The 267,877-nt window shown below is 40.1% G+C and overlaps 5 protein-coding genes across 12 annotated transcripts; 2 read left to right on the top strand and 3 right to left on the bottom strand.

Moving 5' to 3' along the window:
* Positions 1-7,526: 7,526 nt before the first annotated feature.
* QTRT2 (queuine tRNA-ribosyltransferase accessory subunit 2) lies at positions 7,527-37,911 on the bottom strand. The gene is made up of 9 exons (XM_007516314.3): positions 37,804-37,911; positions 29,062-29,282; positions 27,647-27,702; positions 26,361-26,437; positions 22,866-23,078; positions 17,515-17,714; positions 11,787-11,938; positions 8,568-8,682; positions 7,527-7,895 (listed from the first exon to the last, which is right to left on the bottom strand). Exons 2-9 carry the CDS (start codon positions 29,259-29,261, stop codon positions 7,664-7,666), a joined length of 1,245 nt encoding a protein of 414 aa, XP_007516376.1. The 5' UTR covers positions 29,262-29,282; positions 37,804-37,911; the 3' UTR covers positions 7,527-7,663.
* A 139-nt stretch (positions 37,912-38,050) lies between these two features.
* CCDC191 (coiled-coil domain containing 191) lies at positions 38,051-134,919 on the top strand. 4 transcript variants are annotated; one of them, XM_016185258.2, is made up of 17 exons: positions 38,052-38,293; positions 41,168-41,206; positions 50,456-50,597; positions 54,664-54,807; positions 58,806-58,984; positions 62,137-62,360; positions 67,139-67,292; positions 87,025-87,215; positions 100,209-100,458; positions 109,903-110,354; positions 111,084-111,196; positions 113,199-113,281; positions 114,183-114,284; positions 125,258-125,401; positions 130,445-130,597; positions 131,653-131,798; positions 133,691-134,919. In XM_016185258.2, the coding sequence occupies exons 1-17, from the start codon at positions 38,204-38,206 to the stop codon at positions 133,833-133,835; spliced, it is 2,751 nt and encodes a 916-aa protein (XP_016040744.1). In that variant the 5' UTR covers positions 38,052-38,203; the 3' UTR covers positions 133,836-134,919. The 4 variants fall into 4 exon arrangements, with proteins under 4 accessions (XP_060054317.1, XP_016040744.1, XP_060054319.1 ...); XM_060198336.1 differs by having other exon boundaries at positions 110,167-110,354; XM_060198337.1 differs by having other exon boundaries at positions 38,053-38,293; positions 110,170-110,354.
* A 4,648-nt stretch (positions 134,920-139,567) lies between these two features.
* On the bottom strand, positions 139,568-151,416 carry ZDHHC23 (zinc finger DHHC-type palmitoyltransferase 23). Of its 3 annotated transcripts, XM_007516317.3 has the most exons (6): positions 150,845-151,416; positions 150,614-150,746; positions 149,974-150,168; positions 146,249-146,956; positions 143,493-143,660; positions 139,568-140,944 (listed from the first exon to the last, which is right to left on the bottom strand). In XM_007516317.3, the coding sequence occupies exons 3-6, from the start codon at positions 150,132-150,134 to the stop codon at positions 140,677-140,679; spliced, it is 1,305 nt and encodes a 434-aa protein (XP_007516379.2). In that variant the 5' UTR covers positions 150,135-150,168; positions 150,614-150,746; positions 150,845-151,416; the 3' UTR covers positions 139,568-140,676. The 3 variants fall into 3 exon arrangements, with proteins under 3 accessions (XP_007516379.2, XP_016040739.2, XP_060054323.1); XM_016185253.2 differs by having other exon boundaries at positions 143,493-143,651; positions 149,974-150,746; XM_060198340.1 differs by having other exon boundaries at positions 149,974-150,746.
* Positions 151,417-154,007: 2,591 nt separating this feature from the next.
* Positions 154,008-206,937, bottom strand: GRAMD1C (GRAM domain containing 1C). 3 transcript variants are annotated; one of them, XM_007516319.3, is made up of 13 exons: positions 206,620-206,937; positions 203,771-203,889; positions 194,637-194,769; positions 189,088-189,250; positions 178,062-178,199; positions 172,620-172,738; positions 169,405-169,547; positions 166,175-166,278; positions 164,299-164,475; positions 161,488-161,545; positions 157,561-157,668; positions 156,830-156,935; positions 154,008-154,386 (listed from the first exon to the last, which is right to left on the bottom strand). In XM_007516319.3, the coding sequence occupies exons 2-13, from the start codon at positions 203,812-203,814 to the stop codon at positions 154,303-154,305; spliced, it is 1,377 nt and encodes a 458-aa protein (XP_007516381.2). In that variant the 5' UTR covers positions 203,815-203,889; positions 206,620-206,937; the 3' UTR covers positions 154,008-154,302. The 3 variants fall into 3 exon arrangements, with proteins under 3 accessions (XP_007516381.2, XP_060054322.1, XP_060054321.1); XM_060198339.1 differs by lacking the exon at positions 203,771-203,889; XM_060198338.1 differs by lacking the exon at positions 206,620-206,937 and having other exon boundaries at positions 203,771-203,895.
* LOC103107520 (COMM domain-containing protein 6-like) lies at positions 168,147-168,592 on the top strand. Its single transcript, XM_060197002.1, has one exon. It carries the CDS (start codon positions 168,212-168,214, stop codon positions 168,467-168,469), a length of 258 nt encoding a protein of 85 aa, XP_060052985.1. The 5' UTR covers positions 168,147-168,211; the 3' UTR covers positions 168,470-168,592.
* Positions 206,938-267,877: the final 60,940 nt, after the last annotated feature.

The following is a 267,877-nucleotide window of genomic DNA, read 5'->3' on the forward strand; positions in this document are numbered from 1 at the left end:
CATAAGAGCCTTGAAGATGCTTGCTTCCTCTGTTTGGCAACTGTTGGAAGATCCCTCACCCTCACCTTTTGGTTTCTCTCCCCTTGTTTTTGTCTCCTCCTTCTTGTCCCATATTGATAGCGACTACAGAGCAGTTGTTATGAAACTGTTATAAAACTTTTGAAGCAGAGAAGATTATGTGATTTGGGAGGGGAAAAGGACTAAATAAAAAGAAGTGATTCTAAGCCGTTAAGAAAGAGAAGACCATTAATAGCAACATCTTGATTTTGTTAAGAGGCAAGCTGAAGCCATCTGAAACTGGCTAGGTACAAGGTGATAATAAGAGGAAATGTGTTTCCCAGACAAAGAAGTAGACAGCAGGGGATGGCAGTTCAGGGAAAGAGGCAACCATTAGAGTGTACAGAGAGAATGTGCTAATCCCTCCAAATCATACTGGTGGAGGATGCAGGGGCTGTTTGAACTCCTTGGTAACTTCGGCCTGGGGTCTCAAAGTGGATTGTGAGGAATGAGAACAAAAGGGAAATTCACTCTGAGTTACTCTTATCAGAGAAGGGGAAATTGCTTTGAGGCCAGCACTAGAAGATAATAATGATAGAAAATGGGACCAAGTAAAAGAAAATAAAAGAAAAGAAGAAAAATGTGTCAGGTCACTAGAAGAATGCCTAGTACAAAGTGAGGTAAAACCACCACTGACAAAACATTCAGCACAGGTCCTACCGCAGTCTGCTGTGCAAGCCACTTCTAACCAGCACTCCACTGGCTAAAATCTAAAGATAATGTGGCCGCTACTTTAAGAATATTGGTTGACTGACAAATAGTAATTGAGCTCTCATTGTGTCAGTCAGAACTATGGCTCTTAATGCTAGAATGGGCAATAGGAGCCCTTAGATCCTTGCACTGGCTGGTTATGGGGGGTTAGAAAGGACAATTGGGGAGTACCAGGAAATCGCTGCTGACCCTAAAAGGGCACAGATCCAGCAGAAAATAAGATGCAGGGGAGCTGAAGTGACACTGGAAGAAATTCGCATTTGTTTATAAACTCCTAAGTCGAAAGGCACAAGTGACTGCTAGTCTTTCTTCTCTTGGTCTAGCAATTCTCATCCATCAAATAGGATGTTTAACAAGAAGATGCATGCCTTCCCTTAGGGCAGATTTATAGTGGTTCTGGGCTTTCTCTGGGGATCATGACATGGAGCTGGAGAAAGATGGGCATCTCTTCATGTAAGCATTTGTTGCAGCTATAGGTAGGAACTGCCAGCAAAAGGTGCTCTTTCTATATGTTTTGATCAAAAATTAACAAAATTAAAAATGTTCTCCGCACCTGGCAGATACGAATGTTTGCCTTGAAAACAGCATAGTAACCCCTGCTCTCTCCCTGCTATGTGTTCACTTGTCTATTTGGCTTCTGTAAACACTGCTTGCTTCCTCTCCGGAAGATTAAGAATGGAATGTTCTCCTTGAAACTTTAACCTCAAAAAGAAATTAGCAAGGACATGTTAATCACTAATTCATGTAGCCCCCCCCCCCCCACTCACTTTTCCCTTTGAAGGAGGACGAATTTCAAGCCTCAGTATCTCAGAGCTACGGGACCAAATTTGGTACACCCACCTGGGATCTCTCAGTTGAGATTTGTCTTTGTCTTTTGGTGTTGTCTCTGTGTAAGTCTGTGTACTGGCCTTATTTTCACTCTTTCAAATTTTAGAATAAATGCCTTATACTTCACTTATGAAAAAAAATTTTAAATGTTAAAGATAATGTGTCCCTCCAGATCCTAAGCCTAGTTGCAAACTAGGCATGCTTAGGATTTATTTGGATATATATATATATATATATATATATATATATATATATATATATATATATACCATTACTGAACTTTCACCATTCCAGGCTAACATTCCTAGATAGAAAGAGATAAGAGATGGAGGCAGAGGAAAGACACTACCACACTGAAGTTTCTGCAAATGCAGTGTCTGCATGTGGGTAGAGGGGGTTTGGCTTGAACCTGGGGTGCAAGCATGGCCAAAAAAAAAAAAGGTATACTGCCCAGGTGAGATATTTTACCAATTCTCAATCAGCAATCTATTAAGATTGTGGATTTTCACCTACAAATCCAACATTTTTGGCTTCTCTGACTTAGCGGCAGAGCCAAAAGTATTTCACCAATAGTAGCCACCCCCAGAGAGGTGGGTTGCAGTTGTTTCATTTAGATGGGGGATCTGCTCTCGTCTTTGAATTCTTCTCATTACCCTAGGGGGCCTCATAACATGCCATCCAAACTAGGGCCCCTTTGAGAATAAAACAACACCCGATTAGTAATTACTTCTGGATCAGGATCATGGTGGACATTGAGGATACAGGATCTTGTTCACTCATCTTGCTTACACTGGTCAAGCAACATTCTCCTTTGGTCTCTTACTATCTGGTAATAAAATCATGGTATCTCATGAGAAAGAGCAATGAAAAGATGTAAAATGAGCATGAGATAGGAAATTTGAAAGAAAAAAAGGAGGGGGGGTGTTAGTGAGCAACAACACAGGAAGGGGGTATTTAAATGAATGTCAATTACACCAAACCTTCAGGTAAAGACAGTCTTGCTGGTGGCTGGCTCAGTGTGCAAGTTTGACCTTCCTGGCTCCCTGCCCTACACAGCACTGTCAGATTTAATAAACTGTAATCCCGTAGCTATGAGCGAGTCTAATCAAACTGCAGAGAGCAGCCTGTTCTTAATCAGGAAGGCACAGGATAATCATTTAACTGTGGTTTCTCAGCGAGCTCCAAACTGCCTCTAAAAAAAAAAAAAAAAAAAACTGGATCGTTGCTTACACTTTCTAATCTTGACCTTTCGATGGTCTTTGTTTGAAATTTGCATTAAAATGCTTTAATTACACATATAAAAATAATTTATTTATTTAAAAATGTTTAAGAAGAATCTTTTCAGTGAATAATAAAATATCCCTCTGTAAGACATAAAGAAAAACTTCAGACTCCTATTAATTACATAAGAACTGATCAAGTACCTCAAATTCTCATACCATTCAGGGTGAAACTACGGACCCTGAACTGGAGACAGGAAGGGTTTGGAAACATGGAATGTTACACTGAGCGCCTCCTTGCAGGTACTACAATACTAGCTGTTCCTCACTGGGGGAGTGGAAGCCATGGCTGAGCTGTAGGAAATCTCCTAAAGCACTTTCACTAGGGTCAGGAAGTCCTTCTTTTTTTTTTTTTTTTTTTAATTTTTTATTTAAGAAAGGATTAATGAGCAAAAACATAAGGTAGGAGGGCTACAACTCCACACAATTCCCACCACCCAATCTTCATAACCCACCCCCTCCCATGATAGCTTTCCCATTCTCTAGCCCTCTGGGAGCATGGACCCAGGGTCGTTGAGGGTTGCAGAAGGTAGAAGGTCTGGCTTCTGTAATTGCTTCCCCGCTGAACATGGGCATCAGTCCATACTCCCAGTCTGCCTCTCTCTTTCCCTAGTAAGGTGTGTCTCTGGGGAAGTTGAGCTCCAGGACACATCGGTGGAGTCTTCAATCCAGGGAAGCCTGGCCAGCATCCTGGTGGCATCTGGAACCTGGTGATTGAAAAGAGAGTTAACATACGAAGCCAAACAATTTGTTGAGCAATCATGGATCCCAAGCTTGGAATAGTGGAGAGGAAGTGTTAGGGAGGTACTCACTGCAAACTCTAGTGTACTTCTGCTTTCAGGCATATATTTTGCAGTAGTTTATGGGTACGTGTGAACATAAGCTCTCTCTCACAGAAACTGGTGTATATCTAGGTTATGGGACTTTGTTAGAAAGTGAACTACCTGAGATGAAATTAGAGTGTACTATGAAAGGAAAGGTCTCACCCGAGTAATGAAGCTGAAGGGTTGTCATTCCACACGTGAAGTCTCTGGACACAGTCTGAGGTGAAGCATGTTGAGGTGGGAATCGTTGCATTGGTTAGGTTGTGATCGGCGGATGCAATATTATTTGGTTTGGATTGGGAGATGCATACGGGAAAGTGGGCCCTATCCAAGGGTTCCAGGACTGGGGGAAGTAGGGGCTCTATAGTGGAGATGTGAGGTTCCTGCTGTCTTAGGGTTCAAAAAGACAATCGATAGTTAATGTTATCATCACATTATTTGGTAATTGGGTTAACTCTGAAAAGTCCTTTTGTTATGGTTTGCTGTACAGTATCCAGTATCTTGTATATAGCTGTGCTATTGGATGCTTCTAATCTGCTTGGTCTAGGCTTTTGAGAGAGTCCGCATATCAAATACACAGCCTATATATTAAAAAGATTCAGTTTGTGTTTTGAGAAACTTTGAGACATACAATTGATTTTCCCCCTCTCATATTAATTAACTACTGATTTATATGTCTACATTTTGCTAGGAGTGTACATAAACACCATTCCCACCACCAAAGGACTGTGACCCATCCCTCCCGCCCACTCCCACCCCCCACTGGCCCAGGAAGCTGCATGTCTACCCCTCACCACTGGGTTTTTACTTTGGTGCCCTACTTACAATTTGATCCGGTCCTGCTTTTAGTTTCCCTTTCAGATCTTCTTAGTCAACTTCTGTTGATGAGTGGGATCATCCCATACTCATCTTTATCTTTCTGACTTAGTTCACTTAACATAATTCCATCTAGCTCTGTCCAAGATGGGTCAGAGAAGGTGGGTTCATTGTTCTTGATAGCTGCATAGTATTCCATTGTGTATATATACCACAGCTTTCTCAGCCACTCATCTGTTGTTGGGCACCTGGGTTGCTTCCAGGTTTTAGCTATAGTGAATTGTGCGGCTATGAACATAGGAGTACACACCTCTTTTTGGTTGGGTGTTATGGAGTCCTTGGGGTATAACCCCAGGAGAGGAATTACTGGATCATATGGAAGGTCCATGTCTAGCCTTCTGAGAGTTTTCCAGACTGCTCTCCACAGAGGCTGGACCAATTTACATTCCCACCAGCAATGTAAAAGGGTTCCTCTGTCCCCACAACCTCTCCAGCATTTGTTGCTGCTGTCCTTTTTGATGTATGCCATTCTTACAGGAGTGAGGTGGTATCTTAGTGTTGTCTTAATTTGCATTTCTCTGACAATCAGTGACCTAGAGCAGTTTTTCATATGTTTGTTAGCCTTTTGGATCTCCTCTGAGGTGAATGTTTTGTTCATATCCTCTGCCCATTTTTGGATGGGGTCATTTGCTTTTTTGGTGCTAAGTTTGCTGAGCTCTTTATATATTTTGGTGATTAGTTTCTTGTCTGATGTCTGGCATGTGAAGATCTTCTCCCATTCTGTGAGGGGTCTCTCTGTTTGTTTAATAGTTTCTTTGGATGTGAGGAAGTCCTTCTAATCAGTCATTGTTATATTAGCCTAGACAGCTCAGAAGTAAGTCACAAGAAGCTAACGCAATGCATTATTGTTGAGTTTCAATCAAATGGATTTACAGCTTAACCTGAAAAATCTGACTAGCCATAGGCCATTTAGGTAACTGTTCACCCTTCCAGAAATTCATGGCAGGTACTCAACCTCCTGAAATTCATTTCTTAACATAGGAATGATGGTTAATACCTCAAGTCATGCTCTAAAGGTCAAAGAAATATACAGTTATTAAAGAGCTTAACACAATACAGATGTTTCATAGGTTGTGGTTACTATTTGTACTAAACACTATGATGGCCTTAAAGTCTCTAGCTATATAATTTAAAGAGATAGATGCATCACTGAATAATATCTTCTTGGATTCTGCATTTAATGTGAGAGCTCTTAAAGCAATGACTGCAGGTGGAATGTAAGGGAAAAAATGTTCAAGACTTTTCATTCTATGAAATTATAATATTTTGTTTAATGTTAAGAGTCCCTACTACTGACAGGAGGCAAGACAGTCTATTAATTAAAAATGCTTATTGTCTGTATATTTTAATTGGTTTAGAGTAAAAAAAAAAAAATTTTTTTTTCCCCAGAATGTGCCAGTAAGAACCAGAAAAGTTAACAATATTGGGTAAAATTTCCAGTGTTTTGAAGATAAGTAAAAGACATCAATTTTATGTGGATTCTATAATATTTATTAATATTTCTCCAACAATAGATTTGATATTAAGTAGAAATGTAGACAAATAATAGTAAGATCCTTGAGAATAAAAACTTGTAAATGCTCCCTTGCCATTCATGGAGAGGGTATTATAGGAATGGTCGGTTTGCTTTGTTTTTACCAGAGCACTGTTCAGCTCTGACTTATGGTGGTATACGAGACTGAACCTGGAACTTTGGAGTCTCAGGCATTGATGACTTTTTGCATAGCCACTGTACAATATCCCTTGTGAGAATTTTTTGCTAAACTATTAATAAAACATACAAAGGTACACAGCATGTAAAAATACAGTAACCACATAATAATTTTTAAAAGTGTATAGTAATGCTCTTAAAAATGAGCAAAGAGTGAAATATAGCACAAGATTATAAAGCAAATATATTTTATACCCTTTAAACAAAAACAAAGGCAATGTTTTGGTTTTGTTCTAGTTCTCATTTACAAAAGCTGTATGAATATTTATCCCCACAGATAACTTGACAAATACAGAAAATCAAAGAGAAAATAAACACCATCTAACACACCATCAACAAAATGTCCTTCTTCAGTGAGAGCAGAAAAATGTATAAAACCAGAGATGATCCAGGATGATCTCCCTACCTTAGAATCTACTGATGCCTCCAACCACTTCAAAATTCATAGGCCAACAGTGATCAATAAATTTAAACAAGTAAGACTATAACTATTACCTAAAACGATTTGTTCCCCCCAAAGTTCACTTAGTATAATACACTATGCCTAATCTCATTTATTCAAGAAGAAGTAGGTGTGGAGAGAGTAAGTAACTTGCCCAGGAATAGCAACTGGGCAGAACTAGAACTCAGTTCTCTCAGTGCCATACCAGAACTCCGTTCCAAGTAAACACACAAGGTGACTAAGTCTCCCTAGCTGATGGAACTATAGTTACTATATGGTCAGACTATCAATGAGCCTGAAAGGCAGACCATAGTGAACAGTGCAACCAGATAAAGGCAGTAAGGCTGCTTTCTAGCAGGCAACTATGTTGGCTGCAAGGAGACAGGTCACACAAATCATGCAGCCAAATCAAAGAGTAAGACCTAGGCCAACAGTAGTACTACGTGAGCCCCATAACATAAAGATGCAAGTCTATTCATTCACAAGAGCCATTTCTAACTGACTGGGATATCACAAGTATTCAAAAGGCCCCTGAGAATATAAGGACTATAATAAAAAAAAATGTTGAATGAATCAGATTTCTTCAGGAGTCAACAGGCACGCATCCACAGAAGTTATGCTATTCATAGTCATCTTTCTAGATCCAAGTCAAGTCAGTGAACCCTCAGAACCATATTACCCCCATTTCAAAGTTATCCCTTTACATCTGAGACTTTCTTCTCCAACTAAACAAATCTGTTGGCTAAAAGATCTATTCAGATCATTTTGGTCTTGGAAAAAATTTCTTTAGCCTCATGTAGGCAGTTTAGTACAGACAAACTTTATTCTCACATAGTAAGCGATTAAAGCTGAAGTCATATTTTATTCTCTTCTTCACAATTTGCTACAGTGGTGCTGGCTCAACATGAAGAGTCAAAGTTGCATTTGTCAGGTCTCAAGATGCTTGCTTGCAGATGAGCTCTTTCAAGTCTTTCAATCTGTCACTTTTTAATGCTTCCCGGATGGAGTGGAAAAATCCAAAGTAGTGTTCAAAGTTGTGCGTCATAAGCAGGACCCCAGCCAGTAGCTCATTGGTCACCAGCAGATGGTGGATGTAGGCACGAGTGTGATTCTTACAGCAGTAACATGAACACCCTCTCACCAGCGGGGCAAAGTCTTCTTGGAATCTGAAAGGAAATCAGACATTCCTGTAAGTGAAAAGCATAAGAATCAACCCCCCCCCCCAACACACACACACACACACACACACACACACCTCAGTTCTTCTCAGTTCTTCCTTTCACAAGAAAAGTACATGTTGCTTTAGTGGTTATTACCACTTTGGATCAAACACAAATTGTGCAGAATGTTTTATTTGAGATTTATGACCTGTATATAGCCAAAATGGCTTAAACTTGCACTGCTTTGCTGTGTTTTATCTTAAAATCCTTATTTGCCCTGTCATTCTTTGAAGTAACTGGGAAGGGCAAAAAGACACTAAACAGTGGATCTGGTAAAATCTTTCTGCCAGTTTTTCTAAAACATTAATAATCTAGCATTAGTCTTCTTGGGTTTTTTTTTTTTTTTTTTAACATTTTATTTATTTATCAATGAGAATGCTAGGAGAAGAGAGAAAGAAAGAACCAGACATCACTCTGGTACATGTGCTGCTGGAGATTGAACTCAGGACCTCACTCTTGAGAGTCCAACATTTTATCCACTGTGATACCTCCCAGACCACTAGCATTAGTTTTATGACAAAGAAAGTACACAAATTTATTCTGTAAAGTTGTAGAAAAAAAAAACACACCTAAATTTACCAATCAGAAATTGAAATCTGAATTTAAAACATTTCTTACTTTTTTTCTCTCAGATTCATTTCAAATGGTGTTGTTTCTTGGCTGGAACATGCTTTAATTTTCGTTGTTTGCTCCAAGTATTTTATTTCTTCCTGTGTCCCATTTTGCTGTAATACTAAAAGATAAATCAACAAACAAACAAAAAAACCTTGAATGAAAACCAGCTCAAGAGTAGCTATTGGAAGATTTTGATTTTAGTTAGTATTCATGTCATTTTACCCTATAATTCCACTCTTGAAAATGTATCCTGAGGAAATAACACAAGAAATGAAAACCAGCAATATGTACCAAGATGTATACTAACTCATTATCTATAATCTGGGGGTTTAATAGTGCCTAAGCAAACTTTGTTTACACATATATGAGATTTAATTTTACTCTAAATTAATGAATGATTTAAAAAATTGCATGTGTAGCCTGAGAGGTAGCACAGCAAATAAGGTATTGAACTTTAGGGCATGAAGTTCTGAGTTTTATATCTAACATCAAATGTACCAGAGTCGTGCTCTGGTTTTTTTTTTTCTCTCTCTCTCTCACCCCTCCTTCTTTCTCTCTCATAAGAAGATAAATCTTAAATATATATATATATATATATATATATATATATATATATATATAAATATATATATATATATATATATATATATATTTATATATATATAAAGTTGTGTGTGAGAGAGAACAAGAACATGTATTGGAGTTAGGTCTCATCATAGTGTACATGTAGATTAAATGACATTATAACTGTCTATGCTCCAAACAGATTAAAGAAAATATGCAGGCCAGGGAAATAGCATAATGATTACACAGAAGACTTTCATGCCCACGGTTCTGATGTGCCAGGTTCAATCCCTAGCACAACTATAAGACAGAGCTGCACAGTGTTCTGCTTTAAAGAAAAAAAAAATTTTTTTTCTTATTAAAACTAGGAACTTATTGTCTTTGCTTAAAAAATATTTATTTATTTATTTATTTATTTATTTATTAACACACGGGAAAATTAAGAGCATCACTCAAACACATTCAGTACTAAAGATCATAGCTTGGACTTAATACATGCAAATGCAGTACTTTACCCACTGTGCTACCACCCAGTCTGTTGCTTATTTAATTTATATATTCCATATGGAAATTCTAGACTTCTAAGGAACCAGATTATTGAGAAGTAAGCAGGAACTTGTTATTCCCTTAAACTAACAGCTTTAAAAGAGAACATTCTGAGAGCTGCAAGAGAAACTGCAGTTACTACACACAATCAACACACTTTAACAGGGCCAAGCAGATAACAAGTATTTCTGCAACGGAGGAATAGCAATGTCATCGCTGGCCTATGAAGAATGGGCATATTTTTTCAGGAGGTAATGGTGAAGTCAAAAGAAAAAGAGAAGCAGCCTAAGAACTGAGCACAGAGCTGTTGGATAGCTTTATTGCCATGAATTTATATGCTGATGTGGGAAACCATAACAAACTCCTGACTTTCTAGGAAATCCTTGTCACTAAACCTGGAGAAAATGCTGTCCATATTAGGTAGCTTATTCCTTTGGAATGTTCATTTAGCATTGGAAAAGGACTTTAGCTTTTTATTTATTTATTTATTCCCTTTTGTTGCCCTTGTTGTTTTACTGTTGTAGTTATTATTGTTGTTGTCATTGTTGGATAGGACAGAGAGAAGTGGAGAGAGGAGGGGAAGATAGAGAGGGGAGAGAAAGACAGACACCTGCAGACCTGCTTCACTGCCCGTGAAGCGACACCTCTGCAGGTGGGGAGCCGGGGGCTAGAACCGGGATCCTTATGCCGGTCCTTGCGCTTTGTGCCACCTGCGCTTAACCCGCTGTGCTACCGCCTGACTCCCTGGAAAATGACTTTAACTTACTTTAATAAAGACAGAACACAAATATGATGAATAATGCTTTAATAAGTATATTTTTTAAATTTTGTTTGCTCCATAGGATTCATTATTAAATCCTTTTTAGAGTTTTGCATCCTCATGGTACTGAATGATTTAGGCAACTAAGTTATACAGTGTTTAAAGCATTCATATATATATATATATATATATATATATAAAATTCTGACCTGCCTATAGGACAGAAAAACTGACTTCCTATGTATAAAAATTTAATCGAGGTCCAGGAGGTATTGCAATGGATAAAGTATTGGGTTCTCAAACATGAGACCCTCAAGTTCAATCCCTGTGTGTCATATGTGCTACAATGATGCTCTGATTCTTTTTCCCTCTGTTCCTCTCTAGTTAATAAGTTAGAAAAATTTTTTAAAAAGTGAGAGAGAAAGGAATGAAGGGACCAATGTCCCTGATTTTACCTACAGAACCTGATTTCAGTTAATGGCTATAAAGCTTTATATACATGTAACATCTCCTGCATAAAACTTAATCATCTGTGAGAGTGTAAAGTGAATCTCTCAAGAAGTCATTAGTCCCTACTTACTTAGAGTATGTAGAGTGGCCAGCAGAGAAGAAGAGTTCAAAGGAAAGCAGGAAATGGGGACACGAAAGCACATCTCTTCAGGTCAGAGGACTGGAGTGCGCCACATTTTCCTGAAAACTGGGAGCTTCAAGAGACTGAGGAGCGGCTCGTCTGCCAATTTCTTTTCTATTACTTTTTAAATGTCAGAATTTGAAACTGATTTTCATGACTTCTAAACAACTAAACTATAAAAGAAAATGGCAATGCTTCAAAGCAATAAAAGAAGAAAACAGCTTTTACATTTCAGCATGTAAAAAAAAAAAAAAAGTCAAAAAAGCCAAAGTAATACTAGGATCAGAAGGGGTGGTACACCCTGTATTTTAATAGCATGAGGTTTGCAAAAAAAGCAGACAAGAACTCTTTTGTGAAAAAAATGAATTAACTTTTACCAAGCATTTGAAAGGTTTTTGTTTCTTAGATTTTCATCACTATTCATCTTGAAAGTTCTTTTTTCAAGTTGTTAACAGAAGAGGTTTTGTTTTGTTTTGTTTTGTTGGTTTGCTACTACAAAATTACTTCCTAGTATTGATGAGCTACACATACAGTATTAAGTACCTGCCTTTGACTGTCAACATACCAGGGCATAAAGATAAGGAACAAAGATGCAGTTTTTATAAAAGGCTAGCTTTATAATAAAATACACACATATTTCTGAGTTGCTACTCAGGCCAAAAATTAATAGGAAATAGACGAAACTTAAGGGCAACAAAAGGATTAACTTCAAAAGACCTACATCTCTCTTCAGGATTTGGCTGGTAATCAAAGCTGAAAGTCAGGGCACATCCCCGTTCTGTCACTTGATAAGGGAAAAAACTCTCAAATAAGTCTACTCCTCTTTCGATACACTGGAGCACTTCATCTGGACGACTAATACCACAGATGAGCCTGTGAAAATAACATTAAGAGCAGTAAATTACATGAGGACAGTACCCAAAAGAAAATGGTTAAGGCTTCCCAAAATACACTGAAAGTAGCAATGAAAACCACCAATGCAGTAGGCTGCAGATCACAAGATGTGGTGGGAAGAACACGAGATCTTTGGAGACAGAAACCTGGGCCTGAACCTTAGCTCTGATCTTTATTTACTCGCTGCGCTACTTTGGGAAGACATGTATCTTTTTATTCATTTCATTTTATTATTATTGACTTCAAAGAGACAGAAATGGAGCAGGAAAAAGAGGAAAAGAAACCACAGCAACAGAGTTTTCTTCAATACAATGGGCACCAGGCTTGAACCTGGGTGGCACACTTGACAAAGCAGTGCATTAGCCAAGTGTGCTGCTCTGCCAACCCTGGGGAGATTTCTTAACCTGAGTTTGGGTTTTCTCATTTTAAAAATATGAGTAAGGAAGAAATGGGGGGGGAACAGCATAATGGTTATGCAAAAAGACTTTCACACCCGAGGCTCCAAGGTCCTAGATTCAATTCCTAGCACTATCATAAGCCAGAGCTGAACCGTACCCTGGTGTTAAAAAAAAAAGAAAAAAAAGCAGGGCCGGGTGGTGGCACACCTGGTTGATCGCACATGTTACAGTGTGTGTTGTTAAAATTTCGGTGGCTCTTGCCGGCCAGGCTGGCTTCACAGCGGGTAACAGAGACGCGGAGACAACAGCTGGGCAGGGAAGCTGTATTTCTTTATTCAGGAACAACGATTCATAAACTAAGACAAACTAATCACCAAACAGAACTCTGCTGTCTCTTTGCGGCGGCACAAGCACTCCCTCTTACTCTGTAACTCAGGAACTCTCCAACTCTGGAACTCTGGAAGTCTCGTACTGGGGAACCCTCTGAAACTCTGGCACTCTTGAACTCAGGAACCCTCTCCCTTACTCTGGAACTCTCGTACTCGGGAACCCCCTCTCGGGGTTCCTTGGGGCGGGGCCAAGCAGGCCCGCGAAATTAATTGGACTGATCCAATTCTCTTGGCGGGGGGAGGGCTAGAACAAACCAATGTAAAGCATACGACAAGTGTGCAAGGACCCGGGTTCAAGCCCCCAGTTCCCACCTGCAGGAGGAAGGCTTCACAAGTGGTGAAGCAGGGCTGCAGGTGTCTCTCCATCTCTCTCCCTATCACTCCTTTCCCTCTCAATTTCTGGCTGTCTCTATCTAATAAAGGTAATAAAAATTTTTTTTTAAATATATAAAAAAGCATTGTCTCAAAGAATGCTATATGCTTTGTTCCTCTCTCAAATACTTCCCACATCTTGAATGTATCTCGGCTATTGTTTCTTATTAGTTCAAGAAAAACTTGGTACTTTTATCTGTTCACTGCTGGGAGAGGGGAGATGGAGAGTCAGAGTAAAAAGAAAGACACAGTACCACTCACAAAGCAGCCCCCCGCCCCCCCGCAGGTGGGGAAGAGGGGCTTGAACCCAGGTCCTTGGTCATTGTAACATATGCACTCAACCAGATACACTACTACCTGGCCCTGAAAGATATATTTTTAAAAAATTATATTCTCCATAGAAAAATACATCAAATTTTAATTCTAGTCATAGGATCTAAGAATCTAGTTGGCTTTATGTTTCTTCCTATTGCCCCCATGAATAAAAAGTCTGCACTGTAGAATGTAATGGTACTTCCAGAGCTAACGGGTAAAGCATTCTGAGAGTTTTAATACTATCACCCAGATTTTGTTACTAGACCAAGATGGGGAGATACATCAGGTCAGGGCTGGCTACTGGGTTTTTGTTTGTTTGTTTGTTTGTTTGTTTCTACCCACAGTCTCTTTTCTATGAGAAAATATGCATTCTTACCAGGTGAGCTATCTCTGCAACCTTCCTCCCCCCAGTTTCTTTTTCTGGACTGGAAGAAAGAAGTTTATAACTCTCTGATTTCTAACCTCCTCCCCCACCACTCCCAAGCACATGTAATATAAAATAACCAGAACCATTAAATATATGTCTATTTTTTTTAATTCAGCGTCCTTCAAGTAATGTCATGTTTTAGAACTCCTCTCCAACTGGCATTTTTACACACTTAGACAAAGAAAAACAATCCCAGCTTTCAAACCCAGTATCAGACATCTGCGATCACTTAATTCAAAGAAAATAACTAGATACATTAGTGCTGGGTTGTTATCTGCACAGAATGAAATAGGCATGAGAGAGGAAGTAAGAAACACAAGAGAATTAGAGTAAAATTGGGGGCCAAATGCTGGTGGGGGTAATGAAAATATCTTTTCCTAGCTGGTATTTACATAAGCATATACATGTGTTAAAATTTATTCAGCTGTATAAAAAATTCATATAATTTACTGTAAGCTATATCCAGGTTATGAAAAAAAGTGGTAACACTGTATATACCTTTTATTACCAAATAGCATTAATGGAGTATAAAATAGTACCACATAATCAAGCATCATAATCTATCAGTAGCAAAAACATAAACAATTATACCAAGTTATCTTTTTTAAGAAAAAAAAAGTGTTGCCAGTTCCCTCAGTTTCAAAATTATTTGCCTTAAATCTAAGAACTCCTTAAAATATATCAGCAGAAAACCACCTATCCAAAGAGATCTATGTATACCTATCTTCATAGTTTTTATTCCAAATTGGAAGCAACCTGAATGTCCAATAACAGATGAGGTATTATATACACAATGGAATACTACCCAGCTATAGGAAATGGTGAAATCTTCTTCTTTCCCATATCTTGGATGAAACTTAAAGGAATCATGTTAAATGAGAAACCAGAAAGAGGAGGATGCCTAGATGATCTCACTTAAAGGTGGTACTTAAGGAGCAAGGCAAAAAAAAAGGTAAAGATAGGCTGAAGCTTGGACTGGGTGGGGTGTATTGCAGCAAAGCAAAGAACTCTGGACTGGGGGTGAGAGGGGTGGAGATAGCGTATCAAGTATCCAGTACATGATGGTGAAGAGGGACTTGGTTTGGTGGTAGGAGTGGTGTACAAATATCTATCATAAGGGGGTTAAGAAATTGCTCAGTGTACTGCACCAAAGTAAAGGACTCTGGGACAAGAGTAGTGTTCAGGTCCTAGAACATGATGGCAGAGGAAGACCTAGGTGTGTGGGGGGGTTTAGACTGTTATGTGGAAAACAAAAATGTTACATATGTACCAACTACTTAAGCCATTAATCCCCCCCCCCCCCAGTAAAGAAAAGGAAATCTGTACCCATCTTCCACTAAGGCAATAAAATCATTTTTGAGTCCTCAAATTTTTTTTTACCCACCTATAAGCACCTGTCCTATAAGTCATTATTTTCCCAATAAAATGACTTGGGAGGTTGGGGGGACTATCAGAAGAGCTAGTCTTCATTCTGCTAGGCACCTTAAATCTATTCTTAAAGTTTTCCTTAACTAAGGTCATGTAATTATTTATTTTTTATCCTTTTTTTTTTTTTTTTTTTAACAGAGCACTGCTCAGCTCTGGTTTATGGTGGTGTGGGGGATTGAACCTGGGACTTTGGAGCCTCAGGCATGAGAATTTCTTTGCATAACAATTATGCTATCTATACCTACCCCCATGTGACTTTATATTTACCCCCATGTACAATATTATAAGAATAAAGAAAAAAAAAACAACTAACCAAGATAGGGAAAAAAAATTTTTTTTATTCACCTTTAAAAAAATAAAGAAAGAACAAGGTCTGTAACTGGCACGAGATTAAGGGGTAGTTTGGCTAAGGAAGTGGTTCTGTAGCAAAATGTTTACGTGTGGCATGTAAAGGCCGTCAGTTTAATCACCAGCACCACTTGTGAGTAACAAAGACAACTCCACAGATGGTAGCATGGTTGTTCTTTCTCCGTCTCATGAAAAGATAAAATAAAATTGGGCTTGGAGGTAGGTCTGCGGTATAGAACACGTGTGAGAACCTGGATTCAGTCTCTGGAATTATATTTAAAATAAATAATTTGCCCCAACTGCAGGAGGGAAGCTTCATGAGCAGTGAAGCAATGCTATAGGTTGTTTCTCCATCTCATTTCCTCTCTATCTCCTCCTCCCTTCTACATTTCTCTGTCTCTATCCAAAACAAATAAATCAATGATGATGATGATCAAGACTGATAGAGAAGATAGCATAATGGTTATGCAAGAATCTTGCATGCTCGAGGCATAAGAGTTCCTAGGTTGGTTCAATCCCTGGTACCACTGTAAGTCAGAGCTGAGCAGTGCCCTGGTAAAATAACAAAACAAGTACAGGGGCCAGGCAGTGGCATACCAAGCTAAGGACATATACCATTACCATGTGCAAGACCCCAGTCCCCATCTGCAGGGCGAAAACATGGCATGCAATGAAGCAGGTCTGCAGGTGTCTTTCTCTCTTCCTCTCTACCTCCCCCCGAGACCCCCTCCACCTCAGTTTCTCTTTGTCTCCATCAAATAAAAGAAATAAAAATAAGGGGCCAGGCAGTGGCACACCTGGTTAAGTGCACACATTACAGTGCGTAAAGACCCAGGTTCAAGCCCCCGGTCCCCACCTGCAGGGGGAAAGCTTCATGAAAGGTGAAGCAGGGCTGCAGGTGTCTATCTGTCTCTCTCCCTCTCTAACTCCCCTTCCCCTCTCAATTTCTCTCTGTGTCCAATAATGAAATAAAATTTAAAAAAAGAAATAAAAATAAAATAAAATAAAGAGAATAAGATTGAGGGAAAACAGTACAACAATTGCTCTCATTTATAATAAGAATCAAATAAACTATTTTACAAAGCAACTGTTCTCTGGTTGATATCCTAAAATGAAGTGAAGATCAAATTGGATAGAAACTTCCTGCAAAGTCTTTACATCAGCAGACTCAGTCTAGAAAAGAGACGATCAAAATATTAAAAGAGGGCCAGGGAAATAGCTCAACCTGTAAGAGCTATTTGTATATCTGAGGCCCCAGAGGTCACAGGATTAATCCACAGCACCACCTTATGTCAGAACTGAGCAGTGCTAGGACCTTTTCTCTCCTTCATAATAAATAAATCCTAAAAATAATTTAGTTAAAAGATCAAAAATCATTTTTATTTTATAGTACTTTTTGACATTTTATTTTATTTATTATTGGATAGATTCAGAAATTGAGAGGAGGAGAGAAAAACAGACACCTGCAACCCTGCTTCAGCACTCATGAAGTTTCCCCCCTGCAGGTGGGGAGCAAGGGCTTGAACCTGGGTCCTGGTGCACTGTAGTGTGTGCACTTAACCAAGTGCACTACCACCTGGCCCCCTATTTTTTATAGTATTTACTGGGTAGAGATAGAGAAAAATCTAGAAAGAAGGGGAATATAAAGGGAGAAGGAGGGAGAGAGACAATGCATCACTGATTTACTACTCAGGAAGCTTTCTCCCACAGGCAGGGACCAAGGAAGGGCCTGAACCTGGACTTTTGCAGACTGTAACAATGTGCTAAATCAGGGGTGCCACCTCCTCCCAACCCACTGCCCATGTGTAGACTGATTATTCTCAGCCCTCCTGCTCTGCAGCCCACAAGGCTTGGTCTATAAGGTAAGTGAAAACTAGCCTTGGTTTATCCTCCGGCAGCTCTGCAGTGACGGATGACAGCAAGTGCAGTCTGGTCTCCAGGGTTGCTGCATTTCCTTGAAAACCATCCAGAAGGAAGCCACCTACAGGTCGCTTGGCTGTCTCTCGTGCAGACCTTAGCCTCTCCTCTAGCATGTCTCCACCTTCGATCACTCCGATGATGGCACTTTTCTGAAGGATCTAGGATAAGAAGGGGCTAGATGTTTCTGACCACTCTCAGGAGCAGTTCTGTTTACATGAACAAGACACAGAAGCCCAATGGCAGAATAGATCTCAGGGTAACTGGGTAACATGTAGGGAGAATGCTCCCGCCTCTCAGAAACCTTTTAAAGCTCCAAAGAACGCAATATTAAAACTACTTAAGTAGGTAAGAAAAGACCGAGGAGGCACAGAGGCAATCAACATATGTAGCCACACTTTTAGCTTAAATTAAATCAAGCATGCACTGAGCCAGTACAGAAGAAAAGAGATGAAATGAAACAGCTTTAATTTGTTCAAGTGATTTTAGAACTGTTTTAGATGACTTCCAAGTCTCTCTGAACTGGCAGTAGGGATTTCAAAACTGTCTGGTTGGGACAGCTAACTAACCTATTGGGGGTGGGAGGAGAACTACTACTGATAATATCCTCACAATGAATTCTGGATGGTCTTAAAAATCTACCATAAAATATAATAAGCATATGAGTATTACAGAATGTCTATAGAGTGCTAGTATAAGGGAGGCCTTTCTAAGCAACACAAAGCTTACAGGAAAAAAACTGACATCTTTGAAAATACTATCAAAACTTCTTTAGTGAAATATACCATAAACGAAAGCAAAGAGGGATTTACTTTTTGGAGAAATACTTGCATGATTGAAAAGGCTCCAACAAATCCTCTAAGAAAATGACAACCCCAGGCAAATATGTAAACCTCAGGAATATAAACCTCAGAAAAATAAATGTAAATGCCTTATATATACTTATATATACACAAGACGCTAATAAAATCTTACCAGTAAGGAAATGCAAATTGAAAACAATTAGATACTATTTTTGCCCATCAAACAGACAAAACAGTTAAAAGGCAGATAACATAGTGGAGGTAGAAGTGTTAAGAGAAAAGGACACTTATATATGCTAATAATTTAAGAGAGTAAAAACTGTTTCATCCTTTTGTGAAAGCAAGTAGACAACACTTATCAAAATGTCAATGCTTTTAACTTCATATCTTAAAAACTCCCCTTTAAGACTTTCTTCTACAATATACTCATTTGTATGTATCAAGATATGCTTACCATTTTTTTTAATAATGAAAAAAGGAAAATTACCTAAGTACCCATCAATAGAGTAAAGGCTTAAATATATTACGACATGTTCTTAGTATGGCTTCTTATACAGACACTTAAAAAGAATGCAGTAAATACAGTACATATGCACAGACAAGGAAAGAGCTTCAAGATATTGTTAAATAAAAGCCACGCACATTTCTGAATATGTGATCATATTTATGTAATAAGCATGTATAGGTATGCATATATATATATATATATATATATATGTATGTATGTATCAAATATGCATATGTAATGATAAAAAGGTAAGACCTGCAAGGAAGCTATGCAGCAGTGGCTTTTGCAATAGGGGACCATGGGGAAGAAGTTTGGCAGGCTGTGAAGAAGGAATTTCATCTCGTATTTTAAGCAAGATAGACATGACTATTACTCCATAAAGAACACTTTGGATACTGTGCAGAAAAATGAATTATGGGTGGCTAATTGCCTGAGGAGAGAGTAAAATAGGTCTAGGAGGACTCTTGGCTCCTGTTTTGAAAGTTCAGGGGGTAGAAAAAGGAACAGAGACAGAAAACCCTAGAAAAAAACAGTAAGTGTTAAGCATAATAATTTTTTGCTTTGTCCACTATATTTAGTATGTCAGAGGACTATACAAATCCACTCACAAAATATATGGGCCTAAAGTTATTAATGATAAAAACTTAATTCCCCATGCTAGAACAATAGATGGTTGGTACAAATGCTGCTTCTGTGGCTGACATGGCTAGCAAAATACTCTCATCTGGTTGTACCAGAGCAGAACTACAAAACACTTTGGGGTAAACCCCATTTGTCATTCCAGATTTAAGGGGTATAGAGAAAAGAAAAGGCAGCAGAACCTTGGGGAACCTCAAAAGGTAAGGGCATTTAGGATAAGAGGATCCAGGCAATAAGAAGGGAAGGAACCACAGAAGTGGCACACAGACACACAAAGAAGACAGTTACATAATCTTTCATCTGAATGGCACAGACTTCTTTGGGAACCTCTTCCATGGATACAACAACAATCATATATTTTATTGTCAAAAAACAGAATTCATTTAAGAATGAAAGAGGGCACTATTAATAATCATATCAACATAAAAGCATAAGGGGCAGAGATGAAGGATTCCAGCACTTTAATCAAAAAAAGAAAAAATATTTGAAGTAGCAAAGCTGACTATAACACAAAAGAAAGATGTGAGGCTAATCTGGCCTTTCTAATAATCATGTTCTGTCACATTCCCTGTCCCCTTTCTACACATCCAAACATTACTTATCCTACAAGGGTAATTACTGGCTCAATATAATTACTAGTTGCAAGCAACACTAAAAATTCAGAGCCACAGCAATGTCCTCATTCTAAACTCCTAATGTCACTGAATGTACTATTCAGAATGACAATTATGTTTCATCTAATTATTTCATGCGTATTAACTTTATTGGCCAAATTATATTTTCAATGGTAAACTCAAAATAACAATGTTCCTCAAACTCACTGCACTTTTCCATAATGGGACCTAATCGTTGTTCACATTTACTCACATGAATGGTCTCAGATGCTAAGATTCCCCCTAGACCACTAACTTCTCTCCCCCTACCTCCCTTTCATTCTCCTTGTAAACACATCCTTTTCCTAATCATTAACACTGCTATCAGGATACCTTATTTACAATAACAGCTTCCCTCTAGCACTGTAGCTAGTTACTGTCAGCTAACCTTTACTAAAGGTGTACTATGTGTTAGGCATATAAGATATGAAAACGAAACACAGAAACTGGACAGAATATAGTGGTAGTCTAGTAAAGACAAACACGTAAAGAAATCATTACAGTAGCCAGGCAATGCACAAGGACCCAGGTTCAAGTCCCCAGTCCCCACCATCAGGGGGAAAGCTTCCTGAGCATTGAGAAAATGCTGCAGGTAGGTCTGTCTGTCTACCTACCTACGTATCTCCCACTTCCTTCTTGATTTCTCTACCTGATAAATAATAAATGAACAAAAATTTTTAAAGGTACAGTACAAAGTGACTAGGGCCATAGTATAGCTACAAACAGAAAAGGATGAACAGAACTTCCTAAAAAATTCAAGGGAGGGGCTGGGCAGTAGTGCACTGGGTTAAGCAAACATGGCGTGAAGGACCAAAGGGTCTGGGTTGGAGTCCTCGGCATCCCACCTACAGGGCGATCACTTCACAAGTAGTGAAGCAGGTCTGCTTCACTGAGAAGGAACAATACATGAACAAATAGTCCAAAAAGAAATCTGTGTACAGGCCCAACAGAATCAAGCAAGATAATACCTTGGATGACTGCAAGGAACTCAGAAGGGCCAGAGTGTCAACCACAGGAGAAAATAGGCAACACTGAGTTACTAGAATGGGCACACACCAGGTCACAGAAGGTCATTCATGTCACATAAAAGCTAAAGTAGAAAATCATTAAATTCTTTTAGAAACTGGGTAAAGAGCTCACTCTTGTTCTTTGCAAAGACATCTCAGCAGGGCTACATATGAACTGTCTTAAAATACAAATACAGACAAATAGAACAATTAAAAGGCAACTGTCTATACAAGACTAATGAGATTATTACTCCATAAGGGGCTGATAATAAAAGGTGAAGAGGAAGAGGCAAAGCCTAGATTTTAGGGATATGGAGTCAAAGAGGAATGAACAAATTGTATATTCAAAGGAGCCTTCAAAGGCTTAAGTTTCTAGAATGAAGAACTTGGTAGATGCCACAAACTGAGGGAGAGTGGGGGGGGGGGGAATAGACCTAAGAACATAGTGAGGAGGCTGGGTGGTGGTACACCCAGTAGAGAATACATATTACCAGGCACAAGAACTCAAGTTCAAACCAATGCTCCCCATCTGCAAGGAAGCTGCTTCACAAGTGGTAAGGCAGGTCTGAAGGTGTCTTTCTCTCTCTCCTTCTCTATCATTTCTATCTTCCCCTCCCCTCTCAATTCCTCTCTATTCTAGCCAACAAAATAGAATGGGAAAAAAAAATGGAAAAAAATGGCCACTGGGAGCAGTGGGTTCATAGTGTTGGCACTGAGCCCCACCAATAACCCTGTTGGCAATTTAAAAAATTAATAATTAATAAAAAAATAAATATACAGTGAGCTTGGTTACCTCTGATTCTTTTTTTTTAATACTTATTTATTTTCCCTTTTGTTGCCCTTGTTTTTTTATTGTTGTTATTGATGTCTTCATTGTGAAGACAGACAGAAATGGAGAGAGGAGGGGAAGACAGGATGGGAGAAAGATAGACATCTGTAGACCTGCCTCACCACCTGTGAAGCGACTCCCCTGTAGGTGGGGAGCCGGGGCTCGAACCAGGATCCTTACACAGTCCTTGCGCTTCATGCCATGTGCGCTTAACCAGCTGCACTACCACATGACTCCCCTGATTCCTTTTTTAAAAATATTTATTTATTTTCCCTTTTGTTGCCCTTGTTGTTTTTTATTGTTGTTATTAATGTTGTTGTTAATGATGTCGTCATTGTTGGATATGACAGAGAGAAATGGAGAAAGGAGGAGAAGACAGAGAGGGCAAGAGAAAGAGACACCTGGAGACCTGCTTCACCACCTGTGAAGCGACTCCCCTGCAGGTGGGAAGCCAGGGCTCGAACCGGTATCCTTACACCGGTTAAGTTATGCTACCACCTGACTCCCCATTACCTCTGATTCTAAGGTTATCTTCAGGGATAATCTAGTGATAAAGCCAAGTGAAAGCTCAGCTTATGTAATTTTAAAGTAAAGCAGACAAGTCTTGACTAAATATATAATTTTAGTTCTATTCAGCAACTAAGGGAAGCCAACCCAAGAAGAATGTATAGAATAGAATAAAAAGAAAGTCTAAGACAGAATCCCAGAAGCAATAATACTTGCAGTAATGAAGTGTTCAGAGTGGGGAGGATAGCAGGAGAGACTAAGAAGGGCGTACCAGGAAAGTAGGAGGGTAACAGAAAAAGCATTGTCAGGGACTGTAAGTTATGGAGATTTTCAAAGACACTAACGTTATGAATGCTGTAATCTTACCTGTGACTCTTCCTGCAGCTTCAGACAATTATCCAGGAATAGAAGTGATCGGTCAACAGATTTCCTGGCTCTCTTTGTGGACGTCGCTTCTGAACAAGATGCCTCTCCATCTGAAAGGCACTGGAACCAGTCTGGCTGAAGGGCCTGCTGGATTGCCATGAACTTGGAAGCAGTCATCTCCACTCGTCCTCCAACACCCCACACTGACACAGACTGTGGTGGAATTAATAAATAAGAAATCAGCAAGAGTAAATCACAAATTTTTAAAAATGATAAAGCAATGCTGGATTTATTTCTTTACAACTATAGAGATGTTGACAGCTCAACAGCTTAGACATAATTGGCAGAAAGAGGTTTCTTCTACTATACCCAATTTTTTTTCATAATATTTTATTTATTCTCCTGTTTTGTTGCCCTGTTGTTTCTATCATTGTTGTGGTTATTATTATTGTTATTGATGTTGTTGCCAGATGGGACAGAGAGAAATGGAGAGAGGAGGAGAAGACAAGAGGGGGAGAGAAAGACAGACACCTATAGACCTGCTTCACTGCTTGAGAAGCGACCCCCCTGCAGGTGGGGAGCCAGGGGCTCCAACCTGGATCCTTATGCCAGTTCTCGAGTTTCACACCACGTTCGTTTAACCCGTTTCACCACACCCCGACCCCCCATACCCAAATTTTTCTACAGACCACATAAATCAAAGAGATCTCTCAATGTTATAAGCCAACTTGTGATCTAACCTCCAAGAATTCTTTGTTAACTTTCCTAGCCTAGACTTCTATTCTTCTTACTCCCAACCTCAGTGTTCCTTAATATACCACAGACATATGGTCTGGAAACTGGTGTAGTGAATAAAGGTTTGGGTCCACCGACATGAAATCCTAAGTTTGATTCCCAGCACTGCATATTCTGGAGTGATGCTTGGACTCTCTCCACCTCTCTCATAAATAAATATTTTTTAAAACATACCACTGACTTGAATTCTTCTAACTTTGCTCACATTATTCTTTTTTAACTAAAAAGTCTTCCTCCTACTTCTGTGCCTGATAAAATACCCTGCATTTTTCAAGACACAGAATTTAAGTATCATCTACTCCAATGCATTCCCCCAAAACTTTGCTGGTCTTAGTCTGCTAAGCATTTATAGCAATTTTCCTTTGAGGTCCTAGGTTAAAGACCTAGCACCACTGAGGCTGGTTGGTGGTATACCTTGTTGAGCGCCCATGTTACAGTGCACAAGGACTCAGGTTCAAGTCCCCAGTCTCCACCTGCAGGAGGAAAGCTTCTCAAGTGGTGAAGCAATGCCTCAGGTGTCTCTCTGAACTTCTCTGTTCCAGTCTCTTGGAAACAGAGCTGGCAGTCAGCTGAGGTAAAGAACAAACAACTCATCACAGACCCCTGCAAGCGTCAACCCGGCTTTGACCTAGCACGTTATGATTGGGCCCTCCTCAATCGCTATCGAACAGGCCATGGCCGGTGCACCGCTATGTTCCATCGCTGGGGAGCCAGAGACGACCCGAACTGCCCCTGCGGCTCCAGACAGACTAGGACCCACATAGTCAACGACTGCCACCTCTCCAGATTCAAAGGAGGTCTCGAAACTTTACATCAGGCTCAACCTGATGCTGTTGACTGGCTACGGAAGAAGGGCAAACGCTAGCAGCAGCAGGTGTCTCTCTGTCTCTCTCCCTCTTTATTTCCGTCTGTCTCTATCCAATAAATAAATAATAAAAATAAATAAAAAGACCTAACACCACCAAAAGCCAGAGTTGAACTCTAGTTAGCAAGGCAGAAAGAGGGCTGAGAAGATAGCATAATCGTTATGCAAAAGACTTTCTAGCCTGGGGCTCCAAAGCCCCAGGTTCAATCAATACCATCATAGCCAGAGATGAGCAGTGCTGCTGCAGTTAAAAAAATAATAATAAAAGAAGTTGCTGTAGTGCACCAGGTTAAGCGCAGGTGGCGCCAAGTGCAAGGACCAGCGTAAGGATCCCAGTTCGAGCCCTGGCTCCCCACCTGCAGGGGAGTCGCTTCACAAGCGGTGAAGCAGGTCTGCAGGTGTCTTTCTCTCCCCTTCTCTGTCTTCCCCCTCCTCTTTCCATTTCTCTCTGTCCTAGCCAACAACAATGACAACAATCATAACTACAACAATAAAACAACAAGTGCAACAAAAGGGAATAAATAAATAAATATTTTTAAAAGACAGTAAAAAAACTTTAAGGAAAAAAATAATAATAAATTAAATTAAATAAAGGAAGAAAAGAAGGAAAACAAAAGAAGGAAAAAAGGGCGGATGGATAGCCTTTAATACATTATAGTACATTTGTCTGACTAGTTTCCCAATTCAATTTTGTGTCTGGAAAGCAGAGTCTAGAGCCTCCCACATTATTAAAGTTTAATAGATAAGAAAGTGGGCTGTACATCAGCTAGTTATTCTTCCTAGAGAACACTATGTATTTATATCTTATTTTAATCTATTTATTTTTAGATAGAGACAGTCAGAAATTGAGAGGGAAGGGGGAAGAAAAGAAAGAGAAGGAGAGAGGGAGAGAGAGAAAGGGAGCCCTGTAGCACTGCTTCACTACTTGTGAAGTTCCCCCCCCCAACCCCCTGCATAAGGGACTGGGGGCTTGGACCCAGGTCCTTGCATACAGTAATGTACACTCAACTGGGTACACCACCACCTGGCCCCCAAGAACACTACTTAAATGAGATCTCTTTCTCTTACAAGTGGAGTAGATAAGTGAGGTTAAAATATTTTCAAATCACCTGAATTCAAATCACAAAATTTAAAAAAAAAAGAAGTTTAAAACAAAGAATAATTTAAACTCATCATCTTAGGTAAGATTAAAAGAAGTTGCTGACATCAATAAAATGCGAGCTGTATTTGTGAAATAGCAGAATATATATTGCAGTTTTGCCAGGATGCTATCACCAGGGATAATGAAATGGGGCCCTATTTTTCCACTTCATTTAAAGGTGAAACTTGTAATAAAGCTCTTTGGAAACTGATATTCTCTAGAAATCTTTGGCTATTGATATAGCTCCCCCTCCTCAATTCTGTTCTCAAAAAGCAAGCAGTATTACACACTGTGGTTCTACTATATATAGTTATACATGTGATAACACTCAGCAGCTTTCCCTACTCTTCCTGGGGTTGTTAAAACTGCAAATAAAGCATGGCATCAAAAAGACTTGTTTTCTACCATCATAGCAATTTCTTTTTTGGGAGTATAATTGACCTTTCTTCACCCCAGAATTTTTTGTAGCAATGGAAAAAGCTGAGAATACATTTCTTACTTTAACCCCGCCTTCAGGCAACCCTAGTCTAACTTCTTTAAATCACCTGATCCAACTAAAATCATGAAAATAAAGGTGTAAAGGGGGTCAGGAATGTGCCAGAATCCTAGACAATGGATCCCAGCATCTGAGCAGCATTATAAGTTGACTTCGTAGGACAAAGCTGGATTTTTGGATGTACTTTTGAGAACATACTTTGTTCGTTACATAGCCAGCTGGGCAAGGTCTAACTGGATCATGCAGAGAGCAATACAACAGCGATTCTGGCATGCCTGTAGAAACAAAACAAAACAAAAAGAAGAAGAAGAAAGAAAAGAAAGAATGCTTGAAACCAATTACAAAATTAATTATACTAGGTTAGAGCTAGCAATTTAGCTCTGTGGTAAAGTACATGCACTGCATTTGATCCACAACACCATATAAATAAAACAAGCAAATTAAACATGATACTGTATTGTAACAGAGCACAGCTACATGATGTATACTACTGGATGAAACAACTTTAAACACAGTAGATTGCCCATTCCTGAACTCAGGAAGACAGGAGATCTGCCTGCCAATATGAATGAAAAGATTACTTTCAAATATACTGATGTTAAAAAAAAAAAAAAAAAAAGATTGAATGCAAAGGCTCATGTCTAATGTAGCGAACTGCCACAACAGCTGCTACTTCAAGCAACAAGGCCCTGATACAAAAGATGAAGAGGAGGGGGGAAGATTCTATAGATATTTGAGATTTTAGGTATTAGGGGCATGCAATCAAAGAGTGATAAACAAATTATCTATTAACATCTCATTTCTGGAGCAGAAGGTAATATTAACATATTAGACTATGGTCATATCTAAACTATTCATCCTCTGACTTGTTTTAGTCTCAAGCACAATGAAACTGCTTTGAATCTTAGATACATTCCCTGTAGCTTCTCACTTCTAGGTCTTTGCTCTGTGTTCAAAAGATCTGTCTACACCCGTCAACCACCACCACCTTGCCCCAGATATGTTGCGCTCACATCTTCTTGCTACAGAATGCTTCACATATACCCTGCAGCAGATTGTGTACTCTTGACTCTGGGCTCTCATGATACATGTGTACACCCCTCATCCTACAAATGAAGTCACTACATTCTATCAGAATTACCTGTTTATCTTTATCCCAACTAAATCTGAGTTTCATAAGAGCTGCAATCGTTTCCTATTACTCTTTTAATTCAACTCTTCAGTTGAAAACAAAAAAGTTTATTAATTAACAAATAAATGTATGAACAAAAAGAGCAAAGAGTCATGCAACACCTTCGAAACCCCAAATTGCAGACCTAATGGGGGTTGAATGGAAATGTGGAAAACTGAGAAATGTTACAAATGTTACACATGTACAAACTATTGTATTTTACTGTTGACCATAAACCATTAATCCCTTAACAAAACAAAAAAATTTTTTTAACCCTCCAAATTACATGGCACATGCAAATTTTATTTTTTACCTATAAACTTTCCAACTCCTTCTTTATATTCTGCTAAGACTTCATGATATTCTGCCCTGCAAGTAAAACAAAATATACATAGTAGATGAATCATTCCACCAAAACTCTATATATCAATGAAGTCGTCTTCTCTTTACTCAGATCAGCTACATGACAGCAAATGTAGTCTGCAACAACAAAGTACACTATTATTCAAAAGCCCCAAGTCACTAGGCTGGGTTCATTAGCCCAAGGGAAGTTCCTCAATTTGTAAGTGACTCCATGTGAAGAGAAACTGGCAAAGAAAGACTGTTTCAATATATGTAGATGTCCCTTCTTCTCCTTCTCCTTCTCCTTCTCCTTCTTCTTTTTCCTCCTCCTCCCCCTCCTCCTCCCCCTCTCCTTTTTCTTCTCCCTTCTATCCCCTCTTTCTTTTCTGATAGTCTCATACATAGAGAAGGAGAAAGGGAAGAGAAAGGGATATAAAGATACCTGCAGCACTACTATGCCACAGGTGAGGCTTCCTCTCCACCCCGAAGGTGGGAACAGGGACTTGAACCCAGGTCTTATGCACGGAAATAAGAACACTCTACCAGATGTGCCTCGCCTGCCCTCCCCCCTCCCATCATTTTAAAACCAATCATTAATGTTACTTCATCATACAGAAGATGATTCAATTAAGAGTAAAGTCAGTACGTACATTACACAAAATAATCCATCAGTTCTGTTTCCACTAAGTAGTAGTGGGGGAGGGGGGTAGGAGGTGGCACACCACCCACATTATCATGCACAAAGACCCAGAATTGGGGGCCCACTCTCCACCTGAAGGGGAAAAGCTCTGCCAGGTCTGCAAGTCTCTTTCTCCCTCTCAAGTCCTCTCTATCCTTAAGCCAGTCCTTGCGCTTAACCCTCTGCACAACCGTCCAACCAAGTCCTCTCTATCCTATCAAATAAAAGAGAAGAAAAAAAGAAGAGAGAGAGAGAGAAAAAATGCCCATCAGGAGCAGTGGATCTATAGTGAGGCATCAAGCTCCAGTGATAATCCTTGTGGCGATAAAAATAAATAAATGCAAGTAAAAATAAAAAGTAGTACTGGCAACGTGGAAACTTTGAGGCTGGTGCTTAGAGAGTCCCTAGAGTTCAACTTTACCTCACATTGTCACCCCCAGGAGCAGTGGCAATGGCTGTAGCATGGCACCATCATTTTGAAAGAAACAAATGAAGTAGCTCTAACATGTTGATCTGATCTGTGAATTTCAGATCAGGACTAAATGATAAAATATGTTACCTATCTTTTCTGATTACATTCTAAAAATCTACAAATTTTGTATACAGAGCAAAAAAAAAAAAAAGAGTTTTCCATTTTACTGTACTTTACTAAGGTAACTAGACAGCTGTCAGAGCAGGTAACCAAATGATTTGGGTCTAATACTTACAGTGACGACAGAGTAAGCTGAGCCATGGCAGGAACCCTATGGATATTTTGAAGTGTCTGATGGGTCAGGTGTGGGGCAGAGCCAGTCTTGGTATACAGAAGACAACCTGGAATGTCCATGGTGTGCTCCCCCGTCTTGCCTAGGTTTTGTATTTTTCCTAGGCGACAGCCATTAACTACCTTGGTAAGATTTAGCTTCATCCTGGGAGAGTTCTCTTAGTCCTGATAAGAAAAAGAGGATTAAATTTAGAAGGAGTTCTATGACATATAATGAGTAAGCGTTTGAGGTAAAGCAAACTTCAAGACCAAAAGAAAGGATGAAAGAGAATGGTAGCATGTCTAGTCAAACTACTTCCAGTTTGACTTTAGATATCAGGAATAGGGAATGGGGAAAGACAGTAATAGTGGTCGGGGAGGTGGCGCAGTAGATAAAGCAATGAATTCTCAACCATGAGGTCCTGAGTTCAATTCCTGGCAGCACATGTACCAGAATGATGCCTGGTTCCTTTTTCTCTCCTCCTATCTTTTTCATGAATAAATAAGTAAATTCCTAAAAAAAAAAAAAAGAGGAAAAGCCAGAAAGAACAAGCTACTTTTCCCCCAAATACCAAAGCAATATGATAAAATCAACTACATTTAAATTTAGTCATGACATGGAAGGGCAGAAGCAAAGATTAATAAAGAAAAAAAAAATGCCATTAAGTCAAGACTCAGTTTCAGTCTTAAAAAGACATACAGGGTGGAGAGCCAGATGGTAGCGCAGTGAGTTAAGCACACACTGCACAAAGTGCAGGGACCTGTGTAATGATGCCCGTTCCAACCCCTGGCTCCCCACCTGCAGGAGGGTCACTTCACAAGCGGCGAAGCAGGTTTGCAGGTGTCTCTTTTTCTCCCCCTATCTTTCCCTTCTCTCTCAATTTCTCTCTGTCCTATCCAAAAAATAGCCACAGGAACAATGGATTCAAAGTGCCAACACCAAGCCCTAGCAATAACCCTGGAGGCAAAAAAAAAGCACACAGAGAAAGGTGACACTGCTTTGGCTACAGGTTATAGACTTGATCCCTCTTTCCTTCCATCCTTCTTTCCTTCCTTCCTTCCTTCCTTCCTCTAATTTGAGTAAATACTAAGCAACATAGCAAATTTTTCTTGATATGGTAAGATTCCAAACAGAATTCTGGTATTCATTAAAATAGAGAAGGCTATATATACATATATAAATATATATGTATAACTGATTATACATATAATAGATATAATGATAGAATTGTTTTCTAGTTTGTTCTTATATAATGCAAAAATGGTAGAATTAAATGTTAATAGTGGGCCTGGGTGGTGTTGTAAATTATCATACACCAGGACCAGGGATTAAGTCCCCAGCCCTGACATGCAAGGGGGACATTTCACCAGTGGAATAGTGTGATGTCTCTCTTCCTCTTTCCCTACCTTCCCCCTTCCTCATCCCCAACCCCGCCTAACTATCTCCCTCTCTCCAATAAATCTATTTAAACAAAATTTTAAGATACAGGCAGAGAGAGAGAGAAAGAGAAACTACAGCACCTAAGGTTCCTTCAATTCACTGAGGGCCAGGTTTGAACTTGGATTGTTCACATGGCAAGACAGCATACTATCCACGTGAGCTATTTCACTTGCCCCTAAAATAAAATTTTAAAAAAGTATGTTGTTGTTAAATTTTTCGGAGGCTCTTGCCGGCCAGGTTAGCTTCACGGGCGGGTAACAGAGACGACCAGACACACGGCTGGGCAGGGAAGCTGTATTTCTTTATTCAGGAACAACGATTCATAAACTAAGACAAACTAATCACCAAACAGAACTCTGCTGTCTCTTTGCAGCGGTGCAAGCACTCTCTCTTCCTCTGTAACTCAGGAACCCTCTCCAACTCTCGAACTCTGGCGGGTTTCCTAGGGGCGGGGCCAAGCGGGCCCACGAAATTAACAGGACTGATCTAATTCTCTTGGCGGGGGAGAACTAGAACCCAATGTAAAGAATACAACAGTATGTAATATAAAACTTAGTGACCAGATACAGTGAATAAAATTGCAAAATATAACTGTGGGAGTCAGCGAGCAAGCTCATGTGGGAGTTGTGAGCCATGTGAGCAGCCTAGGTCTGAGACCCTATGTATACCACATGGAGTCCTGGAGTGGGGAAGGCCCTGGTGCTGTGGGATCTCTCTACCTCTCTTTTCTTTGCTTTGCTTTTTTTTTTTTTTCTTTTTTGTCTCCAGAGTTATCGCTGGGGCTGGGTGCCTGCACTATGAATCCACTGCTTCTGGTGGCCATTTTTCACTTTTATTAGATAGGACAGAGAGAAACTGAGATGGGAGGGGGAGATAGAGGGAAAGAGACTGAGAGATACCTGCGGACCTGCTTCACCATTTGCGAAGCAACCCCCTGAAGGTGGGGAGTCAGCAGCTCGAACTGGGATCTTTGCAGGGATCCTTGAACTTCATACCATGTGCACTAAACCTGGTGCGCCACCGGTGGCCCAATCACCCCCCTTTTCTACCTGAAAAATTCATCCCAGAATGGCAAAGCCCCAATACTAACCAAAAAAATTATGACATTAAGCAGCATTTAAAAAATATTCCAGTGTCTATCTACAGAAAAATCTGTACCTTCTTGAATTCTTATCAGTTGAATCTGACCCCATTTTATTAGCAGACACGTTATTACAATCATCTGAGAAGCTCCAATTTTAGATTTTTGTCCTCATAACCGTTATACTATATAGCACACTCAACAAAGCTCAGTTTTAAGATTCTACCCCAAAAAGTATCCTTCCTCATTAGTTAAAATGGACTAAAGAATGAAAATATTAACGTTGTGATAAGTCATACAATCTTACACTAAAACAGTAGGTGCATACAATTCTTTAGAACTTTAGAAATAATAATCTTCTTTATGGCTCCACACTGTATCTTAAAGAGTTATTTCATGAACAAGAAAGAAGCTACGGCACCACTCCAGCATATGCTGTGTCAGGGATAGAACTCAAGGCCTCGAGAATCAGGCGCACGTGGCGCGAAGCACAGGGACCGGCGTAAGGATCCCAGTTAGAGCCCCCAGCTCCCCACCTGCAGGGGAGTCGCTTCACAGGCGGTGAAGCAGCTCTGCAGATGTCTATCTTTCTCTCCCCTTTTCTGTCTTCCCCATCTCTCTCCATTTCTCTCTGTCCTATCCAACGACAGCAACAAGAATAACAACAATAATAGTAACAACCACACAATGATAAAACAACAAGGACAACAGAAGGGGGAAAAATGGTCTCCAGAAGCAGTGGATTCGTGGTGCAGGCACTGAGCCCCGGCAATAACCCTGGAGGCAAAAAAAAAAAGAACTCAAGGCCTCATACCTGCAAGCCCTGCCTTCTAATCACTGAGACACCTCCCTAGCTCAAGATTTCATGCTAAACGTGAATTATAAAAAAGTTCTAAGTGCTGAAAGCAGAAGTACACTAGAGTTTGCAGTGAGTACCTCCCTAACACTTCCTCTCCACTATTCCAAGCTTTGGATCCATGACTGCTCAACAATTTGTTTGGCTTCGTATGTTAACTCTCTTTTCAATCACCAGGTTCCAGATGCCACCAGGATGCTGGCCAGGCTTCCCTGGATTGAAGACCCCACCAATGTGTCCTGGAGCTCTGCTTCCCCAGAGACACACCTTACTAGGGAAAGAGAGAGGCAGACTGGGAGTATGGACCGACCAATCAACGTCCATGTTCAGCGGGGAAGCAATTACAGAAGCCAGACCTTCCACCTTCTACAACCCTCAAGGACCCTGGGTCCATGCTCCCAGAGGGATAGAGAATGGGAAAGCTATCAGGGGAGGGGGTGGGTTATGGATTTGGGTGGTGGGAATTGTGTGGAGTTGTACCCCTCTACCTTATGGTTTTGTTCATTAATCCTTTCTTAAATAAAAAATAAAAAGTTCTAAGTGAGGAAAGACAGGAAAATTTTCTGACTTCATCGCAAAGACCTACAGCAAGGACACCGCTAAAGGGAAAAAACGTTATGCTTTATCAAACAAGAAGATATAAGCTGTCTTCTTAAAAACACATTGCACATTAAAACTGTTAAAAGAAAAGAAAACGCTTGGTATAGAGAACTCTTTCGTGGCTAAGGCTCTGAGGTCTCAAATTCAATCACCAGCACCACGATAAGCTAAAACTGAACAGTGCTTTGGTCTCAGTATCTTTATTTCTTTCCTCCACCCCCACCCCGCCGCTTCTCTCTGTATCTCTATGACTAAAAATAAAATATATTAAAAGAGGGGGCACCAAGTGTACATGGTGTGAAGCGCAAGGATCCCGGTTGGAGCCTCGGCTCCTCACCCACAGGGTGGTGGCTTCACAGGCGGTGAAGCAGGCCTGCAGGTGTCTTTCTCTCCCCCTCTCTGCTCTCTCGATTTGTCTCTGTTCTATCCAACAACAATAACAGAAAAAATGGTCGCCAGGAGCAGGCACTGAGCGAGCCCGAGTGATAACTCTGGAGGCAAAAAAAAAAAATATATATATATATATATATATATAGCTTTAGGGTTTGGACTGTTGCACACAAATGTGAAAGGCCCTGGTTCAAGCCCCCAATCCCTACTTGCAGAAGGAAGCTCCACAAGTGGTGTAGCAGGGCTGCAGGTGTCTCTCTCTTTCTCTCCCTCTCTTGTCTCCTTCCTTCTGTCTCTATCCAGTAAATAAATAAAATGTCTTTAAAAAGATAAGCATTTGTAAAAAAAAAAAAAAAAGTATATATTTATAATTATAGGCTAGTAAGAAAGCACTATAGAAAGTGTAATAATAATCAGTTGATATAATCACAATGCTTATTGATTTGTCAGATAATACACATATACTGACTTCAAGTGATTAAAAAATATCTTTGAAGCTAACAGAACTCTAAAGTCATTTTTAGCAAAATCAAAGAGTGTATTTTGCAATCTAAGTAAGTTCTGGAAATTGAAGCAGGAAGCAGAAGGAGGAACAAAAATGAAAAAAAATCCACTATAAAGTTAATGAGGCAACACCTGTTACTCTGAGCACCGAAAACAACCAAATATGGAGCACTAAACTTCTGAAACATAAATAAGAATTAATGAAAATTTAATCAATTAGATCTATTAAATATTGCAATGACTTGAATACTTTCTACTCTCACACATAAATGACGGTGGAAGAAGCTGCATTGATCTTTTGTTTGTTTGTTTTTTCCTCCTCCAGGGTTATTGCTGGGCTCGGTGCCTGCACCATGAATCCACCGCTCCTGGAGGCCATTTTTTTCCCCCTTTTGTTGCCCTTGTTGTAGCTTCATTGTGGTTATTATTATTGCCCTTGTTGACACAATTCGTTGTTGGATAGGACAGAGAGAAATGGAGAGAGGAGGGGAAGACAGAGAAGGGGAGAGAAAGATAAACACCTGCAGACCTGCTTCACCGCCTGTGAAGCGACTCCCCTGCAGGTGGGGAGCCGGGGGCTCGAACCGGGATCCTTACGACGGTCCCTGCGCCTTGCGCCACATGCGCTTAACCCCCTGCGCCACCGCCCGACCCCCTGCATTGATCTTCAGTTATTTTCAAAAAGGATATTAGACAAGAGTTTGTTGTCTCTTCCCCTTACTCCAGAAATTCTTTCCTCTGGGTTTTGTGAGCTTTCTACAAAGTTTAGGGGCCACGTGATGCTACAGTACACGTTACCAAGCATGATGATCCCCCTCAACAAGGGGACAAAATTTTTGCAAGTGGTCAAGCAGTGCTGCAAGTGTTTCTTCTGTCTCTGCCTCATCTCTCACCTTCTACAAAAAAAAAAAAGTATAGGTACTAAGTCCCAGTAATAATAACTTTGGTGGCAAAAAATAAAGTTTAAATGTATGTAGAAGTCATATTTGGGGGGGGGGGCTAAAGAGATAGCATAACATTTATGCAAAAAAAAAAAAAAAAAAAAAAAAACTTCCATACCTGAGACTCTACAGTTCCCAGCACTGCCATAATAAGGCTTGCACAGTGCTCTGGTCTTTCTCTGTGTCTTTCATTCTGTATCTCTCTCATTAAAATGAATAACATATTTTAAAGTTGTATTATTATTTATTTTTTATTTAAGAAAGGAGATATTAACAAAACTGTAGGATAGGAGGAGTACAACTCCACACAATTCCCACCACCCGATCTCCATATCCCATCCCCTCCCCTGATAGCTTTCCCATTCTCTATCCCTCTGGGAGCATGGACCCAGGGTCATTGTGGGTTGCAGAAGGTGGAAGGTCTGGCTTCTGTAATTGCTTCTGGACATGGGCGTTGACTGGTGGATCCATACTCCCAGTCCGCCTCTCTCTTTCCCTAGTAGGGTGGGTCTCTGGGGAAGCAGGCTCCAGGACACATTGGTGGGGTCGTTATTTTTTCTTATTGAGAAAATGTTGCTTTGTGGACTGCTGTAGACACACGTCTTTAATTATAAAGATCTTGGGGGGGGGGGGAGCTGGTAGTGGCACTTCTGATAAAGTATTCATGTTACCATGAGCAAGGACATCAGTTCCAACCCCTAGGCCCTACCTGCAGGGGGGTGGGGTGGGTGGAGGGAGAGAGCTTCATAAGTGGTGAATCTGGGATACAGATATCTTTCTCTGTTTCCTCCATTTCAATTTCTCTCTGCCTCTATCCAAAATAAATAAATAAATAAAACAAAATATTTTGTTGGCTTTATTTAATGATTTATGAACTGAACAACAGCCAATATAGCAGGTAGAGAACTCCCTATAGCTTTTGAAAAGCTATTTTGAAAATTAAATTCATATAAAAGCAAAGACTTCATAGGGTGGGGCTGAGCAGTGGCATAATTATGATAAAGTGTACACATTACAGTGCCCAAGGACCTGAGGTCAAGCCCTCAGCCCCCTGTAAGGTGTAAGTTTCATGAGTGGTGAAGCAGTGCTGCAGGTCTCTCTTCCTTTCCTTCCCCCTTCCTGTTCAATTTTTTCTGTCTCTATCATAGGAAGAAAAAAGAAATTCATAGGGCAAAACTAGTTATATTTGAAAAATAAAGTTTGGCATTCCATCATTTTTGCTATTTTCTATGCTCATTAAACTATGCTTTCATTTTTCCACTGTACTATTAGGTGACACATATGACCAACAAGCAATGCTTAAAGGAACATGAGATAATTTGCTTTACTTGCTGAGTTAATTCTAAATAAAGACAGCAAACCACAAAAACTTTAGTAAACCAGTCTAACGTTTTATGATTGTCATTAGATTTTATAAGTGCTAAAAATATCCTATATGTCTCTACCACTACACAAAAAACTCCAACACACAAAGATTCCTCATTACCATACATCATATTCCTTATACCTTTTCTCTCTTCTTCCTAACCTAAAGAAACCTTTTCCAGCGGCAAGTGGTGGTGCATTCGGATGAGCATAGGTTACACTGTGCAAGGATTCAAGCCCCTGTTCCTACCTACAGGGGGAAAGCTTCACAAGGCGTCTCTCTCTCTCTCTCTCTCTGCCTCCAGGGTTATTGCTGGAGCTGAGTGTCTACACTAAGAATCCACTGCTCCTGGTGGCCATTTTTTTTCCATTTTTGTTGTTGTTATTATTATTATTGCTGTTGTTGGATAGGACAGAAAAAAGTCGAAAGAGGAGGGGAAGATAGACAGGAGAGATAGACACCTGCAGACCTTGTGTCACCACTCCTGGAGCAACCCCCCTGTGGTGGGAGGGGGGGGCTTGAACCCAAATCTTTACACTGGTCTTTGAGTTTCACACCACTTGAATTTAACCTGGTGCGCTATCACCCAGCCCCCTTCTCTTCCTATCTCTCCCTTCCTCTCAGTTTCTGGCTGTCTATCATAATTATCTATTACATATTTACCTATTTCTTAATATTATTTATTTATTATTATTTATCTATTATGTATTTATTTATTATCATAATTATCTATCTGATAATCTCTAAAGTTATATTTTTCTTCCTTAACTCATGATTTGTCCTAAGTCCCTAGTAGCTCTAAAGGACATCTATTCTTAGATACAGAGTTGGATTCTCCCGTAATATACATAAAAGTTTAATTCCCAGATAGATCTTCTAACAACCAAATTCAAAATCTTAAGGTTAGTATGCTGAACCCTCTAGGGGTCTGATACTCTGTATTCATATTCTGCTGTGTGAAGCTCTTTGGAAAGCAAATATTTCAGAAAAAAAAAACTATTATAAGAAACTGTGATTCTCTATATTGTAAGGAAGAACATAGATACTAAGAAATTTAAGGAAATACACTTCAACTGGAATCAACATTAAAAAAAAAAAAAAGTGAACGTCTGTATCCCAGAATGTACTACCCTCGGGAAGACCTAGGTTCAGTCAATTAGAACAGGTTTACCTTTGGTGCGTGAGCTACCTGGGTTGGGGCGGGGGTGGGGGGGGTGGAAACACTGGTCTCATGAAGGGCTTAATTTAAGGATTAGAGGCTGTCCCAACCCTGCCTATTATTCTGGGCAGTCCAGTAAAAACTTCCGGCTAAGGACCTGACCCTTAGGCACAGGTCAGTCGAAGAGGGCTCTTATTCTCTCAGAAATGCGGGGGAGCTCACAAAATTTGAGAGAATCTTGAGACTACAGAAGACAAGATCCACCAGGAAAAGGGTGAGATGGACAAGGTAACTGCAACACAATAAAGTGGCTGAAAGCAACAATTCCCCTTACCCCATCAAGGTCACACAGATAAAGGGGGCACTTACCTGAAAACCTGCCAACTTTTTTGGCCCTGAGACCCTTCAAACTCCTAGTTATCTGCTACCACGTGTCCTGTTCGCAGAATCCTAGGACCCTAGAATCGCCGCCTCCGATGCAGAGCCAATCAAGGGGCACTGCGTCATCACCAAGCGCCAGCGAAAGGATAATGTAATTGCAAAGCCAGCTGGGTTTCCTGCAAAGCTGACAGCTCTCTGCGGTTGCCAGGGGTAACAGAACTAATACGGGTCGCTTGCGCAAAGTTTCCTGGGAGTGGTGGTTTGATGGTGCCCCACACCTGCCTTCCTTGCGAGTGCACGAACTACAACTCCCAGGAATCCCCGGAATTAGACTCTGCAAAGGAGCGGGGTTTTAGCTTTGTCTAAAGTCCTGGCCAGAACCTGGAAAATGTTGGTGGCCCCCCAGGAAAGATCCTGTCCTCGGAAGAAGACTGGGCTGAATCGCTGGAAACAGTTGACAAGGAAACTAAATGCCGAGGTGATAGATCCCATTCGGGATCTCTGGGTATTGGGAGTCAACCCTGAGGCCAGCCGCGGTCCCGCCTGCCCTTCGTCCCTCTTCCCTTAGGGAAGTCCTTACCTAGACTGCTGTCTTGAATGCCCTGGAGTCAGCATTGCCCAAAGTGAAAGGGGCCTAGAAACTTTAGATCTGGGTACCTTATAGCTTTGCTGAGCAGCCTCTTGGAAAAACGTTTTTTCCGTGTAATATTTTCCTTGTAATGGCCTGGCAGTGACCATTCCAGTGATTGAGAATTCGCACATTCATTCCATCTTCCACTCTCTCCATCCACATTTTTGGGGAACTTTTCTCACATTTCTTTCTGTCTTTGACTATTTTAATGTTTTGCTAGCTATGAAGAATTAATTGATATTATTTGCAGAGAAAAGATCTTCACGTTAAATCTTTTGCCTCCTACACCTTTACAGAGGGATACAAGTAAATACTGAATATATATGGACTGATTATTTGAACATTTCTAAATACAATCGATATTCAAAAAATTAGACCTCCCTCATATTTTCTATCTCCTTTGATGCGTACAGTAACAACCAAAGATTTGGAAATCTGATAACCCAGTTTAGTCTTGGAACTTGTCAGTGGCCTATGCAAAGTCACACACACACACACACACACACACTATGTGAGCACTATAGAAGCTACCGTTTTTAACAATCACAAAAATAAATGTTTAAAATGTAAATGAGCCTCTTGGAAAGTGGTGCAGTGGATACAGTGTTGGGTTCTCAAATATGAGGTGTCCTGAGTTTGATTTCCAGTATCACAAGTGCCAGAGTGGGGCATATTCTAGTTCTCTCTCTCCCTACCTCTTTCATTAATAAATAGCTTAATGTAACTGTGAGTACCAAGAGGGAGCCAATTCTCAGGTTCCAATGCCAAAGCAATTTCACAAGCTGTTACCACCCTTAAGCTACACTTTAAAAAAAAAAAAATCCTATTAACATGTGATCTTTGTGGGAGTCCTAGGTAATTGCACTTTCAGTTTATTCTGAATATACTAGCAATATAATGCACTGAACATATTCTACTTGGCGAGCATCTTAGCCTCCACTTGCTAAAGGTGCAGACTGGAGCATTATGTATTTAGAAGTGGGGTCTGCTCCTATTTTGTAGTTCACCAGCTGGATCCAAAATAGGTTTTATCAAAGGTAAAAATTTGGAAAAATATCTTAAGATTCCAGATGGAAGGAATTCTGCTGGTGGTGCTCATTCTAACTGCCAAAAGGATAAAAAGAGCTCCTTAAAGTTCAGTGTGTTTTTATTTATTTAGTTAGTTAGTTTCCCTTTTATTGCCCTTGTTCTTTTATTGTTGTAGTTATTATTGTTATTGATGGCGTCATTATTAGATAGGACAGAGAGAAATGGAGAGAGGAGGGGAAGACAATGAGGGGGAGAGAAAGATAGACACCTGCAGACCTGCTTCACCGCCTGTGAAGCAACGCCCCTGCCCCTGCAGGTGGGGAGCCGGGGGCTCCAACTGGGATCCTTATGCCGGTCCTTGTGCTTTGCGTGACCACCTGTGCTTAACCCGCTGTGTTACAGCCTGACTCCCAGTTCAGTTGAGTTTTAATGGGATCAACTTTTTTTTTTTTGCCTCCAGGGTCATGGTGCCTGTTCGTGGAGGCCATTTTCTCCATTTTGTTTATCGTTGTTGTGGTTATTATTGCTGTCATTGTTGTTGGATAGGACAAAGAGAAATCGAGAGAGGAGGGGAAAACAGAAGGGAGAGAGAAAGACACCTGCAGACCTGCTTCACCACTTGTGAAGAGATGCCCCTGCAGGTGGGGAACTGGGGGCTCGAACTTGAATCTTTACACGGGTCCTTGCACTTTGCACCATGTGCGCTTAACCCGCTGTGCTACCGCCGCCGCCCCCCCCATCAACTCTTCATTGCCATGACAAAACCATTCAGCAGCACAACTGCATTCATTTTAAAGGAACTTTGAAGTAAGTGTTATGTAAGTGAAAGAGAGTACTGTCCCTTTCACTCATTTAGTATGCTAGTTTATATATTGCTTCTGTTTGTTAAATCACTACAAATGCGAATTCTGAATACTGTCTGATTTCAGATTAATAGTTCTGATTACTGTCTGATTAATAGTTAACTGATCTAGATAGAAGTTGATGGGATCATTACCTCATTTCACTTTGTAAAAGAGTAGATTATTTATAGTCATTCTAAGTCCTAGGTCTTATTGGACCAAACCATATTTCTGTTGTAAGTAAAACAGGAAAACTTCTTACTACAGAATCCTCTGGAAGAGAGGGGCCTGAAGAAAGATACACACCTTCTCCTAGCATATTTGCTTCCATGATACTGGCATAATCTGCCTAAGCAGTATTGGTTTGGTTTTTCATAAGATACATTATGTCTAACATTTCTTTTATCAGCTAGGGAGCTAAAAACAAACAGTGGCCCAACACCCTGACCCTTATCACAGGATGGTTAAATCAGAATTTCAAGTGGCTTTAGGCAAGAGATAAGACAGTCATCAAATATCCCAGAGAAAACTTCATACTCCTTCCTACTATGATTATGTGTCCTTTTATTGCTAAGCTGTGCAAGGAAATGTGGAAAGAATAAAGGACACTATCCCCTCTGGTTTAGTCAAAAAGATACATTAAAATAGCAAAGTGAGGGCTGGGGAGATAGCATAGTAGTTATGAAAAAAGACTTTCATGCCTGAGGCACCAAAGGTCCCACGTTCAGTCCTCACCGCCACCATAAATGGGAGCTGAGCAGTGCTCTGGTATTAATTAATTAACATAATGGCAAAATGATAGATAGTGCTTGTATTAATCTTGTATTAATATTCTGTGTGTCACCTACAGCCTGCTTTTGACCCTAATAGTGTGGAACACTGGATGAAGGTAAGGCTATTTCACAGCTAAGATAGAGAATTAAGTTAAATAGAAGAAGAATATGAATGTGTCCCCATTGTGCATATATTTGCTACTTTTATTTCCATATGACTATGTAGATTGCCTTAGTTTTATACTCTAGTGTGTTGGTTTTTTTTTTTTTCATTATTTTGTTGCTTCCCATGAAAGTATGAATGACAGGAAAACATGCCCTTCATGCAAATCACATGAAGAGAAATAAAGGAGCAGGAGAGGCCAAGCCTTAGGAAAGGAATTTTGTGGGCTTCCTCAGATACTGAAAAGACTATACTGTAGTTATACTAACCAACTGGGCAATATAGTAAGTGAAAAGTGTACATGTTGGGGCTGAGGAAATAGTTCCAGTGGCTATGCAGCAAACTTATGCCTGAAGTTCCAGTGTCCCAGCTTCAGTCTCTGGTACCACCATAAACCAGAGCTCAGCAGTGATGTGCTGAAAGAAGTTAGATTCTAACACAGCAGGGAAAGTAGCTCAGCTGGTAGAATAAGGATCTTCATGCCTGAGGCTCCTGTCTCAATCCCCAGTGCTGCATGTACCTCTGTTATGTTCTGGCTTCTTCTCTCTTTCATGTGAAATAAATATAGATAGATATACTGATATAGACTTGCCTGGAAGGCGGTGCAGTGTTTGAAGTGGCAGGTTCTCATGCAGAAGGTCCTGAGTTCAATTCCCAGCATCACATATGCGAGAGGGATACTCTGGTTCTTTCTCCTCTTCAGATAGACAGACAGACAGACAAAGATATAAATATAACAGAATAAATAAATCTTTTAAGAAATAAAAGGTCACTTAATGTAAGGGTTAATAAAGGATATGCTGGGAGTGTCGGGCAATAGCGCAGCGAGTTAAGCGCACATGCACAAAGCGCAAGGACCTGCATAAGGATCCCACTTTGAGCCCCTGGCTCCCTACCTGCGGGGGGCGGGGGGCGAGGGGCGGGGGGTTGGGAGTGGGGGTGAGGGGGGGGAAGATCGCTTCACAAACGATGAAACAGGTCTGCAGGTGTCTTTCTCTCGCCCTCTCTTCCTCCCCTCCTCTATTTCTCTGTCCTATCCAACAGCAACAACATCAATAGCAACAATAACAACAACAACAACAACGGCAACAAAATGGGGGAAAATAGCCTCCAGGAGCAGTGGATTCCTAGTGCAGGCACTGAGCCCCAGCAATAACCCTGGAGGCAAAAAATAAATAAAAATAAACAAATAATAAAAAATAAATAAGTAAAAAAGAATATGCTGGAGCATTCAATGAAGGAGAAGGGATAGAGCAGATAACCTCTAAGACCATTTCCTGGTCTGAAATGTTTATTTTGAGTCTGAGAAGCATTTACATTGAAAGTACCATTAAACTACTTTAGGTGTATGCCACTGAGTGTCAATTTGGCAACATGCCAAAGTCAATTTATCTATGCAGTGAATGTTCCAAAATTATAATGTTTTCCTGGGAAAGCAGCTTCCTGCCTGCTAACATTTTAAAAAGCTATTTCTCATCAAAATTCACAGATTTTATGAACACCAAACCAGGTAGAGCCCAGGCCAATTGTGTTAAGTGTTAACCACTTACTCAGGCAGTGCCAGTATTTACAAAGTATTTACCTATTAAGTACTAAACCAGTATGTTGGGTACTGGAGATAGTACTGGTGCATGGGTTAGGTATAGTCCCTGCTCAGAGTGTATAGTCTAGTAGGGGACAAGCAACTAACTTAAAGGTTGTTAGAGAAGATCTGGAGTCATTCCCTGCTGCATAACTCAGCTTGCAGAGGTCCTGACTGGGCAATGTATCTAGCTAGTAGTGCAAAACAAATCAAGTGGAATTGTTTCCCCAAGTCTTATGATTCTTGTTTAGATAAAGTAAATAAAATAAAATAAACCTCTTAAACTTAAGAGAATAGGCATACTTAAATGGGCTGGGATGCCACTACTCATCTGGTAGGAGAGGGACATTACCATATATCAGGACCCTGGTTCAAGTCCCCAGCCACCACAGGGAAGCACCTGCAGAGGGAAGTTTTGTAAGTGCTGGAATCATAGCTGTGTTGTCTGTCCTTCTCTTTCTGTCTCTTACTCTCTGTTTCACTCTGTTTATCATCCTCTGTCTAATGGTAAGAAAATAATGACTTTAGGGAGTTGCAGAGTTGCACAGCACCAAGCCCTAGTAATAAACCTGGCGGGGAAAAAATAATAATGCAATGGTGTTTATAAACTTTTGTGAAGAGCTAAAATAAACCTATGTATACATTTGATGAAGGTACTACTTCATCAAAAGTACTAGTATTAATGTGTTTGAAGATGGGTCCTATTTACCAAATTTCAATGTTGCTTTTAAAATATTTCTTTGTTGTTGGTGGTTAATGTTTTGTACATAAAGTGGGAAGGGTGAGTGGGACATAGAAGAAATGAAAATGCAAATTATGGTGGTCACATGGCATCAGAGTGAACCTTAACTGTTCACAATCATGCCACATTGAATACTTTGGAGAAATAGAGAGTAGGAAAGTTTGATCTTGTGATATGTCACTGTGCTTCCTCAGGGTCACTTGTCTTGCTTTCCGGTCAACCTTAGAGTGTAAATTTGCACTGTCCCCCTGTGCTTTCCTTTTCTTAAACTGAAGGCAGAATGCCCTCACACCTCACACCAGAAGTTTCAGCCTCCCAGAACACTGGCTGCCCAAATCTTGGATTTAAAAGTACAGTGCCCTTCCTGATTTGGCCACCATCCCTACTGGATAGTTGTAAACTAATATCAGGAATTGGATCACTAAAGTGTTTTGCTTATTAGAAGATAAAATGCACAGTCCTCATCACAGACTACCAGGCCTGTGATCTGAAAGTCTTCACTCAAAGTTTTATGACACCAATCACATTCTATGAAAATGAGTTCAGATGCACAGTTTTATACAGGAAACAATGTACTCTATAGGCTTTAGAACTATTTTAGTATGCATACATTTTATTCATTTTAAGTGGATTATAATAAAATAAGTCAGTGATTAAAATAGCTATCAAGAGCAAGTTAAGACCCATGTGTTGTCAATTTTTAAATATCTCACAAAGGAAAAAAGAAAACTAAAGGATATGCCCTAAAATTAAGTATCTTTGTAATTCTTCTAGCGTTTACCCTTCTTCCGTAACCAGTCAACAGCGTCAGGTTGAGCCTGATGTAAAGTTTCGAGACCTCCTTTGAATCTGGAGAGGTGGCAGTCGTTGACTGTGTGGGTCATAGTCTGTCCGGAGCCGCAGGGGCAATTCGGGTCGTCTCTGGCTCCCCAGCGATGGAACATAGTGGCGCACCGGCCATGGCCTGTTCGATAGCGATTGAGGAGAGCCCAATCATAACGTGCTAGGTCAAAGCCGGGTTGATGCTTGCAGGGGTCTGTGATGAGGTGTTTGTTCTTTACCTCAGCTGACTGCCAACTCTGTTTCCAAGAGTCTGGAACAGAGAAAGTTCAGTGTAGGCGTAGGGGACCAGATTGGATGACGAGACATCAAGCGTTGGACAGGGTGGGCGAAGATATCTGCGTATATTGGCAGGTCCAGTCGAGCGTAATCGCCAATTGACCAATAAGAACGCGTTTGGCAAAGGACAGTCCCTCAACATTAAGTTGGAGGACTCGAAGAGCAGGACCAACAGCTTGAAAGCTGTCAGGAGCTGCTTGTTGCTGGCTTTGAAAGTGACTGGGATCCATGTGGATTCAGTCGGCTAGGAAGGATCATCAGTTTCCCCAATGAATGGGTACTCACGGGATGCACCACGGGAAGGTCAATCCAATGCATCCCAGTAATCTTTGTAATTATTATTATTATCATTATTATTGGGAAAGGTCATCTCTGGAGTTTTACTGCTCTAGTCTGACTTTCTCAGATAGAGAGAGTGAAGCAGAGAGAGAAATGTCAGGGCAGGGAGGCTGGGCAGTGGTGCACCCAGTTGAGCACACTTCACAGTGTGCAACGATCCAAGTTCAAGCTCCCAGTCCCCACTTGCAAAGGGGAAACATTGCAAGTAATGAAGCAGTGCTGCAGGTGTCTCTATCTCTCTCCCTCATTACCTTCCCCCACCCCTCTTGATTTGTGTCTATCCAATAAATAGATATAAATAAATAAAATATCCTTAAAAAGAGAAAGATCACAACAGTGAAACTTTTTTCCATGTGGTAGAGACCATGCTCAAAGCTGGTTTGTGCACATGGCAAATTTAAAAGGTCTTTTTAAATGTGCCTTTGGGATAGTGGAAAAACTTCCTGAAAATATTAATCTGCTCTCAATAATTACAAATTTAGCTGTGGGAGAGGCCAATAGAACCTGTTCCTCAATGTCAGCATTATCCTCCATGAAATGTGGACTGTCGTGTTTAAAGTTTGCTAAGTATATACTATCAGGAGGAAGGGAAACAAATGGGAAACAAACAGTGTTGGACAGATGGAACTCCTCAGACACCAGCTCCAGTTTGTGGAACTTCATTACAAATAAAGTGACTGCTTATTGAGCTGGCAGGTGGCTCACAGCTCAGGGGGGACTGAGAGTTGGGTAGGGAACACAGATGCTTCTAAGATATGTTGCACCAAAATTCAAATTTTCCTCGAATCAGCTTGAAATTTGGTGTGCTCAAAGTTGGAATGAGTTTTGAGCCTGTGTCCCCTTTGATCCTGTTTCTTGTTAGGAACCTGCACTGGTACAATTTGGTTTAAAAGAGTAAAGCCATCAACATAATCCCTGCAAGAAAACCGGCTGAGGGGGCTTGTGGAGGAGCCTCGCTCAGCCCTTGAGCTAACATGGTTGAAGCATCAACTGTTTATGTTTGTGCAGAAGCAGGGAGAGTGATAACATCTGGTCTTCACAACTACCTGGGGCCTGGTTCAACCTGGCTTAAACCCCAAGCATTCTGCTCCTAGCAGCCTTTCTCTCTTCACAGAAAAGCTGGTTTTAATGGGAAGACTCCCTAAGAATGGAGTAGTCACAGGACCTCTCCACCTGTAGTGATAAACTACAGGGGTTTCCTTGTGCTGAGTTCCCTGGGACAGAGGTAAAAGTGACCCACAAGCAATCTGTCCATTGTATCTTTTCCTTTTGTCTTGGTGGTATTTGAGCAGCTGTGCACACATTTCATTTTTTTAAAATACTTGTTTGATTTGGGGCAGGGGTAGAGAGCATAATGGTTATGCAAAGAGGCCTTCATGCCTGAGGCTCAGTATCCAGTATCCCATACCACCATAAACCAGAACTGAATAGTGCTTTTGTAAAAATAGTAATAATAATAAATAATAAAAATACATAAAATAACTAGTTAATTAATTTTAAAATATTTGGTTTGGGGGGGGAGGCAGGTGGTGGTATACCTGGGAGAATGCACACATTTCAGTGTGCAAGGACTCAGATTCAAGCCCCGATCCCCATCTGCAGGAGGGAAGATTCATAAGCAGTGGAGCAGTGTTACAGGTGTCTCTGTCCCTCACTTCTTCTTCTTTTTCTAATTTTATCCTTAATCTCCCTTTTTGCTATGCAGGAAAGTGAAAAAACATTAAGGAAGAACAAAAGGAAATTGAACTACTGTTTTAGTTATTTTTTAAATTTTATTTTACTTTACTTCAGATAGAGACAGAAATTGAGAGAGAAGGGTGGGGGGTAGATAGCATAATAGTTATGCAAAGAGACTGTCATGCCTGAGGCTCCAATGTTCCAGGTTCAATCCCCTACACCACCATAAATCAGAGCTGAGCAGTGCTCTGGTGAAAAAGTGTTGTGTGCTTTACATTGGGTAGTTCTCCCCCGCCAAGAGAATTGGATCAGTCCAGTTAGTTTCGCGGGCCCGCTTGGCCCCATCCCAAGGAACCCCGCCAGAGTTCGAGAGTTCGGGAGTGAGAGGGTTCCTGAGTTGCGGAGTTGGAGAGAGTGCTTGCACCGCCGCAAAGAGACAGCAGAGTTCTGTTTGGTGATTAGTTTGTCTTAGTTTATGAATCGTTGTTCCTGAATAAAGAAATACAGCTTCCCTGCCCAGCCGTTGTCTCCGCGTCTCTGTTACCCGCCCGTGAAGCTAGCCCGGCCAGCTGGAGCCTCCGAATTTTAACAACAAAAAAGAAAAAGAAAAAGAAATTGAGAAAGAAGGGGGAGAAAGGGAGAGAGAAACCTACAGCACTGCCTCACCCCTTATGAAGCTTCCTCCCTGCAGGTGGGAACCGGAGGCTTGAACCTAGGTCCTTGTACACTGCAGTGTGAGTGCTTCACCAGGTTTGCCACCACCTGGCACCATGAACTACTGTTTATATTATAATACTGTGAGCAAGGAAAATGGCAAAGTTGTTAGTCTTTTGTTTCATCTGAGAATTTAGTCATGCACTATGGGTACCAGAACTTCAACCTTTAATTTTTAATCTGAGTGAGGTAAGAAGCTACTAAAGGGGATGAATGAAGTTATTGATGCTATTTTCAGTAAGTTTCTTAGGCTGCATGAAGAGAAGCTATTATAGAAAAACTGGGGGATGGGGGGGAGTCTGGCGGTAGCGCAGTAGGTTAAGCGCACATGGCGCGAAGTGCAAAGACCAGTCTAACGATTCCAGTTTGAGCCCCTGGCTCCCCACCTGCGGTCACTTCTCCAGTGGTGAAGAAGGTGTGCAGGTGTCTATCTTTCTCTTCCCCTCTCTGTCTTCCCCTCCTCTCTCCATTTCTCTGTCATATCCAATAACAACAATAATAATAACCACAGCAACAATAAAACAACCAAAAGGGGGAAAATAGTCTCCAGGAGCAGGGGATTCGTGGTGCAGTCACCAAACCCCAATAATAACCCTGGAGGCAACAACAACAACAAAAAACTCTGTCAGGGGGCCTCAAGTGGCTTACCTGGTAGAGTACACATGATACCACACACAGGAGCTGGGTTCAAGCCCTGGGCCATTACAAGAGAGCACCTGTGGGGACTAGAAGGTGGAGAAGCTTCACAAATGGTGGAGCAGTGCTGTGGTGTTTCTTCCCCACCCCACCACTTCTCTCTCTCTCTCTCCCACACACACACACACACACACCACTATCTAGAGGAAAGAAAGGGAGACTTACTTTTATAATCCGTGGAGTTTGTACAGGTACTGACAACCTTTAGCAATAACCCTGGTGGCAAGAAGGAAGGGAGGGAGGCCTCTCAGAAAATTGTGCTTTGACACATGATGAGAAGGGTGGCAAGAAGGGGTCAGATTCCAGATACATTTTGAATACAAAGTCAACAGATTTCCTAACACTGTATGTGGAGTTAGGGAAAGAGAGAATGACAGATATATATATATATATATATATATATATATATATATATATAGAGAGAGAGAGAGAGAGAGAGAGAGAAAGGAAGAAGATATTTAAGACTCCAAGGATTTTGTCCTATTGGACTGAAAGAATGGAATGATTATTACCTTAAGACTAGAAACAGAGGTGTAGAAGAAATGTTATTTTTTGCTTTGTGGAGAAAACACAAAATGCCAAAAACTCTTTGCCCACCTCTGCCAGTCCCTCCTCCAGTACTATGAAATGGGCATATTTTTATTGTCCGCATCATTGCCTTATATATGATTGGAGGTTCCATTCAGGGAGTGTAACTTGAAGTGTAGTTACTATGCCTCTGGTTTCTGTTAATCTACCAGTACTGTTGGTATGGAAACTAGTAAAAAAAAAAAAAAAAAAAAAAAAGAAATTTTTTTTATTTAAAGTAATGTTTCCAGATAATACTATAAACAAAAACTAAACTTTAAATAACCACTTAAAAAAAGATTTTCTTTTTAGAAATTAGAAAGTTAGAGCTGTGGTGTACCCGGTTGAGCTTGCACATTACCATGCACAAGGACCTACCTGGGTTTGAGATCCTACTTTCCGCCTGCAGAGGGAATCTACCCAAGAGGTGAAGGAAGCAGTGTTGCAGGTGTCTCCCTGTCTTTCTCCCTCTTTATTTCCCCTCCCCTCTCAATATCTCTCTGTCCTATCAAATAAAAAAGAAAAAGAAAAAAAATGGACACCAGGAACAGTGGATTCATAGTGCCAGCACAAAGCTCCACACACTGACAATTAAAAAAATAAATAAAATAAAAGATTGACTTTTTGGCATGAAAGGTAGAAAGAGAATCAGAGCATCGCTATGGCATATGCAGTACCAGGGCTCAAACACGTGACAGTTAAGCACAGGAGTCTGCTGCTCTTCCCACTATTCCACTTTGCCAGCCACAGCTTATTCAAGTATAAAGGTTCTGAAACCCTGTTAAAAATTTGGTAAAATACAAGCTTGGGGAGACAGCACAATGGTTATGTAAAAGACTTTCATGCCTGAGGCTCCAAAGTCTGGGTTCAGGGGAGTCGGTGGTAATTTAGTGGGTTAAGTGCACGTGGTGCAAAGCGCAAGGACCGGTGTAAGGATCCCGGTTGGAGCACCCAGCTCCCCACCTGCAGGGAAGTTGCTTCACAAGCAGTGAAGCAGATCTACAGGTGTCTATCTTTCTCTCCCCCTCTCTGTCTTCCCCTCCTCTCTCCATTTCTCTCTGTCCTATCCAACAACGAAGACAGAAAACAATAAGAACTACAATGAAACAGGGCAACAAAAAGGGAAAAATAAAAAAATAAAATTAATTTAAAAAAAAAGTCTGGGTTCAATCCCTCACACCACCATAAACCAGAGCTGAGCTCTGCTCTGGTAGCTCTCTGTATATCTTTCTCTGTCATTAAAAATAAAATAATTCAAATAATTTTTTTTTTCCTCCAGGGTTATTGCTGGGGTCGGTGCCTGCACCATGAACCACTGCTCCATTTTTCCCCCTTTTGTTGCCCTTGTTGTTGTAGCCTCCTTGTGGTTATTATTATTGCCATTGTTGATGTTGTTCGTTGTTGGATAGGACAGAGAGAAATGGAGAGAGGAGGGGAAGACAGGGGGAAAGAAAGGCAGACACCTGCAGACCTGCTTCTGCGCCCGTAAAGCGACTCCCCTGCAGGTGGGGAGCTGGGGGCTTGAACCGGGATCCTTAGCTGGTCCCTGCGCCTTGCGCCACATGCGCTTAACCCACTGCGCCACCGCCCGAACCCTTATTCAAATAATTTCATGTTGTATATGAAAGAAAAAATTATTTGATATAGATGCTTAACTTTTAATAAACCCTTTGAAAATGAAAAATAGAAAATTAGATTCTTGAATAAGAGATAAGTTATCTTACCTTGAATAAAGTTGTCATCCAATTTTTTCCGTTATATTAAAGAGAGTGGAGAAAGCCTCAGAATTTGCACTTTCAAAGACATTTCCTGCTGGAAATTCAGATTTCTCCAGAAGACCATGGGAGAAAGCTATAGATCTGGAAGCATTTGAACAAATAGAAGATCATGATGAGATCTATGCAGAAGGTGAGAGAAAACATTTCTTTTGACTTCAATGTTAACAATTCTTCAGAGTACAACTGTTGTAACATAACCTATAATGCTTTTCAAACTATAATAGAAAAAAATTTTTTTCTCTTGTTCTTCATCTTTGTTTCTTCCTCCTGCTGTGAAAGAATCTGACATGATAGGTGCTTGGTTAATTTACTTGGTTAATTTAATGTAGTTCACTCTAAGATTAGAAATAAGGTCATATTTAAGGCCCATTTTGTCTTTTGAAATAATACCACGCCAGAGGCAGTGTGATCTAAACAGTTGATGGATGGGATAAAGGGACTAGACCTAGAGCACAAGGGCAACATGTTAATTTGACCTGGTGACATACTGATAATTCAAGCACTAGCTTATAAGTGACCTTTGTTCCTTAGAAATACAGACTGAAACTGATTGCAGCTGTATTTACTTATTTGGAATTCAGTGTCTTAGTTACTGATCTCTCAAGAAACCCCATCATTTAGGAATGAAGAGATCTATAGGAACTAGCAAAGAAGGTGAGAAAGATTCTGGGGTAGGAGAAAAGTCAGAGTGCCTTGTCCTGGAAACCAGTTTCTTTCTTTCTTTTTTGCCTCCAGGGTTATTGCTGGGACTCTGTGCCTGCACTGCTCCTGGAGGCTTTTTTTCCCCCTCATTTGTTGCCCTTGTTGTTTATCGTTGTTGTTGTTGTTGTTATTATTGCTGTCATTGTTGTTGGATAGGACAGAGAAGTCGAGAGAGGAGAGGAGGACAGAGGGGAGGAGAAAGACACATACCTGCAGACCTGCTTCACCACTTTTAATGTTCGAGGGCTCCAACTGGGATCCTTATGCGGGTCCTTGCGGTTCATGCCATGTGCGCTTAATCTGCTGCACTACCGCCCGGCCTCAGAAACCAGTTTCTGTTGGAATTATTTAAATCTCCAGTTACTCAGTTTATTTTGCCATTCATTCAAAACACTCATGCATGATCATTATACTGTATGTGGTATGTCTTTTTCAGGTACTGGAGGAACAACAGAGGCAAAGCTCTCTTTTCCTTTTTTTCTTTTTCTCTAACCTGTGAGTTAACTCCCATCCCTCCCCCTTCCTGCCTTGCAAACCCCAGACTTCACGTAGCCCACTTCCCCCACCCATGATATGGCCCTGCTCAGCCCCCTGGTGGGCACAAGTGGGAGCACGGGTTGGGTCATCTCTTACCTGCAAAATTTTAAAACTTTGGTGGTTGGGGCACCCAGTTGAGCGCACACATTAACTATGTGCGAGGACATGTGTTTGAGCTCCACTCCCCACCTGCAGGGGGTGGGGGGAATGCTTCACAAAGTGTGAAGCAGGTCTGCAAGTGTCTTTCTCTTTCTCTATCTTCATCTCCCATTGTCAATTTCTGTCATATATATATATATATATATATATATATATATATATATTATATAATCCATTTATTAGTGAGAAAGATAGGAGGAGGAAGAAAGAAGGAAAGAAAGAAAGGAAGGAAGAAAGAAAGGGAGAAAGAAAGAAAGAAAGAAAGAAAACCCGACATCGCTCTGGTACATGTGCTGCTGGAGACTGAAATAAGGACCTCATAATTGAGAGGCCAATGCTTTATCCACTACACCACCTCCCAGACCACTGCGACTCTCAATTTTTATCTTGCCTATCAACAATTTTTAATATTTATTTATTATTAGATAGAGACAGAGAAATTGAAAGGGATGGGGAAGATAGAATGGGAAAGAGACAGACACCTGCAGCCCTGCTTCACCACTCATGAAGCTTTCCCCCTGCAGGTGGGGACCAGGGTCTTGAATATGGATCCTTGTGCACTGTAATGTGAGTGCTTTACCAGGTGTACCACCACCTGGTCCTCAAATAAAATTTTTTTAAAGGAAAAATGGGGGAGTCGTTCGGTAGCTCAGCGGGTTAAGCGCACATGGCGCGAAGCACAAGGACCGGCCCTAAGGATCCTGGTTGGCTCCCCAACCGCCAGGGAGTCGCTTCACAAGCGGTGAAGCAGGTCTGCAGGTGTCTATTTTTCTCTCCCCTTCTTTGTCTTCCCCTCCTCTTTTTCTCTCTATCCTATCCAACAATGACGACATCAATAGCAACACAATAATAACTACAACAAGGGCAACATAAATGGAAAGAAAAAAAAAGGCCTTCAGGAGCAGTGGATTTGTAATGCAGGCAGCAATAACCTGGAGGGGGGCGGGGAGGAAAAATGGCCACTCAGCAGTGGATTTGTAGTGCAGACACTGAACCCAGTGATAAACCTGGTGGCAATTAAAAATGAAAGAGAAAGAAAGAAAGGAAGGAAGGTTCAGGTGGTGGCCCACCTGGTTGAGTGTACATATTACAGTGCACAAGGACCCAGGTTCGAGTCCCCCAGTCCCCACCTGTAGGGGGAAAGCTTTGCGAGTGGTGAAGCAGGGCTGCAGGTGCCTGTCTCTCTCTGTATCTCCCCTCCTCCTCTCAACTTCTGGCTGTCTCTATCCAATAAATAAAGATAATTTTTTAAAAAATTTAAAAAATAAAAGTTATTAAAGAAAGAAGGAAGGAAGGGGAGGGAGGAGAAGATAAAAGGTGATGGAGGAAGGAAGGAATGGCAGGAAAGAGAAAGAAAGAAAAAAAAAGGAGGGGGATAGTTGGTGGAAGCTTAGCATCTTATGTTATAGCAATATGCTGTGAGTGTAGAAGGGGCTAGCATATTATAATCAGCCACATACCATGGAGGAAACATCTAAGGCTGTTTAAATGCTAAGCATGCCAGTGAGTAAGTAGTAGTTATTGAAATCTCCTGTGTTTTCACAGGGACCGACACCCAATGTCAGTTTTGCTGACATCAGTGAAGAAAAGAGTCCCAGTGGGCCAGGGAAATAGCTCAGCCTATTAGAGCACCAAGTTATATGCCTGAGATCCCAGAGATCCTAGGTTCAGTCTCTAGTACCATTTATGTCAGAGCTGAACAGTGCTCCAGTCGCCCTCTTCTCTCTCCCTTTCATAGTAAATTTAAAAAGAGAAAAAAAGAAAAGACCCACAGCATGCTTTCATCTGTGAGAGACTGTTAATGGAAGAAAAGAAGTACTCACTGCCAATGCCAGGGCAATTGACCACTGGAAGAGCATTGTGTTGACAATCTTGAGGCCCCTGGATTAGTCCTGTCCTTTATTTTCCTCTCTGCTTGCCTGTGATCCAACCCTGGGGCCTTGCCTGCCAACCCAAGAAAGGAGTATTTTTTGACCACCCAGCTTAAAACCATTAAAAGTCATCTTCTGGGGGTCGGGCAGCAGTGCAGCGGGTTAAGTGCACGTAGCAAGAATCGCAAGGACGGGAGTATGGATCCCAGTTCGAGCCCCCCACTCTCCACTTGCAGGGGAGTTGCTTCTCAGGCAGTGAAGCAGGTCTGCAGGTGTCTATCTTTCTCCCTCCCTCTGTCTTCCCCATCTCTCTCCATTTCTCTCAACAACGATGACATCAATAACAACAATAATAGTAACTACAAAACAATAAAACAACAAGGACAACAAAAGGGGGAAAAAGAAAATTAAAAAAAAAGTCATCTTCCATTTCTTGTACACCATTTCTGTTTTCTCTGACTTATCCATTTATCATCTCTTTTCCATAATTAAAGCATAAGCTATATGATGATAGGATGTATTTTCCCAGATTTACTCACTGTTAAATTTCCAACATCCAGAATAGTATTTGGCATGAGAGATGCCCAGCTAATATTTATTGAATGAGTGAAAACAGTCAAGTGATAGATTTTTTTTAAGCTAATATGCATTGAATGAATGAAACCAGTGAGAAAGAAAGTCTAAAGTATTTTAAAAGCGGGCTAGGTGGTGGCACACCTGGTTGAGCACACATTACAGTGCACAAGGACCCAGGTTCAAGTCCCTGGTCCCCACCTACAGGGAGGAAGCTTTGCAAGTGGTGAAGCAATGTTTCTGTCTCTCTCTCTATCTCCCCCTTTTCTCTCAATTTATGTCTGTCTCTATCAAGTAAATAAATAAAATTTTAAAATAAAATATTTTCAGAAGGTAAGTTTGTTTTATTGCCAGCTCAAGAACTGGTCAACGACTGGTTAAACACCAAACTTAAACAAGAACTAGCAAGTGATGGAGAAGGCGATACTGAAGACACCGTGTCAAGTTTCCCTCCTGTGCCAGAAGTCAATGATCATCTGAAATACAACAAATTTGATGGTAAAATCTTTTTAAAAAATATTTATTTATTCCCTTTTGTTGCCCTTGTTTTTTTATTGTTGTAGTTAGTTATTACTGTTGTGGTCATTGTTGGATAGGACAGAGAGAAATGGAGAGAGGAGGGGAAGACACAGAGGGGGAGAGAAAGACAGACACCTGCAGACCTGCTTTACTGCTTGTGAAGTGACTCCCCTCCAGGTGGGGAGCAGGGGGCTCGAACCAGGATCCTTACACTTGTCCTTGTGCTTTGCGCCATGTCTGCTTCACCCTCTACGCTACCGTCGGACTCCCTTGATGGTAAAATCTTATCCGACTGTTCTAAATCTTATTATCAAATAGAGATTTTTTAATTGTCTTTATTTATTTATTGGATAGAGACAGAAATCAAGAGGTAAGGATGATAAAGAAAGACACCTGCAAAACTGCTTCACCACTTGCAAAGCTTTCCATCTACAGATGGGGACTGAGGGCTTGAACCAGGGTCCTTGAGCATTGTAACATACCAGGTGCACCACCACCTGGCCCCGCCAATGAACGTTTTAAGGAATCTATTGTTTGAATTAACACATTATTTAACTTTTCTGCATTTTGTTAAGCTTTGTGATTGTCATTAATTTTTGTTGATGCAGTTTATTTATGCTATATCCTCTTACATCATTTTTTCTATTAAAATAATCTGTTTCTCAACCATCTACAATGTGGCAGACACCATGTCAGATTTGTCTACACTGCCCTATTTAATTTTTAACAGAATTGTATGTTGTTTTATTAATTCATTTGAACATGAGTAAAATGCAGCTTAGAGAATGTAAATATTTTTTCAAGTCAGAAGAGTGAATAGTCAAAATTCATCTGACACCAGCCATAAGAAGAGTTCATGAATTTTCCCATTTATTATGCCATCATAAAATTTGAGAGGATGTATGTTTCTCAGTTGTACTGAGAAAAATCCTAGCCAACATGTTAATAAGTACAAGATAACTTGTTTTAGTGTGAAAAATGTCTCTACCAGCACCTCCTTACTGAACCCATTTTTTTCATTTGTGCTGAAGCTCAGCATCTTTCTTACTTCAATAAAGTACTATTTTGTTTGCATTAATATTCTTAAGTATTTTTTAAATTGCTTTTCTTTTGTCTATCTTGAGACTTTAAAAACTGAGGGGGTAAGTTCTATAAAGTAGTGTTCTTTCTAGGACAAAGTGCTAAGGATAGACAATCTCTTGTTCTTTGGGGCCTGGTCCTGGTACATAATGAAATTGTACGTATATGTCATATGTCATAAAGCATTAACCCTCTCAGTAAAAAAAAAAAAAAAAGGAAAAACACTCTTAATAAAAAATAATAATATTCTGTTTTTTGTGATACTTACAGAGAGTGAAAAAGCAATTAGTGCTATTTTCAGAGTGCCTCTTCTCAAGTATGTTGAATGACTACTTTGTGGAGGTTACATTTAAATACCTGTATTTGAATGTACTTATAAAATAGTTACATAATGTTTCATATATCTTTTCAAGAGGTTATAACTTGTATAAGGGCTAGCATCACACAAATTAAAATAGTTAACTTGTGAGGATTCTTCACATGTAGCCAAGGGCTCTGAGGTCCTTTTTCCCTTAGCTCTACAGAAAGGGTCTCGTGATGGAGGTGGCAGATCCTCATGTAAGATTTATGCACTCTTATAGGACCTACCCAGATGGAAATTAAAGCTACAAAGAATAGTTACCACACACACCTATTAAAATGGTTTACATGTAAAAGAATAAGCATACAAAGTATTGGTGAAGATGTGGAGGGCTAGAACAGTCTTATATTGCTGGTTGTAATGTGACATTGTTTAGCCACTTTGGAAAACAATTTGGCAGTTTCTTAAAAAAAAAAAAAAGTTAAAGATAGCCCAAATCTGGAAACGATTAAAATATCTATCCATCCATGGATGAAATGAGTAACACGTTATAGGAGTGCAAGGACCTCGGTAAGGATCCCAGTTAGAGCCCCTGGCTCCCCACCTGCAAGGGGGTTGCTTCACAAGTGGTGAAGCAGGTCTGCAGGTGTCTGTCTTTCTCTCCCCTTCTCTGTCTTCCCCTCCTCTCTAGATTTCTCTCTGTCCTATGCAATAACAACAGCAGCAATAACAACAATAAAGGCAACAAAATGGGGAAAATGGCCTCCAAGAGCAGTGGATTTGTAGTGCAGGAACCCGGTGATAACCCTGGAAGCAAATAACATACACACACACACACACACACACACACACACACACTATAGTATATCCATACAATAAAATATTGCTCAGCAATAAAAGCAGAAAACAACTGACTCAGAGAGATTACTCACTGGGTAGGAACAAGCTTTGTCGTTCTGGAGGCCTGGATGTGAGACTTGGTACTGTATCTTAGTACCAGTATAGCACAAGAGAAAGGTCCACTACTGTGGTTTATGGTTTCTCTCCTCTTTTAATGGAGGGGGAAAAAGGGGTTGGTTTTTTTTCTCAGCCTGAGAGTGATAAAATTATGCATGTACAAGGACCTGGCTTCATGCACATGTGAAAGAAAACTTTAAAAAAGCACATATTAGGGTGTGGGGTGGTAGCGCAGCTGGTTAAGTGCACAAGTGATGCAAAGCGCAAGGACTGGCATTAAGTATCCGGATTTGAGGCCCCTGGTTTGCCACCTGCAGGAGAGTCGCTTCACAAGCAGTGAAGCAGGTCTACAGGTGTCTATCTTTCTCTCCCCCTTTGTCTTCCCCTCCTCTCTCCATTTCTCTCTGTCCTATCCAACAACAACAACATCAATAACAACAACAATAAAACAAGGGCAACAAAATGGAGTAAATAAATAATATATATATTTTTAAAGTACATGTCAATCAGGACCAGCCAGTGGCGCACCTTGTTAAGTGCATGTGTTACCATACAAAAGGACCTAGGTTCAAGTCCCCAGTCCTTGCCTGCAGGGGGAAAGTTTCATGAGTGGTGAAACAGTGCTGCAAGTGTCTTTCTGTCTTTCTCTTTCTTTCTCTATCCCCTTTCCCTCTCAGTTTCTCTGTCTTATCAAATTAAATAAAAAGTTTTAAAAAATGTATTTTAAAAAGATGACAAAAACTACATGTCAATCTAATTTAATTGATAGAAACTTTTAGAGTATATAATCAACTCCATAGTGGCAGAAAGTCTATGGTTATCTTAGAACAAAGAACACAGGAAGGAGTGGGAGAGAGTACAAATCAGAATGAGAACCTCTTTGGGACTGACAAATGTGTCTTCACTGCAGTGATGTTTTGTCTGATATATGCATATGTCAAAACTTATAGTAGACTTTAATCTTGCATGGACAGGTGGTAATATACACAGTAGAGGGTATCTGCTACCATATGCAAGCACCCAGGTTCAAGTGCCCAGTCTCTACCTACAGAGGGGGAGCTTCACAAGTAGTGAAGCAGTGCTGTAGGTATCTCTTTCTCCCTCTCTCTCCTCCTCCCCTCTCAATTTCTCTCTGTCTCTATCAAAAAAAAATTGTAGTTCATTGGATGTCAGTTATACTTCAATAAAGCCATTTTCAATAAAGCAATGCAGGACTGGAGTGATAGCATAGCAGTTTATACATCAGACTTCCATGTCTGAGCCTCAGTGGTCCCAGGTTCAATCCCCAGCACTACCATAAGCCAGAGATAAGCAGTGTTTTGATCAATAATAATAATAATATAAAATTAGAATAAAGCAATGGGATACACAAGAATGATTAAAATGAAGTAATATTTTTTAGATTTGGTAATAAGGAGATCAAATGACTAGAGTGAAGATAGTTCTTCCTGAATGTAAGTTTTTTTCTCACAGGTATATGTAACTGCTAAGAGCATAGTCATCTAACTGGCATCAGGGAACATTCACAGTTTTGTGTATTTTATTGTACCACAGTTATTTATATCAATATGTAAATTTTATGAAATTTACATTTTTGTTATGTTTTTTCCCCTTCTTGTTGTTGATCTGTTTCCCTTAGATTTATGTGACTATTTGGAGGAAGAAGAGGAAAGTACCACTGTTCAAAAATTTATAGACCATCTGCTACACAAAGATGTGGTGGATTCTAGGATGCTGGAAGATCTTGGAGTGAAGAGAAACCAAGACAAGAAGCAGCAGAAGGATCCTCGTCTTACCATGGAGATGAGACATAAGCAGGTGGGAGGGAAAAACAAAATTAAAATGGATAACAGGAAGTAATCTTTGTGTAACACATTTAATAAGCTTAAATAAAGACTTAGGCTTTATTATGAAGAAGGGTGCCATCTGTAGTTTGGCTAGAAGAATAAAAATAAAATATAAGAACTTCAAAAGAAAAATAGTGTTAACCAACTGAGGATAGGAAAAATCTTTAAGGAAAACAAAAAAAAAGAATCATTGATTTTGACCAAAAGAATGGTAAGGTAAACTTTTTATTAGTTTGGATGTGGAAGTTCCTCTTATAAATATGTAGATTAGGTTTTGCGTGAATTTGTTTTTTGAGTTGTGACATCAATATATTAATATCATGAATATTCTGGTGACTGTTGTAATAATCCTTTTCTAGACAACTGAAAAATTTACTCATTTTGTGATTATAATTTGAAAGAGAGGACAGATCTGAATTAAATATAAGTCAGCTGTTTTGAATTAGAAAGGCATATGGGAACTTTCTTTTCTTCAAAGAGAATAATAGATTATAAGAAAAAAAAATAATTCTCAGCACTTTGTAGAGGTACTTCAGGAAATGAGAATGACCATATTTTGCTGCATGTCCAGAACTAACACTGAGAAGAGTTAGTGTCTATCCATATGCATGTTGTCTTTTTATAACACTGAATTTCTGATGACTTTAAATCATTAAGCTGTCCCTAGTTAACAATAGAAATTTCAGAGACTGGTAGAAATATGTTCTTGGTCTGCATTTATAACAAAAGAAAGAAGATTTAATAAGAAGTAGACATACTCAGGCAGGGTGATAGCTTGATAGTTGTGCAAAAGACTTTAATGCCTAAGGCTTCGAGGTTCCAGGTTCAATCCCCAGCACCAACACAAACCAGAACTAACCAATGTGTTGCTAAAAAAAAAGGGGGGGTGGCGGCAGGAATGGAGAGAAAGACTTTTAAAAGGAGAAAGAGAGAGAGAGAGAGAGAATCATTATTTGGAAGTCTTAGCTGGAGAGTTAAATGAAGTTAACTAAGTTAAATGAAGCAGGAGGAAAAGGATCACTAAGTTCATTGTTAGGCAAGTCTCTAAAGAATAGTTTTGAGGGGGCTGAGTGGTGGTGCACCGGGTTAAGCACACATAGTATGAAGCACAAGGACCGCATAAAGATCTGGGCTCGAGCCCCCTGCTCCCCACCTGCAGGGGGGGGTCGCTTCACAAGTGGTAAGGCAGGTCTGCAGGTGTCTATCTTTCTCTCTCCCTCTTTGTCTTCCCCTTCCCTCTCAACTTCTCTCTGTCAAAAATTAAAAAATGGCCATAGGAGCAGTGGATTCATAATGCCAGCACCGAGCCCCAAGAGGCAAAAAAAAAAAAAAAAAAAAAAGCTTTGACAAGATGATTTCACTATTAAGTATCTGAGAAAGTCATCTTTTAAAATTCTAAATATAATCCATAATCACAAATCTGTGTAAGTAATTATAGACATGAACAAAGGGTTGTGGTGTCCCTTTTCTTGAAAATGTATTTAGTTATATTAATGAGAAAGTCAGAGCACCACTCTGGTATGTGTGGTGCTGAGAATCAAACTTGGGATCTTATGTATACAAGTCTTGTGCTCTAGCACAGAACTTCTTTCCCTGCCATGTGGTGGTCCTTAAACAGTAATCACTATATTATCCTTTACAATATAGCCTCAAAAAATACTATTATTGGGTGGGGAAGATAGATAATGGTTATGTAAAAAGACTGTCATGCCCAACCTCACCAGTGTTTCCTGGAGCCTCACCTCTCCAGAGCCCCCTACTAAGGAAAGATAGAAACAGGCTGGAGGTATGGATCAACCTGCCAATACCCATGTCCAGAGGAAAAGCAAACAGAAGCCATAACTCCCACCTTTTGCACCCCAGAAAGAATGTAGGTCCACACTCCCAGCAGGGGAGAAATGATAGGGGGAAAGATGACCACACCAGGACCCGGGGGAAGAAGAGGAAAAAGGAAGGGACATTTAGATGTAGTAATAGGTGTTATGTGTGACTTGGAAAAGAGAAGATGGGGCCTTTTAAAAAACGGGCAAATATATACAAATATAGACAGATGGCTGTAGAAATTATAGTTAACTCATATCTGTGACCTTAGGAGAACTGCTGTAGCTTACAGTGGAGGGAATAGGGAGACAGAACTCTGGTGGTAGGAACATTGCGGAGTTGTACTCCTGTTATTTTGCATTTTTGTAAATCAATATTAAATCACTAATAAAAGCTTTTTTTTTAAAAAAAAAAAAAAAAAGGCTGTCATAGGGGGTTGGGCGGTAGCACAGCGGGTTAAGTGCATATGGCAAGAAGCACAAAGACCTGCCTAAGGATCCCGGTTCGAGCCCCCAGTTCTCCACTCGCAGAGGAGTCGCTTCACAAGTGGTAAAGCAGGTCTGCAGGTGTCTATCTTTCTCTCCCCTTCTCTGTCTTCCCCTCCTCTCTCCATTTCTCTCTGTCCTATCCAACAACGAATTGCGTCAACAAGGGCAATAATAATAACCACAACGAAGCTACAACAAGGGCAACAAAAGGGGGAAAAAAAAAATGGCCTCCAGGAGCGGTGGATTCATGGTGCAGGCACCGAGCCCAGCAATAACCCTGGAGGAGGAAAAAAAAAAAAAAATGAAAAAAAAAAAAAGGCTGTTATGCCTGAGGTTTCATAGTCCCAGGTTTAATACTCCTCACCACCACCATAAGCCAAAGATGAGCAGTGCTGTGTTAAAAAAAAAAAAAAAAAAAAACCTTCTATCTTAAATTTTAATCAGTAAATCAATTAGAAGTAAGTAGTACACATTTTGAAAAAAAATACATATGGGTAAGATACCATTACTGAATCAAAAAGACAAAAGGAAAGAAACAGTCCAACACTGACAATTAGCCCGTTAGTTTCTCAACTTTTCCTTGATGCAGGCCATTTCTATATTGCTTGAAAATCATTTTATCTGATTTCATCTAAAACTTTAAGTTGGTCCTTATCCAGTAAACAATGGATTCCTCTTACTCGATTAATAAACCGTGGAGTTCCTGCCTAGAATGTTTCTGGGTATATTCTGAACATCAAAATATGTTTTAAGTTTTTGTATATCTATTTTTACTTGAAAGGTTGCGTTTCACCCTTGTTGTATTCCCTAAAAGGTCAAAGAAAATCGTCTAAGACGTGAGAAAGAACTAGAGCGCCGGAGAATTGAAAAGACCCTGAAAAAATCGGCATTCTTAGAGGCTCAGTCTCTAGTGCAAGAAGAGAAGAAAAGGAAGGTTCTGGAGGCCAAGAAAGAGGAGGAGGAGATTCAAAGAGAGATGGTAAAGCTACGGAGGGAGATAATTGAGAGGAAACACACTGTGGAAGAAGCATGGAAAACGTAAGCCAGCCTTGGAAAGCTGAGTGAAGGCCTTTATTTATTTATTCCCTTTTTGTTGCCCTTGTTGTTTTATTGTAGTTATTATTGTTGTCGTTATTGATGTCGTTGTTGGATCGGACAGAGAGAAATGGAGAGTGGATGGGGAAGACAGAGAGAGGGAGAGAAAGATAGACACCTGCAGACCTGCTTCACTACCTGTGAAGCAACACCCCTGCAGGTAGGGAGCCAGGGGCTCGAACCCGGATCCTTATACGGGTCCTTGCGCCTTGCACCTTGCGCCACGTGCGCTTAACCCGCAGCGCTACCCCCCCCCACTCTTTTTTTTTTTAATGCACAAACTTTGCAATGGCAAAATACAAGAGAAGCCACCCACCATCTCACCATCCTGGTTGTTTTCTGTATTTTTCCGACCTGGGCTGGTTCACCCCTCCTTAGGCAATCTGGTGGCCCCTCACTGCCGGGATGCCAAACTTAGTGCCGACAACCGATTGGTATAGCGCACTACAGCCCAGAATTCCTGGGTTCAAGCAATCCTTCAGCTTCAGCCTCCCAAGTAGCTGGCACTACAGGCACGCGCCACCATGCCTGGCATGTTTTCTGTATTTTTGTTCATAGAGACAGAGAGAAATTGAGGGGGAGATAGGATGGAAAGGGAGAGAGAAAGAGCAGCACTGCTTCTCCACTTGTGACATCAGAGGAGACTGAAGGGACCGGGAGGTTGAGTGGAGGCCCTTGAACTTGGTTATGTGTGCAGTCTGCCGGGTGCACCACCTCCTGGCCTCTATAAATACAAATAATAAATTTTGCCATTTCTCTTAGTCTTGGTACCTTTATATACTTAACTGCAATCATAAGGTACATTTGATGTGTTATTCTATTTATTGTAATTAACACATTGCTTGGAGTCCTGACGTCTGTGAATGACTCCATTGAGTTCCTAGACCATAATTTATGTAATGCTCTCCCTTTGCCAGGTTGGTGAGCATTTCCTCTCTTTTAGACATCTCACTAAGATCATAGTGAAGTAAGCCTCTGTAAACATAGAGCTTTTCCAAGTTTTTGGTTGTTTGTTTGTTTTTTGTTCTAATTATATACTTAGAAGTATAATTATTGAGTTAGCTGGTATAGTCTTTTTATGACTTTTGAAACACTGCTGGGTTGTTTTCCAAATGAATCGTACTTATACCATAGCTGGCAGTAGGCTAGTTTACCACACTCTTCTCAACATTGGAGAGTGTCATTATTGCCAATACTTTTGCATGTGTTAACAGTTATCATATTGCTTACTTTACATTTCTTGGTTGCCTGAACTTCCTTGTGCCTCTTCGCTAATTGTGCTTGTCCTGTGCGAAATGCGATAGTGTATTTATTTCTTCTACAGAAGGTTACCCGCGCCTTCCTGAAACTGATAAAGGAAAAAGAATATCTGACATAAGAGGAGAGCCAAAATAGTTCTCATAGGTGAAATACTACTAGGAATCCTCGTGTAGAATATAAGTTTAATTAAAAAAGAAAAAACTAATGTATTATTCTGAAATCTAGTACTGATGAACTACAAAAGCCTTGGAGCAACGTAACTGAAGTGACTAGAAACTCACAGTGAGAGGCCAGAAAGACCCTCTGGTCTTTCAGATAATCCCTTCTCCCACCTCATCAGCCTACGCGGCTGCTGCCCCATGTTCTTGATTGCTCTTATTCTACCCAATTTAAAACAGCTCAGCAGTGGACAATGCGCTTCACTCTTTCAAGTGCCAGGCTCAGGCCTCCTCTAGATGCTGTTCCTTTCAGAAAGCAATCACCAGTGTTTTAGTGAGTTCTTGCTAAGGTCAACCTTGCTTTTCAGATTGCTTTCAAGCTCTGAAAAGTCTAGGCTGACCTGAAATAAATTGTGAAAACAAGTAGCATCTGATGGTAGCAAGATGCTCTGCTCACAGTGAACACTCAGCAAATGCTCACTAACGACTTGTTTCTTCTGAAAGTTAACATCTTGTCCATGGTTATAGTGAGACAGCTAACACGCTGTGTCTGGGTGGATGAGCTGATTTAAGCATTTCAGGAACTAATTTGGCAATAATCAATAAGAGCCACAAACATGGTGTTATTGCTGGGCATGGAAGTCCAGGTCTAGGAAAACTGACCCAAGAAAATGGTCAGAAATGCAGAGAAAGATTGGTGCATGAATATAATCAAGAGTACTTCTAATAACAGACAGTATTAAATGTTGGAGAAATTGATAAAAAGTAGTTGTATAGTGAAAGAACATTGACATGTTATCAGTGTTTCTTTCTGAGTGGAAACGTGGATGGTATTTATACTACTGCAGTTTTCCATGATGAATTTTCCATGATGCTACTTTCATAGCAGATACATCCTTTAAAAATCAGATCCAGGGGCCGGGTGGTGGCACACCTGGTTGAATGCACATGTTACAGTGTTAAGGACCAGAGTTCAAGCCTCCGGCCCTCACCTGCAGAGGGAAAGCTTCACAAGTGGTGAAGCAGGCCTGCAGGTGTCTCTCTGTCTCTCTTCTTATCTTCCCATTCCTCTCCATTTCTAGCTGTCTCTATCCAATAAAAATTAAGATAATAAGATAATAAGAAAATTAAACATCAGATCCATGGTACTAGAGCTGTAATTCCTTAAATCTCTACCCGTAAAATTATTAAATATAACATTGGAAACTATAGAAGTGACAAATTTGGAGTTAAATTAGTTTGTTGGCAGGTTTGTTTTTTTTAATGATTTAAATATCCTTAATCAGCATCATTATAATATCAAAGTATCCCCTGCAAAAGATTTGTTCACTACAAATAGAATAGTAACATATGCTGGAGATGCTACCTTAAGCAAATTATGGTACACATTACCAGTAATAAGAAATAGCATTATATGAGATATGAGAATTAATTAAGATATTATCTATGATGTTTTCTGTTATTACTCTCTCATTGAGTTTCCACAATTGTAAAGTGAATTCAGAAAGACTAGGTGACTTGCATGAGTTTTCATAGCTGGTTTATGGCCAAACCCCATGATTCCTGGTTTTATCTTTACTATTTCATTGATAGTATGAGAGAGAAGGGGAGAGAGAGAGATCCATGAGAGAGAGGGGGGTGAGAGAGAGAGATACATATAGACACATGAGGGAGAAAGTGAGTTATACATAGACACATACCTCTGTGATTTAATACACTCAAGTAATAAGGCAATTGTTATGAGCTTACTTAAATTCATGTGTAAGAGAGATAACCTAGATATGAAAGAATAAATTGGTGGATGAGGAAGAGGATGCGCAATATTGTGATTACTTGCCTGAAGACATTTTCCTTAGTCACTAAATTCTGGTGGTTTTTTTTTTTTTTTTTGCCTCTTTTCAGATCTTTTTAAAAGTTAATCTGAATTCCATTCTTTTTTTTTTTAGTTTTTTTTTATTTTTTTATTTAAGAAAGGATTAATTAACAAAATCATAGGGTAGGAGAGGTACAATTCCACACAATTCCCACCACCCAATCTCCATATCCCACCCCCTCCCCTGATAGCTTTCCCATTCTCTATCCCTCTGGGAGCATGGACCCAGGGTCATTGTGGGTTGCAGAAGGTAGAAGGTCTGGCTTCTGTAATTGCTTCCCCGCTGAACATGGGTGTTGATTGGTCGGTCCATACTCCCAGTCTGCCTCTCTCTTTCCCTAGTAGGGTGGGTCTCTGGGGGAGCTGAGCTCCAGGACACATTGGTGGGGTCTTCAGTCTAGGGAAGCCTGGCCGGCATCCTGATGACATCTGGAACCTGGTGACTGAAAAGAGAGTTAACATACGAAGCCAAACAAATTGTTGAGCAATCATGGACCCAAACCTTGGAATAGTGGAGAGGAAGTGTTAGGGGGGTACTCACTGCAAACTCTAGTGTACTTCTGCTTTCAGGTATATATTTTGCAGTAGTTTACGGATACATGTGAACATATGCTCTCTCTCACAGAAACTGGTGTATATCTAGGTTTTGGGACTTTTTTAGAAAGTGAACCACCTGAGATGGAATTAGAGTATACTATGAAAGGAAAGGTCTGACCCGAGTAATGAAGCTGAAGGGTTGTCATTCCACACGTGAAGTCTCTGGACATAGTCCGAAGTGAAGCATGTTGAGGTGGCGATCGTTGTTCCATTCTTTTCTTACCCAATGCTTCTTTCACTGTTTTCTCTCTAAAAAAGGATAGTAAGAATCTCATTTTTGTCTTACTTAAAGGCTCTTTTTGTCCCCACCATTCTGAAACTTAACTGAGATCAATATTTAAAAAAAAAAAAAAAAAGGAAGGCAGGCAGGCAGGCAGGCAAGTCTAGGGCTAGGAGAAGCATAATGTTTATGCAAAAGACTTTCACGTCTGTGGCAACAAAGGTCCCAAGTTTAACTGCCAAGCACCACCATAAGCCAAAGCTGAGCGATGCTCTGGTTAAAGAGAGAAAGACAACCTAGTAGTTGTTAATGCTAATTTTGATCAAAACATTATTCAACATTAAACTCAATAAAAACCTTGCTAAAATACTGATAGGACTTTATAATGTTTTAGAGTATATTATACTAGTATATTTCACTTAATCTGTATTTTCTAAAGGAATAGACTAAACCTCAAAAATAAAAAAAAAAAAATCACTCTTGAATGTAGTTGTAGAGCCAGATCTAAAAATCTGTGTCTTATGATGGAAAAGCTGATGTTCATTCCACTGTAGTAGTTTGTAATTCCTTGTCAAGTCTGTTGCTGATACGTGAATTTTTAAATTACTAATAGGGAGAAGAAAAGACTGGAGGAAAATTCCTCCCAACATCCAGAAAAAAGCATGTTTCAAAGTTCTCGTGTTCTGGGTGAAGAAAAGATAATGGCAAAAGAAAAAAAGAAAAAACTGAAAGCTTTATTAATCCAAACTTTCAAGGAAGATCACCAGGTAAGAATTGTGATGTCTACTTATCATTCATGGCATAAATGAAAGAATTTAATTGGAAATGAGACCTTAAGCCCCGTACAACTTCATCATAAATACCAAAGTTGCCCACACCATTCATTTTGTGCTACCCAGCTGACCTAATGCACTAGGCATTGCTCTAATTTCCCATTCAGAGTCTATTTTTATATAGTCCATGTGATCCTGGGAAATTGAAGTATAAATTTGGGAAATTATCCCAAATAACCCTTTTCAGAATAACATTTAAGAACTAGGTCAGATCTCTTACAGATGTTGAAAGCTTGACTTTTTTGTGTGTGTGTGATTAATAGTAGGTTCCAAGATTGTAAGATTACAGTATATAGTTCCACACCCACTGCCCAAAATTCTGTGTTCCCACCTTCCTACCTCCCAAAGATAACCACTCTAATTTTCACAAAATCCTAGATGTAGTTTTTTTGCTCTGTTTTGTCTGGTTTTTGTTGTTTGTTTTTTCCAAGTTCATGTGTTATCAGTTCTTTAGCTTCTACATGAATGAATCCATCCAGTAGTCTTTCATTTCTTTACTTATTTCACTAAGCATAATCACTTCTAATTTCATCCATTTTGTCCCAAAGGACACAACATCATCTTTCTTGATTGCAGAGTAGTATTCCATGAAGCATCTTCTTTAGCCAGTCAATAAACCATAACTTCTTTTGCCAGTCAATGACCACTGTTTGGCTCTTGTGAATAATGCAGCTGTAAACATAGAGGTACATAGGTGCCTTCAATTTAGTGTTTTCATGTCCTCTGAATAAATGCCTGTGAGTAATATTGCGGGATCATAAGGCTTGTTGATTTTTCTTTGTTTAAGGACTATTCATATAGTTTTTCAAAGGGACAGTTTGCTTTCCTCCAGCAGTGTAGCAGAGTTCCTTTTTCTCCACAACCTTGTCAACATCTGTTATTTTCTGTTTTGTTGATGTAGGCCATTTTTACCAGTAACTTGGAAATTAATAACAGAAATTTGTATGTATGTGATATGACTAACTAGGAAGATTTATAGTAGTCACAAAAATAATTTCAAAGGATAATTTTGGACTAGGTGACAGCTCATCAAGTCAGAGCACAGGTTTTATATGCCCAAGAGTCCAGATTCAGTTCATTCAGTTCAGTTTAGGCACCACCATAAATCAGAGCTTAGCAGTCCTTTGATCTCTGTCTTCCTCTATCTCTATCTAAAATTCAGCCAACCAACCAAGAAAGACACTTTTGATGCTGGTATTTTAAATTACTGGAGGTTGAGGGTTGGGTGGTGGCACACCTAGTTGAGCACACATGTTACAATGTGCAAGGATCAATGTTCGAGCCCCTAGTCTACACCTATAGGGGAAAAGCTTTTCAAGTGGTGAAGCTGGGCTGCAGATGTCTTTCTGTATCTCTCCCTCCTTTTTTTTTTTTTTTTTTTAACCACAGTGCTGCTCAATTTTGGCTTATAGTGGTGCAGGGGATTGAACTCTATCAACCCCTTCCCTGTTGATTTCTGGCTATCTCTATTCAATAAATAAATAAAGATATATTTTTTAAAGTTAGGATTAACATTTAGTGAAAGACTGGCAAAGACTCTTAGATGCTGAGTCCTTCATGAGACAGATGGAGTTGGCCTGTCTTCCTGCAATAACAATGCAAATTTCTAAAAGAAAATATAAAGGTATATGAATATTCATGGGACAATTCTGAGATGGTATAAAAGATCAATACTATGATATGATATGTTATCTTATCAATGAGAGATTAATAAAATATGTTCCCACTAAAAGTAACCTTTTATTTTAAAGATATAGATAAAAAAGTAGAGACAGAGAGCACAGCACCAAAGCTTCCTTCAGTGTGATGGGGGCCAGGTTTGAACCCAAGTTGCACACATAGCAAAGCAGCTTGCTGTCCAAGTGAGCCATTTCATCAGCTCTTAAAATTAACTCTTAAGTTTTTATTTTATTTTGTTTATTCATTTACTGAATAGAGACAAAGAGAAACTGAGATAGAAAGGAGAGACCTACAGAACTGTTTCACTGTTTGTGAAGCTCCCCCTCCCCACTAACACACACACACACACATACACGGAGACCATGGCCTTGAATCTGAGACCTTGCACATGATAACGTGTGTACTCAACTGAGTGCTCCACCACTTGGCCCCTAACTCTTAAATTTTATGGAAGTCTGAACTGGAGTCTGTTGCAGCAGATTCATGGACTCAGTAGGGAGACTAAAGGGGCTTTGGAGTCTAATGCCCTATGGTAAAAGAGGATGACAGTCTGGTGAGGGTAAGGTGTAGTGACACCTATTTGGGGGGAATGTGGAAATGTATCCTGGTGACAACAACAATCAACTGTCAAACAAATAAGCATTTCCTCAAAAAAAAATGGGACTGAAGTAGAAAAAAATCAAATTCACTATATAATTAGATACATTTATTTAATATAGAGGTGCTATATGTGAATTTTTTATTTTGTTAGTGATTTAATAATGATAAAAAAGATTGTGGTATAAGAGGGGTACAATTCCCACTACCAGAGTTCTATATCCCATCCCCTCCATGAAAGGTTCCCTATTCTCTATCCCTTTGGGAGTATGGACCAAAGGTCTGTATAGGACACGGAAGGTGGGAGGTCTGGCTTCTGTAATTGGTTCTCCACTGGACCTGGGTGTTAACAGTTCGATCCATACCCCCCAGCCTGTTTTGTCTTTCCCTAGTGGGGTTAGGCTCTGTGGAGGTGGGGTTCCAGGGCACAGGTGAGGCCGTCTGCCAAGAGAAGTCAGGTTGACATCATGGTAGCATCTGCAACTTAGTGACTGAAAAGCATTAAGATACAAAACAGAACAAATAGTTTAATAATCAGGAACCTAAAGGTAAGAATATAGCATATAAGATTTGGGGTCTTCATGTTGACAAGTGAGAATTCTTTTTTTTTTTAATTTATAAAAAGGGAACACTGACAAAACCATAAGATAAAAGGGGTACAACTCCACACAGTTCCCACCACCAGAACTCCGTATCCCATCCCCTCCCTTGATAGCTTTCCTGTTCTTTAACCCTCTGGGAGTATGAACCCAAGGTCATTGTGGGATGCAGAAGGCAGAAGGTCTGGCTTCTGTAATTGCTTCCCCGCTGAACATGGGCATTGACAGGTTGATCCATACTCCCAGCCTGCCTCTCTCTTTCCCTAGTGGGGTGGGGTTCTGGGGAATCAGAGCTCCAAGACACTTTGGTGGGGTTGTCTATCCAGGGAAGTCCGGTTAGCATCATGGTAGCATCTGGAAGCTGGTGGCTAAAAAGAGAGTTAACATATAAAGTCAAACAAGTTGTTGACTAATCATGAACCTAAAGGCTGGAGTAGTGCTGATGAAGAGTTGAGGGGAGGGGAGGTCTCCATTTTGTAGATAGCTAGTAAGCATATTTTAGTTATATTCCAAAGGGCCTGTGGCTATACTAGTACACACCACACACACCCCCGCCCCAGCAGGCGAGAATTCTACCACTGAACCACCAATACCCTGGGGGGTCTTCTTGTTGGAAGAAGCTAGTCTATTTTAGGTATATTCCAAGGGAGCTCATGACTATTTTTTGCCTGGGTGACAGTTAACATGCAGGTGGTCTAAAAGTGTTGTCTCAGAAGATGGTGTCAGAGTTGGGAATAGGACTAGAAAGCTGGATCAGGAGGGAGCTGGGTGGTAACACACCTGGTTGAGCGCACATGTTACAATGCACAAGGACCTTGGTTCGAACCCCTGACCCCTCGCTGCTGGGGGAAAGCTTCACAAGTGGTGAAGCAGTGCTTCAGGTCTCTATCTCTCTCCCTTTTCATAACACCCTTCTCTCTCAATTTCTGGCTGTCTCTACCCAATAAATAAATAAAAGTAATAATAATAATAATAATTTTAAAAGCCTACATGGCAAGACACAAAATTCTTAAAAAGGAAGAAAGAAAAGGGAGAAAGGAAGAAAGAAAGAAAGAAAGGAAGGAAGGAAGGAAGGAAGGAAGGAAGGAAGGAAGGAAGGAAAGAAGGAAGGTGGATCAGGGCAGATAATAGCTCCCAAAATATGGGAAAAGTATATAAATACCATTAATTGTAAACCCCATCGATCTGACCTAGGGCTCATGTCAATTGATATTTAGCACAGGACACTATGTTACCTCTGCATACCTGTTGGTCTAAGCTCACATTCTGTGGTCTTAGCTAGGAACATTTTAGGCTGCACTTATTTCAGGACTTCCAGCTGCAGAGTATGTTGACCCACCTTTTCTTTGGAGAGTGAGGCAGTTTCTACCATTGCTGTGCTACACTGAGGGCAAGGCCCTAAATAAGTGAATTTTAGACTACATACAGAGTTTCACAAAGTTACTTGTAAACCTAAAACAAATTACACAAGTTTAAAAGAGCCAGTACTTAAAAATGAGATATTTGATATAACTTATCTCCACTTGGCCATAGATTCTGCTTGATTTGATCCTATGCTTTGTTTTCAATCTTTAACTTTGAAATTGTTTTAGACATACAAAAAAAAGTTACCAAAACAGTGCCCAGATTTCCTAAATACCCTTCACCCAGTTTTCTCCAGTGTTAGCATCTTTTAAATATTTATTTAATTTATTTATTCCCTTTTGTTGCCCTTGTTGTTTTATTGTTGTAGTTATTATTGTTGTCATTGTTAGATAGGACAGAGAGAAATGGAGAGAGGAGGGGAAGACAGAGAGGAGGAGAGAAAGATAGACACCTGCAGACCTGCTTCACCACTTGTGAAGCGACTCCCCTGCAGGTGGGGAGCTGGGGTTCGAACTGGGATCCTTGTGCCAGTCCTTGTGCTTTGCGCCACCTTCGCTTAACCCGCTGCGCTACAGCCCGACTCCCCAGTGTTAGCATCTTACATATGCTTAATATTTTTATCAAAACTAGGACATTAGCATTGGTACAGTGCCATCAAATACCATCAAGCAAGTACACTACAGTCCTTAATCAAATGTCACCATGTTTTCCCTTATGTCCCTTTTTTGTTCCCATGATTTACTCCATAATTCCATTTGCATATGGTTATCCTGCCTCCTTTATCTCCCCCAGTTTGTGACAGTTCCTCACTCTTCCCTTGTCTTTTATGAGCTTGACATTTTTAAAGAGTACAAGTCAGGTATTTTGCAGACTGTCTTGCAATTTGGGTTTTCTGAGGTTGTGATGACGAATTTTTGGTAAGAAAATATATAACTTCTTAATGTATCACCTAAGGAGAAATTACTTAATACTATAAGCCTTATTACTGTTGATATTAACCGCAGTAATAGTTAATAATGTGTCTGTCGGGAGTCAGGCTGTAGCGCAGCAGGTTAAGCGCAGGTGGCGCAAAGCGCAAGGACTGGTAGAAGGATCCCGGTTGGAAACCCCGGCTCCCCACCTGCAGGGGAGTCGCTTCACAGGTGGTGAAGCAGGTCTGCAGGTGTCTATCTTTCTCTCCCCCTCTGTGTCTTCCCTTCCTCTCTCCCATTTCTCTCTGTCCTATCCAACAATGACGACATCAATAATAATTACAACAATAAAACAACAAGGAGAACAAAAGGGAATAAATAATTTTTTTAAATGTGTCTGTTCAGGCTGAGAGTATAGATCGACCTGTCAATGCCCATGTTCAGCGGGGAAGCAATTACTGAAGCCAGACCTTCCACCTTCTGCATCCCACAATGACCTTGGGTCCATATTCCCAGAGGGATAAAGAATAGGAAAGCTATCAGGGGAGGGGATGGGATACAGAGTTCTGGTGGTGAGAATTGTGTGAAGTTGTACCCCTCTTATCCTATGGTTTAGTCAATGTTTTCTTTTTATAAATAAAAAATTAAATAAAAAAGAAAAGTACACATTGATACATTTTATAGAAATAAAAACATCTGTTCTCAACACTGTTAAAAATTGTTACTAAATCAATTCATTAAAATGAAAATTGCAAAAAAAAAGTGTCTGTTTAGGATAATAATTAATTTAACAAGGCAGTGTTAACATAGCTCCTAGAATAAAGAAGTTTCTAAAAAAAAAAAGCAGCAGAAGAAGAATAGAGGGAGGAGAGAAGGAAAAGTAAAATGTATATGTCTGCTGGGTTCCCTCACTATAAAAGTACTATTTTACGAGAGTCGGGTGGTAGCAGGTTAAGCGCAGGTGGCACAAAGCACAAGGACTGGCGTAAGGATCCAGGTTCAAGCCCCTGGCTCCCCACCTGCAGGGGAGTCATTTCACAGGCGGTGAAGCAGGTCTGCAGGTGTCTTTCTCTCCCCCTCTCTGTCTTCCCCTCCTCTCTCCATTTCTCTCTGTCCTCTCCAACAACGACGACAGCAATAACAACAACAAAAATAACTACAATAATAAAAAACAACAAGGGCAACAAAAGGGAATAAATAAATGAATATTTTAAAAAATACTATTTTTCCCTTTATAACTCATAAAGTTCTTAGAGGAGCTATTGTGAAACTATCATATGTTTTGTTTATTCTTAAACTTCTACTCATTATAGCATCTGTTCTTTTATTAATGTATTTGTCTATTAATGATTTTCGTTTGCCTTCCTTTCTCAACTTTTCTCTTGATCATGTTATTAAGGAACTGTTGATTTGCAGGATTGTGGTTGTCACAGGGAAATTATTCCAAAATAAAAAAACCTCTCTATTTTCCCCATTTGTTTATATCAGTATGTGTTCATGGATATCTGTCTTATTCTATGGTTTCCAATTTAATAATATTGTTTATTATTTTGTTACTCAAAGTTTTCTGGCACTGATCATTAAAAAATCTTCCATTTGCCTCCTTTGCCCTTTCAAGATGTATATATCCTTGGAATACTTCCTTTCTTCCTGGAACCACAAGATATTTTAGGCTCATCTTACATGTTCCCAGCTCTGTCCTTGGCATCAACCACTTCCACATGGGATCTTGGTTCCTGTCATTTGAGAATAATATTTAGAAAGATTAGTACCAAGATTAAGGTACTAGGCTTAATCACCAGGATGGCATTTGTTCTGGGCTCCTCTTATCAGACACAGTTGAGAAATAAATGATTGTATATTGATGTACATATCATCTTTACTTCTGTATCTATGTGTATACATGTTAAAATCCATGAGTTCATTCAGATACCTGAAATCCCGGTGCAACAACATGGGGTCACAATATTCTTGCCCCTTCATTCTGTGTATCTTACTTCTGCATCTGCTTTCTGTATTTATATTAAAGTAACTCCGAGTTCATAATGATAACTTCAGCCCCAATCTAGCACCACAGGTTTCAATGTAGCCTATCCTCCTTATTTATAACTTCTTTGTCAGTGAGAGACCTAGAATAAAATATATTTACTTAATTAAGTCAAATACATCATAGAAGTAGTTTTGATATTGCTAATCCATACTGCCATGGGAATAATTTACTAACTAGAGTACAATATTTATACAGTTCACTTGCATGTTCAGCCTTATTCAAGCCAAAATACTATTATTTAGGTTAGGTCTGCCCTTCCCCTTCCCCTGAAATATGATTGTGTTTTCATTTGGATTTTTTTTTTTGGAATATTGTTAATGAGCCTGTAAGTTAGATTTCTCCAGTGCATATGGGTGTAACTGAGACCTAGGGAAAACTGGCTTACCAGACTTCTCAGGCTTTTACTGACTTGACTGGAGACAGGACAGTGTTCTGATAAAGTGACTGAAGTAACAGACCCTCTAGATCCATTATCTTGGTCTCAATCCACATTCCTAGTCTACTCTAAAGGAGCCTAAAGCTGGCCCTTGGGTAATAAATCTTGGATACTCAGCAACCTAAATATGACTGTAAGATTAAAGGGGGGAGGGAGGGGTAGAAAATGTCTGGCTGGCAAGTGGATAACAGGAAGCTCATGTCAGCACCCTCAAAATGGTTCACTGGCAGAAGCCCAAAAGCAAGCTTCACAGAGTTTTTGCAAGACTTTTCAAAATCTGTATCTAGGAGTCACTTTAGTTCAAGTTTCTTTAATTCCTATAATTCTTTGTGCTTTGCCTCTGGATTGATTTTTTTTTTTTTCCCTAGCTTCTTAGCTCTGTGCTTGGACCAAGATATTTGATAAGTGAGAGAGACAGTACAGACTCTCTTATAAGGCACAAATGCAGGTACAGTGCTGTTCATATACCTTTACCATACATTTCATTCTCTTGGTTTTACTAAAATTTTACTGAGAAATTTAGTGCTTCCAGTTTATCCTATTTTTCTCTTTGATCTTTCTGTGAAATCTCTTGGGGAGATTCCGCAATCCACATGTCATTGCTAATTAGCAGAAACAACAAGGGATTAGCTATGAAATTCGTATTGTATTTGGAAAATGGCCTTCTTCTCACTCTATTGTGAAATACACTATATGTTTCCTTAAAAAGAAAGCCTATGATCTTTCTTGCTTATGAAAGTTGAATAGGAGCAAAAGAGGCAGGCTGGGAGCATGGATCGATCCTAGCCGACTGAATCCACATGGATCCCAGTCACTTTCAAAGCCAGCAACAAGCAGCTCCTGACAGCTTTCAACCTGACGCTGTTGACTGGCTACGGAAGAAGGGCAAACGCTAGAAGAAGAAGAAGCGGGGAGGCAATTACAGAAGCCAGACCTTCCACCTTCTGCATCCCACAATGACCTTGGGTCCATATTCCCAGAGGGTTAAAGAATAGGAAAGCAGGAGTCAGGCAGTAGCGTAGCGGGTGAAGTGCAGGCGGTGCAAAGCTCAAGGGCGTAAGGATCCCGGTTGGAGTCCCCAGCTCCCCACCTATAGGGGAGTCACTTCACAAGCGGTGAAGCAGGTCTGCAGGTGTCTTATCTTTCTCTCCCCGTCTCTGTCTTCCCGTTCTCTCTCGATTTCTCTCTGTCCCATCCAACGATGACAACATCAATACCAACAACAATAATAAATACAACAATAAAACAACAAGGGTTAAAAAAAAGGCAAATAAATAAATAAACATTTAAAAAGAATAGGAAAGCTAGCAAGGTAGGGGATGGGATACGGAGTTCTGGTGGTAGGAATTGTGTGGAGTTGTACCCCTCTTATCCTATGGTTTTGTCAGTGTTGTTGTTGTTTTTTTTTTTTGGAGAGAGAGACCCCATCTCTCTCTTTTTTCTTTTCTTTATTTATTTATTCCCTTTTGTTGCCCTTGTTGTTTTATTGTTGTAGTTATTATTGTTGTTGTTGATGACGTTGTCATTGTTGAATAGGACAGAGAGAAATGGAGAGAGGAGGGGAGACAGAGAGGGGGAGAGAAAGACACCTGCTGACCTGCTTCACCGTTTGTGAAGCGACTCCCCTGCAGATGGGGAGCCAGGGGCTCCAGTTGGGATCCTTAAACCTGTCCTTGAGCTTCTCACCACGTGTGCTTAACCCACTGCGCTACCATCCGACTCCCCAGTTTCCTTTTTATAGATAAAATAAAAATAAAAAAAGAAGAATGAAAGTTGGGTAGACACCAGCCTAAAACTTAGTTTTATAGCTAGGATAGGGTAGAATTTTGATTTACTTATTTGGTTTAAATATTCTATTAAAAATAGATGAATAATTACAATAGATAAATAAAAAGATAAATAATGAGGATAAGAGGTAATTACTGATGTTATGCTTGTGATACATTCCAAATGGCCAATCCCAAACTAAGCTGAGAAAATGTGGAGCCATATAAAATAAGAATGGAATCTTTTTTTTCTCTCTCTTTGCCAACAAGATGATGAGAGCTGTAGTTAAATACCACATTTATATATTATGATTCCTCCCTAAAGATTTTGATTTTATTAAAACTGCCTACACACCACAGAAACAGGACTATTTCTGAGCTGAAACATAGCAACCGTCCTCTTGACATTGTTGTCTTATGTTTGTGGAAGGAAATGAGTGAAAAGTCTCTATGAAAATAAAACTGCATCCTATAATCTTATGATCTTGTAAACCACTATTAAATGACTGATACATTTTTATATTTATTTATTGCCCCTTTTGTTGCCCTTGTTGTTCTAGTTATTATTGTTGTTGTTGCTATTGATGCTGTTGTTGTTCGATAGGACAGAGAGAAATGGAGAGAGGAGGGGAAGACAGAAGGCGAGAGAAAGACAACTGCAGACCTGTTTCACCATCAGTGAAGCGACTCCCCTACAAGTGGGGAGCTGGCAGCTCGACTGGGATCCTTACCGCCAGTCCTTGCGCTTCGCGCCACGTGTGCTTAACCCACTGCGCTAACGCCAGACTCCCGACTAATACATTTTTTTAAAAAATTAAAAAGAAAACTGCAGAGAAATAAATATTGGTCATGCACATGAATACTGTGACCTATGTAACGCTTCCCTCTGAGGTACTGCCAAAGGAAGTATATGGCACATACTTGAGGAAGAGGGTTTAGAAGCGTTCTATTGCTTCAGACAGCCAACTCTCTTGAAAATGTACAAGTAAAAATTTAGCAGTTTTGTTAAGGGGGTTGTTTCCTTATTTAGTTTTTATATTCTTCCTTTAGAAATAACCTAGGATTTCCATTCTCATGAAAGGGAAAGTGAGCATCCATTTCCTGCTACATAGAACTGGTGTTTTGCATTCCAAAAGGTCAGGAAGAGTTTTTTCTGGTCCCAGAGGTCCCAGTTCATATATATATATATATATATATATGACTTGTTTGGTTTCTTTTTTCTTCTTCTTCTTCTTCTTTTTTTTTTTTTTTTTTGTCTTTTGAAAGTTTAAATTCTGCTTTAAAAAAATTAAGAGCTATCTCAGTGGGTAGAGCATGAGAGTTGGATGTGTGAGGCCTTGAGTTTGATCCTCAGCACCACAGGTGTTGAAGTTGTACTCTGATATGTGCCTCTAGCTCATACAATAAATCTTTTTTTAATATTAAAAATCTATAGCTTAAATGAAGCCCATTCTCTAAAACTAGGTGAAACTGAGTACCTTTTTTCTAAAGCCTAGTCATTTCAGATGTTTATCTCAAAGGATCTTAAGGACTGTATCGGTAATAAATGACTCCACATCATGTTTTACCACCAGATTACCCCAGAGGTGAATCAAATGTTTGTCTAATATACTCTGATCTAAGGGGTAGAGGTGTGTGTGTGTGTGTGTGTGTGTGTGTGTGTGTGTGTGTAGGGAGAGTAGATAGGGAGTTTAAATTATTAGTGGGGGGGTAGGGAGGAGGGAGAATGGAGAAGGAAGGAAGGGTGTGGGGAGAAGGTTATGGCCCAGGAGGAATGCAGTGGCTAGAGAACTGCATGAAGAACTGCGTTGGATTCCTGGCATCATATATGCCAATATGATGCTCTGATTCTTTTCCTCTCCTTTTCTTTTCCTCTCTTCCTCTCTTGCAAGCATTCCCATGTGTTAGCCAGGGGCTTGAACCTGGCTCCTCACTCACAGTAATGTGTACATTCTACCAGTTGAGCCATCTCCCAGTCCTCAATTAAAAAAATAATAATTATTTTAAGATTTTCATTTATTTGTCAGTGAGAGAGAAAGAGAGGGAGAAAGTGCTAGAGCATCAGCACATGTAAAGCCACACAGTGAACTCCAGACCTCATGCTTGTGAATCTAACATTTTATCCACTGTACCATCTCCCAGGATGTGATCAGCAAGAAGTTTAATTTTTTATTTTTGATTAATATTGGGTTACAGTATTTTAACATTACAGTATGCAGTTCCATACCATACCCACCACCAAAGTTCTGTGCCCCACCCTCCTATCTCCCAAAGATGAGCACCATAGTTCTCACAAGTCTTATAAACAATTTGTTTGCATTTGTGTATGTATGTGTGTGTGTGTTTGCAAGTTCATATGTATCACTACTCTAGATTCCACATGAGTGAAACCATCCAATAGTTGTCTTTCATCTTTTATTTCCAATTAGCAAAAGTTTTATATTTGTTGAATCTAAGTAAAGGTTCTTTTTTTCTCTTTTATTTTTGGGTGTGCTTGTTAAGTTGTCATAATACAGTTTTTTGTTTGGCTTTTGTTTTGTTTTTTTACTTAAAAAGGGGGGGAGGTGGATCAGGTGGTAGTGCAGTGTCAGGAAATTGTGAGGATGTAGTTGAGCTTTGCAGGGCTTGACTTGAAGGGACATCCATCCTGTCAGCCTCTCTCTCTCTCTGCTGAGAGGTTGAGCGAGGAGGGACATGACTCCCTAAGATTTGCCTCGTCTTATCAGACTCCCTGCCTCACAAAGCACCCTGCATTCCTGATACTATGGCCTGCTCCCTTATTATCTACATAATCATTGTTTTGCCTGAAAGATCCTACCCATTCCATCCCTTTGATCTATCTTCTTTCTACCCTCAAGACCCTCCCTGCCTGCAGGATATTATTAACCCTACCAGTTAAAACCCTCACAACAGTTGCTAAGGATGTTCCTACCTTTCCTATCCCTTTTGCCTTTCTCTGCCTCTTTCCAAACCATGTCAAGCCATTTCCGTTTCCAACTTGCCACTTCCGGGTCTGACCTTTAAAAGCCTGGGCTCTCTGATCAATAAAGAATTGAATTGCCTCAGCCACGAGTTCTGTTCATGAGTCATCTCCATCTTGTCACTGAGTGAGTAGCAGCCCAGGCTGGCTCCAGTCAAGTTCTCTCCAACCCAGAGAGTACATGCCCAGGAAGAGGCACCCCCACGCTAGCCCAGCAGCACAGCAGGTTAAGTACACATGGCACCAAGCATAAGGACTGGCGTAAGGATCTCAGTTTGAGCCCCTGGTTCCCCACCTGAAGGGGAGTAGCTTCACAGGTGGTGAAGCAGGTCTGCAGGTATCTATCTTTCTCTCCCCCTCTTTGTCTTCCCCTACTCTCTCCATTTCTATCTGTCCTATCCAACAACAACGATAACAATAATTGTGACAATAACATCAATAACAACAGTAATAACTACAACAATAATAAAACAAGGGCAACAAAAGGAAAAAAAATTTTTTTAAAGGAGAAAAAAGTAAGTGCAGAAGATGAACATCACATCTTCCAGAATATAACAAAAGTAGTGTTTTGCCTATAGACAGCAATGACCTTTTGGAGAGCAGTGATTGTAAAAGTTTATGCCTCTGGGTTTTTCCATGGAACCCAACAGCAAATCCAGAACTTAGCAATGTTTTGGAAATGAAATGTATTCTTTTTCTAATCTAGCTACAGGAATATGTATGCTTGGAGGTAGGAACCACAGTGATTTTTTTTTCTCTTTCCTATGGGCAAAATTGTGCAATTTGGAATAGACTGGGTCTTGGGTTATCTTTTCAATGCTGCTTCTTCCCTGGGGCATTCATTTTGCTATGATTATGGTCCTCCTCTCCCCACCTCCCTCCCCCCCAGGCATTTAAGAGATCTTTGGGGTCACCTAACTGTAATGGTCCCCAAAAGGAAACAGAGTTTGGGGAATTGCTTGCTTGTGTAACAATAGAATCTGCCTCCTTTTGGCCCTGGTACACTGAAGTCAGTTGAGGCCCTGGGTAGAACAAAGCTTCATTCCTAACATTTGAGTCTTGGCCAACTTTCCCTGACTACTAGTTGTACCACAGTTAGTTCCATTCGGCAAAAACAAATTGTGAACTTGTTGACATTTTTGTCCTCTTTACAATTCATTGTTTATTTTTCCATGACTGAGAATTTTGATGCAATTATCACTGAGCTTTCTGACAAAAGGGAAATAGCTGAGAAATTTTGATGAGTTACCCACTTCATTAATCAGAACAAGCATCGCTAGAGACAGGGTTAGAATTACAATGAAGATTAGATAGCAAATTGCTGTTCCACCTAACGTCAATCATTCCCAGTGACAGCAGTATGATTACACTTCAGGGAAGAGCTTTTCTTGCCAACAAAATGAGGGCAACTCCAGTGCAGGTAATAAATTTAGCTGGGTGAGCTGTCATTTCTTTTCTAGAGTGGAATCCTTAATGACCAAACGAAGGGATGAGAAAGAAAGTATTTCATTTAAAAAACTTTCTAAGTTTTACATTGTAGTACTTTATTATTTTTAACTGATTTTTACTCAGAAAATGCTGTATTGGAAGACTATTTTCTCAGTGACACAAATTTTTATCTCCCCCAAATATGTGTTAGGACAGCCCACACACCACCAAAGTGCCCTTACCCTCCAGTGCAAAGCATAAGACCCCTACCTCCCAGCCATCTCTACCCACTTAGTGACCTCAGATATGCAGGCATAGGCTAAGGGCTTATATACTTTTCATCCTATCTGTAGTATTGTATTTAAGAAAATGTTTATTCTTAAAATTATTAGTGCCCCCCCCACACACGCACATACACGTGTACAAGCACTCAAAATAAGTTGTGTGATTCTGTCGCTTAGCTACTGTTAATTTCTGGGTAGTGAAACTGTGTTAGAGACCTTTAAAAATTCACCATTTTGCTGTCAAAATCTAAACATAAACATGTTTAAGAAAATAGAAGGGCTAGAAATATAGCTCACTAGGTAAGGTGTGTGGCTTGCCATGCATATGGCTAAGTTCTGGCCCAGGCATATATGGGAGGTGCTGTGCTGTCTGTCTGTCTGTCACTATCCCCCACCCCCTACCCAACCCCTCTGTTTCTGTCTTTCTTTCTGAATGACTGGAGCAGTGAAGTTGTGTATGCAAGAGGCCCTAGCTATACAAAAAAAAAAAAAAGGCATAAAGAAAAAATTAACTGTAACATCAAAGTTTCCTTTTTTTTTTTTTTCCATTTTACTAAGGGCTTAATGGTTTATAATACAGTTGTTGACACCTGGGTACAATTTTTCTTTTTGTGATTGTAAGTCAAAATTTCCTGCTTTATATTCAAATTTGTTCCAGAGTTAGCAAGATAGCACCTGCTTTGTTATGATCTCAACCCAAAATCAAACCTGCCCCCACTGGAGAGATTGGATACTATGGTATTCCTCTCTACGGCTGTTTCTTTGTCTCTTTCTATGTGACGAGTATTGGCCAGAGGCAGTGAAGCCTCAGTAACAACAACCAAAGCATACACCTTAGTCTCAGCAGTGCTTTTCCACTGTAGCATACACACACACCATGTCTGAAGAAGGTGAAATCTTTGCCCTTCCTTTTTAGGTGAGACGTTTTGTCTAGTAGAATTTTTCAATTTTAACCTTTTGTATACTGCTCTCTACTTTATGAAATTCTTAGTTATGAATTCCTCTCAATTTAAAGTTGCAGTTAGTAAGGTAAATTATAATATCTACAATCTTTTTTTCATGGTGGGCTACAATTTATTAAAATAGTACATGAGTTCAATCCCTAACACTACCTTAAGTCAGAGCTGAGCAGTGCTCTGGTAGCTCTCTTTGTGTATCTTTGTCATTAAAAATAAGGCGGTAGTGCAGCGGATTAAGCGCAGGTGGCTCAAAATGCAAGGATCCAGCGACCTGCGTTAAGAATCCCGTCCCCACCTGCAGGTGTTCGCTTCACAGGCAGTGAAGCAGGTCTGCAGGTGTCTTTCTCTCCCCCTCTCTGTCTTCTCTTCCTCTCTCTATTTCTTTCTGTCCTATCCAACAACGACGACAACAATAATAACTATAACAAAAAAAGGGGGAACAGAAGAGAATAAATATTTTTTAATTAATTGTCTTTTAAAAATAGGACATGTAATGTGCTTTGAACTTTACATAAAATAGATATAAAGATTCAATAAGGGTATTATTAATATTGTTACTTGTCAAGGTGGATTATGTTTGTACTATTTCATCATTAGAAATATTCTAGGAGTTAACATTAGAAGCAGCTGTAGATAGAACAATTCATCAAGTCATTCAAGAGGAATCTCATAAATGAATTTGTGACATTAGACATGTGCTATTTTGAGGATGACACACAGGTCAACATCCTTTTCCATGCTGTATTTTGTTCTGTAGGTAAACAAATAATAATGAAAAAGCGTATTCTTTTATCCTGGCAGCTGCTTGTCTTTTCCATGTTACAACTAAACCTATATTCACCAAGTTTATCTTCTACTTATCTTTCCCTTCCTTCTCCTTTCCCCCTTTATCCCATCTTTCTGTGATATCTAAAGTGAAGGTTTATAAAATGTGTTCTGGTCTGATGAGATGACATAATGGTTATGCAAAAAATTTTCATACCTGAGCCTCTGAGCTCCCAAGTTCAGTCCACAGCACCATTATAAGCTGGAGTTAAATTGTACTCTGAGAGGAGAGGGGGCGGGGGGTAGAGAAAGAGAAATCTGTGCTCATTAGATATAGTGGAGCAAAGGGTCCAGTAGCGCACAGGGTTAAGAGCACATGGTGTGAAGCGCAAGGACCCGCAAGAGACGAAAGCATCCGGGTTCTGCAGGGGGTCTCTTCGCAAGCAGGTCAGCAGGTGTGTTTGTCTTTCTCTCCCTCCTCTCTATCTTCTCCTCTCTTAATTTCTCTCTGTCCTATCCAATAATAACAATGAGGAAAAGATGGTCGCCGGGAGCATTCAACTTGTAGTGTGGGCACCAAGCACCAGCGATAACCCTGGAGGCAAAAAAAAAAAAAAGTAGATATAGTGGAGCAGGCAATAATAATAATATGAGTGTTTTAACCAAAACAGAGCTTGTTCTGGGAAGACAGTGAAAGGGTAGTTAGACTTGGGGAGAGCATTTGGCAATAGCAGGGCTTCCTGAGAGAGGTGACTCTGGAAACAGGGCAGAGAAAGTAATCTGAGCACAAAATAGGAAAATATCAAACAGTATGGTTGGTGTCAGTCCAAAGTGGAAAGTAATTTGATGATGTAGTAGGCACATAAAATTGTGAAAATAAAAGGCATATAGGCAAGAGTTAGGATTCAGACTTTGTTGTTGTTATTTTCAGACAGAGAGGTAGAGAAAGGTTTCCTTCAATTCGGTGGGGAGCTTGCTCAAGTCGGGTCACACACTTGGCAGAGCAACACACTATCCAAGTGAACTATTTCTCCAGCCCACTCACCATATTGTGAATGGAAGTTGGCAGTAGTTTCTAAACTTTATGCGCCTTCTAATTTAGAGAAAATCAGTATCTTTGCCATGCCTCCTCACAATATTTTTTTCACCTTACTCTACGTATTTAAAAAGATTTTTATTCATGATTTAATACTGATTTTCAAAATTATAAGATAATAGGGATGTGATTCCACAGTTCCCACCACCAGATTCTGTGTCCCTGTCCCCCTCCAGTAGAAACTGTGATAGTTTCCACTTCACAGATATGGGTTAACTATATATCTACACCTATTACATATATTTTATTCACTTCTATGACCCTACCTCACTTCCTTTTTTTTTTTTTTTTACCAGAGCACTCCTCAACTCAGGTTTATGATGGTGGTGGTAGGAGGAATTATTAAACCTGAGACTTTGGAGCATCAGAGTTTCTTCGCATAACCATATGCTACCTCCCCACCACCACCCCTATCCTTCACTGTCTTTCTGAATCACACTTATGCCTATTACTACTTTTTTCCTTTTTCCTCTTCCCTCTTAGATAAGTGAAACAGTGCCTGACTTCCCATTGGTGTTTTTCAGATTCATTTCCCTTTCAGTGATGATATAAAAATAAAGATTCTGGGGGTCTGGTGGTAGCACAGCACAGCAGGTTAAGCGCACGTGGCACGAAGGCATATGGATGGATCCCAGTTGGAGCCCCCGGCTCCCCACCTGCAGGGGAGTCACTTCACAAGCGGTGAAGCAGGTCTGCAGGTATCTCTCTTTCTCTCCCGCCCTCTGTCTTCCCCTCCTCTCTCCATTTCTCTCTGTCCTACCCAACAACGACAACATCATCATCAACAACAGTAACTACAACAACAATAAAAACAAGGGCAACAAAAGGGAAAATAAATAATAATAATTAAAGAAACAAAGATTCTAAAATAAATAAATAAAATAAACAAAGATTCCTAGTGACAAACATTTCTGTCTTGTGGAATTGGGGTTCAAAGCCCTCTGATCATTTTACCCCTCTGGTATGGACCAAAATTTTTTTGGGAATGCAGAAGGTGGGAGTTCTGTCTTCTGTAATTTCTTCTCCACTGGACATGGTCATTAGCAAATCAATCCATACCGCCAGCTTGTTTCTGTCTTTTCCTAGTGGGGTAGGGCTCTGGGAAGGTGAGATTCTAGGACATGTTGTCAAGGTCATCTGCCTAGGGAAGTCTGTATGGAATCATAGTAGCATTTGTAACTCGGTGGCTGAAAAGTGGTAAGATATAAGCAAGACAAAATGTTTAATAAATAGGAACTGAAAAGGAGAACTAGAGCAGATAAGAATAGGGACCTTTGGGTGGAAAGAAGCTAGGATGTCTATGTTCCTAGAGGCCCATGACTTTAGTAATCTTTGCTTGAACTTAATAGCTAATATGGAGGTGAACTAGAAATATTGTCTGGGAAGATATATAATAGAAGATGGCAAGCATCCTGAGTATCTAGTCTCTCTAGGCTGGTTACCAAATCACTAACAGGGCCAAGATAGCCCAGCTAAAAGGATTATTTGTATCTATCCTGGCCCCTGGATCAGAGATGCCATTCCTAACCCCATAGGACTGCCTGTGTTTGTTTGTACAGGACATTAGTCCCATTGGTAACAGATACAAATTAAATGCTTGGTATTTTTAACTCTAGGACAGTCTGGGAGAAGAGATCCTTTTGTAAGCATGTCTTTGAACCGTCTCAAACAAACCTCTTTATTCAAGTCTTCAATATATATAGTTGGTTAGTTGAGCTCCCTGCAGGACTCACACTTTGCAAAATGACTGGTTGTTTAACTGATGAGACTAAGAGTAACATAACATGAGTAATTTTTATCACTATTAGCATAAGACAATTTTGCTGCTTTTGTTTTTTGTGTTTAAAGCAGAGTTATCTCTAGTGATCAATTCCTGTATGATTCTGACATTCCCAGTGGCTTTTTTTTCCCCGTTTCTCTAGATAAAAAGTAAGAGACAGAGAAATAGAGAGGGAGAGAAAGGAAAGACAACACTGCTCCACGCATGAAACTTCCCTCGTGCAGGACTCCCATGTGGTGACCTGGGGCTTGAGCCCAGGTGCTTGCACATAGAGACATGTCTACTCTACCAGGTGAGCCACCTGCTGGCTCCACAATTGTGTTTTAACTGTTCCTCCATCAAGTTCATAGATTTTTTAATTTGTTTATTTTGCCTCCAGAGTTATCACTGGGGCTTGTTGCCTGCACTGCGAATTCACGGCTCCTGTGGCCATTTTTTCAATATTTTTGGATAGGACAGAGAAATTGAGAGTGGAGGGGAAGATAGATAGGGAGAGAGACAGATAGCTGCAGACCTACTTCACCATTTGTGAAGCTTTCCCTCTGCAGGTGGGGAGCTGGGAGCTCAAACCAGGATCCTTACACAAGTCCTTACACTGTATACTATGTGCGTTTAACCCAGTGCACCACTGCCCAGCCCCCTAAAATTTTTTAATTATTATCTTTCTTGATTTATTGGATAGAGACAGAAATCGAGAGGAAACATGGAGATAGAGAGGGAGAGAAACAGAGAGACACCTGCGGTGTCTCACCACTCATGAAGCTTTTCCCTGCAGGTAGGCACTGAGGGCTCAAACCTGGGTGCTTGTGCATTGTACTATGTGCACTCAATCAAGTGCACCACCACCCAGTCCCCAAGTTCATAGATTTGTTAAGATAGTGTAAGGGGGCAATCTGAAGAGATGGCACTCAATATTATATATGAGAAAAACTAGCAGGAGTAGTGACTTTTTCCAATGTTTCCACTGCAGTGTCAAAAGCGTTATTTCTCTGCCTGGCACAAGCTGATTCTTGATGACAGGATTAAGCTGGGGAAAGCTGGGACCCTCTCTGACTGGAAGTTTCAACTTAAGGTCCTACGAGCCTGGAGAGATTATACAAGATCCCGGAAGCTGGAACGGGAGACTCAAGCCATGGAGCATGACCTTAGGGAAGAAAACAGGTACTATTAAGTATACTACAAAAAAAAAAATTCCCTTTGGTAGAAAATTAGACTTGCATCCTAAGATACCTGGTTTGATCCCCAGTGCTACATGTATCCAAGTGGTGCTCTCAGAGGCTTGCCTCTCTCTGACTGGTGTGAAAAACTCCCTCCCTCCCTCTTCTTCTTCTTCTAGCGTTTGCCCTTCTTCCGTAGCCAGTCAACAGCATCAGGTTGAGCCTGATGTAAAGTTTCGAGACCTCCTTTGAATCTGGGGAGGTGGCAGTCGTTGACTATGTGGGTCATAGTCTGTCTGTAGCCGCAGGGGCAGTTCGGGTCGTCTCTGGCTCCCCAGCGATGGAACATAGCAGCGATGGAACAGGCCATGGCCTGTTCGATAGCGATTGATGTGATAAATAAAATAAATCTTTAGAAAAGAAAGTCCTTCAATCTCAAATCCTTTTAGTATGTTTAACAGGGACATCTTTCCTCCTAAGGAATCCAGAAATAAACTCTAAAAATGGTTTCCACTGGAATCAGCTCATCCACTTATAAAATGTGGTAATCACTGTTTTCTATGTTATATTCTAAGCTAGAAAAATTACATAAATTTCTAAACAAAAAAATATTTGATTAAAATATACTAATGGGGCCTAGGGAGATAGCACAATGTTTATGCAAAAAGACTTTAATGCCCAAGTTTCCAGTATCCCAGGTTCAGTCCCTAGCACCACCACAAGACAGATCTGAGCAGTGCTCTGGTAAAAATAAATAAAATAAAATAAAATAAAATAAAAAACACAGACATACTCTCTCTCAAATGGGCATGCTTTCCTTTCTTCCCCCTTGTCTTTTGATGTAGTAGTACTGTACCTTGGGCCAATTAACAATTTGAAAGGCACAGTTTGGTTTATATGCTGCTAATTCTCATTGGTAGAAATCACTATCTGCATATAGAATATTAAATATGGGCACATATCCCAGATAGAGAACATCTATCTGGGAGGACAAACCTTCTAAATGTGATTCCTTCCACATCCCTGTCTTTTGTTATATACATTATTACTTGATTTTTTGACACCTTTACACCAATCCTCTTTTATGCTTGTGGATGACAGAATTAGTCTTTAGTTAAAACTTTCTCGAGTCCACTAACTTAAAATTAAATATATTTTTGGGCAGAGGTAGATAGCATATGATTATGCAAGAGAGTCTCATGCCTGAGGCTCTGAAGTCCCAGGTTCAGTCCCCAGAACCACCATAAACAAGAGCTGAGTAGTGCTCTGATAAAATAAAAAAATAGTAAATAAAAAGAAATTAAATACATTTTCTTCTTTTTGTTGCCAAGTTCAACTTACATTTTTGAACCAAAATCATATCTTCAGTAGGAACCATCTATTTATTTGGGAGAGAGAAGCTAATTCATATATGTCCATGTAATCACTTCTCCACCATCAACTCTATTATTCATTCAAGGTGAAAAATATATAGAATAGTTTATGAAAGTTTTGTCATATAGAAGAATATAGCACCATTTGGAGTTGTGCAACTCTGTGCCAGAGAAGGATACATAGGAGGCTGACGCATGGTTCCTTGTCCTCAAAGTCACAGTTTTGTGGAGAAAACAAGATCTAGATATAGTACAGGTGTTGGATAGAATTACAAATTCTGTAATGCATCTGCTAGGAACTTAGCAGGAGGAAGTGTTGCTGCTACTGAGGAGGCTCCTACAGAGTGCCAGGAAAGGCTTTATTAAGAAGATGGGTCTTAAAGTAGATTCTGCCTGATAAGTAGAATGCTTCTGGCTGAAGATAGGGAGGACAAGTAGTGGTATGGAGTGGAGATCATCTCGAATGTGGTTGTCAAATTCAGCAATCTGTGACGACCTTTAGTGCCAGCACATGAAGTTCAGGTCATCTTTGGTTAATAAAGGTGAATTAAAGGGGTCGGTGGTAGTGCAGTGGGTTAAGCGAACATGGCGCAAAGCACAAGGACAGGCATAAGGATCCGGGTTCGAGCCCCCAGTTCCCCACCTAAGGTTTCATGAGTGGCGAAACAGGTCTGCAGGTGCCCCTCTCTGTCTTCCCCTCCTCTCCCCATTTCTCTCTATCCTATCCTACAACAATGACATCAATAACAACAATAACAATAACTGATAAAAACAACAAGGGCAACAAAAGGGAAAAAGATTAATTAAAGATTTATTAGTAGTAGGGTGATCTAATCAATTTCACTTTCCTGTAATATGCTGGGGAAAAATCTTCAGGTAAAAAAATGTACTCAATTTCACTATGAAGTTTAAACTGTTCTAAAAGGTCTATTAATTTAGAAAGAGGAGGAGGACAAGAAGAATGACTTTTCTACCAGTTTAGAACTACCTGACCTTATTTAAGTCTTGAAATATATCAGAATTGTCCTTGTATCACATCTTGGCCTTGGGTTTCTCCTATGAACCCAAACATTTTCTTAAAATATCCTCAGATGTCATCACTCTCTCATCATCCTGAAGCAATGCAAAAAATCAAGACTACCTTGTAGTAATGTCTGAACTCAGAAAAAAATACGTACATGTTGCTCATACAATGCTACTATTTTAGTTTTAAAAAAATAATAAAAGGTGGGGGGAGTCGGGCGGTAGCACAGTGGGTTAAGTGCACGTGGCGCAAGGCGCAAGGACCAGCGTAAGAACTCCAGTTCGAGCCCCTGGCTCCCCACCTCAAGGGAGTTGCTTCACGGGTGGTGAAGCAGGTGTGCAGTTGTCTATCTTTCTCTCCTTTTCTGTCTTCCCCTCCTCTCTACATTTCTATCTGTCCTATCTAACAACGCTGATATCAATAACAACAATAACTACAACAATTAAAAAAAGCAACAAGGGCAACAAAAGGAAAAAAATAAAAATTAAAACAAACAAATAAATAAATAAAAGGTGGGGGAGGGCGATAGCGCAATGGGTTAAGCGCGCAATGGGTTAAGCGTGGTAAGGATCCAGGTTCCAGCCTCCGGCTTCCCACCTGCAGGGGAGTCGCTTCACAGGCGGTGAAGCAGGTCTGCAGGTGTCTATCTTTCTCTCCCCCTTTCTGTCTTCCCCTCCTCTCTCCATTTCTCTCTGTCCTATCCACCAACAACAGTAATAACAATAGCAAAGGCAACAAAATTGGGGGGAAATGGCTTCCAGGAGCAGTAGATTCGTAGTTCAGGCATCGAGCCCCAGCTGGAGGTAAAAGACGAGGAATAGGAGGAGAGAGGAGGAGAAGAAAGGTATGGTCCAGGAGTGGCGCACTGATGAAAGCATTGAATTCTCAACCATTAAGTCCTGAGTTCAATCCCAAGCAGCACATGCACCAAAGTGATGTCTGGTTCTCTCTCCCTCCCTCTCCCTCTCCCTCTCCCTCTCCCTCTCCCTCTCCCTCTCCCTCTCCCTCTCCCTCTCCCTCATCCTTTCTCATGAATAAATAAATAAAATCTTTTTTAAAAGAAAAGAAAAGGGAGTCGGGCGGTAGCGCAGTGAGTTAAGCGCAAGTGGCACAAAGTGCAAGCACTGGCGTAAGGATTGCAGTTCCAGCCTGGGTCTCCCCACCTGCAGGGGAGTCTCTTCACTGGCAGTGAAGCAGGTCTACAGGTAGCTACTTTCTCTCCCCTCCTCTCTCCATTTCTCTTTGTCCTATCTTAACAATGACGACATTAATAACTACAACAATAAAACAAGGACAACAAAAAGGGAAAATAAAATTTTAAAAAATTTTAAAGAAAATTTAGAATATCAACATAAAAATCATATATTCATTTCTGAATTCTTTCTTTCTTTTTATTTTTTGGCACTACTAATCCGCTGCTTCTGGGGGCAATTTTTTCCATGTTTGTTGTTGTTGGATAGGACAGGGAGAAGTTGAGGCGCGGGAGACGGGGGAACAGAGAAGGGGAGAGAAGGATAGACACTTGCAGACCTGCTTCACCGCTTGTGAAGCACCCCCCCCCCCCCCCCCCCCCGCGCGCGCAGTTGGGTAGCCAGGCGATCCAACCGGGATCCTTATGCCAGTCCTTGCACTTTGCACCATGTGCCCATGTGCACTTAACCTGATGTGCCACCACCCAGCCCCCTATTTCCGGTTTCCTAGTACCAAGTGGATGATATAAGGAATTACAGGATGATTACTAACTGAAAACTGAATAGCTGGCAGGATTTGTTAGATAAAGAAGAAACACTGAAGACATTATAAAAGGGAAGAAATAACAAGTATAAGAAGTAGAAATTATGATGTTTAAGAGTATCTTATGAAATGTTTATGCCAGAAAAAGCTTTTAGAAGAAAAATCTAGGGCTGGCGGGTGGGGTGGGGAAGCTCAATGGTAGCACACCAGATTTTCATGTCTGAGGATCAGAGGACCCCAAATTCAATCCCAAATTCTACCATAAACCATAGCTGAGAAATTCTCTGTTTTGTCTATCTGTCATTAAATAAATAAATACAAATTTAAAAACAAAAAGAAAAGTTTGAAGAATTTGATACACTTATATATTTTTCATCCCCTGGACTTCATCGCTCTGGGGTGACTTTTTCAGATAAAGACAGAGAGAAAGAGGAAGAGAAACTACAGTGGTAAAACTTTCTTCAGTGTAGTGGGAACCAGGCTCTCACCTGAGTCAAGCACATGTCCAAGCAACACTGTCCAAGTGAGCTTTTTGCCAGCCTGAGTCTATTCTGATTAAACTGCTTAAAGTAAAAGTACTAATTGGAGATTTTTTTTTTTTTCCTCCAGGGTTATTGCTGGGCTCGGTGCCTGCACCATGAATCCACCGCTCCTGGAGGCCATTTCCCCCCCTTTTTGTTGCCCTAGTTGTTGCAGCCTCGTTGTGGTTATTATTGCCATTGTTGACGTTGCTTTTGGATAGGACAGAGAGAAATGGAGAGAGGAGGGGAAGACAGAGAGAGAGGGGAGAGAAAGACACCTGCAGACCTGCTTCACCGCCTGTGAAGCGACTCCCCTGCAGGTGGGGAGCCGGGGGCTCGAACCGGGATCCTTACGCTGGTCCCTGCGCTTTGCGCCACGTGCGCTTAACCCACTGTGCCACCACCCGACTCCCCTAATTGGAGATTTTATGATAGTATCAAGTGCTAATTTTTTAAAGATCTTGGAACTTTTTGTCTTGTGTTTGTGAATTATTTTCAGGTGTCTATTTTTTTAAATAAATTTATTTATGTATTTATTGGATAAAGACAGAAATCAAAAGAAAAGGGGGAAGATAGGAAAAGACAGAAAGGGGTAGGGGTAGATAGCATAATGGTTATGCAAAGAGACTCATGCCTGAGGCTCCAAAGTCCTAGGTTCAATCCCCACACTACTGTAAACCAGAGCTGAGCAATGCTCTGGTGTATAAATAAATAAATAACTAAATAAATAAAAGACAGAAGATGGTCCGGGAGGTGGCACAGTTGCTGGACTCACAAGCATGAGGTCCCAAGTTCAGTCCCTGGCAGCATATGTACCAGAGTGATATCTGGTTCTTTCTCTCGCTCTCTATACCTCTCATTAATTAATAAATAAATAACATTTTTTAAAAGGAAGAAAATAAAAGGACAGAAACAGAGCGACATCTGCAGCACTATTTCATCACTTGTGAAGCTTTCCTGCTGAGGGTGGGGACCTAGGTTTGGGTCTGGGTCCTTGTGCACTGTAATGTGTGCTCTTAGCCAGGTATGCCATCACCTGGTCCCTCAGATGTCTATTTTTAAATGTTTATGATGTGTACTACATTTTTAACTCCTATATTTATTAGAAAATATTTGACTTACAGGTTTTGTTTTGTTTTGGTTTGTTTTTTTGCCTCCAGGGTTATTGCTGGGGCTCAGTGCCTGCACTACGAATCCACTGGTCCTGGAGGCCATTTTTCCCATTTTGTTGCCTTTGTTGTTGTAGTTATTGTTATTATTGCCATTGCTGTTGTTGCTGTTGGATAGGACAGAGAGAAATTGGGGGAATGAGGAAGAGAAAGATAGACACCTGCAGACCTGCTTCACCGCTTGTGAAGCGACCTCCCTGCAGGTGGGGAGCCAGAGGCTCGGACTGAGATGTGCTTTGCTTCATGTGTGCTTAACCTGCTGTGCTACCACCTGGCCCCCAACTTATAGTATTTTTTTTACTACAAAACTTTATAGGAAAAAAGCATCTAAAGGACTGTTTGATCTAGCTATCACTTTATAGATGATAAAAGTCTCAAAGAGGATAAAGGACTCTCAACATCCTGAAATAGAGAGTAGCTAGCCCAGGACTATATCCTGGTCTTGACTCAGATTTTTTTTTTTCCCCTGTGCCCCACTGCTTCCTTGTTAATATTGATAAAACCATCTAAGTAATCAGTCCCGAAGACAGTGTGTTTTGTCATTGATAACTGCAATTTACTTTAGATGGTCACAGATGAAAAATAAGAGTGGGAATTAGCAAGTGAACACACAAGAAGAAAGGAGCTATTAAACAACCTGCCCTTTGTGCTGCTTTCTTACAAAACTTGGGCTGTCTGCAAATTGTTCTTTGTTCTAGAGATTGGTTTGAGGAAATCAAGTTGGGTGACTTGGTTCAAAGAATGTTGAGACATTAAAGGTGGAAAAACAACGACGACAACAACAACAAATTCACAGGTAGTTGCTGCAAGCAGAAACCAAGCATTGTCAGTAAGGTTGAGGGCGTCAGGAGAGTCAGTACCCTCCCCACCATGCTCTGTCAGGATTTATCCCAATACTTCAGTGCACACCGGGTACACAGTGTGGAGTCATAAATGAGTCCATGATTGAAGAAAGAGGTCAGTTGCCTCTTTTTTTTAATTTTTAAATTTTCTTTATTTGTTGATTGGATAGAGACAGCCAGAATTCAAGAGGGAAGGGGGTCAGAGAGAGAGAAAGAGAGAGAGAGAGAGGGAGAGAGAGATACAGACACCTGAAACACTGCTTTACCACTCACAAAGCTTTCATCTTGCAGGTGGCGACCAGGGACTCAAACCCGGGTCCTTGCACATTACAACGTGTGTGCCCAACCAGGTGTGCCACCACCTGCCCCCTAATTTTAAGCTTTTTATTTTTCTAAAAAGTGAATTCATCCACCTGCAGAGGGAAAGCTTCACGAGTGGTGAAGCAGGGCTTCAGGTGTCTCTGTCTCTCTTCCTCTCTACTGCCCTCCTCCCCTCTCAGTTTCTGACTATCTCTATTGAATAAAGCTATTTTTAAAAAGTGAATTCAAATAAGATCGTTTATTATTCTGAGCTACTTATTAACAGACACTGAGCTTACCACTTACACAAAACACAGGTAGGTCTGTGGCACATTCAGCTGAACACAGAAGACATTTGGTATGTCCATTCCTTAGTATACATTATCATCCTCTATTTTCACAATTCCTTTTACCACCTAGGATACCCCCGACACTGACCTGACCCCTGTACAGGGCTCAGCCAGCTTTTTAAGTAGAATATTTTTGAGTAGAATATTTATTGCTTGGTGACTTTCTTCATTCCTTTTCTCCTTCCTTCATTCTGCTTGTCTTTATCACTTCCTTAAAAAAATTAAAATAAAATAAAAACTAATGTGGGTGGGGCAGTGGTGCACCAGGTTAAGCACGCACAGTACAAAGTGCAAAGATCCTAGTTTGAGCCCCCAGCTCCCCACCTGCAGGGGGAAAGTTTCACAAGTGATGAGACAAGTTGGCAGGTGTCTATCTTTTTCTTCCCCTATTTCCCCCTCCCCCTCAGTTTCTCTCTGTCCTATCCAATACAACGGGAAAAATGGCCGCCAGGAGCAGTGGAGTCATAATGCAGGCACGAAGCCCCAGCGATAACCCTGGCGGCAAATATATACAGTATTTATTTGTTAACAAGAGAGAGAATCAGAGCATCACCGTGGCATATGCAGATGAGCATCAAACCCAGGACCCTGTGCTTGCAAGTCCCTCAATCTACTGCAGCAGCACCTTCCCTAGGCACTTTGGTTTTTTTAAAGTAGACAAGACAGGTTATATAATTTCAATACAGTATGGTAATCCAACTTGCCAATCAATATATATTCCCATAACTCAACTGAGGACTCACATACTTAGGTAACACAACAAAATTCAGGTCAAGAGATGCTCTACGCCTTTTGTGAAACATGTTTTTATCTCTTTTCTTTGTCCTAAAAGTTTCACGTTGTAATACTTCAGCATACTTTTAAGCAGTTGTGCATGTTGAGTACTTCTGCTAATTATGCCTTTTCTTCTGCGATCACCTGAGTGATCTCGGCGAGAAAGAAAAGAATCTGTGTGGCATTAAAAACTGGTAAAGCTGCCTATATGTCTATCAGTGAGACAAGAGGATTAAATGACTGGTGTTCCCAGACTCACTTGAGAACAGAATTCTTATCGTCCACTATTTCCCTGGGGACTACCTGGTGCATTATTGAATGCATTTGCTTTTTTCAAGACTATTCCTACTGAACCTACTCATCTCAAATGTATTATCGTTACTTGCATCACAGCTTTCCCCCATGTTCTGCATCAGATTTTAGCACTTAAGCCACTGGCATATGGTTATTTATCATTTTCTCATTTCCTTTAAAAATATCAAAACACTTTTAAGTCTTCTAGCAGGCTGTTCTAAGATAGTGTGGTGCCTTAAGTATTAATTCGTTCTGCATTTTCAGGTTCAGTTTTTATTTAATTAGGTAAAAAAAACATTTATAGGATAGGCAGTGTGGGTCTTGTTAATTTAGAGTGACAATTCTTTTGAGGAGCAATCTAAGGCTCAGAAGTTTTCAGTGTTTGTCTAGTCCTTTGTCTGTCTATATAATTAGTGTTCTTCCGATGTCTAGGTTCCAGAAAGTGTGCTAATCAGTAAATATCATTTCAGGAGTTGATTCTAGCCAGCTTGGTTCATTGTTTTCCTTTTAAAGATCTACTTATTTGTGTTTATGAGAGGAAGGGAGGGAGGGAGAGAGAGAATTACTCTAGCACATGAAATGTTGAGTGCTGAACATGTGACCTCTGGCTTGGAAGTTCAGTGCTTTATCCACTGAACCATCTCCCAGGCTACTAGTTCATATTTATCTTTGGTCTTTGGTTGGTTTTTATAAGGAGATATAGAAAGGGAGGGAGAGAGGGAGGGAGGGAGGGAGAGAGAAAGAGACAGAGACAGAGACCAGAGCATTATTCAGCTCTAGCTTATGGTGGTGCTAAGGGCTGAACCTGGGAACTCAGAGCCTCAGGCATAAGAATCTTTCACATTGTCATAATGGTCTTTCTCCGACTCTCTGGTTCACATTTAAATCAATGCGTGAAACTTCTTTGTTTTTAGATCTTTAGAGACATATAACCATATACATTTATACAATTGTGTTGATCAGTTTAAGTCAGACAGCTCCTAATTTCAGCTTTAATGGAACAGGATGTTTTTCACAGGGAACTCTGTACATTTTTGATGATCTAGAACTGTGTTTGAAACTACTTTTTTTTTAAAGATTAATATACCCAGCTAGATACCATTCGATTGAACTTTTAGGATTTGAGTAATTATTCACTTTTATAAGAATTTGTTTTGGACAGGAACTTTTAGGATGTAAGTGATTTTTCATTTACATAAAATTTAATTTTGGGGGGAGGCGGGTGGTAGTGCACCGGGTTAAATGCACATGGTGCAAAGTAGAAAGACCTGCGCAAGAATCCCAGTTTGAGCCTCTGGCTCTGGGGGTTGGGGGTAGGGCTGGGGGGAGGACAGGGATGTCGCTTTGCAAGCAGTGAAGCAGGTCTGCCAAGTATGTCTTTCTCTCCCTCTCTCTGTCTTCCCCTCCTCTCTCCATTTCTTTCTGTCCTATCCAACAACAACAGCAGCAACGACAATGGGAAAAAGGTGGTTGCCAGGGTCAGTGGGTTCATAGTGTAGTGGGTTCGAGTGAGTCCCAGCGATAACTCTGGAGGCAAATATATTTGGGGCAAGTGAAAAATCCTGACATATGTTTTTCTATGCAAAAATGTCATGACTTTTCCAACAGCTCAACAGCTCACCTGTGTGCTCAAGCCAGGTTTAAGTCTGTCCCCTACTGCTTGGAAGCAGGTTTCAGTGTTGTGGTCTCTTTTACTCTCTCTGCTTCTCTATCTCTTATCTATAATAATAATAATAATAATAATAATATAAAATAAGACTTTATTTTTAGTGTCATCTTTTTAAAAAGATAGTTGATTAATTACAAAGGAACAAGTGTTAGTGCCCGCCTTTTGTTTGTATCTCCTAGCTTCTAAATTTTCCCCCTTCCTTCTCAGCTTGTAATAAAAAATTCCATAGTATAGCTCAAAAGTAACTGAAGAACGAGACCTGAGGCTACATGGAGGGCGGAGAGTTAGGTTTATTATTACATTAATGGGTTACAGGCCGATTCCTACCACACCTGCACAGGACTTGTCCCGCAGCATGCAGCTTTTATCAAACTGGGTGCACCACAAGCTGATTGGTTAAAAAACAATGCCCATCAAGGTGCTGACAGTAAAAGTGAGAGCAGGTTGGCTACCATGAGAACGAACCACTGGGATGTGGGAATGTAGAAGTAGGCGTCAACTACAGCCTATAGATTTTTTTCATTTCAAGCTCACAACCATATTAAATATATTTTCAAATCCACCATATAGCCATGATAGAATGGACTCTAAACTCTATAGTGAACATATATATATATATATATATTTTTTTTTTCTAACCACTTTCTTACTGTTCAGTCTTTCTGATAAAGAAGTGTTTTTTTTTTTTTCTTTGCCTTTTCATACTGTGCAAGTAATCTTCCTCCTGACAGCCAAAATCCAGTGCTGTTTTTTTGGCTATCTAATCTGTAAAAACATGAAATTAACACAGGTAAATTTTGTACTCCCCTTTTCTTTTTTTTTAAATCTTTTTTTTATATTTATTTTATTTATTTTTCCCTTTTGTTGCCCTTGTTGTTTTATTGTTGTAGTTATTATTGTTGTTGTCGTTGTTGGATAGGACAGAGAGAAATGGAGAGAGGGAGGGGAAGACAGAGAGGAGGAGAGAAAGATAGACACCTGCAGACCTGCTTCACCGCCTGTGAAGCGACTCCCCTGCAGGTGGGGAGCCGGGGTTCGAACCGGGATCCTTATGCCGGTCTTTGTGCTTTGCGAGTACTCCCCTTTTCTGACTGAGCAGATTGATATAAATGAAATTTCATAATAGTTATTGTACATCTATGCTGTCGAATTTTTTATTTTCACTTAAATATGATGCTGTAATGTGTTCCGTTTCTTTTACTATTTATACATTGGTGTTTTGGGAGCTCGATTCCTTCATTGCTACAGATTTCTTATTCTAATTTTTCTAAAATTTTCACTTTGAGGTTATTCAAACTGATATTAGATCATTTATTTCCACAAAAGTAAAATAATATATGCAAATGCTTTTTACCACCTACATTATACTTCTATTACACAGATCATCAGTCCATCATTATTTATTGAAGACCTATCATTAATTCATTAGAAAGGAGCAATTAACTATAATTAAATATGCTGTTGACAGAGTTGCTGTGATTATCCTGAAATTCACTACTTGTTTTTCTTTTTCTTTTTTGGTAATAGGTATTGTGTGTAGACACCTATCACAAGGAAATAAGAAACTGCACAAAAATCACAAAAACTGTCTTGTAAATCATTATTTCTTCCAATAAAGTTATTTAAAATATGAAAAAGTGCAAGGCTATTGGATCTAAAATGAAATTCACTATTTTAGTTGACTCTACTCTCATTAATTGGTTGTTTTATCCAACTGCTCTGGCATAGGTGAAATTCTGTAACTCTTATCTTTTTTCTCTCTCTCTCTCTCTTTTTTTTTTTCCTTTTGCTTTAACCAGAGCACTGATTGATGATGGTGCAGGTACTGAACTTGGGACTTTAGAACCTCAGACTTAAAGGTCTTTTGCATATCCATTATGCTATCTGTCCTGCCATAAAGTAAACTTTCTCAAACTAATTTTTTTAACCTTTTATGAGGTTCTGAAATCAGACCCGAGATGAGCTATATATTTTATGTAAGAAGTAGAATAAAGTTCTGGTGAGATCATATAATAGCTATGCAAAAGACTTTCATGCCTGAGGCTCCAAGGTCCCTGGTTCAATTCCCAACATCACTATAACCAGAGCTGAGCAATGTTCTGGTCTGTTGTCTTCCTTAAATTTCCAAGTATAATGAATGTCTCCCTCGTGTATCTTGAGTGTATCCAGGGCACTGCTCAGCTCTTTTTTTTTTTTTAATTTTTTATTTAAGAAAGGATTAGTGAACAAAAACATAAGGTAGAAGGGGTACAACTCCACACAATTCCCACCACCCAATCCCCATAATCCCCCCCCTCCCATGGTAGCTTTCCCATTCTCTAGCCCTCTGGGAGCATGGACCCAGGGTCATTGAGGGTTGCAGAAGGTAGAAGGTCTGGCTTCTGTAATTGCTTCCCCACTGAACATGGGCGTTGGCGTTGACTGGTCGGTCCATACTCCCAGTCTGCCTCTCTCTTTCCCTAGTAAGGTGTGTCTCTGGGGAATGCTCAGCTCTTTCTTACGGTAGTGTGAGAGACTGGACCAGGGATTTTAGAGCATCAGGCATGAGAGTTTCTTTACATAACCATATGATACTCCATGTCCCTCCCCAGTCCATTTCCATATTTTTGAAAGCAAGTATGTATGTGTCTATTCTTTTTTGCTCATTCCCCTCCTCAAACCTTCAGAAATGTTTTATGATTTTCAAAAATTTAATATGTTCCTGTAACATGATAGAGTAAAACACTCATTGTTTCTTCTGACAAAATAGATTGAGTTGCCAATGCCTTCTGTGAGTAGGCCCTTTGCATAACCCAATTTTATAAAGTTGATTCTACTTAGCTTAAGTGGAAGAACAAGCTGGAGCTAAGATAGAACATTTCTGAGACTCCTTAGGATTTGTATTTCATTGATATTATCAATAACAAGCTGTAAATGATATTTTTCATGAAAATTATTTATTGCTCAGAAAACAACAACTGGCCACAGAATATAACCGAAAACAAGTTCTCCGACACCACTTTACTGAATGGCAGCATTGGCATCGTGCAGAAATCCTAAAGAGAGAAATGATTCTAGCAAAGAAGGAAACCAGGAGGAAAATAAATGAGCTGCTAGCAGCAGCATCACAAGGGAAACTTGGAGCAAAGCAGTCATCGGGCATCACTGAACTCGAAGAGGCAACAACCATGGTGGATACTTCTGGAAGAAATGGAGAGGTACACTACTGTCTTTTCTTTGCTTACTCTTCCTGATTACTAAACACTTATATTTAATCTTTGCACTTTTATTGCCTGGGATATATATGTTAGCAGGTGACACACTACCTTACATGGGTTATCTAGTCAATAAAATATGAGGGCTACTACAATGCACAAAGGTTTCCTTTTAATGATGTGTCTATGTATAGTGCATCCGGTTGAGCACACATGACAGTGTGCAAGGCCCCCCCCAGTTCCCATCTGCAGGGGGGAAGTTTCACAAGTGGTAAAGCATTGCTGCAGGTGTCTCTCACTCTCTCCTTTTCTATCTCCCCTTTCCTTCTCAATTTCTGTTTTTTACCCAATAAGCAATATATAAATAAATTATTTTTTAAAACTAACTTTAAAAGTGTTATTAACAGGGAGTCTGGTGGTAGGGCAGCGGGTAAAGCACACGTGGTTCAAAGCTCAAGGTCCAGCATAAGGACCCCAGTTCAAGCCCCCAGCTCCCCATCTACAGGGGAGTTGCTTCACAAGTGGTGAAGCAGGTCTGCAGGTGTCTATCTTCTCTCCCCTTCTCTGCCTTCCCCTCCTCTCTCCATTTCTCTCTGTCCTATCCAACAACAATAATAACTACAACAACAAAAAACAATAAGGGCAACAAAAGGGAATAAATAAATAAAAAGTTTTTAAAAGTTTTCTTAACAGTAAACATGTCTCAACCTTGTTATAGTTGGAGCCTGGTAAGAACATAAGATATAGAGAAAAAAAATTAAATAACTAAGTGAAAAACTCCTTTAGAAACAGATAGATAGATAGATAGATAGATAGATAGATAGATAAAGCACTGCTTGAACTCTTGAGCTTTTCTTATTTGATTCTCATGTTTTCTTTCTAAGGAAACATGATTTAAAGAGTAATGTTTAAGTTTTTCTTTTTCACAAGAGATCAGGCATGTTCAGGGTGGTATGGCCATTGACTAAGTTTTTCTTTTTCTAATAATAAAAATCCTATGTATTAGTTATAGGGATTTGGAAGGAGAAAATAACAGGAAAAGATAAGCTCACTTATATAATTCCATCATCTGGAGATAACCACCAATTACATGTTAAAGTATAGCCATCTGGTCTTTTCTCTATTCAGCCATATGCATTTTTTTCTCTAGTCTTTTATTTAGCTTTTAACATTTCTTCAGTCAAATCATTAAGGAAATCTAGTTTGTCATAATATAAGAAAAGGAGAGCATTCTTTTCCTTAATAATTTAATTGTTTCTAGCTTTTTGCTTATTTGTTTTTTTCATTTCACAATATAACATAAGAATTTTCTATCTCTAGATCTACTCTTGCAATAGTAGCTGTCAACAGAGCATATACTGCAGAATCAGATCTAAATTCTAAATCAGAATTTCAGGCCTCTATTTTTTCTCTTTTTTTATATTTATTTATTTATTTTCCTTTTTGTTGCCCTTGTTTTTATTGTTGTTGTATTATTATTATTGTTGTTACTGATGTTGTCATTGTTGGATAGAAGAGAGAGAAATAGAGAGAGGAGGGGAAGACAGAGAAGGGGAAAGACACCTGCAGACCTGCTTCACCTCTTGTGAAGCGACTCCCCTGTAAGTGGGGAGCCGGGAGCTCGAACCAGGATCCTTATGCCAGTCCTTGTGCTTCACGCCACGTGCGCTTAACCCGCTGCGCTACCGCCTGATTCCCTTTTTTTTTTAATGTAGGTTCTACATTAGAACTTCATGAGTGTTCCTCACTGAGGACTACCTTCATGTGGCATCATTTTGTAATAATTATAAGATATTCTGTCACTAGTCATAAGCCAAATGTGTTTAACTCCTTTTTGCTTACTGGACATTTGTTTTCAGCTTATCACAATTATAAATAAATCTTTACCGAGCATCCTTATAGCTAAACATCTTTGCACATGTCCAAAAGCTATACTTCAAATAAATACCAAAAAAAAAAAAAATGAATGCATATTTCAAAGATACCAAATTTCACTTCCAATAATGTTATATTAGAATGCCTATCTAGGGAGATAGATAGCATAATAATTATGCAAAAAGACTTTGTGCCTGAGGCTCCAAAGTCTGAAGTTCAGTCCTACCATAAGATACATCTGAGCAGTGCTCTAGTGATAAATAAATAATAGAATGTCTGTCTTCATGTCCATCATTTTCAGGGTAAAATATTTTCATCTTGCTATTGCTTCAGCGTTTACATTTCTTTGTTTACTAGTGAGGTTAAATATTTTTATATTGGCTATTTACACATATATCTATATAAAAATGGATATGAAAAGATAGAGCAATTTAGCTATGCCATGTATCATTATTCTACTTGATTGTATTTTCTTATATTTTTATTTATTTGTTGGATAGAGATAGAGAGAAGTCAAGAGGCAAGGAGAGATAAACAGACCTACCTACAGCACTGCTTCAACCCTTGTGAAGCTTCCCTCCCACAGATGTGGACCAGGGGCTTGATCCCAGGTCCTTGCATATCATAATATGTGCCCTCAGCCAGATGTGCCACCATCCATCCATCCCCTCTGCTTCATTATCTTATTTACAGGAGCTCTCTCTGTATATATATGTATGTCCTCCCTCACCCTTGAGCTTTGTATTTTTAAAAAATATTTTATTTTAACTTTTTGAGAGAAAGATACACACAGAGACCAGAACACTGCTCAATTCTGGCTTCTGATGTTATAAGCGATTGATCCTGGGACCACTAAACCTCAGAATGAAAGTCTTCCTATATAACCATTAAGCAGTCTTCCTTGCCCAAGCTCTTTGTTTTTTGTTTGGTTGGTTTTTGTTTGTTTACCAAAATACTACTCAGCTCTGGGAGGTCAGAGCTTCAGACTTAAATATTGTTTACATAACTATTATGCTATCACCCAGCCTGCTTTTTGTATTTTTAAGACTAATGAGTTTACTATTAGATACTTTGCAATATTTAAGTTTTGTCTTTTTGGCTTATGTATGGTGTTTGGTATCCATACTATAAGCAGTTAAGTTTTTGAGTGTTTTTTTTTTTTTTAATCTTTATTTATTGGATAGAGACAACCAGAAATCAAGAGGGTAGGGGGAAATAGAAAGGGAGAGAAATAGGGAGTTGGGCGGTAGTGCAGCAGGTTAAGCGCATGTGGCGCAAAGCACAAGGACCAGTAGGAGGATCCCAGTTCGAGCCTCTGGCTCCCCACCTACAGGGGAGTTGCAGGTCTACAGGTGTCTATCTTTCTCTCCTCCTCTCTGTCTTCCTCTCCTCTCTCCATTTTTCTCTGTCCTATCCAACAATGAAGACAGACAATAATAATAATTACAACACTAAAGCAACAAGGGCAGCAAAAGGGAATGAATAAATAAATAAACTAAAAAAAAGATTTTAAAAAATTTTTTTAAAAAAGGGAGAGAAAGAAAGACACCTGCAGCACTGCTTCACCACTGGCAAAGCTTTCCACCTGCAGGTGGGAACCAGTGGCTCAAACTCTGGTCCTCGTGCTTTGTAACATGTGCACTCAACTAGGTGCACTGCTACCCGACCACTGACAGTTAGGTTTTTGTAAAATCACACCTGTCTTTTTTTTTTTTTTTTCATAATTGCATTTGTATTGTTTTAAAAGCCTTTTGGAAGAGGCTCTATGTACCCTCTTGCTTCCACTCCAGGTCTTCCATTCCTCCAAATAATACATTTAAATATTTAATTGAGACGTGAAATTAAATCAGGCACTCGGAGTTTCCTTGGCCTTGCTTTTTACCCTGATTTCTACTAGCATGTAAATTAACCTTAATTTAAATCCAATCTCTTAGCAAAGAAGGACCATGAGGATTTTTTTGTAACTTATATAACATTTTTGTCCTTTTCCCTAGGCAATTTATCTACATTTATCTATCATTATGTCAGGTCATTTTGTTTCCATTGAGACCCAAGAGAAATCTTCTATCTTAGGAAACAGCTGTGTGGTCTCTTTTACCTTTCAAAGTTTTCTGTTCTTATCTTTAAGTTAAAAAAAAAAAAAGCCACCAGAAAAATACCTATATAAAACAGAAAAGATTAATATATGTATATGAGTAAAGAATTTTTTTAAAAAATCTAAATTTCTGTAGTCAAGAAATTTAGTGTTGTGGTATAAAAAGAGCAACATTAGATTGCTATGGAAATTCTAGGTACTTTTTCAGTTAAATATTCCAGATAAACCTTTGTAGTGTTTGTTCTATTATTTTAAAGAAATTTGGTGCAACCTTGATGGGGATTGCATAGAATCTGCATATGGCTCTGAATATATATATATATATATATATGTTCTCAAGAATAGTCATCTTGGTTATGTTAATTCTTCCAATCCTTGAACATGGAATCTCTTTCCATTTCTTTGTATATTTTTCTCTTTCCTTGAATAGAATATTCAATAGAATATCTCTTTTGGTTTTTGTTTTGTTTGCTTGCTTTGTTTATTTGTTTTGCCTCCAAGGTTACTGCTGGGGCTCAGTACCTGCACAAGAATCCACTTCTCCTGTGGCCATTGTTTTGATTTTTTCTTCTTTATTTGTTTTTGGATAGGACAGAGAGAAATGGAGAGGGGATGGGGAAATAGGGAGAGAGAAAGCGGCTTACAAACCTGCTTCACTGCTTGTGAAGCAACCCCTCTGCAGGTGGGGTGCTGGAGGCTCGAACCAGGCTCCTTAACTGGCTCCTTATACTTGGTACTATGTGTGCTTAAACTGGTGCTCCACTGCCCAGCCCCTAGGATGTCTCTTTGTCAAGAAAGGATAGCATTGTAAAAGATAGACTAAATGAGGGGGCCGCGGGTGGTAGCGCAGTGGATTAAGCGCAGCGGATTAAACGCATGGTGCAAAGTGCAAGGACCGGCAGAAGGATCCTGGTTTGAGTCCCCGACTCCCCACCTGCAGGGAAGTCACTTCACAGGCAGTGAAGCAGGTCTGCAGATGTCTGTCTTTCTCTCCCCCTCTCTGTCTTCCCCTCCACTCTCGATTTCTCTCTGTCCTATCCAACAACAATGAGAACAATAATACTAACCACACCACTGATAAACAAGGACAACAAAAGGGAAAAAATGGCCTCCAGGAGCAGTGGATTCGTAGTGCAGGCACCGAGCCCCACCAATAATCCTTGAGGCAAGAAAAAAAAAAAAAGACCAAATGAAAATTACACTCTTAAGGCTACTAAATAAAACTCTGTTTTTTTCAAGAGTATAGAGTATATTAGTATGAACAAATTAAAATATAAAATCTTTAGTTAAATATTCATTACTTAGCAGTCATAATGTGGAACTAAGGTACCACAGATGTGTTTATTATGCCTGGACTTTTTTTTCTTCTATTATCAGTTAACTGAAATCAGTTAAATCAGAATGGTCATTCTTGTTCTGTTAAGTATAGTATGTACTATTAAACTTTTTTTTTTCCTCCAGGGTTATCACTGGGGTTTGATGCCTACACTAGGAATCCACTGCTACTGGTGGCAAATTTTTCCTTTTTGATTTTCTCTCTCTCTTTCTATTTTTACTTGACAGAACAGAAATTGAGAGAGGAAGGGAAGGGAAGTAAAGATGGGAGAGAGAGACACCAGACCTGCTTCTTCTTCTAGCGTTTGCCCTTCTTCCGTAGCCAGTCAACAGATCAGGATGAAAGCTGTCAGGAGCTGCTTGTTGCTGGCTTTGAAAGTGACTGGGATCCATGTGGATTCAGTCGGCTAGGAAGGATCGTCAGTTTCCCCAATGAATGGGTACTCACGGGATGCACCACGAGAAGGTCACTAGACCTGCTACAGGTGGGGAGCAGGGGCTCAAACCCAGGTCCTTGCACTTGCTGCTATGCTCACTTAACTGGCTGTGCCATTGTCTGGGCTCCTCCATTAAGCTTTTCTTTCATTCTTTTATTTTCAATTTTAAAAGTTACTATGATTCAAAATAAATTTTTGTTTCTGTACTCAGGGCTTTTATAGTCTTGCTGGGATACTAATGTATCACTACCAAAGAGTTTAAAAGGGCCTAAAACATATAGCCTGCTTGATGCTGAATTACTTGAGCAGGTATTCTCATGAACAAATGCCCACTGACATTTCTGAAACATAATGATATTTTTTTAAGTATTTGACTTGTCAGAATCCCTATATACCATATCTTTGACTTAAGCTGAGTCTGTAGAAAATATTTCCATCATCATGAAAAATATTTTTGTGTACTGAGTATGGTACTCTGTTCGAGCTGAAAGTTTCTAAGACACAAAGTAGTTTATAGTTCCTCTTTCTTTTTTCTTCAGAATGTGACTTATTGACATATAATGGACAGTCACTGCAGTTTCTTTTGAACTTATATTCTTAAATTTATATTAACATTTATCTTAAATGTAAAGTAGCCAACTAGATCTTATTATTATTTTTTTTTTAAATATTTTATTTTATTTATTTATTCCCTTTTGTTGCCCTTGTTTTATTGTTGTAGTTATTATTGTTGTTGTCATCGTTGTTGGATAGGACAGAGAGAAACAGAGAGAGGAGGGGAAGACAGAGAGGGGGAGAGAAAGATAGACACCTGCAGACCTGCTTCACCACCTGTGAAGCGACTCCCCTGCAGGTGGGGAGCCGGGGTTCGAACTGGGATCCTTATGCCGGTCCTTGTGCTTTGCGCCACCTGCGCTTAACCCGCTGCGCTACAGCCCGACTCCCCTAGATCTTATTTTATTTTCTAAAATATCTTTATTTTATTTTACTATTGGATAGAGTCAGAGAGAAATTGAGAGGGGAGAAAGAGACAGAGAGGAAGAGAGACAGAGACACACCCATAGCCCTGCTTCACCACTCATGAAGCTTTCCCCCTGCAGGTAGACCAGGGGTTTGAACCCCAGATCCTTGTGCACTGTAATGTGTGCACTTAACCAGGTGTACCACCACCTGACCCCACCAGTTATATTTTAAAGAAAAGATGCATATTCTGATTTTTCCCTCTTTATTTGATTACTGGGAGGTTAATGATTTATGGCACAGTTGTTGGCACATGGGTACAATTTCTCATCTTGCCAAGATAGTTGTCTGCAAAGCACTCTCACTCCCAAATGAGGCCCATCATCATGTATGAGGATCTGAAAGCTCCCCACTGTCCATCCCCTTTCCTGCCCCTTTCCCCAGAGTTCTTTGTTTTGGTGCAATATACCACCAGTCCAAATTTTACTTTGCGTTTCCTTTCTGTTCTTGTTTCTCAACTTCTGCCCCTGAGTGAGACTATCCCACATTCATCCTTCTCTTTCTAGCTTATCTCATTTAGATGAGTCCTGGTACACAAAGGAAATTCTAAAGATCCCAGCAGGCCGCTCCTGGAAATTATTAACCATTATGATAAGGTGAGAGGTTGCAAAATTAACATAAAAATAGTGGCTTTCCTATATACAAACAGTAAGTCAGAAGAAGAAATTCAGAAGTCAACCCCACTTGGTTTAGCTGTAAAAACAATCAAATATCTAGGAGTAAACTTAACAAAAGAGGGCCAGGTGGTGGCACACCTGTTTAAGTGCATATATTACAGTGCACAAGGGCACGGTTCAAGCCACTGGTCCCCACCTGCAGGGGGAAAGCTTCACAAGTGGTGAAGCAGGGCTCAGGTGTCTCTATCTCGCTCCCTCTTTATCATCCCCTTCCCTCTCGATTTCTGGATGTCTCTATCCAATAAATAAATAAAGATAAAAAAGAAACTTAACAAAAGAAATGAAAGACCAGTATGCTAAAAATTACAAGTTACTATTCAAGGAAAGAGAAAACGATACACAGAAATGAAGATTCCATCTTTATGGATTAGAAGAATTATTAGCATAACCAAAATGACCATTCTACCCAGAGCCATATACAGATTTAATGCAATCCCCATCTAGGCTGCACCAAATTTCTTTAGCATAATAATTTTAAAAAACACTACAGGGAGTCCGGTGGTAGCACAGCACGTGGCGCAAAGTGCAAGGACAGGCAGAAGGATCCCGGTTCCAGCCTCCCGGCTCCCCACCTGCAGGGGAGTCGCTTCATAGGCAATGAAGCAGATCTGCAGGTGTCTCTCTTTCTCTCCCCCTCTGTCTTCCCCTCCTCTTTCCATTTCTCTCTGTCCTATCTAACAACAACATCAATAACAACAACAATAATAACTACTACAACAATAAAAAAACAAGGGCAACAAAAGGGAAAATAAAACAAATTTTAAAAAATTAAAAAAAAAAACACTACAAAAGTTAATCGGAAATCAGAAAATACCTAGAATTTCCAAAGCAATCTAAAGTTGCTCTTTTTTATACCACTACACATGGCAGAAATAAAATCTGGTCAACCCTTAGACCTTGGAATCAAACCATTCTAGAAAAGACATTTTTAATGTTGACATTTTGTCAGGATAAGTTTTTCCAATTAAAAATTATATCCTGGGGCTGGAAAGTGGTACAACTAGTGGAGTGCACACATTGCAATGTACAAGGACTCAGGTTCAAGCCCCTGACCTCTACCTGGAGGAAGGAAACTTCATGAATATTACAGCAATGCTACAGGTGTCTCTTTTTTTCTCTGTCCCGATTTCTCTCTGTCTTTATCACAAACAAATAAAGGAAAGGAAAAGGTGAATAAGAAGTCAGCTGGATAGAATTATGTGTAAGTACTGAGACCCAGCAATAAACCTGGTGGCAAAAAAAAAAAAAAAAAAAGGAAAGCTATTTCCCCCTCCACTTCTGTATAGACCTTGTAGTTCAGTATGTTACCTCTGTCTGTTAAATGAGATTTATATAATGACTCTTTGAAAAGTAAGTCATAAGCTAATATAAAATGTCAGTACTTCTCTTATATAACACAGATATTTCCCCAGTGCTTCTGAGCATGCAAGTATCTCCTATAAATTGATTATTTGGGAATAGCTAGAAATCGTAAGCTTTTAAGGCAGGCCTTGATCCTAAAATATCTTCTGTTTAATTTAATAGCAACAAAGGCATTGAAAGGACAGAACTATTACTCATTTGTAAAGGTATCCCTCAGTTTGAAAATATTCTTGAGAAAGTTTATTCTTTGTCAATTTTCTGAAAAAGTCAATTCATGAAGATGAAAATTCCTATAACAAGATTGGAATCTTGCTTCATTTACAAATGAACTATCTAAGCACATTCCCCCCACTACCCCTTTTGTTGGCAAATATGCTGGCTCATGACAGCTATAGCTATTCTCACCCTGTTTCCATGGTGAATAGTAGCACACAATCTCAGATAATCTCACAGGTTTAGGATTAGTGGCCTCTGAGAGAGCCAGGCCAGGAGTGCAAGGCAACTCTGGCTGGGATGCAGAATGCTTATACCTAAAAGAGTAATGTTAACTTTGGAAGGCAATGAAGTCAGATCTTACCAGCACAGTCCTTTAAATAACTAGATTTATGTCTTTGTCCTCCTTCTCTTCCTCCTCCTTCTTCTTCAGGTTATTGACATACCCCCTTTGTGGGAAAAGCCACCATCAAGGAGTAATGGGTGTACGCTCAGTCCCCCAGTGGAAAGATCAACAAAGAGCAAGTTGCAGGTTCCCATCCAGAACTTCCCTATAAACACACCTGAACATAATCAGCACAAGACACTAGATGCTAGGCCCTCAGAGCAGCCTGGGAGTAGAGAGAAGCTCAAAACCACCAGCCAAAAAGCAGAACCCATATGCGTGGGTCATTTAAAAAATCGCCACGTCTTCCAGCAGCAGCTGATTGAAAAGCAAAAGAAGAAACTTCAGGAACAGCAGAAAACAATTCTGGAACTGAAGGAAAGTCAGAAACTGGCAGAGGCTCGGTGGGCAATGGAACACGCCACAATCGTGGATGCACAGAACCGTCTGCTGTTGAACCTCAAAGAGGAGCCAAAAAGAACCTGTCACATGCTTCCAAAGTATGTTCAATGTATCAGAACACTCTTGAGACTTGATTGGGGTGGAAGGGTTCCACTCTTGGAAAGACTTTGCCTAGCTCACAGATACCATAATCTCTCCTTCTCAAAGCAGTTGTGATTGTCATATGACAAGTATAAGTATTAAAGGCAAATGGCTACCTAGGAAGATTCACTTATACAGCTGGGATTTGTGTTGTACCTTCCTTTGTTTGAAGATCTCTGGGCCATATCAAGAGAAAACTGCTTATTTACTCTAACTTTATTTCTGGTTTTCTGATTATGTTTACTGTCGAAGCGCTAGCTTTGGCAATACCAGGTTCAAATAGAGCAGCCCCGCGTCTCACTGATAGTCTAGTTTAGCCCTGTAGTTGTATGGATAAAAGTTAACATCTTTTGAGTTTTGAATAAAAGTCCAATTTTCTCAAAACCATTTAAGATAGTTTCAGATGTGCTTGAGATGTAATCAATATATGTGATAAATAGTAGGATAAGAACTGGTGTTACGTATTGATTTTGAAGCACTGGAATGCACCTGACTTGTAGATTCAGGCTAATCAATCATTCTTTCCATCCTGTTTACACCGATTTATCAAGTGGGTATAGTCATTAATAGTTATCTCATAGCATAAAGATTAAAGTTTATTTAAAAAATACTTAGAGTTGCTTAGGTGAAAGGATTTTGAAAGAAGGTGTTTATTGTTCTGAATTCTTTTCTTCTTTTCCCTTCAGTTCATCGATTGCTTCCTCTGGGGCTGAAGGCAGTAGAAGTGATTCCCGAAATTGTCTTTCTGAAACAAGAAGGAACCCAAGGCAGTTGGTGGCACCTCATCCCATATTGAAAGGCAGGGCTGTTGTGGGTGTGACCTTGGTGGTGGAGTAGAATGTGCTGGGACTGAGTCCTGGAAACTCTTGGGTTTTGTGACTTGGCAGAACCTGGTCAGTCTAAAATGGGTAGACATGTGGGGAATGGAATGTATCATAGTGTTCCAAGATTTTTTTTTCCTGCCCCATCTGCCAAACTTTTTGGCCTTCCCAGCCAATATTAAGAAACAGTGCTGAAAGTTAAATTTTTGACTTTTTGAAATTTGGATTGTGGAAGGAAAAATGGGATAATTACAAAAATTCTCAATAGCTGCTAAGGATAAGTAATGATGAAGATCACCTTTTGTTGTGCTTTGTTAACATTAAAATGTTGATTAGGATAGCAATTTATGTGAAGTTATTATATCACTTTATAATGAACCAGCTTTAGTGACTTTCAGTAACGAAAATTTTGAATCAGACATTTTAATAGCATTTTTATGCACCTAAAAATCCTGCTTAAACCAAACAATACTATAAGAAGATAAACAGTCTTAGAACCTATATCATGAAGCTGATAATTGTTTCTATTATATTGACAGTCACAGTACATGTTTGCATGTGCCACTATGCACTTTAACAATTATACTGCGGTCCATAAAACTAATATTTCACCTGTGGCAAGATTGCTACCCTAATAAGAAGCATTGTCATTTGAAGGACAATATGGTTGAAGTAATTCCTATTAATGAAGAAATTAACGGTCCTTGCACTAACTTCTTCCAAGACATCAGTTTGTGCCAGTTTTGTCCACCTCAAAGGATATCCAGGCAACACCCAGTTCAAATTACTGTTTAATCAAGACGCTAACATATTTCAGAACGCCAGGCTTCTTTTCAAGTAGTCTGTAATGATTAGCTCTAAGAAAAATGGCGAGAGGGCATGTCATCAGAAACTCTGATTCTCAGGACTCTCACACTTTAATCCTTCGTCTATTATTTCAACCTCCTTAAAGACAGTCTCACTCTTGCCATTTGCAGCACCCCCACTACCTTTCTTCCAGTGAAGCAGGCACTTAATATCTGTAAGAAATAGCCTGGCGGCTTTTTCACTTATTAATTCTTGAAACTTGGACTTAAATTTTCTTCTCTAAAACATCACAAAAGGAATGAAAAGTAATTGTTGGCTGACTTAGGTGAGCAGAACGTGATATTCCCCCCACCCATGCCCTTCTTCCTATAAAAGCCCCAAATGATGGCAGAGTCATATTATCAGACCATCTTGCACATTTGCTTCTTTTGGATCGATATTTAATAGACTGTCAAGAACAGGAGTCTGACACTCAAATTCACTCACATGCCAGTTCTTCAAATGCCTAGTACAATTCTATTTCCTGCCCATCTGGATATCCAGGCCTTAAAACTAGATTGAAATATATTCATCATGACCCCAAACTTTAGTTTGTTTGTTTTTTATTGTTACATATACAGACATATGTATAGTGACTGAGGAAGAATCAACAGACTCATAGTGGAATCTGAAGAGTAACTCTAGTCTCAAAGTATTTGTTAGATGTAATTACTGTTTTCCTCTATATTTGAAAAAGGAGTATCAAATTAAAATTTTGGTTTCTGGCTTTCACATACTGAAAGTATATCAAGATACACTATCTTATTTAAACCAGTGAGCAGTTTTTCTAAAAGAAATATGAACAGAAACATAATCTGCACTTTATTGATCATTGCTAAATGCAATTGTAGTTCTTGATTTATGATACCTATATGCCAGAACTGTATCCCTACAATCATATATTTTTATATAATCTATTTATAAATGATATATTTGTATATGACTTACATGCATGAACTTACTTAATATAAATATTTTACAGATGCACATATATATATATACCTACATCTCTGAGATTGTGAGCATTCAATAGCAATCAAACTGTAGCAGTAACATAAATATTACTATATAATATAGATATTACTTTACAATAGTTATTATATTTTTGATATTGTAATTATTACCATTTTCTAGCTATGGAAGAGAGAGCAGTTCAGCGAGCTGAACGTAGGCGGATCTTGGCAGAGAGGAAGAAAAAACAAGAAGAGGAGAAATTGGTAATAAATCAAGAATGCAAACTGAGGCAAGAAAAAGAAACTATATAGGTCTTTCTTAATAAATGAAACTGGTTGTTTACGTCCCTTGACACAATAGAATTAGACTAACTTTGGGAATGGCTTTCTGACTACTGACCTGAACTCTGACAAACTGAAGGAATGAAATGGAAAAACGCCAACTTACTAGTAAAGCAGAAGTGAAACGTCCAAAGCTGAAGTGAACTCTCAGTTAAAAGATCTGTACCGTAACTAACCTAATGAGTTTGCAAAGGAAGTCATTCTTCCAATATTTGATTCAAACTGTCAGCAGTAAATTCTATACCTATGAAAAATTACACAGTTTCAACATTTAAAATTTTCATTTTACTTTATTTTATTGTGGCATGACAGAAAATATCTTTCCCATTTTGTATATGTAGTTTGGACTTAGTATTTCACAGGTGAGAATAACTAAAAAGTAATCTTTTAAAAAAATATTTATTTATTATTGGATAGAGACAGAGAGAAATTGAGAAGGGAGAAGGAGGTAGGAGGGAAAAAGATAGAGAGACACCTGCAGCACTGCTCCACCACTCATGAAGCTTTCCCCCTGCAGGTGGGGACTAGGGGCCTGAACCTGGGTCCTTGCACACCTTAATGTGTATGTGTAACCAGGTATGCCATTGACTGGCCCCCAAAGTAATCTTTTTTATGGTGAAAATTTCTGATTTTATTAATGTTTAGTCTCACTTTCCCAAGTGAAAGATTTTAAAGCTATTCCACTTAGCACTTATCTTTAGGTTTTCTACTTTTAGCACAAAATACAAGCTTCCTCCAGAGATGGGTTGACTTTCTTCAATATAAAAGACTGTATCTTTATGCAAATTGAGTGTTCTGTCTTTTATGAATTTACCTCGATCAGGCCCAGCTAAAGGCCCAAGAGGAGGAACGTCAGAAGAGAGAGGCAGAAGAAAAGGAAGCTCAAATCAAGAAAAGACAAGAAGAAAAAAGATTGAAGAAAATGGTTAGTAAAATTTGTTTGATTAGTCACTTTTCTCCTAAAGCCTATTTGGTATAATAATTAAGGCCTTGCATACCTCCCTCACCCTAGAATTTTTATCTAGAACATTTTTTTTTTACCTCCACCCTTTTTCTCTACTTTCGTGAAAATGTACTCCATCTGCAGATCTTAGTTCAAATGTGATTTCTTCCAGACTTGCCTGTCCTGCCTTGTTCTAGCCACCTCTTTACCAGAGCTAATGTTAAGTTAGGCTCTCCTTTATGAACTCTGAAGATATGTATATGTACATGTATATTCATATGCATATGTATATATATATATATCCTTCAACTCATTACCGCATCTTATAATTATGTCTGTTTTGCAGTTGTTTTATTCAGTTCTGCACCCCCAGCTTAACTGTAATCTTCTTAAAAATAAAGGAGAAAGTCTAATATTGTTCACTGTTTCAACTAACAGTATAGCTAACATAGAGTAGGGAGGCAGCAAATGTGTTGAATGAGTAAATTAGTGAATAAATGAACAGTTGGAAGAAAATTTATCTAGAAGAAACAAGAGACAAAATTCTTTCACTCAAGGTTATTAAGTTCTATTAAATACATTTTAAAAATACATACCTGTCTAAGATAATATATAATATGTACTCCACAGACCAAAAGAGTTCAAAGAAGTCATACACAGCAAGACTTAGGAAGGCTTTAGAGAAATCAGAGGCATTGTTATGAAAGAGAGATTTGAATTAAAAAATGTATTATTCTAGATTCTCCAGAGAAACAGAACCAGTAAGATATGCGGGAAGAGATTTATTCTGAGGAATTGGCTCACATAATTATGGAGGTGGTGAAGTCCCACAGTCTGCTGTCTGGAAACTGGAGATTCAGCAAAGTTGGTGATGGAATTTCAGTTTGAAAACCTAAAACCAACAGAGAAGCTAATAGTTCAAGAGCAAGAGAACAATATCCCAGCTTTGGCAGGAAGGCAGCAAAAAGAGGTCCAATTCCTCCTTCCTCTACTTTTCTGTCCTACCCAGTCCCTCAAAAAATGGACTGTTTTCTTTATGGATCCCAATTTAAATATTAAAATCTCATCCAGAAACACCCTGACACACCCCAGAAATGAACTCAAAGCAGGATTGTCACAGTCCTTCAATTTGTGGAGGAAAAAAAAAGTACTACCTGTGAAACTCAATAGTATGAAATGCAATAAAGTGAGATATGTCCATATGCAAATATATTAACTTTTGTTTGTTGAGCTCGTATCCTACAGTCTTGCTAAACTCAATTATTAGTTTGGGGTTGTTTGCTTGTTGGGTACCTTTTTTTTTTAACCCAGATTCTTTGGAATTTTCTACATAAGCAACCATGCTTACTGCCAGTAATAGTAGTCTTATTTCTTCCTTCCTAGTCTATATGCCTTTCCTTACATTATTTTTATTTTATTTTATTATTTTTTAATGATTTATTTATTCCCTTTTGTTGCCCTAGTTGTTTTATTGTTGTAATTATTATTGATGTGATCCTTGTTGGATAGAACAGAGAGAAATGGAGAGAGGAGGGGGAAGACAGAGAGGGGGAGAGAAAGACAGACACCTGCAGACCTGCTTCACCGCCTGTGAAGCGACTCCCTTGCAGGTGGGGAGCTTGAGGTTCGAACCCGGATCCTTATGCTGGTCGCTGCGCCACCGCCCAACTCCCTCTTTTTATTTTTGTTAGAGAGAAAGAGAGAAAGACCAGATCACCACTTAACTCTAGCCTACCCAGTGCCAGGAAAAGAATAGGCAACTCCATGTAGTAAGTCCTATACTCTATTTGCTAAGCCACCTTCCTAGCCTTACAATCTTTAGAAAAGACTTCTTTGTTTATTTTTATAATCAAGAGAGAGAAAGAATTAGGAACAGAGCACCTTTCACATCATATTTCCAAGTCCAACATTTTAACCACTGTGCCACCTCCTAGGCCACTAGATCTAAATTTTTCATTCATATCATATTCCTCCTGTCTGATGAACTCCCTTCAACATTTCTGTAGGGAAGATTTGCTGATAGTGCATAGCCTCTGTCTTGGGTTTGTAAATTTTTTAAAGTATTGACTGTTTGGACAGAGACAGAGAGAAATTAAGAGGGGGGGGAAGATAGTGAAGGAGAGAGAGAGAGACACCTGTAGCTCTGCTTCACCAGTTGTGAAGCTTCCCGCCTGCAGGTGGGGACCCAGGACTTGAACCCAGGTCTTTGTGCTTAGTAACACGTGCACTCAACTGGGTGTGCCACTACCCCCCTAATCTACCTGGAAAACTATTTCTTTTCTTTTGAAGGGTATTTTACTAAATATTAAACTCTAGGTTAACAGTCTTTTTTTTTTTTTTTTTAGTAACTTAATATTGATTTACAAAATTAGAAGATAATTGGAGTACAATTCCACACCATTCCCACCATCAGACCTAGGTCACACACTGGCAAAGCAGGCACACTATGTAAATAACTATTCTACCAGCCAGCCAGAAATTTGTTATAGTTCTTATCTTTGCTCCTTTGTAGGTATCTTAATTTTCTCAGGCTGCCACAATAACATAGCAAAAATTGGGTGACCTCTGTTCTGGAGGCAGACTGTCCCAGATTAGGGTGCTAGTGTAATTGGTTCCTTGTGAGACCTCACTTCCTGACTTGTAGACAGATGCCTTCTTATTGCATCCTCTATGTATTTCTTCAGTAGCTGTATACAGAAGGAATGAAATAGTGTGCTTTATCTCTTTGATCTCTTTTCTTATAAGGACTCTAATCCTAATCTTAGACATCACATCTTTAGAAGTTCTTTTTTTTTTAATTTATTTTTTTATTTAAGAAAGGATAAATTAACAAAACCATAGGGAAGGAGGGGTACAACTCCACACAATTCCCACCACCCAATCTCCATATCCCACCCCCTCCCCTGATAGCTTTCCCATTCTCTGTCCCTCTAGGAGCATGGACCCAGGGTCGTTGTGGGTTGCAGAAGGTGGAAGGTCTGGCTTCTGTTGCTTCCCCGCTGAACATGGACGTTGACTGGTCAATACATACTCCCAGTCTGCCTCTCTCTTTCCCTAGTAGGGTGGGTCTCTGGGGAAGCAGAGCTCCAGGACACATTGGTGGGGTCTTCAGTCTAGGGAAGCCTGACCGGCATCCTGATGGCATCTGGAACCTGGTGGCTAAAAAGAGAGTTAACATACAAAGCCAAGCAAATTATTGAGCAGTCATGAACCCAAACCTTGGAATAGTGGAGAGGAAGTGTTAGGGGGGTGCTTGCTGCAAACTCTAGTGTACTTTTTCTTTCAGGTATATATTTTGCACTAGTTTATGGATATGTGTGAACATATGCTCTCTCTCACAGAACCTGGTCTATATCTAGGTTTTGGGACTTTGTTAGAAAGTGAACCACCTGGGATGGAATTAGAGAATACTATGAAAGGAAAGGTCTCACCCGAGTAATGAAGCTGAAGGGTTGTCATTCCACACGTGAAGTCTCTGGAGACAGTCTGAGCTGAAGCATGTTGAGGTGGCAGTCATTGCGTTGATTAGTTTGCGATCGGCAGATACAATATTATTTGATATGGATTGGGAGAGGCATGTGGGAAATTGGGCCCTATCCTAAGGTTCCAGGACTGGGGGAAATATAGGCTCTATAGTGGAAATGTGAGGTTCCTGCTGTCTTAGGGTTCAAAAAGACAATGGATAGTTAATGTTATCATCACATTATTTGGTAATTGGGTTAACTTTGAAAAGTCCTTTTGTTAGGGTTTGCTGTATAGTACCCAGTATCTTGTATGTAGCTGTGCCATTGGTTGCTTCTGATCTACTTGGTCTAGGCTTTTGAGAGAGTCCACATATCAAATACACAACCTATATATTAAAAAGACTCAGTCTGTGTTTTAAAAACTTCAAGACATACAATTAATTTTCTCCCTCTCATATTAACTAGTGATTTATATGACTACATTTTACTAGGAGTGTACATTAACACCATTCCTACCACCAAAAGACTGTGTCCCATCCCACCCACCACCGGCCCAGGAAGCTGCATGTCTACCCCTCACCACAGGGTTTTTACTTTGGTGCCCTACTCCATATTTAGTCAAATCCTGCTTTTAGTTTCCCTTTCAGATCTTCTTTCTCAACTTCTGTTGATGAGTGGGATCATCCCATACTCATCTTTATCTTTCTGACTTAGCTCACTTAACATAATTCCTTCTAGCTCTGTCCAAGATGGGTCAGAGAAGGTGGGTTCATTGTTCTTGATAGCTGTATAGTATTCCATTGTGTATATATACCACAGCTTTCTCAGCCACTCATCTGTTGTTGGGCACCTGGGTTGCTTCCAGGTTTTAGCTATTATGAATTGTGCTGCTATGAACATAGGAGTACACACCTCTTTTTGGTTGGGTATTATGGAGTCCTAGGGGTATAACCCCAGGAGAGGAATTACTAGATCATATGGAAGGTCCATGTCTAGCCTTCTGAGAGTTTTCCAGACTGCTCTCCACAGAGGCTGTACCAATTTACATTCCCACCAGCAATGTAAAAGGGTTCCTCTGTCCCCACAGCCTCTCCAGCATTTGTTGCTGCTGTCCATTTTGTCCATTCTTACAGGAGTGAGGTGGCAAACGCTAGAAGAAGAAGAACAGGAGTGAGGTGGTATCTCAATTTTTTCTTAATTTGCATTTCTCTGACAATCAGTGACCTAGAGCAATTTTTCATATGTTTGTTAGCCTTTTGGATCTCCTCTGAGGTGAATGTTTTGTTCATATCCTCTGCCCATTTTTGGATGGGGTCATTTGCTTTTTTGGTGCTAAGTTTGCTAAGCTCTTTATATATTTTGGTGATTAGTTTCTTGTTTGATGTATGGCATGTGAAGATCTCCCATTCTGTGAGGGGTATCTTTGTTTGTTTGATAGTTTCTTTGGATGTGCAGAAGCTTTTCAATTTGATGTAGTCCCATTGGTTTGTTTCTGCTGTAGTCTTTCTTGCCACTGGGTTTATTTCATCAAAGATGTCCTTGAGGTATAGGTGGGAAACTGTTTTACCAATGTTTTCCTCTAAGTATTTGATTGTTTCTGGTCTAACATCCAGGTCTTTGATCCATTTGGAGTTGATTTTTGTTTCTGGTGAGATAAAGTGGTTCAATTTCATTCTTCTGCATGTTACAACGCAGTTTTCCCAGCACCATTTATTGAAGAGAGCCTCCTTCTTTCATTTAATACTTGGGGCCCCCTTATCAAATATTAGATGTCCATTGGTGTGGGGATTTACTTCTGGGCTTTCAATTCTGTTCCACTGGTCTGTGTGCCTAATTTTGTTCCAGTACCATGCTTTTTTTGATGATAATGGCTTTATAATATAGTTTGAGATCTGGGAGTGTGATGCCTCCATTTCTGTTTCTTTTCCTCAAGATGGTTTTGGCAATTCTAGGTGTTTTCAGGTTCCATATAAATTATTGTAGTGTTTGCTCTATTCTCTTAAAGAAGCTTGGTGGAACTTTGATGGGTATTGCATTAAATTTGTATATGGCTCTGGGGAGAATATTCATTTTGATGATATTTATTCTTCCAATCCATGAGCATGGGATATCTTTCCATTTCTTGGTATCAGTTTCTATTTCCTTGAGTAGTGACTCATAGTTTTCAGTATACAAGTCTTTCACTTCTTTGGTCAACTTTATTCCTAGGTATTTTTTTTATATTTATTTTATTTATTTTTTCCCTTTTGTTGCCCTTGTTGTTTTATTGTTGTAGTTATTATTGTTTTTGTTGTTGTTGGATAGGACAGAGAGAAATGGAGAGAGGGAGGGGAAGACAGAGAGGAGGAGAGAAAGATGGACACCTGCAGACCTGCTTCACCGCCTGTGAAGCGACTCCCCTGCAGGTGGGGAGCCAGGGTTCGAACCGGGATCCTTATGCTGGTCTTTGTGCTTTGCGCCACCTGCGCTTAGCCCGCTATACTACAGCCCGACTCCCTATTCCTAGGTATTTTATTGATTTTGCTGAAACAGTAAATGGGAGCAATTTCTGGATGTCTTCTTCTTCAGATTTAGTGTTTGCATAAAGAAATGTCACTGATTTTTCTACATTGATTTTGTAGCCTGACACCTTGCTATATTGCCTAATAACTTCCAGTAGTTTTCTGCTGGATTCTTTAGATTTTCCTATGTATACTATCATATCATCTGCAAATAGTGAGAGCTTGACTTCTTCCCTTCCAATCAGTATTCCTTTGATTTCTTTCTCTTGCCTGATTGCTATGGCAAGAACTTCCAATACTATGTTGAAGAGTAACGGTGACAGTGGACAGCCCTGTCTAGTCCCTGATCTGAGGGGGAATGCTTTCAGCTTCTGTCCATTGAGTATGATGTTGGCTGTAGGTCTGCTGTATATAGATTCCACTATCTTGAGGAATTTCCCATCTATTCCATCTATTCCCATTTTTTTTAGAGTTTTGAGCATGAACGGGAGTTGGATTTTGTCAAAGGCTTTCTCTGCATCTATTGAGATAATCATGTGGTTTTTGGCTTTGCTTTTATTGATACGGTGAATGACATTGATTGACTTACAGATGTTGAACCAGCCTTGCATTCCTGGGATGAATCCCACTTGGTCATGATGAACAATCTTTTTGATGTACTGCTGTATCTGGTTGGCCAAGATCTTGTTTAATATTTTGGCATCTATGTTCATCAGAGATATTGGTCTGTAGTTTTCCTTTTTTGTTGTGTCCCTGTCAGCTTTTGATATCAGGGTGATGTTGGCTTCATAAAAGGTGGAAGGGAGTATTCCTGTTTCTTCAATCTTATGGAAAAGCTTAAGAAGTATGGGTACTGTTTCCTGAAAGTTTTGTAGAATTAGTTTGTGAAGCCATCTGGTCCAGGACTTTTGTTGTTGGGTAAATTCTTAATAACGGTTTCAATTTCTTTGTCCGTGATTGGTGCATTTAGGTTTTGTAGTTCTTCTTGGTTCAGTTTTGGAAGGGCATATGCTTCTAGGAATTGTTCCATTTCTTCCAGATTCTCTAGCTTGGTGGCATATAGTTCTTCATAGAAGTTTCGCATGATTCTCTGGATTTCTGTGGTATCAGTTGTCATATCTCCTCCATTGTTTATAATTCTATTAATTTGAGTCTTCTCTCTTTTTTGTTTGGTGAGTCTGGCTAGGGGTTTGTCAGTTTTGTTTAACCTTTCAAAGAACTAACATTTGGCTTCATTGATCTTTTGTATGGTTCTCTTATTTTCGATGTTGTTTATTTCTGCTCTAATTTTGGTGATTTCTGTCCTTCTGGTTGCTTTACGGTTCCTTTGTTCCTCTTCCTCTAAGTCCTTGAGGTGTTCAGTAAGGTCGTTCATTTGAGCTTTTTCTTGTTGTTGTTTTTTTTTTAGAAGTTCTATGACCAAATATTGCCACACTGAGGGTTAAGATTTTGAATTTGGGGTGGGGGACACACACTCTGTCCATAGCAGTAAGGAAGCTTTTTCCTTAGCCCCCAATTCAAGAATTTTTCTACCTTTGATTTTCAGTGGTGTGAATTTGATTTGTCTAGGTGTGCTTTGGTCTTTCCCTTGAATAGTGGTCTCTAAGTATTCTGTCCATGTGGTTGTATCTGTCATTCATTTTGTAGTGTTTGGCCAGTATTTCTTTGAGTATTTTATCTACCCTGTTCTGTTTTCTTCTTTGGGGGTTTCAGTTATCCTTGATATTCCAGAGCTCTTGGATGCTCTGTCATGCTCCTCTCTCAGTCTCTCCCTCCCCCCTCTCCCTCCCCTCCCTCTTCCCCTCTTTTACTTTTCAGCTGGTGTAATTTCTATTTCCCCAACTTCAAGTTACTTTATTCTCCTTTGACAGTATCCAGATGAGCAATGAGCTCACTGAAGTCCTTTTTCATTTCTGTTAACATATGTTTTGATTGCTGGCATTGTCATTAAAATTTTCATAATAGCTCCCATGTCTCTACTAAAATTACCTATCTGATCTTGGAAGGCAGCTATGTTCCCCACTGGGCCACCAATGCTACCCATCTGATCTTAAATGATGACTACCTTTTCCAGTAGAACCTTTAATATTACCAATATAATAATTTGACATTCCTCCTCAATACCTGCCATATCTAATCTTGTTCTGTTGATTGTTTTATATTTCATACTGTTTATTTATTTATTTATTAGAAACCAGAGATGTTCTCAGTAAGAGAAACTGAGCTAAATAAACCTTTGCTGTGAAGATGCATGCTAATCTAGCTCAGGGCTGGACTTTGCTTGGCATGTGTTGTTGCTTAGGTTACCACTGTTGAGGTTCATTGTTACTATGGGCACCATAGTCAATTTCCTCTTGTGACTTCATCTTTTTTTTTTTTTTATCATCTTTGTTTATTTATTGGATTGACAGCCAGAAATCAAGAGGAAAGGGTAATAGAGAGGGAGATACCTGCAGCTGTGCTTCTCCACTCACAAATCTTTTCCCCTGCAGGGGGGGTCTGGGGGCTCGAACCTGGGTCCTTGTGCATTGTAACATGTGCACTCAACCAGGTGTGCCACCACCCACCCACTTGTTTGTTTGTTTCTTGTATTGGCTTAAGGTTCTTCCCTTTGTGCTGTTTCCCAGATAGCCTGTCACTGCAACTATCCCAGCTGCACCACACTGTTATTACTGAATTGTCAGTGTGCTGGGGGGGGGGGGGGGGCTGTAGATGAAGGATGTGGGGGAACACTGATACTCTGGTTTCTCAGGCTCTGAAGCATTCTGCATAAGAGAGTCACAAGAATTTCTGTTTGGGAGTCGGGCGGTAGCGCAGCGGGTTAAGTGCAAGTGGCGCAAAGCACAAGGACCAGTGTAAGGACCCTGGTTCTAGTCCCCGGGGTCGCCACCTGCAGGGGAGTCACTTCACAAGCAGTGGAGCAGGTCTGCAGGTATCTTTCTCTCCCCCTCTCTGTCTTCCTCTCCTCTCCATTTCTTTCTGTCCTATCCAACAACAATGACATCAATAACAACAATAAAAACTACAACAATAAAACAACAAGAGCAACAAAATGGAGTAAATAAATAAATAAATATTTTAAAAAAGGTTTCTTAAAAAAGAATTTCTGTTCCTGCTCCAGGGGTAGAACTAGTCTCTACCCCCTCTGCTTTCTTTTTTTCAGTACCACCTCTATCAGTCTGTGACCTTTCCCTAAGATGCTTCCCTTCCACTTAGGTAAGATAGGAAGGAGGGATGGCTCTTGGATTGAGCAGAATTCCCTTCCCCCACCAGCAGCACATTCCACTAGTGCCCTCAGGTGGTGCTGCTTGGAGATAAAAGCTTTTGTTTTCTAAGGAAGAATGGCATGGGTACATTTTACAGGGGCTGCTGTTCACTCCCTCAGCCAGAATTATGGTGATAACTTTCTCCAGATTCAACCATGTCCTCTCTGTTTTCACAGAGAGCCTAGAGGGGTTACTAAAGTAAAAGTAGAAAAGATCTCTGAAGCTGTCACATGTATATTTCCTATTTATTTATTTATTTATTTATTTATTTATTTATTAGATAGAGGCAGAGAGAGACAGACAGACAGACAGACCACACCATCAACATTTCCCTTCAGTGCGGTGCAGGCTTGGATTTGGGTCAAGTATATGACAGACAGTGAGTTATTTTGCCAGCCCAGAGTCATATATATTTCTTTAGATAGAAAATACAAGATAACCTGCAGGGGAGTCGCTTCACAGGCGGTAAAGCAGGTCTGCAGGTGTCTATCTTCTTCTCCCCCTTTCTGTCTTCCCCTCCTCTCTCCATTTCTGTGTCCTGTCTAACAATGACATCAATAACAACAACAATAAAAAAAATACAAGGGCAACAAAAGGAAAAATAAATAAATAAATAAATATAGTACATTAGACATGTAGCTTACAGGTTCCTGCAGAAAAATGCAATGGTCTGCTTTTAGTATTGATCTGATTAAAAAAAAGAAAGAAATGGAAAAAGTGCCTAGTGGCTCCCTGGAGATCTGTGGCGGGATGGATCACAGTCAGCCCTTAGGTTCATGCTAAATTTGAGTTAGGACCTTCTAGTGAGGGAAGGAGAGAGAGAGAAGGGGGCCAGGTGGTGGCATACCCAGTTAAGCACATATATTACGAAGCACGTGTAGGAGGTCCACTTTCCAGGGAAAGTCTAGGAAATGAACATTATTGCCTGCTCCCTCTGGGCAGAGCTTCTGTGGGACAGCTAGTGCTAATGCAAGGATACCTATTAAGAATGATTTATTGGGAGTCAGTCGGTAGCACAGCAGGTTAAGCACAAGTGGTGCAAAGTCCAAGGACTGGCTAAGGATCCCGATTCGAGCCCCTGGCTCCCCACCTGCAGGGGAGTCGCATCACAAGCATTGAAGCAGGTCTGCAGGTGTCTATCTTTCTCTCCCCCTCTGTCTTCCCTTCCTCTCTCCATTTCTCTCTGTCCTATGCAACAATGACGGCATCAGTAACAACAATAACTACAACAATAAAACAAGGGCAACAAAAGGGAATAAATAAATATTTAATATATGTACAAATTTTAAAAAAGAGAATGATTTCTTTATTTAGTTTTGTGTATTTCATGGGCACAAGTCCCACTGGCTTTCAGATACAGGTGTTTGGGGGTGGGGTGCCCCTCAGATATTTGACTTAAAGCCTAGGGTGTTAAGTATGTGATCCAAACTCTTTTTTCCTCAGGGGCAAACTGAGAGATGGGAGTTCCTTCTTGTTTATATGACACTGCCTAGGATGAGGTTTATGGCAAGATTGTATTTCAACTTCACCTATTGTAATCTGGGAACATTTTTATTTTCTCTGTGTGTAGAAGCTGTTCAGCAGGCAGCTGGGTTTCTTTACAAGTAACCTTTCCATGTGTATAGCTATGCAACTTAGTATCTCTGAAGAACAGGAGTTCAAGAGCCTCCTATGTTGCCATTTTGTTCCCTCCTTAGCATTTTTTACTTCCTTATATTTTACAGAAAGAACTAGAGAAAGAGAAGAGAATTAAGAGGAATCAACAGCTAGACGCAATAGCCAAAGAACATTATGAAAGGATCCTACTAAGAAAAAAAGGTCTGGAGCCTTGGAGGAGATTGAGGCTGCAAAGCAAGCAAAACATGCAGGTATAGTGTCATATTTTCTCCCATCACTAAAAGTAAAAAGTGAATTTTTAACATAGGATAAATAGGGGAAATCGGGCAGTGGTGAAGTGGGTTAAGCACATGTTGCGCAATGTGCAAGGACCAGCTAAGGATCCCAGTTCAAGTCCCCGGCTCCCCACCTGCAGGAGAGTCACTTCACAGGCAGTGAAGCAGGTCTACAGGTGTCTGTCTTCCTCTCCCCGTTCCCCCCCCCCATTTCTCTCTGTCCTATCCAACAATGATGACATCAATACAACAACAATAATAACTACAACAATTTAAAAAAAAAAAGGGCAACAACAACAAAAAAAAGAAAAAAGTAGGATAAATATTCAGTTAAGTTCTGGAGGTTGGTAGATGACTTTTAAAAGTCATAAAGATGAAAAAAAAAGTCAAAAAGATGATTGTATGTATGTATGTTATTGTTGTTTAAGAAATTCGATTTGGTCTTCCAAAGAAGAGAAAAACTTCTATAATTGAACAGGGCAGAAGAAAACTAAAACAGGGGTCAGGTGGTGACATACCTAGTTGATCACACACTTTACCATGTGCTAAGACTCAAGCTCAAGCTGCTGGCACTCACCTGCAGATGGAAAGCTTCACAAGCAGTGAAGCAGTGTCGTAGATGTCTTGATGTCTTTCTATCTCTCTTTTTTTTTTTTAATTTTTTATTTAAGAAAGGATTAGTGAACAAAAACATAAGGTAGGAGGGGTACAACTCCACACAATTCCCACCACCCAATCTCCATAACCCACCCCCACCCATGATAGCTTTCCCATTCTCTAGCCCTCTGGGAGCATGGACCCAGGGTCGTTGAGGGTTGCAGAAGGTAGAAGGTCTGGCTTCTGTAATTGCTTCCCCGCTGAACATGGGCATTGACTGGTCAGTCCATACTCCCAGTCTGCCTCTCTCTTTCCCTAGTAGGGTGGGTCTCTGGGGAAGCTGAGCTCCAGGACACATTGGTGGGGTCTTCAATCCAGGGAAGCCTGGCCTGCATCCTGGTGGCATCTGGAACCTGGTGATTGAAAAGAGAGTTAACATACAAAGCCAAACAATTTGTTGAGCAATCATGGATCCCAAGCTTGGAATAGTGGAGAGGAAGTGTTAGGGAGGTACTCACTGCAAACTCTAGTGTACTTCTGCTTTCAGGTATATATTTTGCAGTAGTTTATGGATACATGTGCACATAAGCTCTCTCTCACAGAAACTGGTGTATATCTAGGTTATGGGACTTTGTTAGAAAGTGAACTACCTGAGATGAAATTAGAGTGTACTATAAAAGGAAAGGTCTCACCCGAGTAATGAAGCTGAAGGGTTGTCATTCCACATGTGAAGTCTCTGGACACAGTCTGAGGTAAAGCATGTTGAGGTGGGAATCGTTGCGTTGGTTAGGTTGTGATCGGCGGATGCAATATTATTTGGTTTGGATTGGGAGATGCATACGGGAAAGTGGGCCCTATCCAAGGGTTCCAGGACTGGGGTAGTAGGGGCTCTATAGTGGAGATGTGAGGTTCCTGCTGTCTTAGAGTTCAAAAAGACAATCGATAGTTAATGTTATCATCACATTATTTGTTAATTGGGTTAACTTTGAAAAGCCCCTTTGTTATGGTTTGCTGTACAGTATCCAGTATCTTGTATATAGCTGTGCTATTGGATGCTTCTAATCTACTTGGTCTAGGCTTTTGAGAGAGTCCGCATATCAAATACACAGCCTATATATTAAAAAGATTCAGTTTGTGTTTTGAGAAACTTTGAGACATACAATCTATTTTCCCCCTCTCATATTAATTAACTACTGATTTATATGTCTACATTTTGCTAGGAGTGTACATAAACACCATTCCCACCACCAAAGGACTGTGACCCATCCCTCCCGCCTATCTCTCTTTTTAAGATTTATTGATTATTTTTCTTTCCCTTCAGCGTTATTACTGGGGCTCAATGCCTGCACTACGAATTCACTGCTCCTGGAGCCTATCCCCCTTTTTTTGTTGCCCCTTTTTGTTTATCATTGTTGTAGTTGTTATTATTATTAGTTATTGCTGTCATTAGGTAGGACAGAGAGAAATGGAGAGAGGAGAGGAAGACAGAGAGGGGGAGAGAAAGATAGACACCTGTAGACCTGCTTCACCACTTGTGAAGTGACCCTCCCTGCACATAGGAAGCTAGGGCTCGAATCAGGATGCGTACGCCGATGTATTGATTTCTTTTAAACTAGAAAGGGATGAGGAGAGAGAGAGAGAGAGAGAGAGAGAGAAAGAGAGAGAGAGATCCAGACCACTCTGGTATATGTACAACTGGGGATCAAACTCAGGACCTCATGCTTGAAAGTCTAATGCTTTATCCTCTGCACCATCTCCCAGACCAGTCTCTTTATCTCCCTTTCTCCTCTCAATTTCTCTCTGTCCTATCAAATAAAAATTAAGGCAACAACGGGAGTTGGGCGGTAGCACAGTGGGTAAGCGCAGGTGGCGGAAAGCAAGGACCGGCTTAAGGATCCCAGTTAGAGCCCCCGGCTCCCCACCTACAGGGGAGTCATTTCACAAGCGGTGAAGCAGGTCTGCAGGTGTCTATCTTTCTCTCCCCCTCTCTGTCTTCCCCACCTCTCTCCATTTCTCTCTGTCCTATCCAACAACAAGGGCAACAAAAGGGAATAAATAAATAAATAAAATCTAAAAAAAAATGATTACCATAAGATATAGAAGGTTTCTGCTGTGGCATAACTACATAGCAAACAGCTCCCAATTATCAGTCACTTAAACTCCAGCATTTACTTCTCAAATGTAACTCTTGACCAGTTATGGACTGTGTTTAACTATCTCCATAAGTTAGTCTTTATTTTCTGAGCAGTATACAGGGCATGGTTCTCATCTGCCAAATGTCAGATGTATAAAGACCAAATTTTGTGACACCTCTGTATCATGTCCACCAACCTCCAGCTGACCAAAGTAAGCAGCTCAGGCTCAGTGGTTATTGTATTCTACTGGGAGGTGAGAATTCAAGTAAATAATTAGAAAGCTAAAAACAGGTAAGTTGGTATCTTTAGAATTCTGTTGAATAATATTATCAGTAGTGTATGCCACTTATACCATTAGTAATCTATGCCAGTTATGACCACTCTTATTTATATTTTTGACCAAGTTAATGCAAAAAAAAAAGATTGGTATTTTCAGTTATGAAAATCAGGACTGAAAGTGAGCAGTGCTTACTACCATAAGGATCCTGCTAAATTCAGTAATGCTGCAGGCTGCATTTCTCAGAGCATGAGTGAAGTTTCTTAATCCTCTTTGTACTTTTTAAGTTTTTATACTTTATTTTCCTTTTTTTAAAAAAAAGTGTAATTATCTGGAGAGAATCCAGAGATCTGGCTTTCTATAAACTTTGAGTTGCATGTTTATTTTGATAGAATTATATTCTGAGTCTTTTAAGTTGGCAAGACATTAAATTATTCATCATGCTATTTTTCTATCAAATGGTTTTGTGGTTTATTGATGATGTCTAAATTTCAATGGTAGTGACAGCTCATTCTATAAAACTAATTGAAATTATTGGCATTTCCTCAATTAGAGCATGGTTAAGTACATAATAAAGAGATAGAGGCTTGCTAGGGAGTTGCTGCCCAAGCTCCAGGAGAATAAACCAACAGTGTTGCCAGCCACCTATTTCAATACTCATTACAAGTATTGAAATAATGGCTTTCAGGTTGTTTATTCTTTTTTTTTTTTAATTTTTTATTTAAGAAAGGATTAGTGAACAAAAGCATAAGGTAGGAGGGGTACAACTCCACACAATTCCCAACACCCAATCCCCATAACCCACCCCCTCCCCTGATAGCTTTCCCAGTCTCTATCCCTCTGGGAGCATGGACCCAGGGTCGTTGAGGGTTGCAGAAGGTAGAAGGTCTGGCTTCTGTAATTGCTTCCCCGCTGAACATGGGCGTTGACTGGTCGGTCCATACCCCCAGTCTGCCTCTCTCTTTCCCTAGTAGGGTGTGACTCTGGGGAAGCTGAGCTCCAGGACACATTGGTGGGGTCTTCAATCCAGGGAAGCCTAGCCAGCATCCTGGTGGCATCTGGAACCTGGTGATTGAAAAGAGAGTTAACATATGAAGCCAAACAATTTGTTGAGCAATCATGGATCCCAAGCTTGGAATAGTGGAGAGGAAGTGGATAGGGCCCACTTTCCCGTATGCATCTCCCAATCCAAACCAAATAACATTGCATCTGCCGATCACAACCTACCCAAAGCAACGATTGCTACCTCAACATGCTTCACCTCAGAATGTATCCAGAGACTTCACGTGTGGAATGACAACCCTTCAGCTTCATTACTCGGGTGAGACCTTTCCTTTAATAGTACACTCTAATTTCATCTCAGGTAGTTCACTTTCTAACAAAGTCCCATAACCTAGATATACACCAGTTTCTGTGAGAGAGAGCTTATGTGCACACGTATCCATAAACTACTGCAAAATATATACCTGAAAGCAGGACTACACTAGAGTTTACAGGTTGTTTATTCTATCGCCATAATAACCGGCCAGTCATCGTGGTCTTCAGAGAGGATTTTCAAGCTTTGAAACACAATGTATGACATGAATCTAAACCCTCTAAACACACACACACACACATACACAAATAGGGTCAATAGTCAAAGCTTTTAGAACACAGGCTCAATGCTTTTAAGACCATTCTCTCTAGTAAATGCATGGTTTAAAGAATCACTTGTCAAGATGTTTTGTTCCCTTTAATGATTTAAAGCTTTAAAGAATAATTTTCTTTTCATATATATATCCAGGTGCCCCCTGGAGACAGCATAGTAGTTATACAAAAGATTTATGATGCCTGAGGCTCTGAGGTCCCAGGTTCAATCCCAGTACCACCATAAGCCAGAGTGGATCAGTGCTCTACTATCTCTCTCTCTCTCTTCTTTTTCTTCTTCTTCTTCTTCCTCTCCCTCTCTCTGTACCTTTCTCTCTATATCTCTCTTTCATTAAAATAAAACATTTTTTTTAAATTATCCAGGTGGCCAAAGAACACCACTCCTTGACCCTGAAAAAGAAATGCCTGCTGACCTGGTTCCAGTGTAGTCAGGAAAGCCTGGCTAGGAAGACAGCACAAGCTGATCAATTTTATTCCCAAATACTGCTAAGGAAGGTCATTGGCAGCTGGCTACAGGTAAGCCCTCAGGGAAAGAGGCTTATAGCCCAGGCCCCTGCATCAATTAGATGAAACACATAATGTCCATAGTCACTATGCTTTTCCAAGAACCTCTCACCTTCTTCACCCCATAAAGATCTTTGGTCCATACTCCCAGAGGGATAAAGAATAGGGAAGCTTCCAATGGAGGAGATAGAATGTAAAACTCTTGGTGGGAATTGTGTGGAAATGTACCCCTCTTATCCCACAATCTTGTTTCTCATTATTAAGTCACTAATAAAAAAAAAAAAGATAAAAAATTCATTGCCTTTAAATGACTTAGAATACATCAAGTAATTTTTTCTCACAGAGAAAAAATATAAGCTGTAACATATTAACACACCAACTTTTGTCTTTACACTCATTTCTTGTTTCTTATCCCATAATGACTCAAAAGTGATTTTACGGGAGTCAGGCGGTAGGTAGCACAGCGGGTAAAGCACACAAAGTGCAAGGATCGGCGTAAGGATCCCGGTTCAAGCCCCCCAGATCCCCACCTGCAGAGGAGTCGCTTCACAGGCAGTGAAGCAGGTCTGCAGGTGTCTTTCTCTCCCCTTCTCTGTCTTCCCCTCCTCTCTCCATTTCTCTCTGTCCTATCCAACAATAACTACAACAGTAAAACAACAAAGGCAACAAAAAGGAATAAATAAATAAATATTTTTTAAAGTGATTTTACTAGGTACAGGAGATAGCATAATGGTTATGCAGATAATTTTCATGTCTGCAATTCTGAGACCTCAATTTCGGTTTCTAGCCCCACCATGAGCCAGAGCTGAGCACACTTGTTCTGATAAAAGTAAATAAATAAATAAATAAATCTTACTAGAAAGTTGCCTAAGCCTTATAATTGTTTTAGCCCTCTGGTATCGTTATTATTTGTAACATGTTGTGGAAAGTATTGTCTCCTCTGCCACATCATTTTTTTTCTCATTATTCATCTATGTCCTTTGTTCTTTTGTTTTGATTCTCTTTTGTATTCCTTTCTCTTGCAATGATGGTATTTGTCTCACTTCTATTCCTCTCTTTATTCCTAGTACCTGACTGATCTGGAGGAAGAAGTACAAAAATTTCATGTACATTTTCTTCAAAAGAAGATTTTCAGGGCCTGGCTTAACATAGTCAGAAAGGACAAAACTGATTTACAAAGCAAGCAAGAGATTGCGGTGGAGCACAGTAACAGGTGAGGTGGGCTTTTTTGTTTGTTTTTGCTTCCAGGGACTCAGTACCTGCACTAGGAATCCACTGCTCCTGGAGGCCATTGTTTCCCATTTTGTTGCCCTTGTTGTTACCATTGCTATTGTTGTTGTTGGATAGGACAGAGAGAGGGACATAAAGACAGACATCTGCAGACCTGCTCTTACCACTTGTGAAGCAATCCTGCCGCAAGCTCTGGCTGCTCAAACCAGCATCCTTATGCCGTTCCTTGCGCTTCGTGCCATGTGAGCTCAATCCACTGCCCTAACACCCGACTCCTTGAGGTGGTTTTTGTTTAAGGTATTTTTTGATATATTTTTTTTTGCCTCCAGGGTTATTGCTGGGGCTCAGTGCCTGCACGATGAATCCACTGCTCTTGGTGACCATTTTTTCCATTTTATTGGACAGGACGGAAAGAAATTGAGAGGGGAGGGAAAGATAGAGAGGAAGAAAGATAGACACCTACAGACCTGTTTCACCACTTGTGAAGCTTTCCTCCTGCAAGTGAGGAGCCAGTGGTTCTAACCAGGTTTCTTGCAGGTCCTTGTGCTTCGTACTGTGTGCACTTAACCTGGTTAACCCCACCACCTGGCCCCCTTTAAATTTTTTTTTAGTTTGATAGGATAGAGCAAAATTGAGAAGGGGGACAGAGAGGGAGAGTGAGAAACAGAGCAACACTTGTAGCACTGCTTCACTGCTTATGAAGCTTCCTCCCTACAGGTGGGTGGGTGTTGGGGGCTTGAACCCGAGTTCTTGCACATGGTGATATTGCACTTAACCACGTGCACCACCACTCAGCCTCCAGGCAAGATTTTGATCTCTAAGGGAATTCACTTCCTGACTTTGCAGTTGCTCTATAACACAGCCTATGCTTGGCATATGACTTAACAAGATAATCACTGACCCTGGGGGTGAAGGCATGATAGTAAACCCATGCTCCCGGGCTTCCCATCTTTAAAATGAGGTGTGTCTATGACAGCAGACGCCCTCAGCTTCAACACGGCCCTCCAGATCCACATTTCTGTAGTTGATGTTAGGGGGAATTCTTTTCTCAAGTGATACTCAAGACGGTTTTTGGAGGGGAGGTAGCCAGAGGGCTCTTGAAAGTGTGTCTAAGCACCAGGATCATTAACAGTGGCACATGTGCTTTTCCAGCATTTCTGCCCTGGGGGCTTTTGCTGCTGGAACCCTTGCTTCTCTGGTCCTGTGTTGGGCCTAAGTTGCAGGCAGCAACTAGGTGAGGAGTATGTGTCAAGGCTGACTCATCAGAGATCACTGAGGAGGGTTTCCCTGGCCCCCAGATAAAATGTAATAATTACCCAGGGCTGGGCGGTGAGGCAACAGATTAAGTGCATATGGTGCAAAGCACAAGGACCGGCCTAAGGATCCCAGTTTGAGCCTCCAGATCCCCACCTGTTGGGGGGGGGGGGTTCCGCTTCACAACTGAAGCAGGTCTGCAGGTGTCTTTCCTTCTCTATGTCTTCCCCTCCTCGCTCAAATTCTGTCTTATCCAATGGCAGCAACGGCTCTAACAACAATGGCAATAACAACCACAACATGGGCAACAAAATGGGAAAAAATGGCCTCCAGGAGTAGTGGATTCATAGTGCAGGCACCAAGCCCCAGCAATAACCCTGAAGGCAAAAAAATAGAGTAACAATTACTTATTAGTCCTATGCCCCTCTTCCACTGTGTTATATTCTTCACAGTAATTCTATCTGAATCCCAGTTGTGATTTTTTCATATTGTATGTGTGTGTGCATGTGTATGCTATTTTGATACCTTTTATTCACACAAGAAATATTTTTTAATATATTGCAGCTGGAAGTTTTCCTTAGTATTTCACCTTTTTTTTTTTTTAACGTTTTGTTTTTGAAGGAGGATCATCTGGATCGCATTTCAGACATGGAAGGCATTTGTAAAATTTATGAAAGAGGAAAGAGTAAAAGAGGAAAGGCGAGAAATACTTCGTAGGAAGGTGGCTGAAATCCTTCCAGACTTCCAGAAACTGGCACCACCGTGACTTTCAGTTGTACAGGCACTAGACATTTGGCTCTGTGTAAGACCAGTCCTTGGTGTTTTGGTGAACACAAACCATGAAGTGCTTAGGATGGGACCCTTCACTGGTCCCTAATATGTATGTTATCTCTACCTACACGCACACACACACATACACACACACACACACACACACATATATATATATATATATATATATATATACACATACATACATTCATACATAACTTTGAGCTGTTTTGAAACTTCTTGGAATATTAACGGTTTCACTAAAATACTAATCACAATAGAGATCATCCAAAGCAACCATCTACAGTTGTGTACTTCAGATAGGTCCTATGTATTTCCTTAGTATTGTAAACTTTAAAAAAGGTTAAGTGTTTTCTAGCCTAAGTCAATGACGGAAAATATATATCCTCATAACTGACTGAGTTGTTGACAAATGTAACTTTAATAGAAATTTAGAAACAGTGACTAATTAGAAAAACAGGTCATAGGCGGTCAGTCTTCTAGCATTAGTTTAGCACCAGCAACAGGGATTCTGCCAGTCTCTGTCCCTGTTGCCATCTCCTAGTGGAAAACCTTTTTATCAGAAGATGCATGGAGTGCACTCTCATTTCAGAGAAAGTGGGGGCTCCAAAGAGACTTCTTTCCAGTGTACCTTGATAAGCATGAAGGAAATTCCAAAAGCTAATGACTATCAAAGGCAATTCAGCACTTAATTAAAAGTCTGCTCATGGTCCCAGTTGCAAACTTTAAGTAATGCACTCAATCTATCTCTAGTCTTCATCTCAGTTTGATCTGCACATTGAGATACTTATCTTGAATTCAAAGAATGTTTTAATCTTTAAGATGTGAAAGACTGTAAGGATGAACAAAATGCTCCCTTTTGTGAACTTAAGAGAATTGCCTGCTGGAAAAAAATTTCTTTTTCTTTACAAAATACGTTTAGTACAATAAATTCAAGAAATCAATAAATGTACCCAATAGAATAAGAAAGTCTCTTGCAGCCCTAAGTTTCTGCTATTATTTGAGAAGTCAGAAAAATTTGAGTGGGTAAAATAAAATTCTGTGTGCTGTTCAGTAAACTGTTATTGTCTCTTACTTCCTGGAAGGAATATCTATCTAGCTTTGCAATCTTCAAAATGAAGATATGTGATGAGTCTCTCAGATATGGCATACTGATTGAACTTCATTTTTACAATGTCCTCAGTGCCTCTACATCTTTAATGAGTTAGTATGATTGATATGATTTTATACTTGTCATTGAAAGACTTTTAAGAATAATGGCCACTAAAGAAAATGAGAGTGAAAGTAAATATTTAATCTCTTTCCATCTAAATCACTCTCTCTTTAAATTTAACGCTCATGGGGATTGGGTGGAGGCGCAATGGGTTGAAGGCACATTACATACACTGTGCAAGGACTCGAACCTGGCTTCAAGCCCCCTAGTCCCCACCTGTCATGAGGGAAACTTCATGAATGGTGAAGCAGTGCTGCAGATGTCTTCTTCTCCCTCTCTGTCTCCCCTTGCCCTCTCAATTTCTGTCCACCCTATCAAGTAAAATAATTATGTAAAAATACTTTTAAAAGATAAAGAATTAAAATTTTTTACTAGCTACAATTATAGAATATTGATATGACCTCTCATATATAAAATCAACTTTATTTTAGTATATGTGCTGCCGAAGTGAGCACAAAATAAACTTTATTTTAATGCCTATAGACAAAGAAGGTGAATCAACCAACTTTTTACAGAAAGCACTTTATTTTTCATTTAAACAGCTGGGTTACAGTACTTTTTTTTTTCTTACATAAGTGGCAGTAATGTTTTTAAATTTCCACTTAAAAGGCTTTATATTTGGAGGGCACAAAGACTAATGAATACAAGTATAAAAACAATGCAAAGAATGTATAGCCCGTAACCTTCAGAAATCTCCCTTAGTGTTGCTGGATCAGTTATAGTAAATACTCAATATTAAATAAATATTCTCAGTTTCCTTTAGTCTAATGTCAGGCCCAGAAACATAACCAAAAAAAAAAAAAAAAAAAAGCTCAAAAACACTAACAACTCAAACAGAATCACAGCAAGTTGCAATTGCAATTTCCACACATGCTGTCCTCTCTGTAGCTTCACCTAAAGGACAGCATTTTAGCTGTGCCAATAACCAGAACAGCTAGCTTGCTTTGTTCGTCTGCCAGAGCATTGCTCAACTATGGGTTACGGTTGTATGGGGATTGAATTTGGGACTTTAGAACCTCAAGTATGAATCTTTTTGCATCACCATTATGCTATCTCCCCTACTCTAGCTTTTTAAAATTATTATTTATTATTATTATAATATCTCAACATCCCTAGTCCTATTTTTTCTTATTTTTGTTTGTTTATTTATTTGTAACATGGAAACAATAACAAGACCATAGGCTAAGAGGGGCACAATTCTTTGTCTTTATGACTTTTTCAGAAAATCATAAAGGTGCTATCAAGAAGGTCAAAGTAATAATAACTCACAGACCCAACTCAGAAAATAGCCATAACCTCTAAGAAATTTGTTCTCACTAACAATGAGTAATAACTCACTAATAATTAGCTTTTGACCTGCTACTGATACAACAGTGAGCCACTTAGTACCAATTGCTAGGGGAAAAATGGATCATTTAAGCTCACTTTGCAAAAAGTTTTAATTAATCACAACAATCTCCAAGAACATACTGAAAGCACCACTTTCATCACCACCTCCACCATAATGAAAAAACCTGATACTCAATGGGTGCCTCAAGCAAGTCTCTAAGCACCCATTGCTTAGGGAAATTCTCCTTTTTTTTCCCCCTTTTTAACATTTTTTAAATTTTATTTATTTATGTATAGACAGAGAGAAATTAAGAGGGGAATGGGCATGCAGAGAGGGAGAGAGGCAGAGAGACACCTGCAGCACTGCTTCACCACTTGTGAAGCTTTCCCCCTGCAGGTAGGGACAAGGGGCTTGAACCTGGGGCCCTTGTGCATTGTAGCATGCACACTCAACAAGGTGTGCCACCACCTGGCCCCAGGAAGGTCTCCTTTACAATATGCAGACAGCAAATCTGGCTATAATAAAGTTAAATAATACAAACCTGCTTATATAGTTTTAAAATACCCGTAAACCCCACAAAATGATGTTCAAACATCCTGGGTCGAACTGTGCTTGCTCTTCAGTGTTATATTTTTGCTTATTTTGATGTTTATAATGAACACCTGATGTCCTACTCAAAAGACATAGAACCTATTAAGCTAATGGTAAGTGCTGTGGAGAACTTTACTGCCACTGTTTTCTGGTAGTGGGAGATTCTGGTAGAGAACATTTTTATCTTGCTGAAAGTATTGGAATTATCAAGGACTACTGCATGAGAAAGTTTACAGCAGTCTTTCTACCAGGCAGGTAGAAGATAATAAGTACTTCATTCACCAGAGGACAATGCAACTTGAATAGCAAAGATATACAGTATCCTACATGCAGACACTAGGTGGCTTAGGCAGGACAGCAGCACATTATCCCTGAAACACGTAAGGCCTGACTTTAGCAGCATCAGAGAAACCTACCAAAAAGGCCTTAGGAATAGTTTATTTTAGGTGGGCCCTGTGATAATCCAAAGCAGTTTGATCTTTGGGCAGTTTAAGAAATATTTTAAATAGTGAAAGGTTTTATTTTCCTTTCATATAATCCTGATCCTTAACTGTTTTCCCTTAAATCTTTTCAATAGACCCATTTTCTTCCCTAGGAATAGTACACAGTGCCATGACAATAATCTAACTGGTCAATTCTTTATAGAATTCCTCAGCCAGTATTTTTATTACAGAGGCTAAGAATATGGAGGGAGAGAAAGGCGCCTACTCATGTGAAATAATGTTGGGGAAGGGTTTGTTCCCACAGCAAATTGGCTTGTAGGCCAATTCTCCACCTTTATTCTCATTTTGTGGTAACAAAATGTTTCTCTGGAATTGATTTGTTCAACCAGGTTTTGTCCTTTGAAAGGAAAAAAAAAATCCCTGACATAATTCCAAAGCAAAGAAACTGTTTAAAAGTCTAAGAGTACAGATCAAAAATGTTCCAGAGCTTATAGAAATACTGCTCACAGACTACCCCTTATTGGCTGTTCCTTTTGGTGCAAATACTTAAACAGATTTTTACCCCATAAAACCACTGATCTTTTCAAAGGTTTGGGCCTTCTTTCATAAACTGACAATCTTAAAAATTCCCAAGGTATTTAAAGTACCTTAGTTCCAATAACCCAGAGGGATCTACAAGGAATCCTTATCCAAGAAGCTCCCCTATTCGGGCTGAGTTGTAAAAATGCTGATCATTCTAGATTCTCCAAAATAACTTCAGTTCTTAATCATATTTTGTTATTAAAATTTTAGTAACAAATTACAATTAGTGGCTATACTAACATTTCTATGACTTTTCCCATTGACAATAATGAGAGCTAGCTGTACACGCCTAGCATTCAACAGACTAGAGATTTCTAACTACATGTGTTGTCTCTAACATTATTCCACTCTTATCTCAAGCCTATACACAAAGGAATTATATCAGACCTAATGTTAATCCCAAATGCTCAACTCTGGGCAAGGGAAAGAGTGTCACTATGGAAACCACAACTTGTGTTAACATTCTCAGGCTGACTCTTTGGCTCATCCCAGTGGAGTATGGAGCCTATCGTTTTTTAAACAGTCAATCTCTGGGAGTAACAGTGACAAGTCTGAGTAAAAATGTGGTGACTATCTTAAGGACAATCTCCACTGATGGCAGGACTGAGGACAGTGCTAGCTACAGAGAGTAAAGTTTCAGGAAGTGGGAATACCTCCTCTCAACCTCTTGCTGCAGCAGTATGCACAGAAAGACTAAAAAAAACTGGCAACAGTTTTCCTATATTAATCTACTAAGTCAAGGCAAATTTAAGAGCTCATGAGTTTTCTTTGGGATATCAAAAAGACTACACAAAAACAAACCAAGTATTTCAAGAGGGTATTTTCCTCATCCAAAATTCCCTCATCTTAGTTCCATGGGCAAGTAAATAAATCCTATGTAAATATTTATTTCTTCATATATTTTCAGTCTGTTAAAGTAACAATCTGTTATTGTAGGAAGAACGAGAGAAGAACAACAACCTATTAATTAGTAGAAATCACATAGACGCTTTTTTTCCCCCCCTCTCTTAGTGAGATACCTTTATCTAGAGAAAGGTGAATGAGAAGTAATGTGCAAGTTATGTGGGGAAGTGTCAATCAGCTCTTCAAAGGGAGCTAGTTCATGCCAGAATAATGTTACTGCCAAAAGAGTGATTCTTCTAACTTAATGCTACAATGAATGGTATCTAAAATGCTACAATGAATGGTATCTAAAATACTTATATGAACAAAAAAAAAAAAAAAGAAAGAAAGAGAGAAAAAAAATCAAGCCCTTGATATTAATCAGTCTTGCTACCCAGGAAAGACAGTAAAGTCTTTCCCATTAAAATATCTGCTGGGGAGTCGGGCGGTGGCGCAGTGGGTTAAGCGCACGTGGCGCAAAGCGCAGGAACTGGCATAAGGATCCCGGTTCGAGCCCCCGGCTCCCCACCTGCAGGGGAGTCGCTTCACAGGCGGTGAAGCGGGTCTGCAGGTGTCTGTCTTTCTCTCCCCTCTCTCTCTGTCTTCCCCTCCTCTCTCCATTTCTCTCTGTCCTATCCAACAACAAAGCAACGTCAACAATGGCAATAATAACCACAACTAGGCTGCAACAACTAGGGCAACAAAAAGGGGGAAAAAATGGCCTCCAGGAGCGGTGGATTCATGGTGCAGGCACCGAGCCCAGCAATAACCCTGGAGGAAAAAAAAAAAAAAAAAAATCTGCTCTCTCTCTTGTTCCAGTTACCATCACAAGTGTGCTAGCACCTTACCAGGTAAGACATAAAAAATAGGAGGGGGAAAAATAAATAATATTATGTCTATGGGCGTTATAGTAAGTTCAAACAGGATACATAAGAAATTAGGTATATATAAAAACTCATCACCTGACCTCACGGTCACTGTAAATTATGCTAGCAATAAATAGAATCGTTAAATAGAATCCTCATCAACTGCTCTTTCAGTCCATCAGGTCATTTCCCTGTATAAGTAGTTAATGCCTACTATTTTAGAAAAAGAAATTCCTGTAACTGTATAAATGGCATTTAGGTATCTTTTTGTCCACTCTGAAGTTCTAAAAACTGACTGCTCTAGGAATATTGGCTTCAACATTCTGATTCGCATTTTTTTTTCAGTCCTGGGATTTTTCTAATAATACTTCATACTCTGTGCTTTTGTTGTCTTTCAGTGCTTTCCATTATAGTTCATCCCTCACGTGACCCTCACAATCACTAAGCGAGGTAATTGGGGCAGGCTCAGTACCCCACTTTACAGATGAACCTGAGACTCAGAAAGTGACTCCACTAATGGTCACATGGCTATTAGGAATTGAAAGAGAGACTAGAGACTATGCTAATCCAAAACTCTTTCTCCCATACTAATAGAAAGGAATTGCTTTTATCAATTTGTGCATTAGCAGTCCACATCCTTTTCAACTTCTGGTGACAGAGTTAGTGAACAAGGTGACTGGAAAGGAATGGCTTTACTTTTACTGCTTCAATATATAAAAAAAATCTCTGAAATGTGAAGTCAGAAAAAGATAACTTCTTCCCAGTCCAGTCTCTGAACCTGAGCATGGCCCTGTAATGCCTTTGAAGAAATTGGGAATAAAAACGAATATCCAGCGTGAGCACTGAAATGCACAACAGAAGGAAGCAGGAGGAGGAGCCATCCCTCTGAGAGCCACACAGAAGGCACTTCAGACAATGTCCTCAGCAGGGTGGTGGAACGGGTGAGTGCCCAGGGTGGAGAACTGGTACCAGTTCCGCAGGAAGCCCCTGTTGTACTGGCCTGTGTCCACGATGAGTCCACAGAGGAGCCGGCGCCCAGTCTTCTGCCGAAGGGCCTGCTGGACTTCCCTCTCAGTTACATTGTAACTGATGTTTATCAGCTGGATCAGGAAGATGTAGGCCAGGCCCACTGTGATGATCACAGAGTACCACACACAGGTGAAAGACAGAGCAGAGCTGCAACGGCAAAGGGCTGGTGAGGACTGACTGCTATTTGTTTCACATACGGGAAGCTGTCCCCATTCTCACATTTACACATGTAGTCGATGTTACTTACTCAGGACCTCGGCACCTTCCACAACCATCCCAACTGAGAAATATTTTTCTACGGTCAGGATACTAACAACCAACTTATCTGATGACTACTAACATATCTGTTTTATCTGTGCTCTTCCTAGTAGGTTATATTAGGACAGCAAGGACTGATTTTAATATTTTGTATCTCCTACATAACACATACAGTGCTGACATAATATTATGCATCCAGAATCTGTTTGTTGAATGAATAATTCCCACATTATTGTTAACTCAGGTGAAAATGAAGGTGTCATAAGACTTCTATAAATGTCCTCAAGGAAGCTGTGGGTGGTAACCCAGGAACAGTACTGATAGTATATTAATCTCCATTCTTTTCAGTTGAATGTTGATGTACATACATTAAGACAACTCGCAACACTATAAGCTTTCAACTTAAAGAAATACAGGACTAGGGAGTCGAATTAGGCAGTAGCTCAGTGGGCTAAGCGCATGAGGTGCAAAGCAGAAGGATCAGCCTGAGGATCCCGGTTTGAGCCCCCGGCTCCCCACCTGCAGGGGAGCCACTTCACAAGTGGTGAAGCAGGTCTGCAGGTGTCTATCTTTTTTTCCCCGTCTTTCCCTCCTCTCCCCATTTCTCTCTGTCCTATCCAACAACGACAAAAACAATAATAACTACAACAATAAAAAAAAACAACAAAGGGCAACAAAAGGGAATAAATAAATATTTTTTAAAAAAGAAATGCAGGAATACCATCACATTGCAAATCTAGTTTATAAAAGCCAAACAGAATTGACACATGACAGAAAAGCCCCTTTCAGCTCATTAATAAGCCTGATGAGAGGCTTCAGATACAGAATATTATCTTTCAATTGATTATTTTCAATCAAACAGCTTGCAATTGAAGAGTAACGTGGAAACAACTCATTTGATAACTTCAGTTCTTAGGTTGAAAGGACCCTTGGGGACCCCACTCCCTTCCTCACCACCGAGATGAAGAAAACCAAGACCCACTGAGGTGACTGAATCACCTGTACAGAGTGGAGTGAATCAGTGAAAAGTCTGTCTCCTTGTTTCCTGTGAGTGGTCCACAGAATGTCCACAAAACTCATGCTTAGTAATATACAGAATGTTCTGCTGCAGGACCCTGACCACCTACACTATTCCTATAAATTTCACAACCTACTAAGACATTGAACACAAAAGGTAAAGGAACTCCCAGTGAGGAGAACAAACCTAATAGTTCCCACAGATGTCTCTTTTTTTTTTTTTTTAAATTATCTTTACTTGTTGGATCAAGTGAGAGGGGAGGAGGAGATAGGGGAGGAGAGAGACAGAGAGACACCTGCAACACTGCTTTACCACTTGCAAAACTTTCCCCCTGCAGATGGGACCAGGGGCTCAAACATAGGTCTTTGTTTATTTTAACATGTGCGCTCAACCAGGTGTGCCACCACCTGGCCCACAGATGTGGAAATCTACCCATGAATGAGTGAACATAAATAAATGCCTGCAAAAGTATACTACAGTTAATATGGGCATTGTTCTGAAAAAGAAAAGACCATGGGGCAGAGGTCAGTAATAGGAGAAAGGGAACAAAGATCAAAAGTTTTTGATCAAAGATCAAAAACTTCTGAGGAAGTTCACGGCGTTAGGGAAGGAGGTGGCTGGGCCAAAGCTGAGGTTTTCAGCTTTTGCTTAAGCATGGAGAGCTTCAAAATACCTAAATGTGCCCCAACCTAATAATACCTAAGAGAATTTTGGCCTAGATAACACAGCAATAATGAAGTGATTAAAATTATATATATAGAATAAGAAAAGCTAAGGAAGGTTAAGAAGACAGGTTTATAGAGACTGTAACCATTTCACAAAGGGGTCAAAAGTAGTAAATCTGAAATTGGGCTGGAAAACAAGATAGAAGTGAGGAGTTCCCTGTTGTTTTTGACAAATTAGACCATATCCATACCCTGGACCTGAGGGTGGGGTAGATAGCATGATGGTTATGCAAAAAGACTCTCATGCCTGAGGCTCTAAAGCCCCAGGTTCAATCCCCTACACCACCACACGCCAGATCTGACCAGTGCTCTGGTAAAATAAAATTAAATTAAATTAAATCATGCTTCATCATACCCTGGACCTGCTAGATTATTACTTTAGTTTTACTCCCTATCTTGGACATCTGACTCTGGAAGATACCTGATTACACTTGGTACTACTTGGAGAACAATAGGTTCCTCACTTTTTAATTAAGGGTCAATGATTCCTTTTTTTTTTTTTTTTTTGGTACAATCTATGCCTGTGCACTGCACAATTATTGTGTTGGCAGTTCTAGGGATACCCAGAATCCTTATAGCCTGTCCTATTTACACTGAGAATTCCTTTCCAGTAGCAAATCATAGTCCATTACATTAATGGCAACAGCTTTTCTTTCTCCCATGGACCTTTGTACTGTTGTATTCATATTTTTACCTGTAATTTGCATAGACTCCAGGGCAGTAGAAGAGAGCTGTGAAGACACTTCTCTCTCTGCAAATGGTGTCCAAGGTCAGCGTTATCCCATACACCGAGGTAAGCAAGAAGACCAAAAGGGCAAGTATAAATGCTTGATGATTTGATTCTCCAACACAGCTATTTATCCTCAAAACAGCAGGGGGGGGGAGGGGGAGAAAAGCACATACATTTCAAAAAGTTCTCTATATAAACTTACATAATAAACAAGAGAACTTTAAAAACAGAGTGAGCGTGAATTTCAAGTAAATTCTCTTTCAGTTTTAGGAAAATCGAAAGCTTACCTGCTGAAAGACATCACTGTAACTCTTAGCTCTTTGTAAAGGGAGATCCCCAGCACTCACTTAAGGTCAAGACTAAGTAAAAAGCAGAATCTGGCTTTATAACTATTGATAAGTGAAGTCTATCACCTAGTTATTCTGGTTAACAATGTTAGAGTTAATATTGTAATCATCATGATAAGGGGTGATTGTCACAATCATGAAAACTTAAAAATACTAAATAAGAAGTATTGTACCCTATAAGAAAATATGCATTCAACATATATATTAATAAAAAGATCCTGAGAAGGTACAAAGCATGCTGGAGTGCAGAGGGCAATTCAATAATATGCAGACTGCTTATCAGGAGAAGAGTTCTGTGTCGTGGCCACTCACAAGATAGAACAGATTGGCACAGTGGATGCCCCCGTGGGCAGAGATCATTTATTTACTTATTGATGTAACCAGAGAAAGACCAGAATACTGCTCCGTCAAAACAAGTATCAAACCCAACGCCTCAAGCAGGCATGACAAGCACTCTGCCTTGAAGAAGAGGCTGTCAGACATACTTGTTTTTTAACAGAACAGATAGAAATTCAGAGGAAATGGCAAGAGCAGGAGAGAAAGACACCTGCTGCATTGTTCCACTGTTCATGAAGCTTCCCTCCTGCAAGTGGGGAACTAGAGTCTTGAACCTGGATCCTTGAGCATAGTAACCTGTATGCTTTACTGAGTTATGCCACCACCCAGCCCCCAAACCTACATTTTAATGGATCTTGCCTGATAAGGCCCTGTGTTAGAGCCCTGGCCATATAAAAGTGACAAGGACAAAGATGAGTGGTATTCCATGGCCAGTGGGACAGGGCTCTGTGCTCTTGCATGAGAGATGGAGATAGAGATGGAGACAGAGAATGAGAGCGATCTGGGAAGTGGCACAGTGGAGAAAACACTGGACTCTCAAGAATGAGATCCCAAGTTCAATCCCCGGCAGCACATATACCAGAGTTCTTTCTCTCTTTCCTCCTATCTTTCTTATTAATAAATAAACAAAATCTTAAAAAAAAAAAAAAAAAGATGGAGATGGAGGAAGAAAGAGAGAGATCTGTCCCCGCACTTGAGTGCTGCACTTTCACTATGCTCCTAGCTTTCTGCATCTTTATCTTCTTCTCCTGAGTTCTCATCTGAAGGGGAGATATGCTACATGGTCAGAACCGTAGTCATAAAAGACATTATTAATTCATTGACTACATCATCCTCAAAAGCAACGAAGTTGCTAACATAAACTTACAGCATTCATATGGACTCACTTCCCTTTAGATTTATTCAATAAGGGTCAGAGAGACAGCATCATAGTTCTGCAAAAAGACTTTCATCCTTCAGGCTCCAGAGTCCCAAGTTCAATCCCCAGTACCATAAGCTAGAGCTGAGTGGTGCTTTAGTCAAGAAAAAAATGCTGAAGACCAGGAAGACAACATAATAATTACGCAAAAGACTCACATGCCTGAGGTTCTGAGGTCCCAGGTTTACTCCCCAGCACCATTATATGCTAAGACTGAGCAGTGCTCTGGGTGTGTGTGTGTGTGTGTGTTGTGTATGTGTGTGTGTCTTTCTTTTTTCTCTCTATATATCTCTTTCATTAAAAATAAATACAAAAATTTTTTAAAAAGAATAGAAAAACTGCACTTTCATTTTTAAAAATGTTTTATTTATTGGATAAAAACAGTCAGAAAGGAATCAGTAGAGAAGATGGAAATATAAAGAGGGAGAGAGGGAGAAAGAGAGAGAGAGAGAGAGAGAGATCTATAGCACTGCTTCACTTTTCATGAAGCTGCCTCCCTGCAGATAGAACTGGGGGCTTTGAATCAGAATCCCTGAGCATAACATATGCCACCACCCAGCCCCAAAGTTGCACTTTATATCTTACGGATTTTAAGTGTCCTCACATGCCAATGGCCATCAGCAGGTATCAAAAAAGCCTATCTCTCTACAGGGAACACTGGTAAAGTTCCAACTCAATCAGGTAGACTAGGAATCAAAAAGACTAAGAATAAAAAGTGAGAGGATAAGACTCACCTAAGTATATGGGAAGCTTTCTTGAGCTGTGCTCAAAAGAACTAGTACTAGGAAATATACCTATATGGATTCTGATAAATCATGTATTTAAATATATAGTCAATTCTTCTCTTTCATAAAGAAAGTGATAGATAAGGAGTAGTTCAAAAGAGAAATAAAAAAAAAACGGAACACCTTCAGGAGATGACTGAAGGGACTAAATTTGTAAAACTTGAAAAATTGATGACTAAGTGGGAACATCATAACAGCCCACAAATATCTTACAAGGTATAAAGCTGAGAACGGGAATTTTAGAGCTACACAAAGGAAGATCAAACACAGCTCAAAAGTAGAAAATCTTAAAGTAAATTTACATTTTGCAAGTCTTGGAAATTTCCAACATACCAGACACAATGATGATCCATCCTCTTTACACAGATGCCACATATCCGGCAATGCCATGCCCGGGCTGGTCGCACCAGCTGGCATTTCGCACACCAGTCCTCCTTCACCTTGGTGGGGCTTCCTCCCAACATCCAGAAAGAACCTTTCAGATCATCCTTCGGTATGCGGTTGTTGAGACTTCCAGACATGTCTGCTCCAGGGAACCCTTTGGTCTTCTGCCCTTTTCTGTTCAGGCATTCAGTTTGGCTGCTGCTTAGAAATATGTCAGTGCTTGCTGGGTGTCTGAGGTAGCCTGGATTCTTCTTGGCTCTGTACAAGGCGAAGAGTATCAGAAGTAACCCGAAGGTAAGAAGAGCCAACTGAGTAGGCCCCACATGCCCTTGGGGCACCACTTCCTGCAGGAACACATAGTACATGTAGCCCAGAGAGAACAGTCCAAGGCTGAGGAAAAAGAGAGTCTGTTCTTTCCTTCTGTGAGTGAGGTAGTAGTACCACAGGGCCAGCACAGGAAGTGAGGTCAAAACCACTACCCCCAGTAGGAAATGCCAGGAGGCCACTTGAAGGAAGATGGGCAGCAGGATGAGGGGGGGAATTATGCTAATGTTGACTTTTTTGGCTCCTCTAAGCCAAGGAATTCGGAGGCGATCAGAGATTGTATCCATGATTCTTTCACAAGTTTCTGGCTGGATGGATTTACATGTAATCCATCTATTCAGAAAAAAAAAAAAAAAGCATAAAGAAAAGGTACTTCATATGAGTTTGCAGAATTAAAAATCACTGTAAGTTGAATAGCAGGACAAATGAAAAAGGACATCAAAAGTCAAGTATCCTATCTCCTTATTATTAAACAAAAGTTTCACAGATTCAAGTATTTTAAAGATATTATTATTATTATTTTACCAAAGTACTCCTCAGTTCTGGTTTATGGTGGTACAGGAGGATTGAACCTTAGATCTGAGTCTATTTGCATTACCATTATGCTATTTCCCCTGCAATATATATTTTATACAGAGAGTTGCACATGAGACAGACAGTGAATGAAAAAGAAGCCAGGATACCACTGCAATATATGTGGTGCTGCAGGACCCTCAGACATAAAAATCCTGAGCTCTGCCAGTTGAACTGTTTCCCTCCCTACTCACATTTGCTTGTTTTTACCAGAGTATAGCAGTACAGGGGATTGAACCTGGGACTTAGGGAGTCTCAGATAGAAAAGTCTTTTTGCATATCCATTACACTATCCCCCCTTCCCCAATATTATTTTTTAATACAAGCAAGATACATGTAGAAATTTAACAGGGTGGTCCGGGAAGTGGTGCAGTAATAAAGCTTTGAACTCTCAAGCATAAGGTCCTGACTTCGATCCCCAACAGCACATGTGCCAGAGTGATGTCTGGTTCTTTCTCTCTCTATCTTTCTCATAAATAAATAAATAAATAAATAAATAAAATCTTTTAAAAGATTTTAAAGATTAAAAAAAAAGAAATTTAACAGGTAAGATGATTTCTTTACAATATAAATCTATAGGAATATACAGGTTTTATAAAAACACTGTTTAGAAAAAGGTGAGTATAAAGACTCTCAAAATCTCAAAAAGAAAATTCATAATTCTAGCCCTGAAGACAAGAGAATTCAAAAAATACTAGATAACTGACAAAGCAGTTAAACCATCCAAAGAGATATCATGTTCAAATATCGTAAGGAATGCTCAGATAATGAAGACTTTAGGGTGAAGTCATCCAAAGGTGTGTGCTGTGCTTGACCTCAATGACTAGCTAGTACTTATTCAGGTGGAGAGAAAGGGAGAAAAGTTATTCCTGTTGGATACCTTTTTTCTCTACAGCAGAAAGCCTGTCCTGGGCCCAGACACTGTCAAGGAGTAAACCAGTCTAGCTGGGGTAGGGGTGCATAAAGAAGAGAAAAGACTAGCAAGACTCATATAACTGGGCTGAGTGCACACATGGTGCTTACTAATTTTTTTTTTCACACTTGGGCTAATTAAGGAAATAAATAGCTTAAATACAAAAAAAAAAAAAAAGGTTTAGTGTTAGGAGTTCGTGCTATGCATGTGTGAGGCTGTGGGTTTGATCCCTGAACCACATAAAATAACAAAACAGTGCTCTGGCCTGTCTCTTCCCCTCATGCCTATATATCTCTGTGTGTGCATGTGTGTGTGTGTATAATCACACAGAGCAGAGGGACAGTGAACACAGTGAACATAGTGAACACAGTGAATCAGTCTTCACTATGGGAGACAGCAGAGAAGTTAACTTAGGGACAGCACAGGTCCCAAAGGGGACAGGAAGAAGGAAAAATTGGAAGGTTGATGGAAGACCTAAGTTTTGAGTGATGGAGGCTATGGAAACTGTGCTGTCCCTCCATTCCTTAATGCAAAGTGCCCCGTTTTCTCAGAATATAAGTCTGAAGAACTTGTTTTTAAAGGTACCTGTGCAAAAACTCTATATAGACACTGTCAAGAAAGAATTACAAAGGCGTTATGGAGTCTCCAGGAGTCAGTTTTGCTACTAAACTATAGCAGTGTCCAACGAATGCTTTTCAGGACCAGACTGATACACCAAGTTCTAGTGAGCAACTAGCTGCTGCAAAGAAATTTTTTATATGAGAAACAAAGGAAAAAGCAAGTTCCCAATACCTTAATCTCTCCATGGCATGTTATCTATATAACCATCTTAAATATACAGTTATTTAGAAAAATATATAAACCAGGTTATGAAAAATACATAAACCAGGTCTCTGATAATTTTTCAATCATTGGGAGTCGGGCAGTAGCACAGCGGGTTAAGCACACTTGGCACAAAGCACAAGGACCAGCATAAGGATTCTGGTTTGAGCGCCCGGCTCCCCACCTGCAAGGGGAGTCGCTTCACAGGCGGTGAAGTAAGTCTGCAGGTGTCTATCTTTCTCTCCCCCTCTCTGTCTTCCCCTCCTCTCTCCATTCCTCTCTTTCCTATCCAACAATGACGACAGCAATAACAACAATGATAGGCAACAAAAGGGAAAATAAATAAATACATATTAAAAAGATTTTTTTTAATTTTCAATCATCTTAAAAATTATTTTTCTAGTTAGTAATTTTCACCACTGGAGATAATGATGAAAATTAAAACCAAATACAATAGGCTCAATCACAGCAATATTGCTGCTGCTCACAGTTCAAAGGAGGTACAATACTTCTGGCTGGATTCACTCTCCCAAAACAAGAGATCAGACTAAGCCCAACAGCAGGAAATAATCTGTCAGATCTCAAGGCCTTGTGTTCAGGTGCAATGAGTTCCAAGCAGTCAGTCACTAAATGCTGAGACAACTGAGAATGTAGAAACTTTCTTGAACTAATGGGTTCATTTCAAACTTTGATTCTGCTGGTCTGCATTTTATTATTTTTTATACATTTAATTTGCCCACTATCCCTTTATCTACTTGTCCTCTCCACCATCTTCTCCCATTAGGCAAAATCATCATCACCACCAACACCAGCAGCACCACCATCATCATCTAGTAAAGAGTACAGTTGTGCGTAACAAATTATTTTTAAATAACCCAGTAACTCATCTTTATAAATCCTCCCACAACATAGAAGGCAGTTCTCAATTTTAGATTTTTGGAAGTAGAATCAAGAACAAAATCCAGTGTTCTAATCTGAAATTAGATATGGTCGTTCTCAAAAGGGCCAGTACAGTTAGCTTCAAGAAACACTCTGCTCTTACCTATCACACCCTTCATCCAGATCTTGGCAATCACACAAACAAGCAGCCACGTGGTTCTTTTCCCCATTTCGATCTATATACTCGCAGCAGCACAGGGGCTCCAATTCAGGTTCTTCCGCTTTGTTTTTCTTCACGGACTTCATACTGCTCTTCGGTGTCATGATTTGCACCTGTCACTATGAGGCTTACGCAGCCCTCAGAAGGTAAAAATGGAAATCACAAAACTCACATCTTGTAAACACATCCACACCTCTCTCTAGGATTAACCACCAACGCCTGAGAAAATTAAAAAAAAAAAAAAAAAAAGGAAGGGGTCCTGTTTTTAATCGGGATTTTGTAGCACCGCGTGGCCAGACAGCGACCTCGAAGGTTGGCTCCTGGGCTCGGAAGAGCCTTCAGCGCCCCTTCCCACTGAGTGCAGGTGCAGTCAGGGCACCAGCGGTTCCCATGGCGACAGCCGACCACGCGGCCCGGGACAGCCAGGGCGCAGGCAGCTTCGCGCACCTGCGGTGCCGGCTCGGGAGGACCGAGCGGTCCCCGCCCGAAGCCCGGCGCGGGCGGAAACTAAGCCCTAGGGCTGCAGGGAGAGGCGAAGCAGCATGGGCTATGAGGGCCCGGGCTCTGGTCTCCGGGAGACTACCTGAAGCCCCGGCAGCGCTCGGGGTTGCCGTCCAGCCGGGCTCCTCCGACTCCGCGCCAGGGGCGCTTCTCCAGCCCCTGCCAATCCGGAGAACGTGGGCGGTCCGCTGGAGCCGCCCCGCCCGAAGAATGACCTTGGGAAGGAAGTTACCTGCGCTTAGAGCCGAGGTGGGGCTGCAGCCAGAGCGCTGTGCACCGAGCGACAAGGCTAGGCTTCCCGGGAGGCGTGCACCTTCTTTGGATCTCTGCTCCACGGGGCTCCCGGCGTTGATGGCTGGAGTCCCGGGCACCCCGGCTGTGCTCCGCTGCGCCCACCTGTGACCACAGCCCCCCAGTGGCCGGGGCACGATGCACGCTCTCCGGCTCCCCAGCTCAGTCCCGGTCGCCCCCGGTCCGCGGGGCTCAGCGCAGCAGGTCCGCGCGCTTCCGGGTGCCCCGCCCCCGGCGCCGGGGATCCCCGCCCGCCAGCCCGCACGTGCGCCGCCCGCAGCCCCGCACAGCCCGCAGGCAGGGCCCCACCCCGGGCACTGGCACGGAGGGGAAGAAGGGAAGAGGGAACCGGCTCCTGGGAGCGGGTCCCAGCGGCACCGCTGTCCCGCCCCCAGGGCGGCCGGCCGGCCCGCCCCAATGGGCAGCGCGTGGGCGCGGCAGCTTCCGAAATCCCCGGGTCCAGAGGAGGCAGAGACCAAACTGCTGGGAACCCCGGGACACCGAGGACGAGAGTACTGACTCGTGGGTGTGACAGCCTTCCATCAGACGACAGCAACAGGCAGGCGGTAGGGGAGCTCTCCACAGTGAAAGGGTACAGAGGTACCGCCTGCAAATTCTGTAAGCTTGTTTTAAAGGCCCCCTCACTGCCCCTGACCTGTTAATTTTTCCAACTTGTTCATTTTCCTGATTGCTGGCAAGCAGTCTCTGCATTAGACCAGAATAATACCATATTTAGTACCTTCTTTTTCCTAGCAACCTGCTTATTTCAAACTATTTGCCTTACTTTATTTTTGCACATTTCATCCCAGCAGGCTTTCTAGTTTTAGAGTGCCCCACGTTGGGCTCCATTTGTTGTTAAAATTCGGAAGGCTCTTGCCGGGCGGGTTAGCTTCACGACGGTAACAGAGACGCGGAGACAACGGCTGCGCAGGGAAGCTTGTAGTTAATATTCCGGAAGGCTCTTGCTGGGCGGGTAGCTTGCTTCACGGCGGTGAACAGAGACGCGGAGACAACGGCTGGGCAGGGAAGCTGTATTTCTTTATTCAGGAACAACTATTCATAAACTAAGACAAACTAATCACCAAACAGAACTCTGCTGTCTCTTTGCGGCAGCGCAAGCACTCCCTCTTTTTCTCTGGAATTCAGGAACCCTCTCCCTTACTCTCGAACTCAGGAACTCTCGAACTCTCGTACTCGGGAACCCTCTGAAACTCTCGCACTCTCGAACTCGGGAACCCTCTGAAACTCTGGCACACTGGAACTCTCTCTTACTCTGTAACCCTGAAACTCTCGAACGAACTCAGGAACTCTGGAACTCTGTCACTCTCGAACTCAGGAATCCTCTCCCGGGGTTCCTTGGGGCGGGGCCAAGCAGGTCCACGAAATTAATAGGACTGATCCAATTCTCTTGGCGGGGGAGGGCTAGAACAAACCAATGTAAAGCATATGACACAAAGAAGAAAACACAACGCAGACATTTTGGATTTTATTCACATTCAACTTATATAAACTTAATTTACAATTAATTGAGCCTCGCATACATACAAATTTAGCTTACAAAGCAACTTTGGTAATTTTCGAGGTATGTTATGTTTTAAACTTAAAAAAAAATATTTCGAGCTTATAATTCAGTCACTCTTGCCAGACATTTCATAAATCTTGCTCAATCAGCACTCCCTACCTCAGGTGGGTACACTGGTGTCCCCAAAATAGGATTGTGGGGATTCACTCAGAGAAAACTATTTGCTCTCTAAGTGAGTCAATACTTTTGTTCCCTGCAGATATCTCAGAGTGACTTTAGCAATCCTAAGTGGCTTCAGTGACCCTATGCAGGTCGGAGTGGGGGTGGGAGGAGACGACACATTTAACCAAAGGCAGCAGTTGTTCAAAGAATACGTATAAATTGTTGTATCTCTTGTTCTAGTGACATCACTTGTATTGAAGATATATGCCTAAAAACTTTTTTGTTGTTTATTTTTATTATTATTATTTTACTTAGACACCTGCAGATTGCTTCATCATTTGTGAAGCGACCTTCCCGCTGGTGGGGAGCCAGGGGGCTAGAACCGGGATCATTTTGGCGGTCCTTGGGTTTCACTGCCATGTGCGCTTAACCCACTGCACTACAGCGGGACTCACGCCTAAAAACTTTTTATGAGTCAAAACTTGTGTTTGACTAACAACTTTAGTTAGTACACTCGTACTGAGACATAATGCCCCCAAAAGTGTTTACTAAAGAACAAAACTTGCATCTAACTTATAATTTATGGACTAAAAGAAGACACACACAATGAATAAATGAAGCCATCCATATCTGTTAAAAATTAATCCAGACATTATATTCAACCAGATGGCTCACTTCCACCATGAGAGACTGCTAATTTGAAGCTAAGCTTAGTTCAAGTATTCATTTGATCTGTCACAGAATGCCCAGATTTTAACATAATCTGGTTTTTGAAGCTCAGCATGGTCCTTCATTTTGAATGCTAGTATCCAATGTGTTCCTTTTGTGGAAATTGACTTCTGCCATTTGATGCATGAAAAGGCAAGAGAATCTCACCACTGGTAGCTCTCTGAAGTAAAAGAATTCATTCTTTCTTAAAGATACAACATGGTTGAAGAACCTTTTCAGATAATCACAATCATCATGCAGATTCACAAGGTTCGACTACTAATTTTACAAATTAAATGAAGACAGTGGACTATTTACAGTTCACAAACCTAGGCATGTCTCAATATATGCCTAAAAGCTTACCCTCAAAATTAGTAGTGATTTAGGAGTTTTCTTCTAATATTGTCACTACCAGCCTCTTGAATGTATCTCAACTATGAAAGCAGTCTATTGGGCACTTTTATTCTGCACTAACAGGTAGAATTTTGAACATCAGACCTCACTATAAAAATGAGTCCATGGGGAGGGGAGCTGGTGGGGCTGGTGGTGTCTAAGTGCATGTGTTATCATGTACAAGCATGTGTTAACATGTACCCCAGTGTCGGGCATTAAGCCAGCTCCCCCTGCTCCACCGCACCCCAGACCTCATCTGCAGAGAGAAAGCTTCACGACAGTGAAACAGTGCTGCAGGTATCTCTCTGTCTCCCTCCCTATCCCCACTCCCTCTCAATTTCTCTCTGTCCTATTAAATAGAATAAATAAATAAAGTTAAAGAAAAAATGAGGCCATGCCACCCAGTTCAGAGTGTTTCATTTTCTCTTTGTATCACAGAAATTCAAATTCACAATGTATTTCATGGTTCACTGAAGAAATTCACAGCTTAGAATTATGTATATGAAGTAAAATGAATTCTTAAGGCCATTGGAGACTACAAAAGAAATGTTATTAAAATAAATGTTCATATTGGAAGTACCTATAATGAGAAAATATGGAAATGTTACTGTGCCAATTAAAATCCTTCATTCTCTGGTTTCTTCTAGATGTTTCTTTTCAATTCCAAATATCTCTACAATTTCATTTTTTCATGATCACAAGCTTTCAACAGCCATGCCCGTCTTACTCTTATTGAGCAAATCAAAGGTTCTCTGAAGCATGATGAGTGAGGTCTTCAACTGCAAAGAAAACTAACTTTCAAAATCAGATTGCTTAAATATTTTTGCTTATTTTTATGCCCAAAATTTACACTTACTATATATATATATAACTCTGGTGCCCAAATAAAAGACTGTGTACAAATCACCTGACTTCTATGGATCGATATCAGTATGACTGCACCAGCGTTCTTTCCATTTGCAGTTTTACTGCACTTCTCTTTACAATGTATTACTCTGTGTTCTGCCACTTCATTGGCCAACTTCTCAAAGTATCCAAAGTGAAATGCTTATTTCTTAAATGGTTTCTGAAATTGCAGTGGTTTCCTCACTGTTAGAATCTCTAGTATAAAGCAGAACTTGGACTGGAGTTGGTGTATTGCACCAAAGTAAAAGACTCTGGGGTAGCAGTGGGAGGGGAGCTCAGGTCCTAGAACCGGATAGCAGAAGACATAGTGGGGGTTGTATTGTTACGTGGAAAAATGAGAAATGTTATGCATGTACAAACTATAGTATTTACTGTTGACTGTAAAACATTAATCCCCCAATAAAGAAATAATAAAAAAGAATCTCTAGTGTAAAGATTATGAGAGAACATTTATACAATAGCAATAGAAGATTAAATACTCCAGAAGCTGAGAAAAAAGAACAGAAAGGGAAAGTAAAAGCAGGGTTTGACTAAATTTGGAGTAGGGCACCAAAGTAAAACCCTAGGTTGAGGGTGAGGGTGGATGTTGGCTTCCCAGGGCAGGGGTGGGATGAGACACAGTCTTTTGGTGGTGGGAATGGTGTTTATGTACACTCCTGTCAATCTGTGGTCATATAAATCACTATTTAATTAATATAAGAGGGAAAAGTTGATTGAATGTCTCAAACTTTTTAAAGCATAGACTGAGTCTTTTTAATATATAAGCTGAGTCTTTGATATGTTGACTCTCTTAAAAGCTTAGGCCAGGGAGAACAGAAGCAACCGGTGGCACAGCTATATACAAATAATGTCAAAGGACATAAATTATGGTGATGTTGTGTATGATACAGCAAATCCTAACAAAGGGATATTTCAAAGTTAACCCAACTGTCAAATAATGTGATTATAGTAATAACTATCTATTGTCTTCTTAAACCCTAAGACAGCAGGATCCTCCCACTTCCTCTTTAGAGCCCATATTTCCCCAGTCCTGGAACCTCTAGGGTGGGGCTCACTTTCCTGCATGCTTCTCTCAATTCATACCAAATGATATTGCAACCACCGATCCCAACCTAATCAACTCAAGGAGTACCACTTCAGCATGCTTCAATTCAGACTGTGTCCAGAGACATCAGACATGGAATGTCAACCCTTCACCCTCATTACTCAGGTGAGAACTTTCCTTTCATGGTATTCTCTAATTCCATTCCAGGAGGTTCACTTCCTAACAAAGTCCCAAAACCTAGATATAGACCAGGTCCCATGAGATAGAGCATATGTTCACATGTATTCATAAATTAGGGCAAAATATATACCTGAAAGCAAAAGTACACAATAGTCTGCAGTGAGTCAGTTTAAAGTTCATAATGAATTAGTGTCTCCTTAGACTTAGAAATATCCTGCACACAGAAAAGAAATATATTGTGCTATCTAGCCATATACTTATGACATATATAAGATATATACATAAGAAAAAAGAAGAAATGTTTTACAGACTGATATGCAAATATCTCCAAGATACATGGATAGCAGATAAAATCAAAGACAACTACTGGATGGTTTCAGTCCTATGTGGAATAAAGAGAACTAAAACACATGAACTTGCAAAAAAAAAAAAAAAAAAAGTGACCAAATTGTCTCTGAGACACTGTGAGAGCTATATCCTTGAGGGTTGGAGGGGTCTGTGTCACAAGACTTTGGTGGTTGCTGAAGCTTGGGACTGTATTCATGTAATCTTGTAAATCATTATTAAATTACTAATAAATATATATATATATATATATAAGTGGGCCAGCAGAAGAGCTCACTTGGATTGTGTGCTGCTATGCCATGTATGAAACCCAGGCTTGAGCCTGACCCAAACCACACTGAAGGAAGCTTTGGTGTTGTGGTCTCTTTTTTACTCTCTTGTTCAGTGTTTCTGCCTCTATCTTAAAACAAAAAAACAACAGTAATAATAATGGAGTATGCAGGTATGTATCTTTTTAAGTAAAAAATCCTAAGCACACACATATGCTGTTATAAAAACATCTTTCAAATATAATACTAACTGAAAAAAAAGAGGGTAAAGAATATTGTGTAGAGTATGCTTCCATTTTGTCAAAAAAAAAAAAGCACAAGCGATTATATACGTAATATGTATAATATAGAACCAGCAAGAGCAGTTGTCTCGAAGAGGAGAATCTCTTCAAATAACTATTTAGTAAGTTCTCTTGCAGCCAGACAAGCATGATTCCTACCACTGTGAAAGTTCTAGATACCCTGGGAGACACCTACCTGTTCAAGCATCACAATGGAGTCTTGTAGCATTCCTTTTAAATGATGGGCCTGGTCTTTATTATTTTGAATGTTATCTGCTCTTGACAGCATAGCGGAAGCCAAACTGAAAGTAAAACACCATCTTAAAAATCAGGAGAGCAGTCGGGAGGTGGGACAATAGATAAAGCATTAGACTCTCATGCATGAGATCCTGAGTTCAATCCTCTGGCAGCATTATCTTTCTCATTAATGAAAATAGAATACTTTGATGCTTTATTATATTTATTGTATAGAGACAAATCGAGAAGGAACTGGGACAAAGGGAGGGGGCAGGAGACAGGTGGGGTGGGAGGAGGAAGGAAGAGAGAGACCTGCAGTACTGCTTCACCACCTGTGAAGCTTTCCCCCTGTGTGTGAGAACAGGAGCCTTGAACCTGTGTCTTGGAACATGGTAACGTGCGTGCTCAACCAGGTATGCTATCACCTGACCCCTACAATATATATATATGTATATATATATATATATATATATATCAGGGGAATCGTTTCCAGTCTTTTGTTTCTATAAATCATCAGTGCCCCCATAATTTTGCAGAGTAAATAAAAAAGTAAATAAAACTTCATGACCACAGAACAGTTAGCAAACCAGAATCTTTCCAACCAAAACTATACTTTCTATAGCCAGAGACTTATTGAAATAATATAGTAAAAACAGGTTGAGGCTTAACAAAAAACAAAAAAAGACTTACTTTAATTTCTCTTCTTGGAGGTGGAGGCGGTACAAGGACTGAGCAGCATATTCTATCTTTGAAAGCTTTAGAAACAGTGTCACATTCATCAGAACTAGCAACAGCAAACTAGAAAAAGTAAATCATAGCTGGTCAGTCCACTCTTATCCAAACCTAAAGCACTGCCAATGTAGAATATCCAGGCAAAAGCATCAAACATATGTAGTACTGAGACTAAATGACATCGCCCAAAAACCAGTATAGCCAGAGGTCCTTTGGAATATAACTAAAATATGCCTACTAGCTAACTACAAAATGGAGGACCCTCCAACACTTCATCTGCACTATTCCAGCCTTTATGTACATGATTGTTCAACAATTTGTTTGGCTTTGTATGTTAACTCTCTTTTCAGCCACCAGGTTCCAGATGCTAGCAGGATGCCAACCAGACTTCCCTGGACAGACAACCCCACCAACGTGTCCTGGAGCTCTGATTCCCCAGAACCCCGCCCCACTAGGGAAAGAGAAAGGCAGGCTGGGCGTATGGAATTGACCTGACAATGCCCATGTGCAGTGGGGAAGCAATTACAGAAGCCAGACCTTCCACCTTCTGCATCCCACAATGATCTTGGGTCCATACTCCCAGAGGGTTAAGAGAATAGGAAAGCTATCAGGAGAGGGGATGGTGGTGGGAACTGTGTGGAGTCGTATCCCTATTATCCTATGGTTTTGTTAATATTTCCTTTTTATAAATTAAAAACAAATAAATAAATAATTGAAAAAATATTGAAGAAAAAACTCAATAAATAAATGACATTGCCCTATTTTACTTCATAAAGTAATTATTTTTAGTCATTAAATAAACATTGAGAGTGCAGGTGGAAGGTAACTAAATTGACAATGTAGTTTTCAAAAGAAAGAAAATTGGAATTGTGGTCCAGGAGTTGGCGCAGTGGATAAAGCACTGGACTCTCAAGCATGAGGTCCTGAGTTCAACCCCTGGCAGTACATGTACAAGAGTGATGTCTGGGGAGTTGGGTGGTAGCGCAGCAGGTTAAGCGCAGGCAGCAAAGCGCAAGGACCGGCTTAAGGATCCCGGTTGAGCCCCCCGGGCTCCGCACCAGCAGGGAAGTCGCTTCACAGGCGGTGAAGCAGGTCTGCAGGTGACTTTCACTCCCCATCTCTGTCTTCCTCTCCTCTCTCCATTTCTCTCTGTCCTATCCAACAACGGACGACAACAATAACAACTACAATAAAACAAGGGCAAAAAAAGGGAATAAATAAATAAATATTAAAAAAATAAAAGAGTGATGTCTGTTTCTCTTTCTCCTCCAGTCTTTCTCATGAATAAATAAAATCTTAAAAAAAGAAAGAAAATTGAAATTGTTTGTAACATTTCTGTTAGGAATCCCAACTAGTATTAATATGTGACCACAGCAAAGAATTTTTCTTTTTAAAAATTGTTTTATTATCTTTATTTTTATAGGGTAGAGACAGCCAGAAATTGAGAGGAATAGGAAGTTAGGGAGAGAGACAGAGAGACACCTGCAGCCCTGCTTCACCACTCATGAAGCCTTCCCCCTGCAGGTGGGGACCGGGGGCTCAAACCTGGGTCCTTGCACATCATAACATGTGCGCTCAACCAGGTGGGAGACCACCCGGTCCCACAGCAAAGATTTCTATAGGGTAAGCTTTCAAGATCTAGTTTGGGGATGTTTGGGCCAAAGCAACTATATACTTACAATACCCTTTTTCAAAAAGGAAATAAAGATCAAAGAGGACTTGATCTTAGGTAGATCATGATGATGTGCCTTTTGTTCCCAATGGGGAAAAAATTACCATACAGCAATAGTTTTCTCTACAGGCCAGGGAGAAGGTGCAGCAAATAAAGTATTTAACCTGCGGAAGTCCTGAGCTCTATCCCTGGGACTGCATATACCAGAGTGATGCTTTGCACTACTTCTCTCCCCCTCTCTCTGATGCTTTGCCCTGGTTCTCCTATTAATAAGTGAATAAATCTGGAGCAAAAGGAAAGCAGGCACCTATAAAAACTCTCTTCAGTTCATCTTAAACAAAGGAGGTATCATATCCCAAATATATATTAGTGGTATCATTTTTCAGTTTTCACAGAAGCCTTTCAAGCGAGTGTGTACACACATACACACACATATATATATATATATGCATATATATCTTATTATACATATATACAAATATATAAGTGGTGTCACATCTCTATTTTTTTCTGTTAAAATACTGATTTGGGGGGAGACCGGCAGTAGCACAGCGGGTTAAGCACACCTGGCACAAAGCGCAACAATCGTCCTAAAGACCCCAGTTTGAGCCCCGCCTCCACACCTGCAGAGGAGTCGCTTCACTGGCTGTGAAGCAGATCTGCAGGTGTCTGTCTTTCTCACCCCCTCTCTGCCTTCCCCAACTCTCTCCATTTCTCTCTGTCCTATCCAACAACAACATCAATAACAACAATAACTACAACAATAAAACAAGGGCAACAATAGGGAAAATAAATATTTTTTAAAAATTACTGATTTGGGGGTTCGGGTTCAGTGATGGCGCACCTGACTGAGCACACACATTACAGTGTACAAGGACTCAGGTTCAAGCCCCTAGTCCCCATATGCAGGGGAAGAGCTTCACAAGTGGTGAAACAGTACTGCAGATCTCTGTCTCCTTCTCTCTCTCTCCTTTTCCTCCTCCTCCTCCCCGGTCCTTTCCTCCCTCTTGACCTCTCCTTTTCCCCTCAATTTCTCTGTCTCTTTCCAGAATAAATTTAAAAAGTATTTTAAAAATATTGATTTTTACTTAAATATATACAATCTTCAGCTATACTGGTCTGGAAGAGGATTTCAAAAAAGAAAAAAGGAAAAACTAAAGTAGTAGCAAGAAAATCAAATCTGTGAAGTTACTGTGGTGTTGAAATGGTACACAGATCAATAATTCAATATTTGAGTATAAATTTTCTGTGAAGTATTGCAAAAGATCACTCATAAGATTTACTGCTCAAAAATATCATTGCAAACTGAGTTAAGAAGCTTAAAACCTCTTTAAAAACTAGGAAGCACAACAAATATTGTCTAGGTCCTTCTAATCTGTAATTAGAAAAAAAAACTGACATTAGAAATTCATTTAAAAAAAATCATCCAGGATGTATTATCTAGCCAGAACCAATGCAAATAAATCCAAACAGAAATACAAAGAGAATAGTGACCTAAATATTGCTGACTTAATAAATTCTTGATACTTTGAGTCACATTAATTGCCCCAGTATTTCTCACCATGTGATTCTCAGATCACATGCACCAGAATCAACTTTATTGTAGGTTTATAAATACTGATGCCTGACTTCCACTTAAGACCTTGAACTTAATCTCTGGAGCTGGGAATGAGAGGTTTGCATTTTAACAGATGACTTTTAGCACAGGGAAGGGCAAGAATCACTTATCTGATCAAACTAGATAAAATAGCATTTTTGAATCTCACCAGTTGCAAATATAAATATTCCCCTTAAATATATGAGTCTTCCCACGTAACAACCAGGAAGATGGCTCCCTGATATACCACAAGACTTACAAGTAAGTGCCCAGGATCCATCCCTGGCACTGCATATGCCAGAGTGTCTCTCTCTCTCTCTCTCTTTGCTTCTTTCTCATATAAATAAAGTTAAATCTTAAAATAAAAAAGTAATCTGATTTTTAAGTGAAAAGCTTTTTCTGAATATATATGTATTTCCCCAAATTTAATGATTCTTGAGAAAATCATGTATCAACAACTATGAGAATTAAACAAAAAAGAGTTTTTTATAGGCCAAATTGCTCAAATAGTGGTACTTTCTACTCAGTAACATACAAATACACTCAAGTTATTTTGGTAATTATTTAAAGAAAACTGAAGACTAAAGTAAACTAAGTATTCAGAACAAATACTTACAAAATACTTATCACCACAATAAGAGCAGTGCTATAACTTCCCATTTCTTTTTTCTTTCCTGTAGATTAAAAAAGGAAGAAGAAAAAAGACTGCATCAGAATCAAGACTGTGATTATAACTAATGAAAATTTTATTTGAGGGCTGGGGAGACAGCATAATGGTTATGCAATAGCTTTTCAACCCTGAGGCCCTGAGGTCCCAGGTTCAATCCCCAGCACCACCATAAGCCAGAACTGAGCAGTGTTCTGGTCTCTTTCTCCCTCTTGGCATCTTTCCCTCTGTCTACTCTTTCTCATTAAAAGAAAATAATAAAAAGAAAAAGAAGAGAAAAATTATTTGAAAATAGTTGGGAAGAATTTTTAAATTATTTGTAAAGATGAAATGGTTTAGGATGAATTTCATCCTGTATTTTTTTTCCCATTTCTGATCTTCACACTAATATAAGATAAATCTACAAAAAGTACTGCAAGGGGGCCAGATGGTGGCACACCTGGTTGAGCACATACGTTACAATGCACAAGGACCTGAGTTCAAGCCCCTAGCTCTTCTGCAGGGGGAAGCTTCATGAGTGGTGAAGCAGGGCTGCAGGTGTCTCTGCCTCTTTCCTTTTCTATCTCCCTCTTCCCTCTCAATTTCTGGCTGTCTCTAGCCAATAAATAAAGATAATTAAAAAAAAAACTTTTAAAAAGGATAAAAAAAATTCCTTCAAGTCTGGACTATATTATAACTGAAATGAAAATTTAAAAATCTACTCAATGCATCACATATGCTAAGTTCCCTCCCCTTTTCCTCCCTATCTTCCTTCCTTCTTTCCTTCCTTCCTGCTTTCCCCTCTTTCCTTTGTTGCTGGCAATGGGTGGGTCTCACATATGCATGATTTCACCCCTTTACCTTTATTCATTCAAGTAGAGAAAGAGAGACCACAGTACTTCTCATGTGGTACCAGGGCTCAAACCTGGGTTGCACACAGGACAATGGAAGCACCCAGCCCAGTAAGCTAGCAATCTCTCTGGCTATTAAGTTCCCCTTTAATAAACAGCGTTTGGTCTGGATCTGTGTACAATACTTCATGTAACACTGGGGAATGAACCCAAAGCTTCACATGTAAGTGCTATACTGTGCCACCTTCCTGGTCCAATTTCTATTCTATATTTTTTAGATAGATAGATAGATAGATAGATAGAGAGAGAGAGAGAGAGAGAGAGAGAGAGAGACCTAAGCACAGTTAACCATGGAGTTTTATCCTTGCTCCCATGTGGTACTGTGGATCAAAATTAGGGCCCCTTACACATATGTTCTATCCACTGAGCCACCTCCAAGTTACCTAAATTTTTTAAACCATCCTCACCTGTTCTTCACTGCCCAATTTTTTATTTATTTAACATAATTTATTTATTTCTTACTAGATAGAGACAGAGGGAAATTGAGAAGAGAGGGTGAGATAGAGAGGGAAAGAGACTGAGAGACACATGCCGCTCTACTTCACCACTCACGAAGCCTGCCCCCTACTGGTTGGAATCAGGGGCTTGAACCAGGATCCTTGTGCACCGTAATGTGTGCACTTAACCAGGTGCACCACCACCTGGCCCCCACGGTCCAAAAATTTTGATTTCAGAATTAAAGAGCCACATTCACACTATCAACTTTAAAAGAGGCCTCAATAATATAGGATGAGAAAGTATGCCACGTTTATACCTCAAAGAACAAAAGAGTAGAACTACAGTAAAGGCAAAGTTCTTTAAAATTGGGAGTGAATAATAATAAAATACACATCTTTGTAATTTTAATAGACCGACCATTGCAGTTCATGTGTGAGCAAAATAGCTCACTTCGATAATGTGCAGCTTTGCCATATGCATTGACCCGTTTGAGCCAGGCCCCAATGGCATGGGAGGAAGCTTCAGTGCTGTCGTTTCTTTCATTCTCTCTCTCTGTGCCTTTCTGCCTTCTTTGTCTCTATCTAAAAAATAATGATCATAATAGTAAATAAATACATATCATTGGAATATATTCAAGGGTATACAGATGTCTCCGCATGCTAGGCAGCAAAGAAATGAGTGAAGTGTCCAGTACAGGAGACAGTAGTAGGGCCTGAGGACCTGGGAGTATATACTTGATCTCTTGAAGAAGCTATCACTACATTCCAATCACTGCTCCTGTGAAGTGATTTGGGTGCAGGGTTCTCAAATCTGAATTTTTATATTAAAGATGTCAGTTTTTTAAGATACCACGAGAGGCCAATATGATACTTTTGTCGACTATACAAATGCTTGAATTTTGCAACTGTTCCTTTATACTTATATATCAGTTGTCTTTAGAAATTCAGAGTTTGATAAATATCCACAAAAAAAAAATAGGGAAGACAAAGAGATCTCTTAAGAATTGACATGTGTGGGGAGTCGGGCGGTAGCGCAGTGGGTTAAGCGCAGGTGGCGCAAAGCGCAAGGACCAGCGTAAGGATCCGGGTTCCAGCCCCCGGCTCCCCAACTGCAGGGGAGTCGCTTCACAGGTGGTGAAGCAGGTCTGCAGGTGTCTATCTTTCTCTCCCCCTTCTGTCTTCCCCTCCTCTCTCCATTTCTCTCTGTCCTATCCAATAACAACCACATCAATAACAACAACAATAATAACTACAACAACAATAAAAAAAAGACAACAAGGGCAACAAAAGGGAAAATAAATAAATAAAATTTTTTTTAAATCTTTAAAAAAAAAAAGAATTGACATGTGTTCTCAATAAGATGAGACATAAATAAACACTCCATATAGGGAGAGTAAACAGTCTTCCATCAGTATTTACCAGATAATAGGTACCTGTAATATCCCCTTTGGTATCTAAGCCCTTATCTCCAGAAGAATGCTGAGAAGAAAGTTTAGGAATAGTTTCTGCTGTTCGGTTGAATGTTCTCCTCCTCCTTCGTAGGCCACTGAGTTTTCCAGGGTCTTCAATGGGCTGACTTAACATAGATTCTTCCACTAACAAATCTGATTCTAAGAAGGAGAAAAAGTATTCAGATAGTGGGGAAATTCTCTAGGAGTAGATTAGACTGGATTTTTCTTTTGGGGTAAAAAAAAAAACTTGTTTGTTTGTTAACACAGAGTGATAGAGACCAGAGCACCATCTCCGACCTATGCGGTGCTGGAGAATGAATTCAGGACCTCGTGAGTGCAAGTCCAGTGTTCTACCTCTGAGCCACCTCCCCAGCTACACAGTTGTTTTGTTTTCAGTTGTTATTTTTTGCTTTTAACTATTGGTAACTTTTAAAAAGTACTACTTTGGCTTTTATGGCCCAATAAAAATTCTATCCTTAATGAAAAGCTTTTATACATGGAAAGCAGAGTGATCCCATAATGAGGTTTCTATATTCTAGAGCAATGAAATATATTAATAAATGATGGGATCATCAGAGCAGATTTGCCATGTGCCACATTAAATATTAATCAAATTATTTCAGTTGTGGAGGAAAAAAAGCTATTCACTTACAATGAATCACTAGTAAGATTTCCAAAATGGATTATGGTTCTTGATTGTCATTCTCAAAGGAAAGAATAGCATGTAATAGTTTTCATTTACAATGAAGGTTTGCAAAGAGGGAAACCCTAATAAAATCTACCATATTTGTCATTTATTTCAACCTTTTTCTTCATCAGATTTTTAAATTAGAAGTTCTTATCCAGTGACCAAACTAATTTTTTAGTTTCCATTTCTTTGTTCCTGCTTAAGAGTTTAGTAACAAAATGGAAAAAAAAAAAAGAAAGAAAAGAAAAGGAAAATAGGAGGACCTAGGTGGAGGTTAGAGTGTTTGACAGAAAACTGAGAAATCTTGCATATGTACCAACAACTATATTATTGACTATAAACCATTAATCTCCCCAATTAAAAATTTTTTAAAAGAAAAATAATCAAAACTATACAATAAGCCTAAAATTGCCCAGAGTTGACTGACCTCTAACTTTTCTTTCAAATCAATATGTTCATGTGTGTATTTTTCCTCATGTATGTTTTTTTCCTTTATTGAGGGATTAATGTTTTACAGTTGCCAGTAAATACAATAGTTTGTATATGCATAACATTTCTCAGTTTTCCACTGAGAAATGTTCCATAACAATACAACCCCCACTCAGGTATGTTTCAAAGAACCACTGTATCAATTCCCTCGGTATACCATCCACCTCTACCAAATGTAATGGTGCATGACACCACTGGCAGGTGGGCCTATGTCAGTCTAGCAAAACTGCAATGGCAAGGGAGGTATGGGCCCTTGAACCACATATCTTAGCAAGCACAAGTGCATATGTGTAATCAAGTTCTTCTGCACTCAGCTTCCTTGGCTGAGTGACTGAGACTGTGAAAGCTTCTGTGATCTTAGATAAAGGTCACTTAACTTCTTAACGCATAACAGTCCCTGTGTTAATAAGTCTTCTTTAATAAGACAGGAAAAATAATGGCACCTACCTCACAGGATTACAAGTTGATACAAATGAACCACATAGAACAATGTCTGGGCTATAGTGACTATTACATAAATGTTTATTAGACCTAGACTAACAAAACTTAAAAGTTTTGAAAGTCCCAGTTTTACTCTAACATTGTCTATAGCTTCCTACTATGAATTAAATGAAAAAAATCAATCCATTTTTGTTAATAAATTCTCTTTATAAAGACATATAAATCAAGAAATTTACAAACCAAGCTGTTTGAAATAGTCTGCCAGTGAACTCCAGGAATTCTTCTCAATTAAAGATTTGGCAAAGGCCCATGGTTGCTTTTTGTATTTCAGATCTGTGGAAACCCTGATCAGATAAGGAGATAAGAACAACATTTCTCTAAAGGACAGTTAAATTAACATTGCAATTAAATAGAAGATTATTTTCAGTAGAAAGAAAAAAACAAAGTCTTTAAGATTATAAGAGACTCTGAAAACACAGATAAATCTAAAAATGTTCAATACAGAGTTAGTGACTAGAGAGGTTGTGGTTAATACACTACTGTTTTTTTTTGTTTGTTTTTATCAATGTTGTGAACGTTTGAGTATGTAGGAAGTGACTGCAGTACTGGGAGAGATGAAAACCCACAGAGACCAACTACTAGCCAGACCTTCTACCTTCTGCAACCCTCAATGACCCTGGGTCCATGCTCCCAGAGGGCTAGAGAATGGGAAAGCTATCATGGAAGGGGGTGGGTTATGGAGATTGGGTGGTGGGAATTGTGTGGAGTTGTACCCCTCCTACCTTATGGTTTTGTTCATTAATCCTTTCTTAAATAAAAAATTAAATAAAAAAAGAAAGAAACACTTGAGCTACTTGCCACTCCCAGATTATTCTGCTTTTCAAACCCACTTAATGAGAAATGAGTTTGAAAGACTAGCTATACGACAATAGTATTCCAGCTACTTCCAACAGCAACAATAAGAAAATGACATCATTACAAGGAAAGCATGCCTAAACAACCCCATAGCCCAGCTGGAGCACCAGACCATTTGAACTGAGAATCTGAAATTAATGTCACAGCATGCAACACCTCAAGTATATAGTGAAATTTTAATTCAAATAGCTGAGTTTCCACAAAGAGCTTCAAAAGTTAAAGAAACGAATATTCAAGACCAAAAAAAAAAAAATGGCAACACAACATACAGCTCATAGCGGGATCTAAATTAAGAGAAATAGAGTCAACTCTGATATCTTTAATCAATAAAAATAATGAAAATTGAAAAGAAAATTGTGCAGTTGGAAGGTATAGTCTTACAAGTAAAGCTCCAAAATGGAGGGGAAAGAAAATATCCAGCAAGATTTCTGAAAGACTAATATAGTGGACAGAAAGGAAAGCAAAGTGGATTTTTTTTTAAAGAAAATTGTTTTATTATCTTTATTTGTTGGATAGAGACAGCCAGAAATTGAGAGAAACGAAGGAAGAGAGACACCTCTAGCCCTGCTTCACCACTTGTGAAGCTCCCCTCCTCCAGGTGGGGACCCAGGTCCTGGCGCAATGTAACATGGAACCAGCTGCATTACAACCCAGCCTCCACAAGGTGGACTTTCACAGAAAACCAGGTATCTGAATTGTGGAGGGGCAACAGCACTGTAAACCCATCAGTGGTTAAATGTTTACAAGCCAGCAAAATAGCTCACTTGGATATATAGTGTGTGGCTTTGCCACATATACAACCCAGGTTCAAGTCTGGCCTCCACCATATTGGAAGAAGCTTTGGATCTATGGTCTCTTTTACTCTTTCTCAGTCTCTCTGTCTCTATCTTTAAAAAAAGAAAAATAGGGAGTCAGGCAGCAGCGCAGCGGGTTAAGCGCACCTGGTGTAAGGCGCAAGGACTGGTGTAAGGATACCGGTTCGAGTCCCCATCTCCCCACCTGTAGGGGAGTTGCTTCACAGGGGGTGAAGCAGGTCTGCAGGTGTCTGTCTTTCTCTTCCCCCTCTCTGTCTTCCCCTCCTCTCTCCATTTCTCTCTGTCCTAACAACAATGACATCAACAACAACAACAACTATGAAAAACACCAAGGGCAACAAAAAGGGAAAATAAGTCAATATTAAAAAATAAATAAACAATAGAAGCCACAGTGTGTGAACTATTATATTAATTCTGAGTGTGCTTTGTTGCAAGTAAATTTTTCTTCAACTTAAAAAAAAAGATAACAAAAGAAAATGTATTTGCTGAGTGTTGGTGGCAGAGGATCAGGCCCCAGAGTCTATGGTGCCGTCTGTGGACACAGGCAATGGAGGATTCTAGCTGGCCTCAGCTGGATGCTAAATCCAAGGTCACCAACCAGCCTGTAGGTTTTCAGTGGAAACTAGGTATGGCTGTAAGCTCTGACAGTTGCAGATCACTTAAGTATCCTCATGTTGCCATGATGTTAAAAGTGGCAGATCACTCTGGCCAAGTAAAGAATAAGTCTTTTGAAATGACAATTCCACAATTTCAGAATTTCTACAGACAATTTAAGGAAATGGCTGCAACTACTGAAACTGTGTGAATACTGATTGACTTGGCTGATAGACTGATGTCATTCTAAAGTCATGGAAACAAAGTTGTGCAACAAAACTTCAGAAGGATCAAATAATGTATATTGAATAAAAAGTGCACTTTTGCTTTTACAGTTCTTCAATTAATAAAAGTAGAGAATAGTAATAAAAAAAAGAAAATGTATTTGCTGATAATGACTTCTTTAAACATTACTATGTTGCTAATAATTTCATCACATTTTCCTTCTAAGTATTTGGCACTTTATCCTCTTTTCCCACTGTAGCAGAACTGGCTTCTGCTCAGCTTGTGCTCCCCAAGAACTCCCAGCAAACTTGCCATTAAACAGGGTCATGTGGCTGGTGCTGACCAGTGGACAGGAAGAACAGTTCCACAGCTCTGTTCTGCCCCAACAACTGAAATGACATAGATTCTGGATTGCACAGCTCCAGAATTTCAAAGCCTTCATCAATTTAGGGCCTGAATAATGAGTCTCACCTTTCTGCTGACCTCTGGTAGACGTGAAATTTCAGCACAACATAAAACTTTGTGGTACAGGGAGTCAGGCAGTAGTGCAGCGGGTTAAGCACAGGTGGCGCAAAGTGCAAGGACCCGCGGAAGGATCCCAGTTGGAGCCCCCGGCTCCCCACCTACAAAGGAGTTGCTTCACAGGCGGTGAAGCAGGTCTGCAGGTGTCTATCTTTCTCTCCCCCTCTCTGTCTTCCCTTCCTCTCTCCACTTCTCTCTATCCTATCCAACAACAACGACATCAATAATAACTACAGCAATAAAGACAATAGGGGCAACAAAAGGGAATAAATAAATATTAAAATAATAATAATAAAAAAACTTTATGGTATAAAGTTACTACTCAAATTTTGGGATTAAGATAATCCCAGAGTTATCCAGCCTCTCTCAAGACTGAAGTATTTATTTCTGAGTGCTCACCTCAGCCGGCATTTCTGTTTTGAAGATCGGATGATATAGTATCTATTCAGGGTATAGAAGTAATCATGGTAGGGCACATCATGTGTTAGTACTTCTGTATCTACCAAATAAAATTGTGCTTCCCGGCTTTCTTTATACAGTATCTGCCAAAAGAAAAAAAAAAGTTTTTGCATGTAGATATATCAAATCCTCTGCCAATTTAGGTTATATAAACTAGACATGTCTCACAAATCATAGAAGACATTAGAAGCTGAGATGTAATGCCAAAACAGCTCTATGCTGACTATGTTAGCTAAGACTAAGAAGGGACATGCAGAAATAATATTTGTTGCCCCTCTGTCATTTCATTGTGTATTTTTCCCTTTCTTTTTGACATTATGGAAAAGGAACCATACAATCTCTTGTGTGTGCCACTAAATTAAAATGTTGCTGTTAGGGGAGCAATTCAAAATTCAATAGAACAAGCAATGACCCCACCCCAAATCTCACCAAAGTTTAACAAAACCATCCTTCATTAAAAATTAGGAAAACTGGGGGTCGGGCAGTGGCGCAGTAGGTTAAGCGCACGTGGCGCAAAGCGCAGGAACCGGCATAGGGATCCCGGTTCGAGCCCCCGGCTCCCCACCTGCAGGGGAGTCGCTTCACAGGCGGTGAAGCAGGTCTGCAGGTGTCTATCTTTCTCTCCCCCTCTCTGTCTTCCCCTCCTCTCTCCGTTTCTCTCTGTCCTATCCAACAACGAATAGCCTCAACAAGGGCAATAATAATGACCACAACGAGGCTACAACAACAAGGGCAACAAAAGGGGGAAAAAAGGCCTCCAGGAGTGGTGGATTCATGGTGCAGGCACCGAGCCCAGCAATAACCCTGGAGGGAAAAAAAAAAAAAAGTTTTAGTCTGATCATTTGCCACGTAAGTAAAAAAAAAAAAAAACTGGGAGTCGGGCTGTAGCGCAGCGGGTTAAACGCACGTGGCACAAAGCACAAGGACAGGCCTAAGGATCCCAGTTCGAGCCCTGGCTCCCCACCTGCAGGGGAGTCGCTTCACAGGCGGTGAAGCACGTCTGCAGTTGTCTATCTTTCTCTCGCCCTCTCTGTCTTCCCCTCCTCTCTCCATTTCTCTCTGTCCTATCCAACAACAACGACATCAATAATAACTACAACAATAAAACAACAAGGGAAACAAAAGGGAATAAATAAATATTTTTTTAAATGAGGGAAATGAGAAAGCAAAATACCATTTTCCTTAAATAGGATTTGAAGTGATGCTGACCAAGCCCCTCTCATTTTAACTATGTCTTGTCTACCTGTCCTCTAAGGTTATCAAAGACTACATCAAAATACTAAAATATTTGAAAACCTTTTCTTAAAATCATTGGGCTTTTTTTTTTTACTTGTTTTGGGTTTTTGCTTGTTTGTTTCTTTGTTTTTTGTTTTTTAACCAGAGCACTGCTCACCTCTGGCTTATAGTGGTGCAGGAGATTGAACCTGGGACATCAGAGCCTCAGACATGCAAGTCTCTTTTCTGCATAAAAACTGTGCTGTCTCCTCAGCTTTATAAAGTATTTTTTAACACTGACTGATGGAAACCACAATAGGGGGTTGGGATTATGCAAAAACAACTTTCAAACTCCAAAATTTAAATGCCAGTTTAAATGCCTGGCTCAACCATAAGCCAGAGCTAAACATAGTTCTGGCAAAACAACTCCAATAGCATAACCAGCTCAGATGTTAGTAGATATTTTCCAACTATTTGCAGAACAGAGACATTATACTTCCTATATACTACACAAATGGGGTAGGCACAAGCTCCACTATAAGGCAGTGCACAATAGTCAGAGTGGAGTATTAAGCACTTTAGAAACTTTTTTCCATATGTCACAGCATATGGTTATTTCTGTCTAGTTATTTGACCCTAAACTGTTGTATATTTCTTTAAATTAGTTTCCAATAACTTATTTATTTATTTATGTTGTACACTTCTTTAAATTAGTTTCCAATAACTTATTTATTTATTTATGCCAGAAGACTGTTCAACTCTAGTTTATGATAATACTAGGAATAGAATCTTGCATCTCTGAGCCTGAGGGATCAAAGTCTTTTGCATTACCATTATGGCATCTCCCTAGGCCCTTCCAATACTATTTTTGAAGTATTTATTATGAAAAAGTTCAAGTTCTATGAATGTGAGACTACCACACTACTCTGACATATACTGTACCAGGAATAAAGTATGTGGCCTCACATATGCAAGTAATACAATTTATCTACTAAGATACCTTCCCCCACCACTGACTGGCTCTTAATGGAAATTCTAGTCATCAGTAAAATCTCATCCATAAACAACATCACTATATTCCTTTATAGATTGGTCAGTATGTCTTTTGTTGCTGTTGTCACATGGGCTTCACTGCTGCAGGCTGACTTTTTCAGGGAGAGACAGAAAGGCACCAGAGCACACACTTCATCTGGTATGGTCGAGACTCAAACCTGAGTTGTGGGCATGGCTCCTTACCAAAGGAGCTACCTTTTTGAAAGATCTATTGACTGATCGATGAGAGAGAGAGAGAGAACTAGAGAGAGGACTAGAGAATCATTCTAGCACCTGAAATTTCAGAAATCAAACTCAGGACCTCCTCATGCTTGAGAGTTCAAGGCTTTATTCACTCACTGCACCATCTCCCAGGCCACCAGATGAGCTGTTTTGGCGGCCCTTCAGTATACCTTTTTAAAGGGTAAATATTATCTTCTTTAAAATATCACTATAATGCCACTATTACACATAAAACATTAATAGTTCCTTAAATCTCATACATACATTTTTGCCAGTTGGTTTGTTTGAATTAGAGTTAGGTTGATTTGGTTGATGCCCCTTTTATGGCTTTATCAGTTTCTTCTCCCTTTTCCTCCCTAATATTTATTTGTTGAATTATCTTGTAGATTAACCATTATTCTTTTTAAAAAAACTAACAGAATATCAACGGGGAAGCAATTACAGAAGCCAGACCTTCCACCTTCTGCACCCCATAATGACCCTGGATCCATACTCCCAGAGGGATAAAGAATAGGAAAGCTATCAGAGGAGGGGGTGGGATACAGAGTTCTGGTGGTGGGAATTGTGTGGAGTTGTACCCCTCTTATCCTATGGTTTTGTCAGTGTTTCCTTTTTATAAATAAAAATTAAAAGAAAAGGAAAAGAAACTGACAGAACAGACATACCTGCTTTTCAGTGGCAGTTGTGCATTTTCCAGTAAGTGGATTATTAAGAACTATAGTGTAGGTTATGGTTCTCAGTTGATCACTTCCAGGCTTTCCATTCCAAGGAGTAGATACTACATCTAACCACAGCAAACATTCATCAAGTTAGTTCTAGAATTGTATAAGTTGAAATGGGGGGGGAGGTAGTTTTACATTAAAGTAAAGCAAAATTATGGCAGGGGAGATAGCACAATAGCTAAGCAAAGAGACACTCATGCCTGAAAGCCCCGGTTCAACTCCTGAACAGCCATAAGTGAGATTGGAGTAGTGCTCTGGCAATAAATAGAAAAAAAAAAGAGGGGGCCAGGCGGTGGTGCACCTGGTTGAGCACAAACATTACAGTGTGCAAGGACCCAGGTTCAAGCCCCTGGTCCCCAACTGCAAGGCGAAAGCTTTCTAAGCGGTGAAGCAGGGCTGCAGGTCTCTCTCTATCTATCTATCTATCTATCTATCTCTCCTTCCTCTCTCAATTTCTCTCCATCTCTAGCCGGTAAAAATAAGTAAATAAATAAATAAATAAATAAATTTTAAAAAGAAAAAGAAAAAAGGAGAGAGAGAGAGATGAGTGGGTGATGACACATCTGGTTGAGTGCACGTTACAATGCTCAAGGCCCCCGGTTGCAGTCCCTGGTCGCCACCTGCAGGGGGAAGCTTCATGAGTGGTGAAGCAGTGCTGCAGGTGTCTCTTGCTCCCTTTCTATTACCCTCTTCCATCTCGATTTCTGGCTGTCTCTATCTAATAAATAAATAAAGATAATTTTAAAAAGGAGAAAAAAGAATGAGAAAGTAACATTACATTTTAGGCACACACAATGTAGATGCTTCTAAATTATTTTCTAACATACTTTTCCTTTTTGTTTTTTGGGGGTTTTCTTGTTTGTTTGTTTGTTTTTGTTTTATCAGAGCACTGCTCAGCTCTGGTTTATGGTACTGAGAGGGATTGAACCTGGCACTTTGGAGTCTCAGACATAGAGCCTCATTTTTTTGTTGTTTGTTTGCTTTGCCTCCAGGGTTATCGCTGAGGCTTAGTGCCTGCACTACAAATCCACTGCTCCTGGATGCCATTTTTTCCATTTTATTGGATAGGACAGAGAAAATTGAGAGAAGAGGGGAAGATAGAGAGGAAGAGAGAAAGACAGACACCTGCAGACCTGCTTCACCTCTTGTGACACTTCCCCCAACCACCCCCCCCCAACCCCTACAAGCGGGAAACTGGGAGCTGAAAACAGGATCCTTGAGTGGGTCCTTGTGCTTCATACTATGTGCACTTAAACCGGTGCACCACCACCCAGTCCCTACTTTCCCCAACAGTGGTGGGGAACTTTTTCTTCCTGCCAAGAATCATTTGGATATTTATAGCCACTCATAGACAATACAAAATTGTCAAATTAAAAATTAGTACTCAATGTTGCTTTGTCCTCCCTGTAGTTGCCTTGGCAGAACCAAAACCTCGAGCCATACATTCCCCACCCCTGCTTTCTCTCCTTTCTCCCTTTCTTTTCCTTCCTTTCTTCTAGAAAATCAGAGATAAAGAAACCACAGTACAGAAACTTCCTTCAGTGCAGTTAGAGTGGGGGTGAAGGGGACCTGGAACCTAGCTTATGCCCATGGCAAAGCAACATACTATTTTGCCAGCCCTCTCCCTTCCTTCACTTTAGAAGATAAACTGAAAAGTTAAGTTGTTTCATCTGTACACTTCTTCTTAAGGTTCCAAGTACCTCTGAAGAGAAGTAATGGCACCAATCCCAGCAAAAACAGAGAAACACTTCAATGTTCCTACCATTTGTGGACAAAACTTGGGAAGATTTCATCATTATATAATAACGTACTACTATGACCTTGATGCCAACTTATGAAAAAATTTCCATGAGTAATCATGCATCTAGAATAGTTAAAATCATGGGAACGGAAGTAGAATGATGGTAGTCAGCAGTTGGGCGGAGGTGAAAATGGAGAGTTGTATAATAGGTACAGTTTCAGTGTGGGAAGGCAAACATTTTCTGGAGACAGATGGTAGTGACTGTTACACAACAGTATAACTATTTGGTGCCACTGGATTGTATTAAAATGATTAACTTTATGTTGTATATATACACTTTGCCACAATAAAAGATGGTAAATCTAGGTGATAGGTATTAAGAGTTTTATTGTACTATTCATTTAAAGTTTCTGAAAATTTGCCTTTTTTTCCAAAATTAAAAAATTGGACACACAGACTGAAAACTGAGCTTAAAAATCACAAAAGTAGAGTCATTCCACTATAAACAAAAGATTTTAGGGCTGGGGAGATAGCCTAATGGTTATACAAAAAGACTTTCATTTCTGAGGCTCTGAGATCCCCAGTTCAATCCCTACCACCACCAAAAGCTGATATCTAGGGAGAAAATTGAGAAAAAAAAAAAAATATATATATATACATATATTAAAGAATACTTATTTAAAAGTTCCTGAACTAAAAAAATAGATGGGGAGTCGGGCGGTAGCGCAGTGGGTTAAGTGCACGTGGCACAAAGCACAAGGACCAGTATAAGGATCCCGGTTGGAGCCCCCGGCTCCCCACCTGCAGCAGGAGGGTCGCTTCACAAGTGGTGAAGCAGGTCTGCAGGTGTCTATCTTCCTCTCCCCCTCTCTGTCTTCCCCTCCCCTCTCCATTTCTCTCTGTCCTATCCAACAACGACAACATCAATAACAACAACAACAACAACTACAACAACAATAAAAAAAAAAAACAAGGGCAACAAAAGGGAAAATAAATTTTAAAAAACAGATTCAGTAGCCATTAGTGCTGAAATTAGATTGAACCCACAAAAAAAATTGACTATACAAGTTTTTCATTAAATTCTAGTTTATAGGGAATTAAAAAGATTTATTTTATGAGCGAAGTCAGACCCACTCTAGTATATATCATGCTGAGGCTCAAACCATGGGCTTCACACCTGCAAGTCCTGTGCTCTACCTGTTAAGCCATAGTATAATGAGGCAACTCATTAAATTCCTTTTTTTATTGATGAGGTTTTTTTTTTTTTTAAATTTACTGGATAGAGAGGGAGAGAAACCAAGAGGGAGAGATGGAGGAAGGAACTGGGGGCTTGAACCTGGGTCCTTGTGCATTATGTTTAATAGCATGTATGCTCAATCAGATATTCCACCACCTGGCCCTTAAATTATTAAATTTTTTATTTTAAAAGTTATTGAAACCCATTTTCAAGAAATACATTGAATGCCAGGTAACAATTTCTGAAAAAAGCAGAGTGATATTGAATAATAAAAGAGAACATCGTTCAGGTCCTGGAACATGATGGTGGAGGAGGACCTAGTGAGAGTTGAGTTGTTGAAAACTGAGAAATGTTACAAATGTACAAACTATTGTATTTTACTGTTGACTGTAAACCATTAATCCCCTTATAAAAAAATAAAAAATGGATCCCCACCCTGGGTCTTAAAACAAGAGGGGAGTCCTGGGGAGGCCTGGCCAAACCCACTGGCTAGTCTGAGAAGCCAGGCTGGCTGTTGGTGAATGGACGCTCTGGGCTTAAGTCCATCCCCTGCCCCAAGTTCTCTGTGTGTGCTCTGGGGGACCAGCAGCATGGCAATGAGGCCAAGGCTATTGACACCCCCCCACACGGACATCTCTCCCCCTCTCTGTCTTCCCCTCCTCTCTCCATTTCTCTGTCATAACAATGATGACATCAGTAGCAACAACAAAACAAGGGCAACAAAAGGGAATAAATAAATAAATATTAAAACAATATATTTTTTAAAAGAAAAAATAAAAAGAGGGAGAGAGAATGTCTCTTTGGGGATAAACCTTTTAGTTTTAGGTCTAAACAATAGCAGGCCTGTAATTGTTAAGAGTTGAATTTCTTGACCTCACCAATGTATCCTGGAACCACACTTCTCCAGAGCCCTCCCCAACTAGGTAAAGACAGAAACAGGCTGGGGATATGGATCGACCCGCCAAAGTCCATGTCCAGCAGAAAAGCAATTACAGAAGCCAGACCTTCCACCTTTGGCACCCCATAAAGAATTTTGGTCCATCATGTTGAGTGAAATAAGTCAGAAACAGAAGGATGAATATGGGATGATCTCACTCTCAGGCCGAAGTTGAAAAACAAGATTAGAAAAGAAAACACAAGTCGAACCTGAAATGGAATTGGAGTATTACACCAAAGTAAAAGACTCTGGGGTGGGTGGGTGGGTGGGGAGAATACAGGTCCATGAAAAATGATGAATGAAATAGTGGGGGTTGTATTGCTAAATGGGAATCTGGGGAATGTTATGCATGTAAAAAAAAAAAAAAAAGAAGTAGAAACGCAAAGCAGAAATTGACTGAGTTTGGAGTATGGCACCAAAGTAAGAAAGCAGAAGTATACTAGAGTTAGCAGTGAGTACCTCCCTAATACTTCCTCTCCACTTTTCCAAGCTTTGGGTCCATGATTGCTCAACAATTTGTTTGGCTTTGTATGTTAACTCTCTTTTCAGTCACCAGGTTCCAGGTGTCATCAGGATGCCGGCCAGACTTCCCGAGATTGAAGACACCACCAATGTGTCCTGGAGCTCAGCTTCCCCAGAGACCCATCCTACTAGGGAAAGAGAGAGGCAGACTGGGAGTATGGACCGACCAGTCAACGCCCATGTTCAGCGAGGAAGCAATTACAGAAGCCAGACCTTCTACCTTCTGCAACCCTCAATGACCCTGGGTCCATGCTCCCAGAGGGATAGAGAATGGGAAAGCTATCGGGGGAGGGGTTGGGATATGGAGATTGGGCGGTGGGAATTGTGTGGAGTTGTACCCCTCCTACCCTATGGTTTTGTTAATTAATCCTTTCTTAAATAAAAAAAAAGAAAAAAAAAGAAAAAAAAAAAAAAGAATTTTGGTCCATACTTCCAGAGAGGGATAAAGAATAGGAAAGCTCCCAATAGAGGAGATGGAACACGGAACTCTGATGTTGGGTACTGTGTGGAATTGTACCCCTGCTATCTTACAATCTTGTTAATCATTATTAAATAATTAATAAAAAAGTAGAATTTGTCATTATCTTTTGTACTTGAATCTTTATAAATGGTATGATATATGAATATATAACCATGGTTACTGAAAATTTGAAATCAATAATATCTGATAGTTAATAAAATGCCCAGATTATAAACTATATTTAAATTGCTATGCAATAACTTTCTTTTTGACTATGTCACATGAATCACTTTTATATAAATCTCTGCTGCTGTTTTCTAATATTATATAATAAGCTAAACCACATGCTCCTGCTTTGTACAAAATATCCTAACATACTTATAATAATTCTCCCTCCTACAACAGAACTTATATAGGCTTAACCACTAAGGATAATGAAACTTTCTCAAAGTTGTAATTAGATAAAAAAAGAAAAACATACGACCAACCTATTATATTTCTAGAATTGACAAATTTCTGCATAAAATGTGAACTGGTAAAGAGCAACTCAAACATTCTCTCAGCACTGATGTGAAAAATACGGTTGATATAAAGTCTTCCATGAAGATCTTTCTCAGGAATATTTTCTGGAGAAACAAACACAGAACGAAAAGTGAAGTTAACTACAAAAAGTAATAATAATAGCTTCAAGGCTTTGCTACTTGGGGCACAAAGTGGTTTTTAAATGTCATTACAATGATCACCATACTCCAGGGAATTATTTACATTTTATGTATGTGTGTTTTAGTACAACTATATATAAGATAGACTATGTGTAATAAATATTTCAATGTCAAAAAACCCAAAATATGGAAATGATTAATATTATTATTAATTCCCCATAACATATCACTTGACATAATATATCATCTCAAAAGTGACAAGGGCATTACTGAAACACCCGGTGACATCTGTCATGATTAGCAAGTTGTACACACACACGCAGTGAGTATTGTCATGAATGGTTCTAATAGCAGTGCACTCACTAACTGCTGCATGACTCAAGTTTGATTTAAAGTTGACACCTTCCCCAAGATAAGTATTGTATTCACAAACTATTCCCAACACCATATATTAAAAGACCATATAAGTCCAATTGAAAAGTATTCTTCTGGTTGGGGTGGTAGTGCCACCAAGTTAAGCACACGTGTTTACCAAGCACAAGAACACAGGTTCGAGCCCCCGCACCCTACCTGCAGTGGAGGACGTTTCACAAGCATTAAAAGCAAACAGTATAGGTGTGTATCTTTTTCTCTCTCCCTCTCTATCTCTCCTCCCCCCTCAAATTCTTTGTCGTATCAAATAAAGGGGAAAAAAAAGGCCACCAGGATCTGTGGATTTGTCATGTAGGCAACTGAACCCCAGAGATAACCCCAGGTGGCAATAAAAAAAAAAACTATTCTTCAAAGCTAAATCCCAATATCCTGGGTATCTGATTATGATAATAATACTGAAATCTACTGGTAGCAAATGAAGAAGCAATATCAGTTCACCTCTCCTCAAATTCCTTGGAAATATTATATATACCAGTCCATACTTATCCTGTGCTTACTATATGTCAGGAATTGTGATGATAGCAATAGCTTAATAGCAATAGCCCATCTTAACTTCACAGAAATCTTGTGTGATAAGTGGCCTCATCATCATCATCTCTATTAACCAGATGCACACACTGAGGCTTAGAGAGAATTGCCAAATCTATAAAGTGGTTGTACTGGAATCTGAACTCACTCCAGGACCAGATCACACAAATTCAACCTTTACTTTATACTTTCAAGAGTTTAATTTAAAAGAATAACCAAATGGGGGTGGGAGGGTGTGGGGAAGAGGAAGAAAAAGAAAAAAGGTAGGTAGATAGACAGCCAGGAGTCTGGTTGAGTAATAGAAATAATGTAAAGCAATCTAACACAATGTTGTGATTTTAACACCGGGATTATTTATTATTTCAATGCTGGTCATTGTTTAGTGAAAACTTACAAAAGCTTCCCATATTTCAGAATTCAAGCTCTAAGAATTATCTGTATTGAGTATCTGTCAATCATAATCCATGGGAAGCAGTCTAGTTAAAATAAAAGGTAATGGTCAGAGAATGAGAAAAACTCTTCAAGCTCTGCCCCCACAATTGCTTTTCCCCCTGACTAGATGATTTGTGTCTCCATCTGGTCACAGAGAACTTGTGGCTATTGATTTCCCTTCTCCCTACAACAATATTCTATCAATATGTGGCAAAAGAGACCAACTGCAACTTCAAGTAATAACGCTTTCTGTATAGAAACGAGTCACTGAAACTAGGCAATTTGCTAAGTTTTTGTGAGGTAGCTTCCCAATTAGACTTGAAAAATTGCTTTTTTTCTAACTTAGAAGTAATGCATGTTCACTGTTAAAAAAAAAAAAAAAAGAATTCATATGTTCACAGAGAAAGCAACCAGTATAGGTGAAGTGCTCTTCTGATCAAATTCAGGGGTTACAATTTACCACCATGATTTACACAGATGTTAACCTTGATCACTTGGTTAAGTTTCCCCACTAAAAAGTTAGCATATTCCCCTTTCCATGTCCTATTTTTCAGACATAAATCTCTTAAGATCAGACCATAATCAGGGGAAGGAGAATTAAACTTCCGAAAAAAGGGAGTATCCAGATATATTATTTGGAGTTCTATAAGGAAAACTTTTATTTTCTCTTCCCAATTTATTTACTTATGCATTCATTTATAACCATTTTATTCCCTAGGTTATAATAGTATCATTATTCTGTTGTTTAACTTTTTATTGGGGGGTTAATGGTTTACAGTGGATTAACTACATATACATACAATTTCATTATGTACCAGGTCCCCAAAGTTTTCTCCTTCTTTTCCCTCCCCCTCCTTATCCAGATTCCTTTACTTTGGTGTAATACATAAATATTGTTATTTGGTCATTAGCAACTCTCTCAGTTTGAGGCCTTTGAAGTGTCTCTTTACTTTAAGTATTTGTATTTTGACAAAAGACACTGCAAAACATTTTGTATGTTTCTCACACTGCCCCCCAAAAGTCATTTCATTGAAGTTTCCTAGAAATACAATTTTTCAATAGTTAAATTCTTAATAACATTTAAGGAGAATTAGTGCACTTATATAGTGATTCTAATACCATGTCTATCTGTTTCTCTCTATCTGAAAGTTGGCCTGGAGTGAAAAAGTTCCATGACCAAAAAAAAAAAAAAGTACTAGGTAGATAAATTTAGAAAGACAGTTACAATTTGAGTAACCAAACACTCATGGTTTATTATATCTTATATTTTTTTATTTTATTTATTTATTTTCCCTTTTGTTGCCCTTGTTTCATTGTTGTAGTTATTATTGTTATTGTTGTTATTGATGTCGTTGTTGTTGGATAGGACAGAGAGAAATGGAGAGAGGAAGGGAAGACAGAGAGGGGGAAAGAAAGATAGACACCTGCAGACCTGCTTCACCGCCTGTGAAGCGACTCCCCTGCAGGTGGGGAGCCGGGGGCTCGAACCGGTATCCTTACGCTGGTCCTAGCGCTTTGCGCCACATGCGCTTAACCCGCTGTGCTACCGCTAGACTCCCATCTTCTATTTTTTTTAAACTTGTGACCTGCTTTCTTTTTCACTCTGATTCAGGGCTTTCTTTACACTGGAAACGTTTAATTCACATGCTTAAAACGGTAATTCATGAGCTGGCAAAAATAGCTCATGGGAGGGGTGGGCCGTAGGGTTCAGGTCCTGAAACATGATGGCAGAGGAGGACCTAGAGAGAACTAAATTGTTATGTGGAAAACTGAGAAATGTTACATATGTACAAACTACTGTATTTTACTGTTGACTGTAAACTATTAATCCCCTCAGTAGAGAAAAAAGAAAGAAATATTTTTTTTAAATAGCTCACATGGTTAGTGCACTTACTTTTTAATGCTCTCCACCCAGGTTGGAGACTGGTTCCACTACACTGAAGAATGCTTCAGTGCTGTGGTCTCAGTACCTCTCTCTCTCTCCCCACCCCTTCTCTCATATCCTTTTCCTTCCTCCTTCCTTCACTCCCTTCCTCAAACTTGGCCCAAAGCAGTGAAGCCCTAACAACAACAAGCCCCTAACTCAGGTTAGTATCTGTGTTTAGTATCATGACCCCTTCCCTAACATGCTAGCTTATTTTACAGTTTTTTTCACTCAGTTTCTCTAGAGTCCTCACCTTTATTAATTAATAAGTATCACTTGATATGCAGGTTTCTAGTTTCTTTTTGCAGGACTTTGCCTGTACATCTGAAAGAAGTTCCTCTAGTTTTATCAGCTATAATAATCTGATAATGGGGGGGAAAAAGTCATACTGTATATCTAAAAGAAAGCTTCCCACAAACAGAAGGCTAAATATGACATGTAAACTCCTACAAAGAACAAAGCTCTTAGAAAGTCTCTAAGAAGTACCAGCAACGAGCAAATGGTGACCTGGACTCACAAGCAATATAGAAATGATATCACCTTTTTTATTTCTACATATGAATGTAACTTATCATGAGTTTTAATATTATACGTATATGTTTTTAGTGTTCATTTAATGGAAACTCAATAATGAAATTATTTTGTGAGGATTGTTATAAAAGAAAAGGTGAAAGGAGGGTGGGAGGGAATTTTTGTTTAGGCGTCACTTATCTATCTGGCCACTGGGTGCCAGGGTAGATCTTTCTAAAATCAGAAGTTCAGCCAAGGCATGGGGATAACCATGTTGGCAGTAAGTATACCAGAGCATGAATGGTAATTAAACTTAGTCATACATAGGGCTCTGTTCTTCAACAAAATTTCCTTCTATCTTTTTAAATAACTAACCACTATCTTCTTAATGCAGCCTATTCTTTTTAGAAATGTGTACATTTTTATTTATTTATTGTCCCTTTTTTGTTGCCCTTGTTGTTTTTCATTGTGTTGTAGTTATTATTGATGTCATCATTGTTGGATAGGACAGAGAGAAATGGAGAAAGGAGGAGAAGACAGAGAGGGGAAGAGAAAGACAGACACCTGCAGACCTGCTTCACCCTCTGTGAAGCGACTCCCCTGCAGGTGGAGAGCCCGGGGCTCGAACCGGGATGCTTACGCAAGTCCTTGCGCTTTGCGCCATGTGCGCTTAAGCGGCTGTGCTACCAACCTACTCCCTCATTTTTGTTTTTTAAGAACATGAGCTGAGTGGAGATAGACAGCATAATGGTTACACAAAGAGACTCTCATGTCTGAGTCTCTGAAGTCCCAGGTTCAAATCCCCTGCACCACCACAAGCCAGAGCTGAGCAGTGCTCCAGTGAAGAACATGAGTTTATTCTTTATTAATTGTACTTAAATGTTCCCAAACCAAGGTCTAATCTGATTTAGATGTGATTTTCTTGAATTTGGATTATGACTTGATTTGGTTTGACTTGGATTTTCTTTGGTTTTATGGATTTAGTTTCCACTTCACTAAAGAGCTTTGGGGGTTCCCAAGTCAAGTCTAACCTTAATAATAAACAGACTAGCAAATACAATCATGTCATTCCACTCCAAACAATTATAATGTCTCCAATACTAATATTCTTACTACTGTCGGTAGGAAAGTGGTGGAATAAAATTCTCTTGGTTTTATTCCTTTTTTTGAAATTTGAAAATAGTCACTGTTCTTCCCACTTCATTGAGCTAACTGTCAATGATTTAAAAAGTTATAAGAATGCTCATCTAATAAATATGACAAATTTGTTTTATCGTTAGCACCCAAATAAACAAATGAAAAACCAACCAGGTTGTAGACTGGGAACTTCAGTGAAGCAGAAAACACTAACAAGTAAACTTACAGTAAATAGTAGAAAATGAGCGCTTGGTTCCTCGTTTATTTAAAAAAAAAAAAAAAAAGGAGGGGGGGAAGACAGAGTAAACTGTATTGCTATTCTGGATCAGAAGTATAAATATATGTGGTCCGGGAGGTGGTGCAATGATAAAGCTTTGGACTCCCAAGCATGAGGTCCTGAGTTTGATCCCCAGCAGCACATATGCCAGAGTGATGTCTGGTTCCTTCTCTCTCCTCCTATCTTTCTCATAATTAAATAAAATCTTTAAAAAAATTTTTAATTTAAAAAAAGAAGTATCAATATATTTTTAAAAAAACGCATTTGGGAGTCGAGTGTTAGGGCAGCGGGTTAAGCACACGTGGCGCAAAGCGCAAGGACCAGCATAAGGATCCCAGTTCGAGCTCCCGGCTCCCCACCTGCAGGAGAGTCTCTTCACAGGTAGTGCAGCAGGTCTGCAGGTGTCTATCTTTCTCTCCCCCTCTCTGTCTTCTCCTCCAGCAGGTCTGCAGGTGTCTATCTTTCTCTCCCCCTCTCTGTCTTCTCCTCCTCTCTTCATTTCTCTCTGTCCTATCCAACAACAATGAAATCAATAATACCTACAACAATAAAACAACAAGGGCAACAAAAGGGAATAAATATAAATTAAAAAAAACACATTTATAATGGAAAGCCCCAGAGTTTTTTTTTTTTAATTTTTAACACAGAGAGAACATGATTTGCTACCAAGTCTTCTTTAAGCAACTGGTTTTTATTTTATTCTCCACGTTTGCATCTATTTTTGTGTTATATACAAGAAAATAGCACAATTAGAGTATCTACAATATACATTCCTAAATCTGAAATATGAAAAATCTTAAATCTTGGACATCTTTCTTAGCCTTAAGGGCAGAGATGCAAACTAAAATATTTATTTTGGGCAGCGGTAGGTAACATAATGGTTATGCAAAGAGACTCTCAGGTTCAATCCCCCATATCACCATAAACCAGAGTACTCTGTTTAAATTAAATAAATAAATAAATAATATATATTTTTTAAATGTTTTTACATAGCTAAATTTTAAAATAAGCAAGCTTACATGTATATGAAATGACTGGGACATGGTTAACACTGACTAACTTAATATTATTATTAACTGTGTATTATAGATAATGTAACTCCATCCCAACTAAATGAATTTAAATCAGGTAATTCCTGATGTCTCTAACTCTTTTTTTTTTTTTTTTTTGCCTCCAGGGTTATTGCTGGGGTTTGGTGCCTGTACCATGAATCCACTGCCGCTGAAGGCCTTTTTTTCTCCCTTTTGTTGCTCTTGTTGTTTTTTTAAATCATCGTTGTGGTTATTATTATTGTTCTTATTGATGTCATTATTGTTGGATAGGACAGAGAGAAAAAGAGTCAGAGAAGACAAAGAGGGGGAGGGAAAGACAGACACCCACAGGCCTGTTTCACTGCTTGTGAGGCAATTCCCCCTGCAGGTGAGGAGCTGGGGGCTCGAACCAGGGCCCTTACAGCAGTCCTTGAGCTTTGTACCATGTGCGCTTAACTCACTGCACTAGTGCCCGACCCCAGTCTCTAACTCTTTATTCACTCTGCCATTTGGAAGATGATTAGTGTTATTGACTGAAAGTATGTGTTCCCCTCAAAATGTATCATGTTGAAGTCTTAAACCTCCGTGTGACTATATTTGGACAGAGAGTTTCTAGGAAAGTAGTTTTGTACTAATGGGAACTAGGTATACTGCTGATCCGCTAGTATTACTGTGCTTCACAGAAGAGACACTACAGATAGTGTATGTAGTTGATAGATTTCTCTTTTTTGTGTACACATACCAGGGAAAGGCCACGTGAAAACATAGCAAAAGAGCAGCCAGGAGGAAAACTCTTTTTAGAAACCATCTCAGAAGTCTAGCTTTCAGAATCCTAAGAAATCAATTTTGTTAAGTCCCCCAGTTTGCTATATTTTGTAATGGCAGTCCAAACTGACTCGTACAAGTATGGAAGGAGGACAGTGAGTTGGTTTGCACACTATCTTTTTCTGGTGACCCAGGTGTCTAGGGAAACTGATGCTCCTCTGGAGGCAAACATCCCTTGCAGGGAGCATGCCCAACATTGCCTGTGGCTAGACACATAAATGGAGCTCATTCTACAGCTCAGTCAGCAGTCTGTACATCACTCCCACATACTTATACCCTTAATATTGTCACTATTAATATTACAGGTGATCCCTGCCTCCCCAAAGCCCCACCCAACTAGGGAAAGAGAGAGACAGGCTGGGAGTATGGATCGACCTGCCAACACCCATGTTCAGTGGAGAAGCAATTACAGAAGCCAGATCTTCCACTTTCTGTACCCTGTAATGATCCTGGGTCCATACTTCCAGAGGAATAAAGAATAGGGAAGTCTTCAAGGGAGGGGATGGGATATAGAGTTCTGGTGATAGGAATTGTGTGGAAATGTACCCCTCTTATCCTATGGTCTTGTCAATATTTCCATCTTATAAATAAAAAAAGAAAAATATTACAGGTGATATTTTTTCTTTTTTATATTTACTTATTTATTTTCCCTTTTGTTGCCCTTGTTGTTTTAACATTGTTGTGATTATTATTATTTTGTTATTGATGTCATTGTTGTTGGATAGGACAGAGAAAAATGGAGAGAGGAGGGGAAGACAGAGGGGGGAGACAAAGACACCTGCAGACCTGCTTCACCGCCTGTGAAGCGACTCCCCTGTAGGTGGGGAGCCCGGGCTCAAACCGGGATCCTTACACCAGTCCTTGTGCTTTGCGCCACATGCACTTAACCCGCTGCGCCACCACCAACTTCCTACAGGTGATATTTTTAACCTCTATCTGACTTTTCCTTTCTTAGTCTGGTTCTAATTGGAGTGGTCAAGAAAGGGCAGTATATAAATTGTTGAACTCATTACACATGGGTTACAAGAGAAAACGTGATACAAAGTATCATCCAGTTTATAATACTTTTAGAGAACCCCTGGGTTATTACTTTTATTACTTACCATAGTTATATTAGAATTAAACTAGATCTCTGTTATTTAACTACAACAAAATAAAAGGTTTATTAAAGGAATACAGACTACCATCTATATTCCATGTTTTGCTATTTGTTTTTAGATGGATATAAAAAGCTAAGAAGCAGAGGGGGGAGACACAGTCAGCCTGTAGAGCAGTGGGTTAAGTGCTCATGGTGTGAAATTGAGGACTGGAGTAAGGATCCCGGTTCAAGCCCCTGGCTCCCCACCTACAGGGGGTTCACTTCACAAGCAGTGAAGCAGGTTTGTAGGTGTCTGTCTTTCTCTCTCCCTCTCTGTCTTCCCCTCCTCTCTCTTTTTCTTACTGCCCTATCTGGGAACAACCTCAATAACAACAATAATAATAACCACAACAATAATAATAACCACAATAATAACCATAAAAACAAGGGCAACAAAAAAGGAAAATAAATATTAAAAAAAAAAAAAAGCAGAGAGAGAGAGAGAAACTACAACACCTAGACCTCCTTCAATGCAGTGGGGGCTTGAAGCTGGATGATATATGTTGCAAAGCAGCATACTATCCAAGTGAGCTATCTCACCAACTCTTATCATCTGTCTTTCTAATAAATTGTAACTATAGAATGTTCCTCCAAAACTAAATTGAAATTATATGAACTTTTGAAATAGAAGTCAACTACTGGACAACAATGATCAAATTCAGGAGCAACTATGATGAACTGCTCATCATTTTTCTTTCAAAAATTCATCCCATTATTCTAAATTATAATCATAGTCAAAAGCTCTTCAACATAGAAATTTTACTATTCCTCTGAGAATTTCAATGAGTGAAAAATAAAAATCACTTACTGACAGAGAGATTCCCTTCCTAGAATTTGTGAGAACCATTTATATTCTCTTTTAGAAGATACTTACTGATTTAATTTTCATCTCATGATGACTATCATGACTACTTTCATACAGAAGATAACAATTCATCCTTTGATAAATTATTTTTAAAAAGAAAAGTAAAAAAGAAGAATGAGGGTCCAGAAAGAGGATTCATGGAGCACATGCTTGCTTTGCCAAGCAAACGGCCCAGATTTTAGTCCCAGCACCACATGAAGTACTATGGTATTGACAGGAATCTGTGGTACTAAAACATCTCTCTCTCCCTCTCTATCAGAAAAAAATTAGCACTGAAATTATATATGCCTGATGATCCTCCGCCCCCCAAAAAAAAATATGGGAAGTATTGAGGTAAAACAGAAAAAGAACACTAACCCAAGAGATGTGCTAGGTGTACATTTAATTAGCTGCGGGATTTAGATTTAACTAAAAGGTTTATTTTCCTTGTCAGCAAAATGAGAGGTAGCCTACATAAACTCAAAGGTGACTCAACATCATTTGTTTACCTGTCACTACTGCTCCATATCTGTTGCCTTAAGACTCCCCTGCTTCACCATGAGCCAGAGCTGAGCAGTCCTGGAACCCTTGGATAGGGCCCACTTTCCCGTATGCATCTCCCAATCCAAACCAAATAACATTGCATCTGCCGATCACAACCTAACCAAAGCAACGATTGCTACCTCAACATGCTTCACCTCAGAATGTATCCAGAGACTTCACGTGTGGAATGACAACCCTTCAGCTTCATTACTCGGGTGAGACCTTTCCTTTAATAGTACACTCTAATTTCATCTCAGGTAGTTCACTTTCTAACAAAGTCCCATAACCTAGATATACACCAGTTTCTGTGAGAGAGAGCTTATGTGCACACGTATCCATAAACTACTGCAAAATATATACCTGAAAGCAGGACTACACTAGAGTTTGCAGTGAGTACCTCCCTAACACTTCCTCTCCACTATTCCAAGCTTGGGATCCATGATTGCTCAACAAATTGTTTGGCTTCATATGTTAACTCTGTTTTCAATCACCAGGTTCCAGATGCCACCAGGATGCTGGCTAGGCTTCCCTGGACTGAAGACCCCACCAATGTGTCCTGGAGCTCAGCTTCCCCAGAGTCACACCCTACTAGGGAAAGAGAGAGGCAGACTGGGGGTATGGACCGACCAGTCAATGCCCATGTTCAGCGGGGAAGCAATTACAGAAGCCAGACCTTCTACCTTCTGCATCCCTCAACGACCCTGGGTCCATGCTCCCAGAGGGATAGAGAATGGGAAAGCTATCAGGGGAGGGGGTGGGTTATGGGGATTGGGTGTTGGGAATTGTGTGGAGTTGTACCCCTCCTACCTTATGCTTTTGTTCACTAATCCTTTCTTAAATAAAAAAATTAAAAAAAAAAAAAAGACTTGGCATATTGTGGGGGTAGATAGCATAATGGGTATGCAAACAGACTCTCATGCCTGAGGCTCCAAAATACTAGGGTTCAATCCCCTGCTTCACCATGAGCCAGAGCTGAGCAGTGCTCTGGTTAAAAAATAAATAAATAAATAAATAAATAAAGACTTGGTATAGTGGAGATTTTTTATGAAGGAAATGGAGATATGTGAGACTAAACTGAGTCTCTTTCTCCTTTATTCTATTATCTTTCACCCCTTTTGTTGTTGTTCTTTATAAGGTAATATTATATCTAATAAAGTAAAATAATCTATGCAATCTAATAGAAACATTAAAAGACATAAACATTTATTGCAATATATAAGAAATTCTTTACCTTCATCAACAGAATCTGAAGTACTGCTTTTGTCCAGAGAAAGGTATTCATTCTTATTCCAGTCCAGTGATTTCGATGGCATTCTATTTAACCTCATTTCTGAAGTTAACAAAGAGCCCTTTTTGATTTGTTTCTCACCTTGGGGTTCCTCTTTCCCTAATACCTAAAATGCAAATAACCCAGTTTCAAAAAAAAGTGACTGGCTTAGCTTTTACGAAGAAATTTTTAATAATAAAGATTCTTTGAAGTATTCTGTAAAATGTGTTTCCTGTATTTGCATTTGCATCGTAGTTCTAATTCCATCCACAAACTATGGGCAAATATGGGTATATATGTCATTTTAAAGTCACTTTTTTACACAGCAATGAACAACAAATTTATGAAAAACATCATATAAAAAGAAATTCACAAAAAGTTTATATCATGGGGATCACTTAAGCAGAAGGAAGAGAGCGCAGAGGACAAAACTAATGTTAACAGTCAGTTTCTTAGGATAGGAAAGGAAGAGGGGTGAGATCCAGTTAGTTTCCCCAGATAATACCTGCCTCATCATTTCAAGGCAGAGAATTCGCCCATCTTTCAAGACAAGTAACTAGAGGGCAAAAAGAAAGAAAATAGATAAAAATTGACCAGTCAACGCCCATGTTCAGCGGGGAAGCAATTACAAAAGCCAGACCTTCCACCTGCAACCCACAAGGCCCCTGGGTCCATACTCCCAGAGGGATAGAGAATGGGAAAGCTATCAGGGGAGGGGATGGGATATGGAGATAGGGTGGTGGGAATTGTGTGGAGTTGTACCCCTCCTATCCTACGATTTTGTTAATGTCTCCTTTCTTAAGTAAATAATTAAATAATAAAGAAAGAAAGAAAAGAAAAAAGATAAAAGTCACACAAGAATACATTGGAAGAGAAAGGATTAAAAGGGGAAAATAATTTTACAGCAACTTGTAAGAACGAAATTGGCTTTGCTGTTAGACTAGAGTTATTTAAATACATTCATTTATTTAAATACATCCATGTCATCTTGGGGCCAGGCAGTTGTGCACCAGGTTAAGCATACATAGTATGAAGTTCAAGGATCCCAGTTCGAGCCCCCAGCTCCCCACCTGCAGGGGAAAGCTTCACAAGCAGTGGAGCAGGTCTACAGGTGCCTTGTCTCTCTGTCTCTCTCCCTCTCTACCTCCCCCTTCTCAATTTCTCTCTGTCCTATCGGATAAAAAAATAAAAAGAAAGAGAGAGAAAGAAAGAGGGGAAGAAAGAAAGAAAGAAAGAAAGAAAGAAAGAAAGAAAGAAAGAAAGAAAGAAAGAGAAAGAAGAAAGGAAAATGGCTGCCAGGAACAGTTGATTCATAGTGCTGGCACCGAGCACCAACAATAACCCTGGAGGCAAAAGAAAAAAAAACTGTAATCTCTATTTTCTGAGAATGGTTTCATGTAAATAGGTAATTTCTATAATAATTTTAATCTTAGGTTTCAAGAGTATACATGCTCGGGGCCACATTTCAGTGCACAAGGACCCAGGTTCAAACTCCTGCTCCCCACCTGCAAGGGGACTGCAAGGTGAAGCAGGGTTGCAGGTGTTTCTCTATCTCCTGTCCCCTTTCAATTTCCCTGTCTCTACCCACTAATAAATAATAAACTATCTGGGGTGGGGAGGGGAGAATACAGGTCCAAAAAAGGATGACAGAGGACCTAGGGGGGGTTGTATTGTTATGTGGAAAACTGGGAAATGTTAAGCATCTATAAACGATTGTATTTACTGTCAGATGTAAAACATTAACCCCAAATAAAGAAATTAAAATAAATAAACAAGAAAATAAAATATGTATATATAAAAGTACACATGCCAGGGAAATAGTTCAACTAGTAGAATGTGGGACTTGCAACCTGGAGATTCCCACTGAATTCTCCGTGCTGCATGGACTACAGTCATGTTCTAGCTTTTCACTCTATCTCATGTAAACTATCTCACGTGCAATGAATAGATAAATACTTCAAATTTTAAATGAATTTCTATCATTTTTTCCAGAGGGTTAGTGGTTTTCAGAATAGCCGTTGGCACGTAGGCACAATTTCTCATCTCCCCTTGATAGACATCTGCAGAACACTCTCACCTCCAACTGAGAGTTCCACCATTGTGCACTAGAACCCCAATCCCCTTTCCATTGTTTTATTTTGCCAGAACACTGCTCAGGCCTGGCATACGGTGGTGCCTGAGATTGAACCTACCGATCTCTGAGCCTCAGGCATGAAAAGTCTTTTGCATAACCATTCTGCTATATCCCTCATAAAATAAATAATCATAATAATAATTTAAAAGACAAAAGCATGAGTGCTACTGCTGTTAGTAATCAAGTTTACTAGTGCACTATAAAAATATAAGTTATATAGAAAAGCACCATCTTGCATTGTCTGTGTGTAAGCAAAGGAAAGACAGCAAAAAGCATGTGCGAACAATCCTTGCACATACTGCCCTCAGATTTCCCAGCAGCACTTAACAGCAGAAGCAGCTCTAGGGAGGATAGAGGTTTCCACTGGCCACTCAGAAAACAAAATAACAACTAGGACTCGATACTCCATTTGTTAAAGGGTTCTACTATTAATAACAGAAGATTGATTCTACAAGCATGGACGACTGCTAAAATCAAGAGTTGATTTTCTTGGGAATTGCACACTACAAAGCATCATCTTATATAGCTTATTCGGGCTTAGTAGAGCATGCTAAGTGGAGCAAATTTCCACACATATTTCTACTGTCACTTCCAATGAAGATATATTTTCTATTATGAAGATGGAGATAGTTGGAGGAAAGTAACAGTCACTATCTTATTTTAGACTGTCAGACATATGGTCAATTTTCATTTCTATGTATACTTTTCTATACTTTCTCAATCCTTTTTGTTTTCTGTATTAACATCCTATTTCTTTTTTTAATATTAATTTATTTATTTTCTCTTTCGTTGCCCTTGTTGTTTTATTGTTGTAGTCATTATTGTTGTTCTTGATGTCATCGTTGTTGGATAGGACAGAGAGAAATAGAGAGAGGAGGGGAAGATAGAGAGAGGGAGAGAAAGATAGACACCCGCAGACCTGCTTCACCACTTGTGAAGTGACTCCCCTGTAGGTGGGGAGCCGTGGCTTAAACTGGGATCCTTACACTGGTCCTAGCGCTTTGCACCACATGCGCTTAACCCGCTGAGCTACCACCCGACTCCCATTTCTTTTTTTAATTTTTATTTATAAAAAGGAAACGCTGACAAAACCATAGGATAAGAGGGGTACCACTCCACACAATTCCCCCCACCAGAACTCTGTATCCCATCCCCTCCCAATAGCTTTCTCAATTTATATAGTGAATACTACTTTTAGAAGTAAAAAAGCTACTTTCATATTCACAAACCGTTATTTCTAACTTTCTGTTATTTCTAGCCTTATTGGAAGGAAAAATGAAATAAAGTGAGACCAGATGATTGTACACATGGTACAGTGCATATGTTCTCATGCGCAAGGACCTAGGTCCAAGGCCCTGGCCTCCACCACTAGAGGAGAGAGGAAGTTTTACAAGTGATGAAGGAATGCTGCAGGTATTTCTTGCTCTGTGCTTCTATACCTCTCCCCTCTCAGTTTCTATTTTTTTAATTTAATTTATTTGTTTAATTGGCAGGACAGAGAGAAGTGATAAGGGAAGGGGAGAGAGACAGAGAGGAAGAGTGAAGGATTGGGTAGGAGTGCACCCGTTTAAGCATACACTACCATGTGCAAGGACCAGCGTTCAGGCCTCCACTCCCCACCTGCAGGAAGGACGCTTCACAAGCTATGAAGCAAGTCTGCAAGTGTCTATCTTTCTCTCTACTTCTCTACCTCCCCATTCCCTCTCAATTTTTTCTGCCCTATTAAATAAAATAGGAAAAAATAAATAAAGGGAAAAATGGCCACCAGGAAAGGTGGATTCATAGTGCTGGCAGTGAGCCCCAATGATAACCCTAGTGGCAATGAGAGAGAGAAAGACAGACAAAGAGACATAGAGAGACAGAGAGAGAGAGAGAGAGAGAGAGCTGCAACGCTGCTTCATCACTCATGAAACTTAAGCCCTTCCTTGCAGAAGGGGACAGGAGCCTTGAACCTGGATTCTTGCTCATGGAAATGTGTGTGTTCAACCAGGGGAATCAGGTCCTGGTCCATCTCTCTGTTTCTATTGAAAAAAAGAAAAGAGGAAAATGAAACAGAATAACTGACATGTAATATTTGCTGCATTTGACCAATCTCTCTACATTGCTCTTGAATACTAAAGGCAGCAAAGGGCCAAATTTCCATATCGTCCTATTTCCTAACAGGATACTAAATATGAACAAATGTATGATCCCGGTTTGAGCCCTGGTTCCCCTCCCTTCACTTCACAAACGGTGAAGCAGGTCTGCAGATGTCTTTCTTTCTCCCTCTCTATCGTCCTTTCCCCTCTCAACTTCTTGCTGTCCTGTCAAAAGGCCCCAGGAGCAGTGGATTCAGAGTGCAGGCACCAAGTCCCAACGATAACCCTGGAGGCAAAAAAAAAAAAAAAAAAGAACGAAAGTCTGAGCCAGGAAAATGTACAAAATGTACCTATACCAGAAAGAAAGGCAGCCATCAAAGAGTATTGAGTATTGACCCTTTCAAAAGGACAAGGAGCCACCTTAAGGGACTCCTGATAGCAGAGAGGACAACCTAACGGGGGAAAAAAGGATTCCAAGTGCAGAAGCTTATCGAGATTAAAAAATATATATGTACTGATGGGTTCATAATGATACTGGGAAAAATGAAAGGAGACACTAACAGTGAAGCGTAATAAGGAAGGGGATGTATGCTTCAAGTAGGCAGCTTACAGATCTACTGCTACATAGCATGTTGCTCTTGGTTCTCATCACCCCTTTAAGCAGATTTGTTCCACCACACAAAATTTACTATGGAAAAAATTCTATCACTACATATTTCTTCATTTTATTCTATCCTTTTGTTTGTTTATTTGTTTTTTTCTTCTGCCTCCAGGGTTATCGCTGGGGCTCTGTGCCTACAAATCCATTGCTCCTGGAGGCCATCTTTTTTCCATTGTTGTTCTTACTGTATAGGACAGAAAGGAGGGGAAAACGGGGAGAGAAAGATAGACACCTGCATACCTGCTTCACGATTTGCAAAACGACCCCCCTACGGGGGTGGGGGGCAGGGGCTCAAACCTGGATCTTTGAGCCAGTCACTGTGCTTCGCACCATGTGCACTTAGCCCGGTGTGCTACCACTTGGCCCCCATCTTATTATATCTTTAATGATGTCTATCTCCTTATAGACTGAAGCTCAGGGAATTGTCTGATAGCTCTGTACTATATCCACTTTGAATACAATTTCTTATTATTCACATATCATTTCTGCTACTTATATATTTAAAACTCTTCTGCTAAAGTAAAGGAATAGCGTGGAATCTTAAGTTTTCCAACTTTTGTGTATTGTATTTCATTTGATTATATGTATGGCTAATACCTGGCATCATCAGTATCTTTTAAAAGGGTTATCATACACTAACCTCTTTGGGTGAGTTTTCATCCATTGACTCTGTTTCAGAAGCCCGACTAATTGATTCACAGGTAAAACTGATGGACTTGGATAATCTTTCATCTCTCTCTCCAGAGTCATCCAAATTGCTTCTTCCTGGACTTCTATAAGAAACACATCATTAGTGGCCTGGGAGATTTTTGAGTAGCTAGAACATTGGACTTGTAAGTATGTTACCAAATTCAACCCTTTGTATCATAAATATCAGTGACATGCTTGTTCTCTTTTTCCTTTCATCAATAAATAAAACTTTTTAAAAAAAAAATAGGCATGTCACTATAGAAATATAGAGAAGAATATTTAGGTACAAGTAAGTTGTATGATCTTATTGAGGTCATTTACTATATGTATTACATTTTGACAATAAATAGATATTGGTAATGTAGCAAATAAACCCATGCCTAAAATAAGGCCCTTTCTTTCCTTTTGAGCTTTCCATAGCACCAAAGCTTTGGTACTTTCCATAGCACCAAAGCCCTTCAACGTGGTAGGAGCCGGGCTTGAACCTGGTTTGCACACATGGCAAAGTAGCACACTATCCAAGTGAGATATTCGCCACCTCCACCACACCATTTTAAAATATTTATTTATTAAAGAGACAGGAAAAAGGAAACCAGAACATCACTCTGGCACACGCAATGTCAAGGATCAAACTCAGAACCTCATGCTTATAAGTCTACAGTTTTAGCTACCACACCACCTCCTGGGCTGCACAGCTATTTTTCTTATGTCACACACAAACTGACTTTATTTCTGAATAGATGCTCATATGATAGTTAATAAATTTTAGAAATCATTAAATTTTAACCAAGGACATGTGACCAGAACAGCAACTAATAAATTGCATATACCTACTCAAATATTAGATGTGCAGACAAAATTAAGCAAAACAAAAATAAATGCTTAGATTTTAAAAAAATATTTATTTATTCCCTTTTGTTGCCCTTGTTGTTTTATTGTTGTAGTTATCATTTGTTGTTATTGATGTTGTCCTTGTTGGATAGGACAGAGAGAAATGGAGAGAGGAGAGGAAGGCAAAGAGGGGGAGTGAAAGATAGACACCTGCAGACCTATTTCACCGTCTGTGAAGCGACCCCCCTGCAGGTGGGGAGTCAGGGCTTGAGCCCAGATTCTTATGCCAGTCCTTGCACTTTGCGCCACGTGCGCTTAACCCGCTGCGCTACCGTCCGACTCTCAATGCTTAGATTTTAAGAATAAAATGGTAGGGGGCCAGGAGGTAGCGCAGAGAGTTAGGTGCACATGAGGAGAAGTGCAAATACCAGCTTAAGGATCCGGGTTCAAGCCCCCGGCTTCCAACTGCAGAGGGAGAGGGTCACTTCACAAGTGGTGAAGCAGGTCTGCAGGTGTCTATCTTTCTCTCCCCCTTTCTGTCTTCCCCTCCTCTCTTAGTTTCTCTCTATCCTATCCAACAACAACAACATCAGTGGCAACAATAACAATAAAGACAACAACAAGGGCAACAAAATGGGGAAAAAATGGCCTCCAGGAGCAGTGGATTCATAGTGCGGGCACTGAGCCCCAGCAATAACCCTGGAGGCAAAAATAAATAAATAAATAAAATGTTAGTTATAGGGGGGAAGGAAAGAGAGGTTGTGGTAAGTAAATTGGACAAAGGGGATCAATCAATTGTATGATAATAGATAGAAAAGAGACTCCTGATAGTAATGATTATATAGACTTTACAGATGTAAGACTATAATGTTACAACCTGAAATGATTTTTTTGTTGTTGTAAACCAGTCTTACAGGACAGTAGAGATAGCCTAATGGTTATGCAAAAAATCTTTCATCTCTGAGGTTCCCAGGTCCCAGTTTCAATCCCTGGATCACCATAAAAACAGAGCTAAGGGAGTCGGGCGGTAGCACAGCTGGTTAAGCACACATGGCGCAAAGCTCAAGCATAAGGATCCCGGTTCGAGCCCCTAGCTCCCCACCTGCATGGGGGTCCCTTCACAGGCGGTGAAGCAGGTCTGCAGGTGTCTATCTTTCTCTCCCCTTCTGTCTCCCTTTCCTCTCTCTCTTTCTCTCTGTCCTACCCAACAATAACAACATGAGCAACAAAACTGGGGAAAATAGCCTCCAGGAGCAGTGGATTTATACTGCAGGCACTGTGCCCAGGTGATAACCCTGGAGACCAAAAAAATTTTTTTAATTTATAATTAATTATAAAAATTTATAATTAACTATAAATAAATAAAATTAATTTAGGGTCTATTTGCTTTATTACCTCCATTAAATCAACTAGATTTAAGCAGTTTAGCAAGTAAGATGCTGATTTAAAAGAAGAAATAATCACCTCCAATAAGACTTATGAAAAGAGTACAATTTAAAGCCATATAATACAGAGGATCAACTCTTTTTTTTATTTATTTATTTTTTTTAAAGAAAGGATTAATTAACAAAACCATAGGGTAGGAGGGGTACAACTCCACACAATTCCCACCGCCCAATCTCCATATCCCAACCCCTCCCCCGATAGCTTTCCCATTCTCTATCCCTCTGGGAGCATGGACCCAGGGTCATTGAGGGTTGCAGAAGGTAGAAGGTCTGTCTTCTGTAAATGCTTCCTCGCTGAACATGGGCGTTGACTGGTCGGTCCATACTCCCAGTCTGCCTCTCTCTTTCCCTAGTAGGATGGGTCTCTGGGGAAGCTGAGCTCCAGGACACATTGGTGGTGTCTTCAATCCAGGGAAGTCTGGCTGGCATCCTGATGACACCTGGAACCTGGTGACTGAAAAGAGAGTTAACATACAAAGCCAAACAAATTGTTGAGCAATCATGGACCCAAAGCTTGGAAAAGTGGAGAGGAAGTATTAGGGAGGTACTCACTGCAAACTCTAGTATACTTCTGCTTTCTTACTTTGGTGCCAAACTCCAAACTCAATCAATTTCTGCTTTGCGTTTCTACTTCTTTTTTTTTTTTATATGCATAACATTCCCCAGATTCCCATTTAGCAATACAACCCCCACTATTTCATTCATCATTTTTCATGGACCTGTATTCTCCCCACCCACCCACCCACCCCAGAGTCTTTTACTTTGGTGTAATACTCCAATTCTATTTCAGGTTCGACTTGTGTTTTCTTTTCTAATCTTGTTTTTCAACTTCGGCCTGAGAGTGAGATCATCCCATATTCATCCTTCTGTTTCTGACTTATCTCACTCAACATGATTTTTTCAAGGTCCATCCAAGATCGGCTGAAAACAGTGAAGTCACCATTTTTTACAGCTGAGTAGTATTCCATTGTGTATATATACCACAACTTGCTCAGCCACTCATCTGTTGTTGGACACCTGGGTTGCTTCCAGGTTTTGGCTATTACAAATTGTGCTGCCAAGAACATATGTGTACACAGATCTTTTTGGATGGATGTGTTGGGTTCCTTAGGATATATCCCCAGGAGGGGAATTGCAGAGTCATAGGGTAGGTCCATTTCTAGCCTTCTGAGAGTTCTCCAGACTGTTCTCCACAGAGGTTGGACCAATTGACATTCCCACCAGCAGTGCAGGAGGGTTCCTTTGACCCCACACCCTCTCCAGCATTGCTGCTGTTACCTTTTCTGATGTGTGACATTCTCACAGGAGTGAAGTGATATCTCATTGTTGTCTTGATTTGCATTTCTCTGACAATCAGAGACTTGGAGCATTTTTTCATGTGTTTCTCGGCCTTTTGGATCTCTTCTGTGGTGAATATTCTGTCCAATTCCTCCCCCCATTTTTGGATGGGGTTATTTGTTGTCTTGTTGTTGAGTCTAGTAAGCTCTTTATATATGTTGGTTATTAAACTCTTATCTGATGTATGGCATGTAAAGATCTTCTCCCATTCTGTGAGGGGTCTCTTGATTTGGGTAGTGGTTTCTTTTGCTGTGAAGAAGCTTTTTAATTTGATGTAGTCCCATAGGTTTATACTTGCCTTAGTCTTCCTTGTAATTGGATTCGTTTCATTGAAAATGTCTTTAAAATTTATGCGGAAAAAAGTTCTTCCAATATTTTCCTCTAAGTATCTGATAGTTTCTGGTCTAACATCCAAGTCCTTGATCCACTTGGAATTTACTTTTGTATTTGGTGAAATACAGTGATTCAGCTTCATTCTTCTGCATGTTTCAACCCATTGTTTCCAACACCATTTGTTGAAGAGACTCTGCTTCCCCCATATAATAGTCTGGGCCCCTTTGTCAAAGATTAGATGTCCATAGGTGTGGGGCCTCATTTCTGGGCTCTCAATTCTATTCCACTGGTCAGTGTGTCTGTTCATGTTCCAGTACCAAGCAGTTTTGATGGATCAACTCTTTAAGTGGATAGATACTTGATATATGTGAGAATATTTCTGGGGCAAGGAGATAGCATAATGGTTATGAAAAGAGACTCTCATGCCTGAGGCTCTAAGGTCCCAGGTTCAATCCGCAGCCCCATCATAAGCCAGAGCTGAACAGTGCTTTCTCCCTCTCCCTCTCCCTCTCTCTCTCTCTCTCTCTCTCTCCCTCTCTCCTTAATATAAAAATATCATTCTTTTAAAAAAGGAAAAGACAAGGCTGGGCGGTGGTGCACCCAGTTAAGTGCACATGTGAAGGGACCTGTGCAAGGATCCAGGTGTGAGCCCCCACTCCCCACCTGGGGAGGGGACACTTCACCAGTGATGAAGCAAGTCTGCAGATGTCTATCTTTCTCCTTGACTTCCCCTCCCTCCCCTCTAAACTACTCTCTGTCCTATCAAATAAAAAAATGGAGGGGGAAATAAAGGAAAAGAAAAAATACAAAGTGAATGTCTATGAGGTGGCAAGGTGACAAGAACATTGGACTAAAAAGCCTGAGGTCCTCAGTTCAATATCCAACACTGCATGTTTCAGAGTGGTATTCTGTTTCTCTTTCTTCCCTCTCTCTCATATAAATAAATAAATAAATAGGAATACCCAAGGGGTCAGATGATGGCACACCTAGTTGAGAACACAAATTACCATGCTCATGGTTCAAGCCCCTGACCCCACTTACAAGGAGGAAGGATCAGAAGCGGTGAAGCAGCGCTGCAGGTGTCCATTTCTCTCTCCTCTCTCCCTCCCTCCCCATCTCAATTTCTCTGTTTTATCAAATAAAACAATAAGTAAACTTTTTTTAAAAAAATGGATACCCACAAAGCATCAAAAGAAAGAAAGAGGGGGTCAGGCGGTAGCGCAGTGGGTTAAGCGCACATGATGTGAAGTGCAAGGACAGGCATAAGGATCCCAGTTCGAGCCCCCAGCTCCCCACCTGCAGGGGAGTCGCTTCACAGATGGTAAATAGCAGGTCTGCCTGCAGGTGCCTGTCTTTTTCTCCCCTTCTCTGTCTTCCCCTCCTCTCTCCATTTCTCTCTGTCCTGTCCAACAACAACATCATCAATGACAATAATAATAACAACAACAACAACGATGAAACAACAGGGGCAACAAAAAGGAAAAAATAGTCTCCAGGAGCAGTGGATTCGTGGTGCAAGCACCAAACCCCAGCGATAACCCTGGAGGTCAGAGAGAGAAAGAGAAAGAGAGAAAGAAAGTGGATATTTGAGTTCAAAGTAGGTCCAGGTCCGACCAGTCAACGCCCATGTTCAGCGGGGAAGCAATTACAGAAGCCAGACCCTCTACCTTCTGCAACCCTCAACGACCCTGGGTCCATGCTCCCAGAGGGCTAGAGAATGGGAAGGCTATCATGGGAGAGGGTGGGTTATGGGGACTGGGTGGTGGGAATTGTGTGGAGTTGTACCCCTCCTACCTTATGCCTTTGTTCACTAATCCTTTCTTAAATAAAAAATTAAAAAAAAAAAACAAAAAACAAAGTAGGTCCAGGTAAGTCCTTTCCCTTCTTAGCTCCTGATGTCTGAGCACAGAACCCACCAATCAGTCCATACCCCATCATCCTTCTGACTCTTCTCATTCCTTCTTTTATGTTTCTTTGTTTTGTTTTGTTTTGCCTGCAGGGTCATTGCTGGGGCTCAGCACCAGCACTATGAATCCACTGCTCCTGGTAACCATTTTTAATTTTTATTGGATAGGACAGAAGAAATTGAGAGAGGAAGGGGAGGTAGAGAGGGAGAGAGACAGAAAAACACCTTCAGATCTGCTTCACCGCTTGTGAAGTGACTCCCCTGCAGGTGGGGAGCCAGGGGCTTGAACTGAAATCGTTGCATGGGTCCTTGGTCCTTGCACATCATACTATGTGCACTTAACCCGGTGCACCACCACACCCTTCTTATTCCTAAGAACAAGATCTAAGAAATAGCATGCACATGATTTTTAGGGAAGGGACTATAATAAATGTTCTAGGGAGCTGTTTTCCTTTTACCTGGGATCAAAATGGAAAATGTATTCAACATAAAAAGAGCACAGCTGATCTGATTTCCAGTGTTCAACCTTAGTTATTATTCTTGTACAATCATTGCTATGAATAGACTTAAAACTCTTCTAAAATAAAGTAGCTGTCCCGCTGCTTAAATAATACTACCCTGAAGAAAAAAGAGAAAAGGCCAAAGGACTTTTCAACCCCATTCTACTCGACCCAAATACTTAAGCTACATCTGTTACCAACTTACTCTTAGTCAGGTAGAAGTACCTCTTTCTCTCTCCCTCTCTATCTCCATTTTTCCTCTCAATCCCCCGCCCCGTGTGTGTGTGTGTGTGTGTGTGTGTGTGTGTGTGTGTGTGTGTGTGTGTGTGTGTGTATTTTCCTTCATCGACGACTCAAAGCTTTTCAAGTTAGCAGATACCTTGGAGATCAATTAGTTTAACTGCCTCATTTCACAGAGGAGTAAAGTAAGGATCAAATAGGCTACGAGATTTGTTCAGGATTATTAAGTTACTTGGTGGCAAAGTCAAACTAGAATCCAAATCTTCTTTATCACATCCAAGGCTCTTAGCACTATATCAGTTTTGCTACCCAATTTCAGTAATTGAGAGAGGACAATAAACTGTACAAGGACAGCAGGCCAATGGAAAATTTCAACTTTATAGGAAACTAATAAAATATGCATGTGCAATCATGTAGAAAAGACTAAAATATTGATGTTGGGTGGAAACAATATAAATAGGGTCACTATAACTAGAAGACTACTAAGAGAATTTTAAAAATGTATCCCCATTGATATTACCAGATGAGATCAGGCATTTTCAGGGCTATAGAGCCATAGACTCACTGATATTTTCAAAAGATTTCCATTTCAAGATTTGCTATAGAACTTTCAGTGAAAGTATATCCTACTAGGGATATAGGGATATACTTCATGTAGCTTAAAATTCACCCAATGTAAAGTTACAATATGGTACTTTACAGAATTTCACAGACATTTTCACCATCTATTTTTTAAACATTTTAATCATCCCAAAAAGAAATTCTGTACCCATTAACTTACCATCAAATTTACCCTACTACATCTATATTCACAGAGATTTCATTAGGTATTTCCTCCAGGACCTTCATTAAAAAAAATTGCTATATCTACTGTATAGATAAGTTCTAGGTGACAAAGTAGCAAAGTTAGGGAAATCCTAGGTGACGGTTACACACATTTATCTGTCATGTGTTTGTCAATTTAGCAAAGTTTCCTCTGACTTCACTGTTGATGCCATTACACCACAGAGAACAAAGAGACAAATTTCACAATGAGTGGATTAGCAGATAATCTGAATGAAGTGAGTAAAAAATAATTCTTTTTTTTTTATATTTATTTTATTTATTTATTCCCTTTTGTTGCCCTTGTTGTTTTATTGTTGTAGTTATTATTGTTGTTGTCGTTGTTGGATAGGACAGAGAGAAATGGAGAGAGGAGGGGAAGACAGAGAGGAGGAGAGAAAGAGAGACACCTGCAGACCTGCTTCACCACCTGTGAAGCGACTCCCCTGCAGGTGGGGAGCCGGGGTTCGAACCGGGATCCTTATGCCGGTCCCTGTGCTTTGCGCCACCTGCGCTTAACCCGCTGCGCTACAGCCCGACTCCCTCAAAAATAATTCTACTGTGTGAGGGGGAGGGAGTGTGGCTGGGTGATGTGACATGCAGTAGAGTGCACTTTACCATGTACAAGGACCTGGGTTCAAGCCCCCATCCCCACCTTCAGAAAGGAAGCAGTGAAGTAGTGCTGTAGCTCTTTCTCTCTCGTTCTCTCTCTCTTTTTTAAATTTACTATCTTCATTTATTTATTGGATAGAGTTAGTCAGAAATCCAGAAGGAAGGGGGAGTTAGAGAGGAAGTGAGATAGAGAGATACCTACAGCACTGCTTCAGCACTCACAAAGCTTTCCCCCTACAGGTGAGGCCTGAGGGGCTTGAACGTTGGTCTTTGCACATTGTACCCTGTGTTCTCAACCAGGTATGCCACCACTCGGCCCCCTCTCCCCTTCTCTATCTCCCCTTTCCCTCTCGATTTTTCTGTCTCTATCCACTAAACAAACAGATACAGTATTTTAAAAAATATTTTAAAAGCGGGCCGGGCAGTGGCGCAGTGGGTTAAGCGCACGTGGCGCAAAGCGCAAGGACCGGCATAAGGATCCCGGTTCGAGCCCCCGGCTCCCCACCTGCAGGGGCGTCGCTTCACAGGCGGTGAAGCAGGTCTGCAGGTGTCTATCTTTCTCTTCCCTCTCCTGTCTTCCCCTCCTCTCTCCATTTCTCTCTGTCCTACCCATCTACGAACAACATCAACAATGGTAATAATAATAACCACAACGAGGCTACGGCAACAAGGGCCACAAAAGGGGGAAAAAATGGCCTCCAGGAGCGGTGGATTCATGGTGCAGGCACCGAGCCCAGTAATAACCCTGCAGGGAAAAAAATATATATATATATTTTTTAAATAATTCTGGAGAGCAAACACGATCATGCATGAGGACTGGGATCAAGCCCCATTCACTACAGGAAAGCACCATGTAAAGGAAAAGCCTAACAAAAGGAGAAGCGGTGCATATTTGTCTCTGTCTCTCTGTGTTTTTCACCCGCTCTGTCGTCACCCACTATCTGAAAATATATAGTTTGCTGGGAATAGTGGAATGATGTAGGCATGAAGCCCTAGAGGAAAAAGAAAGAAAGAAAGAAAATAAATAAATTCGGACTTTTCACAACATTTGCTGTACCTTGGCTGCACAGCATCCTCAGTGGGCAGGGGCAAGTTTTCCATTTCTTTAGCACTTATGCCACGCTCAGTGCCATCGTCCTGCTGGAGCAGCTGCCAGAATTTCTGTCTGGTCAAGCTCTGAAATGACAGAAAGAGGACAGAATATTGAAAAATATGAAATACTATGCCATAATCATTCAAATGAAGTAAAAAAAAAAATGACCCACTGTGCAGCTAATACACGAATTTGGTAGCTATTGACCTCTCTAAATCTCAGCTTTCTGAGTTTATAAGAAAATGGCTCCATGAAGCTAAACTGACAGAGTTAATACTGAAGGCAGATAAAATGGTAACTTTTAAGTATATTATATATCTACTGTAAGTGGGAGGTAGTATGTTTAAATATTTTATGGGATAAATTGTTCATAGTCAATGTCAATTCCTAATCTGCAACTTCAATTCTGCAATCCAGCCAGGCTACCATGACCATTGGATCATCATCACAATCCTACTCATCAATTCAGACTCATGCATTTAATTCATTAAGTAGCTATTTTCACAATTTTAAAAACATGTATATCAAGCATGTTTATGTTTTCTTAAAAGATAAACTGCAAGTAATTTGTATTTAATCAAGTCCAGCTTATTCTTTCTTTGTAGGTATCCTTCTAGTATTAAGGTCAATATAAAACACTTGGGCAAAACAGTAATAGAATGGTGATAGGTGGTCTGGTTTTTAGAAACAGCATCAGTGGCTAATTACATGATAAAGAAAGACGGAGACAGCATGACACTTGGATCAATAATTGGTAAAATTCTTCAGTTCTCTCATCCTATAGATATTTATTTAAAATTTACCAAATGTGTGTGGTAAAATTTACCAGACAGCACTAGGTCCTAAAGAGGATAAAAATGATGTCCAAGCTTAAATGCCTTACTTTCAAACAATTTACAATACTGTTGAACAACGGAGACATTTAAGTTAAATATTACAAAACATATTATTATTATGTATTAAATTACTGCTGGAATCTGTATGATAAAAAGTTTAAGTAAATACTGTGGATTAGGGTGATACGATAAGGTTTCACGTTGAAGAAGGGTTTTCCAAACAGTAAGATACGTTGAATTATTTCTTCCCCAAGATTTTTTTTTTTTTGCCTCCAGGGTTATTGCTGGGGCCTGGTGCCTGCACTACGAATCCACTGCTTCTGGGGGGCCATTTTTTCCCATTTTGTTGCCCTTGTTGTTACCCTTGTTGTTGTTGTCCTTATTATTGTTGTCATTGCTGTTGTTGTTATATAGGACAGAGAGAAATGGAGAGGGGGGGAGATAGAGAGGGGGAGAGAAAGACACCTGCAGACCTGCTTCACCTCTGGTGAAGCGACCCCCCTGCAAGTGGGGGGGGGGGGTTTGAACCCGGTAGTTGCGCAAATTTGCTCCATGTGCGCTTAAACGGCAGCGCTATGGCCAGACCGCCCCCAAGATTTTTTTATGACAAGTACTATCTTTTTTGTTTTATCTTGTCCTTCTTCTTCTCCTCTTCCTCCTCCTCCTCCTACTTTGTCTAGCATAGTAGCTACGGCATCTTTGTTACAGTATACTACATGGCCTTCATTACTTTTCATGGAAACTCAAAAAAATTAGGAGCAAATTTTCTGTACTTTCTACCACTAATTCCCAATTTGCTGTAACTGGGCTACTAGATTCCACAAGAGTTGTTAATGAAATTCAGATATTATTTTCAGTATTTTTAAAAAGTAGAATACCCAGTTACCTAGAAGAAGTTAAGTATCTGACCTCCTAGGGCCTGAATTATGCTAATTTAGAGTGATCACCTCAATCTGATAAGAAGCTCTCATGGAAATAATACATGCCTAATAAGCAACAATATTCTAACATTTCATTATTTAATATACATCACCGATTTGGTAGGCAGAAAGTCTTCTGAAATACTGCCTACAAAAGAAAACTAAAAAGGGCCCAGGAGACAGTATCATGGTTCTGCAAAAGACTTTCTTGCCTGAGGCTCACTCCAAAGTAGCAGGTTCAATCCACCATAAGCCAAAATTGAGAGTGCTCTACTTTTTTGTTTTTGTCTTTTTCTTTTTTTAAGGGAAGAAAACTAAAACTATCAGTAGTTGTAAATTAAAGAGCCACTATCCTCATTTAATTTCATTCATTTCCTCACACACTCATTTCTTTTCTGTCTCCCATTTCAGAGAGTCATATGTGAACAAATTTTCACAAGATATCTATACTAATAGCTCAATTTCCCAAAGACATTATCTTTGAAATAGATTTGGTGTCATAAATGGATGGTAAACTTTATAAAGAGAAACAAGCAGTATCTCAATTTAACTGTGGAAGACTAACTTTTGAGAGAAACTTTTTTTAAACAATAGATACCAAACAGTTTCAAAACAGACTAGAGTGTGTATACTCAGCTCCCTAAGAATAAAAGAAATAAAATATAAATAAAAAATACAGTCTTAGTAGCCTAAGAAATAAATGTTTTAAATATATTGTCAAGTACTATCAAAAAGTTAATAGCATGGTAATTTCAATAAACATTTTATTTCTTCTAATTTGTTTAATCTATATTGTATAATTAACAAAAATGGCTAATGAAAAACATAACTAGTTTAATTCAATATTTTATAATTCTGATTTGTTAAATAACTTCCTCAAAGTTTATCCAAAGTCACAAAAAATATAATATTTACAGCCATGTCTAACATTCAAACATACCCCCATTCTGATATTCATAATTCTTTTAATAAGCAGCAACAGAACCAGGTTTATAAGCCAGGTTTAAGAAACCTTAAAAAAAAAAAAACTAAATGTTAATAAAAATTAACTACCTACCTGTGAACCCACGTAATGTCTCCTTGTTGCAACCGACAGGGTACTTTAACAAAATAAAGATGAACCAAGCAGCAATCAGATAAGGTTCAAAAGTCAGAAGATCAATTTCTGGCCCTGAGAGCTTTGTATACTAAGTACGCTGCAAGTTATCTGCAGCAGAGTTCAGACTATGCGATGACAGCTAAATAAAATCATTGTTTCGGTTTTCAAATTTTGTTATAAGATACTTTTTCTTATAAAAGACAGTCCTGCTATAGTTTAAAGTGCTTCTGACACTTCCTGGTTTGCAGTCTCAGCACCCTTTCTAAGGTCGCAGGTCAGAATGCAGAATTGGAAATTATACCTGACTCTACAGGTTCCTAAGCCACGCCTACTAGAAGTGGAAAGGTAAACAGGGCTTTATTAAAGGGGCAGCTCACAATTTCTTCTGTTCTATACATAGAAACAATACTATACAAACAAAAATATCTCGCTTATGCTCAGTTATTAATGTATTGCCATTTTACTTTGTTTTGACCTCAATAAAAACTCAAATATGGGAGGCCGGGTGGTGGCGCACCTGGTTAAGCGCACATGTTACAATGAGCAAGAACCCGGGTTCAAGCCCCTGGTTCTCACCTGCAGGGGGAAAGCTTCACAAGTGGTGAGGCAGTGCTGCAGGTGTCTCTCTGTCTCTTTCTCTACATATCTATGCCCTTTCCTCTCAATTTCTCGCTACCTCTATAAAATAAATAAAGATAAAAAATTTAAAACAAAACAAACAAAAAAATCCCTCAAATATGGGGGAGTCTGGGTGGTAGCACAGCTGGTTAAGCGCACATGGACCGAAGCGCAAGGACCAGATCCCCCCCAGCAGAGGAGTCGCTTCACAAGCTGTAAAGCAGGTCTGCAGATGTCTGTCTTTCTCTCCCCTTCTTTCTCCTCCTCTCTCCATTTCTCTCTGTCCTATCCAATGACGTCAATAACAACAATAATAATAACCACAACAACGATAAAACAACAAGGGCAACAAAAGGTGGGGGGAGGAATGGCCTCCAAGAGCAGTGGATTCATGGTGCAAGCACCAAGCCCCCAGCAATAACCCTGGAGGCCAAAAAAAAAAAAAAAAAAAACCTCAAATATGTTCAGTGTTAAATTTCCTTCTCCATGATATTTCCTAGTCAAGTCTCATTTTACATAGTCATATATCACTGCTTCAGCACAATGTAGCATCCCCATAAAAGATTATATCATTCATATCACTCGTGTATTGTTAATAGAATGTTAGGAAATAGCAAGAAAAGCAAGCTGTTAAAGCTGAATAAAGGCAAGAGATTGGTATACTTTAATGATGACTGTTTAGTCACTATCAGGCCACCCCATCAGCTGGGGCCCTCTTCAGGGAGTCCTGAGATTCCCAAACAGACATGATGGGTTTAGACCTCAAATAAATCCCTCTCTCCATTGTTACCAGTCATCTCTATCAAGAACAATACAATAGACCCCTTTATGGGTCCCCACTACCCTCAACTTGGATCAACAACGGTAGAGAATAGAATGCTCCATCCTCTGAAGGGAGGATGTACAACATACTCTATGCTACACCTGAGGAAAATGGGTCCTGATATTGGGGCAGCTTGGAACGTTCCTACTCATGACCACAGAATGTGAGGTCAGATCTACAGAGGTGCAGAGGTCACACAGACTCCTAAGCTGAATATGGGCCCCAGATCACATCAAATAGATGGGGTTTGCAGTCAACAATATCTATATACCTTTCCCATATTTGGGAGCTACTCTCTTCCCTGATCCAGTTTTCTGGTCATTTTCCCACCCATGACATCATCTCCCCAGACAATAACTTGTATCTACCTGCATATCAGATGTCAGGCTCAGGGGGAAAAAAAAAACTAGTATAGTCACAGGCCCTTCGGGATATAACTAAAATATGCCTACTAGCTATCTACAAAATGGAGACCCCCCCCCCAACTCTTCATCTGTACTATTCCAGCCTTTAGGTTCATGATTGTTCAACAATTTGTTTGGCTTTATTTTTTTTTTAATATTTATTTATTTATTTATTTATTTTCCCTTTTGTTGCCCTTGTTGCTTTGTTGTTGTTGTTACTGATGTCATCGTTGTTGGATAGGACAGAGAGAAATGGAGAGAGGAGGGGAAGACAGAGAGGAGGAGAGAAAGATAGACACCTGCAGACCTGCTTCACTGCCTGTGAAGCAATGCCCCTGCAGGTGGGGAGCCGGGGCTCGAACCAGGATCCTTACGCCAGTCCTAGCGCTTTGTGCCATGTGCACTTAACCCACTGCGCTACAGCCCGACTCCCCTTTGTTTGGCTTTATAAGTTAACTCTCTTTCCAGCCACCAGGTTCCAGATGCTAGCATGATGCCAACCAGACTTCCCTGGACAGACAACCCCACCAATGTGTCCTGGAGTTCTGATTCCCCAGAACCCCACCCCACTAGGGAAAGAGAAAGACAGGCTGGGAGTATGGATCAACCTGTCAACTCCCATGTTCATTGGGGAAGCAATTACAGAAGCCAGACCTTCCATTTTCTGCATCCCACAATGACCTTGGGTCCATACTCCCAGAGGGATAAAGAAGAGGAAAGCTATCAGGGGAGGGGATGGGATATGTAGTTCTGGTGGTGGGAATTGTGTGGAGTTGTACCCCTCTTATCCTATGGTTTTGTCAGTGTTTCGTTTTTATAAATTAAAAAAAAAAGAACCTTAAAATAGAAAGAAAGAAAAGAAAAGCAAGCTGTTCAGGTGAAGCAATTCCAATGAGCCATCAGCACATTTTTCACCATTAAAAAGTTTACATTTTGATTACTCAACAATTGTTTTCTTTATTTTTTTAATTTTTTACAGATTAAAAAAATTTATATTTGTTCCCTTTTGTTGTCCTTGTTGTTTTATTGTTGTAGTTATTATTGATGTTGTTGTTGTTGGATAGGACAGAGAAATGGAGAGAGGAGGGGAAGACAGAGAGGGGGAGAGAAAGACAGACACCTACAGATGTGCTTCACCGCCTGTGAAGCGACTCCCCTGCAGGTGGGGAGCCTTATGCCAGTCCTTGTGCTTTGCACCAAGTGCACTTAACCCACTGTGCTACCGCTTGACTCCCAATTGTTTTCTTTAAAAATATTGCCACCTAACACAGAATAATCTCTTGGAAGAAATATGGACTAAAATAAATACTATATATCTAACTATATCATATAATAATTTCCCAGAAGATTTTTTTTCTAAAGAACTTTTTCTCACTTTATTGAGGAAATATTGATCTATATTGTTGCTGTCATTCTGACATTTCTACATCTCACCACACTTGACCCTTCACCCAACTGTCATCTTCTCTATAGGGCAGTAGATCCACAAATCATGTCCCACACCACCTCATAAGGAAAAGTTTTCTTCCAAAGGAAAAATAAAAACTTGCCCTAGGGAGTCTGGCTGTAGCGCAGCGGGTTAAGCGCAGGTGGCGCAAAGCGCAAGGACCGGCATAAGGATCCCGGTTCGATGCAGGGGAGTCGCTTCACAGGCGGTGAAGCAGGTCTGCAGGTGTCTCTCTTTCTCTCCTCCTCTCTGTCTTCCCCTCCTCTCTCCATTTCTCTCTGTCCTATCCACAACTACAACAATAAAACAACAAGGGCAACAAAAGGGAATAAATAAAATAAAATATTAAAAAAAAACTTGCCCTAATACTTACCCAGTCATTCCATTTAATTTAACAAGTTATGTAAATGTCAAAAGCTGTTTTATGAATTGCACAGATCAACTTTTAGGGGGATTGCTATAGATCTAATCATTTTATTAAAAAGCAGAATGAGGGATTGGAGTTTCACAGAAGAAAATCACTCATTCAAAGTAAAGAAAGCATAATATGGGGTTACTTTCCACTGTCTAAACATGAGTGGTTTTGACCATAGTACGATAGTTTTCGCCGGCTGAAACTATAATACAGATCTCTACGATACTATGGTAACAAAATAGCTATGAAAAAAAACATACATATAACTTCATTGCAAATGATTTTACATACTTTTGTTAAATACAAAAATCCTTAAAATAAACTAGTAGTATGTAGAGCTAAATTTAAGAGGCTTAGGAGGGAAAACAGATTGCCCTATGAGGTCCTGTACTGGACCCCTGGCAACAACAACAAAAGGAAAAAAAGAGAAAAGAAAAGGAAGGGGAAGGGGGAGAGGGAAGAGGAGGAAGAGAAGAGAAAATAGATGGTAAAACTGAACACTAAGGAATCCTGGCTGGATCCTCAAGTATGGTAAGGAGTATGCTCTAATGGTTGACATCTCTCTCCCTATACCCCCATGCAGAAACTTTTAAAAATATATGTATACCCCATTCTCTCCAAATTCTGATAGAAGTCACCCCAGTTTCTATTTAAACAACTATTTAAAGGATAACAAAATCCTTTGATTCGCCATACTATTCCTGAGGTAGTGGTGAACTAGGAAGGAGTGTAAAACTATTGAAGATTGTCAGCCTGAAGGGGTTTGTCCAGGCTTAGGCCAAACTTGGGACTTAGGACAGAAAAGTAGAGTGCTGGTGGTAGACTTTAATCTCTGTAGAGAGCTAAAGAGATGTGCAGTGATGAATCATCCACACAACCAACATCCCAGTAAGCTGTTTGTTGGCACTATCTACCTTTGCTCTGATTCCATGCTTATCATGCCATCTCTCTTATCACTAATCTGAATTCCATGGTATTCCAGTCACCTTGGATGACAGACTGGAAGTTATTTATGTATTTATTTATCTATTTACTGTTGCCAGCAGGGTTATTGCTGCGGCTCTGTGACTGCACAAAGAATCAAACCCATCCCTTCCTTTTGGCTGAAGCAGCCATCTTCCAGTAAATTGCCAAAATGACTAACACAAAGGGAAAGAGGGGATGAACCCGCTGTATGTTCTCTAGGCCTTTTAGAAAACATGGAGTTGTACCTTTGGCCACATATATGTGGATCTATAAGAAAGGTGATATTGTAGATATACAGGGAATGGGCACTGCTCAAAAAGGAATGCCCCACAAATGTTACCATGGCAAAATGGGAAGAGTCTACAATGTTACCCAGCATGCTGTTAATATTGTTGTAAACTAATGTTCATATTGAGCATATTAATCACTCTAAGAGCAGCTTCTTGACACGTGTGAAGGAAAATGATCAGAAAAAAAAAAAAAAAAAAAAAAAGGAAGCCAAAGAGAAGGGGACTTGGGTTCAAATGAAGCGCCAACCTGCTCCACCCAGAGAAGCACACTTTGTGAGAACCAATGGAACGGAACCAGAGCTGCTGGAACCCATTCCCTATGAATTCATGGCATGATCAATGTAAAAACTTAGTAAAATATCAGAACTATAAAAAAAAGAATCATATGCTCTCAATAGCCTTTTTTTCTTTATTATTTTTTTAATTTGATAGCAGAGAGAGAAATTGAGAAGGGAGGGGGAGATAGAAAGTGAGACACCTGAGCATTGTTTCAGCACTTGTGAAGCTTTCCCCCTTGTAGGTGGCAGGGGTTGGGGGGAGGCTGGAGAGGGCATGCAGGACTTTAAGCCGGGGTCTTCGAGCATGGTAGCATGTGTAACTCAACAGGGTATATGACTGCCCCATCCCCAATGGAAGATTTTTTGATAACAAGAAAAAACTGTTCCACCAGTGTGCATTATTAAGTATACTTACCAATAAGCTGGTATATGAAATTTAAGAATGTAAAGTTTATTCAAGCCCCCGGCTCCCCACTTGCAGGGAACTTGCTTCACAGGCGGTGAAGCAGGTCTGCAGGTGTCTCTCTTCCTCTCTCTTCCTCTCTCTCTCTTCCCCTCCTCTCTTCATTTCTCTCTGTCCTATCCAACAATGATGCCATCAATAATTACAACAATAAAAAGGGCAACAAAAGGGAATAAATAAATAAATATTTTTTAAAAGAATATAAAGTTTAAAGTGACTTATCTTACTAGTCGCTCATCCTTCACCTTTTCCTTGAGTAGAGAAATTAAAATACATTGTTAATTAAGTGTACTGACTATTTGGAATGTAGGCCATTGAGAATCTACTAAATGCACTCATTCAAGAAGTGTACATTGGGCATCATCTGGGTATAATATACGTTTTAGTTTGTTTTCCAAACCTCCATACTTATAAGAATAAAAAGGACACAATCGATATGTTTATGAGATAAGCTTAAATTAGTACAGTCTCAGACTGTACTAGTTAAACTAAGACATAGGTCAAATCAACTGTACAATAAATACTGAGTTTGTCACCAGACATACAATGATGAACAACACATGATCTTTATCTTCAAGGTGTTTAAAGCCTAGCAAGGAAAGTAAAAAAATAAGAGAGAAACAGAGAGAGGGACCAGGTGGTGGCATCGCCAGGTGGTGGCACCCAGTTGAGTGCATGTTACAGTGCTCAAGGACCCGGTTTGAGCTCATAGTCCCCACCTGCAGGGGGAAAGTTTTGTAAGTGGTGAAGCAGTGCTGCAGGTATCTGTCTCCCTCACTCTTTTTTTTTCCCCTCTGGGGTTCGAATCCACTGCTCCTGGACACCATTTTTTCCATTTTATTGGTTAGGACAGAGAGAAATTGAGAGAAGAAAAGAAGATAAGGAGAGAGAAAGATAGACACCTGCATACTTGCTTCATCGCTTGTGAAGCTATCCCCCTGAAGATGGGGAGCTGGAGGCTGGAACTTGGATCCTTGAGCTGGTCCTTGCACTTCATACTATGTGCACTTAACCCAGTGAGTCACCACTGGCCTATCTCCCTTCCTCTCTACCACCCCCTTCTCTCTTGATTTCTGGCTGTCTCTATTCAATAAATAAATAAAGATAGTTTTTTAAAAAATTTAAGAGAAACAGAGAGAGAGAGAGAAGAGATGAGAGCATATCTTAAACCTGACTTGTCTGGGGATTGATCCCAGGACCTTAGAGTATCAGGCACAAAGCCTTTGTATAACCATTATGCTCTCTCCCTGCCCCTCCATTTAAAGTTTTAACTTTTTATTCTAAGAGCAGTCAGTGTTAAGAAGGAAACTGAGTTGAGCAGGTCTATGTCTTTCTTAAAGATATAATTGGCTGTCCTGTAAAGGAAAACATAGGGTGAAACTTAGACTGAGTGTGAAGCATTGCACCAAAGCAAAGGACTCTGGGACAGGAGGATAAGGGAAGGGATAGAGGGATCTGGGATGATAGTGCATGGTGACCGAAAAAGACAAGGGTTAGTGGAAAGAGTCTCTTACAGATACCTATCATGGGGAGATGAGAGGTTGTACTTATGTGTCAACAATCGTAAACAGTTAAACTCCCAATAAGGTGGGGGAGAATTTTTTTAAATTGGATTCATGGTGCAGGCACCGAGCCCAGCAATATCCCTGGAGGGAAAGAAAAAAAAAAAAAGGTGATTTCACCATTTTCAGCCCATCTTGGATGGGGCTTGAAGAAATCATCTTAAGTGAAATAAGTCAGAAACAGAAGAATGAGTGTAGGATGATCTTACCTCTCAGACAGACGTTGAAAAACAAGATCAGAAGAGAAAACACAAGTAGAACCTGAACTGGAATTGATGTATTGCACCAAAGTAAAAGACTCCGGGGTGGGTGGGAGGGAAAGCACAGGTCCAAAAAGGATGACAGAGGACCTAGTGGGGGTTGTATTGTTATGTGGAAAACTGAGAAATGTTATGCATGTAAAACTATTGTATTTACTGTTGACTGTAAAACATTAATTCCTCAATAAAGAAATTAAAAAAAAAAGATAAGAAACACCATTCTTTCATTTCCTCTCTTTCCCTACTGTGTCAAGACCCAGAAAGAAAACAGCTGCTGGAATCCTGATCTTAGAATCACAACCTCTTGAATTATGAGAAAATGAATTTCAGTTATTTATGCCACCCAGCTATGGTATTCTCTTATGGTAGTCTGAGCTGACTGAAACAGATGTCATAAGGGCAAGGCCTTAAGGACTGTTACTCATACAAGAGGAAGAGGCATCAGAAGTATGTGCATATTTCCCATCTGTTTGTATCTTTAATCTAAGAAGTGTCTCACCTCTTACTCACCAGGAGCCAGGTTTGAGTCCCAGTACCACATGACAGCACCATGGATAGTACCAGGGAAAGCTCCACAGAGGATGAAGTACTGGGTACCTCTCCATCTCTTGTTGCTTCTCTTCCCCCTCTGTCTCTATCCAAAATAAAAAGAATAATAATTTTTTAAAAAGTTGACCTAGGAGCAATGAAATAGCACATACACAAGGACCCAGCACTCTCTGTATTTCTCCAGTACTGTCTTCTTAGCTGTTGTGTACATATTTTATTTATTTATTTAGCTATTTATTTGGATAGGTACAGAGAGGAATTGAGAGAGGAGGAGGTGTAGAGGGAGAAAGAGACCTGCAGCACGGATTCACTACTTATGAAGCTTCCCTCCTGCAGGTGGGGGCCAGGGGCTTGGAACTAGGTCCCTGTATACTGTAACATGTGCATTCTACTAGGTATCCCACCCCCTGTCTGAATATATATATTTTTTCTACACTATTTTAATTCCCTTGATGCTTCTTCCACTATATATTTTAATGTATTTTTATTAGCAATTTAATATTAATTTACAAAATTGTTCCCACCACCAGAGTGCTCAGTCTCCATCCTCTCCGTTGGAAACTGCTGTAGTAGGGGATGGGCGTTGGCTCACCTGGTTAAGTACACACATTACTGTGTGCTAGGACCAAGGTTCAAGCCTCCAGTCCCCACCTGCAGGTATCAATAACATCAATAACAACAACAATAAAAGGGAAACAAGTAAATATTTTTTTAAAGTTATATTCTTTAAGGCAATATAAATCTAAATATAGAGGGCTGGACGGTGGCGCAGTGGGTTAAGCACACATGGCAAGGATGGGCGTAAGGATCCAGGTTCGAGCCCCTGGCTCCCTACCTACAGAAAGGGTCGCTTCACAGGCGGTGAAGCAGGTCTGCAGATGGTTTTCTCTCCCCTCTATGTCTTCCCCTCCTCTCTCGATTTCTCTGTCCTATCCAACAGCAATAACAACAATAATAATAACAACAATGATAAACAAGGGCAACAAAAGGGGGGGAAAGCTTCCAGGAACACTGGATTTGTAGTGCAGGCACCAAGTCCCAGTGATAACCCTGGAGGCAAAATAAAATAAAGTAAAATAAATCTAAATATATATGACTGGAGAAAATACAGAATAGATTTTTTTTCAGAAAGTTGCACAAAGTACCAGGTATCACTATAATAAAATGCAGAATATTCAATTGAAGAACCTGAAGGAGTTAGTAAGCACAGAGTTACATTCTCTGAAGAAGAAAAACAAACTAACAGGATAAGCAGGCAGGCATTCTTTCCTTCAGTAATTTTCCTCATCATCTCCTAAGTCTAATATTAGACTAAGTGGGGAAAAGACATGTGGATGTTCATAATTCACATTAACACATGCATACATACACAAATAAAATTCAGTCTGTCAATAAAACATGATCTTGGCAGCCAAAAGAATGTATGTTCAGTATTTTTTTTATTTCTAATCTTCCTCAGCTACATGAAGTATGTACAAATTGAACTCAGTGTTTTGAGAAAAATGCACACTTGGGGCCAGGTGGTGGCACATCCAGTTAAGCACACACTACAGGGTGGAAGGACCTAAGTTCAAGCCCCTGATAACCACCTACAGGGAGAAAACTTCCCAAGCAGTGAAAAAGTGCTCTTTGTCTCTTCCTCTCTATCTTCCCCTACCCTTCTGCTTTCTCTGTCTCTATCCAGTAAATAATAATAATAATTTTAAAAGAAAGTATTAATAAAAGGAAAACATGCATTTAACACATAGATATATTTATACATATGCAAAGACAGATATACAAGTAGATTTACTTTGGAATCTATATCACTTTTTTTTTAGGAAAACTGGACACATCTATCTATGCAATTATTTATATCAACAAATCAAAATATGTCTTACTGTGGCTTCCCATCTGAAGAAGTTGCCATAGAAACACAGCCAGCTTTCTGAAAGGTACAATAGTCCCTGAAGCAAAATGTCCCTCTGAAGAGCACAAGCAAAATCTACACACAGAAATAAGGAACAGTTTATTCACAAAAATATGACAACTAAGTAAATACCATTACTACTTTAAAACACAGAAAGTCACTGTTCATTCACTCACTCAATCATACTCTTCGGACATCGCATTCTAGATACTTTGCTAAGCATCAATATTCATAAACATGGAACTTGTCCTTGTGAAACATAGTCTAGAAGGGAGTGTATACAATAAACAAATATAAAAATGAATATAACAACCAAAGTTTAGAAAACCGTACGAGCACACATAACAAGGGATACACATCTATGGGGGGGAGGGGTGGTGAGGAGAAAGCATGGAGAGAATACACTTCTGGTAGATCTTATTCATTTTTTTTCATTTCAGATTTTTTTTTTATTTTTTATTTGTTAAAAGGAAACATTGACTAAACCATAGGATAAGAGGGGTACAACTCCACACAGTTCCCACCACCAGAACTCTGTATCCCATCCCCTCTCCTGATAGCTTTCCTATTCTTTAACACTCTGGGAGTATGGACCCAAGGTCATTGTGGGATGCAGAAAGTTGATGGTCTGCCTTCTGTAATTGCTTCCCCTCACATATGGTAAATCTTTCTAAAAAGTGGCCTTTAGACTGAGATCTAAAGATCAACAAACACTCTTGAGGTAAGAACATGTGTGAAGATTTCCCAGAAGGAATAAACACAGCATATTTGAGCAAATACATGAAGAAAGATTTCTGAGCTGGAGAAGCTAAGTCATGTTATGTCGTTTTCGACGGGTTAGGTTGTTTCCGCCAGGCTGGCTTCACGGGCGGGTAACAGACGACCAGGGACTCATAGTTGAGCTGTAGGCAGTATCTCTTTATTCATGCAGGACGCAGCACAATCTAAGCCGAGCTAAGCTAAACTCAAGGTAAAGTACTCTAAAACTCACAATGCTGTCTTTATATATACTTGCCAAGTAGGGTGGAAACAGGGTGTGACATAGAGAGGGTGGAGAGAAAAGTGACTGGTGACAATCAGAGTGTGACAAGGAGGGGGGGTGGAGCAAAAACATATCATGAAACAGTGGGGATTGAACCAATGCCCTGGAGGGAGGTACTTGTTAACAGCGGTTATATAAATAGAATGAAGTGGTTATGTAAATAGAATAGTGTTAAGCAGGGGGGATTTAAACCAAATGAAACAGAAGGGGTCTCATGCATACCAACAATGTTAAGGTCACAGTCATCACCTAGGTCATCACAGGCCACAGTGGGCAGTGAACTTTATGAGAAGCCATTTATGAGTTTTAAATGGAAGTTACATGCTCAGATATCTTTGTTTTTCTTTTCTTTCTATTTTATTTGATAGGACAGAGAGTAATTAAAGGGGGCAAGGGAGATAGAGAAGGAGAGGGCAAGAGAAACACCTGCAGGCCTGTTTCACTGCTTGTGAATTGTACCCCTCAGTAGGCAGGCAGCGAAGGTTCAAACCTGGATCCTTGTGCATGGTAACATGTGAGCTCTGTTGGGTGTGCCACCATTCAGATCTGATATCTATTATTTAAAACCACTTGATTCGTACTGTAAAAATGAATTCAGTAAGAAGTCCAGGAGAAAATTAATGTGGATTCAGATCAAGAAAAGACAGTGTTGGGACCAGGTGGTAGCGCACCTGGTTAAGTACTCACATTACAGTACACAAAGACCCAGGCTCAAACCCCTGGTCCCCATCTGCAGGAGGAAAGCTTCACAAGCAGTGAAACAGGGCTGCAGGTGTCTCTCTGTTTCTCTCCCTCTGCCCTCTCCATTTCTCTCTGTCTCTATCCTATAATAAATAAATATATATATATTTAAAATGATGGTGTTAAGTATTTAGATTAGGAATTATTTTTAAAGTAGCACTGAAGAGGAACCAAGCTGAGACAAGCTAAGAAGTATCACTGATGAAGAATTGGTGTTAATAAGATGATGAGTGGGATCAGACAGTGATGTATCCAGTTGAGGTACAAGGCCCCAGGTTCAAGCCCCCAGTCCCCACCCACTGGTGGAAAACTTCATGAGCAGTGAAATAGTGCCGCATTGGGTCTCTCTCCCTCTCTCCACCTCTCTCTCCACTTTCCCTTTTGATTTTTTTCTGTTTCTAGTAAATAGAGTATTTTTAAAAAAATAACAAGATTAACTTACGTGAGGGAGGGGACAAAGATGAATGTAAAAATTGTACAAAGTTGCAAAGTTCATCCTCTCCATATCTACTAATATTCAGCAAAATCAAGAATGCCACAGTGGGTGCCAACAAGTTAATACCATGCTTCTAACATAAAGATCTGGCTCTGCTGATAATGTAAATAGCACTGCCCAGTTATTAATAATGCATTATGTAAAGGACTACTGAGAGGAGATTTAATTTAATTTTAAAAATATACCAACTGATTAATAATTTTAGGTAAGATTTGCTACAGTTATGAACCTTCATTTTTTAAACTTAAGCATGTTAAATTTCTTAGCAAATACTTAAAATTGGACAAGGTAATTTAGTCTTTCACAAAGCTTCCTTTAGTAAAGAAAGAAAAAAAACTGAGATGCCAACAAACAAACAAACAAAAAATCCTAGTAAATAATTAAGCAGCTTGAATTACTCATTTACTAATATGCATCTCTAAAACAGGGCTTGGGTTAAAGGTCTTCATGAGGTATCCTGAAATTTTTATCTAAACCACTGAAACTTTTTTTTTTTTTTGATCTCCAGGGTTATTGCTGGGGCTTGGTGCCAGCACTATGAATCTACTGCTCCTGGCAACCCTTTTTTTTCCCCATTTTATTGGATAGTACAGAGAGCAATTGAGAGAGGAGGGGAAGATAGAGAGGGAATGAGAAGAAACTAGTCAGTGCTGCCTCTGGTTAAGTGAACACATTACAGTGGGCAAGGACCAGGGTTCAAGCCCCTGGTCTCCACCTGCAGGGGGAAAGCTTCATGAGTTGTGAAGCAGGGCTGCAGGTGTCTCTCTCTCTCTATCCCCCCTCCTCTTTTCAATTTCTCTGTCTCTAACCAATTAATTTAAACGAGAGAGGGATAGAGAAAGATAGACACCTTCAAACCTATTTGCTGCTTGTGAAGCATCCCCCCTGCAGGTGAGGAGCTGGAGGCTCAAACTTGAATCCTTGTACAGGTCCTTGGGCTTAGTACTATGTGCACTTAAAATGCACCATCACCCAGACCCTACCCCTGCCCCACTGAAACATTTTATTAATTAATTCACTGGTTCTGAAAATCATCTCAGAAACTTAAATTGCTGGATCATTCCCTAAAGTTTATGACTAAATATCTTTGAGCTAGGGTGAAGAATTTTCATGTCTAGCATGGTTCAAAAGTGATACCAACACTGCCAGTGTGAGGATCACACTTTAAATACCACTGAATTATTTTACATTAATTATATTTAATGCTACAGTAATCAAAATGGATTTTTTTTTAACCATAGCACTGTTCAGCTCTGGTGCGGGGATTAAACCTGGGACATTGAAACCTCAGGCATAAGAATCTCTTTGCATAATTATTAGGCTATCTACCCTTGCCCCAAAATGTAGTATTTTAATCAAGGAGTGTCTGACAGTTTGAGACTATTTTCAGTGATTTTTAAAAGTGGTTTCCCTACATTCCTTTATGCAAACACCAAGTCAGAAGAAGAAATCCAGAAACCATTTCCGTTCACTATAGCACAAATAATAATAATAATAAATTACCTAAGAATAAACCTAACAAAAGAAATGAAAGACTTGTATACTGCAAAATATGAGTCACTATTAAAGGAAATAGAAAAAGATACTAAGTGGTCCCGGAAGTGGTGCAGTGGATAAAGCATTAGACTCTCAAGCATGATGTCCTGAGTTCAACCCTCTGCAGCACATGTACCAGAGTGATGTCTGTTTCTTTCTCTCTCTATCTCTCCTCCTATATTTCTCATAAATAAATAAAATCTTTAAAAAAAAAAAAAAAGGGAGTCCAGAGGTAGCACAGTGGGTTAGGTGCAGGTGGCCCAAAGTGCAAGGACCGGGTTACGCATCCCAGTTCAAACCCCAGCTCCTCACCTGCAGGGGAGTCGCTTCACAGGCAGTGAAGCAGGTCTGCAGGTGTCTGTCTTTCGCTCCCCTTCTCTGTCTTCCGTCCTCTCTCCATTTCTCTCTGTCCTATCTAACAACGACAACATCATCAACAACAATAATAACTAAAACAACAAGGGCAACAAAAGGGAAAGTAAATAAATAAAAATAAAAATAAAATACTAAGAAGTAGATATTCCATGTTCATAGATTGGAAGAATTAACATCATCAAAATGAATATGCTGCCCAGAGCTATATGCAAAGTTAATGTAATCCCCATCCAGGTCCTACCAGTTTTGGGGGAGATTTGATTTTTTTCCCATTTTTTTTAGTGACTTAATATTGATTTACAAAATTATAATGGGGTTATAATTCTACATCGTTCCCACCACCAGACTTCTATGTCTCATCTATTTCCCAAGCAGCTATTTCTCATGCCCACTAACATTATAAATTATTGCTTTAATCATTGTATTTTATTTCTAGAAGCTATACTTATTGGTTTCCAAATATGTCTTATGTTTTTGAGAACATATAATTGATCACATTTTAATCCCTGCTATTTTATCTTTAATCATATTAAATGATTGTTGGTCCAGCAAAACAGCTACCTGGATAGTACTCTAGTTTTGTCATGAGAGACCCAAGCTCAATTCTGGCCCTTGACACACTGAAGGAATCTTCTGTGCACTGGGGTATCCCCCCCCCCTTCTATGAGGAAATGTTAGCCTGGGCATCACACACACACACACACACACACACACACACACACACTCACACAAACTCACACACATACACACACACACCTCTTTATAAACTACCTGGTAGTTTTATTATCTGAATGTTTGTGGGAAGGGGAGACTAATATATTATTTACTGAATCTCTTTGTTCTCCTCAAAAAGTTTTCAATTCAGGTTCTAAAACTTCTCAGGAAGATTCCCCATCTACCTTCTACCTCCCACCTACCCAAGCCCAGGTTTACATAAGTAAGCTTTCTTGTCTTCCACCTTAGGATGGAGTGAGTTTTTTTTTTTTTTTCCTTACCTACTTTTCACAGAGGTGATCCGATCTACACAGTCCAAGGCATCATTTTCTATCCCAGTGTGGTCATTAAAACTTTGGTTACTTAAGACTAATAAACTCCTTTGGGTTGCTACAGCATTAGCTCACATGTGATTACACTCTGGTAAATCAGTTCTCTCTTCTTCTTTAGCCCATGGGTATTTCCCTTGCTATTTTGTGAGTCCAGATATGCACTTTATAAAGATTCTCACAAACATTTCACCCATCCCTTCTAGGTACTAGCAAAAAAAAAAATTAAATAGTAAAAATGAACTGTTACAAATATTACTTCTGATAGGCTAGTCACACAGCCTCTATATTTAAATATTTTAATTGGATAAATTTAATGTTCCACTCTAACAAAAACTGGAAAATAAATTTACTCTTTTTCTCAGTTGCCAGCATTAAAACCTGAAGTATTTTTTTTAGCTTGAAAAAATTCAAGGTATGCTAGAGAAGACAACATGATTATTGGAGACTTCTCTAAAGTTGTCAAAGTATATTACAAACATACTAATTAATCCTCTCGGGGATTTTAAAAAATACAGTGAAACATTAATTAATCCTCATGATATATGTATAAATCAGGTTTATGGCAAGTTTCATCCCCTATGTATAAGGAGAAAAGTTTACTTTGTGAATGACATGACTTTGGTTATGTCATAAGTCAATAAATACATAATAAATAAAGTATAACATATCAGGAGATGAAGTGTCTAGAGTGTTAAACTTTTTATTTTTATTTTTTATTATTATCTTTATTTATTTATTGGATAGAGACAGCCATAAATCGAGAGAGCAGGGAGTGATAGAGAGGGAGAGAGACAAAGAGACACCTGCAACACTGCTTCACTGCTCGAAAAGCATTCCCACTGCATGTGAGGACTGGGGGCTTGAACCTGCGTCCTTGCACATTGTAGCATGTGCACTCAACCAGGTGGCCACCGCACAGCCCCTAAAGTGTGAAACTTTGAAGCACGAGTTCCCAGGTTTGTCCCTAGCATCACATGTGCCAGGGTGGTGCTCAGATCCTCTCTGGTCCTCCCCTCCACCCCTCTTCCTCTTATTCATAAATAAAAATTTAAAAAATAGCTTTCTCTCCTTTTCTCCACCATTGTGGTGGTGGACTGACTTGTCTTCGCCATATCTTCCCATGGAGACTTTCAGAATCAAGCGCTTCCTAGCTAAGAAACAAAAGCAGAACTGTCCTGTTCCCCAGTGGATTCGATGAAAGCTGGTAATAAAATAGGGACAACTCCAAGAGGAGACACTGGAGAAGGACAAAGCTGGGTCTACAAGGATTTCTCTAAGATGCACACATATTTATGCTGGGATAGACCGCTAGTATTTTGAGTGAAGCACTGTTGTCTTGCACACTTGATTAGGAACCCACTTGCCTTGTATCTATCTCTTCCTGTTTCCTGACTCAGTAATAAATATGTGAGCTGTTTGAAAAAAAATTTTAATAAAATAATTATAGAATAAGATTTTGATTTCAGTACAATTTTAAAAAGCTTTAATATGGTCAACAATTTGTTTGGCTTTGTATGTTAACTCTTTTGTCAACCACCAGGTTCCATCCAGATGTTAGCATGATGCCGACCAGACTTCCCTGGACAGACAACCCCACCAATGTGTCCTGGAGCTCCACTTCCCCAGAACCCTTCCCCACTAGGGAAAGAGAGAGACAGGCTGGGAGTATGGATCGACCTGTCAACTCCCATGTTCAGCGGGGAAGCAATTACAGAAGCCAGACCTTCCACCTTCTGCATCCCACTATGACCTTAGGTCCATACTCCCAGAGGGTTAAAGAATAGGAAAGCTGGGGTCGGGCGGTAGCGGAGTGGGTTAAGCACATGTAGCACAAAGCACAAGGACCGGCTGAACGATCCCAGTTCGAGACCCCGGCTCCCCACCTACAGGGGAGTCGCTTCACAGGTGGTGAAGCAGGTCTACAGGTGTCTATCTTCCTCTCCCCTTCTCTGTCTTCCCCTCCTCTCACCATTTCTCTCTATCCTATCCAATAACAAACAACATCAACAGCAACAATAATAACCACAGCAAGGCTACAACAAGGACAACAAAAGGGGGGAAATGGCTTCCTGGAGCAGTGGATTCATGGTGCAGGCACTGAGCCCCAGCAATAACCATGGGGGCAAAAAAAAAAAAAATAGGAAAGCTATCAGAGGGGAGGAAATGGGATACAGAGTTCTGGTGGTGGGAATTGTGCGAAGTTGTACCCCTCTTATTCTATGGTTTAGTCAATGTTTCCTTTTTTTATTATTCATTTTATTTTTTTGAGAGAGATGCAGAAAGAGACACACACACACAGAGAAACCCAGAGCACTGCTCAGCTCTGGTTTACAGTGGGTTGGGGGATTGAACCTGGTATTTAGGAGACTCAGGCATGAGAGTCTGTTTGCATAACCATTATGTTGTATCCCCTGCCCCCAATTTTTCCTTTTTATAAATAAATTTTTAATTATAAAAATAATAAAAAACTTGAATAGTCTCTAGAAATTTTTTTTCATCTAAATCTTCCATTATGACATCTTTCTCTCTCACACACACACAAAAAAAGACATTTTTCTCTCACCTTCTCTAGCCATCCCTTAAAAGTGGGGAGAAGGGGACCCAGCGGTAGCACATCGGGTTAAGCTCACAGAGTGCGAAGCACAAGGAACTGGAATAAGGATCCCGGTTTGAGCCCTCAGCTCCCCACCTGCAGGGAGTTGCTTCACAAAAGTGGTCAAACAGGTCTGCAGGTGTCTATCTTTTTCTCTCCCTATCTTCCCCTCCTCTCTCAGTTTCTCTCTGTCCTATCCAACAACAACAACTACAATAATAGCAACAACATCAACAACAACAATGGAAAAAAGATGACCGCCAGGAGCAGTGGGTTCGTACTGCAGGCACAGAGCCCCAGCAATAACCTTGGAGACAAAAAAAAAGGGGGGGGAAGGACAATAGTGGAAGACTGCCAGGAACAGTGATTTCACTGTGTAGCCGCTGAATCCAGTGATCATCTTGGTAGCAATAAAAATAAACAAATCTAAAGTACAGTAGTTATTATTTCTACTTATTTGGGTAATGTTTCAAACTCAAGACCTGTTTTATTCTTAATATCTCTTAGAGCTCCCCTCCAAAAAAAGACAACTTTGAAATCTAGTGTAACTTCTTTTTTTTTAATTTTTATTTTACTTATTTATTCCCTTTTGTTGCCCTTGTTGTTTTATTGGTATAGCTATTATTGTTGTCATCATTGTTGGATAGAACAGAGAGAAATGGAGAGAGGGGAGGAGAAGACAGAGAGGGAGAGAGAAAGATAGACACCTGCAGACCTGCTTCACCACCTGTGAAGCGACTCCCCTGCAGGTGGGGAGCCGGGGGCTCGAACCAGGATCCTTCCACAAGTCCTTGTACTTTGCGCCATGTGCGCTTAATAATGTAACTTCTTAAAATTCTCCTGGTCCGGGTTAGATAGCATAACAGTTATGCAAAGATACTCTTGTGCCTGAGGCTCCAAGATCCAAGGTTCAGTCTCCTGCACCACCAGAAACTAGAGTTGAATAGTGCTCTGGTAAAATAAAAAAAAAATTTTTTAAACTCCTATTCTTTTGGACCAGTAGTGGCTCACTCAGTATAGCACACAGGTTACAGTGCTTGAGGACCTCGGTTTAAGCCCTTGGTCCCCACTTGCAGGTGGAAAGCTTCACAAGTTGTGGAGCAGAGCTGTGGATGTCTCTTCTTAATGTCTCTCTATCTCTCTCACCTCCTATAAAAAAATGGCTGCCAGGAACAGTGGAGTAGTACAGGCACCAAGTCCTAGCAATAACCCTGGTGGTAAAAAAATTAATTAATTTAATGAAACAATATTCTTCTATTTTATCTTTCATGTCTCCTATTTCCTTCTCTAAATAAAAAATTTTGAGGGAGCTGAGATTTCGTATCTTCTTTACAAAATTCATATGTGTCAAACATTTCTTACGCATGATAGTTCAAAGAAAAGCACCTCAAGGATCCTTAAGCAAATTTAATCTTAGTTATGTAATTCAGAGAACTTTCAAACTCTTCCATGAACAATCACTATGGTGATTTAAGCATATTTTTCAAATTAAAGTTCTAGAGTCAGATATTTATTAGTCAACCTGTTACACTCAACAAGATTAAATGGATAACCTCTCAAAAAAAAAAGTAATCTTTAGCGAAATGAAACACCCGCCCCCTGACTTTTTTCTAGTTGACAGAGAGACAGAAAAGACTGTGTATGAATGAGATCATAGTACTGAAATTTTCCTCAATGTGATGGATGCCAGGCTTGAACCTGGGTTGTGTACATAGCAAAGCAACACACCATCCAAATGAGCTATTTCACTGGCCCCACAACAACAACAACAAAAATTATAAACTTTGATTAGCTTTCTTGTGAGAAGTTTTCACAATTTGTGTAATTTGTGGAGAAACTTAAAATACATTACCCAACAATTATAAATAGCAAGTCTTTTCACAGCACTTTTTCATCATCTTACCCCTGGGTTTTTAAAATCTTAAGAAATGGTGTTTCCTGGGAGTCAGGCAATAGTGCTGCGGGTTAAGCGCAGGTGGTGCAAAGCACAAGGACCGGTGTAAGGATCCTGGTTCGAGCCCCAGGCTCCCCACCTGCAGGGGAGTCGCTTCATAGGCGGTGAAGCAGGTCTGCCGGTGTCTATCTTTCTCTTCCCCTCCTCTCTCCATTTCTCTCTGTCCTATCTAACAACAATGACATCATTAATAACCACAACAATAAAACAACAAGAGCAACAAAAGGAAATAAATATTTTTTAAAAATAAAAATAAAAAATGGTGTTTCCTGTGTGTCTGCTTGAAGTTATTTTTGACTGAATCATAGCTATCAGGAATGTAAATCTGCTTCTTCTAGCATTTGCCCTTCTTCCGTAGCCAGTCAACAGCGTCAGGTTGAGCCTGATGTAAAGTTTCGAGACCTCCTTTGAATCTGGAGAGGTGGCAGTCGTTGACTATGTGGGTCATAGTCTCTCTGGAGCCGCAGGGGCAGTTCGGGTCGTCTCTGGCTCCCCAGCGATGGAACATAGCGGTGCACCGGCCATGGCCTGTTCGATAGCGATTGAGGAGGGCCCGATCATAACGTGCTAGGTCAAAGCTGGGTTGACGCTTGCAGGGGTCTGTGATGAGGTGTTTGTTCTTTACCTCAGCTGACTGCCAACTCTGTTTCCAAGAGTCTGGAACAGAGAAGTTCAGTGTAGGCGTAGGGGACCAGATTGGGTGACGAGACGTCAAGCGTTGGACAGGGTGGGCGAAGATATCCGCGTATATTGGCAGGTCCGGTCGAGCGTAGACGTGGGAAATGAACTTAGATGATGCCGCATCCCGACGAATATCTGGCAGGGCGATGTTGCTAAGAACTGGCAGCCATGGAACCGGGGTGGAACGGATGGTTCCAGAAATTATCCTCATGGAGGAATATAATTTGGAATCGACCAAGTGGACATGGGGGCTACGGAACCATACTGGGGCACAATATTCTGCAGTGGAATAGCATAATGCCAGAGATGATGATCGTAGTGTGGAAGCGCTCGCGCCCCATGAGGAGCTGGCCAGTCTTGCAATGCTGTTATTCCTCGCGCCCACCTTTGCTGCAGTTTTTATGAGATGTTTATGAAATGACAGAGTGCGATCGAGAGTAACACCAAGATAGACTGTCTGGGCTTCATGCCGGATTCTCGTATCACCAAGCTGCACATTAAGCTCACGCGAGGCCGAGGCATGGTGTGGAATGTAAATTATGAGCACTTAGTCACCATCTTCTGGTCCTTCTATTTTCTCCTACTGATTCAAGATCCACAAGTGTTGCAATACCATGACCTAATCTCTAATTTTAAAAGTGAGGTCACTGATGCCAAACAGGGTAAATCGCATACTCAAGAGCACCACATAGTGGAATCACTAGAGACAGAACTCACACTTTTATCCAGGTGTTTTGTTCTCAATCTCCAATTCATTCAACTATATCATGCTCTTCACTAAATTCACAGCTGTGTGATAACTAAGTTAGCTGATCAGAATTTATGCAGAATTTATTTCTACATGAGTGTTTTTCTGTTTTGTTTTGTTTTTGTCTCCAGGGTTATTGCTATGGCTCAGTGCTGACACTATGAATCCACTGCTCCTGGTGGCCATTTTTTTCCATTTTATTGGATAGGACAGAGAGAAACTGAGAGGGGCAGGGGAGATGGAGAAGTTGAGAGACAGAGAGATACCTGCAGACCTACTTCACTCCTTTGAAGCTTTCCCCCTGCAGGTGGGGAGCTGGGGGCTCTAACCTGGATCCTTGCATGGGTCCTTGCACTTTATACTATGTCCACTTAACCCAGCGCACCGCCACCCGGCCCCTATTAGTGAAATTTTCAGACCCCTGGAGTTTAACTTTCAAATACCAAAACATTAGAAGTTATCGATCCTTATGGTAAAAGTCTTCCCCATGTGAAAAGGCACAAAGTTAGATTCCTTGGGTGTTCAAAGGAAATGGCTCCGATGCTTTTTCTAACTCTTTTGCTTTGCTACTAAGTCACGTGCTCATCAGGAATATTTTCCTGTAATACTACTGGTCATCCTGTGCTGCTTTTGGATTGCTCTGTGAACTCTTGAAATTTACTGTACTCATTCAATCAGTATTTGATTACCAGGAGAAGTGAAAATAGCAATGTGGTAGAAATCAGTAGAAGTGGACAGATTTAAAATGGCAGAGGGAAAAATTACTTGTTTTCCTGATGTCGTAGCCATCATTTCTACCTGTTATAGAACTATGTTAGAGCCAGATGAGCAGTGCCGAGTTTTAGCCTCCACAATAAGAGGTCTAGGCTGCCGTACCTTTCAACCTGCTGTTGACATTTCTTATATTTTTTTAACTTAATTTACTTTGATCTGACGGAGAGAAATCGAGAGGTGAGAGGATGATGAGAGGGCGGGAAAGAGAAAATAAAGATACCTGAAGCACTGTTTTACTGCTTATACAACTTCCCCCTGTAGGTAGGCACTGGGGGTCGGGGCTTGAAACTCCGTACACGGTGATGTTTGCTCTACCATCCAGCCCAGATTCTGCATACGTTTACTACTGCCCATGTCTGATTTGCAAGTAATCCCCCTTACCTCTGATATTCTATTAAAGTATGTATTAAAAAACTACAAATGGAGACTTAGTGAAATCTTCTGCAATATAGATAAACATGAACTTTGTTTTAGGTATTCAGGATCTTTCTTGGTTTGGTTGCTTCTAAATTCTAATAATAGTAGCTTCTGAGTAAGTGCCCTTTTGGAAAACTCTAAAACTTTGGAGTTGCTGTTATCATTTTTAAGTCAATTTCAAAAATTCCTCATATGGGCTAAGATGTGGTGCACCTGGTTAAGTGCACAAATGACGGTGCACAAGGTCCTAGGTTCAAGTCCCTGGTCCTCACCTGCAAGGAGAAAGCTTCAGAGTGGTGAAGGAGGGCTTGCAGGTGTCTCTCTGTCTTTCCCCCCTCTCTATCTTTTCCTCCCATCTCAATTTGTCTCGGTCTCTATCCAATAACAAATAAACAAATAAATGTTTATTTATATATTAATTTATTTTTTGCCTCCAGGGTCATTGCTCGGGATTGGTGCCTGCACTATGAATCCACTGCTCTAGTGGCCTTTTTCTTTTTTCTTTTTATTAAATAGGACAGAGAGAAATTGAGAGGGAAGGAAAGATAGAGAGGGGAAAAGAAAGGTAGACACCTGAAGACCTGCTTAACAATAAGTCAGAGCTGAGCAGTACTCTGGTAAAAAAAAAAAAAAAAAATTCTCAAAATAAAATCCTCGCTATCAGCATGCAGACCTAAACTGAGCCAAAGGTTAGGTTCAACATTAATCCATTCTCAAGCTCTAACCTATATACAGGTTACCTGGATTTCTTGTGAAAAATGAAGAATCTGATTCAATAGGTTTGAGGTTAGATCTAAGATTCTGACTTTCTAACCATTTGAGAGATAATGTTATCTGCCAGCTCTACATTTTGAGTAGAAAAATTCTTAACTCCCTCTTTTTTCTCTTGCTTTATATATTAAAATTCCCTGGGGCTGGGTGGTGGCACAACTAGTTGAGCACACATGCTACAGTACACAAGAACCCTGGTTCAACCCCCCAGTCCCCACCTGCAGGGGGAAAGCTTTGCTAGTGGTGAAGAGGTTTGCAGGTATCTTTCTGTCTCTCTCCCTCTCTAGCTAGCTTCTCTCTTACTCTCAATTTCTGGCTGTCTCTTTCTAATAAATAAATAAAGATAAAAAATTAAAAAAAAGAAAATCTCTCAACATGCTTCACCTCAGACTGTGTCCAGAGACTTCACGTGTGGAATGACTACCCTTCAGCTTCATTACTCAGGTGAGACCTTTCCTTTCATAGTATTCTCTAATTCCATCTCAGGTGGTTCACTTTCTAACAAAGTCCCAAAACCTAGATATACACCAGTTTCTGTGAGAGAGAGCATATGTTCACACGTATCCATAAACTACTGCAAAATATATACCTGAGAGCAGAAGTACATTAGAGTTTATAGTGAGTACCCCCCTAACCCTTCATCTCCACTATTCCAAGCTTTGGGTCCATGATTGATTGCTCAACAATTTGTTTGGCTTTGTACATTAACTCTCTTTTCAGTCACCAGGTTCCAGATGTCATCAGGATGCCGGCCAGGCTTCCCTGGACTGAAGACCCCACCAATGTGTCCTGGAGCTCTGCTTCCCCAGAGACCCACCCTACTAGGGAAAGAGAGAGGCAGACTGGGAGTATGGATTGACCTGTCAATGCCCATGTTCAGCAGGGAAGCAATTACAGAAGCCAGACCTTCCACCTTCTGCAACCCTCAATGACCCTGGGTCCATGCTCCCAGAGAGATAGAGAATGGGAAAGCTATCAGGGGAGGGGTGGGATATATGGAGATTGGGTGGTGGGAATTGTGTGGAGTTGTACCCCTCCTACCCTATGGTTTTGTTAATTTATCCTTTCTTAAATAAAAAAAAGAAAATCTTTAAATATATATATATATATTCACTAATCCTTTCTTAAATAAAAAAAAAATTCACCTAGAGAAAAAAAAAAAAATATATATATATATATCCCCTTATTCGGGGGCCCAGCGGTAGCGCAGCAGTTAAGCGCAGATGGTGCGAGCAGGTGGTGAAAAGGACCAACAAAGAATTCCTGTTCCAGCCCCTGGCTCCCACCTGCAAGGGGGTCACTTCACAAACGGTAAAGCAGGTCTGCAGATATCTTTCTCTCCTTTCTGTCATCCCCTCCTCTCTCAACTTCTGTTTTATTCAACAGCAACAACAATAATAACAACATAGGCAACAAAATGGGAAAAATGGCCTCCAGGAGCCAGGAGCAGTGGATTTGTAGTGCAGGCACCGAACCCCAGCGATAATCCTGGAGGAAAAAAAAAAAAAAACCCTTCTCATTCCTTTGTTTTTTCCCTTGTCTATATTTTTCTTGGTTTAAGTCTGTCAAGTGCAGCCACAATAGCTTCTTAGCTATGTAGACCCCTCCTTGACGCTATAAAAGTTCACCTATAACATAGCCTATAGATCATAGCACAGGTGAATAAAACACTGGAATAGTAATGACATTTCTCTAAGTATGGCCCCCAAATAATACAATCAACATCAAATGACATGATTTTTTAGAATGTGTGGTTAGTTTTGGTAATTGTCTTAGAAAATAGCTATTCTCATTAGGATATGGTTTTAAAAAATGTACATTGGGGGCCATGGGGTGTCGCACCTGGTTGAGTGCACGTTAAAATGGGCAAGGACCAGGTGTCTCTCTATCTCTCACCCTCTCTATCTCCCGCTTCCCTCTCAATTTCTGACTAAATACATAGATAATTATAAAATGTATGTTGGGGGCCTGGTGGTGGCACACTTGCTTAAATGCACATATTACCATGCACAAGGTCCCTTCAGGGGGAAAACCCCCTCTTTATCTCCCCCTCTCCTTTCAGTTTCTCTCTGTCCTATCTAATAAATTAAGAAAAATGGCTGCCAGGAGTAACGGATTCATAGTGCAGGCACTTAGCCCCAGTGATAACCCTGGAGGCAAAAAAAAAAAAAAAAAGGAAGGAAGGAAGGAAGGAAGGAAGGATGGGAGGAAGAAAGAGATTCTGTAATCAAAGCTTCTTTTAGAGCAATGGGGACTGGGTCACATACATGACAAAGCATCACAATAGCCACATAAGCTATTCCACTGGCCCTATAATGTTTCATATTAACTTCTAGATATTTATGTTTTCCTCCAAATTCCCAAAAGCATTTCTGATGGTGCTGTCCTTGTCCACTAGACTGCACTGTTGACTGTTTTGATGGGAGTAGAACCATTCGCTTCAGTTTCCCTGAGAGTAAGTTATATCATAGAATTAGATTCCACTTATATTTTTATTCATTACATTAGCAAGAGACTAACTTTATACAGAAACCAGATTTTAAGTATTTCTGAGAAGCAAGATACTTTGCATAATTTTGATTAAAAGTATTAGTTCCTGTACCTAACAGGAAATTTAACAATATTTGACCTGTTGTGTTTAAAGATTATATGGTAAATTCATTTTGTTGTTTGTTTGGTTTTTACTTTTTTGGACAAGAATGGGACTAATCAGGTTTAAGTAAGGGGATGGGTAAGTTTGAAAATCCGGAGTTTCATATTCTATTTACATTGTGTTCACTAGGTTACATAACCTGGATATGCTTCAGGTTTCTCCACTGTAAAATGAGAATACTGCCTGATTAGGTGCATGGAGTCACTTTGTAAGAATAATATTTCTTAATAATATAATATATAATATAATAATTTATAATTTATATAATTTATAATATAATAATATTTCAGTGGGTGGGTGGTGAGAATATAGGTCCATGAAAGATGATGAATGACATAGTGGGGGTTGTATTGTTAAATGGGAAAGTGGGGAATGTTATGCATGTACAAACTATTGTATTTACTGTTGAATGTAAAACATTAATTCCCCAATAAAGAAATAAATTATTAAAAAAAAAAAACTCAAACTCAAAAAGCAACTATACTTATAACTATTCTAGAGTTACTGCCTCTAACATGTATTAGACAAGGACATTAGAGGAGTTAGAAAGTTGATGAAAAAAATTTTTTTAATTATCTTTATTTATTGGATAGAGACAGCCAGAAGTCGAGAGGGAAGGGGGAGATAGAGAGGGAGACAGAGAGACACCTAATAAAAATAATAATAATAATATTTCATATGGTTGGAAATATATATTTAATATACTTATTGCATATTAAAAGGGTCATCCTGTAGGGATCCTTGATATTAATGGGTTCATTCTATGAAATATGCTAAAATAATCACACATTCTAAAAATTATGTCATCTGTATTGATTGTATTATTTTTGGTCATGTTTAAAGAATGTTTATGGATTCTGTAGTATTTTACTTTAGAGAAAGTATATCAATTTCTATTCCAATTAAGATCCATTTAATAGAATCTCATATAAGGAAAATATAAATGACATTTATTTTTCTTAAATATCTTATTTATTTTATTTTATTTTAATGAGAGAAACTGAGGAAAAGTTACACAGAGAGAAAGAGAATAGCACTGTGCAGCTCTGGCTTATGGTGGTGCTATGGATTGAACCTGAGACCTCGGAGCTTCAGGCATGAATGTCTTTTTACATAACCATTATGCTCTATAAATGACATTTATATGAACTTTTAAAATATGTATCTTTCCAATATTAGTTTGTTAGCTGATTCTGTGATTAGGTTTACTTGGTAGCAGGATTTTTATAATTTCTGAGTACTCTAAAAAGACATGGTATTATCAGGTTATAAGTATTAATAGACATATCATTAATGCTCTTTATAATTTGCAGCTCAGTTATTGAATCGTAACATGCATAACAGGCTCTCCCTACTAAAATCAACATACTTTTAAAAATTATTTATTTTATTTGATAGAACAAAGAGAAATTGAGATGGAGGGAAAGGCAGAGAAGAAAGAGACAGAGAGGGCACCTGCAGCCATGCTTCACCACTCGTGGAGTGACATTTCCCACTCCTTCCTGCAGGTGGGGTGCCTGGGGCTCCAACCAGGATCCTTCAGTGGTCCTTGCATGGGTTGTTACACTTTGTACTGTGTGCTTAACCCAGTGCGCCACCGCCCAACCCCCAGAATCTCTTTCTCTCTTTCTCCTTCTCTTTCTCGTTCTCTCTCTCTCTCTCTACATATATATATATATATATATATATATATATATATATATATATATATGTGTATGTATATGTCTATATATACATATATAGACATAGATATAGAAAGTTAAAAAAGAAAGCAATATAAATATAATTTGAATTGCCATAGACATAAGAACACTTTCTTTTTTTAAATTTCATTTATTTATTATTTATATTAGATATAGAGATAAATTGAGAAGGGAGGGGGTGATAGTGAGTGAAAGAGACAGAGGAACACCTGAAGCTCTACTTCACCACATGTGAAGCTTTCTTTCCCCCTGCAGGTGGGGACCAGGGGCTTGAACCCAGTTCCTTTCGCACTGTAATGTGTCCACTTAGCCAGATGTGCCACCGCCTGGTCCAATAAGAATGCTTTCTATTCAAGACTGAAATGAAAATATAAAGAGAAAAACGTTACCCAAGAACTTCAGTCACCACTCAGAGAACCTGGAAGAAATGGACAATTTCCTAGTTACCTACGAACTTTCAAAATTAAGTAAAGAGAAACTAGTTAACATGAAAAGGCCCATCACAGCTAATGAAATTGAAACAGTATTCAGAAACCTTCCCAAGAATAAAAGTCCTGGACCAGATGGTTTTACAAATGAATTCTACAAAACCTTCAAAGAAGAACTCATAGCTCTATTTTTATAAGTTTTCCATAAGATTGAAGACACTGGAATACCCCCAGCTTCTATGAAGCCAACATCACTTTGATAACAAAAGCAGACAGGGACCCAACCCAAAAAGAAAACTACAGACCAATAGCTCTCATGAACAGAGATGCTAAAATATTGAACAAAATTCTAGTCAACCGGATACAGCAATATATTAAAAAGATTGTTCATCAAAACACACAGACACACACACACACACACACACATACACACACCAGGTACCACATTTATCTGTGGTACCTGTGATTTTGCTGTAACAGTGAATGGGAGTGATTTCTGGATGTCTTCTTCTTCAGGTTTAGTGTTTGCATCAAGAAATGCCACTGATTTTTGTATATTGATTTTGTAGCCTGACACCTTGCTATATTGCCTAATAACTTCCAGTAGTTTTCTGCTGGATTCTTTAGGTTTTTCTATGTATAATATCATATCATCTGCAAATAGTGAGAGCTTGACTTCTTCCCTTCCAATCTGTATTCCTTTGATTTCTTTCTCTTGCCTGACTGCTGTGACAAGAACTTCCAATACTATGTTGAAGTGTAATGGTGATAATGGACATCTCTGTCTAGTCCTCGATCTGAGGGGAATGCTTTCAGCTTCTGTCCATTGAGTATGATGTTGGCTATGTTCCAGGTTCTCTAGCTTGGTGGCATAATAGTTGTTCATAGAAATCTCACATGGTATGCTGAATTTCTGTGGTGTCTGTAGCGATATCTCCTCTTTCATTTATGGTCCAATTTATTTGGGTCTTCTGCCTTTTTTGTTTTGTGAGTCTGGCTAAAGGTTTGTCGATTTTGTTAACTCTTTCAAAGAACCAACATTTACTTTCATTGATCTTTTGCATGGTTTTCTTATTTTCAATGTTATTTATTTCTGCCCTAACTTTTAGTTATTTCTGTCCTTCTGGTTGCTTTAGGGTTCCTTTGTTCTTCTACTTCTAGGTCTTTAAGATGTGCAGTCAGGTTGTTTATTTGTGCTTTTTCTTGTTTCCTAATGTGTGCTTGTATAGCTATGAACTTCCCTCTCAGTACTGCCTTAGCTGTGTCCCAAATATTTTGATAGCTTGTGTCTTCATTTTCATTGAAGTCTCGAAACATTTTGATTTCTTCCTTTATTTCCTCTTTGACCGAGTAGTTGTTAAGTAGTGTATTGTTGAGCTTCCACATTTTGGGACTATTACTAATCTTTTGTTGATTGTTCAGTGTCAGTTTAATTCCACTGTGGTCTGAGAAGATGCTTGGGATGATTTCAATGCTCTTGAATTTGCTGATGCTGTCTTTGTGGCCTAACATATGGTCTGTCCTTGAGAATGACCCATGTGGACCTGAGTTAAATGTGTATTCCAGTTTGTTGGGATGAATGACTCTGAAAATGTCCAATAGTTCTAGTTTATCTATCTCCTTATTTAGCTCCCTGATGTCTTTATTGATTTCTGCCTGGATGATCTGTCAAGTTGAGAGAGTAGGGTGTTGAAGTCCCCTACTATGACTGTGTTGCTGTTAACATACTGCTGTAGCTCTTTCAGTAGATGTTTTGATGTATTTAGATGGCTTCTCATTGGGTGCATAGATGTTAATAATTGTTAAATCCTCTTAATTGACTGATCCTCTGAGCATTAAGTAGTGTCCATCCCTATCTTTTTAAATTTTATTTATGTTAAAGTTTATCATGTCAGATATGAGAATAGTTCTTCCTGCCCTTTTTTGTGGGTCATTGGCTTGTATGATAGTTTTCCATCCTTTCACTTTGAGTCTGTGCTTGTCTTGTTGAGTTAGATGGGTTTCCTGTAAACAGCATATTTTTTTATTAATTTTTTATTATGTAAACAGCATATTGTTGGGTTGTATTTTCTGATTCTTCTTCCTACTCTGCCTTTTTTTTTTTTTACTTTTTTTTCTTTTTTATTTAAGAAAGGATTAATTAACAAAACCATAGGGTAGGAGGGGTACAATTCCACACAATTCCCACCACCCAATCTCCATATCCCACCCCCTCCCCTGATAGCTTTCCCATTCTCTATCCCTCTGGGAGCATGGACCCAGGGTCATTGAGAAGGTAGAAGGTTTGGCTTCTGTAATTGCTTCCCCGCTGAACATGGGCGTTGACTGGTCGGTCCATACTCCCAGTCTGCCTCTCTCTTTCCCTAGTAGGATGGGTCTCTGGGGAAGCAGAGCTCCAGGACATATTGGTGGGGTCTTCAGTCCAGGGAAGCCTGGCCGGCATCCTGATGACATCTGGAACCTGGTGACTGAAAAGAGAGTTAACATACGAAGCCAAACAAATTGTTGAGCAATCATGGACCCAAACCTTGGAATAGTGGAGAGGAAGTGTTAGGGGGGTACTCACTGCAAACTCTAGTGTACTTCTGCTTTCAGGCATATATTTTGCAGTAGTTTATGGATACGTGTGAACATATGCTCTCTCTAACAGAAACTGGTGTATATCTAGGTTTTGGGACTTTGTTAGAAAGTGAAACACCTGAGATGGAATTAGAGTATACTATGAAAGGAAAGGTCTGACCCGAGTACTGAAGCTGAAGGGTTGTCATTCCACCCGTGAAGTCTCTGGACACAGTCTGAAGTGAAGCATGTTGAGGTGGCCATCATTGCGTTGAGTAGGTTGTGATCGGCAGATGCAATATTATTTGATATGGATTGGGAGAGGCATACGGGAAAGTGGGCCCTTTACAATGGTTCCAGGACTGGGGGAAGTAGAGGCTCTATAGTGGAGATGTGAGGTTCCTGCTGTCTTAGGGTTCAAAAAGACTATCGATAGTTAATGTTATCATCACATTATTTGGTAATTGGGTTAACTTTGAAAAGTCCTTTTGTTAGGGTTTGCCGTACAGTACCCACCTACTCTGCCTTTTAATAGATGAATTCAGGTCATTGACATTTATTGATATCAAAGATTGAAGATATTTTAGCGCTATTCCAGTAGATTCTTAGAGTGTTCTGATATGTGGTATATTTATGGTGGTCTGACTGTTTATAGGAGACCTTTCAGAACTTCTTTCAGGGCAGGCTTGGTGATAGTTGACTCTTTCAACTGTTGCTTGTCTGAGAAGGTTTTTATGCCTCTGTTTAGTCTGAATACAGTCTAGCACGACATAGTATTCTTGGTTGAAAGCCTTTCTCATTGAGCACTCGATAGATATCTTGCCATTCTCTTCTGGCCTGTAGTGTTTGTGTAGAGAAGTCTGCTGCTAATCTCATGGGTTTTCCTCTGTAGGTGACTTTGTTTTTCTCTTGCAGCTTTCAGAACCCGTTCCTTATCCTTATTCCTTTCCATTCTAAATATGATGTGTCTTGGTGTATGTAAGTCTGGGTTAATTCTGTTTGGGACCCTCTGGGCTTCTTGAACCTTTATTTTATGTCTTTTATGTTGTCTAGACTAGAGAAGTTCTCAACTATTATGTCCTGAAGAATGCTTTCTTCCCCTCCCTTTCTTTCTTCCTCTGGTAAGCCAATAATGCGTATATTGTTTCTTTTGAAGTCATCCCATAGGTCTCTGTTGTTGTTTTCAGCATCTCTTAATCTCTTTTTGAGGTCTCTTAGTTCTTTCTTAGTTGTCGCTAATTCATCCTCAATCTTGCTAATTCTGTCTTCAGCCTCATTCTCTATCCCCTCTACTGTTTTTTGTAGTTCATCTATTTTGTTACCCTGTTCTGATACTGTTTTAGCTTTTTCAGCTACTTGTGTTCTTAGCTCAGCTATTTCAGCTTTCAGCTCTCTAATAACCTTGAGATAATTAGTGTTTTCTTGGGACTGTCAGTAGGATCAAAATCTGTGGAGAATAAAGTGCAATGTTTAATACAGCCCAACATTCAACTATATACTGTAATTCAGTGATTTAATGTGCATATAGAGACAGGAATGTTAAAACACTAGTAAAGTGGGAACTTGGTAGGGGGACAGGTAAATAAACTCTGATTTATATAAACAATGAAGTTAAGTAAATCTCGTATCTTAACCAGGCATAGGTTCCCATCAATAAGCTCTTAGGAGGAAGATATTAGTCTATAAAATATGGGCTCACCGTGTAGAAATTCATGAATTAAGCAGTCATTGTAAAGTTGTTTTTTAGGAAAGAAAGGAAGGGAGGAACAAAGGAAGAAAAGGAAGGGGGTAGGAGAAGGGGTAAAAGAAAAAGATCACAAGAGGCACAGCTAATTTTTTTTAAGTTTGCAAAAATATTTATTTTTCAATTTTATTTATTTATGTATTTATTTTTATTGCTCAGCTCTGGCTTATGTGGGTGCTGAGGAAAAGGGGAAAAGCTATTTTAAGAGCATACCAAGACCCTTAAGAACCTTTCATGGGGTTTACATTCAACAATATTTATACCCCTTTCCCATATTAGGGAGCTACTCTCTTCCCTGATCCAGCTTTCTGGTCCTTTTTCCAGCCACAACACCATCTCCCCAAGACAATAACTTGGATCCACTGGCATATCAGATTTCAGGCTGAGAGGCAAAAAGAAAAAGGAAAAAAAAAAAACTAGTATAGCCACAGGCCCTTTGGAATTTAACTAAAATATACTTACTAGCTATCTACAAAATGGAGGACCCCCCAACTCTTCATTTGCACTATTCCAGCCCTTAGGTCCATAATTGGTCAACAATTTGTTTGGCTTTGTATGTTAACTCTCTTGTCAACCACCAGGTTCCAGATGCTAGCATGATGCCAACCAGACTTCCCTGGACAGACAACCCCACCAATGTGTCCTGGAGCTCCACTTCCCCAGAGCCCTTCCCCACTAGGGAAAGATAAAGACAAGCTGGGAGTATGGATCAACCTGTCAATGCCCATGTTCAGTGGGGAAGCAATTACAGAATCCAGACCTTCCACCTTCTGCATCCCACAATGGAGTTGGGTCCTTATTCCCAGAGGGATAAAGAATAGGAACGCTATCAGGGGAGGGGATGGGATACAGAGTTCTGGTGGTGGGAATTGTGCGAAGTTGTACCCCTCTTATCCTATGATTTAGTCAATGTTTCCTTTTTATAAATTAATTTTTTTAAAAAAAAAAAAAGGAAATATTGAGGCTGCTGCCACTGCCATACAACCCTGTTTTAATAGCATTCCTGATCCTCAGGCTTATAGGCAAAGGCACTCATGGTATCTGTTTGACACAGCAAAGGAGCACCTCTTAGACTTAGTTTAAGACTGGAGTTCTTAAACTCTATAATGTAGCTGTTGCCATGGGCAGAAGCCCCAATTTTGAAGATACTGCTCTGAGGCTCTCTGAAGCAGAAAAGTTGTAAATGTGAAAGAGCAGAGAGAAACTTCTCCACCAGGACAATATTCATTAACCACCAGAAAAAGAGAGAGAGAGAGAGAGAGAGAGAAGCAAACAAATAGAAGTTCATAATTTGACCCATGTGGAAATCCAAAATTTATCAAAAGAACTGAATCAGCAAAAGACTGATTTTTTTTGTGTCTCCACAGCATAGGTTTTGAATACATCTTCAATACATGCTGAATACATAAATTGGTAAATCCTCATGGCTTTAATCAATACTAGTTCAAACCATAATTATGTATCTATTAAATATAAAATAAATATCCCATAGATATGCCTCAGATGGTGGTCCAGGAGGTGGTACAGTAGATAAATCATTGAATTCTCAACCATGAGGTTCTGAGTTCAGTCCCCAGCAGCACATGTACCAGAGTGATGTCTGGTTCTTTCTCTCCTCCTATCTTTCTCATGAATAAATACATTCTTTAAAAAAAAAAAAAAGTTAAAAAAAAAGATATGCCTCAGATGAACCACTTACTGCCTCACTTAAATTCTCCATGATCATATTACATATTACCCAAAACATCCCATCGGGCAGTGGATGCTCTGATCCAATGAATACTCAACTTTAATTAGGCCATCAGAACTTGCAAGTTGCTTTTTTTTTTAAGAGTGGAACTCCATAGAGCACCACACCCTACCCCTATTAAAACAGTGAATACTACTATGTAAAATAAAACATGGTTTTCAAAGATTGAGATTTAATATGGGGAGGGAGAGACTTAATATGTGAGACCCAATTAGCAAAAGTGTGATTATTCCTTATTGCTCTTGAGAATAATGGAAGGAAAGAATGGTGTCTCACATTTGATTATTGAATCCTTAGTGCTGTGATCCTACCAATGAAGACTCTACACCTAATATTACTGAAATTAATGAGCATCCAGTCAGAAAGTGATATATACTTTGGTATTATAAGTCTGCCATGTTCTTCTCCGTGCTTTTTTTTTTTTCAACAGTCTCTCGGTTACTCTCAAGACAGATAAAATATACTTTTACCTGGCTCCACACAGGATACCTCAGAAACTTAGCCATCATAGGGGCCAGGTGGTGGCACACCTAGTTAAGTGCTCACATTACAGTGCACAAGGAACCAGGTTCAAGGCCCTGCTCCCCATCTGCAGAGGGAAAGATTCACAAGTGATGAAACAGGGCTGCAGGTGTATCTCTGTCTCCCTCTCTATGTCCCCTCCCCTCTCAATTTCTGTCTCTATACAATAATAAATAATATATATACATATATATAAAGAATTTATCTAAAAAAGAAAAAATAAGCTTTGCCATCACTGCAACCTTTATAGGCAAGAATTTAACTTTATCAGATCTTCTCCCAGATGAAATTATATTGAGGACACCAACATCTGAGGACATTCCTTTCACATACTCATTCAGGATATACACACAAATGTGCTTACAATAAAGAGTTGGGCCATTGACCTACATATCGTATATAAGGCCTGCCAGCTTGGTTAATGTCCTGAAAATTATCTGGTAAACCAAGGGCCCTTCCATTCCCAACAATGTGAAGCAGCAACTATGAACCTTCTCAGCACCCACAACATTAAAATAAGTTCAACATCTTTTAGGCCTCTTTGGATTCTGGAGGCAATAAATTCCATATTTATCGATTTTACATAAGCCCACTTACAATGTTACTTCCAAGTCAATGCACTATGAATGCCCCTCCTAGATATAGAAAATCAGAATTGTAACAATATAACACATACTTCCAACAGAGCTAGTCCCCCTCCCCCTACACAGAGTATCCTTCACTATACTAGGGACTTTATTTACTTATTATTATTGTCATCAGAGTTATCACTGAGGCTCAGTGTTTGCACTACAAATCCACCACTGCTGGCAGCTCTTTTTCTTTTTAGTATTTTTTAAAATATTTATTTATTTCCTTTTGTTGTCCTTGTTGTTTTATTGTTGTAGTTATTGTTGTTGTTCTTAGACAGGGCAGAGAGAAATGAAGAGAGGAGGGGAAGACAGAGAGAGGGAGAGAAAGATAGACACCTGCAGACCTGCTTCACCGCCTGTGAAGCAAGTCCCCTGCAGGTGGGGAGCCAGGGGCTTGAACCGGGCTCCTTACCCTGGTCCTTGAGCTTTGTGCCATGTGCGCTTAACCTGCTGCGCTACCGCCCGACTCCCGGCTTTTTTTTTTTTTTCCTCCTATAGGAAAGAAAGAAATTGAGAAGGAAGGATAGTAAAGATGACAGAAAAAGAGAAACACACAGTACTGCTTCACTGCTAGTGAAGCTTCTTCCCTGCAAGTAGGCACTGGAGGCTTGAACCTGGATCCTTATGTATGGTAACATGTGTACCAATTGGCCCTACTACAGACTTTCTTTAGCAGCCTTATTTCTGAAATTTTGAGGCCACTGATGATGTGTGTGTGTTGTCTACAGCCTTCTGATGCAAGAAACTATTTCCTCAACATCACATTAAATGCCACTAGAGCAGTAACTAATAACAGCATACGGGCCTCCTCTGGAAACAGAGGCTCTTGAAAGGTCTGAGGCAGTGATCCACCAAGCCTGGACGCCTCTATGGTGTGAAAGCAGCACCACAGCCAACAAAGCCTCCTTGTTATAACTCTAGGCCCTCTGACAGTCTCCTCTATCCCCACCTGGGGACTGACTTGGGCTCAACTCAGTAAGCAGCAATGACATTTACACACTTCAAACTCCCATTTGAAGTCTGATGGACAAACTCGCTATTCACAGGGCAGAATCACCACTATGACATATAATAGACCTCACTGGAAATATGCCATTTTTCATTCTTTCACCAGTATGTACCTAATAAAGGAAAAAAACCTAAAGGTAAAGAGAAGTAGCTGGACTTAAGTCATCTAAATAGTGAATGTTCTGGTCAGTGGCTGGTTCCATCTGCACATTGTTTTTTAAAGATTTTATTTATTTATTTATTTATTTATTTATTTATTTATTTATTAATGAGAAAGGTAAGAGGAGAAAGAGAAGAACCAGACGTCACTCTGGTACATGTGCTGCCAGGGATTGAATTTGGGACCTCCTACTTGAGAGTCCAATGCTTTATCCACTGCGCCACCTACTGGACCACTCCATCTGCACATTTTTAAAAAATATTTATTCCCTTTTGTTGCCCTTGTCGTTTTATTGTTGTAGTTATTATTGTCATCGTTGTTGGATAGAACAGAGAGAAATGGAGAAAGGAGGGGAAGACAGAAAGGGGGAGAGAAAGATAGACACCTGCAGACCTGCTTCACCGCTTGTGAAGTGACTCCCCCTGCAGGTGGGGAGCTGGGGGGGCTCAAACAGGGGTTCTTAGCTGGTCTTTGGGCTTTGCGCCACATGCGCTTAACCCGCTGCGCTACCGCCCGACTCCCTTTTATTTATTTTTTCATCTGCACATTTTCAACAGACTTTTGGGCCACTGCTCAAAGAAATCATGTTAAGTTCTTCTTCTAGCGTTTGCCCTTTTTCCGTAGCCAGTCAACAGCGTCAGGTTGAGCCTGATGTAAAGTTTCGAGACCTCCTTTGAATCTGGAGAGGTGGCAGTCGTTGACTATGTGGCTCATAGTCTGTCTGTAGCCGCAGGGGCAGTTCGGGTCGTCTCTGGCTCCCCAGCAATGGAACATAGCAGCGCACCGGCCATGGCCTGTTCGATAGCGATTGAGGAGGGCCCAATCATAACGTGCTAGGTCAAAGCTGGGTTGACGCTTGCAGGGGTCTGTGATGAGGTGTTTGTTCTTTACCTCAGCTGACTGCCAACTCTGTTTCCAAGAGACTGGAACAGAGAAGTTCAGTGTGGGCATAGGGGACCAGATTGGGTGATGAGACGTCAAGCGTTGGACAGGGAGGGCGAAGATATCCGCGTATATTGGCAGGTCCGGTCGAGCGTAGACGTGGGAAATGAACTTAGATGATGCCGCATACCGACGAATATCTGGCGGGGCGATGTTGCTAAGAACTGGCAGCCATGGAACCGGGGTGGAACGGATGGTTCCAGAAATTATCCTCATGGAGGAATATAATTTGGAATCGACCAAGTGGACATGGGGGCTACGGAACCATACTGGGGCACAGTATTCTGCAGTGGAATAGCGTAATGCCAGAGATGATGATCGTAGTGTGGAAGCGCTCGCGCCCCATGAGGAGCTGGCCAGTCTTGCAATGCTGTTATTCCTCGCGTCCACCTTTGTTGCAGTTTTTATGAGATGTTTGTGAAATGACAGAGTGTGATCGAGAGTAACGCCAAGACAGACTGGCTGGGCTTCATGCCGGATTCTCGTACCGCCAAGCTGCACATTAAGCTCACGCAAGGCCGAGGCGTGGTGTAGATGGAAAACAGATGATACCGTTTTTGCAGTGCTAGGGATTAGTTGCCATTTTTTACAGTAATCAGATATCAGAGACATGTCTGTCGTGAGTGTTTCCTCGAGGATGTCGAACTTGGATGCCTGAGTTGCACAGCAGATGTCAGCAGATGTTAAGTCAGATAAGCCAGAAGGAGAAATATTAATATGGGATGATCTCACGCATGGAGAGTTGAAAAATAAAAAGAGAAAGGGGAAACACAAAAGTAGAACTTGACTGGGTTTGGTATATTGCACCAAAGTAAAGGACTAAGGGGTGGGTGGGGGGGTGCATTCAGTTCCTGGTGCATGATGGGAGAGAAGAACCCAGGCTAAAGGTGAGAGTTTTGCAGAAAACTGAGAAATTTTACACATGTATCAACAAACGTATATACTGTAAAATATTAATTCCCCCATGAATATATATATTTTATTGTTGTTGTAGTTATTATTGTTATTGATGTCGTCGTTGTTAGGACAGAGAGAAATGGAGAGAGGAGGGGAAGACAGAGAGGGAGAGAAAGATAGACACCTACAGACCTGCTTCACGGGCTGTGAAGCGACTCCCCTGTAAGTGGGGAGCAGGGGGGCTGGAACTGGGATCCTTACCACGGACCTTGCGCTTCACGCCATGTGCGCTTAACCAACCCACTGCGCTACTGCCCAACTCCCATGAAAATATTTAAAAAACAAACAAACAAACAAAAAACCCTTTGGAGCTCACCTGTTTCACAGATACTGAAAACATCAAGGTTAAGTAGGTGTCTACATATACTAAAGCCAAGATACTCTATCTCCATCAGTGTTCCAGGCATTGTTAGTGACCAAAATACTCATTTTTACTTCTCAAATTGTACATTGTTGGGCTCTTGAACAAGACACGAATAGAACTGTCATCTTTTTTTTTATATTTATTTCCTTTTTGTTGCCATTGTTTTTATTGTTGTTGTAGCCATCATTGTTGGATAGGACAGAGAGAAATCGAGAGAGGAGGGGAAGACAAAGAGGGGGAGAGAAAGACAGACACCTGCACACCTGCTTCACCGCCTATGAAGGGAAGCCCCTGCAGGTGGGGAGCTGGGGGCTCAAATCGGGATCATTATGCCGGTCCTTGCACTTTGCGCCATGTGCGCTTAACCTGCTGTGCTACCGCCGGACTCCCTAACTTTCATCTTCTTTACTAGTTTCAGACTGTGAGCCTCAGAGTCATAACGACTTAAATTCAAATTCAATTAAGTAGAAAAAAAATCATAGAAGGCGGGCGGTAGCGCAACGGGTTAAGCGCACATGATGCAAAGCGCAAGGACCAGCGTAAAGATCCTGGTTTGAGCCCCGGGCTCCCCACCTGCAGGGGTGTCCCTTCACAGGCGGTGAAGCAGGTCTGCAGGTGTCTTTCTTTCTCCCTCTCTGCCTTCCACTTCTGTAGGTCAGAGTTCAGAGTTCAGTATGCCATGCGCCAGCTTTGCTTCGGGAGACAGACGATCAGGGACACAAGGCTGAGCGGAGAAGCAATATTTCTTTATTCACGAGCCAACGGTTCAAGAAAGGAATCTAATCTAATCACAACCCAAATCTGCCAGGCATCCTTCTCCTCTGGCAGCAGCGTCAGAAATCCAGGAAGTATATAGGATAGGGGGTGGGGAGAAGGAAGAAGCAGGAAACTAGCCAAGGACTAAACCAAAATCTCCCGGAGGCAGGGGGAGCGAGACCAAACCAATGTAACGAAGTGACCATGTAAATAGACCACAATGTCAAGCAATGTAACACAAGGGATCCCAGAAGCAGAACTAGAAGCACACCAATACACTCCTATCTCCATTTCTCTCTGTCCTAACAATGACCACATAAATAACAACAACAATAATAACTACAACAATAAGAAACAAGGGCAGCAAAAGGGAAAAATAAATAAATAAATAATTCATAGTCGCACATCTGGGGTGAATCGTGTTTCACTCCATCTTTTTTTTTTTTGCTTTATTTATTTTACTTAAAATTTTTTTTTTAATTATCTTTATGTATTGGATAGAGACAGCCAGAAATCAAGAGGAAAGGGAATGATAGAGACAGAGAGACACCTGCACTGCTTCACCACTCGCAAACCCTTCCCCCTGCAGGTGGGGACGGGGCTTGAACCTGGATCCTTGCACACCGTTAACGTGTACACTCAACCAAGTAAGCCACCACCCAGCCCTTTCCTCCGCCCCTCCTTCCATTTTGTTATTGTTGCTATTGGATAGGACAGAGAGAAGTCAAAAGAGAAGAGGGAGAAAGCAAAATAAAAGACAGAGAGAGGGGGAGAGAAGGACAGACACCTGCAGACCTGCTTCATTGCTTGTGAGGCCACTCCCTGCAGATGGGGAGCGGTGGCTTCAACCAGGATCCTTACAACAGTCCTTGTGCTTTACACTGTGTGCTCTTAACCCAGTGCACCACCGCCCAGACCACCAGATGACAGCTTTTAAGCTTTATCTCTCTGTCGTCTTCTTGTCCCTCAAAGGGAAAAGTTGTTCAGAAAATCTGGGGGGCTCTTCCTTTTGATGTTGGTAGGAGAGTCAAACCCAACAAGGCCCTGTCCACACCCAGACCTCTCACCCTAACCCCACCCTCAAATTACAATAAATCCCAAAGCCAGTCTCCTTTCTTGACTCTTTTAAAGCATTTTGAAACTAAGGATACGTTACTCTTTGCTTTTTAATATGCAAGCATATGACTAATGAACAAATATATAGAAGTAATAAACCTTTTCATACAATCCATATGTGGCATCCATGATATGTGACACTGACATTTTCTAAATTCTAACCAAATTGTGGGTGGGGGTACACTTGACTTTGTGAGACACATAACAAATTTCTACCTCTCACTTATGTGTGGTCATCAGTGGTCAATCACTCTATGTCTGTTTCCTCAGATCTACAGTAGAGGTAATAATTTTCTCGTCTAGACAGTAAACTCACTGAGAGCAGAGATCATGTCTGTGTTGCTCACGATCTTAACCCAAACACTCTGTCAGGGACAGAGATGAATGAATGATTGATTAGGTTCATAAATATCTATTTTGCTTATTTCATATATATACTTCAAATTCTAGTTGAGGGCCAGCAAGATAGCTCAAGCTACTTTGGCAGTCCCCCAACCCAGATTCAAGCCACCTTACAGCTACACTGAGGGGAAGCTTCCATACTGTGGTATCTCTCCTTCTTTCCCTCTGTCTGTTATTATTTCTCTCTTTCCATGCCAAAGAGTGGGTTCAAAGCAATAAAGGCCTGATGACAACAAAATAAAGAAAATCAACCAAAAGAGATTTTCTTTCATATTGATAGGAAATTGTTTTCTGAATCCCTGCCGTGACTTATTAAATCCCTTATATAAATAGCATAGTATTTGCATATAATCTACAAATGTCCTCTCATATATTTTAAATCATCTATACATTACTTACAATGTCTCATACACTATAAAGGCTATGTATATAGCAGCTATACGGTAATATGTAGGGAATAATGACAAGAAAAATATCTGTACATATTTCACACAGACCTATACTATAAGCCTACCTACCTACCATGTTTTTTATATCTGCCTTTGGTTGAAGTCGAAGATGTTGAACCTGGAAAGTCTGTTGTAATGCATTCCTTCTACTGTTCTGTACACCATAAAATGCTGCTCAGATAAAAGGCAAAGCACTGACTGCACATCTCTGGAAGCAACATTTACACAGTCAAAGTAAAAGCAAGGGGAAAACTGCTTTTTTTTTTTTTTTTTTGGCCTCCAGGGTTATCACTGGGGCTCGGTGCCTGCACCATGAATCCACTGCTCCTAGAGGCCATTTTTCCCCATTTTTGTTGCCCTTATTGTTGTTATTGTTGCCATTCATGTTGTTGTTGGATAGGACAGAGAGAAATTGAGAGAGGAGGAGAGACAAAGAGAAGAGAGAAAGATAGCCACCTGGATACCTGCTTCACAGCTTGTGAAGCGACCCCCCTGCAGGTGGGGAGCCAGGGGCTCGAAATGGGATCCTTACACTGGTCCCTGTGCTTCGCACCATTTGTGCTTAACCCACGGCACTACCACCCGACCCCTAGGAAACTGCTCTAGAAATGCAGGTAGTGTTGCCACAAAAGCAAGCTTTCACTCTGAAGATTAATAAACAAGTTCTTGTGTTTTGTCAAGCATAGCAGGAAGAAAATAACAAAGCGAGTTGAAACCAATCATTTGGTTGACAGAGCAATGATTTAAACTAAAGAACTGGGCCCTCGTGAGTTAGAGCAATGGAGTGAGGGTGTGTGAACCTCAGACTCAGATACAGGGTCAGACTCCTGACCAAGCAGCTTAATTCAGTGGGGCCTGAGACAGAGGCATCAGGACTAGGATGTTCTGGGACCAGATTCCAAGACACCCACAGTGAAGTCGAAGTTCCAAACCTTTGCCAAGTGGGCAAAGGCTTGCAGGAAGCACAGGAAACCGTTTCCCCGGTAACAACTTTCCAGAATACTCCAAAAATCACCAAGGAAAAGGAAGGAAGGTAATAACTATTCATCGGAAGGGGGATCAAACAACTATGTTGAAGAAAACTGTTAGGTACAACCACAGCTCCTGACCGGTCCCGGGCAGCGCGGCTTACCTAGCGGACAGTCACAACGCGCTCCATAGACGCTTCCTCCGCCGCGGGATACCCCGCATGCAATCGGTTCAGAGCAGGAGCCGCCAGGCGCGATCCCCAACCCACCTCAGCGCGGAGAGCCCGGAGCAGCGCGCATCTGCTGGGCGGTCTCTCCTTGACCACCTAGGGGTCTGCTGTGACTCTTTGCGCCCTCTGGCGGCATTTCAGGACCCCAGTCTTTGGCTGATTCCTAAAGATAGGGTTTAATTTGTTAGGCGGGTACCAGATATTAGTATGAGCTGGTTTGTGTTCTTACCCACCAGCAACTTCACACTGCTATGTTTCTGAGCACAAGCCACCTCTCTCAAAGCTCCAACGCTCTTGCAGTGCACAGTCTGCTCTAGTGGGCAAAACAGTGAGTCGCACCGTAGCCTTATTCCTTCAAACAAGGTATTGAAATAATGATAAAGAGATCCTAAGTATAGATCGAAAAGCTCCTAAAGGTACTGGGAGATAGCTCACCGGGTAGAGTGCACACTTTACCACGCGGGAAAACCAAGGTTTGAGCCCCCAGACGCCACATGAGAGCACCCTGCAAAGTGGGAGTTTCACTAGCGGTGGAGCAGTGGTGTTATGTCCTCTCGCTTTCTCTGTGTGTGGCCATCCCCTATCTGGTAAAACAGAAAAGGAAAAAACAAAATCCCTTGGGAGTGGTGGAAGTGTGTAGGTGTGAAGGCCCAACAAAGCCCTGATGGAAAAAAAGAAAAGGAAATGAATGAAAGAAAGAACAAGAAAAATTTAAGTTCCCAAGTGTTGGTGATCCTACTCCCCACCCCCACAACAAACCATGTATAAGAAACATTTTAGAACAATTGAGAAAGACCCACTATGCATTGTATTTTAGAGTTAGTACTAGGAAATAATGACTTATGGGTTAATTTGTTGATAGTCATTATGAAAAAAACAATCTTCTTGTGTTGGATAGTATATTTATTGGAAGACTTGTGTTTGAGTTTTTAGGAGTAAAGTGTCCTGATGTCTGGAACATATCATGGGGAGGTATGGAACTGTGCACCTGAAACAGGAACTGTTTTGTAAATCAATATTTTGCCCACAAAATGAAATAAAAAAGAATGCTGGGAGTCAGGTGATAGTGCAGTGGGTTAAGCGCACATGGCACAAAACACAGGGACAGGTGTAAAGATCCTGGTTTGAGCTCCCGACTCCCCACCCGCATAGGAGTCGCTTCACAGCCAGTGAAGCAGGTCTGCTTTCTCTCCCCCTCTGTCTTCCCCTCCTCTCTCCATTTCTCTCTGTCATCAACAACAATAATAAAACAAGGGCAACAAGAGGGAATAAATAAATATTTTTTAAAGACTGCTTTGTGACATTTTAATTTATCCTGAGAGTCAGTGAAATAGCTCACTTGGGTAATGCATTTCTTTGCCTTGTACATAACTTAAATTCAAGCTCAGTCCCCACTGTACTGATCTCTTCCTGTCTCTACCTTTAAAAAAAATTAATTAACCCTAATAATTATAATACTAGCTCCCACTCCACAGTTTCCTGAATTCCAAAGACTGGTTCTTAGAGTTGATAGGAGCAGTATGGAATTTTCTTTGTTTTGTGGTTTTGTTTTTTTCATTACTGGAGTTTCATTGGTCAAGGCTGACTTTTTTTTCGAAGAGATTGAAGAAAAGAGAAAGACACCACATCACTGAAGTTTTTCTCCAATGTGATACAGTCAGAAGTTGTCTTCATGGGGGCAGGCAGTAGCCGGGTTAAGTGCACATGGCATGAAGCTCAAGGACCTGCCCAAGGATCCCGGTTAGAGCCTCCGGCTCCCCACCTGCAGGAGAATTGCTTCACAAGTGGTGAAGCAGGTCTGCAGGTGTCTATCTTTCTCTTTCCCACTCTTGTCTTCCCCTCCTCTAATGATTTCTATCTGTCCTATCCAACAATGACGACAGCAATAACAATGAGAAGCAACAAAGACAACAAAAATGGAAGAAAAAAAATGGCTTCCAGGAGCAGTGGATTCATAATACAGGTACCGAGCCACAGCGATAACCCTGGAGGCAAAAAAAAAAAAAAAAAAAAAGTGTCTTGATGGAAAAGCAGGCTCATTATGCAAGTAAGCTATTTTGCTTGCCCGCTGTAGAACTAATTTTCAAAGAATTACATTTGTTCGCTTTGACCTGTCTGCTGTCTCCCTGAAAAAAAAAAAAAAAGAACAACTAAAAAAATGTCTTTCATTTACTTAATTTTCTCAGAGATGAGAGAGCTACCTAGAGGGGATAGAGGAGAGAGAAGACACACATGGAAAACATTTGGAAGGAAATGTATTAACCACTGCCCTTGGAACAAGGGGGAAGTTCTAAGCAATAGACAATCAAAAAAGCTTGGGAGGAAATGCTACAGAATAAGGAGTTTGAAAAACTCCCAAAATATTTTTGGAAATCTGGAAAACTGTACCCATACCAAGAACTGGAAGCACACACAGAAAGCCCTAAAAGGGCCCTGAGCTCTCACCACTGGCTGAATTCCAGGATCAGTGCTACAGGAGACGAAAACTCAGGCGGAGTCAAACCCTGCTAGATGGTGAAAGACATGACAACACACACACAGCCGATCTACAAACACTGAAGTTTCTGTCTTTTTCTGTCTCCTTCCCATCCTTTCTTTCTCCCTTCCTTCCTTCCTCTTTCCCTGAAGTTTAAGGGAATCTGTCAAATCACTAGCTGATGACTAAGCCGATAGAGCAGAAATTCTTGTGACCACACATAATAAAAAGTACAACCTTTACAGAAATAAACCCATCATCTTAAGAACCTAGTGTAGGCAAGTCATAGAAACAGAAGTAGAATGGTGGTTTTAAGAGGCAGTTAGACGCAGGGGTCAGGCAGTAGCTCTGCGGGTTAAGCACACATGGAGCAAAGCACAAGGACCGACATAAGAATCCGGGTTCGAGCCTCCATTTCCCCACCTGCAGGGAAGCCCCTTCACATGCAGTGAAGCAGGTCTACAGGTGTCTTTCTCCCCCCCTCTGTCTTCCCCTCCTTTCTCCATTTCTCTCTGTCCTATGCAACAATGACAACATCAATAACAACAATAATAATAACCACTACAACAAGGGCAACAAAAGGGGGGAACAAATTTTAAAAACTTTATTTAAAAAAGAAAAGAGGCAGGGGAGTCGGGCAGTAGCACAGTGGGTTAAGTGCAAGTGGGGCAAAGCGCAAGGACCTGCGTAAGGATCCGGGTTCGAGCCCCCAAGCTCTCCACCTGCAGGCAATGAAGCAGGTCTTCCTCTTCCCCTCCTCTCTCCATTTCTCTCTGTCCTATCTAACAACAATGACATCAATAACAATTGCCGTAATAACTACAGCAACAATAAAAAACAAGAGCAACAAAAGGGAAAATAAATAAATATATAAAAAAAAATTTTTTTAAAGAGGCAGGCAGACAAGGGCAGAGCTGGAGAACTGTTTATTTGGTCTGGGATGAGGGATAGTCTGGCAGCCTTAGAATTTATTTATTTTTATTAAAGGTGGGGTAGGAGCTGGTGAGTGGTGCACCTGGTAGAGCCCCCAAATTATAAGCCCCCAGTCTCCACTTGCAGGGGGAAGTGTCATGAGTGGTGAAACAGTGCTGCAAATCTCTCTCTCTCTCTCTCCAAAATAAGTAACTAAATAATTTAAATTAGAAAAAAGAATAATAACAGAAAGAGAGGGAACTGCAGCATCACTCTGATACACATGATGTCAGAGAGCAAAGTTGGGACTTCATGCTCACAGGGTCAGTTGCTCTACCCATGATACCACCTCCTTGTCTATTATCTTGGGTTTCTAATATTGGCCGATAGAGAGAGAGAGCTCTAGAGCATAGTAAGGCTAGTTTGGGGTGACTATATTATCCCAGTACATCAGAGAAACGGACAGTAATAATAAATATGTGATCTATGCATGTGCATACATATACACACAGAGATATTTATACGTTAGAGAAAGAGATGGTTCATGTCACGATAGAGAAGTCCCACAATCTACCATTTGCAAGCTGGAGAACCATGGAGGTTGGTGCTATGGTTCTGAAAATTGGAGAGCCAGTGGTCTAAATCCTGTTTCAAGGGCAAGACTAGAGTTCCAACGCAAGCACTGAGAAAGGGCGGCGGGGGGGGGGGGGGGGCAAATTCTCCCATCCTCTGCTTTTTGTCTTGGTTAAATCCTCAACAAAGTGAATGATACTCTGATACTCCCTGCACCTGGGGAGGCTAATTGCTTCATCCTGTCTGCAAATTTAAATGCCATTCTCCTTCCTGAGCATCCTTGTATAACGTTTAGTCAAACATCTGGTCTTCCTGTCGTCCAAGCAATTTACCATCACAAAAATTTTATGGAAGATAGCTGTGGAGAGATATGAGTGTTAAGGAAATAAAACTGGCTACTGCCAGAGAACACAGACAGTCCGGAAGTCACCACTTTATTCCTTTCCACCAAGGCATTGCTGCAGGCCAGCTAAGAAAATGTCCCTAACAACCAGGTAGTGGTGCACACATTACCATGTTCAAGGACTTGAGTTTAAGCATTCCCCTTAGGGTCAGGTGGTGACACACCTGGTTGAGTGCACATGTTATAATGCACAAGGACCCAGGTTCAAGCTACCAGTCCCCATCTGCAGGGGGGAAGCTTTGTGAATGGTGAAGCAGTGCTGCAAGTGTCTCTCTGTCTCTCTTCTTCTCTATTGCCCCCTTCCCTCTTGATTTCTGTGTTTATTCAATAAATAAAGATAATTAAAAAAATTAAACATGCCCCTCCACCTCTCCACCCCAGGCCCCACCCAGGAGGGAAGCTTCAATAGCAGTGAAGCAGCGCTGTAGGTATCTTTCTGTCTCTCCCTCTCTATCCCCCATACCTCTCAATATCTCTCTGTCCTATCAAATAAAATATATTTTTTCTAAAGTCCCCAAGTTGATGATATGCTACATTGTGCCCTTTGCAAAGTAAAAATTTCCAGAAATATATATAGGTCTTAAACTATTTGAGTTCTAAGGAGCTTATCAACTCTACTTTCAAAATCTTTTTAAATGTTCAGTATGAGGGATTTTAGCATCGATTCTCAGAACTTTGTTCTGATGACTTTTCTGACTCCTGAGAGCTGGGAGGAACTGTTTTCGTTAAATGTCTAGTCTCTGTATTAGTTGCCCAAATTATGGTAAGTCCTGTGTAGCTTGCCAGAGTCTGTAAGTCATAATAAGGATCATCCCGGAGACTGGCGTAGCACAGTGGTTTAAGCACACGTGGCACAAAGCAAGGGCCAGCAGAAGGATCCCGGTTCCAGCGCGGCTCCCCACCTGTAGGAGAGTCGCTTCACAGGTGGTGAAGCAGGTCTGCAGGTGTCTATCTTTCTCTCCTCCTCTCTGTCTTCCCGTCCTCTCTCCATTTCTCTCTGTCCTATCCAACAACGACGACATCAACAACAATAAAAAAAATGACATCAACAACAATAGCTACAACAATAAAATAAAAAAAAAGAATGTTTTAAAAATATATAAGGATCATCCACTATCTTCCATAGAAGAAATTTCTGGGGTTTTTTTGTTTGTTTGTTTTAAAGGTGGGGGAGATAGCATAATGGTTAGTTATACAAACAGACTTTCATGCCTGAGGATCCTAGGCCCCAGGTTCAATCCCTATACCAGCATAAGTCAGAGCTAAGTAGTGCTATGTTAAAAAACAAAAGCAAGGGAGTCGGGCGGTAGCTCAACGGGTTAAGCACAGGTGGTGCAAAGCACAAGGACCAGTGTAAGGATTCCGGTTCAAGTCCCCTGCTCCCCATCAGCAGGGGAGTCACTTCACAAGTAGTGAAGCAGATCTGCAGGTATCTTTCTCTCCCCCTCTCTGTCTTCCCCTCCTCTCTCCATTTCTCCCTGTCCTATCCAACAACAATGACATCAATAATAACTACAACAAGAAATAATAACTATAACAATAAAACAAGAGCAACAAAAGGGAATAAATATTTTTTAAAAAAGCAAAACCTCAGGGAATTTGAGGGTAAATCATGACTCATCCATTGTGTTTCCTCCTGTTTTTTTTTTTTTTTTTTTCTGTAAGTTATCTGCTAGTGGCAATGTAACCCTTTCCATACATAGGGAGATTAATGCTTACTACTCAGTATTTATCCCCATTTTATTTTATTTTTTAACTGGAGAATACATTCCTGCATGGTAAATCTACAAATTAAGACAAGGAACTGGTTAACACAAAAATCAGATGAATGTTTATCTTTGAGAAGAATAAAATATATACAACAGGAAACCAAGTGCCCTTTTTCTTCTTTTTTACTGCCATCAGGATTATCTCTGGGGCTCAGTGCCTGCATGAAAAATCCACTGCTCCTGGTGACCATTTTTCTGTTTTATTAGTTAGGACAGAAGGAAACTGAGAGGGGAGAGGTGGGTAGAGAGGGAAGGAGACACCTGAAGACCTGCTTCACCACTTCTTTGCACACTGGAACATGCATGCTCAACCATGTGCACCACCACCCAACCCTTTGTCATGGACTTTATAAGAACTATGTAATTATCAGATTGAAGGAGTATGCAGGATTTTTTTCATGATGGGTGTGGTGAATTACACAACACGTGGGAATATGAAAGCGTATATTACAACTTTGTAAGCCACTGTCAATAAAAATTACTTGAAAATTGTCCATGTAGATATTATGCAATGTTACGTATATATTTTTTTGCCTTTTCAAGTTGATCGACAATTTGATAGTAGTAATATTTTAATTTAAATATCTTTTATTCATGATTAAAGAAATGCAAGTTAAACCCACATTAAGGTTCCACCTCACACCTGTGAGAATCGCCTGCACCAACAAAACAGGACGTGGGAAGTGCTGGTGAGGAAGTGGAGAGAGAGGCACACCTATTACACTGCTGGTAGGATTGTAAACTGATACAACCATTATGGAGAATAGTAGGGGGAATTCTAAAACAAATGAAAATGGAAAAATCTTATGATCCAGCAATACCACTCTTGGGCATTTACCTAAAGCATGAAACCACTAATTCAAAAGGACATAAGCACCCTCATATTCATAGCTGCATTATTTACAGTAGCCAAACTATGGAAGCTGCCAAATGCCATTAACAGATGACTGGGGGGAATTGGGCGGTAGCGCAGCGGGTTAAGCACTCGTGGCACAAAGCACAAGGTCCAGTGTAAGGATACCAGTTCGAGACCCCGGCTCCCCACCTTTCAGGGGAGGGTCGCTTCACAAGCAGTGAAGCAGGTCTGCAGGTGTCTGTCTTTCTCTCCTCCTCTCTGCCTTCCCCTCCTCTCTCCATTTCTCTCTGTCCTAACCAACAACGACGACATCAATAACAAAAAAGCAAAAAAAAAAAAAAAGAGGGGGTCGGGCGATAGAGCAGCGGGTTAAGCACACTTTGGCAAAAGCGCAAGGACTGGCATCAGGATCCCAGTTTGAACCCCCAGCTTCCCACCTGCACGGGGCGTCGCTTCACAAAATGAAAAACTACTGGATGATTTCACTTATATGTGGAATATAGAGAATTGAAACACATAAGCTTGCAAAAAAAAGGAGGAGGAAGAGAAGGAGGCAGAAGAAGAGAAGCAGCAGCAGCCAATCTGTCTCTAAGACATTGGGAGAACTATGGTGGTTATCACTGGGGGTGGGGGTGGAGGGAAAGGCAAATCTTTAGCGGGAGTGGTGAGAACTTATACCCCTAATATCTTATAATTTATTAAATTGCTAATAAAATTTTAATGTTGCTCATCTTATGTTAAATTGACATAAATATTTTACTTTTGATTTAAGTTGTTTTTGTAAGATGTAAATGGGTGGAATACAATTTAAATTTAATAGGAAAAAGCCAGTTGGGGCCACGTGGTGATGCACCTAGTTGAGCACACATGTTACAATGTGCAAAGAACCAGTTCGAACCTGTAGTCCCCACATGCAAGGGGGAAAGCTTTGCAAGTGGTGATGCAGTGCTGAAGGTGTCTCTGTCTCTCTCCATCTCTATCTTCCCCTCCCATCTACATTTCTGGCTGTCTATCCAATAAATAAGTAATGATTTAAAAATTAATAGAAAAGGATTTAGTTAAAAAAAAGAACTTAAAAAGAAAAAGCCATTAAAGAAATAGAGGTTTAGTGCAGGGGTAGATAGCATAATAGCTATACAAAGAGACTCTTTGCTTGAGGCTCCAATGTCCCAGTTCAATCCCCTGCACCACCATAAGCCAGAGCTGAGCAGTGCCCTGGCAAAAATTAAAATAAATATGGTGTCTGGGCAGTAGTGCAGTGGGTTAAGTGCACATGGCACAAAGTACAAGGACCTGCATAAGGATCCAGGTTTGAGTCCCCAGCTACCCACCTTCAGGGGAGTCTCTTCACAATCAGTGAAGCAGGTCTGCAGGTATGTCTTTCTCTCCTCTCTGTCTTTCCCCTCCTCTCTCAAATTCTCTCTGTCCTATCAATGACAGCAACAGCTATAACAATAATGGCAATAACAACAACAACAACAAAGGCAACAAAATAGGAAAAATGGCCTCCAGAAGCAGTGTGTTCATACTGCAGGCACCAAGACATAGTGATAACCATGGAGGCAAATAAATAAATAGGAACAAAAAGGAAAAGGAAGTTTATGATAAAGGAGTAACCTGGCCCAGGAGGTCCTGCAGTGGATAAAACTTAGTCTCAAAAGGATGAAGTCCTGAGTTTGATTTCTGACACCACATGAGATGTCCTGGTACTCCCCCCACTCCCAAATAAATAAATCTTTAAAAAAAAAAGTCTTTTTAAAATTTTTTTTAAATATTTATTTTATTTATTCCCTTTTGTCGCCCTTGTTTTATTGTTGTAGTTATTATTGTTGTTGTCATTGTTGGATAGGACAGAGAGAAATGGAGAGAGGAGGGGAAGACAGAGAGGAGGAGAGAAAGATAGACACCTGCAGACCAGCTTCACCGCCTGTGAAGCGACTCCCCTGCAGGTGGGGAGCCGGGGTTCGAACCGGGATCCTTATACCGGTCCTTGTGCTTTGCACCACCTGCGCTTAACCCGCTGCGCTACAGCCCGACTATCCCTTACTCATTCTCATTCATAAAACAAACATTAAAAAATAAAAAAATATATAAGAAAGAGCCAGGCAAAAAATAAAAAAAGATAAGAAAAGGCCAGGCAGTAACACAGTGGGTTAAGCACACATAGTACACAGCCCTAGCAAGATTCCCAGTCAGGCTCCTCCCCTGCAAGAGGGTTGCTACACAAATGGTTAAGTACATGTGTAGGTGTCTTTTTCTTCTCCTCCTCTCAATTTCTCTCTGTCCTATCCAACAACAGCAGCAGCTACAAGAACAATGGGGGAAAAAAAGATGGCCACCAGGAGTAGTAGATTCATAGTGCAGGCTCCAAGCCCCAGTGATAACCCGGGAGGCAAAAAGAAAGAAAAGAAAAAAAGATAAAGGGATAGTATATACTTGAAGAGTAGGATGGGAGCCCCTGGCTAATACAACTTTAGTGACTGCTGAAAGATGATCCTTGTGAAGCTAATGTGGCCGTAAAAAAGAGAAAATTGTAAGCAGAAAGACTGGATTTCTAGATTCGAATTTCATTAAACTGATCTGAATCCACCTTGAGCCCATTTTCAAAATGAGATGCCTTGGGAGTCGGGCAGTAGCGGGGTTAAGCGCACGTGGTGCAAAGTGCAAGGACCAGCATTAAGGATCCTGGTTCGAGCCCCAGGCTCCCCACCTGTAGGGGAGTCGCTTTACAAGTGGTGAAGTAGGTCTGCAGGTGTCTGTCTTTCTCTTCCACTCTCTGTCTTCCCCTCTTCTCTCCATTTCTCTCTGTCCTATCCAACAACAACAACATCAGTAACAACAATACTAATAACTACAGTAATAAAACAACAAGGGCAACAAAAGGGAATTTAAAAAAAAGTTCAAAATGGGATGCTTTATATGATCTAATGTAGCATTATAAACTATGGTATTAAATAAGCATTACTAAATTTGACCTGCAGTCTCTCTTACCATTGCCTATACCTTTGCCTTAATGGTTTCTATTAGCCTCCTAATTTTAGATTTGTTATTTTAAGTAGAAATGTTTTATTTTAAGAAACATTTAGGGCAATATTTTCTTTTTCTTTTTAAAATATTTTTAAAGTGTTATTTATTTTGCCTCCAGGGTTATCTCTGGGGCTCAGTGGCCGCACTACAAATCCACTGCTCCTGGAGGCCATTTTTCCCATTTTGTTGCCCTTGTAATTGCTTCTCTGCCAGACGTGGGCGTTGACAGTTTGATCCATACCCCCAGCCTGATTCTATCTTTGTCTAGTGGGGTAGGGCTCTGGGGAGGCAGGGTTCCAAGCAAGACACACTGATGAAGCCATCTGTCCAGGGAAGTCAGGTTTGGCGTTATTGTACCATCTGCAAATTGGTAACTGAAAGGCATTAAGATATAAAGCTGAACAAATTGTTTAATAATTAGAAACCTAAAGCTAAGAATATAGCAGATGAGATATTGGTTCTTCTTGTTGGAAGAAGCTAGGAAGTCTATTTTAGCTACATTCTAATGGGCTTGTGACTTTACTGGTTTTTGCCTGGGCCTGACAGCTGACCTGTAGGTGGGCTAAAAGCATTGCCTGGGAGGACTGAGTCAGTGCTGGGAATAGGACCAGAAAGCTGGATCAGGGCAAAGAGTAGCTCTCAAATATGGGAAAAGTATATAAATATCATTAACTGTAAACCCTACTGACCTGATGCAGGGCCCATGTCTATTCATATTCAGCACAGGAACCTGTGTAACCTTGGTATCCCTGTCAGTCTGAGCTCAAATTCTACGGTCACAGGAACATTTAAAAACATTTTTTTAAATATTTATTTTATTTATTCCCTTTTGTTGCCCTTGTTATTTTATTGTTGTAGTTATTATTGTTGTTGTCATTGTTGGATAGGACAGAGAGAAATGAAGAGAGGAGGGGAAGACAGAGAGGAGGAGAGAAAGATAGACACCTGCAGACCTGCTTCACCGCCTGTGAAGCGACTCCCCTGCAGGTGGGGAGCCGGGGTTCGAACCAGGATCCTTATGCCGGTCCTTGTGCTTTGCACCACCTGCGCTTAACCCGCTGCGCTACAGCCCGACTCCCAGTTAGGAACATTCTAAGCTGCACCATTTCAGGACGAGTCTTATTCAAGTGGCAGAGTATGTTGACCTAGCCTCCTTACAGAGAGTGGGGCAATTTCTGCCATTGTTTTTCTACATTGAGGACACGGTCCTGTAGAAGCCCACAGGAGGGTTTATGATGTTTCTGATGGAGATGACCAGTGGTGGTGGAGACAGGGATCTGTTAGATGTCTATGCCCATCATATCTATGTGGGAATCCCAGGATTCTATGACTAGTGTCCCAGATGATGGGTTGGCCTGGTAGTGACCAAAAGGGTCATCATTAGAGTGTGCTGGTCTCTTGCCCTTATCCAGCTTTTGTACTCCTTACTCTATCTGACAGGGTTAAGCTTTAGATTGACTGAGGGACATGAAATAGTAAGTAAGTAGGTGAGGAGGGTGTCTAGGTCTAGGTAAAGAATATTTGATCAGAGGTCTGGGAGGTAGCACAGTGGATAAAGCATCAAAATCTCAAGCATGAAGTCCTGAATTCAATCCCCAGCAGCACATGTATCAGAGTGATGTCTGGTTCTTTCTCTCTTTCCTCCTATCTTCCTCATTAATAAATAAATAAAATCTTTTTAAAAAAGAATATTTGATTAAGTACTTTATGTGTTCTTTTTAGGTCTTTCTACTTGCTTGCTGCACTATTTGAATCACTGTAGACTACTGCACACTTTTACTTTAAGGTGTATATTTTCCCCTAACTTATGGATACATGTGCACATGTGCCCTATCTCATGGGCCCTGGTCAATATCAAGGTTCTATAACTTTGTTAGGAAGTAAGCCACTTGAAATGGAACTTGGGAGTCCTATGAGCTAGGAAAGGTCTCACTGAGTACTCAACCTGGAGGGTTGACATCCTAGGCCTGGCATCTCAGGACATAGTCCAAAGTGAGACATGTTGAGGTGGCATTGGTTGCACTGATTTGGTTGAGATCAGCAGATGTAGTATCAAATGGCACGGATTGAGAGAAGCATGAAGGAAAACAAGCAAAGCCCCAGAGGTTCTATACAAGACCTCACCATGATTTATGTCACTGATGCTATTTATAAATAACTATATCTTACATACTGACAAGACCAATTGCTTCTGGTCTCCCTGGTCTAAAATTGTTTGTGATTTAATATTAAAAAAAAAAAAAAGATACTAGAAATGCATTAAGGGGTCAGGCGGGTAGTGCGGTGGGTTTAGCGCACATGGCGCGAAGTGCAAGGACCAACCAGCTCAAGGATCCGGGTGCTAGCTCCTGGCCCCCACCTGCAGGGGGGGTGGCTTCACAACTGAAGCAGGTCTGCAGGTGTCTATATTCCTCTCCTCTTCTTTGCCTTCTCCTCCTCTCTTGAGTTCTCTCTGTCCTAACCAACAACAATGGCAGCAATAACAACAATAATAATAACAACAACAATGATAAACAACAAGGGCAACAAAGGGGAAAAAATAGCCTCCAGGAGCAGTGGGATCCTGGTAGTACAGGCACAAAGCCCCAGCAATAACCTTAGAGACAAAAGAAAGAAAGAAAGACATGCATTAACAATTTAATGCATTAACAATTTAAGAAATGCATTAACAATTTAAGTGAATTTAAGATTCACTCACTAATTTGAAACCTTAACTGCTTAAAGGAATATATACTCAGGAAGAGGTATATGCATTAAAAAGCTTGAGGCATTCAATCTATTTTCCCCCATCATATTAATTAGTGATTTTTTTCTTTTCTTTTTTAAAAATATTTATTTATTCCCTTTCATTACCTTTGTTGTTTTTTAAAATATTTATTTATTTGCCCTTTTGTTGCTCGTGTTGTTTTATTGTTGTAGTTATTATTGTTGTTATTGATGTCATTGCAGTTGGATAGGACAGAGAGAAATGGAGAGAGGAGGGGAAGACAGAGGTGGGAGAGAAAGATACACACCTGCAGACCTGCTTCACCGCCTGTGAAGCAACTCCCCTGCAGGTGGGGAGCCGGGGACTCGAACCAAGATCCTTAGGCAGGTCCTTGCGCTTTGCACCACGTGCGCTTAACCCGCTGCCCTACCGCCCCACTCCTGCCTTTGTTGTTTTATTGTTGTTGTTGTTGGATAGGACAGAGAGAAATGGAGAGAGGAAGGGAAGACAGAGAGGGGGAGAGAAAGACAGACACCTACAGACCTGCTTCACCACCTGTGAAGGGACTCCCCTGCAGGTGGGGAGCTGGGGGCTTGAACCGGGATCCTTACACCAGTAAGTTGGTGCTTTGCGCCAACTGTGCTTAACCTGGTGCGCTACCACCCAACTCCCAATTAAACAGTGATTTATAGGACTATAAGTTAATAGGAATTTATATTAACAAAATTGCCACCACCAAAGGTCTGTGTACCTACTCCCATCCCCTATAGTGGAGCTAAAACATCTAGAATTGCCAAAACAGTCTTGAGAAAAATAAACAGAAGCGGAAGCATCACATTCACAGACCTCAAACTATAAGGTCATTGTAATCAAAACTGCCTGGTACTGGAACAAAAATAGATACAAGGATCAGTGGAACAGAATTGAAAGCCCAGAAATAACCCCCACATCTACGGACATCTAATTTTTGATAAGGAGGCCCAAACTATTAAATGAAGGGAGGGTCTCTTCAATAAATGGTTTTGGGAACATTGGGTTGAAACATGCAGAAGAATGAAACTGAGCCACTATATTTCACCAGAAACAAAAGTGAAAAAAATTATTTTTTAAAGACTTAAAAAAATTATCTTTATTTTTATTGGATAGAGACAGCCAGAAATTGAAAGGGGTGGGGAGATAGGGAGAGAGACAGAGACATCTGCAGACTGCTTCATCAATCATGAAGCTTTCCCCCTGCAGGTGGGGACCAGGAGCTAGAACCTGGGTCCTTGCCCACTGTAACATGTGCGCTCAACCAGGTGCATCACCACCCAGCCCCTTGAAAAAAATTTATCTTTATTTACTGGATAGGGGAAGCCAAAAATTGTGAGAAAGGGGAAAATAGGGAAAGAGACAGAGACATCTATAGCCCTGCTTCACCACTTGTGAAGCTTTCTTCCTGTAGGTGGGGACCAGGGGCTTGAAGCCAGGTGCTTGTACATTGTAATACGTGTGTGTACTTACCCACATGTGCTACCACCAGCCCCTAGTTTCTCTAAGTACAATGTGACTGAGGACATGGCTCAACTGACAGAGCATCGGACTTAACATTCCTAAGACTTCCAGTTCTATCTAGGGTACTACATGTATCAGAGTAACTTTGGCTTTCTCTCTCTCAGATACAGTACATAAAATAAGTACTTTAAAAATAAGTACAGGTATGTGGAAAACAGAAACGTTATGCATGTACAAACTATTGTATTCACTGTCAAATGTAAAATATAAATCCCCCAATAAAGGAAAAATAAAATAAAACAAAGCTAATAAAATATTTTTAAAAAGGGAGTCGGGCGGTAGCGCAGCAGGTTAAGTGCACGTGGCGCCAAGCTCAAGGACCGGTGTAAGGGTTGGTTCAAACCCCCAGCGGGGGAGTCGCTTCACAGGTGGTGAAGCAGGTGGGCAGGTGTCTTTCTCTCCCCCTCTCTGTCTTCCCTTTCTCTCTCCATTTCTCTCTGTCCTATCTAAGAACGCCGACATCAATAACAACAACAACAACAACAACAACAAAACACAAGGACAACAAAAGGGAAAATAAATAAATATAATAAAATATTTTAAAAATATATTTAAAAAATAAAAGTAAGTATAGGGTCTGGGAGATAGTGTAATGGTTATCATTATTAAATGTTTTGCCTCCAGGGTTATCTCTGGGGCTTGGTGTCAGCACTATGTATCCACTGCTCCTGTGGCAATATTTTTCTTTTTTTAATTTTTTGGATAGGGCTGAGAGAAACAGATTGGGATGGGGAAGATAGAGAGGGAGATATAAAGACAGACACCTGCAGACCTGCTTCACTACTTGTGAGAGGACCCCTCTGCAGGCCAGGAGCCAGGGGCTCGAACCAAGATCCTTGCATGGGTCCTTATGCTTTGTACTATGTGCGCTTAACCCAGCGCACTACTGCCTGGCCCCCCAAAAAGTTTTTTATGCCTGAGATTCTGAGGTCCCAGATTTAATCCCTGGCAATACCACAAATCAGAGTTGGGCAATATTCTGGATAAGCACACGCATGCACACACACACACACACGTACACATAAATATTACAACTACTGAGGAAAAGGATCTATATGGGGCTCAAATCCTAGGACAGAAGGAAGTTAAAAAGATGTAGACTTGAATTCCTAGTTCTTTCAAAATGAAGGTTACAATTTTGAAATCTTGGAGTCTTTAAAAAAGGCTTTTTTTGGGAGTCCGGTGGTAGCTTAGTGGGTTAAGCGCACGTGGCACAAAGCACAAGGACCAGTGTAAGGATCCCGGTTCGAGCCCCTGGCTCCCCACCTGCAAGGGATTCACTTCACAAGTGGTGAAGCAGGTCTGCAGGTGTCTATCTTTCTCTCCCCCTCTTTATCTTCCCCTCCTATCTCCATTTCTCTCTGTCCTAACAACGATGCCATCAACAACAACAATAACTACAATAATGAAAAACAACAAGGGCAACAAAAAGGGCAAATAAATATTTAAAAAAGGCTTTCTTTTGGTAAAAATTCAGAACAAGCTATTTGTCTAAGCGTGTTCAACACAGGGGTGGGAATCATAGTATTTCTATTTAATAAGGATTTCTATAGGAGAGAAAATGGGGGGGGGGTGGCGGTAGTGCAGCAGGTTAAACACACATGGCCCATAGTGCAAGGACTGGCATAAGGATCCCACTTCGAGCCCCTGGCTCCCAACTGCAGAGGGGTTGCTTCACAAGTGGTGAAGCAGGTCTGTACGTGTCTTTCTCTCCCCTCTCTCTCTGTTGTCCCCTCCTCTCTCAATTTCTCTCTGTCCTATCCAACAGCAACAATAACAAGGGCAACAAAAATGAGAAAAACCTGCCTCTGGGAGCAGTGGATTCTTAGTGCAGGCACTGAGTCCCAGCGATAACCCTGGAGGCAAGAAAAAAATAAATTAAGGGGGGGGGGAGAGAGAGAGAATGGTAGAAAGAAAGGAAATGAAAAGCTAATAAATCAAATTTCCTAGAAGTACAGCCTGAGAAAAAGATTCCTGTGAAAATGACTTATTGAGATGCCTGTGAAACTTTATGGGAATAAAGGAGTCAACAATGATGTAGGAGGTACAGGTAGTTTCTCTTTACTTGATCCTTTTACACAGGAAACTCCAGAACATAAATGTCATCACATACTTGTCTCACTTTAAGGCAAGAGGATTGATTGCTCGTTGATATCCACATTTTTACAAGAAACCACTGGGTGAGTAGGAGTTTGAGGAACTGGAAGGTGAGGGCAAGCAAGGAAGATAGAGAAGGCCTAACATTACCAGCACTGACAGATATGACCTCGACCTCTGGTTTATGGCAAGTTTCAGTGTAAATGTGCTGCTGTAAGTTCTTAGCAACCAACTGAGAGTTGGAGAATGGAGGAAAGGATATTGTAAATGGGCTAAGGGCGATATAATAAGGTCAACAGCAAATAATACTTTTATTTGTGATCTCTTTTTATTTATCCTAACATTTCTCCATTTACTTTTATTATTACTTTAAAAACCAAAGCACTACTCAGTTCTGGTTTAAGATTGCCATTATCTGGGACTTCAGAATCTCAGGCATGAAAGTTATTTACTGGGAGTCTGGTGGTAGTGCAGCGGGTTAAGCGCACATGGCGCAAAGCGCAAGGATCGGTGTAGGGATCCCGGTTTGAGCCCCCGGCTCCCCACCTGCAGGGGAGTCGCTTCACAAGCGGTGAAGCAGGTCTGCAGGTGTTAATCTTTCTCTCCTCCTCTCTGTCTTCCCCTCCTATCTCCATTTCTCTCTATCCTACCCAACAATAAAACAACAAGGGCAACAAAAGGGAATAAATTAAAAAAAAAAAAAAAAAAAGCCGTTTACTTTATTTGTACATCTGACTCCATAACATTTTGGTGTTTTTTTTTTTTTTTTTTGGTAGCAACTGCTACTTAAAAAAGAAAACTCTTCGAGCCCCGGCTCCCCACTTGCAGGGGAGTCACTTCACAGGCGGTGAAGCAGGTCTGCAGGGGTCTATCTTTCTCTCCTCCTCTCTGTCTTCCCCTCCTCTCTACATTTCTCTCTGTCCTATCCAACAACAACAACAACAATAATAACAAAAAAAATTATAATATATATAATTTTTTTTGAGCTGGGAAGCAGTATATCTCATTTATTTTTTAAATTTATTTCTTTATTGGGGAATTAATGTTTTACATTCAACAGTAAATACAATAGTTTGTACATGCATAACATTCCCCAGTTTCCCATTTAACAATACAACCCCCACTATGTCATTTATCATCCTTCATGGACCTGTATTCTCCCCACCCATCCCCACCCCAGAGTCTTTTACTTTGGTGCGATATGCCAATCAGATTTCAGGTTCTACTTGTGTTTTCGTTTCTGATCTTGTTTTTCAACTTCTGCCTGAGTATAATTTTTTAAAGTTATACCTTTTATTTATTCCCTTTTATTGCCCTTGTTGTTTTATTGTTGTAGTTATTGATGTCTTCCTTGAGCTTTGCGCCACGTGCGCTTAAACCGCTGCACTACCACTTGACTCCCCTATTCTTAAATTATTATCTTTATTAATTGGACAGAGACAGCCAGAAATTGAGAGGGGGTGGGTAGGGAGGGGGGAGAGAGACAGAGAGACACCCACAGTCCTGCTTCACCATTTGGGAAGCTTTCCCCCTGCAGGTGGGGACTGGGGGCTTGAACCTGGGTCCTTGCACACTATAATGTGTACACTTAACCAGGTGCATCACCACCCAGACCCCTAGATTTTAAGAACCTTTTATCATCTAAGTTTATTGCTCTATAATATTTTTCAAATGTTGTATTTTTATAAAAGCAACTTAAAGAATTTTCAGTAAAGCATATAGTTACATAGTTAAGGGGAAAGGCTCTGAAAAAATAGGAGTGGGTTTCAAACCAACGTTATCTAGTTGCATGACTGCAAGTTTCTTTTTTTTTTTTAAGCTTTATTTGTTTTATTTATTTATTTCCCCTTTTGTTGCCCTTGCTGTTTTTCATTGTTGTAGTTATTATTGTTGTTGTCATTGTTTTTTTTTTTTGCCTCCAGGGTTATCCTGGTGGCCATCTTTTTTCCCACTGTTGTTGTTCCTAATGTTGTTAGGACAGAGAGAAATTGAGAGAGGAGGATAAGATAGAGAAGGAGAGAGAAAGAGACCTTCAGACCTGCTTCACCACTTGCAAAGTGACCCCCTTGCAGTTGGGAAGCAGGCAGCTAGAACCAGGATCCTTGCACTTCACACTATGTGTGCTTAACACAGTGAGCTACAGCCCCACCCCCACTCTCTTTGAAATTCTTAAAAAATATTTCAGGATAAAAAGCCCTAAGCTACATGTTGCTACATTGAATCTTAAATAATTTAGGTTATAAATTAGAGATAAGTATCACTGATTTAATTTGCAAATGTAATATTAGAGATCATTCACTTTTTCAATTTAAAGTAATATTCAGTACAGTATATAATTATA

The sequence above is a fragment of the Erinaceus europaeus genome, chromosome 9 (assembly GCF_950295315.1).
Source record: "Erinaceus europaeus chromosome 9, mEriEur2.1, whole genome shotgun sequence".
NCBI lineage: Eukaryota > Metazoa > Chordata > Mammalia > Eulipotyphla > Erinaceidae > Erinaceus > Erinaceus europaeus.

Bases quoted from the DNA above. Each gene is read 5' to 3' on its own strand.
- ZDHHC23 (XM_007516317.3), bottom strand. From the start codon at position 150,134: ATGACACCGAAGAGCAGTATGAAGTCCGTGAAGAAAAACAAAGCGGAA. The intron at 146,957-149,973 runs GTAAGAGCAGAG...TTTTCTGAATAG, and splicing joins CTGGATGAAGGGTGTGATAG to ATGGATTACATGTAAATCCA. The intron at 143,661-146,248 runs GTATGTTGGAAA...TGCTGTTTTGAG, and splicing joins ATGGATCATCATTGTGTCTG to GATAAATAGCTGTGTTGGAG.
- QTRT2 (XM_007516314.3), bottom strand. From the start codon at position 29,261: ATGAAGCTAAATCTTACCAAGGTAGTTAATGGCTGTCGCCTAGGAAAA. The intron at 11,939-17,514 runs GCTAGTTTTCAC...TTATTTTCACAG, and splicing joins CTGCCGGAGGATAAACCAAG to GCTCATCTGTGGTATTAGTC. The intron at 7,896-8,567 runs GTAAGAAATGTT...ATTTCCTTTCAG, and splicing joins ATGAATCTGAGAGAAAAAAA to ATTCCAAGAAGACTTTGCCC.
- LOC103107520 (XM_060197002.1), top strand. From the start codon at position 168,212: ATGGAGGATTCTAGCTGGCCTCAGCTGGATGCTAAATCCAAGGTCACC.
- CCDC191 (XM_016185258.2), top strand. From the start codon at position 38,204: ATGTTGGTGGCCCCCCAGGAAAGATCCTGTCCTCGGAAGAAGACTGGG. The intron at 87,216-100,208 runs GTACTATTAAGT...TTTATTGCTCAG, and splicing joins GACCTTAGGGAAGAAAACAG to AAAACAACAACTGGCCACAG. The intron at 113,282-114,182 runs GTAATAAATCAA...TACCTCGATCAG, and splicing joins AACAAGAAGAGGAGAAATTG to GCCCAGCTAAAGGCCCAAGA.
- GRAMD1C (XM_007516319.3), bottom strand. From the start codon at position 203,814: ATGGAAAACTTGCCCCTGCCCACTGAGGATGCTGTGCAGCCAAG. The intron at 166,279-169,404 runs GTGAGCACTCAG...TTATCTGATCAG, and splicing joins AAACAGAAATGCCGGCTGAG to GGTTTCCACAGATCTGAAAT. The intron at 164,476-166,174 runs GTTTGTAAATTT...TCTCCTTCTTAG, and splicing joins AGACTATTTCAAACAGCTTG to AATCAGATTTGTTAGTGGAA.